This window comes from Limanda limanda, chromosome 11 (genome assembly GCF_963576545.1).
Source record: "Limanda limanda chromosome 11, fLimLim1.1, whole genome shotgun sequence".
Lineage (NCBI taxonomy): Eukaryota > Metazoa > Chordata > Actinopteri > Pleuronectiformes > Pleuronectidae > Limanda > Limanda limanda.
In genome coordinates, this window is record NC_083646.1 from 24,064,954 (window position 1) to 24,333,108 (window position 268,155).

Sequence of the window (268,155 nt, forward strand, 5' to 3'; positions counted from 1 at the left end):
TCAGTCACTCTCTTTGCCGCTTTTCTCTGGATTTCTTACATTTACTCAAACTTATTCACTCACATGCCTGTAGCTACCCACACGGACGCATCCTGCCAGAAGCCTTTTGTGGGAGCAGGGAGAGACATGCGCACCGTACCACAAGGACCATCTAATCCTTTAAAACGGCTTCCTCCAAGTGTGTAGGGTGAGCCCGCTAGAAAAAGTCTAACCCAACACTGTGGCCTGCTAACTGCAGCACCGTAGTGTAAAGTGAGTGAGATTGATGATGTGATACAATATGATTCAGCTCCAGAAGTTTGAGCCTCGGATTTATTCTCCAGCACAGGCCCTGTGTCTGGTTTGGAAGGATCCTGGATGGTTGCTGGTGTAAGTCCAGCTGAGGAAAAAGAATCTGGATAAGATGCCAATATCACTCTCTCCTCCAACAAGTGCTGTCTGAAATGAAGTCAGAAGCCACAATTAATCGAATAGAATGGGTGCTTTTTCTGGTTCTTTACTTCTCTAGCTCCTTCCTTCCTTTCATTATTATATCCGACAACCACTGCATGGGCCAAACCTTACCTAACAGTCCCGACCTCAAACATCTTCCCCTCCTTTGGGGTCCTGCCCTTAAGCCCCCCTAAAGTACCCACATTTGCTCTAAGTGAAGCCAGAACCTGAGCCTCCCCCCCTTCCTCCACTAAAATCAATCCCACCTCCAGCTGTAGATGCTCTGGTTGGCCTAGTAACCTTTGCTCCTGCCCCAACCACCTCAAACCTAAAATGCCCCGGCCTCAGGTCTGGTTACATTCTCTTAGTCACAGCTCCAGGTTCCCTTCCCTTCAGTAGTCTTACCTTCAGCCCAGCCCGCCTCATACAGCTCGGCCCAATCCAAACAAGACCCTTGCCAGTGTAAAACAGGGTGCACTTCATAAAAAAGGTGATGTCAGCCGGCAGCGTGGACAGACGGGACTCTGTACTCCGGGCATGTGAGCGTTCATGTAGGTGAACGCGAGCCTGGATGTGTGAATGTTGTGTATATGTGTCACTCTGACCCAGTCTCCATCAACAGACAGTTTTCAGTGGGGCTTCATAACTGCTTTGAAGTGATCTCATGGGAGCCATTAGCCAAAGGAACAGCCCTGCTCGATGAAGAATGGCATCATGGAGCAGAGAGAGGGTGACAGCATTCAACAGGCACGTTTCTCTGGATGACATGAACACTAATTAGTGCTTACTAACCGTCTGGAGCCACGACACTGTGTTTTACATAAGAGTTTTTTCAACTCATACACTTCAAAACACATCCAAAATTCACTGTCTAGTAAAAAGTTTAATTTGTATAATGAATTTTTTTAAAGTCGGTGTTGGTTTTTGAATTCCAAAAACAAAATGTTTGAACTATAAGACCAGATTTTATAGCTCTTGACAGTTATATTTATTTGTATTGTTTGTTATCTTAAATCAGTCAATCAAACTTATGATTGACAAAACAGGTTGTTCAAAATGAATTAAAATGAGTTACAATTCCGTTCAATTTAGAAACATTCCGATTCAGAGAGTAATGCACACCAAAGCAATCAATAATAGAAAAGAGAAGGAAAAAAGACAGTTCACATAATTAAATATGTTTAATCAGCACTAAAAGTAAATGATGAAGCCATAAAATCTAACACAAGCCAGACCAAATAGATGGATTTATTACACGTTTAGAAAATGTCAACATTCAGATCCTCTGGAAGGCTCTTCCAGTGACTTATAAAGGCTGGAAGCAGCATCAACAAATGATTTGGTTCTGTTTTTGGGAAAAACTGACAAAGAAGAGCCAGAGAATCTAAGGGGCTTTTTTCTGCTTCATAAACCACAAGCATTTCTAATAAGTAGTTTGTCGTAAGTCCATGTGCTGACAATTAAACCAATAAAAGAAATAATTACAAAAAACTAACAGGTTACCAGTGTAAAGATTTGAGAGTAGGTGTGTTTTGGTCTTAGTCCGCACTCGTGAGGCAGAGTTTTGAATAAATCATCTGATTAACTGTCTTTAGACCAGAAAGGAGACGGTCACAGTTGTATAACCTGCTCGTTTTTACCACATGCATTAGTCTCTCAGTTTTGTTCAGAGAGAGAAACGACCTCAGGTCAGACGATGTCTTAACAATGCATGAAATTTGCCCTTTGACCACCGTAGCAATCGGTCAGATGATGTTGCATCACGTTCTGGAAAAGGTTGAACTTCATGTACGCTGGACTTCTCTGTGTTTATTTTACATTTCTCAAAACAGCTTTAAATTGAGTTTACAATTTACAATCGTGTTGCTCAAGAGTTATAATTGAATTTTTTTGTTTTTATTCTTGCATTTATTTTCATGATGTGATTTTACTTGAGATTTACCAAAACACTAAAATCAGCTTTTCATGCTTTTGGCTGTGTTTTTATTTACAAGAACAGTTTGTTTTTCATGTCACAATTTTGAAGGCAATTACCCAATAAATCACCAACTTTACTCATCAGTTTGTCAGTGAAGAAACGTCATAAAGAACAATAGTGCTCTGCATCTTCAAAACTCTACTTCTTCTTTTATTTCTTTTCTGTAACTCCTCTCTTCTTCTACTCTCCTGTTCCAAATTTTTCATCCTTCTTCTTCCTTCTTCTTCTCTCTCAACCTGCTCATCTTGCAGAATACAATGTGACGCACACACAAACTCACACACTCAAATGCAGTTTTAGATAAATTTGCACAGCAATCCAGGCACCACACCCTGGTGGAGTCATGCCTTGATGCATTATGAGGTTACACCCCTGTTTGCCCTGGCTCGTGTTCCAATTAGTAACAGTGGGCAAGAGCTCATTTTCCCATCGGCTGATATCGATGAGGGCGATTTGGCATTTAAGCAGCACCGCAGGCAAAACACACGCACACACACGCACACACACATACATACACTATGAGACTTTCCTGACAGATGAATCATCACACATCCTAAGTTGCTCAGAGACTCATTAGCAAATGTTCTACACTTTGTTCCTGTTCTGTGTCTGGTAGTTGGCCCACTAATGCCACTGCATTCCAGGATATCCCTTCTTCTCGTCTCTGCAAAAATAATTTCATATTTGGGAAGTTAAATGTATTAAATACAATTTTTGCCTGTTGTCTAAAATGCAGCATTAACCAAAAATATTTTTGAACATGTGCTAATCTGAAAGTGTTAAGAAACAGTCTGCTGTGCAAGTGACCTCAAAACTCTTTGTACATACAAGGAAAGCTGGAGAAGTAACTTCTTTCTCAGAAGTGAGACATTATAGTCATTTGGCTGCCTTTGGTCACAGCTGCTCTGCATCTGTGTAAGTGTGTGTGTTTGTACAGTTTGTGTGCATGTGCATGTGCAAGTTTCCATAATTACAGATAAACATGAATATATTTCAGGACCTGAAAAGTGGATGTTGTGATGTTTATTTGATGTTTTCAGCAAAACCAGAACATATCTATGCATGTTTGCTTTTGCGTGTCGCACGTCTGTGTGTGCACGCTCTCTCACGTTAGAAAGTGTGCGTGTGCTTATGCATGCACGAGTTTCCACACAAACACAGTGTTTCCTAGAAGGCGATAGCTGATGTAAAGCGTGGTGGTCTGTTTGGGCTGAGAGTGGGGGGATTTTCCCCAGCAAGCTAATTAGACCCAGAAATGATGTCACAAGGCAACAGGGGTCGTGTTGTCAAGACAACAGGTAGTGTGTAAACCCCGAGCTGTACAGACTCAGTAACGTTTGGCAGTTGCAGTTCACAGTTATGTTTTGCTGCTCCATCACGGGGCTGAAACTCATCCTCTTGTTTGGGGTATTTAAGGTCAGCTGCTTCTAACAGTCGCTGACAGTGTAAGTTTAAAAACAGCAAAGGTGTGTAAAGCACCTGATCTTTCTAGGATATGAGAAAATTATAAAAGAAATGAAAAGAAAACAATAAAAAGAAATCAAAAAGTGGGATGCAGCACAGACATACACACAAGTGATAGATTGAGCTATGAAAAATACAAACACACCAGTAGTCCAACCATGATCTATATGTGACTCACATGCATGCTTCATTTTTGTGGGTCAATCACACACACATGCACACAAGCTATACCCTGCAGGATGTTTATGTGTGTTAGTGTAATTGCCTCTAAACAATACTGTCTTTCTTGTGCTGAAGGAGCTATAAAGGATGCATAGCCAGATGTTGCCATGGTAGTTGTCTGCCAGTTTGTGCACACACACACACACACACACACACACACACACACACACACACACACACACACACACACACACACACACACACACACACACACACACACACACACACACACACACACACACACACACACACACACAGTTTTTCCGTCAATGTGGTCCTCATTTAATCAGGCACAGTGACACACCACAGACCCACTATCTCAATTTAAAAACTCACACAAGTAGCACAGATGAATACGGTCTCTGTCCAGATTTCTTGGAAGTGTGTAAACACAAATGCACACTTTACATACAACACTTGTGTGCCCTGATGCATTGTATTTCACATGCTGTCAGCACTGAGTTGACGGTCCAACCATCCTTTTCCTATTTGCGTTAAGGTTAGTGTCCTTAAAAGAATAGGGGCCTTTCACAACACAAACTGTTGCACACATTGGCTTGATGAACAATATCTGTGGCACATTGAGGCTTTTCCCACTAGTGCCTTAGGGGAAACAATGTTAGCTGTCTAAAACCATGGCAATTTGTTCTCTGAGGGGAACAGGGACAACATATCCATTCACTCCAAAATGCAAGAAAAGCAAAGGGGCAAAGATACATTCAAGCTTGAGAAAATAATGTTAAGCAAAAACACATTACACTACATGAAACAAGTGTGTACATTACTTCCACAGTAGAAACACCTCATAGAGAGTAAAAAGTGATTAATGAATCATTCAGTGAGCAACAGGCAGCTCAAAGTAAATGAGATTCTGGGAAGGGAGAAGAAGAGGAGACAGTGCTGTTTATCAACCAAATGCAGACCTGGCCAGAGAACTGGAAACAACCTGGTAGTGATTTAACAAGACAAAAGGTAGTCTGTCTTTTCCTTTCACAATTCAAGCTCGACTGTTGAACAATGTGCTACGCTGCATGTACACGATGATGATGATATAATGTTGTAGTTGGGGAGGAGAGTTGGCAGCTCACGAGGGTAGAGTGAGATGGAACGGCACGGGGAAACAGAAAGGGTTCTCCCGCCGAGAGCGCTGGGAAGATGTGAACCGGAGGGAGTTGACTGGGAGCGAAGGAGAAGCTCAAAGAGAGTCTGCTGGCGAGGCACAGAGAAGGAAAGAAAGAAGAAAAGACAACGTTCGGAGGATGCTGACAAGTAACATCAGACGAGTGAATGGAGAAGTGCACGAGATATTGCATGAGACAATTTGTAAATGAAACGTTGAGAAACTGATTACGTCGAGAGAATGTTTCTGCCAAGCTGCTCCAGTTGATGACAGAGAAAATTGATATCTATCAGCTTGCAATAATAAAAAAAGACATAAGAGATCAACCCACTATAAAGCAGTCCAGTTCCAGGCTGACAATATAAATCATTTGTCTGTTTTCTTTTATTACTTGGACACTCACTAATCACTACATAGTCCATTATGTTGTGAGTTTACCATTTTGTAGTGGTGATCGAATGTTTGGTGACTTTTTATATACCCTATGTAGTGCACTTATTGTTTCCTATAATGCATCATGAAAATAATCACATATCCTCCGGTGTCAGGTCATGTTATTTTGTTACCCACCTCTCCTCTTGATTCAGAAAACCTCTTGAGGCATATTTTCTCTGCGCCTGTGATGAAGTTATTGTCGCAGGATTGTGACAAACAACAACAACAACAACAACGTCGGATGGTGGGAAATTCCACAGTAAATTTAGAATGTTTATTTTACACCTAGTATTAATACTTTAATATCTATATCTATATAGGCTATAAACAACTTCACAAACATTTGGACACCACTACAAAACGGTAAGCTCACTAAACAGTTTATATTATTAAAACATGGTTGGTGTCATTGCTATCGTACTTGTTTACTGAAAAGCACACGTTAAAATCCAACCAGTATTGGAGCAGTAGAGACAGGTTTCGTTGAAGCCCATGTTGGAATGCCAGATTTAGAATATGGATGTCAGAGCTCCTCCATCAAATCCCTTCATGTGAAGTACATGAACAGAACCTCTTATCCCATTTTATTCCCTACTCATGAAGAGCTTTGGTGGTGGCAATCAATTATTTATATTTGGACAGAAAACATTTGGCCCTTGTAACCACAGCAACTGAGCTCTTTCACCCTCTGATGCCAAAATGAGTAAGTTCTGTGTTTCCTGGGACTCCTGGGTCATTAACACTTGCTGAAACCACCTCCCATGTTTGGCCATAACACAACCACGTGCAGTCCTATCATTATTCTCCCTGTATCTCCTGCACATGAGACTGGGGGTTTGCTTACGTCTTCATACATTCTGCACTTCCTGGCATCTGTAATGTGTCACCGTTTCAGGTCTTAAAGGAAAAAGCTGCTCAGTTTCATTGCCCACCTCAAAGGATTTTGACATGGACTATGCTTCATCACTGCCCATGTACTCATAGACATTTAAAGACCCCCCCCCCCCCAATGAAATCCAAGATTTTAAGCTTGGTTATCATGAGGAAAATAAGCAGTCAACACCATGGCTGGGTATATTTCACCTTGGAAATTGAGGTGTAGTGATAAGGGTTTGAAACGTCACATACTCAAACCTAATCCTGTCAACTTTCAGGATGAAGCTAACCTGAAACAACCAGTTCATGCAGAGTGAACCTGTCAGCACAGAGAGCAAAAGTTTACATTGGCATAACCACTAATGCTCTGTCAGCCACAAACAAGCTTAACAATGACACTAAACAAAGAGGAGGTTTGCCATTCTTATATATATGTTTGTCACCAATTTTGGTGAACAACAGACTTTATTAAGGAAACCATGTGTGCTTTGGGCTCAAGTACTCACCACATTGGAACAGAAGACTTTGGTATCTAAAGATACTAACATGTAATTGGTTGTCGAATACATAAGCATGTCGCAAATTAGCAGCATGACGTACCAGATTAAGTTGGTCTAACAGGGAAATTAAGCAGGTTAAGGTTGAAGTGGTTGGGAGAAATCTCTGTGGTGGTCGGGTCTTCCAAAGTAAAATAAATAGAGTCTGAGCAGTTTATTTTCACTGTGGCTAAATAGAGGGGAATGAGGGAGAGAGCAAGAACGAGAGGTGGAGAACCACCGAGAGAAAGGGAGAAAGGGGTTTATTTTCACTGCGGCGAAATGGGTTTGTTTTAACTCTGCAGTGTTTGGAGTTGGAGTTATCCCCTGTGTGAGCCAGGCAGAGTGTCAGAGAGGGAGGGGAAGGGAAGCTGGACACAGCGACAGGAAGGTGTAACACAAGAGGGTAAATGTGAAATGCTGGGGACGACAGTTAGATGAAACGGGCTCTGATGCTCATATGTTCATGCTTAGTGTTATCAAATCAGAAGAAGAAACTAGAGATCCAAAGTGTAGAAGGGCCCAGTCCTTCTATTGGTCACTGTCTCACACTGTTACCAGATACACAGCGTTATCTGGCTGTGAAGAAGTTCTACTGAAAGCTGTTTTTGCAGTTCAGATTTTTGGGCTTTGGGGAAATTATGACATTAATTTCCATATGCACTTTTTGCAGATGATTTAGATTCAGCTTTTCCTTCTGGAGAGAATAGTCTAAACAATTCCATTATTACAATAGACTGAGTAAGAATAAAAGTGTGAAACTGTGTAGCTCACTGTTTAAGCAAAGCCATGTATTTTATAAATACATTTGTTCACGTAAGGTGAGAATGCAGAGAACACACTGCAAATCATAAATCCTTTAAGGATTGAGTGAGATCTTTCTCAATGGGCAGAACCTTTTCCCATATGAATCACAATTATAAATATATTTAATATGCTAAGCACCGTGTAATCTCCAAGTGGGTCCAATGTTTTTACATTTGCTACCCAGACCAGACCTACCTGTGACCTTACTACAATCATGAACATCTGTGACCCTGTTTGCCTTTGGACAATTTAAGCAGCCAGCAGAGAAATCTCCAGACAGATCACCGAAAGATAAGAATCTTGCTCAGTAAAGCTCCTGTCTTTAGAAAAGTCCTCTTGGGTTTATGAAGTAAAACAAAGGTTAAGTAAGGTCGGCAGAACTGATTTCTTATGTTCATAGTTTGCTCACTGTCACATGCCCTTGTTACAACACCCAGACTTCCAAGCACCTTGTGCCCATGTTATCTTGACTTATGAGACAGTTATATTCAAACCACATTTTCTTCACACTTTGACAGGATGCTTATTGTTATGTATGGGGTGGGCAGTGACAATAACCAGGATTCATTATTTAACCTGATCTCGTCCAGAGAGGAGCTGATGAAAAGCTTACTGAAACCATCCTGAGTCGATCTACAAAGAGTAAAAGATTATAAATCCCCATGAGCCACACATGCTGAAAGACACAAAGTCCCTGATGACAATCAGCTGGCAATCAGGCCATAGTAGATCACTTGTAAATATCAAACGGACAGGCGGCTGTGCTCGCCCATAACCTGTCTGAACATCATCTGAAAAAGAAAAAAAGATTTGCCTGTGAACAGAAATATAAGGGGGCTGTCACGCCATGTTTCAGTTTAGTCCAAACCAAAGTAATAGGTGTGAAAGGTACCTCAGACCATGGTCAGGACCATTTGACCAAGAGTTTGTAGGATCAAAGAAAATGTTCTTTGTTTGAATCATTTGCAGTGTGAAATCATTTTATTGGATAGTTTGAACTTTTGGACCAATAGCAAGAAGTCGAGACAACATTAAACGATAGAAGGAGAAAAAAAGCAGAGGCCACTTGTAGAATTGCTTGTAGTCTTTTCCTCCAGGGATCTTAGGTTCAAACATCGATGTTTATTTTGCTGGAGAGATTTACCATCACTACATTACGGTGGCAACAATGAAGTGAATCGGTTCATTCAGTTTCTCGATTCAGTCTGAGTCAACTTTTGACTCAGACAATTGATTCAGCTGGTGAATACAACAGCTGAATTGACAAGACGCCAACGTCAGGTACACACCCGTCTACAAACCAATCAATGTCAGGTAGAAGTACAGGTAGACACTAATGTAAGTTTAGACATGACAAACATGTCAAAGTAAGGTTTTTAGTCTGCACCCTAAATTACAATGTGTAACCAGATCAAATGGAAGCAATGTAACAAAGACATGAACCTTGGTTCGAACCATGATCCAGACTTCCAGTTGTGAAAACACCCTAAATGTAAATCACGGCATTTAATAAAAGGAACACAGTTGTTTTTTTTCAGTCAAGCATTGGCTGATCAACAAAGTGTTGATTGCTAATTGTTTTGCTGAATGTTTTTTATTTCAAACACAGTTTATTTACATTGGAAAGCATTGTCTGGGCCTCAATCGTTTAACCTCAAATCAGTATTTGAAATAAAACAGACCAGAATAATAGAGGATACAGTATCTGTACCACCTGAAATGTTGTCAACGCCCTTTGAACATTTGTCTTGGCAGAGTTCTTGGCAAGTTCTGTGTGAGTGTCGAGCCTGTTTATTATCAATCACTGCAGGATTACACTTTACTCTCCAGAAAGTGTGTCAAACCTCAATTGGACCACAACTCCTGTAACCAAATCCAACTGGAGAGCACTCATCTGTGTCGTCCCATCAGCGTCTCCACCCCAGACAGGCTGATTTCTCATGTTTATAGGGAGGAATTGTTCGTACTTTAGTCAGAAGACAGGTGGGGAACTCTTTTGTTAGAGAGGACAGGACTATTGCATTTCTAAAACATTCAGAAGAGTGGTGAGAGGCATCCAAACTGTTCCCTGCAACAATACAATGTTTTATTTTACAGGGTCTAATTAAATCACAAAAATTACCCAGTCAGGACCATTTTAAGATTATCCATCCTTGCTAAAAAAAATTGAATCTCATTAGAACACAGGCCCAACACTGAGGGAGAAACTGTCAATTTTGGTGAGAATAGACGTGGTCAAGTCAAAGAAGTGCTGACCCTCTGACCTGACTCATACCATGCCTGACACAAAAAGACGATGGCTTTGCCCTGAAGGCGTTAATCATCTACTTCAAAGAGCACACACAAAGACAAGGCCTTAAACATGAAGCTAAGACATCACTTAACAAACATCACTTAACTCTCTGTTAGGTCACGGTCAAGCTGAATGCAAAACACACACACACACAGCTATTACGTGTCATCACTGACAAGCATCATGGCGACTGTCCGAAAGAAGATGTGCAAGGTCATGTTTTCAAAGAGACATGGACAGAACAGTTTTTTTCCTTAAAGAAAAGTCAAGGCAGTGAATCCACACTGTGAATCATGTAAAGATTACCTTTAGCAGTATAGACTAATTCTTATTTTTAGAAAAACCTCAATGAGTTATACCATGAGATTGAGTTCATCCACTACTTTAGTTTATGACAAAATACCAAAAACTACACTCTTCCTAATCAGTCTCAGCTCTACTTTGTCTTTAGTGCCAATTGGTAAATACTGGAACTTATATTCTAATTACAAACATCAGGACAGGACTGAAATCAATTTGCATGTAGGCTCTGTCTTGTTTCACATTTCTATTATTTTATACCGTGGCAGGGGTGCTTGCCACGGGGCTATCACAGACACAGCCAGAGACGGAATTGGTCGTTCTTAACATTATTTATTAATACACCACACACGTGGCTAAACATAAACTTATAACACACAGAAAGTAACGAGCTTTACAGCTCCGTTCGGCTCCTCTCAGGTCTCCAGTCTCTTGAGTCGCTGAGTCGCCATGAGGCAGCGAAGTGGCTGCCTTTTAAAGTGTGAGGACCAATCAGCTAACAGCTCTCTCCTGCGCTGATTTGGGTGCTCTCCCAGCCCCCTCACCTCCACATATACATTTCTAAATTTGTCTTGATAATTATTATACATCACTATTTCTAATTAAATTATGACTTTATTCTCATAATATTATGACTTTTTCACGTTAAATTTAACCTTATTCAATATTACAACGTTATTGTAGTATCTTAGGATGAAATATATTTTCTTAAATACATTTGTTGAACAGAAAGTACTTTTTTGTTCATTTTTGCTTCAGATCTAAATTTATTTTATCTAAAAAAATGCTAAACTTTCCTTGGAATAATGACAAAAAAAAACCTGAGTGGAGTTACCATGTAAAATAAAGAACTACAGCATGACAAAAGTGAGAAAGTAACATTGAGAAACTGGATGTTAAACACAAAGACGATAAAGAGAAGACAGGCAGAGATAAATATGTAAAAAAGTAAAATACTGAGCGGGTCCTGCTTTTGTGTCAGAGAGAATTTGGGTGAAAGTTTAAGTAACACTGAATGAAAATGGTCTGAGAGCCAGCGAGTGAGAGCACAGGTGTGAGGGTCAGCAGGTTAGAGCGGGGTAAGATCCGATGGCTGGAGCCTCCAGATTATTGATCACTGCAGGCACCAGTCCATCTCACCACAGACCGCTGCGGCTTGTCCACTCTGACCCCTGGATGAAATCTATCTACACTTCAACGGCACGGCACACATTCACCAGGCAGGAAAGGAATGAAAAAGGAAAGATTGACAGGTCTCCTGTTTAAGAGCTTGTGATAAGACCGGCCTGCAGAGGCTTTAACAGGACGGCTGAAGACACGCAATTTAAATACCAACCCCTTCGTAGGTATATGCTTTCCCCTTTGTAAGCTGGCCAGTAATAAATCATTGATGCTCTTTCAGTCTCTTATCACGAACCTAGCAGGCATCCTTTAGCATGACTGTTTGGAATGAGAGCACTAAAACATAAAGGATTCCCTTTGTAGTGTTAAAGTAGGAAACAGTGTTTACGTCACTGACAGGGATGTATCTGGGAGATGTAGGGCTGATAATGTCTCTGTTGGTTTGCTTTGGTCTCTGTAGTACTGCAGTGATAGATCAAGCTGTATCAGTCCTCATGCAGGACACAAGGACCCAGATGTGATGTGTACCGTATTACAGTGTCTTTACCTTGGTTTATTGAAAAATTCTAGGCTGATTTGATGTCTTATTTTAATTTTTAATGCACTACGTCACAAATGGCCACTTACAATTAACAGACCTAAGAAAAAACAAATAAAAATACCTAATGATTCTAATCTTTATTTCACTTAACATGTCTCTCAGATATGCTCTGAACTCCAGACATTCTTCTGTAACAGCCTCGTGGTATGTCCAGAGAATGTCCGTGGCAGCAGCACGTAAATGTCCGCAGAATTCACAGTCAGGGAATTGGGTGTGACAGTGACATGTGACAGACGCAAAGCAAAACTAGAATTACCACACTGCAGTTGAATGCCTTAACCAACCTGTGCAGTGTCTGTGCACATATTCTTACAAACACATTTCATATAAAGGTCACTGTAACCTTTACCATTGACAACTGAAACACAGTCAAGTTAAAGTTTGTACTAAATTTGAAGACGTTCCCTTAATCTGATATAAAAAAAATGATTTTTGAGATAAACATAAACACACATTGTGAAGCCACGGTGACCTTGACATTTGACCTTGGGCTAAGAAGATGAATCCAAGCTCAAGTGAAAGTTTGTGCCAAATGTGAAAGAATTCCCTCAAGTTGTTTTGGCGATATTGGATTCACACGGCAAAGAGTGCACTTTGTGAGGTCACAGTGAGCTTGATCTTTTGCCACCGAATTCTGTTCAGGTCATCCTTGAGTGAACATTTGTGCCAGATGTGGTGAAATTCCCTTTGGGCTTTCCTGAAATATTGAATTCAAAACAATGCAATGCCATGTGACCTTCATCCTTGAGTACAAGTGTATTTTTGTACCAAATTTTGGGAAATTCGGTCAAGGCACAGGAATGGGACGGACGGACAACCCAGAAACAAACTGACATAAAAACCAAACGTATAGAAATATCCCAGGTTGGAAAAGAGGAGCAGTACACGTAGAAGACACAGACCAAGATGTCAACTTCAAAGGACAACTGGACTCAAGAGCTACTGGTGATGAAAACCGATGCCAATGTTGATGTGCTGTTAACAAAAACATGTGAATTCCACAGCAGGATTTATACATGATCCTTCTTGCTCGACACACATCCCGCACCTTGCCCGACTGTTTCTGACAGTCTCCTGTTGTTGTGACTACGTCTGAACCGGACAATCTCCTGCTGAGCTCTTCATATGTGAAGGGCAAGCCCAGGAAAAGGAAAAAGGACCCGATTCTCCCAACATTTTCCAAAGCACATATTTGAAATTGGCTCTATAGGCTTGTGATACTTACACTTAAACAGAAGGATCATATGTTCTCATGACATAAACAGAGGTTTACACTATCCGGATCAAAGTAAGATACAAATCCTTTTACTTTTATGCAGGGTTCAGTGGCAATTTTGCAGTGACTGTTACAATTTTACAAATGTACAGGAGAGCTTCCAGGGGTCTTTACAGGATTTTAAAATAAAAAACCCTATTATTCACTCCATTATATTAACCCCCCCCTCCCCCCATTTTCATATCACCATATCCCATGAGCTTCTCGGCCCTGTGAGGGAAAAGATTCAGACCAACGGAAGCAGGAGAAGCTGAGGTGAATGACTTCATGAGATGCAGCTGGGAGAGATAATATTGACGGCTGGCTGCACAGAAAACAATGCATGCGTACACAAGCCCAAAATACAGTGTGCCAAAAGAGGACAGGAATAGAATAGAAATGATGAAAACTGATGAAATAGAAGTTTCCTCAACTGGAGTGCAGTTGGATTTGTAATGAGTTATTCCCATTCATGTTTATCTGGAAAGAGTATTAAAACCAATACAGATTCTATCTACATAGACGACTCTGCACCACAGGCCAGAAAAGGTCTTGACCTCTTGATATTGCACTTTTTTCTTCTTCATTCTTCTTGTTTTCTCCGGAAGGCTTATAAAGGTTTCAGAACCCTTCATTTTTCTACTCTTTCATATGCGACTGTCCAGCTGTTTCTGTGACCATAGGCCTGCAGGGCTTAATATGACCCTTGAACTTCTGGGATCTCAGACCTGACATTCTGCTCTCTTGACCCCTAGAGGCTAGAGGTCACGCAGGCGATTATCATTGGGCAATGACCACGTCTAAATCAAAGGTAAAAAGCAGGGCTTTGGTTTGTGTGCAAATGTTCTGTGCAGTAATTATTGCCTCTCAGTCAACATATCAACAGGAAGGCACATGGAGGCGGCTTGTCCTCGTGCATGTGTCTATGAGAGACAGTGTGTGCATTTCTTAATGACAGAACCAGGGTGTCTCTCATTAAGAAATATTCCGAGAGAGAGAAGAATTTGACCCAAACCTCCTCTGATCCCGGACCAGTAGGGGTCCAGCTGTGTCACATGTCCGCCTGTCTGTTCAGATCATACCAGCGAGCGCAGAGAAAGATCTACAGAGTCATTCAGACTGCAGGGTATACTGATAATGTAATGGGTTAAACATACACATCACTTGCCAGCATCATCAAACGCTCTTATCCACATTTCTAATCATAAGATGTGAGATAAGATATAGTTTATTGTGGAGGAGAACCACATACAGGAAATCTCTATATTAAGACAACATGGAGATAATCCTAATTAGAAAGGTTCAAATAAGGGCTGCATAACATTTAGCCTGCAGATATGGTGGATAAGCACCAGGCTTAGTTTCCTGCATAGCAACTGTCTTCTTTGTCATATTTGTCTCATTAACAGCTCATAAAGTAAAGAACATGATTGAAGGTGTATGTGTAAAGTTATGAAACCACAGGATGTCTCTTTAATGCAGCTCTCAGGTGCGCACATTACATACGCATGTGTGACTGGGTTTAGGTCCAGTTCATGGCTTTTATTGTAACTCATAACGTGACTTCAGAATTTCAAATCTCATCCCATGGTTTCAGTGGAATCAGCTGGGGAAGTGTTAGCTTAGCGTTCTTCAATTCACAATCAATTGTTTGGTCAATAAAATGTCAAAGACTTGTGAAAGTGTGAAGCCCAAAGAAACATCTTCAAATAACTTGTTTTTTTGTTGTTGTCTTGTTAACATTTTGAAAAATGTTCCAGCTGCTATATTCTGATGTTTTGGACAACTCTCGAACATCAAGTGATGATGTTGATGATTGTAGTTAACGTAGCACATGCAGTGCTTCCCCTAGGTTTACAGCTTTGGGGGGGGGGGGGGGACAGACACGGACACAACAACTAAAAGGAATCATGATGTTAATGTGTTTCTTTTAATGATTTTAAACTGTACATTGGATTTCTGACCGGCGCTGACAGGCTATTCTGTGATGCTCAGACGTCATGTGTTTGTCCAGTGTGTCCCTTCTGTAGGACTGGCAGGGAGACTCTATAAATGGCTGGGTCTGGTTTCCTCTCACAACTGCCTGTTTATGCTGTCTACGTATTCGACAGAACATTCCTAAAACCAGTGGTGTATAAAGTACTTGAAAGCCATACTTGAGTAAAAGTACAGATATCTTACTTGAAAGTGACTCCGGTTAAAGTAAAAGTCACCCGTCAGAAAATGACTTGAGTAAAAGTCTTAGAGTTGCTCATATTAAATGTACTTAAGTATCAAAAGTATCTGGTGTTGAAAGAAGTATCAAAAGTAAAAGTACAACTACCAAAATTAAAAATGCTAAGTGCTTTTTATAGTAGGCCTATACAGACACCAAACAACCCAAAATTGTTCAGTTCAGGATTTATTTCAACTGACTAAAAAATTATAACAACACTATATATATAATGTATAATTTTTCAAATATTGAACCCGAGATGCTGAGGTTAAAATAGTATTGGACAAGTGCATCTGAACTTCTAGCGACAACAAAGAATCAACACAACAGGATAAACAAGTGCCTCTTGATTCTACCTAAGAACACTAGACCTGCCACTAATAGACCAAATGAACCTTTTGTTTCTATTAGCTGTATTGTGTAACTGCCTGGATGTTTACCTGCCTGTAATCCTGCCCGCCAGCTTGTCCACGCATCTACATGTAAGACTGTTTATTTATCATTAGACTATCTTCACTGAATGGGCCTGCGTTTGTGTTTGCAGTTGTTTCCAGCAGGGTGACAATACACCTGTAGGGTCTCTTGCCTGTAGGGACGGCAAAGTTAAGACACAACTCTGCTTGAAGTTGTACACATTAGCCAGTTTGTACAATACATATATAAAGACTCAACAGCTTCTAAGTTGTGAAACCAATGATAGTCTATTTGCCAACAGTTTTTGTTGAAACCAACTACTTCCAATATTTTCTTTAAGACAAGTTAACCACTTGCTGCTACGAGTTATGTATTTATGTGCAGATGTTGACACGAAGCAGGAAAGGGAAAACAAATGTGAATCAAAAAGGAATACCTTCAAAAAATGATGTAAAGTCACCTAATAAAAGCCCTGGATAATAATAATCCTTACAATTTCAATAGGGCCTCAAGTCTGTCAGTGCCTGTCAGTGCTCGGGCCCTAATAATAAAGACAGAATCGAGCTCCTGCAGGAATGAGAAGGCGAGAGAGAGGTGCGCCGAGCGTAAAGGTGCACGTTCCGCCAACCTCCGCTGCTCAAGTAACAAGCCAGTTTTGAGAATGTAAGAAGTAGAAAGTACAGATATTTGTGCTCAAATGTAGCGAATAAAAGTTAAAAGTTGTCAGGAAAATAAATACTCAAGTAAAGTACAGATATGTGAAAAATCTACTTAAAAAATCTACTTCCCACCACTGCCTGAAACCAAAAAGAAAACTGAAATAATCCCCTATTCATTCTCTAAGAACTGTAATTTATCTATCTATTTATCTGGCTATCTATTTATTTATGCATGCATGTATATATGTTTGTATGTAATGTATGTATTTACTGATTTCCATTAGTAACCTGGATTGCCAGAATCCTGAAACATTTTTGGATCCGGTACTTATGTTTATCGCGTCTACACGAAGCCCTGTCACGAAAACACGGAAACGCTGCAGCGGAGTGGTTGAAATCACTGTAAAGACGTCATGGAGCATGCGCATAAAGTGAAAGAAGACTAAAGTCGAGAATGACTTCTCTACCACCTGAAATCACTGTTACCACAGCAATCAAACAGGACTAGTTAGAAAAGAGCACTTCCCCATAACCCTCGTTTGTGTTAAGTTACCGTTTTGAAACTTACGTCTATAATAAAAAAAATTTCACCTCAGCGTGGGAGCGTTTAAAAAACGCGGATATTTTTAACTGCTTCTCAGGTGGTTCTCAAGAGAAAATAAATTGAGCTCAACCAAACTCATCAGGCTCCAGGAGAGGGTGACTGGCAGTTATGAAGAGAGGCTGTTTGCCTGTTTAAACTATTGTCTCGGTGGTTTGTGTGAGGTCTTACTTAACAGTTTTTGTTTCATATATAATAATGCAAATTCACTTAGGCACTCATAGTTTAGAGGATGTGTTATAAGTGTAAATCAAAGTTGAGTTTGGGATTTAATTTCCAACGATGGAACGATCACTAACGAGAAGTTAGAGATCGGAAATCTAACATTCCATCACATCTGGGCAAACTCCATCTGCTGTAAAAAGATTGTGTTGGATTTTAAGAACAGCTCCCAACTGGAATTTTTTTTTACATGAATAATATAATAATAATAATCTAATGGTTCAAAACATGGAATATTGTCATTCCTGGGCAGTGGAGCAGGCTGCAACACCACATCACTGATCAGGTTCTTAGCTGTTTTATCTTGAGTTACACTGTCATCTAAAAATATATTTGAGCAACATCTGAGTTTCCCTTTGTGGCCTTCACCACTACAGAAATATCCCTTTTTATATTTTTGTATTGGTCAACTGCACAGACAGATACAAACAGTTTGAAATTAGTAAGTATATTGTTGAGTTAATCTACTTTCACCTGTGTATGCCGATGTCTAACAAAAAGTAATAGGCTTCCATAATAACAGGGCAATATAACTGATGACACGGGTGGTCATTATGTCATCTAACACTCACAAACATCGTTTAGGTCTGTAATAAGAGTCAAAATTCTCAGAAAGAGTTAGTCTCTATCCTTTATGGCATCCATTACAGGAAGCCACGCACGACCAGGCCTGTTTCTCTTTAATATCTGCTTCCACTCCCACTGCTGTTGGCCGTCATGCTCATTTAGCAGACAAAAGGCTGGGTTTTTCACGGCAGAGTCTGGAAGTGTTTTCTGAAGAGCCTCAGTTGAAGATACAATCCTGAACTCAAGGCCACCAGTCGACTGCGTAATGTGTCTCCACGGACACACGTCAGATAGAGAGCGTTATTAAGTACAAGTGTCCAAACCACCTGTGTGTCAGCTGCGACTGTAATGTAGTTTTGTAGTTCCGTCAGAAACGGATTTCACAAAATAAAATAAGCTGGGAAGAGGGATGAATGAATAAGCATCACATCTTTGTCAAAGATCTTCATCTTCCGAGGAATTAAAGGGTGGGTAGGTAAGTTGTTTCCGAAACACTCTCTATCCTATTTGTTGAAATCCTCTTCAAATAATGATAAAATCATGTAATAAACACGACACATCATTTCCTTCAGACCCAAACAAACTATTGGTCAGCTGTGTCGTCACAAGCAGGAGAGACATATACCACTGAAGCAGAGAAATTAACCTAAAAATAAATATGTTTAAGTATAGTACAGATGCATGATAATGTAGTTAAGTACAGTAGTGACATAAATGTACACAGCTTCACACCTCCAGTTTGTAACGGAGGCCTACAGTTAGAAATGTAAAACCTCAAAACCAATCAGGAGGGACTCTGATGACATCACAATGATGTAATAAGGGTTGTCATTTTAACCTCTGAAAGCCCCACAGAAGACATGATACATCGGTTTATAAAGGCCGGGTCCCACTCCTCAAAGCATGTACATCTGGACTGTAAGTAAAAAGTAAAGAAAGTAAGGGTTAAATTTCCTTAGCATCCAAACTATGTAGCTGTTAAAGATGACGGATGTCTCTCAGACGTGTTTCGGGGCTACAGTGGAATATTTCATCTGGAGTTCTACATGGAGCATCAATCGATCACAGTGTTCAGTCCCACGTTGTCTTGAAATCTTGAATGATACAGTCATCTTGGACCGATCTGCGCTCAGAGCTATGAACTCTCAAACCACAGAGCAATAGAAGCTAAGCACTTGTCCTTTACAGGGAATATTTACATCTATGTATCACTATTCAAAAATAATGGCTTCCATGGCATTCATGGTTTTTATGATAAATAAATATGATAAAAATTAAATAAAATAAAATGGGCTGTAGTATTAGGTCTCTGCTGAATGTGACTCTACTGAACACTGAAATGTGCTTATATCTGCATGAATTTAATTAATGGGTCTAAATAAAGCAAAAGCATTCATACACATAAAATGCTGAAGTAAAAGAAATACAGGGATCAGGGAAATTCATCAGTTTTCTTTAGTACTTCTATTGTTTGTATGTGTCAAAAGACGTTTCAGGAGTTTAGTCTGGTGTTTTATTTTACACTGATGACAACCTGTTAACACTCAGGAGCAGCTCACAGCATCTTCTGCTCTCAGCAAACAGCAAATGGACCAAGGCACTAGATCAGTGGTTCTTAACCTGGGTTCGATCGAACCCCAGGGGTTCGGTGAGTCACTCTCGGGGGTTCGGCAGGGGTCAAGACACACACAGTATAGCCAGGTTCACACTGGCAATATCTGGCCGTTTTTGTCGGCCGTCAAAAAATTGGCTGCAGACAATTTGGCAACACACAATTTTTCTTCGCTGTGTCAGATAACAAATATTTTGTTGCTTAGTAAAAATTAGTTACACAAAAGAAATTCAGCCCACTCGTATTATTCGTGAAGTCCCGCTTCGCTTGGCTGTCAGTGGCTGCAGCTGATCACGCCACATTGCTTAGCTTTGATATCTGTGCTGCAGGGAACTTGGTGCGCTCAGTAGTCGACTTGTGGCTGTTGTGATTGTACGTCATTCAGCAGAGCCACCTTCAACAGCAACTCTTCAGAACAACAACGCTCTCAGCGTTTTGGTGACCCTTGAGATACTCACACCTTTTGTTACAACTTATTTTTGCGAGCGATGCTTTTCGGGGATGGTAGACATGAAAATTAAGAAAAGGAACAGACTTTTTTGTGAAAATGATATAAGAGTCGCACTTGCCAAGGTGAAGCCGGGCATTTCTGACGTTGTATCTGTAAGGCAACAGCAGAAGTCGCATTGATTTGAAATAAATATTATTTATTATATTAATTATGTTTTTGTGTGAAATTCCTATTTGTTGGTTTTGTTCTTTGAACACAGTGATTTTGTGTGCACCTGATGCATGGTTAATTTTGTGCACTAACAAAATATATACCTATGTTTTGAAGAAATAATATTTTATTTGTCCAATTACGAAGGGTTCGGTGAATGCACTGATGAAGCTTGCTGGGTTCAGTACCTCCAATAAGGTTAAGAACCACTGCACTAGATAAATATGTACACATGATCCCAACCTCATCATCATCATCAAACCACTTCAACCAGTGTTTCTTTATTTTGGGGGGTCCTGAAGAACTTGTCAGCTCAAACATATACTTCACATTGTTTTATTACATTAATAATGCATGAGTTTGATTTTAAACTGATGCCATGTTTCAGATGTCTGCTACAATATGTGGCAACTATAACTTCTGTTCTGGGTCTCGGAGACCAACCCTGTTTGAGGATTGTGGGGGGCTGGAGCCAATTACTGCTACATTGGACGAAAAGGAGGGTTTCCCCAGGACAAGTCACCAGCGTATATCAGGGTGTAGCACTGTAACCCCACTGAAAACTTGAAAAAAAGCGACAGTAAAGAAGCAGAAGTAGATGAAAAATATGTGCATTTTATTAACAAAAAGGAAAGACAACAGAAAGACAAAAAGATCCCTTGTGAATGCAACAAATATTAGAGAAAGAAAAAGAGCACAAAACTAGAAAAAATCTGCAGCTTCACAGCAAGCTGCCAACTCCTCTTCTCTCCTCTTCACTACTGACTACCTGCGCTGGTAGGAATAAGGTGAGCTAAACAGAAAGACTAATAGAAACCACACTCAAGACAAGACCAAGTTATTGCTGACCTCACAAATCAATCTGCACAGATACGGTACGGTTCCATCCCCTTTAAGTCAAAATTACCAGAGAACCACCCCCCTTAATAACCTGTCACTTTAGCCATCCTCCCATCCCCTATGAGGGAGAGTGCTGTATGTGCAGATACAGAATATTTATATGCAGATGAGCATTCTAACGTTAATGTTGCTAACTATATTGGGAGATATGCAATTTATTCTTAAAAGTTGAAACCGAATGGCATCAAAAATAACAGCAGAACGACATGCTTTGCCTCTCTCTACCACCAAATCACACTGACAGTCTGTTTCACCATCAGCAGCACTTGGAGAAATCCTACCCATATCGTTGGCTGTTAAAACATCCATAAAGATGTTACAGGCCGTAAGGTTTCAGCATAAACTCAGTAGATATCAGCTCCAAAAGTAAAACAAATTGTAAATACTTTGCTGTGCACTTGTTACATTCCCCTGAGGAATATAAATGTTTTCTGATGCTGTTGTGTGTGTGTGCTGCTCCTAGGCCTCAGTCAGCTCCAGATCCTCAGCTCCACCTCTGCAGTGGGCGGTGCCTCTGTACACCTGGAGCTCTGATCAAGCTGGAGAGTATAAAGCGGAGGAGCTTCACTTCAGTCGCCCTCTGCCTCCTGCTCTGCTGTTGTCAGCTGTCTCGCTAAATCCACTGCCTGTCTATGTACTAGATGAGCTGTTTGCCCACTCGTACTATTGAACTTTTTGTTTACAAGAACAAATTTATTTTAGGGGTTTACGTTATTTCAGCACAACACTGGAGCACAATAGAGGGAATTGGAACTGGATATTTCAGACACTGGTTATAATCAAGATATTTAAATGGCATACTTTGAGAAGAGGAAACTGTCTAAACCAAAGTAATGGTAAATTGTTGGTAAACATATTATGGTTTGACACATTGAACTGCTTTTCATTTAGTTTTCTTTTTAGATGACAGTGTCCCTTTTAATTAAAAGCCATATTTATATCTTAGGTTAGTCCAAATTAGCAACAGCAGCAGTTTTGTACACTTTGAGTACGGCACACGCCTCACTCAGATGTCGTCAGATTGGTGCAAAAGCTGCAGCAGCCCGAGATCGAATACACAAAAGAAAAACTAAAATGGATTTATCCCCTGAATATATCAGGGGACTTACTGAGGGGACGTTGTATACATCTTGTCACACACATTTAGCACACATGTACTGTGTAAGTACTTTTTTGGCTTGTAATGTCATTGATATCATCTCTCTGTGTTGCCATGTTGCAAACATATGGCTCTGTTTGTAAATGCTGCTCATTGTCCTGTGAGAGCAGACGATGATTGAATACATGTCGACTGAAATTCTCACCCTGAGGTTTGTGTGACCTCAAATAGCACCCGGCAGAGGCTGAGACGTCAGAGCGAGGAGACTCGGGGGTGCACCACGGGAGAGGCAAGAGAGATGAGAGGAGAAGGGGAGAGAGGGACAAGAAAGAGATGAGAGGAAAAGGAGGAGAAAAAGTGTGGGTGGAAATGGTAAAATATGGAAACAATATGGAGAAAGAAATAAAGTATGACAGTGGGCATGGGAGACAGAAAAGAGGCATAGGCATGCAAAGTGGAGGAAGTGTATGAGAGACAGATAGAGGGAAGTGTATGGAGAGAGTTATCCTTTAAAACTTCACCATGGTAACAACACCACAACAAGATGGGTGGGGTATCCCCGTCCAGACCCTCTTACCCCACTTTTTTACCATCTTGATTGCTTCAGCATATTCTCTGCTTTTTTTCTCAGAGTCTTTCGCTCTTGCTCAATCTTTGTTGTTCTGTGTAAGTGAGCTGCTATGGCTGGTGTGTGTGTGTGTGTATGTGTATGTGTTTGACTGCTGTTTCCATGCATAGACAGACGATGGAGTCTCAGCAGGTTATCACGGCATTAGTGGAAACTCTGACCCAAGTCCTTGAAGCAGGGCGGGAGGAGGAGGAAGATAATAAAGATGATTTCCTCTCAGCGATCAGAGGTAACTTCTATCCATTACCAGCACTGATCCACCTCAACTGTCTGTGTGTATGTGTGTGTCCCTGTCCTATGGAGATCACTGAAGCTTATATGTACTCAACTATTGCTGTAAATGTTAAAGACTAATAAATAATAAACTGGTGTATTATGCAGTTCTTTAAGCTCAGTGGAACAGAACAGCCTACAACCTCATGTGCAAACTTCAAACCTGACTCCATGTACATGAACCTGCTTGCTGCTCAGTGTCAAACATTGAGGGATGTAACAAAGTACATTTAATTTGTCATGGTACCTCAGTAAATGTTTTATGTAAATGTACTTTACTTCAGTAGTAATTTTTCAGGTCGGTTTAGCTTTTACTCTACCACATATACCACCAAATAGTTCCTCTTTCTCATAACGTAAAATAAGAAGGGGATTGGTCCACTGACCCAATCAGAGCAGGCAGCATCACAGATGAAGAAACACCTGGAATGGATTTAGAAGAGACCACCACTGTGACTAAGCAGTGAAAATTATTATCAAAATGATCTGGCCGCCAGTTGCAGACCTCTGTCATAGCGGTTGGGTTGTGAAAAGGTTTAAAATTCAATAACAAATACGAAAAGTAAAGTAAAACTGATGCTATTTAACATAGTATATATAATTTTTCAAAGATTTAGCTCCTTTTTAATGAAAAAAAGGTTGCAGTGAAAAATAAATGTACCAACGGAGACATTAGTCACAGCAGTGTCGTAAATACAATGAAACTTTCTCTGAGTCTTAAGGGGTGGAAACAGCTGGATCAACTTTTATTTAGAACAAGCTCCAGCTGTTTTAATCTTTGTGTGAAAGAACCAACCTTTTCTCCAAAATCATTACTGCGGCCTGATGAAAACAATAATATTGAAACAGTTCTGCAGAGCCTTGTCTGCTGCGTGTGATGTATCTGTTAAAGAGTAAGCTTACAGTTTAATTAAGCTCCTTAACATACTGCTCAACTTCTTCTCTCCATAAATATTATTCCTACCTGAAGGCTGACAGTGTTTTTTTGCAAAGGAGGGCAGAGGCAATTTCCCAATTTTCCTCAAATTTAGGAAAATGACAGCTGTACATAAAGCCCTCCAGAGAGAGATGTGAGGAAATCATAGACTGACAGCTGCGATATATTTAGGAACAGAGACACATGGTACCAATTGGACCTAAACTCCTGTAGTAACACCCTTTATGTCAGGGAGGAGAGAGAGAGGGAACCCAACGTGGTATCCCCAATGTGTGTTTGCATTAGATATTTCAATGACTGTGTTACTCAACCCAGTTTCTGTGTGTGTGTGTGTGTGTGTGTGTGTGTGTGTGACGCTGACATAATCCCACCAACCACAAGACCTGATGTCAACATCCAGTCAGCTGCGTGTTTCTGGTGGATTTCTGATTGAGCTGTAAATGAACTTCACTTCACGCCCTAAAACCACGCCTCGCAACGCCGCTGATTTGCGACTGCGGTTAAACGCAACAAGATCCGATTCGCACCACCCAACCACTCCGTTACACTCGGACGAGGCACATGAACTTTTAAATATCTGACCCAGTTTAATCCCAACCACATTTCAACGCCAAATCTCCCACATGTGTCCCACAATAAATCTAATTATATAATTTGTTGCACCCATAAAACAAGCACAATATAAACAACAAACTAATTAATTTTGGTGGATACACATTATGAGGGAAAATGGTTCTGTTTATGTTGCAAGTTTATATCAGCAGTTTGAAAAAAGCTCATGCTAGAGAAATGAAGTTACAGTGTTGGAGGCTTTCCAATCATGGCATCTTTGACCTTCTTCTTACAAATGTAAAAAGGTCTGAATAAGAAACGATAGGACACGGGAACCAGTGATTCGCAACTTAACAGAGGTGGTTGTAGTCCAGTGGATACTTGTAGAATAGCTCAACTACTTTGACAAAAAATAAATGGTGATTTCATTAAGGTGCTGCACAGTCTACAGTTCTGAGTGGATTTTGCATGCCTCACTGTGTCTATGTGGCCTTTTCCAGATACTATAGCAGATTGGGGTTATATTAATTGGAAAGTCTACACCGACCATAGGTGTGAATGTGAAAAGTTTTTTGTCTCTGTATGTTGGCCCTGTGATTCGCTAGTGACCTGTCCAGTGTGGACCCTACCCCTCGCAGTATGTGAGCTGTGATTGGTTCTGTCCCCCCCTCGTGACCTTCAAAGAATGAGCCATATAGATAATGGATGGATCGATGATTAAATTCATCTTCACATAGGGAGTCAGCTGTTACAGCTGAACACCATATGTTGTGTGTGAAAAGCAATTAGCAAACACTCAAGTCTACACACTTTACTAAAGCTCATGTATAAATGGATGACATCACTGGCAGAACATAAAAGATAAAATGTTTTAGATAATTAATTAAATGAATGCATTCATGCACATGCCCATTAAGTCACATGCAGAGTTCACCCTATCTCTGGACTCCACCAGCACTCTCTCTTTTCAATCACAACTGGACACATCAGCCTTAAGCCAATCAATTGTAAGCTATCAAAGTTTAAAATGTTCTCTCTCGCTCCTGTCATTCAGATGTCAGATCAGTGATTTGATTACTGAGAAGCCACAACATATTGTCCTTTGCCCCCTAGAGGCTAATTTGTTGTCAGATTGCCACTGAGCTCTGAGACTGGCACCACATCAACTGTGGTTACCGACTCTTCTCACCTCAACCATCCAACCAGAAGCCCTTCATCAGACGTCCCAACTTCCAGTTTCCTCACCAACACCTGTGTCTGGGTGGGTGGCGGGGAAGTCTCCTTTGCCTCTGACTCATAGGTCTGCTTCCATGGTCTTCTACTTCCAGCTGGGGTCAAGTGCCAAATTATTTTCTTATGTTCACAATAAATTGAATTGAATCTAATTTACTCATTGTCACTTGTTCCTCTGTTAGTCTTCCCTGATTGAAATAGATTACTAAAATGAAAAAGTGTATGCATGGTATGGTTCAGCAAAGTACAAAGGGGGAATGAAGGATCCAGATTGAAAGGAAAACGGGGGTCTGGGCATGTTGGTCTATGGAAATGCTATGTTAGCAACAGCCTGTTGAGGGATGCTACGACTTCAAACAGACACAGCAGTCAGTTGACGACAGTGTTTTCATCACCACAACACACCTGCAGCCTTTTCATCTGAACACATGAAGGTAAGCTGGAGTGAGAAGGGCCACACTGACAACGACAGCTGCAAGTGAGAGACGCTTATCGTAAAACATGTGAATGGACTGATCTGGGGTCTGTGGGGCAGCACCTCGGCCATGCAATGCAATGATGTCATCCCTGATCCCTGTTTCCACTCTGCTTTCTACACTGTGTGTGTCAGACACAGCCTCATATGTGTGTATGTTATATGTTTCAACATGAGAACGACAGCAAACTTCACCATCAGTAGAAATGCAGCGCCCAGAAGAGCATCACTCATTCATCCCTGGCCCCCAAGAGATTTTGTCCTCAGCTGATTTCAATACATTAGGTGTTATTCTTTTTACCAAGACCCTTTCTCCTCTGGAGTATCATTGGCACTTTGGTGGAGGGGCTGTTGTATCAGTGTGGGGGGATTAGTGTTCAATCTCAGGCTGCAGCACTGGACAAGGCAGAAGTAAAACAAACTGTAGATTGACAGTGTGGCATGTTTGGTGAACACAGGCCCACAGCTGACTACACCTCCCAGGATAATTGCTCGCTATATTCCCCTCGGCTGTGCTCCTGTTTCCTGTCTGTAGAGTCTCACAGTGGGAGACATAGGACATAGAATGTGGGTTTTTCTGTGTGGTACATACTATGTGTTGATTTATCAAACATATTTTCAATGAAGGGACAACTGTTGGTTGTAATTGTAAGTATGCACTATTGATGCATATTGCTGCATAATGACATTGACCTGACACTTGGTCATGAATGATCAGATATTCCCATTTTCTCCCATTCCTGTTTTGTCCTGCTGATTCTGAAACAGACAGAAAAAATAATTTACTATAATCGACTGCAAATTTTAAAAACACTGGTATAATATAATTTAAACCATTAATTAGATCTATACACTGGTTATTGACCCTGAAAGTAAAAAAAAGATTTAAACGCCTGTTGAAGGATATATGAATCTGCTCTCCACACTTAGTATGTAGTATTACCAAAATGTTATTAAATTATATTTACATTTATAGCAGATGATGCTATAACTAGTGCTTTAAACGTGAATTAGAAATAAACAACTGAATACAAGAAACATGTTCATAAGCACAATGTATGATAAATCACTCCTCTCTGCGTGTTATCATTATATAGAAAGACCCTAATTTTGATAGTTTCCCATGATACCATTGGCCTCTCTGCTCTACACTGTGTTAACTCTACAACCACTTCCAGGAAGCCTTTAGGTCTGCAAGTAATTGTGTATTTCCTTGTTTAAATAAATAGTCGAGTAAATGAGCTTGTTCAAAAGAGAAAAACGAAACAAAGAATATATATGACTCATCTGGTGGCAAACACTGTATGGGCCCTGTGACAATAATGTCGCTCACTGGCTGCCACAGCTGGGGATCGACCCACTGCAGCTTGGAAACTGTGTGTTTTTACTTCACCATACATAAACAATGCAGCTCTACTGGGGGTTCCCTACCACAGGCCCCATTTCCATTCATTGCCTTGGCCCATGTTCAGGATGAGATGTTTCACAAAAAACAATGCTCCTCGTCTGGGTTTGTGGGGTTTGAAAATATGATATTGTTAAGAGCCATGCCTTTTGTTTCATGATAATATTCTCAAATCAAATGTTTTATAGCCTAAATTGAGGAAAAACAAAGGGTTTGACAATATTAGTAACATGTGACACTCTCTATCTTCAGACCCTTGTTCCAGAAAGGAAACCCCCCCACAAATGAATAATTTAAGAGACTGTATTCATAATCCATGATCATTAGGTCAAACACTCCCAGCAGTAAATCTATAAACACAGACTTGATTCTGCTCCACTGCTCTTTTCACAACAAGAATTCAGCCGAGTGCAAGACATATTGAAATAAGTTTCATTTGAGATGGCGCCTGCTCACTTGAATGAAAGATGCTTCTCTGGCACATCAGCCACTGCTGCTGCTGTGCGGCCCAATCAACATGCAAATAAGTGTTTTCCCTGCTGACCCCGCCCGCACTCAGCCGACAGACGTTACATCAGGATGACGTCAAAAAAATGAAACCTTTCTAATCCGTGGGAAAATTTTACAAATATGAAACCTCCATGGATTGAAAAGTAATGATAGACAGACTTAAAACCTGTGTTGCGGTCTGAGGTTTAGCAAATATCACATTCACAAATGTCTCTTTCATAGTGGTCTATTGGGAAAATGCTTTTTGGGGAGAGGGGGAGATTTTTATTTGCCAAACCACAAATTACCACTAGGTAAAAAACTGTTATAAAAATATATATACAGAATATGCTGAATGGTTATTGATGAAGTTATAAACAGTATTAGATTGGGGCTTGATTTCATTAAAATTTTAATAATTAACAGTCTACTCACTAATATTTTCATTATACTTTTCAAGGCTGTATTTTGCATGTTTCTGGTTGATAGAAAAAGTAATCTTGATGAGAAATTCGCAACAAATGAAGCTTAACTATGATATTAATATGCTTCCTGCTTGTATGCAGCTAAAAGAATAAAAGCAATGATAAATGATCAAGCTAAACATAACTATGCAGGAATGGTTTGGAAACAATTAAAACACATTTAAACTATATTTCCGATGCTCAAAACTCTTGCTTCAATACATGCTGAATGATAATGCTGAATGAGGTTTATCTCATCATTTTAAATCTCAGTGATGCTGTTCAGTTTTGTGGCCCAGTGACGGAAGTGATGCTGTAAATTGGGGGAGCGTGCAGCTGTCACTGGAGACTGTCTCTCCTTATCTCTCCGTCACAAGTGGAGCATAAAGCACAGATAACCTCTCTGAAAGAGTTTAAACCTGAAGAGCCACTGTGTCTGTTTTCCTGCGCCAATGTTGCTTGTTTGCGGCTTAAAGAATCAAGAGAGGATCCAGAAATGAGCAGATGTGTGTGGATTCATTAATGTAGAATGACAGCTTCTCTATATCAGTCTGTATTGTTAGTTTCACATTTATTGTTTTGTGCCATTTGTCGGATATTAAACTTGTTTTTATACATTTGTTGAATCAGTTTTTCAGAAGTAGGGCCTCTGACGTTATGCTCAATGGCAATACAGGCTTTTTATTCTATTATATTCTGTTCTATTCTGTTCCACATGAAAAAACAGCAATTTCCAGCTCCGTTATAGAACAGTTAGAAATAGTTCTGAGTTTTTTCAGTCCCCGGAGAATATTTGAAAACTTGAGAACCACAACATTTGGAGCTACGTGACGCTATACAAAAACCATTAGTTTCCCAACCGTCCTGTTTTCCAGGCATAGTGGAGACGCTTCTGATAATGACTGACTCATATGGTGGAACCTAGGAGGGGGGTAACATAACTCCTGATTTTGGTCGGATATTCCCTTTAGGTCTCCTTCCAGAGGAGCTACTGTACATGTCAGACTCCGGGTTCTGCATTGCACAGCACTGTCTGCTGGCCAGAGTGTGGAAGTGCACCCTGGTGATTGAATGAAATGACTGAAATTCCACAGCATCCAAACTCCATGCTCACACGTGCATATGAGCACTTCTCATACATAGGACTGGTCGCTTGGTTGTTCATCCAAATTGTTCTTTATGTTACATGCTGTGTTTTTGTCAAGGTCATCACTTTTAGTGCCAAGTTATATACACAGGCTCAATTTAAAGCTCAGTGTTGGAGTGAGCTGTTTGGGCTGTGTGTATACATGTGTGTGTATGTACGTGTATGTGTATGGGGGTAATTAGAGACAAAACCTATAGGTTTAACAGCCTCTAAGGGAAAAGTTATAACCCTGCTCTGCTCTAAGGTATGAATGGGGAGCATGAGGAGCCAATAAGGAGCCAGTAAGGGTCTCTCTCTCTTTCTCTCTCTCTTTAGCCACCTCAGGAGTTTAAAGGACTTTGGATGAGTGACTCTCTCTCTCTCTCTCTCTCTCTCTCTCTCTCTCTCTCTCTCTCTCTCTCTCTCTCTCTCTCTCTCTCTCTCTCTCTCTCTCGCTCCTCCTCATACCCCCAAAACCTTCCCCTCTTATTAAAACAACACGCCAATCTGTTGTTGCCCGGTAAAAGGGGTTTGGGAGCCGCAGCAGCCCTAAAGGAGACTCCACACACACGCACACAGACACACACAGTCGTCTGGAAGGAATTAGACAGCTGAAACAGCGGCACATTGGCCACTTCTCTGCGCTCTGAGAAACTTGGTTGCCTGGGGAAACTGCAGAAATACTTTACCTGCCCCTCTGCAGAGCAGAGAAACATATACATGATCTGTCATTGCTGGAAACCTTTTTAATTATTTCGTTTTGAATATGACAGACGCTGCCAAAGCCGGTGACTTCTTTTTTGTAACTTTTTAAAACTTTTTGTTTTGCCAGAAGTTGATGGAGAAGAATATTTATCCATTTCACATGTTCTTCATTTAATTTATACTTTTTGACATGAAAGATGCCAACGTTGACTGACGTGATGTTTGTGTGTGTACACCTCAGATGCATGTGTAGCAGACAGACTCTGACAACCTAAAGACAGGCGTTGCTGACTTTTTTATTCTGAACGCGCACCTTTCTCATCATCATTTATTTTTTTATTTTTTTAAATGAATGAGGATCTTTTTGTGAGTGGATTCATGAGACTCACTACTCCACAAGTGTCTCTTGAAACTTTGTCAAGACTTTGTCAGAGCTCCCGGAGCTGACCGCATCCTTTTCCCCAGGACGAACGAAGAGGACGACAGCTGCTTCAAGGTAAGATCGTCTGGTGAGGTGATCCTGTGGCGTGTGACTGACACACAGTGATATGTGATCCACCACGAACCAAACAGAATCAAGCAGAAGTGCTTTGAAAACCATTTAAACGCGTTCCCTTTTGGGAACGTCGATGCGCCAAAAACTTGTTTCTGTACACGTAGGAATATAGTGCGGGTACTGTGGTTAGTTTGATGATTTTAAATGACAAGGATGCTGAACAATTGACGCACTGAAGTGATGCTGGAAGTCGGGGGGCTCAGCAGCTGTCACCGGAGCAGTCACAAGTCGTGCGTAAAGCGCGGATGGCATCTCCCAAAAGGTTTAAAGTTAAAAAGCAACTCTGTATGTGTTAGAAACTTATTTATTATGGTAATATATTAGATAATCGGGAAATAATGTGTATCAACAGTTTTCCCCTGCCGGGCACGGACATCTGCATTTGCTCCTGCTTTGCCCCCTGTGAAAGTGTAAGAAACGTTTTGTCTAGATTATATTTTAATATATTATTATAAACTGAGAATATACTATATGGGTGACGTCCCAAGGCATACGTCACTCGTTGTGCTGTGTGAGCCAATGGGAAGGCTGGAATTGGCCACGTTTTGCGAGCCTCCTGGTTGGAGCGCGTAATTTGATGTGAAATGGGAAACACCGGTATCTGCGCACACGTGAATGCTGAATAGCCCCCATCTATTATAAGTTAGTTGTTGACAATCTCATAATTGAAAGTGTAGAGATAGTGACATGTAAAATATTAAAATGTACTAAAAGATTATTAAAAGTGCAGATGCACAAACATAACTGAAAGCTGATGACAGCTGCACACAGCACCTACAGCATTAACTTCTCGCTGTTGGCATCATAACTTCCTCACACACCAGCTACACACGTCATACACTCATACACAAATGCAAATGAGCATCCGTCACACAGAGTTAACAAACTGTCTTGCTCCATCCGCCCACCCTCACCTCTCAGTTTGCAGATACCATATGTTGCCTCATGTGAAGCCCACTCAGGGAATGCCCATCTGCGAGTTGGATGTCTAGCTTCCCTGGCAGTTTATCTGCGATGTACAGTAGAGCTTTAATCCAACACATCCTCTGGCTTATCTTTTTATTGTGCATTTTAGAACTCTCTGGAAAAAGTAACATCCATCGTCATTGTCCACCTGAATGATGCGTAGAGCATGTACTCCCGAATCAATGGAAGCATATAAATCTTATTTAGTTTGCAGAGCATGTGTAGATTTCAGATGATAGATGCAGACCACATGTTCTTTCCATAATCCCTACATATGTGGACCTGCTGTCTGAGTATACACAAACTAATACAAACATACAGTTCCTAATCTTGAACCTCCAGGGAGTTCCTTTGCTGAGTGGGGCTTAGTGTGGAGTCGAACAGTAGGTCGGGAAGCAAATCCACCTCTGGAGCCTGTTAGTGGAATACGCAGCATTATGAAGTGTATTCTTATGTGCTGTAATATGTTCAGTAAATTCCATGAAGGTTAGGAGATGAAAAAAAAAAGGGTTGAAACCTGAAACCTAACTTTGTTTGGACTCCTTACTCATGACACAGTTTACAGTCATACCGCAGACTTATCAGTGACACAGGATGTTCGTCCACACCGTGCACAGAGCAGTCTGTGACTTAAACAGAGGAAGGCATTCCACGACTGGTCTCTATTAGGGCTCCCGACAGTCTCACGTGCCATTACAGCTCACAGCATGGGTCCATCAGTGTAACAGGGCCTTGGGGCTGCCAGGGTATAACCTACTTTAAGTCAGAAGAGAGCGTACATATGTGCAGCCCCTCCCAAACACACAGCCCCACCACCTACCTCATCTCGGCAGCCAGTTTTTTTCCCCCTGGTTTGCTTGGTGAAGTAGCAGTGGAGCGGCGCTGTAGTCAGCCAGTAAAAGGGAAAACTTGGATTCCCTGTAGCCTACCTCATACTGAGTCAGACAAAGTCTCACAGGGAAGAGTGATGCCAATGCTAATGCATGAGTCCAGGAGTTACAGTAGACTGAAGAACGGACCAGGAGCTGGATGAAGTAAATTTTCAGTAGCTGCAAAGAAGACGACTCCCTGACTTTTAAATCCTTTTTATGAAACTGATGATATTATTTATGATGAGACATCTCCAACCATCCGTCCATTGAGTCTGATTGTGATTCTCCGTTTCAAGTTATCTCTCAGGCCTGATAACACAGAGTGCTATGAATAGAGCACAGAGGAAGCCAGTTATTTTAGAGCACTGGTGATACAGGTCTGCTGTCAGAAAGGGAAAGTGTTGGATCAATGAATGACACAGATTGGATCTGTGAAATGGGAAGGATTTGAATTTAGGGCTAAAACACATTTCACATACGCGTACTGTGTAAATGCTGCATGGGGAGAGAGACGATGTATAGGAGGAAAGCTGCAGAGGCACATTCTGTCAGCTGAGCTGCAGCTGTAATTTGGCTGAGAGTGTTGGAGGCCTCCACAGTGGCGTAACTCCAGTTCCTCAGCTGGCAGCGAACCGAGCCAAGTCCACCACAGTGCGTCGAGTCTCGCTCCTCCCCCCCCACCCCCCCCCCACCCTTAGGTACCTGCCATCCCTCCTCTCTCGCTAACTTGTATCCTTCTAACCCAGATTCTCACGTTTCTCACCGAATACTGTCATCCTCCTTGGCTCTCTCTCTTCCTCTCCCCCGCTTTCTCTCACACCCTCTCTATGCGTCGCTTCCTTCTACTCATTCACAAAAAAAAAGCTAGAAATGAGTCAACAGGAGAAGAAAATGCCAAAATACCAAACAGTGCAGCTTGCCTTCAAACCTGAGGATAGATTTGCCTCACGTTTTATTAAATCATGAGCCGCAGCTTCCTCATCCACCTTCACTTTGAAAACTAAATAAAAGTAAAATGATGCAACATCAGCTGTTGGAGCCATCGATGCAAAATGCTGCCAGGATGTCATATTCTTTTCGCTCTATCATACATCACTCTTATAGCAAACAGAAGACCGCTGGGGGTGCATTGGAAAAAAGAAAAGGGGGAATGTTAAAGTCAGCTCCTTTTTTTTTTTTTATTGTACCTTTGCTACTTGCAGCTCTGTCCACCTGAATCCAATAATGTCAGGAGCAGCGCAGTGGGTGGTGTTGCTGGTCAGTTCTGGTTCTTATAATGACAACACACGCGAAAACAGCAGCACACTGTGACCACGTAGGGGGAGGGGGGTTTATGAGAGGGAACGGAGGAAGAGGAGGAGAAGGAGGAGGAGTCTGACACTTCCCAGTGATGCCTTTGAAGACCTGCATCACCTCTCAGCTCCATCAGATCTCACGCTCATTCAAACTCGAGCAAGTTGTCAAAGAAAAGCACAAGAAATACGATACGATTTTATTTTTCCTGTTGCCATCATTACATTAATGGTTTCTTTTGACCTTCACCCGACAAAGGTTTGAATATTTTTCATAATGAGAAGAACAGATTTGCTTCATGCATCACATGTACTATATGCTAGCAAGCTAAAAGCAGCAGGAAAGGAAGTGGAAAATACGAGAGAGCTGGCCTTGATCCAGCACTTCCAGTCCTGTGCGTCTAGCCTAAGATAGCAGCCAAATCTCTAGTCTTTCCCATGGAGCCGCTCCCTCCTCTCCTCTCCTCCCCTTCCCTTCTCTCTTCTCTTCTCTTCTCTTCCCCTTTCATCATAATGTGAGTAATTCCCTTCTACAAACGTCAGGGACATCTTCACATTAAGACTTTTTTTTTTTTTTTAAATGGAACTTCTCCTTTCACACACACACACACACACACACACACACACACACACACACACACACACACACACACACACACACACACACACACACACACACACACACACACACACACACACACACACACACACACACACACTAATGCCTGTTTAGATTCCAGCTTTCTTAATTTTTGCACGTTTACTTTTGCTTTTGGCAGAATCCCATTAAATTGAGATTTCGTTTGAATTAGCTCAGCTTGCCTGGTTATCTAATAACTTCTTTGTGATTGAAGATGAACTATTTTTTTTTTTTTTTTGACTTTGGTGGATTGGCAATAATAGGCTTAATTATAAACAACAGTCATATTTATTTCCTCATATCTAATCAAGCTGATGACAGTATCATGATTATGAGGTGATTTGATTCCTCATGCATGTACTTTACTCTTATAAACCAGTTTACCAGCCACAGTTGTGAGTTCCCAAGTGAGCTGGAGGAATGTGAAAGTTTGATTTGTGAATATCAGTCATGTGGACATGCAGAGCCCCTGACTTGTGAATGTTACCCTTCCAGTCAGTTACTGCTGAGTCACAATAACATTAAGATGTAGGCGTTATGCTTTATCTCATAAAGCTGTTCTTTTTGGCTCAGCTTCCCACTTAAATATACTGCCTGTGCGGCACAGCGAGAAATCGCACTCACTATACATACACTCACACATGCACACACGTCTTCCTGTGGGTCCAAACGCACATTCTTTACGTCTTTTGCTTAGTGTTCATGTTTGGACATCATGTGCTCACGTGTTGGCACCTGGAGAAGCATTTAACGGCATTGAAATTTACACAGACAAGCAATGTAAAGTTGTAATGTGATGTGCCTCACTCTCCACAGCCCTCTATCGTACACACCCTCCCAATGAGGTGGTCTATTTAAGCTGCAAAGATTACCCATCTCTCCCTTGGTTTATCAGCGCCTCTGCTGCCCTGCGTCAGTGTCGCTGCCTGTCGATTCAGCCCCTCAGGCTCCAACTGGGCGTTAAAGATATTTGCTCATCGCTCCATTATCTTACTATCATATCTAGGTTAATGATGAAGTCGGAATCCAGACGCCAAACTGTGTTCTGCAGCTGCAACAAACATTTGAAGTTGTTTGACTGAACTGAACTTAGAGTAGTCATCAAAGCAAGTGATATACTAGTTTTACACTAAATACATAAAAACTTTGTGAGACTTAAAAACTAAATAGAAGCTATAATTTATGCTATTATTTTCAGCATAGCACCAAACCTGTCAATATTCAGTTACAGTACGCCTGGCTGGAATGTTTCTCATTTACACAGCAATAGGAATAATTCTACTTACATAGTCTGTAGTTTATTATGAACATTATGTGCAGGTCTATACAGAGCTAACAGGGTTATAGCTCGTATAACTCAAATGAATGACTCATAATGGTTTAACTCATAGAGGCTTAGCTCCATATTAATATACCAACAATGGGAAAGAATCATAATCTTTTGGTGAACTCACAGTGAAGTTTGAGGGTTTTGCTTCATGGTGCTTTGGCCATTCTAACCATTTACCCTTATCCCAGTTTCCTACTTAACATCAAGACTGCGACCACCCCAATACATCTATCCATCCGTTTTGTCTGTTAAATCTGAGCAGAAAAGAGATTGTAATGCAATTCACTTCGAAAAGAGACACATTTTCTCCTGAAGATAGTTATGCTAGTGAAGTAAAATCATTCATTTTATTCGTCTCTTTGCTGACCCACCATCTATTCTGTGTCCCTTCAAGACTAAACAAGACTGTAATATTTTCTCTGCAGCAGAGCCAGACAAATTTTGACTCAAGAGACCGTCAATGACGTCAGAGTGAGACCAACCCAAACTCACCATGAGGCTGAACACACGCACACACACACGTAAACATGAGGAGATATTGATGAGGTTTTAATGCTCACATGTGCCAAGATATAAAAACAAACATAAGGCCGGGCTGAAATCATCCACATGTGCTAATGACAACTTCCACTCGCAGGGACACAGGCCATACAGCCACATCTGTAGAGACACATACAAACTTCTTCAGAGTGACATCATCCACATGTGTCAATGACACAGAAGATACTCGACTGATTAGAGCAGTATCTCTCAGGGGCCGGGGCCAATTTGAGGTGATTTTTTTTTGAGGATGCAGTAGATCTGTCTGCAGCCTGAGTTAATTGTTAGTCTGATCTCCACATTAAATCCCACGCCCAAAACGTTGCATGATTCAATATGAAGACCAAAGCATCCAAACCGGTGTTCTTTGCTCTGTACTGAATCACAGAATTCACTCAAATTGACTGTGTCTGACAGAGCTCTCATTGGTCTGGACTAAGAGAAACGCAGAGGGTTAATGTCTGAGGAACATGACCTGAAGGAATTTCACAGTTTGGTTCTGTACTGTTACCGCAAACTTTTTTCTTTCTTGACCAGAGATCATAAATAAACAAACATTCATGAAGCAACAAACACTCTGTGGAGTTTGCATGATCTCCATGTGTGCGTAGTGGTTTGGTCCAAGTTTCCTCCTTACAGTCCAAAAAGGGAGTTGGAAACTCCCAGTCGGGGTGAATTTTGCTCAGTCTCGGTTGCACCTATGATATCACGGCGAACTGTCAGGAGGATAGCACATCATTAAATGAGTTTGTCTTCTGTCTTAGTGCTCGGATTTGGACTAGAAAACTACACATAGGTACACACTGTGTAATTGATGGCACATTTATGGTAAAACATTTATGCTCTGAAAGAGTGACTGGGTTCATTCTAAGCTGCCATGGCTAGACAGTATGACAGAGTTTGTTCTGCAGCACCTTGTATAGTTATAAAACACATGTACCATATGTATAGACACACACACAGACACATGCAACTGAAATAAGTTGTAGGATGGAATGCATTCTCAGCTGTACATAATTAAAAATCTGTATTTTTATACACACACAAACACCACCTCCTCTCTCGCTCTCCTTGTCTGCACTAGCGTAATAACTTTTTGTACAGTACAGTACATTTGTGTGTGTGTGTCAGGGGTCTTGTAAATGAGCAGCTGACGTTAAGAGCCTTGCCACGTGCCAGAGGAGTCCTGCTGGCTGTAGCCTTCTTATCCAATGATCAGATGAACAAGGCATTATGTCCCAGCCAAAGGGTGGGTGTGTATGTGTGTGTGTTTGAGAGTGTGTTAGCTCATCCTGTGTTTTTTCACTTGACTCTCTCTAGATACCTGTCTGACTTCTTTTCTGTTCACTAATACACACTTTCTTTTACATTGTTCCATCTTTGTAAATATGTCCCTCTTTACTCTTCTACTTTACTGTCATTACAATTATTTCATTTTTTGTCTCCATCCATCTGTCCTGTGTGTATAGGTGTGGTGTCACTACTCTTGCCAAATCACAGACACTGCTAGGCTTCATGTTCTCTTCCTTTCACTTTATTGCAAGTCCTGATTTACGTCTCGCTAAAACTTACATCCATTATGCTACAATCTAAAATGTATTGCTCTCTAAAAGTGCACCAAATCAATGAAGTTGCCTCACAAACAAATTCAAAAGTTTAAAAATGTAGCACAAAATCTGTTGATGATGTCCACAAGAGGGAGCCTCACAGACTCTCAGATTAAGAAAAGCATACTTTGACCTTCCTGATCGATGCTATGCAGGAGACATGTTCTCCATAATGTGTAGAGCAGCATCATGTGACACCGTCCCTCTCTTCACAGCACATCTTTATCTTTGTGTAATCACATAAGCCCTCCTTTTTCATGCTTTCTCTGGGAGTCGCAGAGGGGAAGAAACACACGTGCAGCCATAGAAAAACTAAAAGGCTCTTGTCTTCTTCTTCCCACGGAGATATAAACAGATGACATCACAGGGTGGTCCGCACTCCGTTGAGCTGAGCTGGGCCATGCTGAGTGGGTCTCCGTTGGTCTGCCAAACAGATGGCGGCAGCAACATAATGAGGGCTGGAAACAAACTTTTCACATTTGCAGCAGGAGCTCTCGAGCAGCAGGGCCCATGTTCGTAAGAGTGTCGCTCAGAAAGCAAAGGATGTTCTTCATCTGTCCCCAGGAAAAACACACAGAAAGCTCTTTAGAGGGGTTGTATTCTTATATTGCACTTTGCCTTTAAAACACCACAGATTGTTAATAATTGTTCCTCGAAACCATTTATGGTGAGTGTTTGCTGTGGCAGACAGCTTTTTGGTTAATTAGGTCAAGGAATCTTGTAATGTGAGCCCACCCACACTATAGAAGAGCTGGAACACTGTGCTACTCACAACTGTCTGACATTAGACAGGGAGGAGTAGACAGAAGGAGAGGGGGAGGGAGGGAGTTAAAAAAAGAGGAAAACTTCAGGGTGTATCTAGTTTGTTGTAATAAAACAGGGGTTCATGTGCAAGGTCAAGATCTGTGAATAAGCATTTTCCCAATTTTAAATATTATAAAACCATCATATGTTCTAATGCTGTTAATTTCATATATTTAAGTACGATCCTCGAGATCATTCTGACCAATCATTGCAGTCCAACAATCATAAATTGTTTGCACCACAGTCTTTAATTAAAACCTTTTTCTTTTGTCCCTAGATGAAGTGTCAAAGAATTCTCACCTACCTGCGGATATTTGGCACCACCATGTTCGGCGTGTCTCTCCTGGTAGGCATCTCCACAGCCTACATCATGGGCTACCAGTTTTTCACCACAGCCGGCAATCACCTATCCTTTGGCCTGTATGGCGCCATCTTGGTTGTCCACCTCATCATCCAGAGCCTCTTTGCGCTCCTAGAACACAGGAAGATGCGGCGCTCCCTAGAGACGCCGATCAAACTGAACAAGTCCCTGGCGTTGTGCATCGCAGCGTACCAAGAAGACCCCAACTACCTGAGGAAATGCCTGGTGTCGGTGAGGAGGCTGACCTACCCGGGGATCAAAGTGATCATGGTGATTGACGGGAACTCAGACGATGACTTTTACATGATGGAGATTTTCAAAGAGGTGATGGGATGGGACAAATCGTCCACCTATGTGTGGCGAAGTAACTATCATCACAGGGGGCCCGAGGAGACGGATGAGAGCTACGCTGAGAGCCTTCAGCAAATCTCCAGGCTGGTGCTGAACAACAAGTGTGTGTGCATCATGCAGAAGTGGGGAGGGAAGAGAGAAGTCATGTACACAGCCTTCAAAGCACTGGGGAGGAGCATTGACTATGTGCAGGTAAGGCTAATTCAATTAGAAACAGGTTTTAATAGAGGGGTTTTAAATTCAGACGATGGAAGTGATGGAATGGTTAATGACAGGTTGGATGGCTGGCTGCTTAGACAGATGGATAGATGCATGGTTATGAAAAGGGGCAGAACATTTTGAAGAGAGATGCAAGGAAGGTAGGATCCTAAGAACACCATTGCTTTAAATCAGACACCATTATTAGGTAAAATATTCAGAGGTTGATCTGTGTCTTTCTGTGTAGATGTGCTCAGGAGGTAAGACAAGGACAGTTGACATCAGAAGAGAGGGTGTAATGCAGATTGAGGGACAGGGAGCTAATTTGAATTAAATATAGAGGTAAAGGGAGAACAAGGGGATTTCAGAGGAAAGGGGAAGGGGGGCTGTGCCAAGCCAAACATGGAGTCTACAAAGAGTCTTTTGTGTCGGCTTTAGACGGACGGTAACTCGTGCATCATGTTGTGAAGTGTAGCGTGAAAAAAGGGGCAGCAGTAGCTGATGTCTGAGTGTAATAGCAGATCTGTTTCACAGATCCGAGTGTGACATCATATACATTAGTGGTGTTCAGGAGTCGCTGCCAAAGCCGTGTCAGAGGAAAGTTACATTTAGGACCAGTTTGTTTGCTGAGTCTGAAATAAAGTCGCCATTGAAAACAGCCGATCTAACTTTCAGCTGTAGGGAGTTCAATGAACTACCACCATCAGTGAAAATTAGTTAAACCACAGTGATCTTAGTGTTTGTTAATGACACTTAAATGATATCCTTTAAGAACCCAGCTCCCTAGTGTGTTTGGCTAATGAATATGGTCTTATAATGCTCACATTGTGTGGTTTAGCCTAAAATGTAAACAGGCACTCCGAACATAAACAGTGATGCAAGGCTCTGCAAGACAAGCTGATGTGTTTTAATCCTGCAGGAAATGTTTTTAACCCTGCAGGTGGTAGAAGTTAAAGGAAATGTGGGCCGTTGTGGTCATAAACTACGAGCATAGTTATTCTTTATTCAAGAATTTACAGCTTTTTAAGGAATAAACAACACATTGTGCCTGTACAACACAATCTTACTCAATTCCGTACACTTAGGGGATTTGCTACTGTTTCCTTGCGTGTTCTTTTAATATATGACCTGTAGCTCAGAGTGGATAATGTTTATCATTAAGTTCACACTACTTTCAGATTTTAGGACTTTTCTCTTTCTGTGCTGCTGTCGCACAACATGTTAGCATTTAGCAGTATCCTGTAATTATCACTTGTGGCTACATACATCCCTGCTCAGCAAAAAAAAACTTAGTCTAGGTTTAGACTATGTTTTTTTTTCTACAAAGTAAAAGCAGACTGAAGGGTGGAGCCGGCACATGGAGTTGTCTGATTTGACTCAACTTCCTGAAATTACTCATCAGTGCTAAAAAGTGAAATTATTTACACTTTCCGTTGACAATGTATTTTTTTCTGTAAATGAAACAGTACACGCAATCACGTCTATGTACATAACTGCACCGCAAGAGTAAGGTCCTAATGGTGTGATAATTGTCCTTTGGTGAAAAAAATACACATGAATTAACCACAGACTGAAACTTAGTTCTTACATTTACACCTTCGTGATTAATTAGGTTTATATAATGTATGTCCTTGTACTGTGCTAGATCATTTTCTTTGCGACTGAACAAGAACTGAAAGATAGAACTGGTAGAATGATGTTACATGTTAGAACATGTCAAGCATTCTAATTTCAAAATTCCATTGGCTCCAGATTTGTGTTTTTCCATCACTGCTCTGAGTAGTAATGTGTAAAGATTCTCTCATGACTCAAACGAAAAAGCTGCATCCAATTTACAAACCTGGTATTAGAGTGGAAGTAAACTAGAAACCTCTGTCAAACTGCCAAAAACATGATGCTTCATCACATCATATTTGTTCGGCTGTATTCAGCTGGTGCTGTTACAAATATAAAGTTTGAGCACAATTGAAACGCAAAAAGAAAACCCCATCATTGTTTAATATAATTTCACATTGATTTAAGGGAGTTTCCATTACAAAAAGGGGGATTTTGAGAATAAAAAAAACTCTTTGATACAAGGCTAACACCTGCAGCCGGCTACAGCCCGCCAAAACGTTGTGATCAACAGATTACAAAAGCACTAACGGCTGTGCTCCGGATAATCATGCCAGTACATTTACATGTGAAGGGAAATGTTGTGAGCCTTTATTCATCCTAAGAAAATCGAGTCAACGAAAATTAGATAGTATTCAAAAGATAGTGTTTGCAGCACATTAAATTATTTTAACCTAATTATAATGTGAACATATCAACAAATTTACCAACTCTGATGTAAAAGCCTCAATTGTCAAACACACAGATAAGTTAGCTGAGCATTATTAGCTTAGCGATACACCATGTTTGTTGAGCTGTGACAGGCAAATTACTTTTTACAAAGTTTACACTCAACTTTTTGACCAACACCAACCTCTTCTTCTTTGACATGAAGTCAGTTTGTCAACAGGAATTAAAATTAGACCGAGCAGCCTTCATTAGGTTGGGTGAGTCAGACTGTTGACATGGAGGACGGGATGCTACTATCCTACAGTTTTAAATAACATAGACATGTTTTCATACTCTGCATGAAACAATCAGGGGAGACTTTGCTTGAGACAAGATTTAAACCTGGTCTAGCACGTTTGGTGTGCAATACTATCCTCAAGCTGTGTGTCTTTTTACGTGATTGTAACAGAAATCGTTTGACCCTGAAACACAAGTAAATCACTGTTTATTTTTCTGGATTAGGTGTGTGACTCTGACACCATGCTTGACCCAGCATCATCGGTGGAGATGGTGAAGGTGCTTGAAGAAGACCCGATGGTTGGAGGGGTTGGAGGAGACGTACAGGTTAGTTACAAAACATCCTCGCAAATGACACAACTTACAAAATGAGCATTTCCCATCAACATATTAACCCTCCAACCTTTGTCTTGCTTGTCAATCCACACCTAGATCCTGAACAAATATGAGTCATGGATCTCCTTCTTGAGCAGTGTACGGTACTGGATGGCCTTCAACATTGAACGGGCTTGCCAGTCCTACTTCGGCTGTGTGCAGTGCATCAGCGGGCCTTTAGGAATGTACCGAAACGCACTCCTGCATGAGTTCGTCGAGGACTGGTACAACCAGACATTCATGGGATCCCACTGCAGTTTTGGGGATGACCGTCATCTCACAAACAGAGTTCTCAGTCTTGGGTATGCCACCAAATACACAGCACGATCAAAGTGCCTCACAGAAACTCCAGTTACGTACTTGCGATGGCTCAACCAACAGACTCGATGGAGTAAGTCATATTTCAGAGAATGGCTATATAACTCTATGTGGTTCCACAAGCATCATCTATGGATGACTTATGAGGCTGTGATCACAGGCTTCTTCCCATTTTTTCTTATTGCCACTGCGATCCAACTCTTTTATCAAGGAAGGCTGTGGAATATTTTGTTATTTCTGCTCATTGTGCAGGCTGTGGCATTGATCAAGTCAGCATTCGCTAGTTGCCTTAGAGGAAACATTGTCATGGTGTTCATGTCGTTTTATTCTGTACTGTACATGTCAAGCCTGTTGCCAGCCAAAATGTTTGCAATAGCAACAATCAACAAGTCTGGCTGGGGGACCTCTGGGAGGAAAACTGTAGTAGTGAACTTTATTGGTCTGATTCCAATATCAGTTTGGTTCACTATCCTCTTCATTGGGATTATCTACACATTAATCCTGCAGGCTAAAAAGCCTTTTCCTGAATCAGAAAAGATCATTCTGGTTATAGGGGCAGTTGTTTATGCCAGTTACTGGGTCATGCTGTTGACATTGTATACGGTCCTCATAAATAAGTGTGGGAAGAGGAAAAAGGAAACACACTACGATATGGTGCTGGACGTATGACTTCCAGTCATGGTTTACCACTGAACTCTCTTTCTGGGTTGTTTTCTCTGTCACAGTGTTATTGTCATGCAAATGTTCTGCAGATGCAGAGCAGCTCTGGAGGCAAAATTGTTTGAAAGAACCAGAATTTATTGAAACTTGAATGGCACAAAAATAAATGGCTGCTCTTCTTGATCTGGCATTCATGTTCGTAGAACATCCATCTGCTCACTAATTAGTTCACTAGAGTGGCTCTCAGCAGAGCGTCTACCAAGTTTGAACATTCCAAAATATACTGATGATTTTTTTTAATGATCGAGAACCAAACACTATTTTTGTTAATTTTCCAAAAAATCCTAAAATGGTCAATAGTGCAATGTTTAAGCAAAGTGATTGGGGGGAACAATTCTCCTGATACTTTGAACTGGAGTTGCACCAATATTTTGTAGGTTCTTCCTTGGCCCATGCTCCATTCTAATTTGTGGTGCAAATTTGTCCTGACATTTTTTTTGTGTTTCTGCTGACAGGAACAAACTAACAGACACAGGTGAAAATATGTTTGGTTGAATATCAGCTAGCATAGGCTAGTGAGCTAATAAGAAAAACTGCAACAAGAGACCCAGGCTTTGTAACATTAGCTACCTCTTGTCATTTTCACTGGGCTTTAGTCTGACATTACCAACTTAACTCAAGAAATTTAGGTTTTTGCCTTACACATTTTTGACTCATCGAGTCGAATCATTGAACCCAGTGGGTATCAACTTGACCTGTGAGAATATTTTACCTCCAGAGCATCACTGGTATCTCTAAGGATTGTTTTTACACCCTAACCAGAAACCAAAACTGCAAGTATATTTCAAAACATTGAGGATAACATTCCTAACTGTAAAGGCCACGTGTAACATTGTAAACAAAGGAGATTGGCCATTTTACCATTTCATTAAAAAAAATCCACAAAAAGTTAAACTACATGTGTTTAACGATTTATTGTCCTGTTGTTACTTCTGTGACATGTGCATTGGTATATGTTTCCAGTGTTTTTTTGGAAGAGATACAGTATAAATTGGCAAAGACTGAAAATGTGCAGAAAGGTCTTTAAAACGCAGAGCTGCTCTATTTCCTTTTGTTGCACTCATGGCACATGGGTAAGACACAAACTTTGTAGTAGTCATCACATTGTGTGCACATATTTAAAATTCATCTATTTCAACACAATCCTTTAGGTACATAAATAATTGCAACTGCCAAATTTCCATGCCAGCACAGTTTTAGGTTGTGCTTGTGAGTACATTTAGTAAATAGTTAGCTGTTTAAAATGAATTGAAATGCATCACTTCCTCTTGGTTTATGTATCTTGAATGTGAAAAGGTGCAAAGTCAAAATATCCCATTCGTGGTATCAAAAGGCAAAAAATCTATAACGTTTGAAAGTGTGGATATTTCTATGTCTTGTCTTTGAACAATTATCTTTTATCCCCAAATGCCGTGAATGCAGATTTTTTTTCTTGTCAGCGTTTACAAAGTGAAGATTCTCAAACTGATCACTGGTTGTTAGATCTCCACCAGATCAGGTGAACAGGCAAACATGTGACCAGAAGAGAGACAGTGTATTCAAATTGCTGCTGTGACTGTTTTATCTTTAAAGAAATTCATTCTCATTTTTAAAATATGAATGATGATTGTATTTTGGCAAAGCATTCTTTATTGTTCTTTCTACCAAGCTAAATGAACAACACCAAGTAGACATGGTGGACATGTTCCAATTCAAAGATATTGTGATTTATTTAGCCTTCCACATGCTCTTGTCTCTTCCTTTCACATACTCTATTTGCTGTTTCCTTGGATGTTGAATAACTTGCAGGATAAGAAGTAAATGTGAGACAAATTTACCTATTGTGGTAAATGTACTACCTGATAATAGGAATGTTAATAGGGGCACTCGATGGATGGAACCATCTTTTTGGAACGAAACAAGTCCAGTGTTTGCTAAAGAACAGGAGCAGACATGAGTTTAATTCTTCAGCACTTTTATGTCTCTCCTGTCGTCCAGTGTGATGCTTGACGTAATCAAGATGAAATACCTCAGTAGTTCTCTTTGCATTGCATCAAGGTGTCAAGATGCTGTCTAAAGACTGATGCATTCTGAAGGTGTCAAGTAATTTATGATCTGTTTGTGGTATTAAATATAAAGGTGTCCTTTTTTTATATGCGTTTTCCTAATTAAGTCAAAGCTGGATCTCTATGCCTTGTCGGCCCTTCGCTGTAGCCGTTTACCTATTGTTACCTTGTATTTCAATGCATTTTTATATATATAGACATTTTTATTCTATTTTTGCTTAGCTGCCAAAGATTCTTTATTTTCAATTATGTTTTTTATAAGAAATGTGGAAAAATTGAATTGTTGTTTCTTTCAACTGTTCTGACAATGACTTGTGTATCTGACCAAACAATGTGAAATTATGAGCTGGGGGTTTTGTCTGCAATAACAACAGTAAAAATGCAATTTGTAGGGATAAGTTATTGATATCAAGATATATGTTGAACCTGTGTTTTTTTTTCTTTTTTTACTTTGTACTTAGATAAACACCCAGCATATTTATGTAAGAACTTTCTGTGGTATACAGGATTCTGTACTTAGTAAGATGCCCTCTGGTATTCATATAAAAACCCAAAGGCTCCATATGTTTACACTGCAAAAAAAAACAGAAGATACCTGATTTTTAATATATACAGCATGAAAAACCTTTTTCTACAACTGCTAGAATGTTTGCAGTGTTGAAACTATATGTGTATCCGGTGTTAAGGTTTTGATACAATAAACAATAAAGCCAAAGCATACTGAAAACGTTCATCCAAAACTTTTGCACAAAAACTACAAACTATGTATGTTTTAAAGTTGTGAAGTGCCTTACGAAGCAAAAACAAATTAAAATGTATCGAGACATTCTGTTTTCAAGGTTTTAATGAACGAGATCAACAGATGAACCACGAGGTCGTCTTCAAGCCAAACTCGTCATGGGCAGTATCAGTATCGTAAAGCACTTTTGTGTTGTGCCAAATAAACTAAATTGTTTTAATTTGCTGTTGTTGGAGTTTTTTTTATTTCGTTTTTATCTGCTTGATGGATGGCTGGAAGTCATCTTTAACTAATCAAACTAAAAGAAGCCATTGTTAGCTCAGCATTAATGGGCATCCTCTACGGAGGCCAGCTAACACTTGAAACAAAACATATAATCTTACATGTTGTCTGTTTTTTTGCCAGTGTTCTTTGAACAGATGATTACAGACATTCATCTGCCACCTTAAATGTATTGTGTACTTCTCGGGATTTACAATTAGTGCATATACTAATGATCTAAATCAATGGTTTTACTAGTTTAGTGAAACAAACTTGAGCTCTACAGAATGACAAAGTATGTAGAAAAGGTTTAGCTCAGCAACTACTGAAAGTTCCTTTTGTAATTGGATTTTCGTTCATTATAATGGTCATTACCGCTCAAAACAATGTCTGAGCATTTTCCTTGTGGGAATTGTGTGAAGTTGAAATTATTATCGGGCTGTACAGAGACCAGGATGTCAAGAAAAAAAAATGCTGTCTGTGAATGGACCAGTTGCTATTGAACACACCTTTCAATTTTTTTATATTTAAATGAAACAACATGCTACCATGAGTAAATAACTGAGTTCTGAGAAAGCGTGCCGCCCAAAGGTGAGTCAGCCCATGTGAATTTTGACCGAATTCCCAGAACGTCAGTCTAAGCACAGATTTGGATCAAGCATGCTGGTTGTGTTTATGTGTGTTACAGTCGGTGTGTACAAGCAGAACATGAGAGGAAATCTGAATACATACATTTATGCATGCGCAGACAAATGTAATTTGGTACACAGTGATCACAGTGATTTTGGTGGACTGGACAGGCCTATTGTAGCCAGCTGGCCAGTGTGTTGGTATTGTAGCCAACACGTGTATGCCTTTTTGTGTGTGTTAGGTCCGTATCGAATCAGATGACTCACGAGAAGGAGAACAGTGATCCTTTATCAGAGGGTGGACAGTTGTCAGGACAAACCTATTTGTTGGACACATACACACACACACATAGTCATAGTATTAGTAATTTGAGTTCAGAGCAGGAGCATATGTCCTAATGTCTTAAATCATTGTCCAATTCTGTGTAAAATCTATGATAGTGATGTGAAAAAAAGAATCTGTCTTTCTCTCTGCCTGTTTGTTTCAGCATGTTTATTCAGTCATTGTCAGACTCTCTCAGCTGGCTCCGTTTACTGGCACCAATAATGGAAACTTTAGAGCATCTGCAGGCCATAGTTTGTCCTTTGAAAAAATGGGTGCGGTTGTGCTTTCCTTTCACCTTACCAAGTGTCCATGGGATTACCATTGCTAATTATATCAGGTGAATTTATCCATCAAAAGCATCATCAAAAGGTAAGGACACAACGAATACAAACTGCCCTTATAGATTTATGTATTCCTCTGTGCAATTGTTATCAAACTTTATTTCTAAAACACATAGCACTGTTTGATACTTGACAATTAACACACAGTGTAGACAGTGGCGGTTCGTCATACAGGGCGCTGGGGCGCCGCCCACCCTACAATTTTGAGATGAAAAAAAAAAAAAAAAAAAAATGTCAAAAAACATTATATATCAAATAATTTAATAAGAAATGTACTGTTTTAAAGCGTTAAATGTGTGCCGGAGACCGTAAGCCCCTGTCAAAACCACTTAATATATTATATTTGGTAATATATTTGCCATTCATTATCACTGAGAGAGAAGCCACTCCTCCCTGTGGGCGCCGGGCAAGTGGAAGTCTATGGAAGCCAACAAAAGGGGCAGGAACATTTGAGCAAGGACAGCTTCTCAATGGCGGATGACAGTTCGAGCCATGGGCGCACTTCACTTGCGCCTACAGCCAATGAAAGGGTTTCTTATACATCATGCTGACAGGACTGTCCAATCAGAGACCTTATCACTGATCTACAGGAGCTGCATAGTTAGCAGATACTTTTAATCTGCACGGAGGTGCAGCTCCGGTCCCGGAGCACTGAGTGAGACAGGTAGAGGACAGACAGTGGACAGATAGAATCATTGTTGTTTACTGTGTCGTGTGTGTAGTTTTATCGATCAGTAATAATCAGCTGAAATTTTTAACCACATGTTAACGTGCATGGGGACGTGCTCCTCGGTCCCCGGGGACGTCCCGGTCTCGGTCCGGGGACCGGGACCGGAGCACCTCCCGGAGCACCGGAGCACCTCCCCGGGGACCGGGACGTCCCCGGGGACGGACCGGAGGTCCCCCGAGCACCCCGGAGTTTTTTTTTTCTCATTGCGGTGGGCTATTTAAACCGCGCCGCCCAAGTGCGCCCCCCCCAAAAAAAATGTCACCAGCCGCCACTGAGTGTAGATCACAGTGAATCAATCCGATTCACAAAACATAGTGCCAGAAATAAACACTAGAGCCCCAATTGTGTATTAATCAGCTTCTGTTTGAGTAAAGGTCGCTTAAAATGAGAATGCCCAGATATTTCAAGAGAGAGGTCACTAATAGGCTGACCATGTTTCAGGTCCGGGTTCCATCATAGCCAGACAGCATCTCTGTCCGGCTATAACAGACAGATCATTGATATAACTGACATTTAATATGAGGATTGCTGCATAAATTACAGTGTTGACATCTTGCAGTTATTCCAAGTCATTTCCTTTCCCACAGTTAAAAATACAGATTTTTTATTTATTTTACTCAATTGAAATTCATGTGCAATAAAGATCCCCTCCAACACTCTTACTAACTCTCTGTATCTCCTGTGTTGTGTCTCTTGGTGAAATTATTCTCAGACATGCAGAAGAGAAAAGCACATGTGGGTAGGGCAGCAGCAGCAGCAAGGCTCTCAGTGCGTCAGCATCCAACGCCATCGCTGCTCTGACGACTCTGCCAAATACATTACAGCACTGCTCAGTGCCGTTGCTAGCTAGTTAATGGCTCCCTACTGGCAAACTGTCTCCAGCAGCTGACTGAATTGTACCCTGCTCTTCTCTCTCAGCTGCGATCTACTTTTTGCCTTGACTTTACTTAACCCTACCCCTGTGCTTGACCCTAAAGCCTAACCTTAACCCGACTCCTTGATTCGTAACTATCATGTTACCTTCCGGTCCCAGAAAGATTGTTTGACTGAGACTTGAACTTTGGACAACTTGGCTGACACAAAGTTCAGTTTCCTCCACAGCTCCCCGGTGGTGCTACTGAATGTTTTTTTGTAAAAGTTGGACTACAAACTCTGTAGGATAGTTCATCTGCTTCTGAGAGCACAGATTTACTCAAAACAGTAGATCATTAAATGCCACAATCGATGACACTACCAAGACTTATCAGTGTTTACACCTACACCTACACAACTACAGTTGGACTGACCCATTTTCTTTGATGCATTTAAGCAATATATGTGAGCAACAATCCGTGGTGTTGATTTTATAAACATTTCTGTTTGAATTCTTGTCATTGGGGAATTTTGTAAATCTAAGAGCAGGAATGCTTTACGGTAATAGCTCATTTAATATTTTTTTTAAACACAAAAATTAGAAGAAGAAGAGCACGGCTAATGTCAGTTTGCAGGCTTTTTAGCTATATTGCTTCTAATCTGTAAGACAGGAAGCAGTTAGTTGGTCCATGTTATATCCACTGACATGGTGGAGGCGATTATGACGCAGCCACCAGGTGGCGATCAAGACATTTTAGCTTCACATATGGGGAGCTGTTCTGTCGTCCCTCTCTATATTGCTAAAACTAACTTTACAGACTTGCAAGTGATTTCCATAACTGCATAACTTCAGGGGTGAAACAGATCCATGTCTTCAGTAAAAACAAAGATTATTCTGTGTGGTCAAAGGATGAAATCATACAGAGTGCTTTAATGAATCTACATGCACTGGCCAATTTAGTTGGTACACAGCGGTTAAAAGTGATACAATGTAATACAACAGCCCTGTGATAACCCCCCCCCCCAGGTCTTATAGAAACTGTTTAAAAAGACGTTGGTTTATTTCGAAGGCTTTACTTTGTGGAGCATCTCCACATTGACCTCACACCTTTTATCATTCATACCAGTCAGAGGAGCAGCTGGTTCAACTACAGAAATAAAACTTAATTCTAAAGTAAAGACAACTAGATATTTACTTTATGTACATGATATTCTATTTGTTTGAGCTTTACCTCTTACTTTTAATTACAATGCCACATTTACTCACTGCTTGCCACTAATAATGGTTTGTGAACCATTCACTAAATACTTAATATGATAAAACAGGTGAATTTATAAATCAGTAACATGTTCTCAAATTTCTTTTTGTATTGGGTGCAAATTCCGGACACACAATCTAAACAGTAGTAAGCATGCACCTAAATTACAGAGTATTACTGTGTATTTTTATGGGATGGAAAATGTTAGGCTAGATACACTAGAAAAGTTAGATTACAGGTGATGCATGGAGAGAGAATCTAAAACAGGCCTCTGTTTGGTGCACCAGTGGTTCAGTTAAACAGAAGGTTGGAAAATTGAAAGGAGAACTGACCACAAAGTTGGATACAGACATTACAGATGTCTCAGTTTATACACTGATTAGGTTACATTGTGATTGAGTCAGGTTAGTTAATCCTGCACAAGAGAGTTTGGAATTTTACTTTCTCATAATTGGTATTTTAATCACAGGCACTGCAAACAATGAAAAGTTAGGTAAACTCACAATCTCAAGCCAACTTGTTGCACTCAATCTTTGAATTCTGTGGAAAATCACTTACAGTAACAACTAATTAGCTTTCATTCTGATCATCTAGCTTTCTTAATTACAAAGACCTACAAATTGTTGTTCTAAATACTAGTAATTATACTTACACTGCTAACCTGGGACAGAGGGATTTAACCAGCGCTAGAGGTCTTCATAGGACTTGGGACCTGACGTGGGACACGTTTGGATCCATGTTTTATAAAGTCAGTCGAGTCAAGTTGGGTCCCGTTCTATTACTACAGGTCCCAGGTCTGTTAAACATTATTTATAATCACCAAATGGACCCGAGCAGAGGTCAGACTCTGCAGCATGCAGATGATACCTAATTAGTAATGTTAGCAGCCAGGGCAGCAAACGTGTGGTTGTAAGAGGGGAAATAGTTCAAGCTATCTTCATTATACTTCAACGAACCTGCAAAGCTGATTGTAAACGAGGATTTGAAATTTGCGACAATAACGTTTGCCAGGTAAAATTTTAAATGTAGATGGTAAAGCACTTTTCTTGTCTTATTAATCACTCATAGTGCTTCACAGTAAAAGTCACATTCACACAGGTTCAAACAATCAAACAATTCAAGCTCTTCATAGGTTTCCAAGGGAAATGATGGGACCTGCTTCTTGACTCTTGTTTTATTTACTGACCAACCCTTTGTTCATGGTTCTCAGTTGTCCCAGTTCACAGCTGTTTCATAAACATGCTTTTCTCAGTGGACTTGAGCTCAGCGTATAATTGTAACACGCCCTGGGGTCTTAGGGTTTTGGCACACTGTCACTTCAGGGTGGAGTATATTTCACACTTGATGCATCCCATACCGCCCTGCTCTGTGGAGTTTCTCACTCGGGTCGGAGGGTTTGAGCATCTTCAATTTACATCATTTAGGTAGAGACTCCCTCTCCCCCTAATACCTCCAGACCGGACCACGCCTGCCTCTGCAATAATAATACAGTACCTCCTCCTCCATCTCATTTCATTCTCTTTCGTTTCTGTTCTAATCCTCAACCTTGCCTTTCTCTTTGTTATCCCACATCTTCTTCCTTTCCCTCCTCCCAGTCTTTCCATACTGCTCCATTTTACCTTTCTCTTCCTTTTCCTCTCCTCTGAAACCTCCAACCACATAATGAGCCTCATCCAGTTATACTAATTGTTTTAAAAACTCCCATGTGTTCTTGTGCCAGACAGAAGTATAGCAGTCATTGATAACAGTGAAATCCTTTCTTTTGCATGGCTTATGTATGTTTGTATGTTTTACGACCACAGTATTTCTCTGACATTCATTTATTCAAATGAATACAAAGAGAAGAAGAGAAGATTCTGTCTACACCACCGGATAGGGGTCTGTCTTCGCTATACACGAATCGCTGAGTGAAGCTTTAATGGGTCAAGTTGGTAGAATCCAGACGTCTGCTGCCCCACGGCCAAATGACTGACCACCCACAGTTTGGCAAAGTCTTGATTTTGCACACTCAACCATCTGATGTAAAGTGTGCTCTGGATGGATGAACATCATTGGTACAACTAGTTCCAGGTTAACTGTCTTTTATCCTAATCTGTGCAGCAAAGATCATCCTGAGGCAAATATGATTTATTGGGGTAAACTAATGTGTTATAAATGTAAATGTGTGTGTGTATTTGTATGTGTGCTCTTGTACAGAGCCTACAACCTATTGAGTGAGGACATTCTGGCCAGTCCTCACTTTCTGACCCACCTACAATGCACTGTGTTGTGGTATTGACTTGGTTTTAGTGTTTGGGTTAGAATAAAGTTTAGGTTAGGGTTAGGCATTTAGTTGTGATGGTTAAGGTTAGGGTAAGCGGCTAGGGAATGCATTATGCCGATGAGTGTTCTGACTAAGATAGAAGTACAAACGTGTCTGTGTGTGTGTGTGTGTGTGTGTAAGAGAGAGAGAAAGAGAGAGATCCCCAGCTGTGGATTGGTTTCCATAGGAGAGAAATAAGATAATGCATTAAGGCCTGGAGGATTTCATTGCTGGAAGGATGAAGTACAAGTAAGTGTTTGTGTGTTCCAAGTGTCTTACTCTTGGGAACAAGTTCTCACAATATAAATCATAAAATTCTAAGGTAAAGATATGTTTTTGTGTGTTAAGGATAGGTCAATGAATGTTTGTCAATTAAATTCCCACTGAACTTAAAGGGGCCATATTGTGTAAAATACATTTCCTGGGCTTTTACTATCCGTAAGGACTTGAAGTGGGTCAGTAGGGACCGTCAAAGTATGAAAACAGTCACTCTGCAGACTTTTTCACTTAGTCAAATTAAATCCCAGAAAGGTGTAAAATATGGGCCCTTTAAAGTGAAAGCTGAGGGTGTAAAATATGGTCAGTAACGAAAAAGCAAATGAATGGGATCGAAGTTACTTTTCATGCTTAAAACTGTTCTTTTTGTTACTATGCAGTGTTCACACAAAAAGACACATGAACTCTGTAAATCAGAATTTTTACTGAGAATGGAAAATTAAATTACCAAGTAATTTGGGACAATAATTTAATTTGAAAAATCCACAAAATCTGATTTCTCTATTTGATAACAGTTAAACTTTCATATGGAGATTAAATGTCATAACTGTCATAATTTAAATTCATGTGTCTTATTCCATTAACCAAGTTAACATCTAATATCATTTACATAATCTATATTCCCATGAACTTGATCTTTTAGGCTCGGTGTAAAACCTGTCAATCATATTGACATAGACATTTTTAAATTTGGAGTACTGAGACCGAGGGAGGTGGTCGTAATGGACCTCAATTTTTGTTTGTGTTCCCCGTCTTAATAGGATCCATGTGTCCCCTTTCCTTTTCCATCCCTGTATCTCAATTCATCTCTCGTTTGACCTATGTCACTCACATACCTCCACAGTCCCATGGAGCATGTTGCACACGCTCTAATTTAATTAGGTAAAATCAATTTGACCTCTCCCAGTGGAAGCTGATTAAAGGACCACTGACTCGTGCTGGGGAAGGTCTCCTCATGTGTGAATGATGAACCCCTCAGGATCTGGACCTAGTGATAAAATGATGACAGATTAACAACAACCTATATGCAGTGTATTTTGTGGATGGCTAGTTGCACAGATGTGTGAAGCTATTTGGATTTTCAGTACAGATATGCAAATCCTTAACTACAAGCAGTAAAAGGCATTTATGTATTGTAGGCCTATAGTTGGGTACTTGGTACTTTTTTCCTCTACAAAGGCACGCAGTATTCAGGATTGACCTAACATCCACAATAAAACCATTAACCACTGCAGCATTTCTGTAATGCTGTCAATGATAATAATGAGCAATAAGGGTGGGGTGGCTTTATGTGTTTGAACAGCAAAATCCCCACCGGGATAAACATTGAAACCATTATTACAGGAGAAAAACAATGTGAGTGGTGGGAAAGCCCGAAGATGAAGGGAGCACGGGGCACGCACATCTTGACAACAGACAGTCCTAATAGCAACAACAGAGATACAGATTCTGCTTTGTTTTATGCAAGTCAGGGAGCAAAGCCACAACTTTCACTTCTCTGGTTTGCAGAGAGCCCATCATGTCTCCATGGACTCAAATAAAAACTGAGCTGCAACAACAAACAGAGCATTACCAACATAGGATGCAATGCTAATGGAATTCACTTGAGTTTTTCTTTTCTTACTCAAGCATAAAAGTTAATTCTTGATAAGCAGACCAAAAAACAATCTTAACTCCAGAACCACTCACTAGCTTTTAACTGTGTATCCCAGTCAACTAATGGATGCAAACTGTTTGCTCTGTTATCATGGAGATGTCTCATATGTCATCACAAAGGGGGTTATATTTTCATCTGTGTTTGTTTGTTAGCAGGATTACACAATCAACCATTACATCTTGTGAAAGGATGAGGCATGGCCATAGGGGCATGACCCAAGGAAGAACCTACCAAATATTGGTCCGGATCCAGCTTGGAGGCAGATTCACTTTTTTAAACATTGCAAAATAGGATGGAAAATATCAGACGTGTTTACAGAACTGATTCTTATGAGTGAGTGCAATTTGGTGGATATCCAAATAACAAATCTGAATCTAATAAAATTTAAATGGGATTTCATAAGAGGGCTTGGCGTGGGTATACACCCTACTGAGTGCCTCAGTAGGGTGTAAAGTTCTACTTTATGGATATATGTACGTTATTTCTTTTAATCGTTAACATCATTAAATTATTTTCTCTTTCTCCTTTTTTTCTCCCAGATTCTATTTCAAGTGAGTGAAAATGTGAAAACTCTGTGTGAAGACTGATTAGTTAGTGAGGATCATTCCCATAATGAAGGGTGACGTGTAGCAGCCGACATCTGTACAACTGAACGGTTTCTGACCAGCAGCTAAAGATCTGTATGGTGGCACCATTTGAGACAGAAGGTCAGAGAGTATTGAGGACCCAAACGCTGCTGTGCCTTAAAATGGTATCACAACGTCAGTGCATACACAATAAGCTTCTATCCAGAACACAATGGAAAAAATTCCTTGTCAATTTGACTTAATCTAATATTATTGTGAAAAATAAATATAACTTTCCCTGGCGTTCCAAACCCATGTGGATGCATCAGAAGGCAATCTGAACCAGACGTTAAGGAATACACACAGCACAAATCCAGTGATATTAGGTTTACATATTGACTTCTTAACAAGACGCTGAGGGTCAGAAACCTTCGACATTGGTACATTCTTCTCTCCGAACATCCATGTACCACTCCCTTCTCAGGCCTCTGCCCTTTCTCTTGAGATCAGATGCCTTTTTGTCTCACAAACCCAATTCTGTCATTTTTCTGTTAAGAGTAAAGTCACTTAAATGAAAGTCACAAGGATCATTTAAGAGAAAAATGTGTCTAGCCGAACAGTGAGCTGGTCATTTACCATGTACAGATGTGGCTGCAGACTTCAAAGCAGAGGCAATCTGAGGACATGACTTGAGACGTTCCTGAGCTTTAGCTTTAGCATGTACCCACAGAAAGTCTAAGGCCAAAGTGATATTGCTGGATCATTTTGTTTGTACAGATTATGTAACATGTGTAGCAGATCACAGAGCTATGTGCAGTTGTTTTGATTTAATGCCATCCCTGACCTATTATAAAATGAATCTTTATAAGCCTCTTATCTTTTTCTTCCTCCAACTTTCTCCAAATTAATTTTACTCCTCGTACAACAGCAAGGTTTTATCATAGCATGAAATTGGAATAAACTATGCTTATTTGCTTCTACCTGAAGGTCGTGGGAGAAGATGGATTCCACTCTCATGTCCGTACGATTGACATGAAGCCACAACCAGCAACTGGCTAACCTAGCATAGCACAAAGACAGGAAATGGGGAAACAAATAGCCTGGCTCACAAGCTGCTCATCAGCACCTCTCAAATTCATTAATGAACATGTTATAGCTGATTGTTTGAGCATTATGAAAACCACAGAGTATAAACTGCTATAGTCTGGTTATGTTCTGAGTGATTTCTTGGCCAGCACTCTGGAATGTTACTGGTCCAAGCCCCATAAGCAACCTCCCTAATAAAACAGTATACTATTGTACTACTACTCAGTTGTCAGTGCATTCATGACGCACCTGAGAAAAACAAAGAAAAGTAGATCCTCTACTTGCAATGGGAAAGGAGTCAAACAACGTTTTGTTGGCGGGTTACTTACATCTACCCTCTGATACTAGTGTACAGACATGATGGATCTTCCAGTCTAAGACTCTCCAAGAAAGTTAATTTGTTTCCTTCCAGGCTTGATGTAGGAAGAAACTACAGCAATTTTATGGAAAACTTGTGATATCATATGTCATTGTGATACAGCCTCAGCCACACCAGCAGCCAACAGTTTTGTAGTCATCTCCACTCACACTCACTTTCAGTACACCTAACTTTTTTTCACATACAGATTTTGTTTTTAAATTCACAGCCAACTTCCCTGGAGTTAAACATTGCCATATGGGATTTAATCAATTTTGTTTCTATAGAAAATATATGTAATTTTGTATTGTCAGTATAGTATTAATATCATTTTAGTACCTTTGTCTGGGCCTAGATCAGAGCAAGCGGCAACTAGCTGAGCAGCTGAATTGTTAAATTGTGTTGCAGTTCACTGTGCGGAAGTCTGATTATGGTTCTCGTTGGCCTCTTTGTTGGGATGCTGTCATTGGGCCCTCTTTTAAAATCTGAACACTGACTTTTGTCTCGCTGCTCAGTCCCTAACAGGCATGAATCGAACATTTTGATATGATGCGATGTGGCATTAGTAATGTGCCAGCTTTGCAAACAGAAACTCAACCATGACAGCTCTTGGGTGAATGCAATATATTTCAGCGTGTGCTTCTGCAAGGGAAGGACAGTGGAATAAGTTTGGTTTATGTTGACGAGTGGCTGTTAAGCTGCATTCGTCTGCCAAGAAAAGCTTTGTGGGAAATTGACCCCTGGTTTTTCAAGGAGGATGTGCAGCAGCTGAATCCATCAAAGTTCTCTCAAACTCTCTCTGTCACGTGCACATACTATGTGGCCTATAAATCCTCAGGGAATAAATTATGCAATGAGTAGGTACCTCTGCCAAGGGGATTATGCTTTCATTGCTGTTTGTCTGTTAGCAGGATTACTCAAAAACTACTGAAGTGATTTTCTTGAACCTTGAGTGGCAGGATATGGTCCAAGAAAGAACCTCATTTGAAAAGGAGGCTGATCCAGTTTGTTTTTTCACTTTCTTTTATATTGCAATAAAGGGCGTTTTCCATATTCTTTTGCATTCCCCAAGAACTAATGCATAGATCTTTATAACAAAATCTGGCATGTGTGAAGTGTACTAATATGTACGAATAGGTGAGATTTTATATTGATTTGGATAATGATAAGATCTGGATGTATCTGATCTCAATACATGCATATACAATATGGTGATAGTGGCCTATCAGCCTTGGAGAGGTATGGGCTTTCTGAGTGCCTCTTTAGTTCAAATGAAAAAAAAGACATTACAACAGCAATAAAAGTTTATCATCATATTGCGTAGGATAAGGTGAAACCAGGTGCCGACATCAGCCCATATTTGGATTTTTGTGTGCTGAGGCTAGAGAATCGATATTAAGAGGTTTTTTTTGTTTTTTTTAATATATATACTTTGCTGCTGGTCAAAACACAAACAATTAACTAAACACTAACTTCCTCCCATTTTGAATCATCACATGCAGCAAGTTGGACGATAATGGTCCTGTCTTTAGTATAATTACTGTCTAACAACTAGTCTTACACAGTATCTCCAAGGAGTTAAAAACGAATGCAGACAGCACAGTACTTCAAACACACATACAAATTCTCACATGCAAACACTCTCCTACAATAATACACCCTGTCTTTGTTCTCAGTGCAGAAGTCTCAGAGAAATTAAGAGCCCTTAGATGAGGTCAGATGAAGCAATGACTCAAACACAGATTATATGGATGAGATTGTAGAGTGTTTCATTTGTGGTTGATGGTTTTATTTCCAACATTGTGTCACTTCGAGGTCTCGTTGGTGTGGTTCATGTCATTTTGACTCCCTTCTGGAAAGGATGGGAGGAAATGAGTCAGGAACACAAGACTGAATGGATGAAGGACGAGAGGTTATGACACGTCAGATATGGTGGAAAGAAAATTTGTTTTTCTGCATGCACAACACTTTGGATTTGATTTGAAGCTCATGAAGTACTCCCATGACCTTAAAAGCAGAAAAAGATATGAAGAAAAATAATTGCTTATCTTTTATTCTGAGGGGAGTTATGAGATATAACTGTTTGGCAGTTTCTTCACAGGGAGGTTACGAGGGGACTGCTGAGGTCAGTTTACAGGGAAACGACCTCTGACACATGCTCCCAAGGTCAGACACACTGCAGTTGGCCTGCTGCTGCACACAGGAGACCCATGGAAAATAATTTTCTTTCCTTAAAAGGGTATTTGGAGATCATTGGACTCAAAGCGCTAAAGTTACTTATAGTTTGGACCGTGGCCCTAACACTGATATCCCAAAACTAATTGAAACAGTGTTGTAAGAAAGTGCGCACTCTTTACTTTCTTGCAGGATGTCAATTACAAATGGAGTTTCTAATGACAAAAGTCAATCCTTATGATTGTCCTGCAGCATTTGGTAAAGTACAAACAGACACACATACAGTACAGTATGTGCAACCGGGCCACACACACACACACACATACACACGCACACACACACACACACACAAACAAACGTAGGGCAGTCAGTGGTCCGATTTTTGATTTAGTGCTGCCAGGGGAAGGCGGGATTCAGGGATTCTGTGCTCCAGATGTTTCAAAAACAGCAAGGGGACTTCCTGAAGGAGTAAAACACTGCTGTGTGTGTGTGTGTGTCTGTGTGCATTTTGAGTTTCAGTGTTTCTTAGAAGCTCAATGCTCATCAGCTATAGCCCCACCTGTGTGATATCAGAAAAGACCTCCATCCTCTCCAAGGGGTACATTTCTAAATAATAGTAAAAATAGACATGATCAGATTCATAGAGACCAAAAGCGAGGGAACAGTGGGTATCACAGTAAACATCTGCCTGCAGCTGTCTCTCGACGAGGCTACCGAAATGATCTTATGGTTCACATGCACATAGAACAAGTTCCTGCAGAGCATTTATATCTATAATAAAACAACATGGCATGCTGGCCCAAGTGATTGGGTTCAGGCCACAAGCGTGGCCTGTTAAAATATCTCTTTTATTTATATTACGCATCTCTTTAATCAGATGACAATGGAAATTAAGTTAATGGGCTTTAAGCCAACACAGTATTGATCAAAGCAGTGAGCTAGACTCCAACCTAAGACATTCATGAGCAGTTTTTAGATATAAACTCTGGAAAATGGCCAGAAAATTGCATCTGGACAATTTCTGAAGTTTGCATTTCACACATAAAGAATGCAGCAGAAGATTTTCCAGGTCAGATCCATTCAGAACAAGTGGAAATATCTAGAACGTTTAGGAAAGGTGTGGCATCTGGGTAAAGGATACAAGAGTCATGCAAATTCTGCTGCGGAATACACAGTGTTTTTACAGCACATGAAACCAGTGTCAGCCTTTATCACCTAAAGCTCTAGAATCTCGTTCTTTTTTCAAGATGACATCTTCAGCAAAGTCCCCTACTTGTATAGATCTTCTTTTTAATCCTTAGATATTTGTTTTCTTAAATTTCCACATCTGTCATGTCTTTGAAACACCATCAGCACACCCACTCTTGATCACTGTGAACTTTCTGGACACTTTCCTGCTGTATCCTCACATGTGCTCACTGGGACATTGTCCCATCATTTTGCAAGAGGGTTTGTGGGAAAGGTTTCAGAAAATGTCCTGAGCATGACAACACTTCAGCAAATGTCTGGAAGCAGCTGTATAAAGAGAATGCTCTTAGTTGATTGAAGAGGGAAAATTGTATCACCAGGTGGTAATTTACACGTTCCCAAATAAATTCGAATGCATCTCTTCGTCAGGTTATGTGTTAACAGTCAAACAATGACACAAATACTTTTGTGGATTTAACTTTATTTGGCAACAAGTCCTCCAACCTGAATGACCATGTAGGTTGTTTGTTGCTACTCTGTGATACAACCCACAGTAGCATCTTGAAAGAGTGCCCTTATTGTTGCAGGCATACCAGACCTTTCTCATCATGGTTGTAACAATAAACATGCGGTTAAGCTTAAGCCGGGATGAAAGCACAATTTAGTCCAACTTGGTTAGGGTTAGCAAAAGGTTGTACTCAGAGTAAGTACTTCCTTAAGGGTTGAGCACCTTCATCATCATTTAAAATAACAAACATGCACATAAAGTTTTGGCATAGTCATAGAAAAACAAAACAATATTAACTCTCAGTTTCATATGAGCATCAAACAGCAGTGTTGCATTGACCCATCCATCCACACCAACCTCCTCCGCCTGATGCTTTATTATCTATGTCACCTCTTACTCATTACTTCTACAACAGCTAGAGGTCACCTAACAATAACAGGTAACAGGGTTATAATAAACGAAAAATCCTACCCTATATAACAATTTGTACTGAGTTATATACTTTGAAGCAAAAGAAAATACACGTTGCCATGAGGCACAGACAAGTAATATGTTATTTACTATGTCAAAAACCTTCTTCTTGCTTTTTTACTTTTTTACTAGACATCAATTGCCACGTTGCAATAATAATAATGCAAACCAGACATAAGTTTGACCTTTTGTTTTGTTTTCGGATGAGTTTCTCTTTTCAACAGGGATGTCGTCCATATACCACACTTTATATACATTACTGGATACCATTGACTAGCAGCCAAGCACACACTGCGGGAAACATTTACACACATTACTCCATATGGGTCAGTTTGATTGATTGAGAAGACTCAAAAAGACTTGAGTCATGTTCTTGTATATTGCTCATGATATCCACTGCTGCATGGTCACTGTCTCTGACTATTTTCAAAGATCTCATGACTATGCTGACGAACTAAAAAAAAAACAGACAATATATCATCCAAATACCCCATACATTTTATAACACAAATTAGTTTTTGTCATACTGCCTGATCACTTAGACAAAGTTTCCAGGACAAGCAGCTGCCGAAGTATCTACCGAGTGAGGCTAGAAAAGAAAAAAGAAAAGTTCAATGAACTCAGACTTATTCTGGACTCATTTAAGGGATTGTAAGGAAATCTTACTATATTAAAACCACTGTAACAGAGACTGTCAGAGAAGATCTGTTTGTCTGCTTACGCTGATGGCTCCGCAGAGGAAGAGCTTGTTTGAAGCCTACTACCCTGGAAAGTCTGACTGGAATGTTCTGTCCTCATGAGTACATAAATGCAAAAGGAAGAAGTTAGAAAAAAACTCTTCTACAACCTCACTACAGTCCATTTCAACAATTGTATTGTGTATTTTTGCAAGATAGACTTCATTTACATGGACACTAATATGCCAACTACTTTATTCAGATAAAGACATTATCATTTCATTATGGTATTTACTCAGTTGGAATGGAATGGAACAAAATATAACATTCATATTCACATTTACATGTTACATAGGACAGTCGGTTCACGTCATTGCGTCCACGACGCCATTACATCTGATGTTAATCAACCAGTTTTTAAATACTAACCTCAAATTGTTTAGTACGATGCTACTGAATACAATATTCCGTGTTGTCTTTCTTACCTTGCAAAAATTACAACTTCTTTTTATTTTAAGTTCTTGTTTACACCCATGCGTCGTCAAGCAGCTGGTAAAGAACTTATGGGAATGCTGTGAAAACTCCAATAGGGCATTATACTGGATAAAGGCGTGTACCATGTCTTAAAGGGCCCATATTTTACACCTTTCTGGGATTGAATAGAGGTATTGGTACGCCCAAGATCATATATCAGTGGTTAAAAGTCGAAAAAACTGCTGCAATGTGTATTTCCATGTCCTGTCTTCTGCCTCTCTCTGGAGCTGAAGACAGAACAGGCTGTTTTACCCTTCCTTTTGAGCCCCTTCTCTGTTTGACTGACTGGACTTTGAGTGACACGCGAACAGACCTATCACCGGTCTCATTCTGGCGCATTCACTCTGTGAAACACAGCTGAAAGTTACGTTATGTTTGGATACATCTATAGAAGACCAGCCACATATTCACAGTCGGTTACAACAGGATGAGTTACACCGTCCTCATGTCTGTTCAAGTTTTGGCAGGACAGTCGGCCAATGCAAGAGTAACGTCCATAGTTACAGTACGGAGTTTCACAACGGAGTTTCAAGTAACGTAGACTTTACTCTGTAGTGAGCACACCAACACGGCAAGTCAGAAGAAATAAAGCGTAACCGCTGGTCTCGGACAGTAACGTTCTTAGGAGGAAGTTGCACGGACACACTCTCTTCCTTGCATCCCTCCATGCTGCAGGTTTTCTTCAGTGTTGTTTGTTGCTAGCTCAGCAAAAAGTTTGCTTGGTCTCAGGTTCAACATGGAGGGGTGGTGGTGGTGGAGGTGACAGGGAGCGGGGGGTGGTGAGTTCAGAGGCTGGACTTGTACCGGCTGGGTGGGGCTGAGAGATGAAAAAAGAGTCTGAGAGTGAAAAAGTCTATGACCCCCTTCAAGTAATCACGGATAGAAAATGTAATTTACACTATATGGGCCCTTCAATTTGTTTTTTGTTTATTCGGAATATGACCTTATTCGGGTAAAGGTCATCGACAATATTTGTGTCCATGTCCCATTGTCATTGATTGGCAAATGCTTTAATCAAACATCACATTACTTTCTATGACATCATTCTTAGCCAGTGCACAGTGGGATATGAATGTAACTTCCTACACAGCCCAAACCATTCTCACTGGGATACTTTCCTCATCAGTGAATAATTCTGTATACAAAATGAGGTCTGGTGGAACTCTGACTGTTCAGATGCTTACAAAACAAAGGCTGATTAGGTTTGTTACGCTGTTTGTATTGTGGTTCGAGTCCAGCCATTCATCACATGCCATCTCTTATCTAATCCAAAGTTTCTGTCTTCCTTCACTGTCAAAACATCTTAAAAACGGCATGTAATGATTTCATTACACCATTCAGATCTGTGCCACAGCACGAGAGGTCTGTGGATTCAAGTACCATCCTGCAGTATGGAGTTCTGCTCTGAGGACAATGTGTTCTCTATAAAAACATGAAGGCAAAACACATTTCATCATTACCCAGGAGGAATAATTCTTCCCTAATGGCTTTTTCTTTTACCTAAATTGACTGCAGACGTGAAAATGTTTAATCCCAGTTCTTGAAAAGTTTACATTCATTGTTTTGAAAAGAAACACAACAAAGACTTTAGAGCCAATTTACCTCTTTCAAATGACTTGAACACAACTGAGGAAGAGAGTCTTCAAGATCCAAGATCAAACTGTTAACTATGGATCAAACTTTCCAGCATCTTGTTAAAACATCATTACATCCAAGCTCATTTGTGAGCTCTCAATTCCCCTCTGAATTACAGAAAAGTCTAATAAATGGTGTTTAATGATGTCCTAATACATAATGATGTAAAGCCAACATCTACAATGAGCTTCGGATTGAGAACAAACACATGTTCAGAGTTGAGCTCCAGAAAAGAGAAGTGCAAAGGGCATAAAGAAGAAGAGAGGAAAAGTAATTAAGCTCTTCTATAATTCTCAGAAAGAAGGTGGACTAGAATTCTAACGTTTGGACCAAAGCCTTTGCATTTTCCCAGACAGTAGAATAACAAAAGATCTAGTTTGATGACATCCTGAAGCAGCATGGGAAAATGGGATTGGTTGTCTTTGCAGCAAATGGCAATGGACAATTGAGATCCATCAATAGTGAACAATGAAAACAGTGGAAGGAAAAAAACATCTGACTGTCCAACTGGTCAGTATGGTTTCCCTACGTCAGAGGTCTTCAACAGGGGGTCCGTGACCCCTAGGGGGTCCGCGGAGGTACTGCAGGGGGGGTCGCAAAATCTTTGGTTGATTAGACAATTTTTAAAATTTTTTATAATTTTTTCTCACGAATTTAAATGTCTTTCAATACACATGAACATGCATCCAACATATTGTGAGGCTGATTTGACCCTCTGCCTGACAACCTCCATCCATCCAAGATTAGATAGGTTGTGTGCTACCCATCAGGGTCCGACATCTGACTAATGTGGGAGTATGTGTGCCATCCACAGATAGCTTGAGGATTCACTTTCTCTTCTACATGTATGTTTAAAATAAAAACATGAATCTGTGAATTAATTTAATAGCTCAGTGTTGTATCCAAGATGTACACTGGGTACGGAAAGTATTCAGACCCCTTTAAATATTTCACTATTTATTTCATTGCAGCATTTTGCAAAAATCTAAAAAGTTCATTTTATTTCTCATTAATGTACACTCAGCACCCCATCTTGACAGAAAAAAAACAGAAATGTAGAAATTTTTGTAAAGTTATTAAAAAAGAAAAACTGAAATATCACATGGTCATAAGTATTCAGACCCTTTGCTGTGACACTCATATTTAACTCACATGCTGTCCATTTCTTCTGATCCTCCTTGAGATGGTTCTACTCCTTCATTGTTGTCCAGATGTGTTTAATTAAACTGATTGGACTTAATTAGGAAAGGCACATACCTGTCTATATAAGACCTTACAGCTCACAGTGCATGTCAGAGCAAATGAGAATCATGAGGTCGAAGGAACAGCCCAAGGAGCTCAGAGACAGAATTGTGGCAAGGCACTGATCTGGCCAAGGTTACAAAAGAATTTCTGCAGCACTCAAGGTTCCTAAGAGCACAATGGCCTCCATAATCCTTAAATGGAAGAAGTTTGGGACGACCAGAATTCTTCCTAGACCTGGCCGTCCAGCCAAACTGAGCAATCGTGGGAGAAGAGCCTTAGTGAGAGAGGTAAAGAAGAACCCAAAGATCCCTGTGGCTGAGCTCCAGAGATGCAGTAGGGAGATGGGAGAAAGTTCCACAAAGTCAACTATCACTGCAGCCCTCCACCAGTCGGGGCTTTATGGTAGAGTGGCCCGACGGAAGCCTCTCCTCAGTGCAAGACATATGAAAGCCTGCATAGAGTTTGCCAAAAAACACATGAAGGACTCCCAGACTATGAGAAATAAGATTCTCTGGTCTGATGAGACCAAGATTGAACTTTTTGGCGTTAATTCTAAGCGGTATGTGTCGAGAAAACCCGGCACTGCTCATCACCTGCATCCCAACAGTGAAACATGGTGGTGGCAGCATCATGCTATTGGGGTGTTTTTCAGCTGCAAGGACAGGACGACTGCTTGCAATTGAAGGAAAGATGAATGAGGCCAAGTACAGAGATATCCTGGAAGAAAACCTCTTCCAGAGTGCTCTGGACCTCAGACTGGGCCGATGGTTCATCTTCCAACAAGGCAATGACCCTTAGCAGACAGCTAAAATAACAAAGGAGTGGCTTCGGAACAACTCTGTGACCATTCTTGACTGGCCCAGCCAGAGCCCTGACCTAAACCCAATTGAGCATCTTTGGAGAAACCTGAAAATGGCTGCCACCAACGTTCACCATCCAACCTGATGGAACTAGAGAGGATCTGCAAGGAAGAATGGCAGAGGATCCCCAAATCCAGGTGTGAAAAACTTGTTGCATCATTCCCAAGAAGACCCATGGCTATACTAGCTCAAAAGGGTGCTTCTACTCAATACTGAGCAAAGGGTCTGAATACTTATGACCATGTGATATTTCAGTTTTTCTTTTTTAATAAATTTGCAAAAATGTTTTGATTTTAGCAAATGGATGCAATGAAACAGAGTGAAAAATGTAAAGGGGTCTGAATACTTTTTACAATATATATAGTAGGGGGTCCCTGCTCCATCTCTCCACCTGTTTGGGGGTCCTTGGCCTGAGAAACGTTGAAGACCCCTGCCCTACTTCATACGTTGTTTGCCCCTGACGTTATAGCAGAGAACATTGAACATTCTTGGAAACATTTTGGATAATGAAAGTACATAACTTAACTAATATATAACATAAGTGTAGTCGTTTGTAGACATTTTAATGAAGAATTGTTACATATTATATTTTCAAATATGGTGAAGTAAAGTTAATTTTATTCTCAAACATGGATACAAAAGGTTACTTTCCTAAAATCTCTGTAAATTTGAAACGCCTGACCCTCCCTCCCCTGAGCAACACACTAAGGCCCAATCCCATTTCACCCCTTGTTTTCGAGGGTTATCTTGCCCCTTGAAACGGAGTCACAAGGGGTACTGATTGAAATCTTCCCCTACGAATTGGCACAGCCCTTCAAGAAGCCGTTACATCATCAGTAGTCATCGCGAAACCTGACACATCATCGGTGATCGATGCGAAAATACGGGATTATCATCAAAAAAAAGATCGCTAGCATGCTAACGCTAGTGCAATCTTTTGTTTTAAGGTTATTGTGAAAAAAGTGACCATAATACATTTAAATTTTATGAAACCAAGATATTAAGATCATTATCGTAATTTTTAGATCCTTTTTAATGGATTTGAAGTGAGGGTCTGAAAAATCTTGGAGGGGTATAGAGCCCTGCCCCTTGGCCCTACCCGGCCTACCCCTTCGTTTTGCGCAGTCACGTGTAGGGGTAGGCCGTCTCAATACCTGTGTGGACGGAGGGGTAGGGCCGAAGGGCAGTGCTCTATACCCCTCCAAGATTTTCAGACCCTCACTTCAAACTGATGGGCACGGCCAAGGGGTGAAATAGGATTTGGCCTCTAAGAGATCAAGGCACTGAATCGGTTTCACCCACACTCTTTCACACCCATACTTCAAGTCTTACTTCAATACTTCAAGGTTATTTAACAACAGTGCTCAGTACAAGTTTCTTTATGATCTTTGTTGATGAATGAATTCTTCCTCTGATGCTGAAGTTATGATTATGAGAAATGACTATCAGATACCTTGTGAATGATCATTTGAAAAAAATGCCTTTGACAGTATCAGTGATATACAGACTTTTGCCTGCAACCGAGAGAATTCTGTGCATTGGTTTGAAGTGGTGATCAAAAGGATAGACTTCTGCACATCATGTCTTATCAGAAACATTTTTCTATTAAAGCATATTCGATGGGATAGGCATTTATCGGTTCAAGAGTTTCTTTTTTCTTGGTCACATTAACAAATGTGTTTTTTGCAATGCACCAATTCTCAGTGTAGCTGTCCAGTGGCAAAGCATGACCTTCATGCTGTGAAACACTTGGGACTGTGCTCCTGAATTCTAGACTAAACAGTCAGTAAACCACAGCGGATACACACAGCCAGCACAGCAGGGTAGTGTGCACGCCTCCGTGCGTGTGTGTCTGAGACACACAGACAGTAAAAAGGAGGAGATGAAGGCAGTTTGTGTGCTGTGTCCTTGAGACCTTGGCTAAACAAAAGCTTACAATTCTGAGAACTACATTTATTTTGTCTACTTTACATCGTCCAAATATAAGTGTGTACATAAATAAGAATATGCTCCATCTATCCATGGATCAAGCCATTATCTCTTTCTACCCCCTCCTGAACATGCAAGGAATGGAGTGGCACTCAGGTTTTAGAACAAGACAGTAACAAATGCTGAAGTGTACTAAAGATATTTCACAGTCTTGGAAGTAAAGTTGGTCAAATTTCAGTCTGTAAGTGAAAGAAACTGAGGTGATTCAGAAAAAAACAATACTGATTGCAGAATCATGACCAGCGACAGATTATTTCTAGATCTTACCACATATTGAGAGTCTAGGAAGACCAATTTCCTTCGAGACATTCAAATCGGTCTTATCTTATGGTAAATGTATGAGTCTCTAGCACTGCTTTGGTTTTGTTTTTGAGGAAAAGATCACATCTACTGAGGAGCTGAACTGAAAGCAGACAACTTTCACTTCGAGAAATTTACTGGAAGACCACACAGATGTGGGAGTGTTTTTTCCCCATTTAATTCTTGGCAATAATATGTTTCCCAAAATGTCAAACTATTTCCTGAATTTCTCTCCTTATTCATGAACTCTGAGACCAGGGGTTGGCAAGTCAGGGGTTTTCATCAAAAAGTGTGAAGTGGAAAATTGGTGATCTGAACAATCGATATAAAGACCATTGCTATAGAGGAAGTGATTTCCTGCCATGTCAGTCTGGTATTGTGAAACGTTGGGTAATTTTTGTGTACTACTTGTATATACAGAAGTTAGTAGCGTTTTTCTTAGACTCAGCATCAGTCGCTATGTATGCACAAAAATCCAGCCAGGTTTATTTTCACACATGTACACAAATACATGTCTAATATATACAAATACAATAAATACTTACACACTGAGTCATTAGTTACAGTTGAGTTTCAGTTTGATGTGGCTGTTACCAACATAGAGCTTTCCAAACATCAGCTGTTGAGGGTCTGCACTCCCCTAATCACACTACGCCACTCTGAAGACCCATTTAGTGGAAATCACGTGTGTGTGAGTGTGCATGAACATGCCTGTGAAGTGTGACTCCCCTTTTATGTGTGTTTAAATGAGGGGTGTGTGTGTGTGTGTGTGCGTGTGTGTGTGTGTGCACGGGAAGGGCCACTGTGGGGGTGGCTGTGTCTGAGCAGTTTCTTGGGTTCAGCCCAAACACCAGCAGACGTCATGACACAATAATCACTCGATCACACATGCATACACACCCCTCAATGCTTAATACAATAGAAACATTCAAAGCTGCGGGCGGAGACACCACATCTTGGTCAGGGACTCTGTATTACAATCAACTGAACTGAAGTCTCCAAACCCCGAAAAAATTTGACATGGTGTAGATCTATTCTGACACACACTGGTACTCAAATACTGGCATATGATATATTTGTCTGGACTGATCACATTTCAACCCACAGAAGTGAACGATTTGTACATTTTTAAGATAAGGCTTCATCTCCAATCTAAATAATGGATATGTTTTAGTGACATTTCTTTGAAAAACAGTGTTCTGAACCTCTGCATATAATGATATGTCCCCACTTCTTTCCATGGTCCAAAAATGAAGCCATCTTGTGCTTTGGACATCATTTGGAACCAGAGTCTGTGCAGTAATGATCAAGGTGTGGAGCTGCGCTATCTAAGTCCCACTGTATTTATTAAACTACTTGAAGGTAAACAAAAAAATAAAAAATAAAAAATTAACACATACATCAGTTTAATAAGCTAAAAGGACGGAAGGGGTGAACAACATCAGGAGAATGCACCCCCTTCTCACTCAGAAGGCGGTGCAGGTTCTGGTCCAGGCCCTGGTCATCTCACGCCTAATCTACTGTAACTCCCTCCTGGCAGGTCTACCTGCTAGTGCCATCCGATCTCTGCAGCTCATCCAGAATGCAACAACTCGGCTGGTCTTTACCAACCTAAATTCACTCACACTACTCCCCTCCTCCACTACCTTCAATGGTTACCAGTGGCTGCCCGCATCCTTTTCAAAACATTAGTACTTGTGTACCTTGCTGCTAATGGATCGGGCCTAGTCTACATCCAGGACATGGTCAAACGTTCACTCCGATCTGCTTCTGCCAATCGGCTTGTTGCTACGTCACTGTGAGCTAAACACTCAGGACTGTTTGCTGTCCTGGCTCCTAAATGGTGGAACGAGCTCCCCATGGACATCAAGACAGCAGAAAGTCTAAACATCTTCTGCCGCAAACTAAAAACACACCTTTTCCGACTATACCTTGAATAAAATGTTAAACTAACAATTTAGTAGCACTAAAATGCCACTTACTTAGCACTTTGTAGTTTTGCTTTTTTGAAGAAATTGTACTTTCTTGATTCTTGTTGTTCTGGGTTTGTACCCTCAAGGTTGAATGCACTTATCGTAAGTCGCTTTGTATAAAAGTGTCAGCTAAATGAAATGTAATGTAATGCAATGTTCATGACCTTTACTACAGCTGGCCACCAGGAGACGGACAAGATGTTTTGCGTTCACGTTTGTGGGCTGTCGTTCATCTTCATATGCTGTCCCTGGTTCTAAGGGTCCTTGTGGCCTGGGTTCAAGTCGTTAATCCACCTCTAGCCACGGATCGTTGTGTCATGACCTTTCCTATCATCTTCTTATATTGACTTAGTAATAAAATGATTAAAATGTCTTAGATATAGTGGATTTGGTCCAGAAATGTTTTATGTTTTTTTCGAACTGGGTCACCAGTCCATCACAGGACTATCACAGGGCTTTGGGCCCTTTGGGTAGATGGGGGATCTGAGTATTGCAGGCGGTTCATGAAGGGAAGACTGACAAAAGTTGAGCATAATGAACACACATAGTGAGACATGTTAAGAGAAACCGCTCTCAGTTTAATTTCTCCTGTCTCTTTGGGTGGGCCCGGGAGGCACTTAGATTTAAATCATGGCTGTTTGACTCACGTTATACACACACACTTTCATAAGCTTCAGCCTCAAGGATGTTTAGAGGACCGGCAGCAGTCATAACATGCTGACTTATGCTCTTTGTATTTTATGGTTTGGTTAACAGCAGCCTCTCGTGTATGAACAATTAACTGCTCCTCTCTCACACTCTTCACTTGGGTTACAATCAGCAAAATCCAAACAATGACATGTCTAATTTTCCCTTCGGCGCAACAATATTTTTAGTTAATTCTGCAATACTATACGAATGTGGGAGTGTTATTAAACAGCTATTGTATGTAGGTCATAATGCTGAGTGATTGCTTTTCTTTTTTTTGCTATCGATCCTTGAGATTATCCAATGAACATGCAATAGTTACATTATGTTAAAAGCCTGTTTTATATTGTAATAATTTCTCCATTTCTGCTTGAGCCCTGCTGCAATCTGTTTGATACAAATATCTCAAACAATATCAGAAAAGAGGAAAAATCTACACAAGACACTTGAAACATTTAAATCTAAATGTTGTATGTCTTTTCCAAGTAGCCGTTGAAGCGAGCTGAAATCAGAGAAAGAGAAAAAGAATGATTAAGCCCCCTGAGCTCCGCCCAAAGCTGTTTAAATGGTACGTTTCAACTGAAAAGTCTCAGAAACCGATTTTTCCCTTCTCTTACTTTCCCTCTCAGTGACACACATACGCACACACAGTGACACAAGGATACCGGGCTTAAACATACACACAAATGCAGTCCCCAGGTGACAGCTCCGGTTCTGCCTAATGTAGTGTGAGGTAATGGTTCTAGGAAAGGACGGAGAGGTTGGGAAGGGAGGGATATTGTGGTCTGGGGGCTGAGAAAGAGAGAGTGTCCTGCAGCTGTGAGGCCTGGATGTGTTGTGTTGTGTTTGTTGCAAGACACCCAATGAGCTCCCTCTGCGAATTCATCATCAGACTGTCGCAGACACTCCCATTCAACACAGAACACCGAGCACGACCTGGATATTTGGGCGCCCTGCTAATGTCTTCATTTCTTCCATTCTTTCTTTACGATTTGGTTTTATCAGCTGAGAAGTTCTTGTCACAGCAGAGTTACTATTCTTTAAATAACATGCCATCCTCATTTTCCCTCTCTCTGATTTTAATCCAATCCCACGCCCGTCTTGAACCTGGAATCCCAAGATAGAAGAGCAGCTTCATTTAGATCCAGCAGACACCTGATCTGCCATCTTGGCCCAGATCTGCACGGGGAAATGTCAAAACTTGGGTGAAAGGGATTAGTGAAGCTAGTCTGAAGATGGCTACTGTACATGCCGTCATATTTACTACAGATGGGATAAAAAGACACAGTATAGAGTGGTGGAAAGACGCAGAGCATACGTTTAAAATATGTACAGTATAGCAGCTTGCATTGATTTAAGAGCAGATGTATACATATCTATAAATGTGTTTGTGTACTTTCCAGCACAAATGCCGACCTTGTAACCAGGGCAATTCGTGGGGACCAAAGCTGAGTGCTAATGAGGCTAACTTAACTTTCTTCTTAACCACTTAAGATAGTATCTGATATGGTTTAATTAAAGCTCTCGGTTATCTTCATATTGTGGGACACCGAGTCTGTGTAACACTGACATTGTCAATTTCTTGTTTTAACATTTTCCTTCTGACTAAATCAAATAGCACAATGTTTGACTGTGTGTGTTCTTGAAACCCTTACGCTTAACCCAAACATAACTGCACCCCATCTTGAGACTCACCTTTTAAACATGGCTGTGTGTTTACATAGTGAGGTGATGCATTCTGGGACTGCTGTGACCTCATGGTCTTAGACAGCTGCTGGTGCAATAATAAAGGGAAAATGCACACATATCCATACACTCACACATGTTTGCGCACACATAGCAAACACAGACATATCCCATAATGTATGACAACGTACATAGGAGGTGGCTTTTAGTCATTGGGCTGTTGGCAGGACTCAGCAACAACAATAACAGTAAACTCTGTAAATTGGTAAAGTAGCTTTCAAACATACTCAATGTACAGTAACCTTCATCCCACAGACTTCTTAAAAGAATGTCTTAGAAAATCAAATTTGCAGTCAAACAATGCAATACAATGACTTCAAGCTGCAGTCAGCAGGTAGTGGTTGCATTTCCACTGCCACCAGGCCCCATTTAAAGTTACAGCTGCCAATTATAACGCTTATGGTATTGGATATTACACTTAACTACCACTGCACAGACCCCGGTTTATTTCCCCCGTAACAAAGGAGCAGACAAGTTTATTGGAAGAGTCTACACCCAGCCCCCGCCAAATGGTAAAACCCCAGCAGCAACATGAAACTGTGGTGGCCAATATGAACTGGCTAAACTTAAAAACTCTCAGAGAGAGGTGAGATACAAATTATTCCTTCAATATAATGGCATTCACAAAAGTGTTGACAGCATGCTAATTGATGGGTACACTGGCCAAAATACTGCCAAACAAAACTAAATGGACTAACTTCAGAGTAGAAAATAGTAATATGATGCAGTTACGCATGTAAACAGCTTGATGTAGGATTTTGATGGGTATTCAGTTTAGTTGAAGAAAGATTACACACAAGTCAGCACCAGAGGGTTTACAAAGGCCCTTGTTGAAAGGGTCCTGACCCAGCTCTCCATGTATCAGTAGCAGGTGTGACTGGGTTCACATTGATAGTCAAACTTTAAACAATGTACGGTGAAAGCAAGGCGGAGGCTTGGCCTGTATATCCGCAGTCTACATCAGAAGCCCCAAAATATTGCCCTTTGCCCCTATGACAGCCAATGGGCTGCAAGATTGAGCACATTCCAAGTGCAATTCCATCACCTAAACCCTATTTTATTGCCAGGTACAAACAGGGAAACAGTATGAAAGAGATCAAGGTTACCAGATTAATTTATATGCATATACAAATTGCACTTTGAGTATTTTCACCACAAAATGCACTCACAAAAGAATGTGATATCAAAGATATTTATTGATAGGAAAAACAACTTTAAGGAATAAATCAACAAAGCGATGCACTTGTAAACCATCCGTAAAAGCCTATTTAAAGCCAAATTTTGGCTGCCCCTTTAGGTTCAGACAAAAAAGGTCCTTACTTGGTATCAAGTAATTGTGTTTCCTCGAGTTTTCTCTTCCTTTACTTCTCTTCCCTGAAACACTATAACAGTATTATCGGCTTCTGGCAAAGAGTCCGGTCTTTCAGCAGACTGTTTTTTGTGTGTGATGTGCCTCTGGTAGTTGCCATGACACCACACACACATATACACACAGTGCAGCTGTGGCTAAAGAATGGTGGTGTGTTAAAGATGAGCAGATTGCTCCCTCTAGTGGAGTCGAGGTAGTCTGTCTTAAATTGAAAGTTAATAAAACTTACTATAATATTATGTTTGATCCATCTTCAATAGGAAATCTCAGGAGGCGAGAGCACACTGATTTCATGGTGGCTCAGCAGACTCGTTAGTCTTTTATCGACTTCTTTTAAGTGAATGAGGATACCACATGAAGGACCATCTGTGGGACTAGGGGACCACCACAAGATACACCCAATGGTTCATGTACCATTTACACTCCAGGCCCTATAACTTAATTTGCTGCAAAGCTCCCAGATGAACATTTGTTCTAACAACATGACCATTGATGGAATAAAGGCGCAGTGAAACTGTTAAAACATGACCTCTTAATGATTACTTGCCACTGTATACTGGCTAAACACGTCTCAAAGTTTCACTGAAATAAAATCCTAAAAAAACGAATCAATCATGTGCTGTTTTTTTTGGGTGTAATCAGGTATTAGTCAAACAACAACTTAGTGAGAACACTCATTTGAACAGAGTGCAACATTTCATATAAAGTGCTGGCCCCTGATGGCCCACACAGATGTTTCCTTTTATCCTGGTTTATTAGATCTACTCAGTTGGAGATTATTTCAGGAATCAATAAGAATCATTGCAATTATTATGGTGTCATTGGATCCCAGTCAAAGGTGCACAATCCCAGAGTAAAAAGATAAACAAGATGGACGGCGTGTCTCTACCTCTTCCTATTTAGTAGAGAGAAAGTTAAAATATCCTGGATAGTGGTGCTATATGTTGCACTGGCCACATCATTTGGAGCCAGAGTCTGTGCAGTAGTGACTTAATAAGTCAGTCTCAGCTGTCAATCATGACATTTCCCCCCATTTTGATAGCAGCAAATAACTAATTCAAAGCAAAAATAAATACTTGAACACAATACATTGGTGTCACAGAAATTACATAAACCCTCTTGGGAAACATTTATTTTGTTGCTTTTTAAAAATGTGTTCAATATCCAATCTGCTAACATGGAAGAGGCCAGATTCATGACCTTTATCGAAGTTGGACACCAGGGAAGGAAATCAATTGTATTGACTTCACTTTTGGGAAGCTCTCCTGTTGTCCATCTTTACATACAATCTAATCTGTGTGCAGAATAGTCATGGAGATGATGATGATATAAATGAAAAACTGAGTAATGTCTGAATGCCATTTGGCTGTTTCAGTTTTAGGGTCATTGCTTATGCAGGTTCACTTGAGCCATCATGGCTTACAGGGACACCTGAATATAACTGAGCCATTGGCAAGGTCATAAGTAAGTCATGAGCTTTTCCTTCTAAGACAAGTCTGTCTGACGTGAGAAAGACCAATCATGTGCTGCCTGCCGAGGCTCGTGGTCCGAAGAAGAGCAACAGAACGAAAAGTACCTGTGAGTGAATAAAAATGGATGACTGGTATCCACTTCCTTCCACTTTCCAGAAATGAATGAATGAATGAAGCCATATTTGATGAATGTATGAATTATTGTGCATTTGGAGCCAGAGTATTTGCAGGAGTTGCTTATACACACTCGCCCTGTTTAACAACAACAAATAACTAATTCAAACCAAACCTAAATGAATAAAGAAAACTTGAACATACATCAGTGTATTAAGAACTTAAAAAATCAAAGAAAACAGAACCCATCTTTGAGAATAATGTAATGTTCACGTGTACTTTGGCTTTGAACTGGTCCATTTCCAATACACTAACATGTACACAACACAACTTTATTTTGATTTACAGTCTATGGTGTGGCCTGTAAGTGTGTCAAGGGTCTTGCAATACAGTTAATGCCAAATATTTCATACTGAATTATGTTTCTTTTCTCCCCTATTTACAAATAATTATTACATAGACCATCACTTAGAAATAGTAAAAAGGAAGTGAGTGAGGTATGTGTATAGGTTTTAGGTTACAGTATATGTATGATAAAATTTATGTTTGTGTGTGTATGTATGTGTTTACGTATATTATTGACTTGTCATTGTCTTTTTGAAAAAACACCGAAATGAATTCAAATATCAGATAGTATTATATAGAGATATATTTGTTGCTTGCAAGGTGATTGAACTACTGGAGTAGAGACAATTACTTTAACTTATTCACTACAATGCTGTTGCCTGTGACATGTTCATGTGCTGCTGTCAGACATTGTCATGGCTTGGTCTCTTTTGCAGATCTGATTAACAGAGACATTTATCACAGGGTGGCAACTATCAGGGCTGTTCTGATTGTGGATATGAAGACTGCTTTAAAGGAAACACAGAAGAAGTGTATACCTAACTGCTTTGACCTTAATAAGCACCTAAGTTACGTTATAGTTTATTGTGTGACTTATGTTCTTAAAATGTGAAAACACAACATACTAGGGAAGTCTGTTGTTGGTATTACACCATTATACCATATGCATTCAAACATGTGGCCGCAGCAGCTAGACAGGTCTTTTAATTGAGGGATGATGTTTGACCTATTTGAGTTTACAAAATAATTACTATGAACGCTTGTTATATATTATTCATTTTTTTGACATGTACCTGGAAATAAAGTCAACTGATTGATTGATAACAGATTATACAAACTAAAATCCAGAATTTAGGGATCGTTTGGTGATTTTCACAGCAAAACTTAAACAGAAGCCCAACAGCTAAAAATAGATATATAATGAAGCTGTGTCCACAAAACTGGCCTTCCCTCTTTTAATAGACAACTAATGGAGAAAAATGAATGATGAATCCTAATGAAAAATGGGGAGAAGAAGGAGGGGGGTGTCTGTGTTTCCAACCATCCATGTCATATAATTTTGACTGTGATGAATTAAAGAAAATTATTGCCAAAGTAAACTGTGTATTCATTGTAGGAGGTATCATTTATCACCTCCTGACCTGTCAGACTACTTAATCAATTAATGCCCGAGCATTAATCCATCTTCAGTCTTTCCATAAAGCCAACATTGGATGTCCAATGGAAGAGGTGATTCATCACACATTGACCATGTGAGAAAGAAAAAACACACCGTCTCTGCACAGGCCACATGCTTAACCAGCTTTGAATTAATACAATGATAAAAATACATTTGGTGATATTTGAAGAATAGAAAACACTGTACATTCAGATTTTTTAAATGATTTGCACCCCATGCACTAGTTTGAATTTTTGGATTTACTTTCCAAATATTAGATTAGCAGAAACATTTGGACAATATGCAAGGGATCACAGTTTGTGTAGGTTTAGTAGTCAAATAGATTTTTTGAAACTTAAAATAAAAGGACAACTCACTCACTCAGACACTCACATAGGCTACTGTGTATTAATAATACTGCGGGAAAGTGATATTTTGTGGAACATTCAGATGAATGTATCCTTGTGGAGTGGAAATGCTTCTGATATCATTCTCCTCAGATCGAATGGTAATGGTAATATAAGAAAACACTGCTCACGCAAGCTTCATCCAAAGTATTGTCCTTTCATCCATCCGTCCATCCATCTTTACTTTAAGCTTTACTTAAGTAAAAATACAGCATTTTAAAAATACAAGGAAAAAAGGAAAAACACAGTTGTGAAACACAAATATCTTTCCAATTTCTGGACTATTTCTGTCCTCTTTAGTTTGGTTTAGCCTGTTCACCAAACTAATTCCTTGGACACACTGGAAGTGAATGAGAGGTTTTGGTTCCTCACAAAATTTGTGTAGGTGACCTAACCATGTGGAATGTTTGGAGAGAAAAGCACAATTCAATGGAGCTGTTAACCACACAAAATGAAATACTGTATTTGAATAGATTGTTATATTATAAAATATGAAATTTTCATTATAAAGATAACAAGTAATTTACAATAGTGATTTATTATAAATATGTATTGCAATATTACTGCAGTAACTAACTTTAATATTTCCCTCTAAAATGTTGAGGAGTGGAAGTATAAAGTATGAAATGTAAATACTAATGTAAAGTACAAGGGCCACCAAAAATGTATTCAGTACTTTAGTAAATATACTAAGTGACTTTCCACCACTGGTTTAACATGTATGCACCAGGGTATGCACACTGGATCACAGGACTGGTCACACACAGAGTTGTAACGGCTTGGTTTCCTATACAAAACGACAGTGAACGCATCACGTCCTGATGAGCGGTATTAAAAGAGTTAAAATGTTGAACAGCAGCAAACTAATCTTTCAGTGTTGATCATCGGTGCTCACAGATTCTCCTACGAGTCTCGAACTGTCCCGTCAGTCAACGTATTGTCGTTGCTTTACATGTGGTTAAACCGTATTTCCCACGGACACGGAACGCGGCATCTGACAGGAAGGCCGCCCTCTCGCGTGACGCATGGCTGGCGCTACGGTACGCCATTTGTGTCTCGCAGGAAAACGCGCGGACGGAGCGAACGGTCGCTCAACCAGAGGTGAGTGGGCTCCGGATATGTCGCCATCAGCTGCTCATCCCCCGGGCTGCTCCCGGTGAGAGCACAGGCGACTCGCCGCGGGGTTTTCCGTCGCTGTCTCGGTGATACACACCGCGGTGCTAGAGGTCGACGTTAGCCTCCTTTTTGGGCCTCTGTGCCGCCGTCGTTTCCCAAGCTGAGCGGAGATTTGGACCCGCCTCATCTCCGCTGTGATTGGCTGTCACAGCTCATCTGGCATTCTGATTGGTCGCGCTGTGTGTACATCGAAACGCGTTCGGGGGAACATGTTGCTAGTTAGCATGCTAGCCGCGGTTATCAACAGCAGTGAAACTAAACGATGCACCGGCTCTATTGTGATTTAGGGCGACAGACCACAGCTCCAGTCGCTTTTTACACTGCAACGCGGGTGTTCTGCATCTTCACCTCATTCCCCTGCGTGTAATGTACAACTTGTGCGGCTCGGTTAACACGACTTTTAAGCTAAAGTCGTTGTTCAGGAGCAGTTACAGCCCTGGAAGGGGAACCACCGAGTCAGACACACGTTATAATAGTGTGTTTAAGTTCCTCCTGGGGACAGAGCTGCACCGGAGACGGATCCGCTGCTGGTGTTGATCTCTGAACGTTCATCTCTGAATGGGACACTGGGCTTCACATAGTCGTCTTTCTCTGCTCCGTGGAATCCTCCTGTACAAACATGAAAACAAGCGTTAGACAGAGGCTGAGATCTGTTGTCAATAACCCGGAAACCACTCTTCAAAGAGACGTCCACGCCATGTAACGTGAAGGAGCACGTACACGAAAAGTGCAACTTGCTACCGTTGGTCCTTCTCCTGTAGCCGCGCTTTTTCAAAACATACAGTGGGTGGCGCTAGTGAGCACTCTCATTCATAAAGTGCTCATTGGTTGACCTCAGCAGAACCTGTCTGAATAAAAGATCGCTGTTATTGACACCTCATCTATTTTCATTTCGTCCATTCAGACAATGGTGAGAAACTGGTCTTTGAGAGAACTTAAGATGAAGAGAGGCAAATTGACAAAGCCAAAGAAAATGAAGTAAACACCTTCACTACTTTGACAACACATACATCACGTTTAGGGGTGAAAACAAATGTGCAGACTACTTGAGCAGAAGCACCTTAAGGAACACATTCATCAGTTTGACTACAATATGTGGCAAACAAACTCAAACACTACAACTCAAAGAGGAAACATGTGTGAAGTGGCAGTGTATTGATCGATCTCTGCAATTGTGAAATCACACAGCATCTTTTCCACTTTAAAAACACATTTTAAAATATTTAATGAATTATAATTATGGTTATGCACATTTCAGTTTTAAGTTGTACTTCAGTGATATAATTCCTGCGATGACTGGAGTTGTACAGAATCATGTTTGCACATATTTCAAACTGCATCTGAAACAAGCAATGAGATAAGAGTACTCCATTTGATAACAGTGAGCTTAGCGGACGTTTTGCTCGTTCAAGCAGCAGCCAGCAGCTCTCATGCTGGTAAGTTTGTATCTGGAACCACTAGATGGCGACATTTACACGTGTTTGATCAGCTTTGCGGAAGGATTAATCACATGAGAAGCCTATTGTTAACTGCAGCATTTGTTCTAATGTTTGATTTGTATCACATAAATGTTTTTTTTCTTTTGCAGGTAGTTTGACCCGGCTTTGATGACAGCAGTCCACTACACTGTTTAATGTAATTATTGCAGGAAAATATATAGATACAAGTTTGGCATTTGGGAAGGAGTCTGAAAGTGACACCAGGAGCAAGGTGCAGACAGGCGCTTTGAAAATGGAGGAAAGTAAAAGACACTCACCCAATAGAAAGGCTGACTCTGTGTCTAAGGATGGGGATAACCTGTGCACAGCCTGTGGCTTCTCAGCCAAATGTCCACGGTCGCTGAAGATTCACTGTGCACGGAGGCATGGAAATAACTCCAAGAACAGTGACAACACTGAAGAGTCAACTGCAAAAAGTGATGAAAATATCAGTGATGTCAGTCTAGATGAAAAACAACTGGATGCCGACATGGAGACCGAGAGTGGAGTTGAGGAGTCTGACCTTCCTAATGGAAAGAGTTTAACTAAGAAGCAGCGGGCAGTAGATAAACAGCAAGCCGACCAAGGGGAGCTGATCCCTACCCAAGAGAGAAGAGTAAGCAAGCGAACCCCTAAACCTAAGATGATTTACTCCTGCAACTACTGTGGGCAAGAATTTAGGGACAAAACTCCACTAGATGTTCACATCCAGAGATCCCACAACAAAGGTACACCATACACATGTAAGTATTTGAGATCTGAAGTCATTTTTGTCAGGATATATTGGTAATGTCTTAATTGTTGCCACATTTGGTTTTGTTGTGTCTTAACTTATTCAACTGTTTAAGTGGATGGTTGAAAAGACTGAAAGTGTTTCTATGAAATGTCTTTCAGTTGATGCTGATGAGAACATGGATGATGAAGAGGAAGCTGAGGTTTCTGGCGACCCTGTGAAGGCCACCGAGATACGAGTGGCGACCAAACATGCGCACAGCAGGTTCCTGCTGAAGTGTGAACACTGTGAATTCAGGCTCAGTACCCCTGCGCTGCTGGAGAACCACACTCGGCTCAAACACCTGGACCAGGAGTGGTACCGCTGCAAATTGTGCAACTATTTTTCGGCCACACCAGAGTGGATGGAAGCTCACCTGTCCTCCGATAACCACATGCAGCTGCAGGCTGTGAAGCAAAGCGCTGAATCTTCCTCATTTCATGTCTACGTTGAATGTGTAAAGAGGGAACTAGTGGGAGATGGTGCAAATATAGATGATATTGCTCAGCCTGGTGGAGTGGTGACAGAAGGAGACCAGGAAACTGAAAAGGCAGTGGAGGCAGCCAAAGCTGAGTTGGAGGACGATTTAGAGCTTGAACCCCCCAGAAAAAAAAGGGGAAGACCAAAGCAAGGGTCCACAACCACCTGTGTTTACTGTGGCCTGGTAGTGTCCAACGCTACCAACCTCAGTGTTCATGTTCGCCGGAAACACAGCAAAGAGTACGGATACAGCTGCACTCTGTGCAACTACAACTGCGTGACCAAAGGAGACATGGACCGTCACTGTATCACCAAGAAACATGTTAGACGTGCACAAGATTGTACAAAAAAGAACCCCGTCCACAATCCCACAAGCGCGTCACAGCAGGAATCCACAAGTTCTCAAGCCCAGCAACCTAACGCACCCTCATCCACCACAGACAAAGAGCAGGAATCGAACAACACAGAGAACAGCGCACAAGAGCCAACACAGTCAGACACAAGCCAGAGAAAAAGTAAATATGACTCTATCAACGCTTGCAGCGACTGCGATTTTGTTGCCCATTCCCTCCCTTCGCTCCATCTCCATGTCAAGCGAAAGCACACCAAAGATTTTGAGTATGCCTGCTTAGCTTGTAGCTACTATGCAGTAACAAGCAGGGAAATGTCTCGCCATGCAAACACAGAGAAGCACAAACTGAAAAGCCAGAGATACCTGGAGCCAAAGGACGTCAGTGAGCTTTCTGGGGTGAACCCTGAAGAGTCTGAATCCTGCTCAAATGACAGTCAAGCCACAGAAAGTCAGGACACAGCTGTGACCTCCATCGCCACAGAATCGGTCGATGCTGTGGCTACTGTCGCTGGCAGTGATGATGAGAAGCAGACAGAGAATATTGCATCCTCCACTGATGTTGAATCCGATCCAGACAACAAGGCTGTTACAGAACCGAGTGAAGCCCAGCAGGCCCCTGACAACCTGCAACCTGCAGCTGAGGAGTCTCCACAGCAGGAGAGCCAGGAGGAAGGGGATAGAGAGACAGACAGTGAACAAGTGAATGCTGATGTGATGAGTGTGGATGAAAAAAGTGAGGGCTCACATTCAGACACGCAGATGACCAAAGTCCTTTTCCTTGAAGCATGTATTGTGTCTATGAAGGCCCTTGCTGAGCAGGAGCAGGTGCTGGAGGAAGATCTGGCTCTGGAAGGTGAAGCCGCTGTGATCTGTCTGACTGGAGGTTCCCCTGTGATCTCTGACCACGCGACCCCCAGTTATGCATATGTTAAGACACTCAAACCCAAGGAAATGAAGGTCAGGGAGAAAGTCAAAGCTAGTGGCGCTCGCATACGCTGCGAGGACTGTGGCTTTATGGCTGAGGGCATGAGCGGCCTCAACGTCCACATCTCCATGAAGCATCCGTCCAAGGAGAGGCACTTCCACTGCCTGGTGTGTGGCAAGTCCTTCTACACCGAGAGCAACCTGCACCAGCACCTGACCAGCGCCTCCCACCTCCGCAACGAGCAGAACTGCGTCGAGGAGCGGCCTGAGGGGGGAGCGAGCTTCAAGTGCGTGAAATGCACCGACCGCTTCGAGTCGGAGCAGGATCTGTTTGTTCACATCAAGGAGAAACACGAGGAGCTCCTGCGAGAGGTCAACAAGTACGTGGTGGAGGACACGGAGCAGATCAACAGAGAGCGCGAGGAGAACAAGGGCTGCGTGTGTAAATACTGTGGCAAGGTGTGCAAGAGCAGCAACTCCATGGCCTTCCTGGCCCACATCCGCACCCATACTGGTATGTATCCTGCTTCTATCTACACTTCTCTCCTACTCTCTGGGTCTCACGCACACACACCATTCAAGAGCTGGTCAAACCACATACAATATTATATAAAGAAGATGAATTACATTTAATAAGCGCCCAATACATGTAAATAATGAGTTTGGTAAAACACTATATGACTTGCAAATATTGAAACTAGTAACTGAAGTCGCTTTCAGAGACAAACTGCAAAACATGCAAAAATCTGTGAGGGGTGTGAGGGCAACCATAACCCTAAATGAAATACTCCTTCAAAAGTCAGACGGAATATTCTTTAGAATTTAGTTCATTGCTATTTGACAGGGTGTACTTGCATGATTATTCTATAATATTATCATTATACGTATATCAGTGGTTTAAAACGGTTTCACAATTATGCCAAAAATATAATTTAGCACAATAAGAATCTGCGACAAAATATTAATACGAAATTTATTAAAGGTTTCCTCGTTCAGTTTTCAGCTTTAATTCTTTGAGTAATTATTTCGTTGCCAGGGAAAATTGGAATTGTGTAATGAGATGTCCTGAACTGGAATCGATATTGAATCGAATTGGAAATCGAATGGAGACCTTGTGAATCGGAATCAAATGTATTTGTGAAATCACTGGCGATATCCAGCCCTAGTTGAGAAATGACCAATATATATATATATATATATATATATATGGGAACTGTAAAAAAAAAAAGTATAATAGGTGTAATATCCCGGTGCCAAAAGGCGCAATGAAACATTTTGGGTGCACCTAAATTATGTGCACCAGTGCGACCTATTATTAATAAATATGGTCTAGAAATAATAATCTGTTCTAGAAAATATACAAATAATCTACCTACATGCTCAACAGTGGCTGCATACATTATTTAACCATCCTTTAACCATTACTGATGAGGTTTGTGGTTTGTATGAAACAAAATGCCTGGTGAGCACTTTAACACATCATGTTTTTACTAAAAACGAATAAGAAAACTGTAATCTCTTTGTGTAACTGCTCGGCTGTACAGCCTCTGTTTTGAGGTACAACAGTAGAGAGTGGGGAGATACAGCCTCCTCCTAGGCAGCTCAGGCTAATGTTCAGGCCACTATCTGCTGCAGCCAGGTATTAGCTGTTTCAGTAGAGATGAAGGTAAAGACTGATTGAGCTTCAGACCAGCAGGAGAGACGCTAATGGACCCCAGATTGGGATTCCCTGAGCAACGCTTGGTCAGAGACATGTGCGACTCATAATTGATGTGTCCATTACCAAGACTCAGTTGTAATTATAGTCAATAAGTCTCTGTAAATGTGTTAAAGCTTAGGCTAAAAGCATTGGAGGTCCAAAGAGAGGTGGGCTAATAATTTAAAATAATCAATGCAGACGTATTCAAAGCCTTTAATTTCCCTGGTGTCTGTACGTCCATGTTTATGTATATGTGTGGGAGCGCTTGCATGCCCAGCAAATGTCAACCTTCATGGATAGCTGATTATCCTCAATCCATTAAAATGTATCTTGTCATTTATAATGCAAAGCAGGGCTGCGTTGTTGGGGTCTTGGGCTGCCAAATGTCCGGCAGGTTAAGAACATAGGGCGCTCCATTAGTTTTTCCTGACCATGTGTATTAATTGCTTTTAAAATCAACTTAATGCAGGAACAAGATGTGAGGGCGCCATCAATAAATGCCCTTCTCTGCCTTCAGTGGTTCATCCCCCTTTCAGCCCAAACTTTAATGGGACTTTAATTGGAGTCTATGCTCTGGGCTGACCACATGTGTACACATGTTTGTGTTTGTGTGTGTTTGTGTGTGTGTGTGTTTGTGTGTGGTGAATGGGAGATAATATAGCAGTGTTTCCACTTTTGCACTCAGTGAATGGTTTGTGCAGGCATTGTTTGTTTTATTCCCTGACCGATAAGGATTTCTTTGGAGCTGATGCCCATACTGGGTTAGGGAATACAAAATTCCAACATCGGTTTATATTTTAAAAGACTCAAACCTTCACGCCAGACAGAATGCAGGAGTCTTCAACATCATCTGCTTAACAGTGATGGTACATTGTGGAATACAATACCGTCCATGTTTAGAGCATGGCGATGCCCCCTATTTCCAATGAGGCACTGCTAAGACTCATTAGCTGTTTTATGTTCCAAATTACAAATGCTACTTTTTGTTAGTGTTTGTATTTGCATGTTGGTTCAGAAGAACATTACGTGGTTTATGTTGGTAGTTGTCATCTTTGTGCTGGTTTATAATTAAAACAGTTAGTGTGGTGGTGGTTACATGTCTTCACTTCAGCTGGATTTGCTACAGTCTCTATTACTACATAATGCCAATACATAAGATTCTAAGAGACTAATATCCACCAGTGACATTGGCAAATCGAAAAGCTGGTTGTGCTGTAGTAGATTTGTGATGTAGCTCTTGTCAGAAATCACGGAGGATATTGCCTAACTTAATACTGCTCAAGTACTTCAAACAGCGATCTGATTTCTCTCCATTATGTCATCATATGCCCATAAATGGTAATAGGTTTTAACCATGCTGCTGTAAAATATTCTGATCATAACCGATGCATTTGCTGGAGCAGAGGACTAACTTAAGAAACCTAAACATTTTTGTCCTTTTTTACGACTTGTATGGCAGTCACCTTGTGAGCCAAAGTCAGATTGCTTACTGCTCAAATCTGACTGCATAAAGCTGTAAGAATTGGAGGTAAAATCCTGATGATTAATGTTGAGCCCCCACTTTCTTCTTATTAGCAGTAAGTCTGCATGTATTCATGATTTTATCCCGTGTCATAATTCTTGAGTTTTGAGGTCACTGTCTTAGTGTTACTTAAGAAAATGAAAGCTGTGACACTGAGGTCCCAACAGATGGCTTCAAGTCAAGGGCGCGCTCTCAGGTTTAAGATGAACGAATGAATGAAGAGTTTGTTTTTTCCCCATGTTTGCTTATTTTATTCTATTGAGTTATGTTCTTGTTTATAAGATTACATCTCCACTTTCATTTACGCCGCTCTTATTTGTGGAAAGCACCTATTTCTCTTCATTTTGACAACATGTGCCAGTTGTTATTATTGCTAAGTTCCCTCATTACAGTGAATTATTCACCTTTTATGTGGTGGTCGTTTATTCTGGGGAGTTTGTTTGTGGGGCTGTGGAGCCGCACGGTGGGGGTCTGCCAGTTTCTAGGCTGGGAGCACATCCAGATCCTTTTAATTAAGACCTAGTTTTTATTCACTTGATTAATCAGTGAAATCAGGAGACGGTGGTGGGAGGCTGCACACAGATTTGTCAATTTGTCCCTTAAAGGAAACACGTATGCTTGCATTTTGCCAATGAGGGTACAGCTGGAATTTGCATTTTGAGGTAAATTGGTCACTTTTTCACTGGAGTGAGCTGTCTGACCTCAGACTGAGCCCTAAAATAATGGATACACATGCCACACATGCACATTCGCACACAGGATGTGATGTGTCTCTGGAAAAAAAACAAAAAAGTCAAATGGCAAGTGTTCCAGTTGTGTGTCAGCTTAGTCAAAAATTCCACATTATAAATATATCATAACACAATTTGACCAACACGTCTTTTTGATAATAAAAGTCCTAAGATCCTTTATATCTTTGAATTTATTGAGTGTTTTCCTGCTTGCTTTTATCTTTTAAAAAACATAGAAGCATTTAAAAGCACTTCCACTTCTACGCTTCATCATATTCAAAGTGGATGTCTCCTCAAATCTATATATATTCTATTTATTTTAACCTGTTAGTTAGCCCAAGTCCATTTCTTAAATGGATGCAGACTCAAATGTGAAACCAAAATGGAAACAAAGAGTACATTCAAAATGTAAATACGATGCCAAAAGGGTTTTTAGTGATGAGATGTCAATTTCTCTGCATGAGTTCTTTGCTATTAATCACAATCACTTTCCATCAAACTCATCAGCACATGAAATTTTGATGATGAGGATCAGACAGGAGAGTAGCATGAATTTTAAAGGGTGGAAGCTGAGTCGAAGGAAGTAGAAAATACAAAGTGGACTGAAGTATCTACAGCTCTAGATGTAATTGCTGTTTTGGTCCATGCCAGTGCCTCCTGCTGTATCTTCAGCAAATGTACAAGTGTACAGAGGCAGCGGCACTTGCTTTTGTCTCTTGAAGATGTTTCAAATCAAAGAGATTGACTGAGACGAGAGTGGCAATGAAACATATTCAAACATCTTTATTAGAAATTGGTTTATTGTGAATTCTATCATATGTACTTATAAGACTCAAAGAATACGACATTTCGATTTTTACTGCTTATGTTAAAAAAAATTGCAAATTGGGATGTTTTGCTCGTATTCACTGCTCATACCTAATGTGTCTGTGAACAGCTGCTTTTTATCAGCTGTTTTTTTCCTTTCTTTCACCCGAAGGCAGGGGGCATTACGTTTCTCGGCCTGTTACATTCCAATACAACATATAGATAATTAGGCAGCAGAACACGAAGCTTTCTTGCTAAATAAGCTATTACATTGTTCTTCTAATGGGCCATCAGCAGTGAAGACACCCATCGTCCATAAATGTATCCTCACCTGATTATTTATGAACAGCAGTGAGCACTACTCAGCCAGTGATAACACGTGAAAAATGTTTACTGTGGCTGCGGAGGAAGTTTTTGTCAAACTCGAAAAAAAAATTACCTGGTTGATTCCCTCAGGTTTATCTGCACTTGGACGGCAGGTGGTGGAATGAATGAATGATTGAATTATGCTATCAAGTTGCATTCCAGAAACAAAAGGATGCAATTCATTTGGAACTTGAAGTATATTTTGGACTAAACCTCAAAAATGTACAGTGCCCGTTCCTTCATTTTTCACCATTTAAAAAAAAAATAAAAAAAATACACTTTTTGAATTTCCCAGTTTTGTCCCTGGAGTGTCCTCAACCTCTGTGTTAAGCCACTGGAGGAAGAAGGGAGGAGGATACACTTCCCTCTTCTTCTCTCCCACTCCAATTTTTCAAAGGTTGCCAACATTCACAGTTAAAATGTCCCCAAAAGAATCATGTTTAATATTTCTGTGACTTGTGGAACTGCTTTAACCAGGTCCTAATCCATTCACTGAATATAGATCTCCTGGTAGGCTGAAATAATTGAAAACAATGTGAAGGATAAAAATACACTTGACTGGAAATCTGTGACTGTGACAGATTACACATTACTTATAAAGTGCTTGATGCGAACCTGCACGGCAGAGCTGCAGCCAACCTGCTTTGGAAATTGGGATGCTCCCAAGTTCTAATAGTGTGTATCCTGCTTGTAGGAATAGATATAACAAAGCAGACATTTCTCTATAGAAAATAATCATGTATTATTATCTTCCTCTGAACCTGAAGGTTAAAGCCAAGGCCTGTCATAGTCCTGGCTTTAACCTTCAGGTGTATGGCATGTACAAGGCTCAAGTTATTACTGTGTGTGTGTGTGTGTGTTCGCGTGTTCGCGCGCATGTGTGTGTGTAGTGAAACATTGCATGAGGTTCTTCTCTCAGGAAATGAATTAGTCATTCCCTGTCTCATCTGGGATGTGAAGGAACCATCGCCCTTATGTGGATGGCAATATTAATTTAACATGACACTGCATTGATGGTCAATTTCAGTTTCACGGAGGCTGTTTAAGTGGAGTGGTGGAGTATTAATGTGATAAGATGTGAGAACTGAGGGACGTAACATCTCTCTCCTCTCTGCCATGTCTCATACTCCGCCAGCCATCTGGACAAATCAGCCTCCCACACGCCTCGCTCTCACCTCAACTTCAGGATGTGTGTGTGTGTGTGTGTGTGAGTGAGAAGGAGAGAGAGCGTTATTGTCTCTTGTTTGTCCACGGGTGATTATGTCTCGTGAATGTAATGCGTGTGTCTGTATGCACGTACATAGGTGCAAGGTGGTGTTCTGAATCAAGATGTAGGTTTGTGTAGGTGTGATGGTGGGTGCGGTGTGAATGCGTACGGCTGTCTTTTTTTATGGGTGTTGATAATTTTGTTGTGTGGACTTTGTGTGTGTGTGTGTAAAAGTGTCTGCACATTTCAGTGTGAAGTATGCGGTTATATATGTTTTATTTAAATTTGTTTATTTGCCTTTATTTGATCTTGTGTCTCTGCGCCTGTGTGTGTGTGTGTCTCTGCGCCTGTGTGTGTGTGTTGGTGTGAGGGAGACTGTAGGGACATGGCATGGCAAGGCTGGCTCTGCTGTTGTCTGCGTGGACCCCCACCCCGACCCCTGTGTTTATGGGCCTTGTTAGCACAGACTTGCCTTTCAATCTTCGTTACCGGCTTTAAATTCGATGTGTCGTACTTCCAGCTCGCAGCAACTGAACCGTGTATGAACGAATTAGTAATCTACACAAAGTGCTTAATCAAATCAGCGGCTGCCCCTGGAATAAATATTGTAGAACATCTTGGGATATCACTGGGAGAGGGTGGGTGAGGATTTGCTCACAGATGCGTGTGTGGATATCATATCGGGCTGCCACTTAGATTGGAGTGTCGCACTGTGTGATGCCGGCCTAAATCTGGCTCAGGCTGCCACGACTAGAGAGAGTTTAGCAGGAATTAGGTTTTAGTTACATTTTATTTTGCCAAATGCTTATTGTTAATGATAGTAAGGAAATATAGGCTTTAGAGTTACTATGCAGTTGTCATTTTAAACCTGCCTGTGTGGAATGGGCTGTTTTCTTGGCCTATGGGAATGCTGGTTGCAGCTTTCTGTCTGAAACGGAGTGCTGGTCATTTGTTTATACAAAATATATCAATATTGGAACATATCGCATGTCAAAGTCATACCAAATTCGACAGTGTATATCCTTGAAGTTTTAACAATACTCATGGCAAGTGTGAAGCCGATAAGGTGAACGGTTCTCCAGATGTACAACCCACATGCAGACAGACAAAGATTTCTAGAGTAAATAGATGCATAAATATATACATAAAAAAGAGCAAATTTGGAGTTGGGGATCTTTTTGGTGAATCATAAGTAAAACATTTTTTATATATGCATTTTTCTTCTGTGTTTGTTTTTACGGACTCAGCTCCTGCTTTTAACTCCAGTGCATCACCTAGACAGCACAGGCATCAGCGCTCGCAGCTCTCCTCTTAAATGACGGATGGCAGGCGGAAGCTTTGCCACTCTCTCAAACGCTACCCCGCCCTCTGGACTTATTAATGACAATAATTAGGGAGAAACCTCCCTGTGAAGGCCGCCAGAGTGATTAGCGCTTTAATGATGGAATGGGAGGTAGTGAGCACATACAGAATTGATTTACGTATTCGCCCTGACCTTTGGAATCCAATTTACGCATCCACAGGCAGAGGAAGAGTTGGTAAGAGACGAAGGAGAGTGACAAGGATAGATAGAGAGGGAAAGAAGAGATGCATGACACTTGGAGTGTGACTGTAGTTTTTATAGGGACTGGAGTAAGGGCATCTGTTTTTATAATTCTGAAGTCATTTTGTGGCTGTGAAGTAGGCTGAGGCACAGAACTAATAAGCCTCACAAGCCTGGCATTGAAAAATGATCTGTAATGTAAAATCACATTTTTGCCCATGCTGTTATGCAGTCATGTTTTATTAAAATTGCCACTTCTTTCTTTCACATGTAATATTATTGCGGCATACGAACTCTCCCTGCTTTGTTTTACAGGATCCAAGCCTTTCATGTGCAAGATCTGCAACTTTGCTACGGCTCAGCTGGGAGACGCCAGGAACCACGTGAAGAGACACCTGGGCATGAGAGAGTACAAATGTGACATCTGTGGGTGAGTTCCAAGGACGAACAATGGCTTCAGTCTCTTTAAAAGGGACTGAAAACTGTCCTGGACATACTTTTCTATCCTTTAATACACAAGTGTACTCCTATACAAATGACCTCAGTCAACATTTAACCTTCTTGTGCGTCAAGTGACGTGAAAAAAATGCTCCCATCTGCACCGATGCCATGTCCTCCTTCCTCTGTCCTGTTACGTTGGTGGTTTACCTTCTTCCACTACGTAGCCTGGTCGGGTTCAGGCTGAAACGTGTCGTCAATCTTTTCATCCTTTTGAATTCATCCGGGTTCTTATAGTTGACTGCATGTTGACAGACACACAGTGTGATCCTACTTATGTCCTCGAAATAGCAAGTGTGAGTGTGAGATTTGCAAATTGAGACTCTCTGTGTTTGTCGTTCTTCTATTCTGACCTGATCCAGTTACCAGTCACGATGGCAGATGATAGCAGTACCTGCTGCCTCTGTTACCAACTCATCTTTTGATATTTTTGGAGGACTTTGGTTCTGTTTCCAGATCCGCTGCCAAAGTTTTTGAGCTCAAATTGAAATCAACATGAAACGTTCCTCTCGTCAGGCGTAGGAACGTTTCATGTTGATTTCTAAGGAGAGACCTGCTAATTATCTCCGGTACAGTCAGCCTTAAATCCCATTTGTTTCAGGCAACTTCATAATTCAAACCATTTTAACCCTGTTTGGCTGCATCAAGAGAAGTACAATTCATTTGCTACTAATCTGAAGAAGATTCTTTTCATACAATTTTGAGATTTCAATCTGTAAAATCTATCAATAATGAATGACAAGAAAATCTGTGCATATATTTATTCAAGCAAAAAAATAGGGAAAAAGGCCGTACAACTTAAAGCAATTAAAACATTTTAGTAATAGTTTCAACCTAAATGTGTGAATAAACTTTCTTTAACCTTTTAAATGCTCCCAGGCCCTTTTTAAAAAGTGTAATATATTGCTTCTAGTCGACAGTCCCTCCATATTAAAGGTAAAAGAAATAGAAAGCGTTTATTTTACTGTCTTCATAGTTTCAGCTGTACAAATATTCCTAATTGGAAGTTTATGTAGGTAACCACGAGCCTATAAATACCCAGCAGTGCAAGAGAACAATTATTATCCCACTGCCTTGTACCCCCTACATGTAGACCATATGTTGTGTTCAGCTCGTTTCAGTCCCGTGGTAGACCTCCTCACTGCCTTGCCATGTTCAAATGGACGTGTTAAGCTGTTTAACATGCAGTCGGGGAATAGAGCAAATTGTGGGATTTCCAGCTTTGTGCCATCGAGCTTTTGCGGCTACCCACTCGCTAAGATGAAGACATATGTAGAGTTATTAGTTTCTCCCTCTGTGTAATTCTGTGTAAACCGTTCCATTTAGTTCAGTCGCGGGCTTATTTTGTTCTTCTAAAGCTGCGCAGAGCGAATGTGTTTATTTGCTCCCGCTGATGTTCGCAAACATATTACAGCAGGAGCAAACAAGCTTTGCTTTAAACACAGCTTCTCCTTTAATGAGAGGAAAGGATCATGTTTCACAAGCCCTCCAGCTGAAACCCCTCTTCTCCCAAGTGCTGCAAATGTATTGGGCTTTGACCAAGCATCCAGCTTTACATACCCGCTCACACACACACGCGCTCACACACACATACAAAACACTTCTCCAATATGCCTTTAAATGGGACTACTAAATACAGCCCCTGGTTTCACAAATCATGTGGATGGAGGAGCTGTGTGCTGCCAGTGCCAGCCACTGGTGACAAATCGTCCCTGTGTGTGCTGTTTCAGTACTGACTGATCACCAGGCCATCCCTCCTCCTGACTAAAGAGCAGCAAACACAAAGAAAACCCCGAGAAACACCCTCATTAAGGCCAGAGCCATACATACACATAACCTGCACACCCCCCCCACCCCTCCTCAAACTTTTCACGTTTGACATCGCATCCTTAATCTGGATCTAAAGCACGTTTGTAATGGATGGCCGTGGATCAGGTAAAATGCGTTATGTGATTACCCGTTTTGTTTTGGGTGACCTAGAAAAGTGAGATTATACTGCGATTAAGTTCTGCAATCCCCTGTGGATACTAATGACGGGGCAACATTTTCGCTAAACTAAAAAAAGACAATTGCAGGGATTTTTATGTGTAATCACCATTTATCATTTCAATTAGCACAAGACTTTGTTTGGGCGGCTCTTTGACAATATACAATCTTGATTTCATTCATTTATTTTCTCACTTCTAGACTCTCGGGCCTCCACGGGGTTATGGAGTTTTGTGGGTCTAGTTTATCGCCATTTTGTTTAGATTGGCTCATCATATAGTGTTTGGGTTTTTTCTCTTTTTACGGACATCGATCGGCTGGTTTTCCTTGTTAAAACCTTCCCTCTGTGAGGAGACTGTGAGCAAACGTGTGCGCTGCTGCTCGGCTGTCCGCCTCACTTTAGCTCCAGCCCACCGCAGCTGGTCTCTTCTCCGGAGCGGGGGGAAGTTGCTGATAGTTAAAGATCATATTGTTGTGGCATTTAATTAACAAATGAAAATGCGAGGCCGGGACAGATTGGAACCCTTGACCGCGCTGCCAATCAGACCTGAGCGTGCTGGTCAGAGCCTCGGCTCATCACTGCTAACACTTAATAGTCTTTCTGTCTCTGCGTTTCTCTCAGTTTGCTCCACACGTCTGTTTGTCAGCTTCTACTACTCTATCTATCTTCCCATCTTTGTCTTCAGGTCCATCTTAATTTGACTATAAAGAACTCTTAAGATGCAAAAGCAGCAGAAAAAAAAACTGAAATTGGCTGTTAGCATGCAAGATAAGATTTCTCATATATAATTGGATAAAAACAATCCTGCAGCATGTGAGACGGCAGGTTCTTGTGTTTCCTCCCGGCATGTTTTGTCCACAGTGGGGCTCGGCCACTTAATGAGCCTCCACCTCCTCTCCTCAATCATCCACGAAAGGCCGTGGATTCAGCATTTCCACCTTCCCGCTCTCTCGTCCTCCCCAAAGATGCAACGGACATCCAGTGCTGTTGTAGGTGTTAAATTATGCATAAAGCGTCTAAATGCTTTGAAGCATTGGTTTAATATCTCAGCCCCGGGCCTTAGAAGTATTAACACTATAATGGACACAGATTGTCCTCTTGTGCACTGCCATTTAATGATTATGGGTCATAAGCCGCCCGTTTCCTAGTGTCACTTCAGGAATTTGAACAAAACATATAAAAAAAAAACACGTTGCTTTCTCACACAGAAAGTTTGCGATGTGCTAAAGTTTGTCTCTCGTGCGGAGGAGGCTGCATTGTGTTTCCACCCTCTCCCTCGCGCGTCCCAGCTTTCTTGACTTAGTGTTGGAGAGAGTATATATAGTCATGATTTCATGTTGGGTGTTGTGTGTGTGATTTGACTGTTAACAGGATGGGGCTGGCTCATGTCAGGGTTTTTATGTCCCCCCTGTCTTGTGAGATTGTCTGGTCTGTTCCCAGAATAGCCCATCAGTTCCGCCCTGCGTGGCTCATCCGCTGTAATGTGCCTTAATGCCGGGGCCTGTATGAGTAGTGTGAGGCCTGGCAGTGACAGTGGAGAAGCATCTTAGCTCGCTGCTTATCCAGAGAAAGCCGTCACTTAACTCAGCCCCTCTATTGTCTATCCACACCCCTCTCCTTCTCCCCTGACGTGATTCTCTATAATCCTCAAACAGATTCTGGTTAGAACTCCCTGAGAACTATTTTTATGTTTTTTTTCTTCTTCCCTTCCTCCCATTTAAACATTAATGGTTGTTGCAGATGAAGAGAGGGAACCCTATGAGGATGATTATAATGTCACTCCACTGATCTCCCGCCGCCCCGAAATAATTGTACATCATCGCTTCATAACGTGTCAGAGGGACACGTTGGTGGCGTGCAATTAAAACTGCAGAATATAATACACCAAATTACTGCCTGTCAGGCCTGTGAACAACACACTCTGTATTTGAGTTACACTTAATCATCACGTACATTAGCGATTTCACTAAGATCCCTTCACCCCACCCCCTTCGCTTACATGGCGAGGACGTTAAACACACTGCTCCTTGCCGGCTGAGGGATTGTGTCTGTGATACAACAGCTCCAGGGTAGCTCCATATTTATGTTCGAGTTAGACCTTTTGAAAGCTGATACCGCTCTAAACTGTTTAGCTGCTTGTGACCAAGAGCGTGCACTGTGTTGGCAGGAAGTGGAACTTTGAATTCATTATCAAACAATAGACGTAGACAAAGAGTATTTTCCTCACACAATTTAGGCTCGGTACGCCTTTTGTGTTTGCAAATTTCATTGGTGTTTATTTTGTCAACTTTCATATGCTCATAAATTCCCATTTGGTGGAATGTTAAGCCAGAGGGTATAAAAAATTAATAGGTTGACCTCAGGGCAGACTGTCAGAGATCTTATTAACTTTGGTTTTACACTTTTTGTCTTGGTTTTGAATTGATCTCATAAGTAGCTTTATTTAAGAGATAAATTAAAAGTTTAACCTTGTCTTTATAACCTTCGAGCCTTGACCCAGGGGTTTTCTCCCCGGTGCAACCTTGAACTTCTTATCCAGTTTCTTTTGGTGGTACTTGTTATTTAGATGTGTGGGCCCTTTTTTTATTTGTTTTTATCCATTTAATATATGTGTGCTCATCAGACACACGGCCTGGTATTTATTACCCGCAGGAAGGTGGATTCCTGTTTACTGCTTCGTACGCTTTAGAGTTTGTGTCTCAGAACATGGTCCTTGTCAGTCACTGTAGTCCTCTTCACCAAAATAAACACATTTTGCTCTGATGCATTTAACTAAATTTAGTGTGCCATTATCGGAAATGAAATAAGTAACGCTAAAGGTCATTTGGAAAATAATGCAGAAAGGCTGGTCTGGAAAGGTTAAGTATGTGAAGGAGCTGTTCTGATGATAACGAGGGCTGCGTATGGCTCGGAGAGCTCGGCGTTCTGGTTTGACTCGGCACTCTGCGATCGCTCTTTATGACCAAGACAGCTTTACAGCCCGTTACCCCCCATAACACGATAAAGCGCAGCATAATGGATTGGATGCGTTTAGTAGCCTTGGGCTGATGTTTGTAAAATTAATGTTTTTTGCAATAGAAACACACTCATGCACACGGGCACACATGCACAAACAGAAAAAAGTCAAAGAGGGGAGAAAAGAGAGAACAGAGAGGAATCAAAATTCCAGGCAGCACCGATGTATCAATATAAATCTAGCAGTGAAGAGTTTTACACTTTGATTATTGTTTTGAAGCTGGATTGTACTTCCTCATAAGTGACGTGTCCTCGCAGATTGCTCTCAGCTGAAGGTACAACAACAAACATACGGCTTCATGAGTTGAGTTTGGATTATTGGCCCCGTACTCAGCAGATAATGGCAATGGATGCTATTAAATTTGTGTTCGGAATTATACAGCACAATTTCTCGAGGGAGTAGAAGTCTCATATTGCTGAAAGGAGACTTTTGAAGGATTTGAACGGGACCACGCTCAGCATCTCTTGAGCATGAGCGACAACGAGAGAAGTCTCTGTCAGCAGATCAGTACTATTAGTTTTTAATAACAATCTCATATTCTTCAGTGGGCTCCCTACAGGGGCCTGGGGGCTTGGTAATCAAAGTATTTGGCTTTAATCAAAGACAAACAAAAACACAACATTGGGGTCCAGTCGCAAAACGGCAGGATCAGTCGTTAAGCTAGGGAGCCAACACAGCACATAGGTCGATGATGGTAAGTTATACTACTCTCAAGGGCTTCCTAAGGTAAGAGGATATTGTCTGCACTTTGTATAATCTCAGTATCTTCACTTCTTAAAAAAAACAAAAAAACCTTCTTGTGGCCTCTCAGCTTTTTTTTCACTTTTGTTAAATCTCAACTTGCAGCCCTTGCTGGACAAATAACAAAAATGAAGAGAAGTAGTTATCCTTGCCAAGCAAAACCCTATCTTGATAAATTCATACACTTTAAATTTACCTTTTAAGATTATTACGTGCCAAAAAGGCAATTTACCTCCATTTGATAGAGAAACATGAGTAAATTGAGTTTACACCCTCCACCCTTAACTGGTTCCTGAACAAAAGAAACTTTATTTCCTTTAAAGTAGCTGAATTATTTAAAAAAAAATGCTGCTGAACAATCCCTTCTATAGAGCTAATCATGTCAGAGGTACATTGTAGGAGAAAAAAAATAAAGAGGGAATTTAATGAGTGATTAACAGCAGCAATTAAAAGATGAAGAGGAAGGCAGATGAAAAAAGGGGGTGTAATTAAAATATCAGTCCCCTCATTGTCAGAAGTGCGAGTGTCATCCATTGTGCACTTATTAAAAAACTGGGTGGAGGGGAAGGAGCGAACGGCGCTTAATTCTAGCAGCCCAAAGTGTCTGGTAATCTGCCCATGGATGGAGCTGAAAAGGGCCGTAACTCATGTTTAAGTGTTGGGGCCGTGTCATTGCAGGTTCACAGTCATGCATTTCTGTGTTGACACCCATCGGGGCAGGGGATATTTGGCAGTCAGGAGTAATTTAACTTAATTAATGGGATGCATATTTGATGGAGGAATAAAATATCCCTGCTCAGCAAAGTGGAAAAGGGGAAAGATTTAGTGGGAGTTAAAGGTGGAGGGGAGAGTAATTTCTGCATTCAGTTACCGGCTGCTTGAGAGACGGAGAGTGAGGGAGTGAAGGAGGGAAGGGGGAGAGAGAGAGAGGGAGAGTGAGTCAAGGCTGATAAAGATGGCAACCGGGAGAACGGAGGAAGTGGAGGGGAGGATGAGAGATGGATGGTTGACACAAAGCTGAGTTGATGTGTGGAGGGGACTGGGCTGTCCCTCCATTGAGAGGGCCTTCAGCCTGACAAGGCTTGATTTAATTGATAACAGGACTGAGCCCTTTCTCGGCGCAAACAGACACATTACGCTGGTTTGCAAACATGTGGCAGAGCTGCCGTCTGCCAAGGGCCTTTTTAATATTCATGAGGGAGCTTTTAAGGATGTTCGGCAACTGTTTCCTCCCTCCACCGCCGCCACCGCTGCCCGCCTCCCAACGTCTTTTACTACCAACACACACTTCACCTTAAACTCACTCACACAGCAGACACTCGACACGCTGGTTCTCCCAGACAAATCCGTGTCCTGACGAAAAGCTGTCACACTGTTCTTAATCTCCCCTGGCACTTTTTAATTGACTTCCTGTAGGTATAGATTATTTTCATGGTGAGTCTGCCACCGAGATGTTTGATACTGTCCCGGAGACTGGCATCTGGGATGCTTGTAGCTCAGTGGAGATGACGCTGCTATCTCTCTCTCTGTCTCTCTCTTTCTCCCTCTCCTCCTTTTCTTCTGTCTCTCTTTCTCTCTATCTGTCTGTGGCCAGACTTGTTGGGGGAACAGGGGAGAGGTATAATGCAATCAGTCATTGCCATCATCATAATTGAGCTGATGTACCTGCTGGGAGTGCTGGGGAAATGTTGGCCTGGGTAGAAGGGAGGCTCTTTGTCTGACTGAAGCTGTTAGTAGGATTAGACCGATATACAGGGCAGGTATTGGCCTTCTTTTTTTTATTGGATATCAGTCAGTCTGTGTCGTCCTTATAATACGATTGATATGATACAGTTTGTTTGAATATGAGCTGTATTTATTGTTCAATAAATCTACAATATGCTGCTTCTTTAAACTTTGCCCCTAAAGGCAGCACACTTAACCCAGGTGTCTAGTTCCAGACAAAGGCAGTTTTCATTATCCTACTCAGCACTCATTTTATTTAAATAACAAATGCACTTGCACCCACATGACCACCCATTGGTGTGTTGGTCGTAAAAGAAGGAGTGGTCACACACATTGCTGATGTATCACTGTCTCAATCACAGAAAGTGATTGACCAATAAAAGCCTGGTCTGGAGTTAATAGATTATTTTTATAGTAAAAGGAGGCGTTATTCAAGGATGAATTTAGATGTTTTGTTTCCTTTCTTACTACCTGGCAAATCTGCACTTGTAACAACGATCTGCCACGAAGCAAGTCCACCTGCTTAAAAGGAAATGGTAGTTGGCATTCAACTATGCACATGGCGCAGCAAACTTTTTTCTGCAGTTAAACTAACAACTTTATAAGACAAGTCTTCCAAACCCCTGCTCTTTGGGCATAGATTGTAAAAAGAGCCTTAAATCTAATGACATAATTTGAACAGATATAATCACTTATGAATGAATCTCTAATGAAGCCTTAACTTAAAAAAATCTAAATCAGAAGAAGGACCAATACCAACTAGAGTGACTCAGAATGCGACAGGAGCAATAGGTATAGAAAGATAATCGTGTTGTGACTGTTTGAGTTACTAGTAATCAACAGTCACAGTCTCACACAGTTGTGTCTCATGGTTATTCTAGTTAAAAAATGTTTTTTTTTGGTCATATGTTAGTCAACACAGGGTCGACAGTAAAGTTGGAAGTGTTGGACAAGAAACGCCGGTCAGCTCAGCAGTGCAATTAGAGCAATAGTTAAAATTTGAATCTAAAAAAGTAAGAAGAGCTTTATACCCTCTCCTTAGAGGAACAAAAATATCTTGAAGAAACACTGAGTTTTTAGATGTTTTGGCCCTGAACACAGTGACATTTAAAGTTATGAAATAGTGGAACAAACTGTCAGCTGTCAGTGGCCTGATTCCAAGAAACACTGTTAGTGATACAAGACCTCGTATCCATTGGTGTGCCAAATACCGCTCTCACTTTGTGTATCACATGTGGTCTGGCCCACACATGCTTATAACAGGCACACAAGTGGACAGGGCCTCCGCCTACACACACTCCCATCCATTTAAACACTGTAGCGCCAAGCCGTACACACAAACTGTCCTCTCTGATGAAACAGCATTCATGCGACATTGTGGTTCTACCAGGCAGGATGTCTGTCGCATCTTGTCTGTGGTTCTTTAAGTGGAGTCTGGAGACCAGAATGAATCTATAGTGGGGGTTTCTTTTTTCTTATTTCCACTACGTAGAGATTAATTAGAGACATAATGTATGTTTTTCAGCCTTCGTCTTAGAAAAAGCATAGTTATGTCGTTTGTTATCATGACCAAATCATATGGGAGGACAGAAATATTGTCAGACAGTGTTTCTAGCTGTGATCCGGCTCCATATTTAATGCAAATTTACAGAGTGATTTCTTAGAATGTCTGTACTTGAGGTTTGCTGCTTGTTTCAGTAGGTTTACTTGTTAACTTTGGTGCTCATGCTCAGCAGTCCATCATTCCATTGCATCCTTCAGGCTTAATATCACAAGATCCCCATGATTTTCAGATTTATGAAGTGATATTGACCATTGTCTATGTGAAACAGATAATAAGACTTGATGAATGGGTGACATTAGTGATGAAATTACATCAACCTTAACAGGCTATTGTATTAACACACCTAGCCGATCCCACTCCTCCCCGCCGCACGTTTAATTGATTAATTGCTGACGTGGATGGATGAGGGGTTGCAGGTCCTGAATCGGTGGCTGATTGCAAGTCAACCATAAACAGGAGCAGCCACAGTGGGCCCTCAAGGGCAATATTCATGCTCCCCAACCTTATGGTGATTCCTTATCCAGCTCTGACAAGAGGAAAAATATTCGGCCATAAAAACGCTAGTATCACCGGGCTGACATATAAAGCCCTCCGTCACTCCCTCCCTCTCGCTCCCTCTCTCTCTCCGTTGCATCTCCTTTACCTCGCAGTCGCTCAGCACACCCGTCGGACTCTGAAATCACCCATCCTCCTCTGCATGTGCGGCTACGGTCTCTCAGGTGGCCCCTGTACCTCCCCCAGCTTTAAATATGAGCAAATAATGGCAGAGTGAGTGATGCTGCCTGTGTCCTTGACTGGGATCCTCTGTGTGCTATAGTCACATCTCACTGTCTCAGAGCCCCGTGGGACCCATAAAACACCCCCGTAGAAAAACTCCCAAGGCTTGTTGGTGGCATCCGTTGGATGGATGCACGGATGCAAAAAGGCAATGAGGTCTTCGTGTGTGTTTGTACAAGTGTGGAGGGAGGGATAGATTATGTTTGCACGGCTGTGTGTTTAATGAGAGGGGCACCGTGTCCACTTTAATGTGTTTGCATTTCAGATGTGGTGCAACAAAGTTATTAAAACGTTATACTGCACGTCAGATCTCTTTTATGTCTCACTGTTTGTTTCCATGCATCTTCCGTGGCCCCGGCAGCTGATGTTGGGTTTAGTAGTGCAGGAGGTTAGGATCAGTCTTTGTGGCTGCCACTTAAATCTTTTCAACAACAAAGTTGCCACCAAACTGTGTTGAAGCTCCTGCCAGGGGGGAGATGGGGATAATTTTTGGATGAGGATTAAAACGAGGGGGAATGGGTTGGGGGAGTCGCTTATGTTCCTATGCCGTAGCCACAAGTGTCTGTTCTGCAGGAAAAGAGAAGTGGACATGCGACCATAAAAGAAGTAGAGCCCATTGTCAGCCACATTGTATTTGCTCTCCTCCAATACAGCACAACGTTAACCCCGCACCCCCGAGCTCCTCCAGGCTGAGGCCTGGGTCTAAACCCCTGCAGCCGGCCGTGAAAACGCTGACACATCGATTACCCCGATGGAAAAAAAATAAACTGTTGAGCTTGATGAGGAAGAGCACGCCATGTGAAGAGGAAGCATTTCTTAATTTATTCTGTTTATTCAGCATAACAAACAGAGGTCAGGATTATGCCGCAGCACGGATAGCTCTGTGTCTATTACACTTATATCTCAAATTAAGGGGTTCACTCTTTCCACTTTTATGGTCATTTCAAAGCCTGCCTCTTGCCGTCCAAGCCCCCCAGCAAAACTCTGATTACCGAGACTTTTACAGGCTACATAAGCTTCAAGTAAAGCCAAAACAACTCATTTACTCTGGTGAGTCCAGTTTGGAGCTTTAAGAAACAGATGCCCGTGCTCAGGACTTGCCGTCTTTTTAGTGAACATTAGATGGCGCCATTTAACTTGCAAGAAACCCACAGTCGAAGATAACGTTTGCAATATGTGACTGACTGCCTGGTGTGTGGTACATGTGGATCTCTTGCATGAATGAAATGCAATTAGGATTCGATTCGTCCTTTTCAAAGGTTTCTTCAAATATGGGACTTTTAACATTTATCTCAATTGATATTTGTAATTCTTAGGTAGAGAACAATGAGAATATGTGTCGGGTATAATTGTGCGAGTAAGTGACGATGTCAGAGCTGGTGTAAGTCCGATAAAGAAAACTTTTATAGATAGAACAGGTTTATGGCTGGTTAATTGTACAATTAAATAAAAGTGTAGAAGTCTACAAAGGGCGACGGCTCCTTTTTAATGTACTTGAGTTTCCGAGTCACACTTTCAAAAGTAGGAAATTTGTTAAGAGAATATTTCCCAGTCTCTTTGGTGAACTAGCACAGTGGGTGATAGTGCAGTAGTAAATGAGCGAAGTCGGAGGCTGGGCTTGTGGCAGGGCAGGCGTAGCGTTCAGAGGGGTGTCCCTGCCGGTGCTGCTTTAACTAGGACAAGCCTCTCTATACCGGTGGACCTCAGGGGCTGATCAGCAGGTCTCAGGAGAGGCTCCCCGCACCGCCGTCTCACCAGGCCTGTCACGAGGGGGCTGACGCTGGGCTGCCTGGCTGGCTGGGTGTGGGGCTCCCGTGATGGTGGTGGTGAGTGGGTGGGGGCTGACATGCCGAGAGGGCAATTACAGCAAGGACAAAGACTACACAGTGATAAGTCCCCACAGCACCCTAATGAAGAGAGCAAGTTAGCCTGTTAAGAGGACTGGGGAAACGGGCATGGCCTCTGTGCGTGTTTGTGTGTGTTTACCCGACCCGAGGAGGATACACTTTCTGTTTTATGTAGCTACCGTACTCGCTAACCTCACTGACTGATGCCTTCCCAGAGCCGGTGTTTTCCCCCTAACAGAGCAAAAGCAAACAACGACATGAAACTGGAAACCAGTGCATCTTTAGGGAATTTTATTCCTGTGGCTGTGTATAGTGAGAGAGAAAGTCCTGATGTAAGCTGTTAATGAAATGAAATCTTTAAAATATCATGCCTTCGGTGGGTAATTGCAGCACATTAGTGGATCCACAATTTGGTTTTTATCACACCACTTAATGATTTTTTTTTTAATAATAACTCACTTAAAAATTCTGCACATTATAATATGCGTTATATAGGGGAAATATATTGATGAGTCTGTAGGTCACCATTAATATAACTATATAATATAAATGTGTAATATAAATATATTCTTGATTTTAAAAAATGCATGTTAAATGAAAAAAGAAAAGAAAATGGGAATAATTTCCAGAGAGGGATTAACTTTGTGTTTGGTCACTTTTGCATATCAAGCCCGGATGTGATTATAGCCAGATCGCGTTATCAGGCAGCCGATCCCAGATGAGCAAGCAACACTCTGTTCTTCTCTTCTTCTTCTTTCTTCTCTTCTAACCTTTTTTCTTTTTTGGGAGGGGGTGCATAGAGAGAGAGAGATGGCGTGTACCTGATACTGCTGCGTTGGCACACCCGTCTGGAATCTGATAAGAGAGGCTCTGGAGGGGTGCTTATTCAAATCAGTGCATGTACACAGTGAATAGGAGCAGGTAAAGGCAATAAGATACAACGCGATAACCTTTGTGGAGAGGCGGCGAGAATAGTTTTACACTGTTTCACAGCTCTGCTACACCAACTGAGGGATTTTCAGCAGAGCCTAATTGATTTGCTTTATCCCGATTTTTACAAAGAAGCTAAAAACAAAAACATTTCTTTCACTATTGCAACCAAGTGTGTTTATTCGAGGCGTTTTTACAGTTTTTGTGACACATTCCAGTGATTTTATCATTAGACATTTTTTATTTGCTTTGTAAATTGATAAGCTCTCAACCTCCTCATTGACCGCGTTCGACTGTTTTTTTTTGCACTACACGCAAGTGTGTGATTGTGGATTGGTCTCAGATTAGTGTGTGTGTGTGTGTGTGTGTGTGAATGTGCAGTTAGATTTTAGTTTTTAACGCATATTCAAATATCACATTATCAATTTAGTTTATAATATTCACCCTCTGTCCTCTCCTTTAGACAGACTCAAAGATAAAAGCAGAAATCTGCTCCGGAGTCTGGCTGGCTGCTACTTATAAAGTGAGTTTGGTCCGTGCATGTATGAGTGAGTGTCCGTGTATGTGTCACAAACATCACATTAAATCAATTTAATTTAATAACACTGATCCGCAGTGATCAGTTGTAGAGCCATAGTGCAGAAATCTGAAGTGAGGATTAAAGCCTAATTGTAGAGTGGAGGGGTGGTGTGCCAGGGAGTCTCAGGGGGTGTGGGTGGGTCTGTGTGAGTGTGTGTGTGTGTGTGTGTTAAGGGAGAAAGGGGGGGTCGTAACATATGTTGCGTGTACTCGGTGCAAGACTCAGCAGTGATAGTTAAACATTGGGGTGAAATGCATCCTCCAAGGGCCTCTGTGTTAATGTGTTTGGCTTGTACTGAACTCACCCTCTCTACATGCCTGCATCGGAAAGTACGATGCTGAAACACCATTTACCGCACTGAATGTATTTTGATGATATGAATTATGAGGAAAATTGGAATATTATTACCATTATAACAGTAATTACTGTTCCTATTAATTATGTTGCCACTGCAGTATACAATTTTTTTTTTTTTTTTTACATATAATTTTCAAATACGATTTAGAAATAATTTGTTGATTGTCATTTTAGTTGTTACTATCATAATTAGCTATTCATTTTAATAGGAGACTGTATGTAGAAGCTTCAGGTTCTTTGTTTTATTTGTTTTTTTTCTCTCTCTCTCTCTCTCTTTCTCTCTGCATCTCTCTCTCTCTGTCTCTCTCTCTCTGCATCGCTCTCTCTCTGCATCTCTCTCTCTGTCTCTCGCTCTGTCTCTGTCTCTCTCTCTCTCTCTCTCTCTCTCTCTCTCTCTCTATCTGCATCTCTCTCTCTGTCTCTCTTTCTGTGTAAAAGGGAGAGACGGAGATAAGAAGTGAATGTGCTTTTAAATAAGTTTAGAGGTGTCATAGAGATGATGAAGTGATTTGATGTTTGGCCACAAAAACCTGCAAAAGAAAATTATATAATTGAATTTTATTTAGATATTTTAATCCTTATAAAGCTTTTTGTCATTATAATTTAAATTTCAATGTGCAGAGAGTGACATTGCAGCACTCTGATGTGCAGTGTGATCAGACCATACTTTCCGATGTAGCAGGCTGTTGTGCAGCTCATTATGGTCAGAGGTCTAATTTGCAGGCTCTCTTGCTAAATAAATTTCCCCTGTATTTTCATATTGACTCGTCCAGTATGTAGCCTACCGAGTGGCCGAGATAATGAAACACCCTGTTCTTCCCCTTTGTAACCAAACACCTCTAATCTAATATATTACTCACCCATGCACGTGTATGGATGAGCAATTATTCTAAAAAGTTTCCAAGCCGTGCTGAGGTGACAAAGGGAATATGGGCAAGGAGGACTGCAGACACATTTGACGGCTGCTTGGTGATGCTGATAGGCCAAACGGTGGTGGGAACCCGCCACTTTTAATCATGTGGAGGCTGACGGCTTTCATAAGAGCACGCGGCGACTCTGACAACTCTAATAAGGAGAGGTGACAGAGAAACTTTCTGTGTTAGCGGCAAAACAGAGGGGGAAGGTCCCCTTGTTGTCCGCGTGTGTGGTTTTTGGTTGAGTATAAAGGATGAATTTCACAATCTGAGAGTGGATCTGTGGTGAAAGAATGTCAGTATTAATAAAGGGCTTTGGGGACAAGGTCACACGGGTCCCTGTACAGCAGAGCACCCCAAGTCTGTTTGTGGCTATGGAGAAGGGCAAAACATGCTAAGACGTCTCCCTGTGCATAAGGTAACCAGCTGGAGATTTGCCCGTCAACGTCTCATCTAGTCGAATTTATGATTCTTCAGCCTTTTTTATTCAAAGACAATTTCAGCACTGAAAAAAAGGAGCGAAAAGGAATGATGCTTTGAGGATATAATTAAAGATATCGTTCAAAGAACAACTTTTTGCATATTTGAATTATTACTGTCGTTAAAAACCACACAAAATATGGAAATATGATTGCCGGAAGCACATAAATCAATGATCAGCAAGGCCTCAGAGCCCAATAAATATGGGGAGTTAAATACTTTAAAATGCAAATCACATCTTAAAATTTGCATATGGGTGAATTTAAAGGAAGTGTGCTTCCTTAAGACCCTCTGAGGTAGAAACGGGTGAAGCTGGAGGGCGTTTTGGGGGGGGGGGGACGCAGACAGGCAGCCGGAGTCTTTTTTTTTTCTTTCTTCCCTCCGTTGTCATTGGTCAAGTTGTTGGATCGTTCTAAATGATAGCAGCTGAAGTGGGCTGACAGACACGACTGCATCTCTTTTGTGGATCCAGAAAGTGCCTTAAGTGATCTGAATAATTAGGAGTTAATTATTCTTCATCCATCTAAATCAGAAGAGGACAGATATGGGAATGGAATTTATAATTTTAGCCCGACGTCCTGTCTTGTTCTAATGTGGTAAACTAAAGTGACTGTGAATAATACCTACTGACCTTTGAGTAATTACGCCTCGCCTGGCAATTTGCTTGCTGTTGCTAATTGAGGGTATTGATTCAGTGAGATTCATATTAAAAATACATATGTTTTATGGCTGGGATTTTTCTTTCTGGTTGTCTTTAATGTATTATTAATCCTAATTATTTTTATTTTATTATTTTTTTTTAACAATAATTAGCAGACAGGATGTGCGACACCGGAGGGGTGAAGTACTTTCTTTGTCCTACTCCCACCCACTGTTGCAGGTACTGTATACGTTGCCAAACTTTCTGCTGAGCCTGGATTAGTTTTGGTCTTGTATGAAGCGGCACAGCAAACAGCAGCTGTTTGTGTAAACTTTGCTACCAAAACTGGAAGTAGTAGTATTGAAATATTTTAGTTTTATCTAATCAAATTATCTGGCGAGACTGGAAACAGTGATAAATGACTTGTAAATTGTAAACATTTTTTCACAAGGCTTCCACATGAAGGCTATGATCCCCCCAGTTTAGCATGAAACCCCCTGTGTTGCTTTCCCCTCAGACACTTAAAGACGCTCTGGCGGCACCAGTGGATCAATGGACATGATGTCTCTTTGTGCATTAACACTCAGGTTAGAGTGTTAGGTTAAAAACCTGCCCAGCACCTCCCCAGGAAAAAAAAAAAAAAAGACGAGAGAGAGAAAAATCAATTTTCCTTGTGGAGTCAGAGGGGCGATCTGTGGGTTCTGAAGGCATCCCTTTACCAATATGTATATATAAATGTGTGTGTGTGTATGAGCAACGTGGGGGTGGGACTGTCACTCCTGCGTGTTTGCATGTGTGAATGCCCTTCCTGTGGCGCCTGTAGGTATTGACCAGCACAGAGGACGAGGTGGCTCGCTTCAAACACATCTCTCCTCCCTCTTTAGCCCCGTAATATTTTAAGCCTTTTCGACCAGCAGAGCTCCGGTGGCAGCTCACAGCCCCGTAATAACCCAGATAGGGATCGATGGCGCTGGATTTAGGCACTTACCCCTGCTATAACTGGTAAACTCATTTGTCTTTCCCGAGCGGCGTTCTCTCGGTTGTTTAAGGAGACACTTAAAAGAATCCCCTGAATTAAGATAATGTGACTGTTGGTGTGTGATGAGGCAGACTCAGCTGAATGGACAAGCAGCTTTAGCTCTTTTATTAGCTCTCTGTTTAAGGGGCCATACATGTTTTGACGGAGTCCAACTCTTTTTATTTTATTTCTGTCATGCCGATTAGTGTGCCAGGGAACACCCGCTCTGCTCCTACACCCCCTCTCCACTGGACGAGCGTGTGTGTGTGTGTGTGTGTGTGTGTGTCTGTGTGTGTGTGTGAGTGTGTGTGCGAGAGAGAGAACAACTGTGCTACGCATGCCAGCTCAAAATGAGATGGACCAAAGTGTGATGGCCCTGCTGCTCCTCGTGTTCAAGCCCACATGAACGCCTCAACACAAATTCTTGGTGAAGGACTCAATGGAGTCCGTGAAATCGTATTTGCTGTACAGCTAATGGCATAGGACTGGTTCTGCAAGAATGTTCCTCAGAGCAAGAAAACACGTCATTTGGCCATGATGCACACTGACCATTTACACTTTTCCACGCACAGGCCAGATACTGTATGGGTGCTGTGCTGTGATGAATGTACATGTTACAGAAGAGGCTGCGTTTTTAGGAATTTAAATTTGATACTAAACAATTGCATTTCACAGTTTTAGAATGAATTTATAAAGCATACATATTTCCAGAATCATGGAATTACTTTGTCAAACTTGCAATTCCTGTAAAAATCCCCCCAAAAATGGATGTATGAATGTGAAATAAGCGATTCACACACTGTATACCACCCATGCAGCGGCACGTGAGCGAATGTTCAGCACACAGCGACTGGAGCCCAGCTGAGACTTCAGAGGTATTGCTAAAGGTGCCTTGTCTGGGGAAAGTAGGACGAAGTGTCACGCTCCGTGGAGGGAAGAGAAAAAAATGCCTAAAAACAAAGGAAGTAAAGAAGGAAAGGATGAGGCGTTTTGATGAGTCAGAAAAGTCACTCCTATGAGGAGCAAGGAAAGAAAATGGCTAAAACTTCCCAACTTCAAACAGACCTCACATTCTTTTTAGCCCACCTCTCAACACACACATTCAGCCCGCTGGCATCACATGGACGTCTTCCTCTTTTTTCTCTTCCTTCTGCGTGTGAAACTACAAAGGGCCGTCCGTCCGAAGGAGCCGCTCTGCCTCGGGTGCCGCCGGGCGCTGCTGGTGGTAATTAGGCGTCACAACACTTAGGCCGGGTGTCTCGCGCAGCGCCGAATTCCTCCTGACGTGACGGAGGGATGGAAGAGTTATTCAGCTCTGCAGTTTCTTCTGCTCTGCTGGTCATCTGTCCTCTTCGGGGCCCATCAGCCTAAACAGCCCGGCCAACACACACACGCACGCACACGCACATGCACACACACACAACCAGCCCATGACCCCCCCCTACCGATCCCTCCAAGGCAGAAGAGGGAAGCAGTGTTAGAGAGAGAGAGAGAGAGAGATATCAACGGCCTCGAGGGGTTAGAAGAGGGTTGTGGGGGTTAGTTAAAGGGATGGTCTGTGTGTGAGTGGGGGGGGGGGTGTTAGTCAATAATCAGACCTCTGCATCACTAACTGTACAGATAATATAGATCAATATGAGGTGAAGGCACATATATTTTACTAATTACTACAATAATTAAAAGGGTCTGTTGTGATTAAAATAAAATCAGTATGTGGTCAATTCTTAGCTAAATGGATTCAGACACAGTGGACTAATCCTGTTTCAGCCTTGTTGCTCCCTTGTCATAAAATCATTTGAGAAAACAACATTAGCGAGGTGAAGTTTTTTCCCCTTCTCTCTCTTGATAGGTCAACCGCTCAGACCCACAGGACAAGATGAGGGAATAACTCTCTCAGTTTATTGTTGTTGCCACAGCTGATGGTGGTCGTCAGTGGAAAGACCTGGATTTGATCAGATTTGGTTACTTCAATTGAAAGGAATGTCGAACTCATTGACACTTGCAATAAGTGTTAAACGTAGGCTTATATGAAAAAGAGATTTTAATCAGCATCGGTTAACTGCTTTGTATCTGCACATAGTCGTCGACCCTCTGTTTAAAAACACCTACGTTGCTCCGTTAATCCCCCTTAACAAAAAGATTTGATTGAATAATGAAGAAGGCAGGATGGTGGGGGTGCAGGGTTGGAGAAATGTGCTGTGGCAGTAAATTCAGAGTTTGTGTGGCGTGCCGAGCACAGCGCCGGGCTACGGGAGGGAGAGACATGCTGCTTTCATGTCCCTGAGCCATGTTCACGTCCACTGAAGACTTCTGTTTTTACACAGGTAGGCAGTTTGGGGACTATCTCAGTAAGGAAGAAGGGGGGGTAAAAAAGAAAAAAACAGAAGAGGAAAAAAAAAGAAGACACGAGAGGAATCAAAGGATGCCCCCCTCCTTTAATAATGTAACAAATATTCTAATTTCTAAAAATAAAACCTCCTCTTCATCCTTCCTGCTAATCTGAGCTGTAATTTATTCCAACCCAAGGCCATATTAGTATGCTAGCCAAGGGCAAAATGGATACGACAAGACCAAGTTCCCTCAAAAAACTTAAGACACGTATAAAAAGAGAGTGAAAAGATCAGGCTGCAACTTGTAGGCGCCACCTGGATTTAGGTTTGTTTTGTAGTTAATTGTCTTTAGTGGATTGTAATAACCACTGTAAGCTAATGTAGCCTAGTCTTTTATCATTTTAAAAATAATTCAATGCTGTAGAATATATATATTTATATTATAAGTATTAATAATTAAATGCACATAAAATAAAACTTTTTTTTTTCCTGTTGAATAAAAACAAAACATGCAACATAACATATATCTTGAGGTAAAACGAATGAAGCATAAAACAGTGCTTTGCTCGGCACACAGGCATTTTTGTTATTTCTGATTAATTGCGTACAAACTGTGCGTTTCAATGTCTTCTTGTGTGTGTGTGTCCACGTGAATATATTGATGCCATTTTATGAAAAGCAATTGAGCAATGGGACTTTGTACCAACCATCACAAAGACACTTCATTATGGGAGCAGTGATAACAAATACGTTGTGTAGGATAATGATGGCAGTGGTTCATATTGTTCATTATACGTCTCACACGGCACTTGGAATTTGTGTGTGCATGTGCGCGTGTGTGTGTGTGTGGGTTTGCAAGTGGGAGTGTATGTCTTTGTTTTTGTCATTTTACAACATCATGTTTCAGCAAATTAACGTCTGAACCATTGGGAAGAAAAATATACCATCATTTGCCATCGGTGACAAACAATATATTTTGGATAATGATTGCATCTATTGGCTTGTGCATTTGTAAATGTGAGGTAATGAATTTCTTTTGTGAGCAATGAAAGCAAGCAGAGATATTATGTCACTTTGCTTGGACAGACCTATTGGATGCATGATAGACTGTCATTCAATGATAAACTGAATCTGTAAGAAAACAAAAAAAAATCCTTTTATAGTAGAAATCTGCTAAGTAACCGCACTGCATGTAATGCATAAATATTCCTTTAGATTCTAATGCTGTTCAGAAACACTGGCGATGGCCCATTACAGAATGCGGCAGGCGTGTGATGTGGAGTCTGACTGGTGGAGGCCTCGAGCGTGTTGGCTGCCTTTGACTTGTGGGCCTGTCAAAGGTTTTGGGGCATTGGACTGAGTCAATGCCTGCCACACACATGTCATGCCTTCCCTCCCTGATGAGCCCTGCAGTTATGCAATCAACAGTATTATTGCTTGGAAATGTATATATTTAATTTGTGAAACAATGACAGTTTCGCTTGATTTATGGCGCAAGGCAAGGTTTAATTAATTGAAAAATGCATATTACCCTGTGACTTAATTATTAGCTAATTAATCACCGGGTACTTGTTCAGTGTTCCCCCTCCATTTTCCCTTCTTTTCAGGCATATTTCTGTGTGTGTCTGACACTTGAATTTCCTCCCGGGGTCATTTTTATGTGAGGTCATGCTTTTTCTTCCTGAGTGGCTGGTGGAATGGAGAACATGCTCTGTGGAATGCCTTTGGTAAAGACTGCACACAGCTCGGTGTGTGAGAGTGTGACTTATAAATCTTGGCATCTTTTACTGGGAGTGTGAATGCAGCATTCAGGGCAGGATTTACACTCTGTTTTGAAGTATAAGATGTTGAAAGCCTGTAGTAAAACCTTCTAGTCTGACATGTCATGTTGTTAACTTCTTAACAGTCCCTATGTCAATATGTACATACAGCATACCTGTGTGTTTGTGTACTTGAGTGTGTAAATCACTATTCGTGGGGCCTATTTTATGAATTCAAACATTAAGTAGCGATACCCTAACTACCCTGTCAGAGGGTGGATATTATATTTGGGGTCAGGTTTGGTCATGTTGGCTGGGCTAACTTATTTTTTTTGCACTGCACGTGACTGTAATCTTGGAAAACATTAGATTAAGGTCTGGTTTGGACCCAAAAAACAGATAGGCCTGTCGTGTTAGGTTAGTTTCCTTTTGGGATCGGATGAGTTTGGGCAAAATATTGTGGCCTGAGCAGAACTTAGCTCCTGTCCATGCAGGATTTCTTCCAACTTTAAAAAACGGAAATTTCTACACCTCCACTAGACTATCTCTTTACCAAAACATTAAACATATACGCACAAGGGTAAGAAAACAGTCATGTACGCAATTTAACACTGGACTCAATCAGCCAAATTTATTGGCTTTAACCCTGGTAACCTGCCGCTTCTAGATTTGGCAAAATTGTCACATCAGTCAGCACACAGTGCACACACTTAATACACACTCCTCCGAGCACGCATGCATTCACTAATTATTCGCGACACTTCAAACTCTATTACAAGAACCACTGCTGGCTTGTTGAACACATAGAAAGCATTCATATCTTCTGTAGTAGCCTTGGGAAGCACCATTTACCAAAGGTGTAAGCTGATCCTCAGGGTCATGGTCAAAAACAGTGAATAAGGGTCTCACTGTTACAGCTGTCAGTGGTTTTTCTCTCACTGGTGGGGATCTAAATAGTGGTATTCATATCAGTTACAATTCCACTGAAAATGCAGGGTGAGTGGATCAGAAGATCAAGGATGTCCTCACCTGAGAGCTTCTCCAGACAGCTTCTGTTAGTGATAGCCAATGATAGGGAATGGATGCATTGGATGGAGGCATGTTAGGAAGAGTAGGAGGTGTGGCTGAGGGCAGTCTGCCAAAACACCTTACCTCCAAGACCTATCCTTCCCTTCTCGGCCACTATCCGGCCCCCATGTGTCTGTGCCTGGTAATGATAAGCGTTTTAAACTATTAGAGCTGCTGTGAAAAAGGCCCGTTTGAGTGCAGAGCTGTCAGTCTGCAATGAGGCAATTGGGGGTGGGGGGCTGTCATGGCTGCCACTCAATGGGAGGATGAGAACTGTTTGGCCCTAATGGATTCCTCCAGGCGGACGGCTTACACGGCGGCTAGAAGTAAAATCGATGCCTTGTCATGAGCGAGTGAGGCATCATCAAACGGCCAGGTGGACGGGGAGGCAAGGAAAGGGAGGCCTGCCTGGATAGTTACGTCTATATCTCAGCTTGTCCATGCGTGTGTGTGTGTGTGTCTGTGTGTTTGTGTGTGGTTTGGAAAGGAGCGAAGAGACAGACAGATGCTCAGCTCAGCTTTACACGCCCAATGGGGCCTCTGCTATGATTGTAAGCATGAAAGGGGGCTCTGACCTCCATCATCTCTGTTGCTTTTATTTCCCCGTTCTCTTGGAATCGGACACAGATACACACAGACATGCCCACACACACACACATACAGATAAATGTGAAGCTGTGCAGACAGGGGTATATTGCCTCAACCAAAGTCAAACATCATCTTGTAGGCAAAATCACTTTTCACAGAACAGAGTTCTTTTCAGTGATTTCAGGTTTTGACTGGAACCTGCAGAGAAGTCTTGAGGTCAAATTGTGCAAAAGTTGGTTACAGAATTTCCCACTGGTGAATCGCTCCGCAAACTGCAAAAGGAGGAACTGTCTGGAAAGCCATGGCAATTCATGATCAATGTAGGCAAACTGCAGAATGTTTTCTAAAGAAGATCAAAACCTGAACTAACAAAAGATGTGACCCACCTTGCCAAACAACCCTAAAGTATTTATAAAAGTCATTATTTTATTATTGACATTTGTTGTCAAAGCTCCTCTAGCTCCTCTAATGGAAAAGATGGGCCTAACAGTTTGTAAGGTGCTTGGTTTTTTACAAAAAGTCTTCTATTTGCTTTGTGTTGAGAGAACAAACCTCACATGCTCCCTTTAAAACAAGGACAGAAACGCAACTATTAATTGTTTCAGCTTATTTTACCTCTCCTTGCTATGTGTCCTGGTGGGGATTGGCCTCCAGGGAGCTGGTAGGGCCACTCTCTGGCCCCCAACTGGGCCACAGTGGAACAGTCCAGGTCCATTGATTGACAGGTGGAGTTGTAAGAGATTGCTCCAAGCTGGCTGTAGGCAGGCTGCTGAGGCTGAGCAGGCAGGCTGGTGTTCAACGTCCTTACTTGGCATCTCTGTCTGAGCTCAGTCACCCTCAACTATTTTTTGAGTTTGAAGGATGTGTGATGATGTTTTATATTTGTCTTACTGTCAACGAATGCTGTAAAGAGTCCAGCCCCAACATGATTGCTCCTTTCTAACAACTTTTGCCTCTTTAACGTAAGTCTGATGTACCTTATCCCTCTCTTCTACAGACAGCCGTTTTCATCCACAACTAAATGAGACACTAGGTTACATGCCCCTCACATCAACATGAGCACTGAGGTTATTTTAAGATGATCCTACAGACTTCAAAAAGATGAGATGACAGCTCCCAAAAGTGAGGCCAACGTGTCTTGATTGCCACCTGGTTGCCGGCTGCAGTATAGGTCGTAAACTTTGCCTCTCCATGTTAGTGGATGGGACATGAAACAAAAAGTACACATAAAAGACGATTTTGGGACCTTGCTAATTCAGCTCCATCCCCTTATCAGTACCTCGACATGATGTCTTCAGCGCATGATGGCAGAGTTCATATCTGAAATATTTTGGCTTGATCTTTCTTGATTTCTCTATAGCAGGAAAAAGTGGGTGAGTCTAAAGTTGATCCACATACTGCTGGAAATATTTGGTCAAGCTCTAAATCCACAGCACAAATAGTCCCAAAAGAGTCGACTGTTTACTAATGTTGCAACCTTTCCAATTATTTTGTCTTGAACAAATGAAACTTCATATTTTTGACTTATTTTAAAAGATTTAGGATCAGTAACCAACCACTGGGCTTGGAGCAGTGATCAACAGAAAACTGGTGAAAGTCCGAAAGTTTAGAAATGCAGACTAACAATTTATGGGCTAATAAAATTGCAGACAATAAGTGAAAAAGAGTAAATCAGCAGCGTTGTTGTTTGTTCTCCTGCAAGCCTTTGAAAAGTGTTTGGATCACCTAGAGATAGTGAAAGTTTATTAATATGCTTAATCACTGTAGATTGTACAGGCTATCACGTTTGAAGCTGTTAATTCAGCATAATTCACAGGAATATAAATTTTTTAAGCCTTGTGCACAACTAAAATAATTTCTTCTTAACTCATTCAATAAAGTTGAATTTAAGTGGCGATTTCTTCCTTGTATTTGTTCAACACTCCACCCATCTTCAGTTTGGAACTTGAGTCAAGAAACTCTCAATACTCTCCTTGTTAGCCTTTGGAAACAGGGATCTCTTCTCTTTATTGCTGAACACATGAAAGAGTTGCTGTTGATTAAGGAGGCCTTTTAAGCTGTGAAAGCCCTAAATGTGCTGTGTCCTTAGTAAGATGAAAAGGAATCGAAGTTCGCCTGAGTTGTTTCTTACCTTAGCTCTTCCAATGGGAGAACCTCTGGGAGGATGCCTAAGAATGAGACAAACTAGAAGCCCTTATTCTCTATGTTAATTACTCTGCATTTTACTTGTAATTATGCCCCAGCATCCTCTTTTCTCTCTTTCTTCCTCTTTCCTCTCGCTCTTTTCTTCTCTAACTGCACACTCCAATACTTGTCTCTTAGTGCTGATGAATCATTTTCCTTCTTGCTCCATCTTCATCCTTTTCAAACACGTCTTTTAGACCTTTCTCCTCTGTTCACCAAAGAGTATTTGATTATTTCCATCCTTATAGGAGTAGTTCCTCCTAGATGAAACAAAAAACATTTCAGTTTCTTACTTCATCGTTACAGAGTGAATTGGAACAACATGGCCCTTTATCAATGCGCTATGGATGTCTGCTCAAGCCAAAGTGTTTAGTGGTGACGTATGTCCCCTTTCTCCTTCTAACATGTCACCTCTCCTCCATCTCAATGCCGCCGTTGCCCATATTTATTTTATCTCGCTAATGTGGGTCACCCCTGTATGGCGGCCATCAGCAAGGCACAGTCAAATAGCTGTGTCTGAAGCCTACCTTTGGCATGATTTATGGGCCGGTGTGACGCTCAGCTCTCAGAAGGACCGCCATTGTCCTGCTACAGCTCTCAACTCTCGACGTAGGGGCGCTTTGTCTGCGCTGAGGCAAACCAGACCCCCGTCTTTAAAAAGAATCAAATTATTTCATCATGTTGGAAATGAAAAGGCTGTAATTACTCCTAATTAGACCCTGACTCTTTTCTTTTCTTCTTTCTTTCCCTTCTTCTCCCCCTCTCGCCTCCTCTCGTTTCTCACTGCGGAGTTTTGGAGGTGAATTCTTTTTCCAGAGGGTTCGAGATTGCTCTAAATCAGAGCCGTAGGGTGGAGAGTAGGAAACAATTTTCTGTTCAGTTTGAAATTGATTAATATAGGCTTTTGACGGCTGCTCTGGCTTTGATATTCAGTGAGTGGGGAGGTCTGAAGTGGTGTGATGACACTGTAATGTTTGCTTTAAAGCCCTACCTTAATGGGGCTGGCTCCACAATGTCATGATGTTTCACAAACCAGAGGAAAAATGAGACGCAAAACACACCATTTGTGAAGTGTTAAAGCACATGTCTCTGTCTGTGTGTGTGCGTGTGTCTGTGTGTGAGTGTCTACATGTGTGAAGCCTTGGTGGACCATCTACCTCACAGTGTCTGAGCAGACGTGTAGGGTTTCCCTTCCAATAACACCCCTCCACGCTGGAGAGCACCAGCCTAATGGCCGGCTATCACGGAAAATCATTTCTGCCCGTCAACTATTTACATGTATCTTTACCACACAAGTCTTGTCGTTTTAGGCGGCACAACAATTTGCTAAGCAAATCCACTCACCATTTATCTATCAAGGGGGAGGCTGTTGCTGTGTGTGTGTCTGTCTGCGCTGGGGGCGGCGGCGGTTGCTGGTGGTGGTGGAATAGGAGGAGGAGGACTTTTCAGAGAAGGTGGGGGAGCTTTGAGGGAAGCAAATATTTTCTCTGGCTTGCGACAGCACAGTGAAAACACACTCCTGATGCTGATGTGTATTAGAAGTGAGCCGGGCAAATATTAGCACTGCCTTACAGTGGCAGAGTGGTGGTGTGGGGATGTTGGTGTGTGTGTACGGGATGGGAGGAGTTCACTGGGCTGCTGTGCTATGAAACACTGGTGGATATCAAAAAATGGGCTGCCACAAAAATTATGTATTCTCATTTTTAACATGGGTGAGAAGTGATTGTAGCCAGATGAGAAAGTTTAAAGTAACTTAACCTAAAAGGACTTAACTATTTTTTGGTAAAGCCATATTTAATTATTTGATTAATCCTTTGGTATGAAAAACATGAGGAAAGTAACGAAAAACTGCTTTTCCATATTCAAAGGTGAAGATCATCGAATGTATTTTTTGTCCAAAAAATTCAATTGACAGCGATACAAAATAAAATCCCCTCATTTAACAAGCTGGATTTATCAATTGTTTGCCATTTTCTGCTTAAAAATTGCCTCAAACTTTTCATTGATGATCAAAATATCCATCCATATCCAGCCCAGCTGACTTTGGGTAAGAGGCTGCTTTCAGTCATGCGCTGAACTCGGGAGATTCTCTACATTTTGTCCCCGAAGGAGGTGCATGTGTAAACGCAAATGTCCGATTGAGATCCTCCAAATTATCTGCAGACTTTCTCTGCCCGGCCCCCTAGTAACTCCACAGAGAGTCTGGAGAATGACGCCTCTAACAAGCGACAGACTTTAAAAGAAAAATTCAAAAAATTCAAAAAATTCAAAAAAAATTAAAAGCACTGTCACACACGTAGAAGACACTGATGAAGATGTCTGACAGAGAGTAGGTGGTGATAAGAGCCGACACCGGAGGCTGTGTATTGCCAAGAAAATGTCCCGTCTGTGCCTACTGCACCTGGCTGCCCCACCTCTCACTTGAATAATGCGGAGGATTGTTATGACTTGTCTGTGTAGAGAACGTCCCAATGCATCGTCCATGTGAGAAAAGCAAACTGCTGGTAAAGGCCGGACCAGGTTCTCCAGACGTTACCCACCGCTCATGTCGGAACACAGCTATACAGAGACAAACCATTTACACTCACATTCAAACCTTCAATCAATTTAGAGTCTCCAATTAAATCTAACCCCAATCTGTATGGCGTTGTATTGCGGGACGAAGCCAGAATACTCCGAGAATAACACACTCACACACCGATTTCCCTGCCAGCCCACCAGTACTCCCAAACAAACCAGAGCATTTACCCAGCTGGACATTAACTTGTTCAGGTTGGCATGTGTGCTCAAGGGCACAACAACAACAATAACAGCAGCAGCAGCAGTTAACTCCACCCAAATTTCCCCACATAAGTCAAATACTTGTGAGAGAGGGAGAGAGACTGGGGAAGGGGGTGGTGGTCAAACAGTACGGTGATGGGTCTTGTTTGTCAGCAAGAGAGTGCAAGGAAATGTGACAGAGCGCTGGAGGAGGTTTCCAAATCCATTTCCTGCTCTTGTCCGTCCACATCAGCTGCTGACGACAAATCTGCTGGTTCTTATTGTGTTCTATTATGGAGGGGTGGTGGATGTGCATGTGAGGGAGGGGGTTAGCTGGAGCACACATGCCCAAAAATGATGCGTCTCCTTTGATCTGTTCCAGTGTGAGCCACATGAACAGATTCGCCGCCAGGCACGCTCACACACACACACACACACACACACACACACACACACACACACACACACACACACACACACACACACACACACACACACACACACACACACACACACACACACACACACACACACACACACACACACACACACACACACACACACACACACACACACACACACACACACACACGCACACACACACATGCACTAACACAGACAGCCCTGCAGTTTGGCCCTTTGCACTTTTTATAGCTCTGCTCAGTCTATGTGTGTGTGTGTGTGTGTGTGTGTGTGTGTGTAAGTGTGTAAGTGCGTGTGCGTGTGTGTGTGTGTGTTGACTCATCCCGGCATCTTGTTATTTCCGTCCACGTGATTTTCTTTCCCTGATACATTTGTAGACTCACTGTAATAGGAGCCAGTGTTTGAGGTACAGTGCTTATTAGTTTCGTATCTTGGCTAATTACCCATTAAATAACCACATGCGCACACACACACACACACACACACACACACACACACACATACACACTCACACACTCCTATTACTGGATAATTAGCAACTGGCCCATTATGAATATGCATTTCCCACTGCTTGATACACAGGAATATGAATATATCCATTCTAATTGCCTCAATTGACTTGTCATGCTTTTCATGATATTTTGGTGGGATGCTGTTCTAGAATCAGGGAATCAGAGTCCAGTTAAATGTTCCTCATTGGGTGAGGTGAGGACAGTTTCAGCCAGCTTCTTCCGTGCTGGGTTCCATGTGTAGTCAGTTTGATACTTCATTAGCTACAATAGATGCTGGTGGCCTGCAGGCGACCTCAGGAGTTGGTTCAGAAGCTGCAGCTGCAAGGAATATGTCAGTCCTCATTGGTCAAGGTTCCTATTGACACTGTTGGAATGCGGCTGCTGATTTCAAGTATCTTTGGTAGATGTTCATGTCTTTAATTCAAGCTCAGAATATTTAAAAGGCCTTCAAAATTTGTTTGCAGTTTTTTGGTCCGTCCTTTGCTGTGGGACCGAACAGTCTGTTCTCGTTTCTCTTTGTTGGCAGTGCTGAATGTTTTTGTTGTTTCACTCTGCCCATCCTCCCTGGCCTGTTGTGCAGGATGCTCGGAGCAGTGTTTGTCACATCAGGTGCGTCAGGATGCCCATTGGCTACCAGCCGCGACTGGAGCCATTCCGGCCAATCAGCTGTCGGCATGCTGACCTTTTTGCTGCTGCCCTGACCCTGATGGGAGGTGAAGTGTGTGGCTGGTAGCAGTCAGTACTGGCACAGCAGGATGAGGAAGAATAAGAGGAGGAGGAGGAGGAGGAAAGAGGACCAAGCCGGAGGGCGAGAGATTTTCTTGGCCAGTCACTCCTGTTCCCGTCCTCCTTCCTCCTCTCAACTCCTCTTCGGTGGAGTCATGACAGCCTCTCTTGGCTGGTTTGCACCGTGTTTCACATGCAAAAGCTCTCTCTTCATCTCTTGTTACACAGTCAGTAGAAGAGAAGTGTAACCACATGAGATACTTCCAGGCTTGTCGTTGAAGAGTGTGTGTTTTCGTGACTTTGTGTGTGTCATTTAAAATGGTGACTGGTCCCATTTCCCAGTGGCCTCTCCTGTCGTCTCAGAGGTGCTTAGCAACAATCTGTCCTCCCGAACATGAAAACAAAAATCAGAGGATGCTCGAAAATGCTCTGAAATGCAGTAATGAATATTTTAGACATAAAGGACCCACTCTCCAAGCCTCCATTTGCCTAGCTCAGTCCTCCAAACAGCCCTTTTAAAGTCAAGTGATGGGGGTTAAGTTAATTATGCACATTAGGGCCAGCCTCCCTCCCATGCTTTCTCAGTCGCTGTATACATGTGTGTGTGTGTGTGCGCAGGCTGCGGCGGTGGCTTGAGATGCTGAAAGTCTGCCTTTAATTAAACACAGATGCAAGGAGGGAGAGACTGTCTGTCACACACACTTTTAACAGAAGCTGCACGCATGCAGACACGCGTGGGCACATACACAGCTACATACACACACAATTGAAGGAGATGAAAGAGTGTAATCGACTTGATTTGTGTGTGTGTGTGTTTCTGTATAAGAAGAAACAAGCTCTTTCTATCTCCGCTCTGCAACTGGATGAATAACATAATCTAAATTAAGCATGATAATTTTTGACTTTTTAAAGGTGCATATTTGTTGGGTATCTTTATATTTGTCCATGTTTGCAGAGGAGTTTTAAAGTCTGTGTAGGTTTCTGAGTTATTTAGTAATTTGTGTATTTGTGAATCAGTGTGTCATTAAATGCTGTTTCTCATTTTTTTCTTACCGTTTAGATGCCCACCTGTTTGGTTACTTTTGTACCTCTCCTTCCTTTGTCCATTAAGCTGAATAAAGTTGTGTGTCTTATTTTTATTATTATATCAGTGTTTGATCTCCCCTGTCACGGCAGTTGATTGATGTAGTCCATTTGCAGGAAGCAAAGGAAGCCAATGCTAATCAATGACAAGTCTTTGTTATAAAAAATACCTCCTCAAGTCCAACTAGAATTACGGGCTTGCGGTTGTTAGCCTCCGCCAACCAGTTTGCCTGTGTCTGTTTCTGTATGTGTGTGTGTGTGTGTGTGTGTGTGTGTGTGTGTGTGTGTGTGTGTGTGTGTGTGTGTGTGTGTGTGTGTGTGTGTGTGTGTGTGTGTGTGTGTGTGTGTGTGTGTGTGTGTGTGTGTGTGTGTGTGTGTGTGTGTGTGTGTGTGTGTGTGTGTGTGTGTGTGAAGTTAATGTGAATATGTGGTTTAAGTGTACAGCAGACAGACGGTCCACTTGTTCTTGTTCTGCTGTATGTCTCCTGTATTACTGTGTGGGTTCATTGAGAGAAACCAAAAACAGAGTCAGACTCCTTGTATGTGTTCACATGCGTGGCCAATAAAGCTGATTCTGAAAGAACACAAAATTCGAGCCAGTACACAATGCTTCACTTATGATTGTGGCTGTAAAAAAGCTGAAATATCTGATATATACATATATGAAATGAGAGGGACTGAGAGTATCATAATGATTTATATACTTTCACTTTTGATACTTTTTGTATAGTCGCTAATGTAAAAAAATTATATTGGAATTGTAAGGAGTAACAGTAAATTTCTATAAATAAAAAAAACTGATCACTTTTCCAAGAATATTTTATCCTAAAATATATTTTATAAATCACTGATAACGTTGTGAATTTTTTTTTATCTCTGTTTTGAATTTTAGTGGTTAACAGAACTTTTTGGAGAATCAAAATTACTCTTAAACCTTGTATATTTAGATGTTTAAAACATTTAAAGCCCAAACTAGACTTCTCAAATTATTTGACATTTGCTAATAGATTTTCTGTTACTCTTATATGTCTGCTTTTATCAAAAAGGCTGGTTCCATATTTAATTTAGCATAATTACAGATGCACACCTGGCAGTTTTTTTTGTCCAGGATAACAGCGTTTGTAATCCTTGAAAGCCTTAAATTCAGAGCCATTTCCCCTCCTCTTTGTCTCTCGGTCTCTCCTGTGCCGCGGCAACGGCCTCATTTTTCATTAGAGGATTGCCCCATTATTTCATTTCTTGTGATAAAATGACAAAAGATTACTCACGAGAAATACTAAATACAGAGCCGGACCGATGGGATCTCCCCTCATATGTAACTCTGCTGGGCTGTGGTTGAAGGCTTCATATTTCCTATTTCTCTCTCTATTATATATATCTGGCAGAGCTGTAGATACAAGAACCATGCGTGTGTTTGTGCGCGCTAAATTACATTCCTGGTGTCCCAATCTGGTCAGACACAGCTAGCTGGTCAGCTGACCTTGCTCCTTCTTTTTTATGATGAGAAACCTTATTTTAAATTTATAGCAGTACAGTGGGAGGAAAATTAGTTGGACCTAAGAGTTGGGAGAAGAGTAACTTATTTCACGCATGGTGGGAAGAGGGGGGTAAACAAAGGCCAGCGATGGCTAACAAAAAAAAAGGAAACTCATACAAATAAATAAATAATAACCACACCATATCTTTATCTGAGATGATTCATATTTTATTTCAAAACAGTGGTCACATTTTTCAGTGGTGGATAATAGAAAATGTAAAGATACGGGCGGTGAAATATGAGTCGGTTTGGGGAGGTAAGAATGAGAAAAGATTAGCTTGAGATTAGAATAAGAGAGATGGAGAAAGGAGGAAGAGGAGGGCAAAGAGTCTTGCAGCGTGTGAGTAGTTTTCGGAGTGCGGTGCTGGTCTTTCTGTCAGCCTGTGCGAGTGTGTGTGTGTGCGTGTGTGTGTGTGAAGACAGATGATTGTACACACTCCCCCAGTACTTTGTTTTCCGCCTACCTCCACGCCAGTATAGATGGGACATCCTTGACTGACCTACTCAGCTGTGCACTCACACCTGCCCACACATATAGCTTTTTATTGTTAGTGACCAATCAAACTGAACACATCCCTAAATCCACTACACAGGCCTGTTAGAATACTCACGAACCAGAAGAACATACATCGTTTTCCTTCATTTCTTCCAGTGTCCATGCTTTGCAAACTGATGAACATATATTTGTTTGGTGATACTGACACCATTGTTTTTGCGTATTCATTTGCCTGTTTGTATCAGATAACCCAGTCACATCGAATCGAGTTCCCGCTGTCGTTTATTCACTGAAGTTGTTTTCCTCAACGTTCCTGCTGCCGTCCTCCAGTAGTTCAGAGGCTGGCCAGCCGATCCCCGAGTGGCCCCAAGTCTTTAGTTTAACAAGATACCCACCAAGGAGACTTGTTTTGGCTGCTCCCCTCCATCCTGAGAGTCATTAAGGCTTGGCCCATGGTGAGGGAGAGACCCAGCCGGGAATTAGCATAACCAGGCCGAGCAGCTGACGGGAGCCCTGGGTCAGTGGAAACTTCCAGATCAAACGTTCCCAGTTGCCCCCAGACCCGGGCTCTGGTTAACACCAGCAAGAACCAGTAGCCCTTGGGATGTGTTACCAAGCTAAAACCAACACCACCACACTGCTCACATGCACATACATGCGCATGTACATACACACACAGTTTGGGAAATATCTCTTTTTGATGTTTACTTTTATTTTTTTCACTTTACCTTCTCTACTCAGTCTGCAACAGTATTTTGTTAGCAACCTGAATCTCCCTCTTTTTTATTATTTTACCACTGACTCTGCTGCAGAAGTGACATATTAGCCAGGGCTATAGTGGTAAAAAAAAAGGTTGGGTAAACTATCATTTTCAGGGCAGCTCTCTCATACTGTTATTTAAAAGGTGGATGAACTTCAGTCACCCATATACATGACTATATATAGACTATGAGACAAGAACAAAGGAAATCAAGTCATAAATACATTAGCATTTTATCGTAATATTGTAATTGTTGTTGTTAATTTGTTCTGGTGTGGGATAAACAAAATCCAGACTTTACCTTAATGGACATGTGATAATAACAGATAACAACATACACAGAGTGCATTTATTGTGAAAATGGCCAAGTTAAGATCCAGACAGCATCGTTGGAAATTAAGTTTAGAATCAAATTGTTATCATTTGATCAACCAGCATGCCTTTACCCTCAACTACAGCCCCGGTCGTAGCCTTTATGTTTATTTAATAATTTGATGTTTCTTTCTCTGACTGACCTCTTCTCACAGAGAAATCAATTCTGTGTTTTCCATGTTGACTTCTCAGCATAAGTACATCTGCAGCCGTGATATTATTCATAGCTTTTTTTATTTCTCTGTATGGCAATCAGTTTATCTTCACTGACATGTAAATGGACTACATGTATTTGTCTTACACATTTCAAGAGTTAATGATTTTCACATTTTTTGCTTTTTTTTCCTGGTTTATAGGGCTTGCATGCAAGTGACTGTTGAGGTGCGACTGTTGCACAAACACACAGAGAATATGTTATATTCAATAACACAGAAAAGGGTGGGTGAGCTATGACCTCAGCCCCTTGTCATAATCAGTCAAACAATATCCAGCATCAATACAAATTGTGTTATACATTCTGAATGATTTTGTTTTTCATGTTTTTTAGATCAGATTTATAACCAGCACCAGCATCTTACTATAGAAGTACACAGTGTATTCATGTGTTCCAGTTGACGGTAGTCCTCAAAAAACAACAACTCAAAACCGGGGTGGGCCATCAGAGTTCATCAGTGACATTACATGATATCACATGTGGAAAGGTCATTTCAGTCTCACAGCTTCTGCCGCTGTGCAAAGTACTTGACAACAATTTGGATCGCTCATCTTAAAAAACATAATTTTCTGTTTGGATGAAAAGTGCTCTGTTGTTTCCATCATCCTGGTATGAAGTGTCCCTTCGCAGTGCCCGCTCCGATGGCATCTGCTTTGCCTTAGAGGAGAGCTCGGCGATTTGCAGTGACGGACGTGGTCGACTCATCACGCAGAGCTAATTTACTTCAAGTTCTGCCGCAGTTGTGTTACTTCAGATCTGTCACGGGATCACGTTGACGTTGCTATAGCATGCCGTTGTTTTGTTTTGGGGACGAAGACAGCCAAACACCAGGATAAGGCGTGATGAGTAATGCTCTCTGACAGACAGGGCCTGTTGTTGGTGGACATAGCTGGCACTGGTAGAGGCTGTGACTCTGTGTGTGTGTGTGTGTGTGTGACCAGCAGTTGCCATGACTTGAAGTATAAATGGAAGACGGTTTTTCCATGGATCTGTTTTGTTTTCAGACACTCTCAAAAAGCTTTTCAGAGCCATGAAACCAACTGTTGAATGTGCTTAACGCCGGGTTTACACCGGGCGCTGAAGCGACGCGTAAGCGCAGCGCACTAGCGCGCCGGCGCTGGGCTGAACACACAGGACGCTGAAGCCTCGCGTAAGCGCCGCGTAGATCCCTAGTGCGCAGGCGCCAGGCTGGTCACAACAAACACGCTTTTCTCCGCGGCGGTCATCCTGCGATTCCTCTCCGTGATCACAGATGCAGCTGATATTTGTCATTAACTGCAACGGCGTCCCAGCATTTGTCCTTTTTAATGTTGTCGTTATATAACATGTGCCGAGGATCATACAGCTCACTGTACTTCTCCATATCAATTATTAATTTAATGTCATCCTTCTTCAAGAACTTCTCCGCTGTTTGCTCCGTTCAATGTCGGGTGTCGAGGGTAAATTACGTATTCTCCACTCAAGCCTATGTGGAGAGTACGTAGACACACACACACTCCCGCCCCCCCCCCCCCCCCCCTCTCTTTTTATCTTTATGACTGCTTGTGTGGCTGTAGTGGGGGGGCAGAGGGGGACATTCGGTCGGTAAAATTGGTAAAATTAAAACTCCGGGACAACAGAAGGGGAATACAAACTATGGGATGCATATTTGATCATTTATATCATATAAAATATGTCATCAATATCGTTTAAAATCATTTTTCAGTGTGTTTCCTGCAGCGATACGCTCGCGTCAAGCGCAAAAAATAGACTCAACGCCGAAACGATCGCTGCACGGCGCTCGGCAGCCTTGGCGCAGCGCTGCACTCCAGCGTCTGGTGCGACCGGCACAGAGGATTAACATGAGAGTGGATGGGAGTCAGCTGTTATTTAAGGCATGGCGCTGCGCTTACGCGACGCTTACGCGTCGCTTCAGCGCCCGGTGTAAACCCAGCGTAAAACTTTTGAGCACTCTTCAGCCATTGTTTGGATTTACATGGATTACATTGCTTTGTGTAAATAAGATTACACTTATGCTTCACATTTTTAGCAACTGGGCTGATATGCGTGGTTGAGTATATGGTCAAAAGACTTCTGCATGTTTTATAGTCATCTTAAATTTATGATGGAGTGTTCATAGTGGCGTGTTTAGTCAGTCTGTAACATTAGACTACTATCTCACTCATAAGGGACACAACAACATAAGAAAAATATGTCTGCGGGTTAAAAAGTTGTGTGTCTCCCTGGGGAACATTTTAAGGAAATTATGCTGTGCAATTCAAAAGTAACCAACCAGCTGCTGTCATCACAATTGATCCTCCTCTATAATGTGAATTAATTCATCCTACCTCTCGAGAGTTTGTAAGCATGTGTTAGCTTAATTAAGTGAGAACTATAAGGGTAAATTTGATAGCAACAGTTGATTCTTCATTGTCATCAACGGGACATTGGGATTTAAAAAGTGACATGCAATTAATAAACCCTCCAAACCTGAACAGTTATGTAGGAAATTATCAGATCTTCATTGACATTTTATTCAAAGTTTATACTCATATTCACAGATGTCATTTTTTAAGCACTGGGGTCGTGGATAGATGTTTACTTGCTGTGTAATACATAGTTTATCTATTTACCCACACTAAACTGAAAGTAAGCCATAATACATGATGATACTCTGTTGAGTCACAGTTTAAGTTCAAGTGAAGAGTCGGTGTATAAACCCATTGAGCGACCTTCTCAAATAGGACTTTGTCTAATGCTGTGGTCTCATTGAACCAAACAAACTGAGAGATCCTTCCCTGCTTTAAAATAAGTCCTTTGAATCAACTAGGTGTAAAGAAAACCCCTCCAGTTAACATTCTGCCCTCGCAGCCGAGCATAAAGTGATTCTAAGCTGCTGGCTTGTTCCGTTTTGTGAAGAATCCATCGCTTCCTACGACACTCTGTGCAGATGTTGAAGAACTGTTTATCTAGTTAACACATGTCAGTCGACGCTCAGAAAACCCGTCTGTCTAATTAGAGACAGGCGTGATTGTCGTCTGTCTCATAATGAGAAATCATGAAAGCCTCTTATTTCTCTCCAGTGCCATTTGATATATCACTGTGTCAACAAATCAACAAGGGACAAGTTTTAAGGCAGCGCTGTAAACAGGGTCCCCCTCTTTTTTTTTTTTTTTTTTTACATGCACTGTCAATTACACTGTGGCAGTAGCCCTGCAGATACAGCAGAGCGTGATGCTGGCTGGCTGACTGGGTGACTGCTGGGTGGCTGACTTGGTGGCTGACTGGCTTGTCTCTCGGAAACATATGAAATATGATTTACATTGAGAGCATGTTGTAGCAAACCCTAGCCCACGGTATGCATATTCCCCCATTGTTTGTGACAGTTGGTTGTACCTGCGCCGGGGGAAGAGCGCCAAGTAGGCATCCGACTTTGCATTTCAGTGGCTGAGCTCAGGGTCAGGAGCACATCTGGTTGACTGGGAGGTTTGTGTGTGGTGTATCATTCCTGTGTTTCAGATTCCATAACTCGCACACACAAACACACACACACACACACATTCACAAGCTCACTTGTTGCTGTGCAGCCGGAGCCTGTGTGCATACAGCAGCAGCCGCGGCACACAAACGGCAAACCCGGCACACCGGTGCACTCCTACACAAACAAACAAACACACCTGCTGCTCCTGGCAAGTCGCTCTGACAATCAGCCGAAGGAGGGAAGGCAAACAAAACAAACAGTTTAATTTACATGACAGTAGCCTGCTTTACATTAGCATGCTGAGGCAATGATAGAGTGAAGCTCTGCTGGAAACAGCAGGTAATGAAAAGTGATGGTCCTATTTGCGGTGTACTGTAAGTACAGGAATGGGAAGCTCGAGCAGTCAGAACTAATAGCTAGCACTATGTTGCATGTCTCCAGGACGTGGTTGAAAAAAGAAAAAACGTACCCCGGGGTATTTTCTAAAATAACTAATTTTCAGCATTGCAGAATAAATATGAGCAATTTGTTATTGTGAAGAATTCAAGATATGTACATGTGTTAAGTGAAGAGAGGAGTGTGTGTGTGCTTTCTTTCTTTATTAATCTATATTTATTTTTTGCTTTTCTTGTTCCCCCAAACTTTCCTCTTTCCGACAGCACATGAAATGTTTATGCAGTTTGTGCAAAAAAACAATTCATGTGCAATTTTAACGAGCAATTAACTTCATCAATAAATAAGTAAACAGTGTTTTGGCCGGTTTGTAATTGTGCAGAATGGTATGTGTGTCTTGAGACTGCTGTATTTGTACTTGATTCGTTTTATGTCTGTGGACATTTATGCCCAGTATGCACATGAGTGTTTGTGTGGCTGGTGAATGTGCAAATGTTGCATGCCTGTTTGTGTTTTTGTTATAGATAAAAACACACACTTCTCATGTCACGTGTTTGTAGTAATACTATTTATGTCTGTCTTATGATTTTGTGTGTGTGTGAGTGCTGGCTCCAGTGGTCTGCTCCTCATGTAAAGAGATAGCATCTTCCCACAACAGATCAATAAGGGAATATTTCTAGAATCCCTGCCTCTGTCTCCGATTTAACCAAACCATGTGAGTCCGTGTCAGTGGGGGAGTCTGTGTGAGCGTGTGAGTGTGTGAGTGTGTGCGAATGTGAAGAATACTCAGACTGACAACCGTACTTGTGCCTTGGTGGTTGGGTTGGGTTGAACTCAGCTGCCGTTAGTAGACCTATTGGCATATTATCAGACACACAAAAGGCGTTTAGCCACATTTAGTTTTATCTCCTCAGTGAGACTCTAACCATGCGGGTTAGATTAGTGTTTCCCATTTTGCTTGATTCCCATTCGTCAATCAGCACAAAAGCACTCTTGACATCACATGAGCAATCTTTGGATCATGTGATATCGTTTCATACTGTTGAAATATGGGCAGAACTACATGCTTCTCTTCTCCTATACATCCACACACTTACTCTACTGCAGGTACAACATATATTGACACACATGTGGATACATGGATACACTCCGTCTTGCACATGCAAATCTCCTCCACCCCCACACTTCACCTAGCTCACGTTTACTTGCTATAAATTGTCCTAAAGGGACGCAGCCAGAGATGATTTATGGTGCCAGATATGATTAGATTCCATGTATTTTTATACAATGGAAGCTTTTTTTATTTGCAAGTGGCACCTTAAGTGGGAGCCAGTAGTCATTAACGACTGAATAAACAACGTGTTCCCTACTAAAATATAGCTTTGTGTGTCTTTCTCGTGACTGTCGTGGCAGCAGCACCTTGGCAACTGAGCACAGGCTGCCTTGAGTGAATGTGAAAATATTTATCTAAGAATGTATAACATGTCTGCAGAAGGCCGAAATGTGTCGGAACGTATGGAATGGTCTCAGGCATTTTCTGGGTAATTAAAGCCCAGTTTTTCTTGAAGGGCATGTCACTTTTTAGACTGTCCTTCACTGGATCATTGGCAGATTATTGACATTGTAATAGGAGGGAAAACATGTATGAATTAATCAATCTATGTGTCCATTATGATACTTGGACTAATTTAGTTTCTTTTTTGTTTCCCTCGCAAAAAAACTGATAGGTTGTCATTTTTGAATCCTTTGCTTTTAGTATTCATGTTCAGTTTTAATAACTACTACTTAATAAATGTACAAATACTAGTGATTAATAAGCTTTTTTTCTGGGACTTTTTCTGTGTTACTCACATGTTGCCCTGCGTTGTGTCTTGGATCTTGGTTGTTGTTTGGTCCAAAACCACTAAATATATTCAATAGTCAATTGTTTACCAAACAAGCAAGAACAAAAACGGCAAATCATGTCATTTTAGAAGGTGGAACAGGTACATTTTTGACAGATTGAAGAGTTATTTATGGGCAGATATAACTTGGCAGTTTCCTCAGTGCTTGAAAAACCAGCCAGGAAAATACTGAACAAAGATGTGCACATTGTGTTAGTCAAAGCTGTTTCCATGTATTTCATGTGGTAAACTATGTGTTAACTTCCTGGACACTGTCTTTGCTCATGAGAGTATTCCTACCTGTTGGTGTGGTTTTCACACACACACCCTTTATGTCTCACTGAGGGTGAACACAGAGAGTTCAAGGTTAGCCTCAAATTCAGCTCAGCCCAGCTCACAGATAATTGTCAATAAAATTGATCCACCAATTTTTTTTTTACTCTGCTCACATTTTTCCAGCCCTCCACCTCCCAGAGACACTTCCCTTCACTCCCTCACTCCACTCTCCTCTGCCTCTGTCCTTCTCTTTTCATCCTCAGCTAGATAAGCCTGCCTCGACTGCCAAGAGCACCGAGTATCACTGCTTGCTTTTTTCCCCCCTCCTCTTATGTTCTTCTCACAGTGCGCTGAAGCCATGTCGCAATTTCTCAGGGAGTTTTGATGCCTGGATGTCTCCTGTCCGGGTCCATCTCGTCTGAGTCGCAGCGAAGGCCCTATACGATCTGAACTGCGCTGCCTCGCTGCAGGTCAGCCTTCACGGCCGATTAGTGTCGAAGCGCCACTTTGGTCACAAGTTGTCGGGAGCGCTTATCGTGAAGATCAACAGCGATCAGTCTCGCTGGTGCGCCCTCTCTCTCCCTCTCTTTCTCTCTCGGAGTCCTCTGCCGCTACTCCCTCTTTCTCTCTCCTTTCTGTTTTCTGCCCTCTCCCCTTTTGGCATTATCCCCCCGTCTCCTTCATGTTCATCCCACCTCAAATCACTACATTTCCATCTATGTATTATCATTGTCATCTCTCCTTTCTCCCACCTCCCAGGGCTGTGTCTGTTGCAGGCGAAAGACACAATGTTCTTTAACATTCACAGAATTGTCTGGCTATTATCATGGCTGCTTTTCAGGTGTTTCCTGGGAGAGCAAGCAAGCCCAACAACTTTTGAGTTGCATAAAGATCAATTTTCTAATATCTAAGCAATTTTTCAAGCTGGTAAAACACATTTTGACTAAAAAAGAAAAAAAAAAACGTATTAAGACAGAAGAATTTTCAAAATAAAGGGTGCAATCTATTAATTTAAGTCTGTCTCGTCAAACAGGCTGACACTAATGCATCAGCTCACAGGGCGACTGTAATCTTAGTTTTGGGGGTTGAATTGTTTCTGTGTTTTTACCTATGTGCCTCCTTTGTGATCAATTCTTCACTGAATTGTCTCCTTGCCCTACCCAATGCTCTTTACTGTTTGTCCACTTCAGTAGAGACAGATTCAATTTGTATACTTTCCTCCCCCCCCATTCCTATCCCTCCATCCCGCTCCTCTTGGTGTCTCTGCGCCGTCAGGCCTCGTCTGTGGCGCGAGCGGAGACGAGTCATGTTTGGCCTGTCAGTGTGGCTGCTAGTGTCAGTGTCTGGAGCTGCTGGTTCCTCTGACAGCGCTGGAGGGGCCGCAGGTCCTAGCAGAGTGCAGCCGTCACCCCGTGACACGCTCAGTGTCACCGATCCCCTCCGTCTGGTGACATGGCGTCCCCTCCTCCTCCGCCAGTCCTCGTCTGTGCCCGCCACTCCGCCACTCCGCGCCCCCCCCCCCCCCCCCCCCCCCAGCATTGGCCTTTTCACTGCCACTCTACAGTCGCTCACTCACCCAGTCAGTCACTTACTTACTGCCTCGCTGAGGAGTCTTTAGTACGAATTGACCTACATGTGTTTTTGAAAGCTGATACCAGCAGTCTCGGATTGATGTGTTCACTGTTGATGTTCACTCTTCCATCTTTATCTCCTACCTTTTTTCAAGTAGAACTCATCCTAACGAAATATAACACAAAATCATTTAATATTTCTGGTATTGTCTTTTTATAGCCTTCAGCCTTTAGGATGCAACGACTGAGATAGAGAACAATAAACAAGGTGATGCAATCAAAAGTACAGATAGATAGATAGATAGATAGATAGCCTCTGTGCAAAGCAGGACTAAATATGTGTGTGATTTAATCTGGCCTTGGCGAGTCTGCAGCGATGACAAATGGATGCTCACTATGAAACCCCCTCATCCAAGAGACAGTATTAGTTTTTGCTTTAATTACCAGCAGCAGTAATGTTTCCTATCCATAACTGTCGGCCTGCTAGAATGCAGCCTGGCAGAGGGGTGAGGGCCTTGTCTCTTCTCTCAGTGGGCCTCCTGTCTCCCCCCACTCCCTCACCCCCAATCCGTCTATCCTCTCTCTCCCTTTCCCCCTATTTCACTCCCCCTCCTCCTTCTCCCTCACCACCTTCCCTCCCGCCCCCGTCTCCGCGCCTGCCGCATCTTTCATTTCAATATTTCAATATTTATGCCTCATCTGAGAAAGTTCAAAGTCACAGTAAGGAGGCATAACTTTCTCTCGCCTCCCCGCCGACAGCGCAGGACCCTGCCTGGTGGACAGGACGGGTGACGGCTGCTCTCCCCTCCCCTCTGATGGTCACCGGTGACAGAGAGAGGAGAGAGGCCCTATACCGGGAGTTTGTTGCTAAGACACACAGTTTAACCATTCTTTTTTAGGACCAATAGGGACACTGACCATTTTGTTGTGCTATTCTCCCCAAAAATGTGTGAAAAAGTTGAAAACAGTTGCTCCGATTAATATTTAATATTTCCGGCTGAAGCCATTATCAGTCTATATTAGTATGGCACAAGACGCCCTCAGCCAATATTACGTTTCAAAGCATGTGAACCTCAAGGGTCCAGAGGTCTGTGGGTGCCCATGTTATTCATGTCTGAGTCCACGTCTGTGCGTGTGTACAAATTATTCTGTGGCTCTAGCTGACCATCCCCTTTAAAAAACCCAGAGCCAGTTTTAATAAATAAAGTGTCTGACAAGTCTGTCCTTTGCCATAAAGATCTCTGACAGATGCCGTCTGGTAATAGATTAGCCTAATTACAGCCTCCCTGAGTTTAGATCACAACGTCACGTACTCAGCCTGTCGCTCTAATAGCCATTACAGCCACTACTCTCCACTCCCCTCCTCTTGATGTAAAGTTGTAAAAAAAAAAAATAAGAGAGAGGGAAAAAAAGGAAAAAGTCATAAGGAAAAGGTCGTCCTCATTTGCATGCAAGCCTTCATTAGAATATGCGAATATGCTAAGGACCGGAGCTGGCGCTTTGCATGTGCAGGTGATGAATGGCCAGTGCATCGTGGAATAGGCCGAGATGGAGGCTTCGTCACCCTCATCTGCATAGCACACATTATTTACTTATTTATATATTTATTCATTTACTTTTGAGTGCTTGCTCTCTGCGATACATCTCACATCCGTAGATTGCGAGTGAGGTGGACCTCTGCAATTTCCCTCTTTCCTCCCCCCGCCACAACACTCACACACACTTCAACAAGAAGCGGCTGCATTGAAAGGTTCTATATGAAATAACTTAAAGAAGGTTTGGACGGCTCGTACTGTAAAGCCTTTGTGTTTGTTTACCACTTGCGTCTCAGTAACGATAAGGCATTAGAAAAGGTAGAAATTGTCTTATCGAGTGCTGTCTCAACCTGTGGAACATCAGACAGAGCCTCAGTGGTGGGAGGGAGGCTAGCTCTTGTTTGAGTGAAAACCTTGCGCAGTGTTTTTTTTTTCCTCTTTTTTTTTGTCCAGGTAGGGGCGGGGTTTGTGAGGTGGAGGGCAAGTTTCCAGAGAGAAACTCTTCTCCTCACTCTTCTCTGTTGTCAGGGCGGCAGATGGTGGGTGTCAAGACAACGGCAGCGATAGCCAAACAAAGACATCCTTTGTGTGTGTGTGTGTGTGTGTGTGTGTGTGTGTGTGTGTGTGTGTGTGTGTGTGTGTGTGTGTGTGTGTGTGTGTGTGTGTGTGTGTGTGTGTGTGTGTGTGTGTGTGTGTGTGTGTGTGTGTGTGTGTGTGTGTGTGTGTGTGTGTGTGTGTGTGTGTGTGTGTGTGTGTGTGTGTGTGTGCATTCTTTCTGAGAGATGTAGAAGTTCACCAGCTTTGAGTAGGAGGCAACAGCATCTATAATAACACTTGAACGGTGTATTGTGTAAACTCCTAAGCTCTACTCTTACCCTATCTCCAGAAAGTCCATTGTTTTGTGTGATTTGAGACAGAGGACACCTTCCTGTACCTCAGTGCAAGTACTCAACAACTTACTCCTGTGTGAGAAAAAGTACTTTTTCTATTTCATCAGCTGAAGAAGCTGACAGATGTCACATTTGCAGTCCGACCCACAGACCCGCAAACTTCCACTCTTTGCAGTCTTTTCCCCTCCATCAACAGTTATGGTTCTTTGAGCCTAATAAGTCATTGTTTGATAGGATTGCTGAATATTAGATTAGTACCAGAGCGGTTTATTTTGCTCCTCTGGAGTGTGACCTTAGCTGCCCTTCCCAGGCGCGGGAGGATAATGAGAGTGGTAGCTGGCCGACAGACAGGCCTGACATCCCAGCTACGCCCTTCACTCAGCTGGCTGAGGAAAAATGTCAATACGGTGCCTTATGTTTTATGGATTATCTGCTTTAGCAAAACTATAGTGAGAGAAACACAACTCTCGCTTGTCATGTTGCCTCAGTTCTTTTTAACGTGCGAGACCACTCACCAAAACAACAGCGGTCGAAATTAGAGGCTGTCTTCCGTGTTTGTTTCTTTTCAATTTTCACTCCCTTCACCTCTCTCTCCTCAGTCTTTGCATCTTCCAATCGCTCAGGTTTGAACAGGGTGACCTGGCGCTCTTTGATTAACCAAAACCTATTTCCCCTGAGCCATAGATTGGGGATTTTGACATGTGTTTGATTTTGAATTTACATTTGGCACGCATCTTTACTAACACAATGTAGCGCGCGCATCATGAATGACGACTGTTATTATAGAACTTCTACTTTTGTATTTTTATTTTTATTTCCGGGGACTTCATTATTTATTTCACAAATCTCTGTGCCTTTCTCTTCTCGTCTTATTCACTCAGTCTTTCTTCGCCCTCTTTTTCATACATTTAATTTGTTCTCAGAGGACAGGCGGATAGACTGTACAGTAAACAGGCTGAATAAATCATGTTTGGGCTTTTTATCCTTGTGTCTGTGTTTGTGTGCATATGTTTGGGGGGGTGGAGGGTATCAGGGATACACTTCGTTTTTTTTATACCCACGAGGCACAGGAGAGGCTTGCTGTTGTAAACGGACCCCAGTGCAGCCCTTTTATCCACAGTTTAATCTGCCCACTGGGGGCCAGAGAGAGGTCAGTCCCTGAAGGAGCACAGGGGGGAGAGACAGAGGTGAGAGGGCTGCTGGTGTCTCACCCCTAAATTAGAGTCTTTATAAGGAGATGAGGTCCTGTTGGCGTGTTTTCTTCTTATAATTAAGCTCTAGCAGAAATGGCAGTGGTCATCTAGAAAAAAAACAGGTTACGGTTACACCAATATATCATCTGCAATATTGTTCCCTGCTAACATAATGTAGAAACTTCTCTGAGCATCATTATATTATTTCAGAGGTAGTGAGTAAAGCTTTTATGCAACATATTCAGTAGTAAACCACATTTTATTATCTTGAAGAGCATTTCAAATGAATTTTACCGATACTCTTTGTCCCTCTGCTGCAAAGAATGCTGTTTAGGCAGAAATAAATGTTTTTAAACCATAAACAATTATATTTAATGCTATTATTGCTAATATCACCACAGAATTGAAGGATTATTTTATGCAACACATTATCTAAAGTTGTTACCTTTAATCCAAACACACTCTCAGTACAGACATTAAAAATGCTATCAGTCAAACCCAGATACCGATGATCGTGTTTTGCTGTCTTAGCAGTTTTTTTTTGGCCATATAAAGATATGTTAAATAATTTTGCTTAGTGCTACATTTAGTGGCAAAACATGCTTAACAGCACTGAAACCCAAATGGGCTCTTTTTTATTCTCCACTCCCCACCCTTCACCTCTTTTCCCAGCATACACCACCCACACCTGAGGAGACCTTAGGAACATAAGGAAACCTGCATTACAAATTACTGCACATCATAGAAATTGTGCAGCAAGCTTTTTAAAATACCAGCGCTGCCAGTGAGGCGCTTTGTAATTTATCCCTTCACGGCTGTTAGCTGCGCCGCGCAACGGTGATTTATTTGGTTTAAGAGAAGTTTTGTTTAGAGAGATAATGAGCAGGACTTCTCTTTAATGATTTAACACGGCGCAGCGGAAAGGGGGGGAAGAAAGCACATATATTTTTCATATCTTTAACTGCACTGCGGAGAGGAAGGGAAGGAAGGAGGGAGAGATGCATTAGCAAGGGAAGCTAACAGCCTTTAACAACCAGCATTTTTGATTCATTTTGTTTTGTTGTGTAAAATGAGACTTTTTCACCCTCATAACGGAGCAGTATTTTAGTATGTTATGTATTTCATTTAAAATGTTTCTCAGGACATGTTCCATCTTCATAGCGAATAGAAGGTTTTTTTTCTTCCATCCATAAAAGTGAATTGCATTTGTGCTGATTCCACACATTGTGCCAGCTCTCACGAGTCTATTTGGAAAAGTGCTACTTGTGTAACTGTCTGTACCTTATTCTTCCTATACACCTCTTCCTTTCATCTTGACACCAAATACAGTATTATTCTTTCTTGTTCAGCATTTTCAAGTTCCTCGCCTCACTTAGGATTTGAATCCCAAATTAAAGCAGTTAATTAGAAAATATAATGAAGCTGAGCAGCATAATATGCAAACGGTGCTATGACGCTCAGAGCTGGGGGCTCCGCAACACTGAAACTGCCATCGGCACATAACGATGATGATATCAATAATAGATTACTTCATCAATCGCCGTTCTCTTGAAGATGGAAATGCACTGTTGGGAAGGGACCCGAATTTTTATTTTTCATTATTATAATTTTTTTTTTTCTTCCCTTCCTCCCTCCCTTTCCCGTAGCTTGGAAATGTCTGTTTCATCTCACATTAGGGTGTGCTCTGCATAAATGCAGGTGGAACTTGCTCTCCCTCTAAATGATCCTTTAATGGAACAGTGTGCACTGGAGCTGGGAACTCTATGGGGCGCTGCCACTGTCGATGAGAACTTCGCCTCAATCAATCCGTCAAGCCCCATCACCTGCCTCAGCAGATGATCCAAAAACCCCTTTGGAGAGGCAAAGTGAGCTTTTTATGTACCTCCTCTAAGACTAGAGGACACACACACGCGCACACACAGGCATGCACGCTGGAGCGGTGTCATCGTAAGTGAGAGGTGTCTGTTTCACTCAGAGGCTTGACGTTGATCCGTCGTCAGAGAAACACTTTGCCTCTCTTTTATTTTTATCAAGATCATCTTAGAATAGATCAAGTGCTTGCTTTGCTCTGGCACGGGGATAAAAACAAGATCAATTCTGATGTTTTATTTATTTATTTTCCTCCCCAATATCCGTTACATTATGGGATGTTTCCATAAGCGGGTCTCTTAGAAGCCCAGGCAATATTGATGCGAAGTCGCCTCTCGCTCCCGTCAAACCAAGCGACAGCAGCACAAACTGCATTTGCCTGAGCTCCTCTCTCCCAAGTTCACATTCACTCCGACTTATTCCGATACTCCATCATGATTTTTCATATTCTTTTTATTTCCCTTCCTTCTCTCCAGTGGCTTTTCTTACTCTGTCCTTCCATCACCATCTATCTCCACATCTGCAAATTTGACACCACATTTAGTTCACCCTATCTACTGCTATAGGCCTGCGTGTAGAACATCCATTAAACTGTAGCCTGTAAACTCAGCAGAATCCTCAGTCCTCATTCTTGATGTCTCCCTGTCTGTCTCTCTGTCAGGGAGGCAGTCGCTCCATCTGTCAATAAATGTCTTATCTTTCGACTTCTTGTTCCTGTCTGTTTATCTGTCTGTCTGACATGTCGGCAGCTGTCTCAGCGCTGCAGGGTTGCTGTCAGCCAAGTGTTGGTTTCTGTTCTTCTGTCAGTTCACCTGCCTGTCAAAGCTTCTCAGATTAAACATGTCAACTTACCTCCAGGTTTCCTGCTTCTCCAGGATGGGTTTATAAAAAAAAAATAAACAGGGAAGAAGCACCAATGTGTTTACTCGGAAGACAGAATTAGTTGTGGCATTGTTAAACGTTGTTTTTTTAATACTACGGATCTACCTGTTAAATTTTAAATATCGGACGTGGGTGCAATATCCTAAAGATGCATTAAATATGCTTATATATCTGTAGCATTTCCTTTGGGTTTTGTTTCTACATTTGACCGCTTTTCCCATAAATCCATATGGTTCTTTGGTCTCTCACCCCACATGAGAATTGGGTTCAACAATTGGAGGGCCTTCACTGTGGGAGATGAGGATTGAAGAATAGACACAATGGTAGAAAATAGGAGTGAGGGAGGTTTGGCAGGAAGGGGGTGGAAATAAGACACAGTGGAGAAATAGACAGGAAAGAGACATTGTTGAGATGAGTGTTCGTAGATGGAAGTGAGGGTAGATGGAGGAAGCTGAGATGGCAGAGGAGATGGAGGGAGGAGTGTGCGGGGGGAGCTACCTGCTGCTGATGGCAGTCAGAGTCAGTGAGGGATGGAGGGCGATCCAGCTGTGACATTAAAGCAGCAGGTGGAGGCCATCATTAGGACTGGCACAGGAGGCTGGATGAGCCCGCACACACTCATTTCTCTGGGGCCCAGCAGACCACTGCAGAGAGTGTGTATGTATGTGTGTGTGTGTGTGTGTGTCTACTCAAAAAGAGCTACAGCAATAGTCCCATAACTTCAGAGCCCATCCCCATGCACCTCGCTTTTCATCTTTCCCCCACGGAACCTCTCTGCTTCCCAAGGTTTCGCCTGGCGAGGGTTGAGTGCTTCCTACATCTGGTAGCTCTCCCGTAATGGCTTTTCTGTTGCCTTTTAACCATTTACAATACAGGAGTTTGTCCTGCTTCAGCTTCATTTTTCACCACATGGCTTATTCTATGATGTGTTTACGTTGCGGTGGCACACAGCAGGCAGCAAACTAGATGTTCAATTGGTTTCAAAGAAAAAAAAATTACAATTGACCCCTAACTTTTGCCTTCTGCAGCGTACGTGCACCAACATTTTGTCAGAATAGCTGGTCATTGTAATGTAAGAGAAACTTTATTTTAGTAACACACTTCTAGAGGTGAAATGACAAGCTGATGAGTTACTGTGTTCATGGACTTTAGGATTTTGTTGTCTCTGGCATTTCCCATGCCAGTCGTTTACCTGATGCCATCTGCTGTGGCGTTTTTTAAGGCAGCAGTGCGAGTGCAGAGATGTCAGAATCAAGCGAAAGACTACAGTACATTTGTCCTCTTTCACCTTTCAAGGGTAGCTGTCAAAACCTGGACAAAAACAGCTTAAAGTAACTCAAGAAAAAGTGTGTCATGTCAGACCTGGCTCCATCCCAGCATGCCTTGTTGTGCACAGCTTTCTAGAACGGGTGTGTGTGATATTTGGGGGTTGGTGCCGGGCTACGGTACATCTAAGCTCCGTGGTGCTCCAGGCTTTTTCTTAGATCTCCCATCCCTTCTGGACCTGTGGATGGGCCCATCCAGGAACACCATTAGGCAAATGAAGTTGTTTGTATCAAATATTGACATGTTATCTCTTCATCGTCAGGCAGCGGGAGGGAAGAGAGAGAGAAAGATTGTAACTGTGGGTAATTGAGCCGTGTCTCCCCTGCTTATCGGTAAAGCTCCGGCACGTCACGGACCTAACGAGCTGTGGCGCGCCGATTAGTCTGAAGGGAAAGTCGAACGTGAAACACCAGAGCCGCCGTCGTTCTTTTTCTTTTTTTCCATATCTGCAATGGATATTATGAGCCTCCCTGGAGGGCAGAGGCACAGCCTTATTAGTTCAATTCATGGGGGGGAAGTGAATTGATATGGATGAATGGCATGTTAAAGTATCCCTTTGTTACAATAACCATCAAGGCTGATGGTTCTGGCTGATGATGCAGCCCAAGGCAGCAGGACGACAAGCTGAGGCCTTGACCTGGATGGCAGAGGATGCACACACACCAAGGGCAGGGGGCTGATTACACACTGCCTTAAACAAATGGATTTGCCCCTTTAACATTTAGATATGGGATCTATGTGTCTGTGTGTGTGTGTGTGTGTGCGCACACATGTGTGTTTGTGTGCATGTACGCTTGAGTGATAGGGCACTGCAGGTGTTTTGTGAGTACAGATTGTAATTGTATTAACTGTGTGTGTGCGCCACCTGCATTCTGTCTCAACATTATCAGAAATAATAGTTGTCTGTGTATCTGAACATCCCATGACAAATTGCTACTTGTATATGTGTTAGAATTGTGAGTGTTGTTGTACATTTCTATGAACATGTGTGCACGAGTGTGTGTGTGCAGCCTGTGCCAGGTGGCTCCACAGGGCATTTCCTATCTTCTCCTCATGCCACTCTGAGAATAATCCAGTGAAAAAAATAGGCGAGATGAGAATCTCACAACATGCCAGTTTGATTTGTACCCCTTACTATCAAAGAAAGCTAATTAAAATCATATTTTGCATATGTCTTGTCTTTCATGCACATATGCAAATTGCCCCTGTTGCCTTTCAGCGCTCTGTAATTAGGTTTATGAAGGACAGCTGTAATACATAATTAACAGAAATGTTTGCAAGCTCTTTTTTCCCCCACGTCTAAACACGACGACTTAAACAAGCACGCGTGAAGTGTTCCAAGGCCGGGCTTTTCTCTCAAATATATTGATTAATTCCTTTACCCTTCTCAGAAATATCTTAATTATGCTGTTTGTTTATTTATAGATGATGCCGTCAGTCAGAGGCACTTCCAGTGGGCCGTGGAAGCTCAGCATTTTGATCTTGCCAGTCTGCCTGATTGGAGTGTACAAGATTTAGTCATCGCTCGCTCCCAGTTTAACTCGGAGGCAACATTCTGGACGGGTGGATGGATTGAGTTAGAGAGGACTGAGAAAATGCAGAGTGATGATAACGAGGCAAAACAGTGGAAGGTTTGAATATTTATATGGTGGTGTTAGATAGCGTCGGCCTCAGGGGCCTCGGTGACGGACGGGACTCTGGGGCCATGATGGGATGGAGGACACAGTCTGCGTGTGTGTGTGTGTGTGTGTGTGTGTGTGTGTGTGTGTGTGTGTGTGTGTGTGTGTGTGTGTGTGTGTGTGTGTGTGTGTGTGTGTGTGTGTGTGTGTGTGTGTGTGTGTGTGTGTGTGTGTGTGTGTGTGTGTGTGTGTGTGTGTGTGTGTGTGTGTCCAGACGTTGGCAGGGGGGTTGAGGAAGATAGTTGACATGGCGACATAAATGGTGAAATAATTATGCTTCTGCTTCATGATAGACTGACTTTTAAAGTTAGAAGTTAAAACTGCATGAAAGCACAGACAGGCCGGCCAGAGAGAAAACAGAATAATGCTCCAGACGGGAAAAGGAAACGTGAAAGGAAGAGAAGAAATGGTCGTAGAATCATGGAGGAGAGGAGGACCCGGGTGTGTGCAGCGACAGTGCCAACCACATGACTGTCGGTTCAACTCCCTCAGCCTCTTTCATGTAGCTCCATCCTCAGCTCTCAGATGTGGTCATTGTCCCTCAGTTGCACAATAATGGGAAGTGATGGGTGCTAAATGAAAAGGCCAGGGGATGAAAACACTGGTGAAGCAGCTTGGATGTCGGAGTAGTTATTCTTGTCATCCGTTCATTATGTTTTCATATGCTGTTTAGGAGACACGGTAAACTCAAGGCCCTCGACAAAGTCAGGACGCTGTGGTCACTGTGGAGCGATGGTAACCTGGTGTTTCTGACTGTGTGTGCGTGCAGCCACATGTACTGTAGATCCGTGTGCATGTGAATCCTTGCACATATTTCTGTGACGCATTGATGTACTACATGTGGCATCCTCTGATTCTCCCTCTGCTGAGTGACCAAAAAGGTGCTAGTTACACAAAGAAAACACACACACACACACACACACTCTCCACTTTACACTCTTGTGGGATAGAAAAGTTTCTGTGTAAATTCTGTCTGCTTTGCTGGTCTGTCATTGATTAACAGAACAATAGTTATTCCTCCAGATCCCTGTTTTTGGCAGCTTACATTTGCTGCTCTGAAAACTCAATTCAGGTCAAGGAATGTAAGCGAAGGATGGATTTGTGTTCTTATGTTATTGTTGGAAAATAGACGACAAGCAACAGATGCTACATTTGATTAAGGTGAAACGCCAAAGACACCACATCGTTCTGTTTCACAGCTCATTGCTGGAAGCAATGACGAGCTTCACTTTTACTTGAGGTACTCTGTTTTGTGTATTTAAATAAACACTATTGCAGAGATTATCCACCAGCATCTGTCGTTCTCTTTTGAGACAGAAGGGTTTTCTTACATATATTTACTATTTATTTTAAGATTTAGATCACTAGTTAGGTCCTTTAAGACAAGCACCAAAATCTGGAAGGATCAGGTGTGAGAATGCAAATGTCCGGGTCAGAGACTCCAGATATTCTCCAGATTTTCACCTGCCAGCCCTCCTATGTCTGACGGAGCCCATGTGAGAAAACGGTGGGATTATGTCTGAGGAATTTACAACAAGCGAGTGGGAGTTTTGATGATGTTTCTAACACACGACAGAACCCAACAAAAAAAGTACAATAATATTGCAAACATTTCACAATCAGAAAGTAGAGCTATTCGCGTTGAATACACAAATGAAAATGTCAATTTTGTAAAGGCAGGATTTGAGAGTTTTGGGCGATACAGGCCCATGCTGATGATGGTGATGTGCTATAAACAAACTTTCTGAATTCTGCACCACACTTTATACGTAGCCTCCTGCGTGCTGCTCCTCCCCTCGCCAGAACCTGTTGTTGTGAACACATCTGACCAAACCATCTGCCCTTTGCATTCTTTATATGTGAAAGGCAAAGTCCAATCTTCCAGAGTTCATGGCTGAAAATGGCTGTAGAGTGTTATCAGCATTGCAAAGTTTGAAAGTGCTCTTTGGTCAACTCTGTTCTTTTGTGTGTGTTTTGTAGATGGGCCTTTGTGATGAAGAAACACCTCAGCACACACCTACTGGGAAAGCATGGAGTCGGGCAGCCCAAAGAGAGGTACACGTGACACACAGCGCTCTGCATATCATCATCTGCTTTTCTGATGTTTTTTTAACTTTGGTAGAACATATCTGATTGTTAATATTTGCATGCCATACCAAAGAGATAGCCAAGCACGAGCATGTGTCTGACTTCTACTCAGTAAATCTTGTCAGTGAAATTATTTCTAGCACACTTACATATATGAAAGGGAGAATTAGATTCAGATCTGTTGCCCTATCCTGGATCCTGACTGTCAAGTATCTCAGCATTTATATTTCAGGAGACTAAATTGAGAGATACAGCGAGCAATTAATTCAGGATTTTGGAAGATGATTTGACTCCTATAACCCCTATGGAGGTCTGCAAGCTTTTAAGGCAAAAAAAAAAAAAAAAAAAGTCCTCACAGTTAAATTTCAAGTTATATATAACTCTAGATCCTCCCTTTCCCTAATGAGTTAAATGGCTTTCACTCATTCTGTCTGTCTCGCTCGCTTGCTTACATCCCTTTTTTCTGTCAAACTTTATCTGGCTCCCTCCCTCATCTTACTTTCGGCTCTCCCTCTTGAATTAAGGATGAATGATGTTTCTTTTACCATTTTTGTCTGCGCATGTGAGCGCGTGTGTTTCTGTGTGTGTGTAATGTCTCCCGCTTGGCCCTGTCTATCAGAGGCAGAGCCCTGCTGTCAGTGCTTGTGTATGTGTATATTCGCGTGTGAAAAGGAAAGATGAGGAGATGAAGTTGTGAAGCCCCCCCCCCTCCCTCCCTCCTACCCTGACAAGCCAAAACGAGACGTTAAACACCTCTCAATCTGTCAAGCTAGCCTCTAAAATAGAAACAGACCCGCTTTTTCATTACTCCGCAACCAAATTGATACTTTTGACAACATGTGGTATTAAATATGACAAGTGGCTTCAGATATTGAAGAAAGCGGCCCCGACCAGATGCCTCTCCATCTCGCAGACATTATCAGCTAAATTCCTACTGTCAGCTGTTCATCTGGATTAGATGGAAACAAATCCTCATATCCTCAAATGCTTAGAGCCTCTGTTTCATCCACATTTCTGTTGTTGTAACCTTTATTTATCCAGGGACAGCTGACACAGCTCCATACAACTCTTAGGCAACATTATAATTGATACTCACAGCTACATACTGGATGTTCTGATCTGTTAGCAAACCAGTGCAACCAACGTCCTCTGTAGTTTACCATTAGTCTGACTGACTGTTTTGGCTTTTGTGGTGTAGTAAAGATTACATTTCACTCTTTGAATGAGCAAATATTGATCCTGTTAACAATTGATACAACTTTAAAGGTAGAAAAAAGTTTAGAAAAGGGCCAAGAATTAAGATTTAGAGAGACTCAAGAAATTGTGATCACTAATAAAGAAAAAAAGTAGTGTGAACAGGCCAACAGACAAATCCTGGTGTGAGGTGGAAGCTTCCATCACTATAGCTTCATGTGGCACAGAGAAAACACTGTGATCTATGTTAAGGATTTATCATCTACATTTTCTACAAATACAGTATGCCCATGCAAATCCTGCAGAATATGTCTCACACTGGTTAAAATGTGTTTAATGGTAGTTTGCATAGTTTTAATACGGCTCAATGTGTTTCCACCTGCATATCACGATAAACGACTGTTTTAGCTCCTCAGACAAGAAAAAACACAAAGTTAAATCCACTAGCCTCTGCTCCATGAAAACAATTACACATTTCCCCTCTTCTCTATTAAATCCTTATGTTTGCATATAAGCGGAATGCTGACAATGCTACCCAGGGACTGCTAAAGACCAGTGTCTGCCTTCAGTGTTCCTCTGATCCCTTGCTGGCTACACTCTGCAAATGCTTCCTGATTCTATTTCCATTTTCACTTTGTCATGTGTTTTTGTATCTCATATGATTACAATGCAAGAAATGGTAAATTACAAGTTTGTTGCTTATAGCTAAGCTGGTGATGGTTAGACAAGAGCTGTACATTGATGAAAAGTTGACTAATACCTAAGTTTATTTGATTGTTTTGTGACTGAATAAATGTCACATTCAGACAGATAAACTTAATTTGACAGAGGAATAGATTACCGATCATGATCCACCCAAACATTTTGATCTCGAATAGCAGCCACCATAACTGTGGAAGTTTGAAAACACATCTCATCTGGTAAAATGTTTTTTAACTAAACCAGTAAAAGCACAGTTTTTTTAGTCTAAACAAGTTAGAAGAGGAATCCTTTATTGGCAGAGTATTTTACATTTACAGGAAATCTGTGAGCACTGAACAATGTAAGTAAGTAAAGTTTATTTAATGTTGCACCTTTCACAAAACAATTCACAAAGTGCTTCACAAAAGCACAGTTGTTGTAATTAAACAATCAAATAATCAGACAAAGCATTTGCACGCATTAAAAAACAGTTGGAAAGGCCAGTTCTTTTTGAAGGTGTCCACAGAGACAATAGGAAGGGCATTTCATTGCGTGGGAACCATGGCTTCAAATGTTTGATCACCCTTTTTTAATCACCTTCGAGGGACACTAATAATGGGCAGTGATGGGTTTGTTTCCTTGCTCAGTGGCACTGCCCCCGTGGATGTTGAGGTTTGGGGAAATGCTCCTCATTAACTCCCCTCCCATATGTCCTCTTGCTGGTCCAGGGATTTGGTCCCAGGCCCCACTTCTCTAAACTGTGGGCCGCAGCTGCTGCCTCATCATCTCAAAAACGTAACATTTTTAACGATGACGACACTTGGATTTAATTGAATATTCAGTTAAATTTTCCATATGTTACAGCATCACACTCTCAAAGCCCCTTTGTGCTCTTGACTTTTGTAACTGAAAGTGGCAACACACTCAAGGTCATACAGAACACACACATACATTCACATATAAGCACACTGGGCATGAATGGAGCTGTAAGGTTTGTGTGTTACCTGATAGTGTTGAGCTCAGTGTGTGTTCAGTCACTCTGCTCCGCTCAGCCTTTATGCCACATTAGATCATCACACACACTCACATTTACAGTTGCATACAGTTATGTTTATGCACATGAACACACAAACTGTATATTCACACTGTTGCAAACAACCATCATAAGCTCATTATTTTATCCATGTTTTTGTCTTTCTTTCTTCCCCCCCACTAATTTCTGCACATTTAAACATGCACCTACACACGCACACGCCCATGCAGAAGCACACACTCATACACACACACACACACCCTCTTAGAGGGAGGACGGCCACAAGGTTTGTTCTATTTAAACCTGTAAAACACGGTGTCATCATTTTTCTGACAGTCCTGCAGACAGAATTTATCTCATCATTAATTAACCATCATATTTCCAACACAGTGCAGCTTAATTAGCACAAGGTCAGTAGGGAGGGCTTATTAAGTGGAACAAATTTGGGCAAGTGTAAGAGAGGAGGCAGAGGACGGAGGGCGGAAGGAGGGAAAGAAGGGGAAAGAAAGAGAGAGCGAGGATGGATGACAAAGAGATAGGCAGAGATGAGAGATGAAAAAAGGGAGGAATGGAAAAAGAGAGGAAGTGTGTGTGTGTGCGTGTGTGTATAAGAGGTTTGGTCGGACATGACAGTGCTGGCTCAATGATTGATAACTGCACTGGTTTTGAAAGCCCAGAACTGGAGACTTGGATGATGGCTGTGGGAGAAATAGAGGGAGGGAAAGGATGGCCAAACGTGTGAATGTGTGCGCACATGTTTGCGTGTTTCTGTGTAAAGGGGGGGTATCTGAACCAGCAACTAGGGACCAGTGGGGGTGGGTTGAGAGGCGGCGGGGGCTGTTGGGGGGAGCCAATTGCAAACATATGCTGGCTGGCAGGCGGTGGAGAGATGGATTGCAGTGGGACAGTGTCAGAGAGGCAGTTTCATCACCATCTCTACGGCCCTGTTCACCTGGTATTTTTAGAACGCTGGGGAGATCTGTTAGTCAAAGGAAGAGAGCAGGAGGAAGAAACCTGACTTCCCGTAGGTAACACCAGGCTCCATTTATCCAAATCCATCTGGGGCCTCAAATGCCAAGTCATTTTGGTTGGGTATCTGTGTGGAGGACGAAATCCCACACATATAGGCTTCAAAAGGCTCATAGTGCTGATAATGTTTAATGCAGCTATTCTATTTTAAGTTGATTGGCTTAAATCTGGAGGAATCTGCCCCCATTTGACCTTTCTAAAAGAGTTGCAGGCAGTGGGAAGCTGCCTTGCATGCAGGGACTTGGCCAAAGGGTGGATTATTCATATTTGAAACATTAAAGTAAAGAAGTGACAATGTATGGTAAAAATAACAGTGTACACAAACACACGCTGTGGCAACTGAAGTTAAATGCAGCACTTCCCTTTGGTCACAAACCCGGACATTTTCTTGTCATATTGAGTTAACTCTGAGCTTACACTGTGTTTTTTTATTGTCAAAGGAAACCCTCAGAAATCACAGGAAGACCATGTTAAAAACACATCATGTATTTAAGTATTTTCATATGAAAGAACACGTGTTTAGTCCATAACTTCTTATTGTTCGGTGTCTCATTTGAATCCCTTCCCATTAATGCTTTAAGTGGGACGTGATGGTCGACACTGGTCAGAGCTGACTTTAAATAAAAGGCTAATATTAGCCTCAATGTATCGCTCTAACCCCAGCGGGGGAAGAGGAAGAAGAGGAGTTGGAGGGGGAGGATGGGTGTGATGACAGACTCCAACTATCTGACAGGTTCTGGGTGAGAGAGAGAGAGAGAGAGAGAGAAGGGGAGAATAAGGGAGAAAGAGAGAGGGAGAGACTGTTGTAAAGTGACACAACTGGGTCTTTGTCTCAGTCACACCACCACTCCTCACTGCAGGCACTGAGCGGAGATGAGGGCTTTTTGTCCTTTTGTCTGCCTGCGTGTGTGTGTGTGCGCTTTGTTGTAGATGTGTACTTACGAGGACCTCTTGTCCTCACACATTTACACTATAAACCTGCTTGGATGTGCTGTCTCACTGTAATGGATTGTAGTGATCTCAAAATGCTTTTTATTGTAACATTTTGCATTACAGCCCAAACTGATAACAAGAAGTTGTTACTTTTGTTGTCACCCACTTGTAATAACAGCAAGTTGAATCGTTGCTGTTCCTTGGTGCATTTTCATCTGAATATATAATCTCTATTATTCCGTTAATGGATGCGGGGTCTGAGCACACCTAGCGGGAAAAATGGTAGTAAAGTCTCCAGAATCTGTAAAAAGTATTCCCACTAGTTTAATTTTATTGATGTTGATTGATTGTTGAACATGAAAGCTGCTCATTCTCAGGAGAACGATGGCGTTATCTTGATTATAAAACAAAGAAAGGATGTGACCGAGTGTGGCGTTAACAAGAACAGTATGTGCCCCTGAGGAGAACATGGAATAAATTGTGTGTCGCTGCTTTTGAGTAACGCTTTTCCAATATGACTGCCTCTTCTCTAAAATGATTGGTGTGAGCGTGTGTGAGTGTGTCAAGGTCAGAAGAAAAGTGTTCTCTTTATACCTTCGCCATCGTCTAAAAAGATTTCAGATGTTTCACCAATTTAGTTTTTATCTCGCGACTTTAATCCATGTCTGTTAGTATTATAACCTGTGTGTGTGTGTGTGTGTGTGTGTGTGTGTGTGTGTGTGTGTGTGTGTGTGTGTGTGTGTGTGTCTGTCTGTGTGTGTCTGTGTGTGTGATGTATTGATGCTGTGTGGCGTAAAGGCACACAGAGCCTACAGTCACCTAAACCAACACTTCAGCTACAAGGGAGTGGCTCAGGCGCGTGATTGACAGCAGCGACCTTGCCTCAATTGCTTGTAATTAGTTCTTTAAAAGCAGGGCGCCAAAAGACAACTGAACTGTCTCACACACCTGTTTTCATAGGTAATTGTTAAAACGCCTGCCATTTTCACGCTTGTAATAATAAACTCCTTGAACTAATACACTCATCACTCTTGAAACAGGAGTGCTGACAAGCCAGAAGAAAGATATATTTGTTTAAAGCCGGAGGAGGGAAAGCGTGATACAGGCAGCTGGGGAGAATGTTTTCAGTGTTTGGGAGATGTCTAATTGCGAAAGTCTGCTCACGGTTTGTAAGTCGTATTTTAAAATACAACATTACTGTATGTCTGAGCCAAGTAAGCGGGTGTTAAAATCCCTCAGAAGAAAACAGAAAAGCAGGTGAAGAGGCATGAGCGGCGATCCAGAAATAGGCAGCATGATGCATGCAGCGCAGGTGTGATGACTCACAAAATGAAGACAGGGATATTCACAGCATTAGTTATTACATGACTGCAGCAAGAAGAGTCCAGGGTATTATCAGTCTTTGAGAGAAAATGCTCGCTTTAGATTGAAACGGCCATCATAGGTGCTGTGAGTTTATCTAAATGTTTACTAGCTTTATTCTCCTACAAATGTTTTCATATTTTTATTAATTGTTAGTGTAGTCAAGATCTTTGTCATCCACGCCTACAAACCACGCGGCACTATTCGGGCATGTTCACACAACAGAATCGGTCAGTCGCTCCACAGTGCCAGGGGCCGAGCCCGGCCGAGCGGGCATCTGGCTCTGCGGCGCCTGGCTCTGGGCTTGCTGCCGCGACCCAGCATGCCGTGCAGCGCGGCCATATTGCCCCGGCACCAAGGGCCGGGACCGTCCAGGCTGGACGCGGAGAGCGGGAGCGGAAGAGCCCTGTCTGGAGCCAGCATGGTGGCAATATGGACCACAAGGAGCAGGCAGGGGTCAAGTCACACGAATACTGTGAGCCTGTGTGAGTGTGTGTGTGTGTGTGTGAGAGAGAGAGAGAGAGAGAGAGAGAGAGAGAGAGAGAGAGAGAGAGAGAGAGAGAGAGAGAGAGAGAGAGAGAGAGAGAGAGAGAGAGAGAGAGAGAGAGAGAGAGAGAGAGAGAGAGAGAGAGAGAGAGAGAGAGAGAGAGAGAGAGAGAGAGAGAGAGAGAGAGAGAGAGAGAGAGAGAGAGAGAGAGAGTTAGCAGGGCGATAGGGAGATAAAGAGTAGATAAAGACAACCCCTAATTCATTAAAATAAATCCTTTCCCTTAATTATTGATAATGAATCTACTCTTTAATCTTTCTCTTTCTTCCTTCCCTTATCTGCCTGTGTCAGCACTTTGTCTCCCGAGCTTGGTGTTGGGTGGTAAGGTCTCGTTTTCAGCCACCCAAGGGCAGCAGTCAAATCCAACTCACTGCAACAACGTACAGAGAAACTGTCTGTCTGGCACCGAGGCAGGATCCCGTTATAACCGCTGACCAACACACACCAGTGATCAATGCTGCGTTGTAGTCTCAGTGCAACATCAGCACACTGATTTTGTGCGCTTTTTGCACTCGAGGAGCTCCATTTCCCAGAGGTCCCCGGTGCAGCACACCTAGGACCCGGTGTTGGTACCGGCAAGGCCTCAGCGACCCCTAGCTCACCTTTGTGTTTGCTGGCTGCATGTTTGAACAGGAGCCAGCGGACAGCGCCTCACTGTTTACCCTATTCAATATTTCATGGAGAGCGAAACACTCACAGAATGAGGGATCGCGTTAATATTGCTGTTAAAATTAAGCGATAATTAAAATTTGTTAGTTTAAAAGCCATCGCAGTCTATAAAAGTTTGATTACTGGAAAATTAGGTGCATTAAGTTTTTATGGGTTGGCCTGTGCTATCGCTTGGGAACAATTTTTATGCACTTGTCATGGGCATATGGTGCAGAGTGTGTGTGTGTGTGTGTGTGTGTGTGTGTGTGTGTGTGTGTGTGTGTGTGTGTGTGTGTGTGTGTGTGTGTGTGTGTGTGTGTGTGTGTGTGTGTGTGTGTGTGTGTGTGTGTGTGTGTGTGTGTGTGTGTGTGTGTGTGTAAGGCGGAGTGAGCAAAGGATGTTGGTTCTCTGAAAAGCTGACACACTTTATTCTAAAATCTCCACCCTTGCGGTCTTGCTCATGATTAGTTAAATCACAGGACCACCACTGCTTGGGAGCCACAACTGTGACAAAATGGCGATTACAAATCTGGGCCTGTGTCTTGGAGTAGAGAGGTCAAAGGTCACTCACCGTACATCCAAGCTACTTTATGGCCATCTCATTTCAACAGTGATGTCACATCAGCTGTCCGGACTATGCCTTGTTGTCGGTCACTTTAACATCAGGCTCTCTGTTGCAGGGTGCAGCGAGGTCCTATTGGCTCCTATTACTAATAATAATGTTAGTTAGCAGCTGACAGCTCGTCCCAGAGTTGGAAACCACTCGTCATGTCAGAGGAACATGACCTTGACTTGTGGAATAAATCTGCAGCCGTGGTTTGTCTCCCCATAACAGCATCTACCTCATCTCAACAGTGCAGCTCCAACAGTCCCTCCAGCTTTTTGAAGTTTTTCTTTCCCTAAGAATGATGTCACCCACCGCTGAAGCCCAAGTGACATTACTCAAGCAGACAAGAACGGAGAATGTGCACAGTTCACCTTCATATTCATTTCACATCCTGTGGCACCAAACCAGGCAGTTATACAGTGACACAATTGTGCAGCTAACTGTTGACAGTGGTTGGACATTATGCACAGTGGGACTGTGGAAAAACTGGGCTGGAGCCAGCCTGTTTTTCTTCTCTATTGAAACATCAGACTGTCATGGCAGAAATGGATGTTGCCAGGCATCACTAATGAACCAATTAATCAATGAATTAGCTGAGCAGCGATTAAATTAATGCGAGCTGGACTGGCAAGCGGCGGTCGTGGATATATCCTGGGGAAGGTGATTAACACACACACAGAACAGGCAGCGATCAACAAGGCCGCTATTAAGCTGGACAACTTCCTGAACTTTTCTCTTTTTAGCTAAATATAGCAACACTTAATTCATTTTATGTATTTGTGGACTGGAGAGGTATTATCATATCTTCCCATGCAGCTGCACAGAGATGCTAATATACTGTGGAGCTATGTTTTCAAAAGAGATTGTCATTTGTGTTTTACTTAAAGTGTCTTACTTTTCATTTATACCTGCCAGTCTCTGAAACAAATAGAACCTGTGTATTCTAAATGACTCTCAATACAGGCTGTTAATAACTATTAAATATATATTTCAATATTTCACAGATTAATGAATACTTCCACAGTCACATTTGACAACACCATTTATTAAATATATATGTACTTACCAAAAGCCCCCATTTTAGTCAACCGTTTAACATAGTTATTACATTATTACAAAAACCTTTGGCATAATACAAATGTTATATTTCTTAAACAATATTATGTTTAAATAAATATGCAAAATATTTGTTCACAGGACTGAGATCATACATGATTAAAATATTAGTTCCTTTATCATATATTAACTGTATAAGGGTAAAACCTTTTAATTTTTTAAATCTCATCTCATTACATATATGGGAAAAAAAAGGTTTTCTGAAAGTGAAGGAAAAAAAGCATCAAATCACTACAAATTTCCTTCATTTTGTATAATTATTGGTCAAATGAATGACTCTGAAATAAATCTCGAACTTGTAATTTTACTGGAGAGCATCAGATCAGTGCTCCAGACTCACTCATACAATTCACTTCCATGGATTACGTAAATTAAACATCATTTTTTGCTTTCTGTTGTTTTTGATGGGTTTTGTCACATGTGTAGGACAACACCCCCCCACAGGACAGTCCTGAGCAGGCTCTGGGGGGGGGGGGCCTTTTAGGGGCCCACAAGGAGTCTTGATCAAAATGAGAGACAGCCTCTGTACACTGCACAATGACTCACTGGAAATGATTGCAGTAAGACAATGAAAAAAGGATTGCCGCTGTAAGTTTAGGTTTCATTTTCAGCACTGTCATCTCTTCATGTGCACATAGTTGAGCAATACATCACCAGATCAACAATAACAAGGTCCCCTATCAACCCATGGGACGGGGGTTTTATAAGATGGGGGTCCATGAGGCGGACCATTAGCTCAAACTGATTTCCGGAGAGCACTTTGTGTGGATGTGTGTGTTTAGCGTCCAACAATGCAGAACTCATTATAATCAGCTCGGTGTGGGCCGTTGCTCCTGCACTGTAGCATGTCATCCCCCAAAATCCAGACTCTCCGGCCCCCCCACACTCTACTTGAGCTGAGATGTTATAGCTGGGGTGGGGTGGGGGGTGGGGGGGGGGTGTGGGTGTTGTAGGGGCTCCCTTGATTATGTGACATCCTCCGGAAGACCGCTGGAGTTGTTTCCTCCATTACTTATGGGGGGGGGGAGAAAGAGGCCTTTTCACTATTGAGACTGTCACTCTCAATTTGGGCTAACGGTAAGCATGCACAAGGCCTCCTGGACGCCACGCCCCACCCCTCCCACCTGCTCTCCGCCCCCCAGCCGCCACACACACACACTCCCATGCCACCCCAGCCTCCTCTCCCACTGCAGCGGATCGTTGTGGTGACAGTTTGATTAGATCATCAATCGTGGCCGTTAACAGCGGTTTTCCTGAGCACCTGGACCGGCAGGTCACAGCTGGCTCTGAGCTACCGCTGTCCCCCTGACCCAGAGCTGTGTGTGTGTGTGTGTGTGTCTGAGTGTGGGTGTGGTTGTGTGTCTCAGTGTGGGTGTGTGTATTTATGTGGAAGTCTGCCTGCCGACACACCGTTGCTCATGCACTGCGATTATTTTTGTGTGTGTTAGCAAGAGCGGCTCTTTGCACTGTAATTGTGAACTTTCAAGTGCATTTGTGTGTTGCACAGTGTGGTGTGTATGTCCATGTGTGTGGCAAACATGGCGATATTTGTCTTCACCTATACATGTCCCTGCACAATGCACTACATATACAGTATATGTTGTGTTTGGGCATTTGTAAGCGTGTGTGTAATTTTGAAATGACGTCAGTGCAGTGAACACCTTCATTTAAACATCCGCTGCTCTTTCTTCAGGAGGCCTTAAGACCCCCCCACATCATTTCTAATATTTTTTTTGTATGATCTGATAGGTTAAATCACTAATCATAATTATTTTAAATCTTAACTATAACATTTGTGAGGAAGCCTTCTAGAGGATGGCAGTGACAGTGGGACATATAAAGACGTATGCTCAGAGAATGCAAGAATATAAAGAGGACACTTCTGTATCATATGTGTTCCCTGTGTGTTCCCGAGCAGATACAAGCACTTTCCAGAGTGTGTAGTCCAGTGTTTGCAGATACACAGATACCAGTGTGTAGCAGTTAAGGCTATTCATCTGTAACCCCACACACACACACCTTTACCGCAGCTACGACACAGTACACTTTACAAACACACACATACATAAATTCACCTGCTTCCGCGCGTTGTCTTCGGTGGCTGTATCAGGTTCCTCATCGTTCTGGTAAAGCAGTTAAATTTATGGGCTAACAATAATGGGACAAAGTGTGTGTCTCGTTGCGATTCCTCAGGTATTCCATGATTAAATAAACGTCCCCGGTCTTTTCATAAAGCTTGTTTATGGCAGCGTGGCACCATATGCTACTGCTTCCACCCCACGCACCCATCTCTTCTCCCTCACTCTCTCCCTCTCTCTGTTTAATTCTATCTCTTTCTCTTTGTCTCTCTCTCTCTCTCTCTCCGTTTCTCTTCATGCTTCATACACTGCCCTACACCGCCTCTACCAGATGCAGGGTAGCCATTATTTTGTGACTGAGTCGTGGTGGAGAAGCTAAAGTTGTGAATTAACATGTAAAAGCCATTACAATGTGATGATGAAATCCATCTGCACCGTTCATAGGAGCTACTTAGTAAATTGTCTGCGCTGTAATGGCACAACAGTAACAATATGATTCTGTCTTATCAACTCTAGGGTCTGTTCACGTCTCTTCTTTTATGTAGACACTCAGATTTGACTCATTTGTTGGATCATTTTGAGTATCTGCTTTCTACACCGTTGGTCAGAGTCATGGAAATGTATTACATCCTCTGCCTTCCACATCTAGTCATGAAATGGTTATAAATACTTAAGATTGCCCCAATTTTTGTATTATTTAATCTATTATTAAAAAAAAGTATGCTGCCTTGATAAACCATATTGTTGTGATGGTGTTATTATATAAAGATGACTAGGTTATTTTCTGAGAAATCTACGAAAAGGTAGAAAAACTTGCAATGCTAAAGAAAGAAAAGAAAAAAGATCCTGGATCTGCACCAAAGTTCAATGGCTTCTTACTTGGGTCATCTCCCCCTTAACAACAATTAATGGAGTACTGTCTGCTTAATCCTGCTCACAAACAAATAAAACAAACAAGTAAAGCACGATTATTTTTATAATGTTTTATCCGTCCGTCTTTCTCTTAAAACATAGTGTTCTTAACTTTCATAAAAGCTTAAGTGACTACTTTAACTAAAACTAATGAAAAAAACGACAGTAACTTTATTGTTTATTTAAGCAAATTCATAATCCCAATCTAAATGATAATTTTCTTGAATTATGCGTTTGTTTGTGAAACTTAAAGCTGATGCTCAGACATTGTCTTTGTCCAAAGAGTCAGTGACTCTAGGTCTTCTTGACAACACAGAAAGAGTAAGAAGTTGGTAGTAATTAATTCTGTGTGTGTTTGTGTGTCAATGGATGGAAGGAAAAACAAGAGTTTCTACAAAGAAAAGTCAGAAAAGCAATTAACTTCTTCAGCCAGGACATGGCAGTAAACACATGTGATTGTTCACTTTATTGTCTTGTTTGATTCTGTCGAGGTGGAAGACCAAACACACACAGACAGAGACTGGCTTTGTGTACTATAGACTTTTGTTGTGATTATTAATGGCCATTCCACATTAACCTCGCCACGCTAATATACCCGACAATGGTCCAAATCACCTGAGTGATGCGGACGATGGAGGCGGCGGCCCTGCCCCCCCCCTCCATTCAGCCAATGCAGCTACCCCACTATCCCTTCTTCCAATGACCAAGATTAATGAAACCTCTGCCGTTTTTAATTAGCACGGTTGCAGTCATCAATTACGTCTGCCCCACCCCAAATACAAATATTGTTATATTTGCAGGAAAAATTCTTGATTTATTTCGTCGTGGTGGCCAGAGGAGTGAGATGAATGGCCTCCCATCATGGTCATTTGCAGGAATGAGGAGGAGGAGAAGAGAAGGGAGAGTAAAATGGGGGGTGGGGGTAATAAGATCACTAAAGGGTGGGTGCCGGGGTTGTGTCGCACATCCAGTACAGTGGAGGACGTGGACAGGGAAAGCCGAGTCCACAGAGGAAAGAGCAGTCTGGGTCTCAGTGTCCCTGTGCAGAGATCTGACTGCAACTATCCACCAACTGACTAAGACTTTCCCTGAACCCAGAGCTGCATGATACCAGTTTTTCTGGAGCTGATGCGGGTGGCAGGTTATAGGTTGTGTAGTTCAACTGCTCAACCTTTCAAAGTGCAAAGTTAACCTTGTTATAGAGCATGTGCAACATTTTCTTTTGTGCTCCTTATTGGTGCCTTTTGCTTGAGGAGACCTGCACAGTATTTCCGCAAACTTTTTATTTGCAGTGTTTGAGTACATTCGTATGTGTTGAAGCATCCAATGTTGAGTCCAAAGCTCTGAACCCTCCTATAATACCACACTCTACATTCTCCCAGTTGCTTTTTTTTTTTCAGACAAGCAGTTTGCTGTCAAGTGTACCCTTTACTGATGTTGTATTGGATTGTAACTTTTATTTATTATTTTTATGATGATTGATTCAGTGTTTCTTGCTTGCATCGTTCTGAGTAATGGATGTTAGTACTCGTGAGCTGGATCTGTACAAATCCCAAAGGGTCCCGTCTTGTGATTGTTACTTGAACACAAAGAACCATGTGTGTGAGAACATATTTAAAGCTGACATTTTCCTCTCGCTGGTTTTGATGGACCGTTTACAACAGTATTGGCAGACAGGTTGGGGTTTGCTGGCTCAATCTTGTGCCCTGGACACAACATCCCTCATTACAGCCGATGCACTGAGCAAGGGCACTTTATCCATATAGACAGGTGTTGAGAATGAGACGGCATTAGCGAAATAATGTGCTACAACTTAATGTGTTTGTCCTTGTGGCGAGACAGAGGGCCTGTGCCAGATCCTTTTGTCTTTACTGCTTTTCTAACTCGCCAACCTTTGTGTTTGGAGGATTGTCTCCAAATGTCTCCTGTGTTACTGAATGCAAACCGGACTGGTTTAAATCTTGCCCGATCCAGCTTGTCTAGATAGGACGCAGTAAAGTAAGACACAAGGAACATTCCCGATACAATATTTGTATTAAATTTCAGAGTTTTTAATGTCTCTCTGCTGCATTTGTCACAAGCCGAGTCTAGACTTGTTTTTCTAATAGTAGCATTCTGGTATGTATTGAGTTATGAAGAAAAATAAACTCTCCTAAAATCAGTTATTTAAAAGGAGAAAAGAAGAGGCAATAGTTGACTTGTTCATAAATGATTAGCCCTTTGCAGCTTTTTTCCGCAGTTTCTCACGTTTGTTAATATCTGACAAAGACGTGCTGTAATAATAGTGTGCGTACACACGCTGCTTTATGACTTGAAGATGTGCATGGTTCCTTTCTGTGGTCTGGGAGTTTGGGTGTTTATGCTGCGGTGAGCCACCAGCCATTTCACTTGTGCTGGCCGCACACACACACACACACACACACACACACACACACACACACACACACAAACACACACGCACAAACACACCCACACACACACACACACACCCACACACACACACACACACACACATACATACACACACACACATATTTTATAGCCCTACTGCCACCGCCATCGCCTGCCCACTGACTCCAGAGAGAAGGGTGGGAAACATCTTGAATATTTTATGAAGCTTGGGAACCCCACCTCTGTCTTCCCCACCCTGAACCAATGCTGCTATGTCCTGCAGTGTGCACGCACACACAAACCGTCACACACAAACCTACACACACACACACACACACACACACACACACACACACACACACACACACACACACACACACACACACACACACACACACACACACACAAAACAGAAATAATGTTTTAAATGCAATCATTGTCAGGCCCAAACAATGTCATTTATCAAGGGAGCATTTGGGACTGTATAATAAGTTTCACATTATTAATACAATTTTTCATCCTCTGTCAAGCCTATCTGATTTATGGCACGTGTGTGATCTAAGGTGATCATTGAATTACAATTCCAGTAATAAGAGAGAGAATGGACCCGGTCTTTTACTTCTGCCCACTGAAGCACACACACCCACGTATACACACAAACACATGCACCCGCACAAAAAAACAGGATAAACAGCCTCTAGTTGTAATATTCAGCATTTACACAAAACATACAACAAAAAGTCACAGCCACACTATCTGTGTTGCAACTTAAACCAGTCACACCACGGAGGAAATTTGCTAAATATTTGCGAGTTAAACCAATATGCCAGCTTCCTAAATTCGGCGCGGTAGTGGAGAGAGGCTGAAAGAAACAAATGAACCCAGGCCCCTGTTAATTAGATAAGGGACATAGCTCATTATTCTAAAATGATGCTGGGACCAACAGAGTAAATATGAGAGGCCGGTTAGGGGCTCGGTATTGGGACGGGGATGCATGTCGTTACAGGGCCGAATGATTTACAACTAGAAGCTCTTTAATGTATAAACTGTACCTTTTATTAAGTGGCTGTCGTTACGGTCACTGGCTCAGTCATTTCCCTTTGTGTCTAATCAAAATCCATATCCAGACCCCAGCCGCTCCAGATGGGAGAGAAAACGCAGCGGGAATGTTAGCGCTCCCTTCCCACGGCCACCTCCACCTCCGCCCCCAGTCTTGGCTCACATTCGGCAAACGCTACCAGAGAGATGTTTATGATGCAGATAATATAATCTAACAAACAACAGCAACAGCAAATAAACAAATGGAAATGTGAAATTCTTTTGAGGTAATTAAATAACAAAGACAGACTCCTATCATAACATTTGGATCCAGTTTTAACAAGTAGTTGGGCTATTAGCAATGTTTGGTTTTTTTTCTCCACTTTATCAGATTAACTTGTTGTTGAGAATCCGCTGATCGGCGTCATACATCATCCTGTTTGATTTCTGTTTAGAGTGAATTTGGGGAAGCCGCTAATTGGATTGTGAGAGTGTAGCCCCGGTTAAAGATGGTAAACAGCGGAGCAGACTTGTCCCCCAACTCTCAGCCCCACAGGCTTCTGAGACGCCAGCTCTCCTCAGGATCGCCACAATTTATGACACATTTTCTCTGTATTCTTAAAAGATAATTAGGTTTATCACCCATTTTTTCCCCCATCGCCCCCCTTCCTTCCCTTTTGTGTACCTGAGAGCGCACAATTGCAGCATAAAAACATAAATATTTCTGCAGCACAGCAGCGCTGGCAGGTGAGCCTAATGAAATTCTAGGAGTGTAATTTGATTTACGAGGTGCTAATGCGGCCTGATATTAGAGAGAAAAAGCTCTGATATGGCTGCCTTGTGCTGTATTTAAGGCCTATCAGAAGCCTGATAAAGAGCATCCTGTCTTCCGCACTGCGGCTGAGTTATTGTTGCAGATATTCATATTGATAGTAATTCTTACGGACGCAATTTAGTGCCGGCAATATATAAATATGGAGATAATAGTTAATTTTTGTGGCTGCTCAGATTGCGATGCTTTAAATTCAAGACTTCCAAAAAAAACTTTGCGCTGTGAAGCATCTGGACACTTTTTAAAGTGCCAGTGAAAGGATGGGGGGGAGGTTGAGAAAAGGCCTTTGACCGAACCATGTCACATAAATCAGATTTCCAGTACTTTTTAGCGTCTGCTAATTTGAGCAAGAAGCGTTTTGGTGCTTTTGATTTGCAGTTTTCCAGTTGAAATGTTTTGATTAATAGTCTGAAATCTGTAAAGCTTACTGTGCTTTTAAATTAACTGACTTTGAGAAAACGACATCACAGTCGTGCACACATGCCCACAGTGAAATAGATCATTTTCTGGGTTTTGCTCAAAATCATGTTGTTTCATTCTCTTGCAGACAATACTTTTTGTAATTTAAGGCTGTGCATGTAAGTTTGTGTGTGTGTGTCTGCCTGTGCGTGTGTGTGCACCCTTCCCAGGCTCAGATTTAGGTTTGTGTATTTCAAAGTGTGTTTGGGACTATTGAGCTATGGCTCATAATAAAACAGGCAATAACAGGGCCACCACAGAGGGACATGGCCTTTGTGACTCCCTGCTCCCCCTTCGCTCCCCTCTCCCCTCCATGCCACCTCCTCTTCCTCGTGGTCTCTCCCCAACCCCCTAAGTTATGGGCTGAATAACAGCACAACAATATTAAGATAACATTTCCTGATTGTTTGTCAGGCAGGAGGCTCCTTCACCCCGCTTTCATCACGTCCACCGTGTTCATTAAATTGACAATTTGTATTTGCCCTACAGCGGGATAAACAGGAGCTTATCTGATGGGCCTGGTTTTTTATTATTTATTTCATTATCTTTTTTTTTCCCCTCTCCTCCTCCTCCTCCTCCTCCTCCTCCTCCTCCTCCTCCTCCTCCTCCTCCTCCTCCTCCTCCTCCTCCTCCTCCTCCTCCTTTTTCTCCCGGGATTGAAGGTAAACATAAATCAGCAGCAGCATCTCTGTTGCGTGCCATTGTTTATATTGCAGTCATATGCAGGAGCAGCCCTCTCAGAGGAGGTTCATCTACAATACTCTGCAGACACATGTGGCCTCTTCATGGAGGTTTTAGTTGTTGTTTTGTGTGACATGCTGGCTGCACACTCCTGCAGGTCTCAGTATGATAAAACTCGATAGATATTTCACTTTAAAATGCCCTTATGCCGGGATAATTCTCTGACTGGTTCCTGGGAGATTCTGCTCCTTTTTTCTTGCCGCAGAGTTTGTGCTGTTGTCGTATCTCCTGCATCGGGGCCAGAAATTGTTGTCTTCATTTGTTTGAATGTTAAACAAGCACCACCCGCAAAGCTGATGCGAGTAGCCACAGCCCACAATGACTCCAGCGCTTTCCAAAGCATTTCTCCTGCGCAGTGTGAGCGATGATGTTGCTCGGTTCGATATCTTAGCCGTGGAACAAGCCTGTCGTCGGTCGACATTCCGCACGCAAACGAAAAATAACGAAGCCAGCGGCCTTACTTAGGAAACAGTTGTCCCAGAAATTTAATCTTTTCCCCATTTTTTACCCAACAACCCCCCTCTAATCAGGTTTCAATTGACTGCCATTGAAGGAAGAGCCTCTGCTCAGACACATACTCTATAGGTCCGAGCTCAGTCAGACACCATTTAAGGCTTACTCAGTCTTCCTCCCAATATCTTGGAGAGCTCAGGGCCAAATGATTTAATCTTCATTCAGCTAATTTAGTCTGGATTTAAGCTGCCGGGTTGTCGAAGTGCAGAGTGATGGAGTCTGAAAACAGGATGAGAGGGAAAGGCAGAGTAGGGGAAAACGGAAGGAAGGAGGAAGGGAAGCGGAGCACGAGAGAGATAAAGATAGAGCGATGGAGGGAAAAAGAGAGAGATGAGGGGGGAGGAGGAGGAGGAGGAGGGGGCTGAAGATGATGATCCATCCTGACCCTAGTGAATGCTGTCATGTTCCTCCCTCTAGGTAATCTCTCTCACTCACTCGCTATTTTGCATGTGAAAATGCTCTCCTGACAGTTGCATATCAGATAAATTTTCTCTCTTTTTACCCCCCTCGCCCGTCTCCCCCTCTTTCCCTTCACCAAATAAACAACAGTCTTCACTTTGAAGTTGTCTGTTTGTGTCAGTTTGGCTTGAGGCGAGAGTCGGCCTCTCTCCCTCTTTTCTGTCTTTGTGTTGCAGCGTGAGAGCATCGGCGGAATGCTTCCTCTAACACCAGCCGGCCAACACGACAAGGAAACCAAGAGAACCAATTCTGAGCTGTCTTAAAAAACAGCAACGCAATTAATTCACTCAATTAAAAATGCTCTGTGTGTAGCACAAACCTGAAGTTGCATTCCGGAGGAACCGGGGCGTCTGTTTGGTTAATGACAACATCTTTATTTTGTGATTTGTAGATTTAGAGAACAAGTTATTGAGATTCTTAATCATACAAACTGACCTATTTAATCACATTCTTACTCCTAATTCGTCCAGAGCACACAATTACAGTTCATACTATCAGCACACTCTCTGCAAGGTCCCAGACAACAAGCAGCACCTCACCACTTGGGGGTGACAGTGAGTGTGTGGTAATGAGTCAGGTCCTTTTTTTTCCACCTCCTGTTAGAGGTACAGTAGCTCCTCCTTAGGGATTTTATATCACAATTAAGGCCAGTGTGGCCTGTGATGTTCTGACAGTAGCCCTATATGCCTGAACTGATGACAGGATCACACCACAGTATAGATATGGTAATGAGTGACAGTATAGACACAGTAGCATGCAGCTCTCTGAACGTACAGGCAAAAGACCCACCTGGGTCTCTGAATAAATCAGCACAGGTTGTCAATCATGTCCCTTTGCTGCGTGATCAGAAGAGCAGGGAAGGCGGGAAAGGGAGGAGTAAAGCGAGGGAGTAGATGGAGGGATGCAGGGGGAAGAAAAGCAGAGAACTAATGACTGGACGTAGGACTTGCTCACACAGTTACAGATGTTTATTAGCGATGTGGCCTCCAGCTGATCAGAGGTAAACAGTTGTGTCACAGAGGAGCTGTCAATGGCAAGTGTGGTTCTCTGTGTATCCTAAGTGTTTTTATGTCCATACAATTTACAACAGCTCTCATTTGACAGTGGTGTGGCCTTTCCAGAATACAGTAACTTAACACCTCAACCAACAACAATTTAAATAGTGAACTGCTTTAAATATCAGACCTAAAAGTACATGAGCTTGTTACTCAAATACAATGGAGAAAGTATCCACACATGGGATCACAGCTCCCTGAAGCTTTGTTAGCAATGCTCTCTCCAAAAACACTTGTGTCTTAAGGGAAATGCACAGGGGAAATTAGTGACTATAGGGTTGCAGTTAATAGTTGTTTTCATTGAATATAATGTTTATATTCTTGATGAACTGATCAAGCATTTTGGGCGTTGGTGGCTGAGGAGGTGTAGAGCAGGTCGCCCTCCGAGCAGGAGGTTGGTAGTTCAATCCCCGGCACCTCCTTTCAGCTTACCAAAGTATCCTTGGGTGAGACACTGAACCCTAGATTTCCCCTGACGGTTGTACCAACAGTGTGTGAGTGGTGTGGGACAGAGAAAGTGCTGCACATAGATGCACTTAATGTGTGTGGAAATGGGTGAATGGAAAAATCACATTTCTAAGGGCCTTATTAAAATGGTCCGTCCTGAACCCAAATACATTCATTTTACGAAAACAGTGGATAGCAGTGCATGATCATGTTTGTATGGGTTATTTAACCTTTTTGAAAATTTACAAAACATGCGAACGATACCCAAAAAGTGTTTACACGGCAAACAATCCTAACCACGGTTCAGTTTGATCCAGACTGAGACCACCTGTTTTGGTCGGACTAAATATTGATGCGTTCGTATGAAAGTAACAAAGGCTCCGTTCACACCTGTTGTTTTGGTTCGGACTAAACAGAAAGGTCTGACACTTGTCCAAACTATCACCTGTCTTACAAGCCTATCGTAAGCCATCATTCCTTTGCTGCATTGAAATCATCATCATCATCACCTTCGCTTCATTACATAGAATAACAAATCACAGCCACATGCCTACTGTGCACTTTGAAACCCTAAACCCTTGTTAAAATATGACTTTCTCAAATTGAATCTCGCACTGAGGTTTTCGGCAGCATTCCCTGTATTTACGGAGGTTGTTTTGTTGCTTTTAAATTCAGGTCTAGGAAGCATGATATTAAGTCTTCAGGTTTAAATTGGCAGACCTCTGTGTCTCTCCGTCTTTCCTTCATACACATGCATAAACAAGCACATTTGCTCCATCTCTCTCTGTCTGTCTCTCTCTCTCTCTCTCCCTCCCTCCCTCTCTCTCTCTACCTCTCTCTCTCCCTCCACCGCCTTCCTTTGGTGTGTTTTGCATGGTGCCTGGCTGTTTAGAGGCAGTATGCATATGTATGGGCGGGTCGGTGGATCGTGACGGGATCTGACATGCCGGGACAAGATCAAAGCGCTCCATCTGATCCCATAAAAACAGACGCAAACCCTCCTCTCATCCTTACAAAACCCCCACTGATAGTCAACTCTGCCAGCCCTGACTCCTCCATCTTCTCTCCTCTCCTCCTGCCTTCCCTTTCTCCCTTGTTTTTCTCCATCCCAGCATGCCGCGTGCCCACGTCAAGGCCTGCCTGCCTGCCTGCCTGGCTTTGCGATTACACCCCGTGATAAACAATGGCCCGTTTAGCTCATAAAGCAGGAGTGTTGTGCATAATGTTTACAATAAAAGATAGCATCTCTTCACTCATCTTATTTACCTCTCCCACGGTGGCATGGGCGACGAGCTGTTTCTATAAATACCGCGGGGAGGAAGGAAGGGGAAGGAAATACAGATGCAGACTTACATCTGTTGGTCAAATAAATTCTCTGCCAAGTCAGTTGATGAGGACGAGAGGAAAACAGAGATGTTTAAATATGCATTTGAGCTTAGAGCCAGGTGATAAAGGCGCCATTTCAAAGCTGTTCCATCCTTCCCGGTAAGTGAGCTTAAAATGTCCTCTCAACTAGTTGGGGGACGACATGCATATCACATTTAGATTTATCTTTATGGAACGTATAGATTGATATGGAAGCCGGGACACATTTTCCTCTCCGTCTCTCCCTCTCTCTACCTCCCCATCTTTAATTCCATCGTTTCTCCCCTTTTCCCTCCCTCCCCTCACATTCTCTTTTGCAACCACCCCCCTCCTCCCGCCTCCTTCCAGTAAGGAAGATGTATGAGTTTGAATTATTGATTCAGACACATGCTACATGCTGCTTGGAGTCATTATTTGTTCAGGTGAGTGTCATGCTGCTCGCTATGAAACAGATACCACAGGGATTAAGCGACACAATCAGGACTTAAAGACAGCTGCCCTCCCTAAAATAACATGGCCCTCGCTGCAAGACGAATGCTCCCCAAAACCCGACTTCATTTGTTTATGACTCGCACATTAGTCATTCTGTGCCTAAATTATAGCGCCGGGGTAAAGATTAATTCAAGCACAGGCTTTCTTTCTATTTTTTTGCTTTTTCTACCTCGGTGTGTCTCTTGAAGTCTAATAACACAGCAGATGAATATAGGTGCACACATCCTACACATAGATAAAAACAACAACTTGCTTTTGTTGCGTTGTAGGCGTTGGCATGGAGAAATAGACAGATGTCCAGAGTAAAGAAAGAACGGAATGCATATTTACTTCTCTCCTCTGATTATCAGAAGAGGCTTGTGGCATCGTACGACTAAACAAAAAACACCACACATGACAATTCATGTTTTTGCATTTATTGGATTGATACTGACTATGTAAAGCAGTGTCAGCGCTGATGTTGCTGATGTGAACATAAATGAGAAGGATTCATTTGAAGAGATGTTAAGATGGAGGAAGGAAGCTTATGAGAGGAGTGAGGGGTAAAATGTTGCAAACTGTTCATTTAGCCCTGGCTAAGTGGTCGGGGACACTGGACAGGTGAACTCTATTCTCCCCATTGGCCCTGCGGGGTGTGTGTGTGTGTTTGTGTGTGAGGACTGTAACAGAATTTCTCTAGTCCTCTGGGCCCTGGTGCAAAGCAGAGAATAAATGGTGGAGGTGGCAGGCCAGGACAGAAAAATCAATGCCTGCTTATACAGACATGACACACCAGCAGCCAACTGCCTTCTGTGTGTGTGTGTCTGTGTGTGTGTGTGTGTGTGTGTGTGTGTGCGTGTGCGTGTGCGTGTGCGTGAGAGAGAGTGAGTGAGTGGGGGCGTAGATGTACAGCGCGCAATCATACAGCCCTGTGCTCTGTGGGTGTGAGCGTTCGTACCCAGCAACCTCCATTTCCTTTCTCACAGGGTAGATTTTCTAGCATTTTATGTCAGCTTTGGGATCAGTAAATAACTCTTCGTTTTTTTTCCCCCCTCCTCCTCATTCCTCTCTGCCTCTTTTCTTCTCCTCCTCCTGCAGGAAGTTTGAATGCGAGTTGTGTGACCGCACCTTCAGTGAAAAATGGGCCCTGAACAACCACAGGAGACTGCACAGTGGGGAGAAGCCGTTCAAGTGCGGCTGGCCGTCCTGCCACTACTCCTTCCTCAACATGTCGGCCATGAAGGACCACTACAGGACACACACCGGTGAGACTAGCAACCTCCATCGTGAACCATTAGTGCTCCACGCCTACACAAACACACCGTCTGAATCGCAACATGCAAAATTAGTTCAAGTTGCTTTTTAAAGGCAAAGCAGTGTTTGTATGAGTTGAGGACAAAGGGTTAGTTATTTAGCAAGAAACACTAAACTTGGACCAGACAGAATGTACTTTTTCATTCCTCTATAGCTGCAGTGTATTTAACAAAATTAAGTTGATGTGTTAACTGTGAAAATCTCACATTAATTATGAATCTTCACAGCTTTGTTTGGAATAAATATACACGCGTTGTTGGCTGATAGCAGCCATGACTTGTCCATCTGTACTGATTTTCAACATCCAGAGAAAGTCAAGAACTTGTTCTTGGCATTTTTGCAGACACTCTTGTTCCATGGTTAAGCCCTTACCTCCCAATAGGACCGTCACTGTTGAATGATGATACTTCAGCCAAATATATTTTAATAGAAACTGTGAGAAGCCAAAAGGAGAGTGAAAGCACTGAAAAGTTTTTCAAATTTGGTCTTTGTTATGTGTTCTTTTTTTGGCCATCCTTCACACTAAAAGGGTTGATTAATGCCGAAATTAAGGTTTTGTATCTATCCCAATTCCAAAGGATTGTGATGTGTATTTCAAGACTACATCCATACGACGACATTTTCATTTTTAAAAGGGAATTTTCAAACTAAAACTAAAAAATGAGTCTGTCCACACAAGGGTTTTGACTGTATATAATTTTTAATTAGCATCCATACTAACACGCCTGAAAACGCATCTCACGTGACCGCACACGTACACATGGTATGCGCGTGCTGTTGTAAACAGGAGATGCTCATCTTCTACTCATGTAAGCAGTTAAATCTTTGTAAAAAGCTGAATTTAACTGCACAACAGCTGTTAGCAAAGACTACACACTCAGCAACGCTGGTAATTGTTTTATCCATGTTTCATTCTACAATGGTAGCCAAAGCTAATGCCGAATTGTTTTCTCCAAAAGGAGGTCATGTGATAGGAGCCTAACGAATCAGGTTATGTTGTGATCGATTAGACCCAATCAGAAGTTTCTAAATGTATTCATCATGGAGACTAGGAAAAGAGGGCCAGCTCTGTTTCAAACTTCTCCGTTTTAGCGAAGGCTTATCCATAGCAGAGTTGATGTGTTTTCAAACAAAAACGTATTAGTGTGGATGTAGCCAGAGTGTGTTCATCACATCCATTTGATCCTGGAAAGTGTTCTGAACCTGTCAAGCACGGTTATCCACTCTGATGCGAAATTGAGGATAAGAAAGTTTTCATTAGTGACGTCAGTTTATTCACACATTGACATTTATTTTCAGGTTAAATCAAAAAAAGAGAACCATTAAGTAGATACCCAAATAATTAAAAACAGAAATGTTGTTCTGATTTATGACTATGGGATTTCCAAGCTGAGTTTTTATTTCACAAATATATTTATATGATTAATGTAATGAGCAGTGCAGAAGCATATTTTTAACATACATTATGGTGATGTGATAATCACCAGCTGTAGTTTACCCACTTTCTTTTTTGTCACTGTGACACTGGTTCCAACACAAAAACGTTGGATTAGAGCAGAAATCAAACGAAAAAATTAAATGTTTTTTTCATCATTTTTTAATATAAAATGCATTTTCCATCTTACTCCATCCTTCCCATTCATTTCTCTATGTACAGTAGAGTACACTGTGGGACTGTTCTGAGTTTTTGTACTTTCTAAAAACTTAGGATAGACAGATGGTGCGGTGGGCGGTGGGAGGATACTGTCTTGAATAATAGCCCCTCGATAGGAGCCCAAGTCAGCCTCTTTGAAAGTGTCTTTATGCTGCAGCCCAGCAGTTTCCCCTCGGCCTCAGTAATGTCCCACACACAGCTCCTTGATGCCCTTTTAAGTCAATGACAGAAGCAGCAGCAGCCAGTGGCCTGACAGCCTGACTGAGCGCTTGCAGGAGAGCCCTCCATCCGTCACGGGTGCCTGCTGCGTGTGTGTGTGCGTGTGTGTGTGTAAGTGTGGGACTTGCTGGATGTTATTTTAAATGTGTTTTAACAGTGATGTAACGTCAAGGCACCTCTGACATAATTAGACGTTTTATTTTCATTTGTTTCCAGCACTCATCATTCCCCATCAGGCGACTGGCGTCAGGCTGTCACCTAACTGTCACCTGGAAAGGTGTGGGGTGGCATGGTGATGGGGGTGGTGCTGGTGGTTTGTGTGTGTGTGTGTGTGTGTGTGTGTCTCAGACTTGAAGAGAGCGAGAGAAGTGATTGAGATGGAAAAAGAAAGTGATTGAATAAGAGAGCTAGGAAGATCAAGGGTGACCAAGTATGAACATTGGAAAATAGGAGAATTAAGATTATACCTGAACCAACCCAGTTTTCCTGAGCGACAAGACTTGACTTGATTAGCAAGACCAAAAACGGCTAACACAATTTACTCTGTTGAGACCTCCGACATTCCTTATCCAGTTGCAGTCATCGCAGAGTGTGTCAGCTACTGCTCTACACTCATTGAGACCTAACACACATGTTATCTGTATGTTTATGATATGTTCAAAGGTTATAAATCAGCTTCAACATGGCATAAAGATGAAATTCTAACAATGGAGTAGTATATATAAAGTTGAACTATTCTTGTACCCTAGCAGGCAGTATGACTGAAGAGTGTGTACCAGAGCCAAGTATAGTGATACACACAGATCTGGCTGAAAAAGTCACTTGCTGAAGTCTTGACTGATTTGGTTTTGTCATGCGTGCGTAATTGGTTTATAATCCACTAAAGTAACCGTTCTAATCCCTTGAAACAATGCAACCAAAAATACAGCCGATTTCCACTCTTTTTTCATCCATTCATCTTTATTAAGGACACAGCTCATGAGGGGTTCACAGCACAACAAAAAAACAAGTGGTTCCACATTCTATACAATAACATGGCTGAACTCGGTATAGAGTAAATAAATCTATTTGTAGAACCACATAACCTGGACACACATCTATGGTTTAGATTTTGTTTTACAGCAGAACAGGTGGGCACATTGTTGTGCACTGCAACTTGTTGGAACACACACAACCTTCCCTTTCCTGTCCAACATGCTTTCAGCTTTCAGCAAAATCTGTTAAATGTCCAAAACATCCAATGACTTTTTTATTAATCCAAAAAATATGAAAAGTCTAACAGATTCATGATATAAAACAAATATTTTACCTAATCATTTTTAATAAAAATGTAATATCAAGGTTATAATAATATGGTTTGTTTCAGTCTTCAATTGTTAAGCTACAGTTTTGGTACCATTATTTAGCCTAACTTTTAATACACTAAAATAGTCACCTCCTTTATTTAAATATTATTTTAATTGCATTATGTATTATATTATTATTGTTGTTAACTGAACCCACACTCTCTGGCAGTGAGTTGGAACTGGGCTCTCAAGGTTCACTAGACCTGCATCGCAATATTTGGTACATTTGTATTTCCGTCACCCCTACATCTGGTCAGTGTTTATGTTATGGACCAAATATCGTATTAATCTCAGTCAACCAGGCAGGAAGAACTCATCCTCTGACAATCAAAATAACACTCTCCTTTTCAATATATTTGATGTCACAATTTGTACCATGCTCTGTCAATAACTGTTGAAGAGCAGCACTACATGGACAGAAAATCTCCAAATCATCTGCTTACACTAGGTGGCTTTTGATAGAATTGCCAAGCATGTACCCTGTTCCTCATTCATTCCACTGTATTGACAAATCATCCGTACAGATGTAAGAGGAGAAGGAGACAAAATGCAGACCTGTCGGACTCCATTATTCACATGGAACCGAACAGATCCAGAAGAGAAGACAGGTCCCCTCTGTCAACATTTGTCAAAATATCATTTGGAATGATAAAGTTTGGCTGTTTGCTAAACCTCTATACCTCAAACAGTGATTGTTACAGGGCATGGCAGGTCTGTCAAGCTTTGGATTTCTTCACATGGTAAAGAGGAATAGGAAAAGGACAAATAGGGCCGCAGTAAGAGTGATACTCTCTGTTTAAAGAGTTTGTACGATGATGTCTGTTTTTTAATATTTTCCACTTTCGCAAGCCAAAAGTAAAAGAGCTTAAGTTAAAGGGATGGATTAAACACCGTTTGTCTCCTAACAAACATTAGCATGTTTAGCTGAGAAGCATGTTATTTAAAGTAACATTAAAGTAACAGGTGGAGCTAATATTAACTGCTTCATATTATTCTTGGAGGATTAATCTGTATTTATGCATTTTTATAAACTGATCTTGTGTTCTGCTTGTATAACCTTGATCTGCAAACTAAAAAGTATATAAAGTTAAACATTAAATGGAGTAGTCAAGTACAGTAAAAGCACTTTCCTTTTCTCTGAAGAGTTCCCTTTTTTAAAACAAATTAACTTTGAGTGTAAAAGTCTTTCCTCTTAACAGCTCATGATATGTAAAAGGACTCATTCCATGAGATGCCTGCGTTTGTCAAGATCTCTCTGAGGTCCAGTTATTGTTTTCAAAAGTTTTTAAAGTTAACAATACATGTTTTGTGGCAAACCTCATTATCATTGTAAATGGTTCTATGGAAATGTTTGCTCCGAATAACAATGTTAAGTACGTATTTTGCATTGCACCTACAACTGCATCGTGGCCCAACCATATAGAAAATATCTAGTTTTATCATCCTGTGGTCAGGAACAATGAGTGTGACTCACAGAACCCCCCCCTCAAAAAAAAAAAAGTTAACACCTCTGCTCCTGCCTCTAACGGGATTCATTGTTCCTCCATGATTTGTGTGTTTTTTATGTTAATCGCTCCCTGCTCACACACCAGTCGCGTCTGAGGGAGGGTGAGGAGGAGGGCGGGGTGTCTGTGGGGGGGAGGATTCAGTGGTCGTCAGCCGCCAGGGTCATTTGTAACGGCTGATGAATGAGCGACTCAAATAAATAAATAACTGCACTGCGTCTGACCCACCCAGCTTTTCCCAGGCTCTTGGTCGTTGTGGGGAGGGGTGTTGTGGCGGGGGGGTGGGGAGGTGAGCACAGCGACAGGGCCACAATTGATTTCCTCATTGCTTCAGTTTGTCGCTTAATCTGGCGATATGCTGATAAATCTTCGCACTTTGTCAATTAATTTCCCTGAAAAATGAGACCCAAAATGGCGAGCACATCAATACAGCAGCGGATTCTGTGTCAAAAATTAAGCGGTAAAATTAATTGCCCTCCCATCCGCTCCTGCTAAAACATAACTAATGAGGGAGGCAATTATAGCTGCATGCGACTCCTCCGGGGTTATTTAAAACACACAGACACACACACACACACACACACATATATATATACTTGCAAAGAAAGGTTGTATATTTTGACTTCAAAGTTCTTCTATTGTCTCGCAATAAGGTATATTTAATTCCAGGAAGGGTTGGAGGGTTGAGGTGTATCATGGGAACAAAGGAATATGAGCGATGAGTCCAATATTCAAATCGTCAAAAAGTTTAGCGTCTCTCGATGCACACACAAGAGCGGGAAAGGTGGTTCAGGGCCAGAGTTGTGTTTGCAGCTTTGTGTTTCTTGGTCGTCTGAGGATTAATGTTTGAGTTTAGGGTTTAGAGTCAGGGTTGAGTTCAGGCTGAGGCTGTAAAAGACGAGGATGTGGTTTTAGGGTTACTGTAATGTTAGAATAATGTTTAAAGCAAAGGTTAGGTGTTATTCATGTAGAGATGAGAGGTAGAGGTGAAGGTGAATCTGGGTTGAAATGTAGTCAATTTCAGGTTGTGTCGTGGGTGGGTCGGTGGGACGGCTGCTGCGGCGATTCTATACTGAAGTATAACCTGGCCTTTAGCCAGCCAGATTTTCTGGTGTTGACAGCCGCACGTCACTCTCGTGCCCCCCCACCTCGCCGTCCCCACCTAGGTCCTCAGAGGGTTCACCGCCACAGAACAGCAGATGAAAAGCACACATGTAATTTATCGCCAACGTTTCCTCCTCAAGAATAATTGTGGCGACCGCGGCTGGGCGAAGGGATCGATGGCTATGGATTTTTCTGTGGTGGGGTCTTGTAGCGTTGGTTGTAATGAGAGAGGGGAGGGAGGGAGCAGAGGAGGGGAGGATGACCAGTTGTTTTTCTGATAAGGAGAAAAGGTCTGACCAGAGGCTTTGTAACTCATCTACAGTATAGAGATACAGGGGAAAAAAATACTTTTTTTATTTTTACATCAAACCTGAAAAATGTTCTCTCCTTGTATCAAACAACAAAAAAGAATCAGCAAAAATATAATTTTTTTGGGATACTTGATGATATTGTTAATTAAACATTTTTTATTCCTTAATCACTGATTTGAAGTAGACATGGCTCAACTCGAAAAAAATTATGATATCAAATATTTTTGTACATAAATGAAGTAATGTAATGACGTAATATTGTAGTAGTGTTTTGTGGTCTTAGCTGAGGTTTTGGCTTTAAGGTAAAAACTCTAACTAACTTGCTTTATGAATCAAACATATTTCAGTTTATTGAGAAATACCCAAGACTTAAAACCAAGTTTTAATGGCTTTAAAAATCTGCTATACTGCTCCGGTGTTTCTGCTTTCTAGAATTCACCAAATTTACACTACCCAGTATTCCCTTTTATTTATTGCAGTTATGTTGCCCTAAAAAATATATGAAATATTTTACATTTTCTGATTCTGCGACCTTTTTTTCCCAGGCATATCAGACGTCATATATTTAAAACAGTAAATGTAAAAGGGAGGATTTCAAGCGGCTACATGAAGAAGCAGAATAGACATTTAATTATATGAAAACATTGTTCCTTTAAAGGCCAGCCACGCTGGGATTGGAGCGGGAACCTGGATGAACCGGCAAATGTACCTTTTTAAGGCTGTTTCTCTTCCTTCTAAGTGGCACTACATTAAAACTCTCCTCACAGTCGAGTGGCTTTCAATGGGTCTAACAGAGGAAACTTGAGGCTGTTTTGTCTCTGCGGACCCGGTGAAAGCTGCTATCTGTGCAGAGGAGGAGCAGAGCACTGCCGACACCCAGCTGGAAGAGTCACCCAAATGTGTTATCTGTGTTTGGCAAGAGCTGGAGTTCAACATCAGCATTTAGATGACTATTTAAGTGACAGAGAACCTGGCTGCACATGATGTACACGCAGCTTGTGACACACACAGAGTTTCCATATGTGCTGGTACATAACGTGTTCATATAGCAAACCACAAGCAGTATGATTTGTGTATATGTATCAGTGTGGGGATATCGGCGTTGTGCGTGTTTGTGTGCGCGTGCACATGTATGTGTTTCCCTGAGTGAGTCTTTGTGTGTGTGCGCAGGAGTGTGTGACTGCCTGTGTGCAATGGCACAGAGAGAAAGAGAGAGAGAGAGCATCATGCTGTTAATGACAGAGCCAGATGCAGGGAAGAGAGGAGGAGTGTAAAAAAGCTCTCCACGCTCCCCATCTGGAAGGCATCGCCCCTAAATGAAGTTGTACAAAACCATCCCATTGATAATAAAGCTAATTTTTATGGCTCTGACAAGTATGTAATTATGTTCAGCGGTGCTTTTCAGATTTTATCACAGTCAATAAACCACACTGGCAATTTCCCGTCCCCCATTTGACATATTTACACGGATCCATCTGATTGGAGGAATTAGTTAGCTGTGAGAGCTCTGATGGATATACACTAGCGATCTGTGACTTCTGCTTGGCTCATCTGTTAGCCAACTAGAGCCACTGCTCATCTGTTCAGTCTGTCTGTTTTTTTTCTCACTTCTATCTCTCTCCTTCTCCACACATTTTTCGTAATTTTACCAACTCAACATTTCCTTCCTCTCTGTCGTTACTTCAGCTCTCAGATTCTGCTCAATGGCACTTCAGCGATATCTCTGAGTTGAGAAAGTGTCTCTTATTAGGGCCAAATGGTTAGGAGACATAGTCCATGGGCACATACGCTTGGAGCATCAGGTCACTGGTTCAAATCCCAAATGGCTGGACCGTTTACTGCGTGCCGTGACACCCCTGTGTCCTGTCACTCCTGCACTATCCTCACAATCAAAAACTGTACTTTACAGAAAGTAACTCAGGGGACTAGAACGATTCATTAATCCTCCTCAATGACTTTTCACATATTACCACTCCATGATATTTGAGGTTGTAATTGCACTGTTTCATTGTATTTGTTTTTGATTAATGTTGAAACAACATTGAAATTAAAAAGTATCAGAGACAGATACGTTATACTTATTTGAGCTGAGGCAGACAACAACAGAAACAAAGGCGACTGTCATGAGTCGAGTGGCTTCACATACACATGTGAATGATAGCAGCAGGATAAGCAGTTTATTTTATTAATAATAACATCACTTGCAGTCCCAGTGTGTCAAAACAAGCTGGCTGCAAAAAAATGCGTTTTCACACACAGGCTTAGAACTTCCTAAAAACATAACAGAAATATAAACATGAGTTTACTCAGCTCCATCTGATCTAACGCTTCACCATACTCAACAGATAGAATTAATTAACTGGTTTTGTTGCTGTATGTTGGTATTTATGACATGAACCTCATTGATTTCAATGATGTACTGAAGGATAGTTTAGTGTCACAGCTGTGGCTTCTGTGTCTTTCACTAATGATACAACTGTACCCTGCCTCCTCCATGTTAGTGGATGGGACATGGACCAAACTAAATAGTCAAATATACTTTTCTCATGGTTTCTGTGATTTAGGTAGTTCTCATTACACCGATGTTTCCAGTTTGGCTTAAATTAATTATTTGTGAAATGTCACGATTGACAGCTTCAGCTCCATCCCCCAATCGCTACTGCTTAGACGCAGGATGCAAATGAACAAATTGGATTTGCACCATTTCTGGATAGTAGGAGGAAGTGGAGACATGTCAATCATCTATTTATACTGTCTATGCACCAAACCGATCAGTATCAGGCTAGATTGGGCCACATTGCAAAGGATTGAATCGACTCATAAAAAGCTGAACAAATCTACTCTTTTTTCTGTCCCCTAATATAACCTCTCACCCTGTCACTCTTAGAGTACTGCTCTCCTCTACCACAATCCAAGTGAAAATTATAATTTGTAAATCTGAAAAACTATGTTTCAACCAGTGTGAGCCGCTCTGATTCCAAACACAGAGGTTGAATAAACTCTGATGACTACAAATCCATTACCTCTTCTCTCTCATGTTTCTCATAGACAACACTCTCTCTTCTCTCTTTCTGCCTCCACAGGAGAGAAGTCCTATCTGTGTGACCTGTGTGGTTTTGCGGGAGGCACGAGACACGCCCTCACCAAGCACAGACGCCAGCACACGGGTAAGAAACGACACACACACCCTGAATTTGTGCTGTAAAATAATCTAGTCACACAACCCAACTGTGGTTACGTGAGGAGCTCCATGAACATGATTCTGGATGGTGACTGACATTTGAAGATCTGAACAACAGCAATATTTTGTTCACATAGTTTTAGGAACTGTTTGTACACACCCACAGACCCACACACCCACACACACACTCATGCAGGCCCATCACTGTGACGTGCTGCTGTCAGTGATAGGCATGTGTACCAGGATGGCTGACTGAATCTGATATTTTTAATTTCAGTTATCATTTCACCATGTCATTCTGTCGCTTAGGGAAATTGCATTTTTCAGATAGACTGTCAATAACAAGCGCCTTTTTTTGAAATTGGGATCGTGAAACAAATACTGTTCTTAACCGTTGTCTGGCAGGCGCCCAAGGATCAAGAATCCGGTTATAAATATTCATCTGCGGTTTTCATAATTCATTTTGTTTGCTCTTTCTCTGTCATTCCGCCCCGGAACCTCTAATTTCTGTCCTCCTCTCCTGTGTTGACATGTGTCAATTCCACTGATTTAGCTGTTTATTCAAATCTGTTGCGGTGCAGCTTCACATGAGGGGACCGCCCTGTCTGACATTGTGTGCTTGTCAGACTTTAGCTGGTACAGATATCTAACCGCTGCTGCTAATGCCAACATTGTTATGTGGTTCATGTTTCCTAAAGAAAGCATTGATCATTTATTTAGTGCCTCGTGTTATTCCTGTCAGTAATTGAATACCTTGTTAACAAACTACTGTGATGTTCTGTGAGTTAGTAGCTGTAAACACTGACATTCCTGAAGCTGCTGAGTAGAATACCTCCTCCGTGCTACTGGCTGGCCATGTGAAATCAAAATAATGAAACACACAAACCTCTCAGAGAACACTTGCACCTAAAATACATCAATCAAGCCATTTGAACTTCATGTTGATTTGATACCTCCATGCATTTGTAAGTTTTCAGCCTATCCTGCTCACTGTAAGATTAATTATTTAGGTTAGTTTGGTTATTTTGGTCTCAAATGTCGAGCAGACACAAATCCTTTCAGTGCTTCTTTAAGTGTTTCAGCTTGAACTGCAACTTCCACACATTGTCTCCAGTTGACTTTTCGTATCAATATCTCGTTAAAGGAGTTATTTTCTTCATGTTCATGCTGTTTGTCTGTTATCCGGACAACATGAAAACTACTGAACCAATTTTCTACCGATTTCGTAGAACGGTTGGATATTGACCAAGGAAGAATCCATACTACTACAATTCAGTGGTTTGATCCAAGATATTTTCTTTACTTTTGTCAACATTGCGAGATAGGGTGTTGGCCTTGGAGGAGGATGCGTTGTCCCAGTGCCCTTCTTAGTGTGATAGTACAAATTCATTTGATGGTTTAATGTGGCTGCCAAAGTCTAGGTAATTAATGGTAAACGCTGCAGTGATGTCATGAAAAGTAATTATAATATCACATAAAAAAATATGTGTTACCCCTCAGATGCTTCTCATTTTTCATGAATCAGTCTCAAAATGTATCACAAATTCGGAACAATTTAAAATGTCTTTTAGTTAGCAGAGAATCGTCACATATTAACCAAGTCATGGCTATCGTAGCCTTCTACCTGGGTTTGTATGTTTATATGTCATTGTGTGTTTTGTCAGTGCAAAACCTTCAGTCTGTCACTCTCATCTCTTCAACCTCTCTACCCCACAGGAGAAAGACCCTTCAAATGCAAGCTCTGCAACTTCGCCTCCACTACACAGTCCCACCTATCACGGCACAAACGTGTTCACACTGGGGAGAAACCCTACCGCTGCCCCTGGTGCGACTACAGGTACTGGCTCATTGACCCGCCCAGGGATGGTGGCACTGATGGCCACCACCATGGCACCGATGATCCTAGGGGTGATTGGTCATTTGTGTGTGTGTGTCTGTGTGCGATAGCAGGTGGCATTGTAAGGTAGTCTAGAAGGGTGGGGGGTGGCATTAATGTATATGTGTGTGTGTGTGTGGGTGTGTGTGTGTGTGTGCGTGTGTGTGTGTGTGTGTGCGTGTGCGTCCCTGTGTGTGTGTGTGTGTGTGTGTGTGTGTGTGTGTGTGTGTGTGTGTGTGTTTGTTTGTGTGTGTCTGTGTGTGTGTGTGTGTGTGTGTGTGTGTGTGTGTGTGTGTGTGTGTGTGTGTGTGTGCGTGTGCGCGTGCGTCTGTGTGTGTACGTGTGCGTCTGTGTGTGTGTGTGTGTGTGTGTGTGTGCGCGTGCGTCTGTGTGTGTGTGTGTGTGTACGTGTGTGTGTGTGTGTGTGTGTGTGTGTGTGTGTGTGTGTGTGTGTGTGTGTGTGTGACTGGGAGAGGTGGAGCTGGAGGAAAGACAGGTCTAATCTCCACAGCATGACTCCATCTCATCACTCTACCATCGTCAACAGGCCCAGCCAGATCCCCCAACATGCACACAACTACACACACACACGCGCACACACGCACTGTCACCGGCAGGTCCCTGTCATTAAAACACCATCATACCACATCAGTAATTACACAGGAAATTGTCGGTGAAATTGAAAAAGTTTTGGCTGGCGTTGCACATCTCCATCTCTCTCTCTCTCTCTCTCTCTCTCTCTCTCTCTCTCTCTCTCTCTCTCTCTCTCTCTCTCTCTCTCTCTCTCTCTCTTTCTTTCCTCCCCTTGTCTCTATCTCTCTCCCTCTTTCTTTCTCTTTCTCTCTCTCTCCCCCTCATCCTGTTCTTTCTCGTCAGGTTGTGGCAGAAGAGTGTGAAAAGGAATGATCTCAAACCCATCATTAGTTTTAGATGTACTCTTCATTTGTTTTTTCCCCTCTGTGACAAAGTCATTTCAGCAGCTTGCTACACCTGCTCCGCTGCAGTGAAACACTCCACTCACTTCATTTGTCTTTTGTATGCATACAACTTTGGGGGGGGGGGGGGGGGGGGGGGGGGGGATATGAGAGGTGATAATCATAGTTGAGTAATTTAATGATCAAAGCATTATCTCACCTGGTACCTTAAGTTGTCACAAACCCTTGTATTAAGGAATGACCCGTGTACAGTAATTTATCTGATGAAAGATGTTCAGAAGATGCGAAGATTTTGTGGCTAAATAATCACAAATATCATTTAATTATGTGAGATGGCTTTATCCTGTGTTTTAATGAGATTTGTAGTTACATTTACAGTTGGTGTAAAATGGCAATGCTTTTACTGTTCTTCTAGTGCCACCATAAGGTTGACGTTTGTAGATTATTGATGGATCACCATGAAATGATCCTTCAATAGGAACTGTAAGAACTTTGGTGATCCCTTGACTACTCAGCTAATGTCTAACAAATCTAACCCTGAGGTCACATTTCAATTTTGTCCATGTATTTTAGTGTAGGATCGGATACTAAGCTATTTGGCTCAATGCACTTGAAGTTCCATTCTAAAAATGCACTAGAATCGCTCTAAACTCCTGTTTCTGATAGATTGGAAGTGCTGATACTCTGCAGTAATTCTGCAAACTGCAGACATTTGTTGTTTTGCCCAGAATTCAATTCTTGTTATGACAGAAAATGTGTTCCTCTCGGGACGATATAACCTGAAAACCCGGGAAAGAAACCCAACACTGTAAGATAAGGATGACACATACAGTTGTTGAGTCTGATCCAAATATCTCATTAAACTCAGTCTCATTGAATCAAAGGCATTAAGTATTGAAAATATATACAAAAAAACGATTCAGTCATATGAATTAGCAGATTTTTAATTTTACTCAAAGGCAAATGATGGTCCCGCATCCAACCACCACATTTTACTAACCCCCACATGAGAAAGATACCGCACATAGAGAGAGCCAAATGTCCCTGGCCCCATTGTTCCTGCGTTGATACTTAATAATCATTACAGATAGTGGCAAATGAAACAGTAAATTAGAAGCCCAATTAACATTTTGGTGGCCTCAGGGGTTCAGAGGGGTCCAGAGGGTGGGGTAGAAGTGTGTATGAGGAGGGAGGTGGGGGGGGGGGGGGGGGGGGACGCCCCGCTGGCTTGCTAATGTGAGGAATTGAATGTGGGGGCCTCAGACAGCCGTGAGGGGCCTGGCCTCGGCCCCATGTTTTTACACTCTGACGTCTCCGGTGGTTTGATGACAATGAGGAGCTATTTGGTGAGTTAGCACATTTGACCTTTCACTGTAGGCCGGGCTCATGAAATCCAAATGATGCAACCGTAAAGAAATATGAAGGACTCGGTCCCAGTGATTGACAGTTTTTAGTTATAGACTGTGTTAATGACTGTTTTAACGTGATCCATCTAATATACGGTATTAAAAATTCCCTATTAAATGATACGGATGATATGGAGGGAAGCCACTTGATACAACGTTATCGCCATCAGGGCCGCTCCTCAAATGCATGTAAATGAGCGGGGGGGTTGAATGATCCATCATATGCCACTCATCCCCTATTCAGAGACAGATAATAGAGGGAGATAATTATAGTTGGAAATGGTGGTAAAATATTCTAATGATATTGCACACAGAGTCCTGGGCTGTCAATTAATGGCATCTATTTGGCTATTTATGCATGCTGCAAAACTTCCTTGCTTCACTGTTTAAGGATACCTTTGTATTTTTCACAATGAGCAGGTTTTTGGCCCCTTTTTCTCATTAAAGTCGCAATGGCATCTTAAACAGTCTAATTGATATGTAACCTCCGACTCCCGCCCATCTTACCCTCCTCCTGGGGCTATTATTGTTTATTGAATGCTGCTGCCTTCATGTGTTCAATCTACCTGTTAAAGTATCTTTTCAATCCAAGGCAGCGGCGGCTTTGAGGATGACATCTTTACCGTCAATGCCAGGAGGGCCGGCGACCTTGTAAAGTGAAGGGAGAGTTGAGGAGGAGGGGGGAGGCATTAATGATGATAACTGGGCCTCCTTGGCAGAATAAGATCCAAATAGCGCCAATGATCCAAATACAGCCCCCCCCACCCCCCCACCCCCTCCTCATCGCAACTCAACACACACACAAAGAAACACATTTAAATCTCCTCTAACAAAGCGCCTCTCAATTACACCTCTGCCATTACCATAGACTCGTTGGGAGGAGGAATATGGAAATGGATGAAATAAAGGGGAGAGAGCAGCAGAAAGAGGGAGAGAAGGGGCGATATATCCATTGCGCGTCAGTATGGCTGAGTCCCATGGTGAGTGCATGGATGGGGGAGGAAGTTGAAACAGTGTTAGACTAATTAATACAGTGTATAGTAGGAGGACTGGTGTGGGCTTTCACTAACTGTGACACCTGCTGACTCCTAAACGCACGTTGTGTTGTTTTAATATGACAATTACTCCATTACCATATCTGAGGGATAGCATGGCCCCCCTAGGAATCCACCCGCGCTCTCTTTACAACCTTTTAGCTCCGCTTCAAATTTTTTATCTTTTAATGCTCCCCCTTTCGAATAAGAAATCAGTTCACTTTCGGTATTAAATGCATTTTTTAGCCGCATGATTTGCGTTAATTCATGAGCATGTGGCAGTTTCAAATTTTTAAGGCTGTCTTTTTTCTTCATTATGCAAAAGAACAGTCAACAGATGTGGCCATGATGTGTCTGTGAACCTGTTCTTGTTTTGCTAGCGGCTGCCGATAGCAGCGTAATTACAACAATGCGATTGCTGGATAAGTAATTGACAGTATGCGGAAATATAAATGCTTATTTACATATTTATCCATCACCAGTTAGTAAGACTCATGAAGATGCGCTAACCTTTTCAGATTCTTCAAACTCAATACACTTACTGTAAAGCTGTGGTTTTGAAATCAGGCCTTAGTGGAGATTCAAAGTCTTTGTTTCTGCTTTTAATGCTTGTTAGCTCTGGTTTCTTATAAAAGTATTTTTCGAGGTTTTCGGGTGCTTTTTAAATATCTGCTTTTACAACCAGTAGTACAAAATTTTATCAGGAAAAGAACAATCTCAGTCCAGCGGCTGTATTGTCAGACAATAGCCCTGGGGGCATCGGACACTCTTTTGTGGCTTCCTGTGTGGACAGCAGGTGTCCAGGACAAAACTCCCAACAAAACACAGTTTTATAGGTGCAGACAACATTGTGGCTATTCTTTGTTAAAAGATATCTGCATATGAATTCAAATAAATAAAAAAGCCGAGGCATTTTGGTCAATGGTCCTCTTTTGCTTTCCACATGGACTGTTTAGAACCCAAGCTTTCTCACATGTGATTGTACACACACAGCAGAAAGCCTCTGTCCCCAAAATGAACCTGTCTCGTACAGATTCTGCACATTCACGTTCAGAATCTTATCTCATCCGGTCGAATTATATTTTATCAGTCAGCTGCCCTGCTGTATTCCTTTATTTGTTAATGCTGTATCAGAACTGATCATATAAAGCATTATTTATTCTTTTGTTGAGATGGTGGCATCCCAGCCTGCTGTAGTGTTCTGCTTTGTGAAGAGTCCTCATTGTTCACCCCTTGCTGGTGCTTATTTCATACAGCAGGAACAGAAACGCAGCGAGGGCCCGCTCTGTTTAGGCCCCAGTGGAGCCAGGCTGGACTGTGGCCCCATGATGGAGAGAGGTGTCTCTGCAAAAGTGAAAACAAATTCTCTCCTTGGCTGGCGTGAGCTATGGCACTGTGAGGCTTTATTGTCCCGGCCAAGGTGATAAGGGAGAGTAATTGCGTATTATACTGTCCGAGAATGTCAGGTCCAAACTGAGCACGAGTGCCCCATCCATCAACACATGATGGTGTGTGTTTATGTGTGTGTATGGAGCTGTGTTCTACACTGCACATGCTTGCTTGCATGATGCATTATGTGTGTGCTTAGGTACACATGTGTGGGTGTGGGTGTTTATGGATTTGTGTCTGTATATTCTGCACCCGTCTTGTCATATCAGAGATTTCCCTTTTTTTTTCTTTTTTTTTAATTTGGCACAAACTGAACTGTTCATGTTCACCCATGTATGTATGTATGTGCATGTTTGTTTGTTTCCTGCCCATTCAGGGCTTCACTAAGACATGCGTGTGTGCTAGTGTGTCTGTGGGCAGGTTTAGATAGAGCCTGGGAGCAGGTCAGGCAGCATCATTAATCAGCAGAGGGTTGTGTGAGACTCTCTGAGCTGACATCATTACATCCTACACCCTGCAGTAGCTCAATGCCTGGCCTGCCCTATCTGACCAGCCCGAAGCCCCACAAACCCTCACACACATATACACACACACACAACACCACTTTTTGTACACCTTTAATACACTACTAAAGATACATGCTGAATAGCGAAAATCCCTTAAACATATAGTATCTCTAATGCATGTACACTAAGTTCAGAGGCCCAAACAGATTTTTTTCTCCGCAATGTGACTCAGATCTGATTGTTTGATGATAGTTCACTTTGGAATCTGATACTGGCCACATTTTACAGGATAATGTGAACAGCTTCATAAAATCTGAATTAAGCACTAAGGCTTGCAGTTTGAACGTAGTTTTATTTGGCGTCTGTTTCGGCAGTCGTAACACAGATTCTAGCACCATTACACTCTAAACCGACCAACTGTGAGGAAAGAAAATGTCTAAGAGAAATGAAAGAGCGTAACAAAATATCAAAGAATTTGTGAGATGTAAATATTGTTCATGTGAAAGTGTTTTATTTCGTCATTCGCTGACTGCTTCACCGAGGCATATTTAGGCTATGAATGCTTTGAGAGTCTGTCCAAACACGTCTGCTCCCACAGCTCCAAAGCTCAACTTGAGCTAGTGTGTGTGTGTGTGGGGGTGAGTGTGTGTGTGTGTGTGTGTGCGGGTGTTTGTGTGTGTGTGTGTGTGTGAGTGTGAGTGTGTGGGTCTCATCATTGCAACAAAATAGAATGTTAATGCAGCAAAACCTTTTCTTGGGAATATTGCCAAGCGTTTATCTTGTGTTTTCTCTCATCTTTTAATCTTTGACTTTTTTTTAAATTATTTTATTTCTTCCAAAAAAGGAATGAGGCCTTTTATCTTTGTTTGTCTCCCTCAGATCTAACTGTGCTGAGAATATTCGGAAGCACATTCTCCATACGGGAAAACACGAGGGCGTGAAGATGTACAACTGTCCCAAATGCAGCCAGGCCACCAACTCTCCCACTGATTTCCGAAACCACCTGAAGGAGAGTCACGCCGATATCGAGAATCCAGACCTCGCCTACCTACATGCAGGTAATGTGCCCTTGAAGTAAATAGACAAGCAAACATTTCACAACTATGCCCTATTTCTGGATTTTACAGGGTTCTATTGCTTGAGTCCAATACAGAGCCTGTAAGAGTTATACCTCTTTTACACAGAAATTTTCCGGTACTCGCAGGTTTTTAAAACACGAGTAAATCTGCTATAGAGAGGCAATTGACTCCTTTCCCTCTGCCAGTAGAGGAGTTTGCCTTTCAGTTTTTTTGTTGTCATGTTCAACATCACAAATACATATAGATCAGAAGCTTTCTGACCTCGTTGTCTTGCCAAATTAGCGTGTTCACCCGGGTGTCATGTTTCCATCATTGCCAATCAGAGCCAGAGCTGATCTGATTAAAAACTGTGCGTATTGCAGATACATGTGACCAGGGAGTGATGTAATTGCATCATATTCCATTGCAGTGTGTGTTTGTGGGTTATTTGATCAGTGGAAAAGGGTTTTAGACATAGAGAATGTTGACATTTTGAAACAATGGTGCCCACGAGCCATTGTGAACACTTCTGTGTGTAAATGTTCAGGTCCATTCTCATTTTCAGCAATGTCTTGTATGGAACCGCTCAGTTTCATCACAAATCTGTTCCATCGAGTCTGCTGGATCAGATGAGAGTTAAAGGGGCACTCCAACAATTATACTCATCATTATCAGTTAATTTGTCTCTACTAGTTCCACTCAGCCTTTGAAAAAGGTGGTGGCTTGACTTCTGTGTCTGTGTTAGGAACTTTTCAGTCAGGGGGGAACTACATTATTACATTCATCATTGATTTTAAACCTGTATCACAGGTTATGAAGACCATTCATGCTATTTAGTTGCGTTGCTGGAATTGTAGGATCCAGTGTTTCTGGAGCGTTTCCCATAATAACAACACAAGGTCAGGATATCTGTAACTGCTGAAGTTTTCCCTATGCTTTTTTTAATCCGTTGCTTTTAATCCTCCAACTTTATGGAAGTGTAACACTACATCATTGGAGAGCCCCTGTAAGTCCCTTGCACCTTAATGGTACCTGGGAACATATACTGTTCCCAAACTAGTGTTTTTCTGCTGTTTTAAGGATTGAACTTAGTACATGTTCTCAGTTGCCTCCCTAATCTTTTTATTATTGTGTGCACAAGCTCTTGAAGAATACAATCACAGACAAATCAACATTTGAAATCATTCCACTGAATTAAGCCAAACGCTGCCTTCATGGGCTCTATTATTCCACTGAGGTCAGATCATCCAGAATCCCCGAGCATGTTTTTGTCGGTGGATCGAGTCTCGCTATATAATGCTGATGGAGGGCACACAGCCACAAAGAGGCAGCACTCAAAGATTGCTGGTCTGGCCATCCCTGCCAATCACTCAGGACACAGAGACAGATGAAATCTTGGTCCTCCTCTATTGCTTCCTTTGTGTCGCAGTGTTCTTCCTTTTGTCCTTGAAGGCCACCAAATCCAATCGGCAGAGTGCTTGTCCTTCAGAAGAGCAGAGAGGACAGCCTTTATCCTGTTATCCCTCTGACCTTACATAAAAGCAGTATAGTTGGAGGGAAGCACCACGAGGAAGAGGCCAGGCCAGGTAGATTACTGGAAAATGCCAGCATTCTGGTGGCACAGTGGCTTATTTTCTATTGAAATTGAATAAATCTGAGTCGTGTCTTTGTGCTGACTCCGAAAAGTTGTTTTTTGAATTTCTGAAACAGGCTTTTTCTTGGTATAATTTGTGTTTTTGAAATTCAAGGACTGAGTTTATCGTTCATCCTCTTGACATTCACCCCCGACCTCCCTGAACAACCTTTTTACCTTCAACTAAACTAAACAAAACACACTCCCACCTTCATATTCTCTATTCTTTCTATACTTTAGCCAAAGCACACCTTAATGCCTTTCTTACCCTTTCACCCTAGAATTTCCCTCACCTCTGTTTGTCCTCATGTATGGCCGACCTTTGGTGAAGAAAACCGTCTCATAGATTCATTTTGTTTCTTTATCTCTTTATCTTTTTCTTTATAAGTTTGATGTATTAGGTTACAAGAGAACAAAACAGTTTTACTAAGTCTCCAGGTCAGTGCCGTGGCATTCAGCCCAGCTGTAGGAGGCACCGAATGTTTTACGTTTTGTGAGCCAAGGTCAGATGTTGTCTGGATCACATGTCACATCCTCCTCTTTCAGTCAAGTGAGGCAGCATGTTTTCAAAATGTCATCTTGACACTCACTTGACACAGATATGAACCCATAGAATGACCGCAAAATAAATTATGCAAAAATGTGGATGATGGTGTTTGTTTCCCGAGAGAAAAAATATTTAACTGCGTCTGTTTCCAAAGAGAAATTATCAATCGCAGCGTTGTGTCAACAACATGTAAGTAAACCATCGCAGAAATCCAGATAATCATCAGCTCAGTTTAAAACCAAAGCAGTCACACTATAGGTGGGTTTGAAAAGACATTGAAAGTACACCTGTGATCTCTTCCTCTTTCAAAAGACGGAAAAGGGAGGTGATGGTGGTGGTAGCGGAAAGAGCAGTGTTTCATCTAAGTAGACAGAACGAGACCAAAAGAAAGAGACAGGGGAAAAAAAGATTAAGAAGGTAGATGTTGAATTAACCTGCTTGTGATTGCTCTCTGTCAGAGTGGCACCAGGGCCAGCAGCAAGAGGCAAATCATCTGTGATGGCCCTTCCCGCTGTTCCCCCTTTGAAAGACACAGATCAAACGCACCCTAGTCATGGGCCCTCGCAGCCCCTCGCGCTGTATTGATTGACACCCGAACGTCTCCGCCGCTCTGTCTTTCCATATCACTCTCTTTCTCGCTCTCTCCCTTTCCCCTGCTCTCTCTCACTCTCTTCGTCTTCCCTTCTTTATTCAGCGTCGCACTTCAAATTAAAGCCCTTCTCAAGGATGAAAGGAGAGGTCCTTTGCAAACGAAGGAAGAGAGGGAATTACATCCAGCAAGTGATGGAGGGGAATGTTGATTAGAATTTGAGGTGGAAAAAAGGCAGGAGAAGAGAAAGGAGGTTAGATATGTGAGTATGGAGGGGGGGGGGGGTGTTGCTGATAGGGCACATTTTTAATAAAATGGTAATGACAATTGTCTTCCCTGTGTGATCTGCTGGCGAGATATGCCAGAGAGGAGTGGCGGCATCTGTTTGATCCCGGTACAGATAGCACTGCATCCGGACTAGAGCTACAGGTACATCACAGTGTGCCGACTTTTAACAAATTTCCCCTCGTCCAGAACTTTCTTTGCTAATTAAAATGCTGCAAGTACGTGATGACTGGTGCAGCTTAGGGAAATAGTAGATTTCCTTGTTTCTCTGCCATCTCCCTCCAGTGAGGTCAAGTGTGGTTGCAGGGCAGTGGCTTTGTTAAAATCAGATGAAGCTCCTGTCCTGTTCAGTAAGAAAAGCCGTGTTTATACACACACACACACACACACACACACAGGTGATATGTCGCCATTAGCTTTTTCAGACCTTCTTCATTCCACTATTTTTAATTTTGAAATATTTCCCTAATTTTCCACCAAGGTTATAATTGCACATCCTCGGGGCACAGAGATCAAATGCTTTGTAATTAGCTCACAGGGACTGAGTATTTGGATGTGCTGCTTAGTGCCTAAAAAGATAAAACAAATAAATAAATAAACTTCTTCAAGGCATTGTTTCAGCTTTATGCAGATTCTATTATCCTTAATAATGCATGATGGATCTCTGCTGTAGAGGGCTAGGGGAGACCTGGCCTTGTAAGTGATGATCTTAATACACAGTTACAACCACAGGCAAATTCATTTGTTTGCATATATTTTTCCCTTATTAAACAAATCTGTAAACAAATCTGGATTTCGATGGCTTTTACTTAAGTTATGCATGTGTGCGCCTGCCCGGCTTCCCTCCCTCACTCTCACCTTCTGTTCATCATGTAATGAAACATTACTCTCCTGAGTTTTACTTGCGTATTGTGTTACAGCAGCGTGTTTGTGATTGTGGAGGACAGGTGTGTGTGTCATGCAAATGTGTCCTGGTATCCCTGCGCATATGACACTGTGTCGACGCTGTGAAAGAAGCCACAGACACCGGCGTTAAAATCAACATCTGTTTCTAATAACAATGTGTTACATGTGACACGTTTCGATGTGGTAAATGTGTTGACAAAAAGCACACAATGTATCGCTGTTCTTTGAAAAAACACCTATAGGACATCAAGTCGTCAGCGTTGTTGATGAACCCGCGTCTTTGTGTCACCTTCCTTATGTTGCATTCGCATGATCGGCATTAATGAAAAAAGTCATTCTGTTCAGTAGGATGTAAAATCAGGCGAACAGGTTGGTTCATTGTGCTGATGCCGTCGCAGTGTGAATGTTGTTCTTGAGTTGGATCTCACAAAGTCAACAGGGGGGGGGGTTTGAGGCCAAAAAGTGTGAAATACCTTTAACGCCACAGAAAAGAAAAAAACAAGATGGAAAGATACAATCAGATGTTGCACTCATAAAGTTACTTAATTTATTTCTACCATTCTTTTGAATTTTTAATGGTAATGAGACATTTATTTTTCTACAGCTTCATCAATAACTTTTAATATACATAATAAACATACAGAGTGTCTAGTTTTACGGGCCTTTATATGGTCACTCTTCATGACAACATTATCACACGAAGCAGTTTTATTTTTCAGTGACAGTAAAGGGCAGAAAAACAGCCATTACATCTGAACAGGCAAATATGTACGATGCATTTGAACAGAATTGAGTATAATCAAATGGATGAAGGGACTTAGCTGGAGAGGCTGTTTTGTCTTTAGCTCAGAGAGAAGACTCCTCACGGTAATTTCAATTTTACTGGACACTCTTCTGCCACACTGGAGTTTTCAAGTTGAGGAAAATCTCTTCAAGGCATCTGGATGGGGGATTTCCTGAACCTACACGCTCCTGTGTAGCCAAGAGGAAATCCTCCATCATCTGATTTCTATGCACCAAGGGCACAGTTCCTCTGACCCGTATCGCCGTCTGGTCTATTTGTGGTTATTGACAGCGTTGCATGAGATTTTCTTAACGTTACAGTGGATCACCCTCGGTGTTCTTATATGTCCAAATGATGGATCACCCTTTAAAAAGAATGAGTCATTGATTGAAAATATTTCATTAATGCAACCACTGGTTACACTGGTTTCCTTTGTTTGGAATCTGGTGAAAATGAAAACATTGTAATGTAAGATGGATGTTTCTAACACTGTCTGTTTTTGACCTGGTGTTGTTTTTGTGTCGTTTAAGTTTATCTCATTTCCTGAATCGCACAAAACATCCTTAGTAAGCCTGCATGCATAAACTTGAAGCTTATCTCAAGTCACTGTCTGGGTGTTAATTGGTGAGTTCCCTTGAGGAGGAACACCTTTCAGCTTCATCTGGCCCTGTAAGGATCAAGTGAAGTGAGGGGCTTTAAACTCACAACTTGTTTTCTTCTTTATGCGTTTTGTCCCTCTTTTGGACTGTTGCTCTAAATTACCTTCTCCTTTACTTCCATAAACTACACATGCAGTCTTGCTTGAGATATTACAATTGAGAAGCAGCTGCTCAATGCCAGTGTGCCCCATGAGACGTGCAACAAGGTGTGTGTGTGTGTGTGTGTGTGTGTGTGTGTGTGTGTGTGTGTGTGTGTGTGTGTGTGTGTGTGTGTGTGTGTGTGTGTGTGTGTGTGTGTGTGTGTGTGTGTGTGTGTGTGTGTGTGCGTGTGCCTGTGCGTGTGTGAGAGAGAGTCTGTTTGGAGGGTTAGCGAAGCGGTTTAGGGGGAAAACGCACAGCGTCAGTTGCATGCGTCTCAGTAAACCAGTACAGGGTCGGTCTGGGCAGAGCAAGCAGCAGTTCCTGCATAATAACCTGCTCCAATGAGCGTGAAAACTCCCCCAACTGGCTGCATTTATCACACATCATCCACAACAAACGGGCTTTTGTTTCATCCTCTTCTTCTATTCTCTTCCCTTCCTCTCAGCACCAATCTGAGAGCTTCCCTTCAGCCGTTAAGTGGCCATTCAGAGCCTTAACTGACAAGTCTCATCCAATCAGTATGGACACAGAGAAACAATTGGTTTCTGGCTGCACCAAATGTGAAGCAATGTCTTCAGTGTGTTTTTGCCACCTTTAGGCCATTGGAGACAGATTTTATTTTGTTCACACGGTGAATGATGACTGTACATGTGGTGTCATCGTCAGACTGGGTCAGCGCCTCTGGACAAGTTCTGTCACTATCAGGAAATTTGAGGCAGATTGATGACACTTGATATAAGCTCTCTGGTGTTGCAATGGCACAGTTATGTTAGATGTGTGCTTATGTTGCACTATTCAAAAAGTTGCAGATGGCTTATGTAGGACACAGTTGCATAGTGAGGTAGCAGGACAAAAGGATGAAATTTTGCTGTCTGTAAGTTTTTAGACTAATGCTGCGTTCTGATGATGACATTTGAAGAATAGAAAGTTGGACGTTCGATGGCACAAGAAAGATAACAGTAAGAACACCTTAGTAGGAAATTTAGCAACAGAAATTATATTTCCTGAACTGCTTCAATCCATTAAAACCTAAGGCGCTGAACATTAACTTTCCCCTTAAACCGAAGCCTTGTTAGAAAGTGACCCCGCCTGAGGGTTTCCTGAAAATCTGGCAGAATTGTCAACGTTTACAAAAACTTGTATTAATCCTCCCATAATGCATGTTACATTTTCAGCAAATCACAATGTATTTAATCAGCCACATGTCTTCGAAAACGTGACATCGTGGAGGACACGCACATGTCTCATCCGGCTCTAAAGGAGAGGCCCTCAGTCTTAAAGGTATATACACGCATATATTACGTCCTGTCTTAATGGGTTAAGCATGTAATGAGCAAATGTCTTCTCTCAGACTGAAACATGTTTTGCTGGAAAGCTACAGTACAGTACACTTATTTGCATGCACTTCCCTGGTATGAATCAGATCATCATTAATTTAAACCACTTTTCAGACATCCCCAATGGGTTTGTTTATATCATGTCAGTTTACATCACATGCCTAACTTCTCTCCTGTTAATCGAAAGATAAAAGCAAAATTATATACTTTATGTTTTGCAAGAAAACAGACACAGAGGCTCTCATGTGAACATCTAGAGCATTGGTAGAAAGACACATTAGATATACACACACAGAGACACCCCCTGTGAGTGACTGGTGGTGGGGATGCTCGCGGGCAGGGCTGCTCCTCCTGTATGGGACAGTGGATATGGGACCAGACAGGCCGCCGGCTCCTATAAAGCCTCATCCATAATTCAATTGTCCTCCTCTTCCTTCAATTCAGACACGCTGTACACATCCATCTACAGCTAACTGCTAACCTGCCTGAGACAAGACAGAAAGAAAGACGTCAATGGGAAAGCTGAGAGAGAAAAGAGCAGTGAAAAGATAAGAAAGTAATTGTAAGGAGAGCAGGAAGTGAGACAAGCCCAAAGCAATGATTTTCGCTTGTAGCCAAGTTTGCTCCATCTTGACCTTTACTAAGTCAACACCACTCTGGGTACCAAGATGTTTTCCCTGATCTACACCCTCATTGGCTGAAGAGCACTTATGAAATCTCCGCCGCGACCTTTGCCCCTTTTCCTGTACCAAGGACCCTTGTCTTCCTCCTTAGCCTCCATGTGTCGTCTGTTTGGTGGCTCTCCAAACGTCTCGGCATCTCTAATTACCAACAGGCTCAACTTTCCAACTAAACAACCAATTACCAGCGCTTTAGCCCAGCCCAGTCCCATGTTTCCTGATACAGTGGCCTATTAGGGCCCCTTATTTTTCCCCTAGCATAATTGAATCCCCTGGCTGCTCATCAGTGGGCTAATTTAAGCCAATGTGCAGAGTTGGTAATCAGAGGGGCTGCCTATTAGACTATCAGACCCCAATTAAGTGCCCTCTTATTTCTAACATAACAAGCCGCTATCAAGTGCTGTTATTGTATTTCCCTCTTTAGTGCACTTTTTGGTAAATGTGTGGTTTGTTTGTAGAAGCAACAGAAAAAAAGGAGAATGAAGGAGTTTAATTTTCACTGGTACAGGTGGTGTTTTAGGAGATAGACTTGTAGTTGGAGAAGCAGGACACTAAATAGTGTGAAAATCCAGAGAGCAAAGATCTTTCTACTGTCTGATTGATAAATTGTAGTGTTTACAATGTTTCTGTCCAAATCACCTCACAGTGTTTTATTGTGAAAACTCTTCTGGCAAACTGCAGCAGTTCTCGCAATTTGCACATTTAAAAAAATGATATTATTGACCACTTTGAGGCAGCATGGTGGGAGTTTTATGTAAAAACACTCCTGCCTTACGCCAAAATCACAAACTTGGTGATTAAACCGATGAGTGAAAGTCAAGCCATAATGTGTTGCAAAGATTTTTTTTCTTTCATCACATTATTTTGGTTTAATGAGTTCACATGTTACCCAAAAGAAAATGTTGGAAATTGTATGGGCAGTGAAGTTTAAAAAACAAAGAATTTTTCAAACATCTATCTCCTGCTGCCACTTGGGTCTGCCAAAATCTGATGGGGCTTAACGCAACCATAACTTGACAAATAGATTTGAAATGGAAAAATCTCAGAGACAAATGCCCTTGCCCCTCTCTATGTCTTCGCTTAAGTCCAGAATATCTGCCTCATTTTTTTTCTTTTCTTGTTCTCCCTCCCTCTGTCCTGTCTCGGTGACTGGTGCAGTTGAGGGGAGCCAGAGTATGAAAGAGGCCCACAGAGGGCTGATGATGTCTTCCCAGAGCGTGTCTCAAGTCTGGGACTGTGTTTCTTCAGCATCTCAGTGGATGTGTGTACATATACCATATATATTTGTGTGTGTGTGGTACCAAGAAAAAGGCTCTGTGCATGTGTCGGAGTCCATGTGTGCATTTTAAGTGTTAGTGTCGACTCCCCATAGCCTAATTAAAGGGCGAGGAAAGCCACTCATGGGGAGATTAAACCTAAAAGGGTAAATTAGCACTCAAAAGGGGTGTGGCATATTCACACATACGCACAGTCCATGAAATCCTGTCTGACACCTGTGAAAAAGAAAAGAAAAAGAGAATAAGGAGGATAGAAAGAGGAGAACAAACTTTTGTGTTTCAATAGCTCCAGCTCTTTGCGATGTATTTGTGTGAGTGAGGACTGGCCCTTCAGTGGGAGCAGGTCAGCTAGAGGGCCTGTTTATTTTACTTGAATAATTATCATACCTGGAGGTCATATCTTTTTACATATAATAACGATTATGATTATCTAAAACTAAAACTTTATTTGATATTAGTTGTCAAACTAAAATATTTAGAGTCTGTCTTACTTGGTCCAGTGAAGGCCTAAGGCTTAATCAAGGTTCATGATAAATAAACATATTATATATTTTATTTTCTATATTTAGTTATGACTGACTTTATTTATAAAACATTACCTTTACGATGTCAACTAACTCTTTATTTTTAGGGGCTATTAAAGGTGTCGGTGTCTTCCACTGTCCCACACATTGAAGGGAATGGTTCGAATCAAAGTGTCAGCAGTTGATTTTTTCTTTCAAAAACACTGCATCCTGCATTTCCCATAATGCAACTTACTAAATTATTCAACCTTGAAAATAAGAAAGTATTATATAAAGAGCAGAATATCCCAAAGTTCTTGACAAAAATAAATAGAGTATACAATAGATAAAAAGGTGGACATATGCATCTGTATTTATTTAAATATATATTCATAATCTCCCTAAGTCTGCAGACTTATCAACAGACCTAAATCTAAAATGACATAAAGGCAAATAGAAGTATAGAAAATAAAACAAAGGCAGGTTTAAACAACCCATTCCTCAGCTGATTTCTACAGTTTATGTCACAGTGTCTGTGGATCCAATGTTTGGAGGAGGAGATTTCCAAAGTTGAGGAGCCATGATATCAAAACCTTTCCTTCCCTGTTAAATCTTTTCAAAACATCCTTGCCCCCTCTTCATAAACCAGGTTTTTTGTTATAAATTTGTGGTTTCTAGAGCCAAGCTGAGATGACATCATCAGGGTCGTTTGAGTCTCTGAGCGCTCCCTCCACAGTCACAGAAGACATGTATTAAATATATTGTTCTCTTGACGGATCAAAGGAAGTATTTGTAAATTAAGGCAAAGTCCCCATAAGATATATAAAGAAACATTAGGTTTAATCGTAAAGTTAAGATACACACATATTTATCACTACTAGACATTATTTTTCTTGGGAATTGTTCTCTACACGTTATGAGAACCAGCTGCGGAGATAGTTTGCCTTCATTCACTCTGAGCTGGAGATGACTGGTTTTAATTCAGTGACCTTTGATATGTGTTGGTAAAAGGATGAGGTTTGAAGGAGAGCTGTGTGCGTGTTGTGTTGCGAGGCAGGCTTGCATGTGGGGAACAGATGAGTGTCACATCATCGCTCATCTCGTTTCATATAAATATCCCACAGTTCCAACAGTGTGCATTAACGCCCGGGGCTGCAGCGATAGCGCTCTCTGCCCAATTTTTAACCCCCTTACTTCTCCCGCACTGCATCACTCTCTTTCTTGTGGTGCCATGTGTATCTACGTGTGTTATGATCTCTCACTATTCTGGTGAAGTGTTTGTGTGTGTCTGTCAAGAGTGAGTGATGTGACTCTGGGCCAACACTGCCATGCTGTATGTCTCTCTATCTGTTTGCCGGTCTGACTGTTGTCTCTGCTGTGGTGTCTCTGCTCCTCTGTTTGACTGCTATCAGACAAGTGTGTGTCTGAGAGTGTGAGAGAGTGTGAGAGTGTGTGTGTGTGTCTGTGTGTGATTGTGCGTGTGCGTGTGTGTGTGTGTGTGTGTGTGTGTGTGTGTGTGTGTGTGTGTGTGTGTGTGTGTACATGTCATCTGTCAGTGTCTTTCTCCAGAATCCGACATCTAACAGAGAATCTCAGGCTGGCACACAGACGTAGTGTAGAAAGATGCATTGACACACACATTCACACACACACACACACACGGTTTCACACACAACTTCATCTCCAATCTTATAGTTCTTTGCCCCAAGGACAAAGTATGTTTGTTTGCACATATAAGAGATTTCATGTCTATGTGTTTTTGTGCATGAACACACACTCTTGCATGTCTTTTCAGTTTGTGGATGTGAGAAAATAGATCTTGGTCGTGTCACGGCTGGGCCTGCAGGCACAGAAGGCCCTAACGGATGTCTCTCTCAGTGAAACAGTGAAACACACACACATACACACACACTCATACGAGCGAACAGGTCTCAGACCCCTCTCCCTCCTGGACTCGCGGTGAGGAATACAGATTCAGGCTCCTCTCTAGATAGTGATCAGCTTCGCCGTGGCTTAAGAAATGCTATCTTCACTGGGCGGCGGAATTGATAATACTCCCCCCTACGCATTTTATTACAAAGGCCCAGTTTGTAAAAAGGTAATCATTTACTGTTGCTACTATCTCCCCTGAGCAATACATCTTCTGTCTTCACAGGACAAAGTTCTCCCACTGCTTCCGATGCTGTTTTTTTCTTCTTCTTTTTTTACTTTGCCGGTGGGTTTGCAGACGGCTACTTTTAGGTTTATCGCCTCCTGCTGCCTCCGAGTTTTACACACACAAAAACAACCGACCTGGTAGAATTAGATCTTTTTGTTATAAATGTATGTATTTTGTGTTTCCTGTGTGTGTTGGGGTGCTAAGTGTTTGTGTGTGTAAGGGGAGAGAAAGGCTGAAAGTGACAGTGAATGAAGGACTAATCCCTTTGGGCACAGCCGATTCCACTAGCAAGTACCAAAATCTCATCATTTCAATTATCATATTTATCATATTTTTTCCCCCACCAGGCTTAATGCTCTCTCTCTCTCTCTCTCTCTCTCTCTCTCTCTCTCTCTGTCTCTCTCTCTGTCTCTCTCTCTCTCTCTCTCTGCTCCTTCTTCTGTACATTAATTTATTTTTTCCCTCCATTTCTCTCTCCACTGGCGACATGTTCGACTGCCAGTCATGTTGATTGACAGCACTCAAGTGGCTTATGGAAAATCAGCTCGGTTTTTTTTCTTTTTCTCTCCCTTTTCGGTCAGATGTTGTGCTGGTGATGCTGGGGCCTTATCAGGAAACCCAATTTATTTCCGCTTCTCTAGGCGAAAGGGGGTTGCCACTCATTCTGACTGACAGCTCTCAGATTTGCGGGCTGCAGTGAAGGGATTTCCTTAAGTTGTTATGCTTTTTTGAATACTATTGGAGTTCAGTCTACCGCAGACGGGCGTATGTAGATGTACACACTTTACACACATATACAAATAGGAAGTGGCAGCTGCGTTCCTTCGTCTCTGAACCGCTTTGTTTTGGTCTGACCTTGGCAGTGATTTTGACTGACGGACAGTAATCCACGGTCCTGCTCTCTACACAGCGGGTCGAGTTCAGCCCTGTGAACGTCTTTGTTTGGGTAGTTGTTCTATTCTTGGGGGAAGAAACTGAGGGTAAAGAAAATAAACTGTTAAAGGAAAAACTCACTTGATTCATGCAGGGATCTGTATTTCTCTTGTTTTATGTTTTTATGTGTGAGTGGAACAACATGTTTGTTTTCATTGCAGGGAACCTTTAATGTGGGATTACAGGCACATGTATGAATTGATGTTCTCATCTGAACTGTTTGTGGTTTTTTCTCTACCTTCCTGTGTGTGTGTGTGTGTGTGTGTGTGTGTTTGAAATCCATTTGAAAACACATCTATGTATGTCATCATGTGTGAGTTTGTTGTGTGTATGCATGTGATGCCTGAGAATGTGTGCGTGTCAGCCCCCGTGCCTGTGCGTTTGTGTGTGTCGAGTATGACCTCCGAATCTAGAGGCTTATCGTGGCGGTGTTCCACATTATTGATAGCGAGCAGAGATATCGACAGGCCAAGCGCCGGCAGCTTCCAGCAGCGCCGGCAAGCGGGATGGGACTTTGATATGACATATTGTGCGTCTCAGCACAAGCCATAAATAATTCTGACACGTTTTTGTATGCATGGGAAAGTCCTTGATTCAGCCTCCCATAAAAATAAACTTCTATTATGGAAGGTATTTGTCAAGTGGGTGCGTGATGGATGGCCCGGCGTTTACCCCGTGGCAGGACGATGGGTTATGGATGCCCGCCGCCCCTTGCCGGGGGAGGAGTCGCACCCAGCAACGCTGACACCAGAGTAATTACTGCCCTCCTCACCACGGCAACGGAGGGAGGGAAGTGGAGGAGGGATGAGGGCAGAGGGGCGGGGGGAGGGGGATGCTTGATACACACACCTGCACCTCCCTCCAACCCTTGCACCACAGTTTGCTGTAACGCCGAGTGATGAGGGTTATGAAGGCTGTAAGGGCTGTGATGATTGGACATGCATGCATGGATGGACGGATGGATGAATGGATGGACAGATATTGTTAATAGATAAATAGATTTGTACATTGATTGATTGATTGATTAACCTGCAGGAGAGCCTCTTTCAATCTCTCTGATGATTTTTTTGCTCACTATAACCAAGGCATTATTAGTGTTTCACGGTAGAAAACCCACTCAATTTCTCGAGAAGAACATTGAGCAAATGTTTGTTTTCTTTCTAAGAGATGAAATTATCAGTTAATTTAACCATAAGTTGACAACAGTTTTTATAAGATGAACTTTATTGATCCCACGCTCGGAAAAGAAGATAAAGGAAGTAAAGGAACTGAATATAGGACAAGTACTTAACCTTAAAGAAAACAGACAAAAACCAAACATTATGTGAATCTTCCCTGTTAAAAACAAAGCAAACACAATTCATAGGACTAAATACAAAATCAACACAATCTGAACAGTAATTATAAAGTGACTGAGACTGAATTTGGATGAAAATGGTAAATCGAAATACCAAATAATGATATGATATATATACATATTTATTAATATGTAAACAAATATTTGTGCTATAAAGTTAAAATATATTTGTTCTCTGAATCTGAGCTGTTTTTTCACAATATAAAAATACCATACTCATTATAGACTGATATCCAACTTCTTCAACTTCGAAATCTTACAATCATTATTTTCTTAGTGCTCCAGGTAAAGTTTGTACAGTTTGATCCAAAAGGAGCACAGTATAAGAAAATGAGGGCTTTAGCAGAGCATAGGTGTCTGTATGTGTGTGTTAGTTTGCATACGTGCACAAGCCTATGACCATGTATTCTCATGTTCACACACTTATGAATATGGACAGCTGTTTTTGTGTGTTAATGAGCAAACGTGTGCATGTTTGAATGTCAATCTGTGAGCCCAGCAGATTGAGCTCAGGCTTGGGTGCCATCTGAGGAGGAGGAGGAAGGTGGGCGTTGGGTGAGGAACAGGTGAGAGATGGATGCTCTCCTAACCACCACTACCCTGCGTGGGCGTGCAGGTGGGGCGGGATGGTCAGGGTGGGGGGCACCTAGGCAGCCCGTCAGTGGGAGTGACACCTGTTCGCCACTGCCCAACCCTTCATCCATACAGCTGCTCCGCTTCTTCTGCCTCAACCTCTCCCTCCATTCGGTCTCCATTGCCTTCCTGTTCCTACTCATCCGTACCAGGCGTCAATGTGGGAGAGGCTTGTCACAGCAGGCCGGGAGCAGTGAGGAGGACCAGTCCAGATGTTGTTAACATGTGAGGGAGGAGGAGGGTTTTGTCAGGACACAAACTCAGACAATTACTGTGACATCAGCAGATTGCTTCAGTGCCACTGAGGGTGTTGTAACGTGAGATGATTGGGACAAGATGGTGTGTGTCGACTGGCATAAGCCACACTAACACACTGTCTTCAAAAATACAGGTGGACAGAGACCGTCAATATTTTTTAGTACACTTGATTCTTAAGTTCAACACAAAGTTTCCATTTTAAATGAGCGGATTGTATCAGTTTTGTCGGTGCGTTGAGATTCATAACATAGACTGTATATGAAGATGGACGACATGTATCCACTTCCACCTGCTATTCAGAAATGAAGGTGAAATATATTGGATAGCGATAAACGCTGCCATCTAGCATATTTTAGAGCCTGCACTAGTAACGTCCTGCTGATACTTGCCTTTCACCAATCATCAGTCAGTCTCAGCTGTCAATCATTACATTCCAACCATTTTTAATGAATAATAACACCAAACTTAGTCGAAAAAGTTATAGGATAGAGTAATAAGAAATACCTTTAATGACACAAACCATCTTTAAGAGGTTAGAGATTAGTTTGATTCATGTACCATCCATTAACATGGAGCAGTCAGACTTTATGGCCTCTACCACAGCCAGCCACCAGGCGGCATTTGTTTTTACACACTTTTCGAACTTCAGGCTCCTGCAACCTATAACAAGGGCAACAAATCGTATTCACCAATTTGATAATAATTGTAATGAACACAAATTAGTTATAACGTTATTTTCTCTTGGGAAATTGCTATTTTTTCGAAAGATTATCATTATGCTGGTTCTTTTTGTGTGATTTGTACATTTGTATGTGAAGCTACATGGTTGATAACCTGTTACAGAGGGTTAACCCCTCCACTACGCCTACTGCATACCGATGCGCAGAGGCAGACAGTATTAAAAGCAGCTTGTTTGCATGGCTCGGGCCTTGTTTAACCTGGTAACCCTCTCCCAAGGTCCACATAGGTGGATCGCAACTGCTGTCGGCCGCTACAGATAGGGGGTCAGGGAGAGGAGTGGGCCTTGGTCAATAGGCTTAGAGGACCATCAGGGACTATTGATTGTGGCGGACAGTGAGGCCAGCTCTTCACTAATTGTTTCTTTACTAGCCTGTGGCAAAGACAACAGTCATGGGCTGGGACTCATGAATCTTACATCTGTTTTGTTGCGAAAGCACCAGGAGTTAATAGCCTTTGATTACTTAGGGGTTTGTGTGTGTGTGTGTGCGTGTGCGTGTGCGTGTGCGTGTGCGTGTGTGTTTGTGTGTGTTAGTGGGAGAGGCGTGAATTTGTAAGTTAAACAATCCTGCATGTGGGAGTTCTGCTACAGAATCACTTTTTATTGTAGAATTTTGTTAAATTCCTTTTCACTGTTTTCACTATAGTTGCATTGGAGAAATCATAAATTCATTGTTAAGCCATTAGAAAAAGAAAATAAGGCTTTAATATTGTTGTTATTGGATTTTATTAGTTGCTGGTGTCTACATTTCACATAAACCCTGCTGTTTTCTCTATTTCTTGGAATAAGTTAAACATGTAAGTTTAGCTGGAGCAATTGCATCATCTAGCTTTCCTCTGCCATAAAGAAATATAGCCGAACATCACGATGAAACCCAAGAGCAGCATAGAGACTAAAGACTGTGAAATTCCCCTTATGGTTCTGTTTGTTTCCATCAATCACTTCTCTGTGTCAAAGTAAAAGTGGTATTATAGGTTTTCAAGAGCCCATATTCCATTCTTCTGGTTTTTCCATGTCCTTTCCTGTCTCATAGCTTCAGGGTTTTTGTGCATATGAAATGTTTGCTTGCTTACTAAATCCACGGCATCTTTGCTGTGGACTTTGTAACTTAGCAAACATTTAAGTCATTCACTTCCACAGAAATCCCTGCTCCTGAAAAGCCTGAAATATCTTTAGATGAATTCCTGGTTATTTTCTGTAAAGCGTCAACACCAAGTAACATTTAACATCCACACCTACAGCAAAAATTATAATGCTGCATATGAAATACACTATACAAAAATATATATTTGAATATTGGTTCATCCTGACTTCCATAATGTGACTCATGCTTTAATCGGTATGGCATAACTAAAGGCATTGTTACCATAGCTACAGCAGTGTTTACAGCAGATCAAGAAAACTCTGAATAAGGGTTGTGACATTTCCACAACACACTCTAAGCAGTTAACCAGAGTGGGCCAGCTGACCAATCAGAGCTGCCTGGCCTTATTCGGAGGCGGGCCAAGAACTAAAACGAGATGAATAATGCATATTTTGAAACTTATTTTAGCAGACAACCGAATTAAATGTACAATTAAAGATATGAACCTATATATGGGCTTGTTGAATTGTCACATATTGCGTCTATGATGACTCTGAGGCATCAGTACTTTCTCTGAAATCCCCTTTCCACGCATGTGTCTGAGTCACTCACATTAAATATAGTTCGCTATTGAGTTACCACTTCATATTATTTCAGCACTGTTTACCTTGGCTCACCATGTACACGATGATACAAATAGTTTCTCTGCTCACTCGCTAACCCTCCCTCCCTGACTTCAGTCCTGCCAGTATCAGTTTTACTGGTGCCGTGCATCTTGTCAGGGTTTCAGAGGGCAGTGTCCTGCACAGGAGTCATATCTGTTATTCTACCCTGATGCAGTAGCCAGCATGAATTCAGCTGCATGCGGTTTGTTTATTGCGTACAGCAGCAGAGTTTGTTTGTGGCCGGCTGTCACAGCGTCCGGCCCGTTGTGATGAAAGACACTTGGACCTTCCCATCCATTTCACATTTGCTCCAATCAATTATTCAACAGGACAGCCAATTAAAAATGAGGGAGAGCGGTCAGGGTCTCGCCCCCCGAAGGCCGCCACTAGACAACTCTCTCCGTGAATAATTGGTGCAATTAATTTAGCATTGAGCAATAAAGGAGTTCTCACTCTCCTCTCTCCCTCTATTTCTCTCTCTCTCTCTCTTTCTCCCCATATACTGCAGAAAACACCAGTCATTACAGACACACATCACAGCAACACACACACTGCAGCAGTAGTTAAGCAGAACATTCAGGAGCTGTTGTATAACACGCAGGGATGCAGGTGAGGCCAGAGCTGCCAATTTAAATCTTTTTATTTGGATTTGTCATTGGCAGAATCATAAGACACCTGTTAATGGGTAACTGTATTGAGTAGAGAATATTCTAATATGAATAAAAAGACATAGAAGTCAAAAAATAACGTGTTTTTTGATAATGTTGGTGGATATTTTCTTTGTAATGATCACCAGCTGGAGGTGATGCTTTATCGAGCTTGTTATTTCCCAGCTATATCACTGGATATGTAGTTACACACACTAACAAAAACACAACTGTGCCCTCTGGGACACACGCACACACACACACATTCTTGGGACGCAGCAGGGGAGAATGTAAGCTAGGTTTAAGGACCTTTGCTCAGACCATAAATTATTGCACCACAAAGGAATTATTCTATTTACTTGATTCTATACATCTCTCCATCTTATTGTCCCTTATCTGCAATTATGTTTAATTTGCTGCTGCTGTCGCAAGATGGTGCCTGTACCAGTAATGGCAACCACTGCAAGCTCGCGCACACACACACATGTCCTTCTCTCTATGGTTGTGAGGACAATAATTGACATAATGCATTCCCTAGCTCCTTACCCTAACCCTAACCTTCCAAACTAAAAGGCCTAACCCTAAAGCCAAGTCTTAACCCTCAAACAGCCCATTGTATTTGTGAGGACCAATCAAAATGTCCTTACAACTTCAAAATGTCTTCACAGTGATGGTATTGAACCAAAATTGGCCCTCATAACTATAGATAGACATGCACACACACACACACACACACACACACACACACACACACACACACACACACACACACACACACACACACACACATGAGAGAGAAGCCTCTGGTGGAGGAGGGTAACAGTGACTGCTAAAATCCACAAGAGTTTTGATTTATTCAATCACAACAAAAGTATTGTGACAGACCAAACACTCCCCTCAATCCACAGCTTCTTCTTCTTCCTGCCCCCCCTCCCTTCCTATCATCCTCTGTATTGATCAATCTCCAACTCCTCGTATAACCCCCTCCTCCTCCTCCTCCTCCTCCTCCTCCTCCTCCTCCTCCTCCTCCTCCTCCTCCTCCTCCTCCTCCACCACCACCACCCACCTCCACGAACAACCCCCCGCCCACCTCTTTTGATAGCCGGATTGACAGTTGAGTAATTTCACTGTCAGTGCTGACTGACGCATGGTAATGGGAAGACGTTTCAGAGCGGCATTACAACACAAAATAATTTCCAATTTACCGCTCATCAAAAGCACCCTCACACACACACACACAAAAAAAAAGGAGAGCAAGGAAGGGATGGCTGGAGACTGAGGCAGGAAAGAAGGGAGGAGGAGGAGGAGAGGGGAAACACAACAGTGGATTTATGGCTTCAATTACTGATATTTCACATTTAGTTTAAAGCGACATGTTTTTGTAATGTGACAGGCTTCACTGGATTTGAAAACCTCTTCAGACCTCTCCACTCTCCTTGTCCTCTGTTTTCTTTCTCCCCCCACCACCACCCATTTCTCTCCCTTCTTGCTGTGTAGATAATAAAAGGCTGAATCAAGGAAAGGGGGGTTGAGGAAGAGAGTGATAGCTGTGACTCCTGAGCCTCTTTAGAGAGCCAAGGAGGGAGAAAGACGAGGCTTGGAGCTTTGATGTAGATAGATTTGACTGTAACCCACCTCATCATTTACCAGCCTGGGTCTCAATCTCTACTCCACCTGCCACTGGTGGGATTTACAACTGTACCTCACTCATCATTGATGGACTTAAACTACACCATGACGGTCATTGGTGGGTTTCAGTTTTTCCTCCCCCTCCCTTGTTACGAGCGGGTTGGCAGTTGGAGTATACATCTCCGAGGATAATATAGGATCTGGTTTTGTGCGGATGCAGAGGTGCAGTAGTCTTCTGTTATATTATGGCACTTTGCTTTTTTGTCATGCACAGCTTTTGGAGAAGTTTGATTTCTGTATCGCCACTGCATTTCTGTGCTGCTGACCTGGTCTGAGGCAATGGCTGGCAAACATGGTCTTAAACCATTTGATTTTTTTACAAATATATGTATTTCTCACTTTTACTTCATTATGCCAAGAAAACAGAATAAATTTATCTCTAAAGTTTGGCCAGCATCTCTCCTCCACAGTGCCTACAAGTCTACATTAGGTGCGTTATCACAATTAAGTGGAATTGTGAAGACAGCCCTTCTCTTCTATCTTCTATCTGCCAAACACACAAAACTGTATTTAGCATTCAACGTATCTCCTGGTTTATATATATTATTGTACAGTATAGCAGAGTATTTGGAATGAAATGTATCATCCTCCAAATGGACACAGTTCACTTAGTTTCATTAAAAAGTTATTCAAAGTTTTTTGAATGATTTTCTTGAGTGATACGATATTCACACATTGAATATCGGTTATTATAGAGTCTTGTTATGTAACCGACACTTCAGACCTTCAGAAGTTCACAACTTCACAGGACATTTATTTCTATTCACGCATATCCTGTAAAGTTGTGTATCTACAAATGTGTTCCTGGATCAGTGGGATTCCAAATAAACATAAATATCCTTATTTACAGAAAAAAATGACAAACAATACTATTTGCCCTTGGCAGGATGTTTGGGTATTTGAGAACTCATGTCTGACTTTCAGCTCCGCATGTCCCAGACAAGTGTCTTATTAACTGTCCTCTCCATTACCAAACTCTGAGCAACTAACAGTGAGTGAGCTCTATTTTTAAGGGCAATGAGAGGAACCGAGGTGATTGGCCACAGTTATTACCAGTCCCGAACACACCCACTCATTAGGTTATGATTTACTCAGTTTCAGACCCCTTAGTGCACCATGCTCCCACTGTACTGTGCAACTTGTTGACTGCAACTTGAAGTCAAGTGTGGAAATTGGTGCCTCTTATTTTCTAACATGATAAATTAAAGCAGTATCTTGCAGACATTGTTTGAAGCCAAGAGAAGACCAAAACAAATACTTGACAACTGTGAGCCTGAAAGTCATTTTCTCAATTTCAAAATCACAGGAAACCTACAAACTGATATTTCGTATTCTGATATTCATGTCCACATTTGAATGTTCCTCAGTTGTTTTTCAAAGGCATTTCATTTTATCATGAGTGGAATTAAAGCCCTGCTTATTGTATGAAGGAAAAGTGGAATAAATGATAGCGATAATAGACTTGAGTCAAATAGCTTTTATTTCAGCTGGTTGTACTATTTAGTTAGGTGTCAGTCACAGGGAAGTACACTACATTTAATTTCAAATCTAACATCTAACAGATTCATTGTGTTTTCAATCAAAGCCTCTCTCCTTTTTAGCTAAAGTACATTAAAATAAATGATAAAAGCTTTTGTATCATGCAGCCATCTGACCCAGGTTCTTATTGTCTTGATGGCCTCAAGTTTTCCTCTCATATTAAATTACTCTTCCCTCTGAGAAAACTGTTCTCATTCTTTGTCACTGAGATATCTTCTTTCTGAAACCCTTGTTACTCTGCCGGCTCCCCAGGCCTTAAAAAGAAATGTAACACAGTAGGAAATGTGACCAGTAGGTAGTAATTTTGACTAATACATTCCATTTCTATGGATTGTTTGATTGTTATCGGTAATAACATTGTCGTTCATCATCGTGTATTGTTTTAAAACTTATAGAAAGACGAGGGACATCAGATCCAAAGAGAGAATCTGGTTTTGAGAAGCACTGTAAATGCTGCATTCCTCACGGTACATACACTCTGTTACTTCTTTCAATCCACCTCATCAGTGTTTCTTTCCCAACTGAACCACTCTGCCCCCGCTTTCACCTGTGTCTCTTTATGCCAAACTCATTCACATAAACAGGTACATGACTTCCCTCCCACGGTGCTCTCCAGGCACTTGCACTGTTTGCATATATGAATGTGTGTGTGTGTGTGTGTTTACTGTAACCCCCCCACTCCACAATCTGCCCTCTACCCAGCTGTTAGTGGTGTCGCAGCAGAGATTGATAAGTTGACGCTAAAAGCTCTTTGTTTGAGGAGCCTCCCGGAGTGAGACAAAAACACCACCTGCTTGCTGCAGCGATATGAGAACACACACACACACTGTGCACACATGTCACTCAGTGCAGAACATCTGACAGTGCAGGCGGCGTCGACTCAAACTTCACAGCAGCCTACAATTTGCATTATATGATCTTGTGCTCAACCAGGCGTTAATACTAAAACAAGTTGCAGATTTGTTAACGGAGATGATGATAGACATCTCAAATTCCATAGTTCGTGTGGCAAATCAGACAATTATCACCATTTAGTTAACACTGAAAATAGTTCACTAATTAGTATGATTTTGGTGGCTATCTAATTAGCCAAACTTAAGCTAGCTCTGATTCTAGATTATACATATACTGTAGAAGACGTATCGCATGACCACTCACGTACACATTTTTCATACATTTCTGTGAACACACGTAGTATTATGGATGTAACCTTAGAGAGGTGTGGTAAAAATGTATTTCTATTGCACTTCTGTCCGTCCTGGGAGAAGGATCCCTCACATGTCGCTCTCTCTGAGGTTTCTACGTTCTTTTCCCCTGTCAATAGAGTCTTTGCGTAGTGTCTTTAGGGATAAGGACAGAGGATGTCACACCTGGTTTAGCCTTATGAGGCAAATTGTGATTTGTGACTTTGGGCTACACAGACAAGATTTGATTTGATTAATTGATTCAAAATTCACACAATAGAAATCCAACTTTAGGGGAATTGGCCAAGGCAGAACTACTGAGGTCATCCTATGTTTTGTTGTCAAGCTACAATGATGTTGGCTCGTCTGTAAATAAATCCTACTTTGTTCCCTTTCACAATAAGTCTACATAAAGTTCTTTAGAATTATTTAAGTATATTATAGTTCTATGCAAGTATTCTAAGTGGGTTTTCTACCTACCCCAAGGGAGGTCCAAATTACTGCTCTGGGAATAAGGTCAGTGGATATAAATTCAGAAAAAAAGATTGGTGGTTAAGCTCAAACAAGGCTCTTTTTGCTTTAACTCCTACATTGTTAGCTATGATGTGCAGTATGTGGTCCAATGAGATGGCATTTGTTATAACTAGTGGAGTTGCCTTTCTGTACTACAGCACTTCTGGCCTTTGGAGAGCATTTCTACCACAACCCTCTGCTGTTAATGCCACACCGCAAAAGAAACACACAAACACACACACACACTTAAAGACATCACTGTCTCTCCATTAGTCTTCACATGTGACGTTGCCAACAGCTGTTACTGTACATGTATGTTCAGCGCACTTTGTAAGTGTGCATATGTGTGTGTGCATACTGCATGTGTGTGTGTGCATACTGCATGTGTGTCTATGTGCGTGTGTGTAGTTGCCATATGTCTCTTTCCCCAGATACAGCTTCATATCAGCTCCATAAAGCAAAGAAACGGTCACCCACTGTACACTGCAGTCACTGTACACATGCCATTTACACAAGCAGTCAGTAACTGAGGAAAACAAGATACCTACCAGAGAGAGGAATATGGTTGGAAAAAAAGAAAAGAAAAAACAGTAGAAAGGTTTTTATGCATGCATGTGTGATCCTGTGTGGTTTCTCTAGTTCTGGACCGTGACACTTTATCCGTCCTCTATTAGAATCCCTGTATCCAAACTTGTGGTATTCAATCATTTTGATTAAAAGCCGCAGTCTCTAACAGAAGTGTTGGGAGTGGAGCTGCACGGCGGCCCGCCACGTTTGAGAATTCATATATTTTCATAAACTTTTAACAATGTCAATGAGACACGTCTTCAATCTTTGGCCGCGCGACGGTGGGGCATTCAATCTTTCTTTAGCTTTTCGACAGAAAATTTGAATACGAGTGCGGTGTTATTAATGTGACAGTTCATATGGAGGGCTTCATGGGGGATTTGTGAGCTTTTTTTTATTAGTTTTGGAGACACTTGAAGCAGGGAGAGGAGGAAAGGGGAAGAAACACGCTCTATTAGGTCAAATACAGCTGGAGGGGCTTTCTCCACGTCCCCAGCTAGCAGTGATGTGAACATTTTAATTTTGCACGCCCAATTAACAACACTAACTAACCAGGGACATTCATTTCTGTTGCGGCTTCAATATTAGAAAAAAACAAATACAATTTTTATCCTGTCCATCTCTTATTTATTTATCATTTTGTTTTGCATCCCACCAACCCACGTTTTTTTATTATTTGTTTTCCAGTCAAATCAATATTGCTCTAATGCTGATTTATTCAGGGGCATACCTATCTCTGCTCTGATTCAGTTTTAACTGCTGGGTCAGGGATGTATCAGTATACCGTGCAATCACCAAAACTGATTTTTCCACTCGAGTGGGTTAATCTGACCAAAACTAACTTTCTAATCTTTTTACCAATAAAATAAAAGTCTGTTTTTTTCTTTTTGCCCAAATTCAAATGCTCAGGTCTATTTGAAAGTCACCCTCCAGTGAGTGAGTGACTGGAGCAGGATGACTTTGAGTGTATCACATTTGGATTGATAGGAAGTTAAATTTAGCCGGATGCAGTGCTCTGCATCTGATTGCCCTTGATGCCGTAAAGAGCAAACCCTGGCTAATATGAAATGGTTCGTCAATGCCAGATCAATGTGTACATCTTAAATGAACGCACGCTGGCTACATAATCCGTAACAGTAGGTAGGGTAGAGCAGCACAGCACTGTATTGAGTGTCTGTTGTCTTTGACACATCTTTGGTGTCATGGGTGGTGCCACAAAGGCGCCTGAGAAACAGACCAGTCCCCATTCATATAGCTTTTATTACCATTCTCTGGTTACACGCCATAATAACGCAGGGCACTTTATCAGCATTAACTTCACTGGAGGAGATATCCATCTGTCAATATGCAAACCCTACATATTGACCATGCTCACATTTATTGGATGTCCACGTGCTTGTTTTTTCTATTGTGTTATTAGTTTGTACCCATATCCAATTGTGTGCATGTGCAGCTTCCTGTGTGTGTATATACATTTTGTTTGTGTATTAAGATTCCAAACCTTGGCAATAGATATATTTCTATTTGTTGAAATGCACTCAAACACTTGAGAGTTATTCTAACCCATATGATATTGATTAAAATGCATTACAGTCACTTAGAGTTAAAGGGTTGGTGCACCCAAATCACAAAAAATCATATCATATCACTTACTGTTGGTGGAATCCAACAACACAGACACAAAGTTATTCATCTTCCACCCAGACACCATTGAGGTGAGTTTAATTTTATTTGTGGTCCTCACAGGATTCAGGCAATATTTTCAATTTTAAAAGACACAGTCATACCAAACAGAATATTGTTCCACCGTCGACTTGTATTTCACCTCCTCTGTGTGAGGAGTGCTGTGAAGCTTGGTGAATAAATATCACCGTGCTCATAGAACCCTATTTTGCTAAGACGCATAGAAGAAAAACAGGACAATGTTCAAATATAAAACATATATAAAATACAGTTTTTCATGACAGTTAGCAGTACAAACAATAATGCATTATTTTCATTGTTCAGTTCTTAAAGATGTATATATAAAAACCTGGACAAATTAAATCAAACTTCCCTTAGTCAACTGTTATATGTTTAAATATGTTACATGTTTTTTATTGAAAGGCCAGTATCAACCCCATGTAACCGCTGTGTATATTTTCACCTGCACTGGAGCATCATGTTTTTTTTCTTCAGTACTGTGTTGTGTACGTGTTCCAGTTAGTTGCACACTGTCTCGCACACAGCCCGTGTAATGCTTTTTTGGTTGACTTGCGGACCCTCCCCTGCTCTGAGCTGAGTTTCTCCCACTCTCGGCTGCGTATCATCGGCCTGTTGTCAGGAGAATGGATGGAGTCCCCCCCCCCCAGTGGAAACCTGGCCAGACACAGAGCGCTAACCCACTGGATAACAGATAGACACAGACACCCCACATCCCTTTTGGGGATTTGAAAGGGGGGTTCGTCTGTCTGTGTGTTTTTCGTGCCTGTGTGTATACGTGTGTGTGTATACGTGTGTGTGTGTGTGTGTGTGTGTGTGTGTGTGGTGTGTGTGTGTGTGTGTGTGTGTGTGTGTGTGTGTGTGTGTGTGTGTGTGTGTGTGTGTGTGTGTGTGTGTGTGTGTGTGTGTGTGTGTGTGTGTGTGTGTGTGTGTGTGTGTGTGTGTGTGTGTGTGTGTGTGTTCCAGGAGCGATTCTGTGGTCGTTTGTAACCCTGGCACTCTCATAGCACCTGCTGCCCAACCCAGGCAGCCTCGTAATGATGCAGACTGATGATGTTAATAAGAAGAGGTGCCCCCCTCGGCTACAGGGCTCAGGCAGGACACACATGCCCAACTTATCCACACATACACACATAGATGACATACATGCACAAATATGCATACATGAGCTAACGCAAATCGAAATAAGCAAATGTACATTTAACCTTTTTGTAATGTGCAGTAATCACACCGTCCCTCCGTGCACACACATCCAGTACATTACATCCTGGATTCTTCAGGAAGCCTCTGTGTCTTCTCTTGGAGGTGGGAGGCTGCTGAGCTGAGAAACACTACCTCCCTATCTGTACAGAGATACAGAAATAATAATGGAAATAAAATGTGTCGGTGCGTGTGGTGAAAATCTTTCCGCTGGAAGGGAAGAAAAGGGAATTATCACATACAGTAATGTCTTCATACATGTAGCTATACTCTGTCTCTTTTTATTTAAGAGATAAACATCAGTAATTGCTGGTTGATGCACGGGTTCCAGGCTGCAGCTGCTACAGGTACATACTGTACATACAACCATTCTCTTTTAATCTGTGTGCGCCATTTGCTTCCACATGATTGGAATGTTTGTTTGCGGTCCTGAGAACTTAATCTCTCTTCTCCATCATGATGCGACACTGTAGTAAAAGCTGGCTGGAGCCCAGCTAGTACAGGTTGGTAGTTACTTTATGACTCCCTATGCAGTGTCCTCTTTTTTTATTTTGTCTCACAATCCGAAAGAATTGATGGAGTTGCTGCCTTTATTCCAGCAATGTCAGCACAGCACACACACACTTTCACTCTCTCTCTCTCTCTCTTTCTCTCTCCCCCCTCACGAGGTAAACATATTTTGCAGAAAAGCTGACGAAGAGCTTGTTTTAACAACCTCAAGGTCAGCAAGTCAAAGCCTGCAGTTGTCACGGCAGCCGCGCTGTGTATCGGTGGCCTCTGTGTGCACGTATGGCATCTCCATGGCAGATTTATACCTCACCGTGCACCTTCAATAATTCAATAACAGCGCTTGCGTCTCCTTCCCAGCTCTCAGTGTCATTATAGAACAGGGCTAAATGCCACCAGGCCGAGTCCATCTCTCTGTGTGTGTCTCTCCGCTGCTGGAGCTCCCACAGCACACACAACGTTCCCACACATCCAGGAAGACGCTGTGGTGCACTCCTCTGCTGCCCCACTTTCAGCTGTGCTCCTACAGCTTAGTAGGATATCTCGAGTTTCAAACGCTGGTATAAGCCTGCTTCATTTGCCATATTATCAACCAAGTTAATTACAAGCCACAAACTGGTCATTTTGATGGAATCCATCCCCTCTGTCTCCCTTCTACACTCACAATACTGTGTGGTGACCGCAAATTTCATTCAGCCATGATGAGCATCAGAATCAGTCAGTTCTGCTGTTCCCTCACCTCTCTTATGGCCTGTCGATGCCTCCTCCCTGTGGTGCGGGGCTGTTTTAACCCCCCTGACCTGTCTCCTAGCCCTGCTTAGCTGCATCCTGGACATCCGTGACTCCTCCGGTATTACGGAGCTCCTTCAATCTCTCCCATCGATCCAGCTCCCCCTCTGTTGCTATGTGCTTCAACCTCTCTCTGACCCATCCTCTACTGCCTCATAGTCCTGTCTAGTAATGTGCCCCGCGCTGTGCCCTCCTCGTTCATGCCTGTATGTGTGTGTATGTGCACGCATCCGTGTGTCCGCCACTGACCTGAGTGATGAGTGGTGACCCTCTGGCTGGCGCCTGGCGTCCTCCTCACTCCTATTGATTAGATCTGAGGTTTCATACAGTAGCCGCCTCACGTGACTCTGTCATTTACTGTCTCTCCACTGTCTCCGACCTGTCTTGCACACAGACACACACACACACACACACACACACACACACACACATCACGCACGCACATTCATTCAGTCACTTATGAAGTACACGTGTAAGTGATGAGCTTCTTCTCATCTGCGCTAATGAATGTAAAAGGGGTTAAAGTGCCAGATTCCATACTGCATGTATGAACATGCAGGCACCCAGGAAAATTAGTTTAATTAAGAGACAACAGATGCGGCATGCTAACTGCTTGTATCATTTAGCTTTTAGCTCCGGAATGAGTCAGCAGCAGAGCAAAGTGTGAGCGGGGATCACGGAGAAAATGGGGATACAGCTGTCAATGTTAAGCCTCATCTCAGGGTCTGATTGGAATTGAACGAGTGCGATTTGTGAGTCTTTCATTTCACGACGTGCCAGGTTGTTTCCTGCCCTCACAGCCTTTAGTAAACAGAATCCTCAGAAAAGCTAGACCTTTATGTTTGTGTGCGCGTGTGTGCGTGTGTGCGACTCTTCCACTCAGTCTTTGCCACAGTAATGCTCAGGTTAAGTGTAGTTGCAGGCTATTATACATCATTAGGGTAAGTAAGGCTCAGGCAGCGCGGCAAGAGAAATGGCCTCTTTCAAATGCTTCATTCCTCACCGGCCACGGCTGAAATAGAACCTGACGTCACACACACACACACACACACACACACATACACACACACACACACACACACACACACACACACACACACACACACACTCATGGGTGCTTGTATACAGGCACAACCTGCTACATGGAGAAAGCAGCTAGCCACTTATACAGTCAGCCAGTCACAAATCACCCTGTCAATCAGCTGGTTTATAGAGGCTAAAGTCTCCTGATCACTGCTAGTCAGTCAGTCCTGCCTGCCACTCACCTGCCACAGCGGAAATTAAAGCATCCTTAATGGATCGACATGAGTGTTTTACTGCGTTTACACATTTTATGATGCATGTTAACACCAGCCACACTGGATTTAAGTTGCTGTAATTTCTTCCAACCACTTCAATTAGAGTCAGGCTGGTGGATGAGTGGAGAGATAGAGACCCAGTCTGATAGATAAGAAGCAATTCATAATTAATTAGTTCTAATAAATTATGAATTCATTTGTCATTATTATTACTTCAAGTCTTAGTTCAATTATTTTTTGATTCAAACTTTTCTGTTGTGTCAAGACAAAAAGGGATGGGGAAAATAAATAATTCTGGTATGAAATGTTCATATTCAGAGAAAATAAACCACCAAACACTAAAAGCAGTTGTCATGAAGATGCATTTCTTTTCAGAGATACTTTTTAAGGTAGAAGTTTGTTAAAAAAAAGAGTGAAAGGTCCTCTGTCATCTTTCTTTGGGCTTGTTTTATTTCCTAAGCAGAGGGGGAACAGTGGTGTCCTCTGCCCAGCGAACAGACCTCCAGCTGGGTTCAAAGACAGAGGCTGGCTGGGTGGCAGAGCCAGCAACGTGGAGGTGATAGATGAAGGGGGGCAGGAATAAGACTAATTGTTCTCATTATAGAACAAATACAAATCAATACCTCTCAATGTGAGGGGGAGGTGGTAGTGGTCTTGAAGGGCACTGTACTTATTGCATAGGAGTGGATTTTGTTGGAATTACAAGCGGTGGCGAAGGCGCAGTGGAACAGATCACATTTGAATGCTAATTCCGATAAAAGACAGTTAGATTAATAGATGTGGCGGTCCAGTGCTGGCCGTTCCCAACATAAAAGCAGTGGGGGTGTTTGAGATTGAAGTCCTGAATGCAATTAAATGAGAAAACATATGGCAAAAAAGGGAAGATATTTCCCCAATTCTTTCAAATTAAAGCCGGAAATTTCATTACCAGGGGGGCATATTTTACACAGGCAATTACAAGGTTAATACATCTTCAACATCCCCCTTAAAGTCCTCATATATTTGTTCAGGGATTTTGTTCTTGTATTTTAGTTTAATTGGATATGCAGAGGCTATGCACTACACACACACACACACACACACACACACACACACACACAAGCATACACACAAATGCAATAGATTCTTATACATTAATTCCATGGAGGTTCAGTTTTGCCGTAACCAAAAAACCACATGTATGACCCCTAACCAATATTGTAACCTTCACTTAACCACTACTCTAATCCCAGCATTGATTTTAACTGTTAAACTGATTTTAACCCTAAAATCACTGTGACAACCAGCCACAATTTCTACATTCCCCCAAACGTCCTCACAAGCATGACCAAGCCAAAGTGCAAATACACTTCTTCTAACATATATTAGAAGAGAGGAGTAGCATACTTACTTAGCAAAGTGTGTGTGTGTGTGTGCGTGTGTGTGTGTGAGTGTGTGAATGTGTGTGTGCATGCCTGCATGCTCTAGTCTGGTTTCTCTCTGACAAAGATGACAGCATTGTGTGCATGTTTCTGAATGTGTTTGCATGCACACTCTATTAACTGTGGGTGGTTATTTATGTGTGTATGGGGGTAAAAGATGTGGTCAAACTGAGAGCTTCTTCACATGCAGCAGAAAAAATCCCTTACACAGAAAGTTTACACAAAAAAGTAAAGTTGCAAATGTACTAAGCTCTAAAGATGTTTTAAAGAAATAATCAAGTACTAAATCAAATGAGATGTTAGACTCTAACGCTTTTTTCAGAGTGCAGTTTTGAGATTATGTTTTGATAAAAGGTTTAAAAAAACAAATCTGGTTTGTACTATAACATGTTGATGCCAATCTCCTCCGAGTTTCCTCCCTGTAAGGTTCTTTTCCTCTGATGTAGCCTGTCTTAGAGCCGCATAGACACCACACTGTATGATAGAAATTCAACAGTAAAGCAAATTGGCAGAGCCACAGAGGGCGGATCAACAGTGAGAAGACAAGCTGGGAAGGAGGCGGAGAGCAGAGGAGGCAGTGTGAAAGATAGAGAGCGAGCGAGATGGAGATGATGATGGAAAGAGAGAGAGGCTGTGGTGGTTTATATAACATCTCCAGGATGGTCTTTGGCATGCGTCAGGGGGCTGAGCCATCAATCACTCCATCTGTGTAAAATCACGAGCTGACTCCAATATTGCTAAATATTTATACTGTCACATACACACAGGCGTGCAGATGAAAAGAGCCATTCATTAGGGCCTTCTCAGGGCTGTCAGCCTGAAGATGGAGATTAGAGAAGCAACCTCCCACCGCGCCTGGCTCTCTTCTCACCGAGCTTCTCAGCCCTATATATAGAGCCATCAGGGCGATAAATATCTCTAGCATGCCTCTGTTAGGTAAATACCCAGTAAATATGGCAGGGAGGATCGGAGACTAAGCTAAACAGACCTGTGTGTCTGTGCGTGTGTGTTGTGTACAAGTGTGAGTCTCCTAACAGGGAACAATAGGGACTTGTCATGCTATATTCTGTTTGGATACACTATGCTGATAGCCAGGCTTTGATTTGGTTGGCGTTCAGGATGTTGTTGTAAATGTAAAGTTGAGTAACTTTCTCAGCTGATGATAACAAACCAAACAAGCAGGAAAACAATGAAGAAGAGAAACTTGTTAACAACCTTAAGAAATAATCTATCATACCAAAGTAAGGGTGTCAATTGTGTCAAGATAACTTGTTAATTTAGATTTGAACAAACTTACTTCATTTGGGTGCTACTAACTGAAGTGATTTTGTTGTTGGTCCAGACATTTTCTTTTTTCAGTGTGTAAAACCAAACCGTATTCTATTTTCAGCAAACCTTTACTCTATCTCCCTTTAGAAATCAGTCATCTTAACACACCTTGGTTTGGCAGTGCTAACTTTAATGTGTACGCTGAGGTATATGCATAATGCAGTGTTTGTGGAGCTTAACACAGCTTGACCTCTGCTCTCTCCCCTTTATGGAAGTGCAACACTGAATTGCTGGAATCCTTCTTTAATGTGTTGCATTGCCATCGATGTGTAGTTGGTCCACAGAGTAACTTTACCTTGATAGATGAGCAGAGAGAAAAGGAATCTGAACCAAATAGCTCTGCTGATTGCATATACAGTAAACAACAAAACCCCTGAGTACATCCCTGCTCACTGTCACTAAAATGCTGAGTAATTAAAAATGCTGCCAAATTAATACAACTGAATTTATTTTTAACCCAATCGAATGCCAGTTAATAAAAAAAATCAAAACGTTTGACTAATCAAACAACAGTAAAAGATATTAAAGTCACGGCACCCATCATTTAAGATAATCCTTTATTAGTCCCACTAAGAGGATATTAATAACAGACACACAGTAAAAGAAATAACACAAGATATATAACACAAAGAAATATCAATAGAAAATAATACATATAATGTAAGCAGAATACCATCTAACAAAATTGAACCTATATGACATTGAAATTGCACAGATATAAAATGAACATTGCATAGTTAAATTAGTTAAAATCCTTAGGAAGGTTTTAGGTTGATATGATCTATTTTGTATGTTCATCTTTACTTTAATTGATGGATTCAATCATCTAAGAAAGAGATGATTCCCCTCTTATACAACCGAATGGAGAGATGTTCACAGTTCTTTACGACTGTTTAACAACTGTTTTTCTGCTTCTGTTCTGCTTTTGCTCTGCCTTCCATACCCCAAAGTTTTTCTGTGGATTCAAGTCCAATGATCAATGTTATGTTGGTAAATTCCTCTCCTGACTAACTTCTTGGTAACGGGAGTCATCTTTTCATTCTGTTGTTGGATAAGAGCTTGTATTCATAGTGCCAAATATAAATTCCATCACCCCTTAAACCTTTTGCAGTCACGCAGCCTCGGTATCAGCACACTCCCGCCTCTGTGTTTCACAAACGGAACTGTGCATTCATTCTATTAGTCCTGGATAGTTCTATACCAAACATGCCGGACGCCATCTGATCCACACAAATTTATTTTGGTTTCATCTGACCAAAGACAGTGCTGCCAATATCCATCGGGCTTTCTTTCATGTTCTTTGGCAAAGTGAAATCTCGCAGTTTTGTGGAGTTTGTGGAAAATGTTTTTCTTCTTAGACGCCATCTGTAAAGTTGGACTTCACACGTCCCACACATGGTCTGATCAGTCAGTGAAACGTCAAAATCCACAGACAAATCCTTCGCCAAGTTACCCTTAAACGTATGTTTTACAATTTAAGAGGGAGTAAGAAGCTAATAGTGCATTGTGTGCCACTGGGGCTGTACTCATCTGTGCCTTTTTTTTGTATAGCTCCTAACCACTACTATAACTACCTTGTGTTCAGTCTCCTATTACTGCTTTTGTACCCAGTCCCGTCTTTATGAAGTGTCACATCTTGGTCTTCTACTTGTTTAAAGCAATTTTAGAGCCATGTTAGAGTAGACATGACCCAGGCCAAAAATGATGCCAAAGATACTAGCCAGTCAAAGCATGGTAAAATTAAAGAGGAGGCAGAGGTAGCTTAGTAACCTGGTGTGTGTTCCTCTGGCTGTGGATTTGACTTTCCAATCATTTCTCTTTATTATTGCATTGAAAGGTAGCATGGTATGACTATTGTTGTTATGACGATCGTCTCAGGCATGCCCATTGTGAAGCGTTAACGCAGCACGTACATGTGAGTCCACTGTAAATGTTGTGAGAGGATACAGACAGTTTCATCTAACCAGCCATTTATCACCCACAAACCACATCAATAAATAGAGAACCTCCTCCACAGATTATATGTGAATAGAAGTAATTATAACAGTTCAAAAGTCTTTATAGCCTTGGATAAAGAAAACATTTCCTCAATGATGTTTGAAGTCAGACTTGGCCTTCAATGCCTCTGTGTTCCAGTTTCTAAGCTTCTCAACTGACATCTTTCATATCATTCTGCTTCTGTCTCCTTATTCTTTGTTTATTCTCTTTATCCATTGACCCAATCCAGTCCACACTCTCTTCATGTCTCCACCCAGTTGTTAGATAGTCTGAAGCGTGCCATTGTGTTGGGAGCACTCATTTCATCCGCCTTGACGGACCTCAGAACACTGCGCGGGCTTTGGCAACAAAAAGACATCAGCAACATCATCTTCACACTGTAATTACGAGAATGGGGGGAAATTTCATTTTGATTAGCGAAAGAGCTTTTATTCTCAAACTCACATCCATAATTAATCATTAAATCATGGGAGAGTGAGTGAGAGGGATAGACGGGGAAGGGGTGGGGGCAGCGAAAGGAGGAAGGAGGGATGGACGTAGGGAGGGATGTAGCAGTGGAGAGAAAGGAAAAGGGCATGTAATTATCTGCAGAAGTTCGACATCCCCTGTAAATCCACGGAGCTGCCTGACGTCGCTAATTAAAGAAGCAATCAAAGGTCCACCTCCAGAGGTTTTGAGAGAAAGAGAGGGGGAAGGAAACAGGCCAGAGCGAGAGAGAGAGAGAAAGAGAGAGAAGGCCTAATGGGGGGAATGAGACAGGGGGAATATGAGGAAGGAAGAGTGTTGTGATCGTTGTTATTGTTTCATATGTCAACCTCCCCTCTTGATGATTGGATGAGGCTCACGCATGCCTCCTCCCTCCTCCCTCTATTCCATCCCTTTTTTTTCCCCCTTTACTTGCATCTGGCCATCACACTGTGATCATTTCTGACCTTCGTCTGAGGAGCGCAAATAGCTGCTGTGATTTACAGCATCAGGGAAATAAGCGCCACTCCAACCAAAAGTAATACATTAGTCATATCTGGTTAGACATTTGTAGAGTTGAAATGATGCATCTTCTGATGCTTTTCCAGGACGCATAATCGGTGATGTAAGCCGCAGTCGTCAGGTGTTTCAGGCCTTTCAGCATCAGACGCCCTCTCACTGGCAGCCCTGCTCAGGCGGATCAGGCCACACTTTGTGCAGCTGCTGTAACAACCTCCCACGTGTTTGCTCGTTTTTTGTTTTTTTTTTATCCTTAGCCAACCAGATAAATTCTCAGCAACCCGTGTGTTGTGGAAGGAGACCATTGATCTTTAGTTGTCATTGAATGTCCAACTTGTGTTTTCTGTCTGTGCCGTTTCTCTAGGTAATAGGTATTGTTAACCAATTGGTTGCTTGTAAGTTATTTCTGCCATGAAATTAAAACATGTGTCCTCTTTTAAAGCGTTGTGAATGTATCCACTATTGTTAAGTCTAGGCTACATCAGATGATGCTTGTGTTATTATGTTTGCAAATTTGCTAATAATACTATTTATTTTTAGTAGAAAGTATTATTAGTATTTTGGATTTTACCATGCTGTTACTACCCTGATTGCTAGAAGCGAGAATACAATGCTCAGGAAGAAAGAATGAATCAAGATGGTTTCCCCAATTTAGTTTTTTTCCACTTCACCTTTGGTTTCTCTCTCTGTTTCTCCCTCCTTGTTTTCCTCCCTCTCTGGGGGCACAGACCTGGGGGACCCGAGGTAGATAGAGTTAGTGTGGACCAGATTATACTCACACTGGGTCATCCTCTGTCAGCAGAAAAAGAGCTGAGAGCAGGACACCTACCTGTGTTTCCTCTGACCACTGCCTCAACTCTGTGTGTGTGTGTGTGGGTGTGTGTGTGTGTGAGAGAGAGAGATTATATTTACTCTTATTGACAACCAATTTTAGTTTTCTGTTTTGTTTCAGCATCAAACATATTTTTTCTGCAATGATACAAGAGAAAAAACACATTTGGATATTTTTCCCTTATTAAACAGACACACGTGATTATGTGAGCCTGTGCTGACATTAATAACTGTATTGTCTTGAAAACTACTAAAATAGTTGTAGGGTTAGTTATTTACGTATCAAGGAACAAAATACTTCATATTCTTTTGTATTATTATTTTGTCCTTCCCAAAATAATCTTCCCGTTGTCATTGCAAACCTTGTCTGGCAACCATTTCTCAAAATCTACATTTTACATGTTTCCTTGACTTGCAAAGAAAGGACGTGTAGAACAAAACATTATGAGCGGTGTTTAAGACTTGAAGCTTTCCTGCCAGACCCAAACTCTCCTCCCCGAGTGGGTGGCTCTAAAGAAACAAAGTAAAGAGACTAAAACACTTCACCACCAAAAAAACATAAAATGCATAAATTCCTGTGTAGCAGAGGATTTTTGCCAAAACAGGCTTTGTGGCTGTATTAAGTATTGTGTTATTTGTTTGATAATGTTATCTAAAAGATATTCACTCTTTTCTTCAACTTGTGTTTCAAGTCACTGGTGGATTAATATTAGCCTTCAGAGTCACTGTATCAGTGTAACAGGCCCTCTGTCAGTCTGTGGCCTCATTCTCTTCTGTTTATTCGTCCTTGGGGTGTGTTCATGGTGTCTTCATCTCTCTCGCTCCGTCCTGTCCACTCGGTGTCAATCTGGCTGCTGTATAATTGGTTGTTTTTTGGTCGGCTGGCCTGTCCTCCATGGCGTTGATTCATGGCGTTTGTAAAGGTGACAGTAGCGGCTGTCCGTACCAGACAAAGTAGAGCCATCACCAGGCAGACCTCAGCTGACCTGTGAGTTGGTGCGCACACACTGGCACACACGCGGACACACGCACACACACGCAGAGGAAACCCATGCAGCTGTGCCTGAGGCCTCACCGGGGAGGAGAGGGAGGCAGATAAGGTCATCGTGTCCACGGCTTGACCGCCTCCTCAAATAGACACATACAGACGGATGATTGTCTCTGTTTTTGTAATGGAATTTAAATCAAATTAAAATTGCATATATTTTATACACTTTATGCATCTAAATACTGTTTACAGTCACATTCACATACATTTCACATACAGTATAGTTCTTGGCCTTTATATAACATGTAACGGAATTTGCCTAGGCACAAAAAACTCTTTGTCGACATGTTAAATATTATATATAGACACACCCTGTTGGAATATGTAAAGAAAGTCACATACACATACAAGTAAATTGTACAAAAACATAAACCATATACGTGTATAATACATATGATAACCACTTTCTTAAAAGAATAAATATATTTTACAAGTAAACGGTCCATGAAATCATTGAAACAACATTAAAAGTAGAAAACTAATAAAAACAATGTAAATATCGTTACTAAAATGAAAGATTGCCTAATAAAAATCCACATGAATGTATATACACAGAGATTTATATTGTAAACACCTAAAAACGCGTAGGAGCACACAATCACACACCATGCTCTCATATGCAGGCCATTCCCAGTGACCTGGATACACCCTGAACTGACACTTTATCTACTTAGCAGTGTCACCTTCAAAAGCCTGCACCACTGACACACACACAGATCACCTCATGTGTAAAAATCCCCCCACAAATAACAGCCATATGTGTGTCAGGTTTAGGGGTCTCCATCAAGTGCTTTTTAAGGCGCTGGCTTCATATCTATAATTGAAGGTAATCGGCTGGTAAAGGGATTGTAAAGGGTTTCATGCTGTAGTTCAGAACTGTTTCATGGTTCTGACCTTGTATAAGCATGTGTTGTTTTTTTTATCCTTTCTTGTGTTATGGTTTGATACAGTATAATTGACTTTGCTTGCTGTTGTGTCTATCCACACTGATTTCTTTGTCTTTTAGAGTGTGTGCGTTTTTTAGTGCGACTATGCTTATTAGAACAAATGAGGGTTTGTAGTGGTGTATATTTAGATTAATACTGGGGTTGGATTTCGTTTCAGGGATTAGAGAATGAATACAATCGGTCCACGCAGGTATAATAAGACGTCTGGGTGTGCGAGCTGGCCTGATTACATGTGCATGTGCAAGTGAGCTTACATTCACAGCGAGCTGACCTGTGTTACAGCAAGTGTAATTGATTGTGTGTGTGCTGGTGTCTCGGTGTTAAGGTTAATTTCTCTAACTGCTGGTAAGTGCTGTCTGACCGCTCCCCTGGCGGCCTCTCCGAGCTGAAGTAATGCCACTTAGAGGCCCCGGGCCCCTGCCACCGGCCAGTCCATTGATTCACTGATCAATAATTGCATCTGTACCGTACACTGAGCAGGGAGACTCCCGCTCTGACCCGACACTAGCACAAACACACCAGCTGGGCCCAGGCACAGAGTCACACCACACGGACGCTCATCAAACTACAGTCCAGGGAACACCTAAGGGTTCATTAATTAGGATTTATCCCATTTGGAGAATAGATTCACTCCCATCACTGCTCACATGCTCCCGTACAGTCCAGTCATACAGACGCAGGAACTAGAACAGTCTCAACTACTATTGCATATTTGCCATGTGCATAAAGAATAACCAGGTAGATTTTAGGACCAGACAGTATTGTTATTGTATGAGGAACAGTAGAGGCCAATTTTCTCCAAAAAATCTTGTCACAATCTTATAAAACGCACAATCACGAGCCATGATTTGGATTGCGGTTGTTTTTCGTAATTTTGAAATGCACTGTTGACTCAGCTAATGAACTGAGACATAGGTAGATCATACCATGCATGTCTCATGTTGCTTCAGGGCTCCTGTGGCTTCTTAAAAAGTCTTAAATTAAATTGTCTTAAATTGACCATAAATGTGCTGTTCAATGTCATTCTCCCGTGTTTACAACACATCTCTCTGGTCCTTTCACACTTTGTCTCTTCTTTCCCTAGAAATGCTAACTACTAATAGCATAATAGTAAAACATGCCCCTGTCAAATGTTCAAATCTGTGCATGAAATTATTATTCAGCAAGTTCATATAAAAAGTTAAATTTCCTCTACATACACTGTGCCCTCTGTACAAGTGTATGTTAGTCACTGTTTCAGTTCTACACTCAGACTTTGGATAAGACGTTCCTATCATCTGGAAATCAAAATGACATCACCGCCCGTTTCTCCGCATCCTTTTCTTCCTCCTGTTGTTTAATTCCTCTCAGGAAGCCTCCATCTTGTTTTAGATCACAGGCAATAAAGCAGCCTGCCTCTCTCTCTCTCTCTGGCTATCTATCTCTCTCGTCGTCTCTCGCACCTCCTGTTAAAAGACTCAGTCAGTCAGAACACTGAAAACACATATTAAACAGGCATCAGCCTCTCGCCGGGGCCAAATCACGCTGTTCAAATGTTGTTCTTCCACCGGGAGCGCAGGACAACTGAAGAGATGGGATCTGCAACATTAACTTGATTCACGGCTGAGGCGACTGAGTGACACTCCATAAACCTCAGCGGGCCGTCGCCGGGCCCCGCCGACAGCACCCCCATGGCTAATGTGACACACAGTGGCAACGCATAGCCCTCCCACCCCCAAAAGACACACACCAGACATACATACACGCGCGCACACATCAGCAAGCACAACTAGGGACTCACATATACATACAAATATATATATAGAGCAGCACATATTGTATTGACACACACTAGTGAAGCCTGACCACAACATTCCACCCACATATTGAAACATACATAGAACATGAATACAAAGACGCATTCGTACATGTTTGATACAAACTGGCAAAACTGATCTTTACCAAGCTGAATATACTGTACACACAGTCAGGAGGTCACACACTAGAAGGCACGTTATCTCCAAACACACACATGTTTGCATTCCCTTGCCTCTTACCCTAACCTTAACCGTCACAACCAAATGCCTAACCCTAACCCTAACCTAAACCTAATTTAACCCTAAACAGCCCATTGAATTTGTGAGGACCAGCAGAAATGTCCTTACAACATCAAAATGTTCCCACAATGATGAACCAAAATTGGCCATCATAAATATAGTTAGACACGTGCGCACACAGGCAAACACACAGGCACACACACACATACATACACATAAAAACATGTTTTATGGTAATGCAGCAGAGAGTTATGGTCCTCTGCAGAAGACCTCTCAGCTGGCAGCGTTTTGGCGTAGGCAGTTAGCACGGGCCCTGTAGCTCCGTGTAAACAGGTAACCTCTGCTGCTCAGAATGTCGACTTCCTCTGGTTGTCTTCCTCCCTGCAGCCGCCCTCCACACACTCACTCCTCTGCCTGTCACTTGAGATGCAGATGGAAGAGTGGGAACTGAGATTTACTACACCAACTTGTTGCCTTTGAACTGCGGAATCACAGCAATGTTTTTGGTAGTTTGTCTTTTAACATTTGAAACATCTTTATTTCATACTACACAGAGTGTAATACGCAGAGGTGTGTGTGTGTGTGTGTGTGTGTGTGTGTGTGTGTGTGTGTGTGTGTGTGTGCGTGTGTGCGTGTGTGCGTGTGCTTGCGTGTGTGTACCTTTTTTCCTGTCTTCTCATCAGATAACCAATGAAACCAAAATAAGAGCAGACCCTTACAATTATTAACTTTTATCAATTTTCTTAATTAAGTTAACTTTGCTTCTGCAAATTGTATCTGTCCAGGTCTCAACAGTTGACTCTGTCTTTGGACATACTGTGAACAGATAAAGTGTTTACTGTTTCCTCCAGTGCTACATGTATAAACATGTAAAACAAAATGTAATAGTCCATTTGAGTGTGTGTCTGAGCAGGATTGAGAGATTTACTGTCACTGGCTGGTGAGCTCTGCTTATAGTGAGAGTGAGAGTTAAAGTGAACACACCCCTGTGCTGGTGTGAGAGCGGGCCACAGCCGGGTCAGAGACTGTTTGCAGCACAGCTCTGACTTTCTGATCACAATGTCAACCTTGTGAAAGCAGGACATTAAATGTCAGAGGGAGATAGGAATATCAATGATTGATGAGTTTGTTCCTGTATGTACTGTGAGATCTGTGTGATCTTGTTGCTTCCCTTGAGGGTAAACCTCGCGCTTCCCAATATGTCAACCCTTCTGGAAAAAAGAAGCTGTTTTATTTCCTGAAGAGGTGCGGTTTTGGAGAGAGTTGTTAGAATTTTGAACGCTTTCAAGTACCGAAAGTCTTGCAGTATCTTCAAACTTTGAAGTACACACCTTAAAACTAAAACATTGCAAATGAATGTCAACATGCTCTTCCAGTGACAGTAGAACATGTGTTTTCAGCTTTTTGTACAGTAAGTTCATGTGTGCCGAGGAGCCCAGGTGTGAAAAAAGTCCCCTCTTCACTGTCTCAAATTCCCATTTTTCTGCATAGATTAGCCCACAAGTGTCTGAGCCAGGCGCTGTTTAAACAATGGCATTTCTAACACTGTTCCTATCACCTTGGAAACGCCATGGCAACCTGTGATCTGAGAGGGCACAGTGTGGCTCAATTAGCACCAGTCATATCTCACCGCACTCTTCCGCCAGCCTTGTATCTCCATATTCTGTCTCCTCTCATGCATTAGTGACAAAAATATGTGCAGTGTTACAACAACTTTTACAGCAACTTAGTTTTCTATATGGCTTTTGTTTCCTCATGGCATCTGATGCAGAAACATGGCAAGTTGAACAGTGGTGGTAACTGAGAGAACTAAGAGAGGAACCTACAGCTTTGTGTGCCTCTTCTCTGGGTCCTGGCTTTCATTCCATGAAACAATTTTCCTCTGATATTCACATTTACATATCTTGGTTATGCAGATCGACTTAAAACTGAGTTGAGAGGCTGTTCTATCTCATTTTAGCTCCTGTTGTCTTTTGTTGTTGTCTGTTGTAAATCACACAATGAATACAGGAAGCTGTCAGATGCTATGAGCTCCTCACTTCTCTGCTCAGTTTTGGAATGATTTAATTTCATAGCAGTTTAACAATATATAATATATAAAAAATGTGAAATCTCATGTGAATGTGTTGCTCTGTTTCCTGTAGGTATTGTGTCCAAGTCCTTTGAGTGTCGTCTGAAGGGCCAGGGGGCCACGTTCGTGGAGGCAGAGGAGATGGGCTCTCCTGTGCACAGGAAGAGCTCAGCAGACCTGTCAGCACACGATGAGCAGGTCCAGCAGGTCATCATCATCCAGGGCTACGGCGGGGGGGATGTGGCCATCGACCAGGCCTTGGAGGAATCGGCTGCTGCCACCCTGCAGACGCTGGCCATGGCTGGCCAGGTGGCCGAGGTGCTGCACATCACCGAGGACGGACAAGTCATCTCCTCGGGAAGGGAAGTGGCATCTGGCGGGGCGCACCTGGGGGGAGACAGCACCCAGTTTGTGGTGCTGGAGTCGGGCGCGGCCAGGGAGGAGCTGCAGGCCGTCGCCAGAGGAGGGATGGCGGTTTCATCTGGGGGAAAAAGCCACATTGTGTCCGAGTCGTCCACAGCCCTGGACGCTCTGCTCAACGCTGTGAGCGAGATGGGCCACCAGGAGGCGCAGGGAGAGGAAACCGTCCTCCACGAGGACTTGAGCCCTGAGATGGGCGAGGAGGTGCAGAGCGAGGTGCAGGTGAAGCAGGAGCAGGACGAGGTTCAGGTCATCCAGCAGAGCAGCCAGGCGCAGATGCAGGAGGTGCTGCAGCTGGCGGCGTCACAGATGATGAAGGAAGGTCTGACCCAAGTCATCGTCAATGACGAGGGCACGCACTACATTGTGACGGAGCTGGACAATTGCACCTTACAGGTGGAGGGGACCGTGTATGGAGAGGCAGGGGTAGGAGAGGGGGAGGGGCAGCAGGGGGAGCAGCAGGGTGGAGAAGAGATGGTGGTGTATTTGGACGGAGCGCCTCACAATTTAGTCCTGGAAGGATAGAAGAGAGATGAAGTCGTGAAGGTAAAGATGAGTTATTTCACTTCAGTTTCCTGTTGAAACCTGATGAAGCCTGCGTTTCGCCCAATTGTTTGTCTGGAATCCGTCTCTTCACGCTTCCTCTTCCCTCATTCCCCCTGATTTCACTCAGTTTGATTCTTTTCCACTCCTCTTTTCAGTTTTTTTTACTGTCTGCTATTGGGCTATGCTAAACTCAGGTTAAACCTCCTTTTATTTAGAGGGTCGGTGAAGGAAAGAGGCATTGGTGCTAATTGACTGTATTAACAACTTTAATAATACCATTTCTTCCTCCAATATTCTGTCTTACTATAAATGAAAATGCATCTTCTGTAGAGAGTAAAGAGTCTTCGTGACGCATTTGTGTTTCATCATCTCAAATTTGATTTGGCTGTTGTAGAGTTTAGCTCATGTGGTCTTTGCCTGTTCTGTTGATTTATTTGTCTAGTTTCTCTTCCATTCTTGGTAGCGATAAGTGTAATGTCAGTTACAAACCAATAATTGGATGGATTTTGAAGAAAGAAACAGATTTTGTTGATGCTTTATGTGTGACATAGAACCAATAAGTGTCCATTTCAGCTTTTTTTTTAACATGTTATCATTTGAAAAACCTCTAAAAGCATCCATGAAGTTCGTCACAATAAAGATTGCACCTAATTTTTAACAAATGTGTCCAGATTTTATCATAAAAGTATTTGCCTTTATTGTCACAATTCCACATCAACACCACGGTTGCATGTACAGAGCAGCGGCATCATACAAGCAACATGCACATACATGCTTCAACTGATGGCTCCCATCATGCCTTCTGATCACCAACACGATCATTATCATCAACATTATCATTATCGTCGTCATGATCACCATCATCCTAATCGTCTTGCTCTCTTCTCTCCCCCCATCAGGCCAATTCTGCTCATTGTGTACAACACACTCATCCTTTTTCCCCCCCCAGCAGTATTCAGCACTAGAGGGAGAATCAATATTCATTTAGGCCCCTGCGCAGGCCTGGTTTCTGATGGAGTGAGTGGGAGAGCAGTATGACGGCTGCAAACACAATGGCCAACCGCTGAAAGTAGAGAGAGAAAGCACTCATACACGCTGAGGGCATCAAAAGATCATCCCTTTAACACACACACACACACACACAGGCATACGCAGAGTGAGAAGGTAGGCTGGGAGAGAGAGAACGTAGTGGAGGAGTGGGCCGGGAGAAATGAGAGGATTACAGACGGGTGTTGAGAGAGGTGAGGCCAGAGAGAAGTGAAAGAGCAGTGAAGTCCACAGCCACACAGAGGGAAGGGAGCCGGTAATTTCACATCACAGCCGTCTGCCTTTGAGCCTGTCTTTGTCTCCTGCTCCCAGACTCATGTTGCATTTAGAAACTCACACGCTCTATTCAGCACAGACAGGTGCGGTTGACGGTGGTCACGTTTTGTGTGGGAGCTTCCATACGAGTCTGTGAGCGACAGCAGAAGTTTAATTGACACCCACTGAGTGTGAAAACCATTTCAGTAAATGCAATAACATTTAAATGTTTGTATAATTCACAGCCAGGGACAAAACACAGATGATGGGACGGTTTAAATATATATAAATAATACTTATTATAATATATATATTTATAAGTATTTTCTATCATAAACCACTTGGTGAATTGGTGAATTAATACTGAAAAAAGGAATGAAAATAAATGACATTAGATCATCAGTGCGGATACACTTGCATCAGGTCTTACAGTAGCATGAGGCCCTTGTGTGTGTCATATCATATGTGATATATATATCTTTATATCATTTCTTTGCATTTATAAAGTTAGTGCTCTCTGGCCTTTTTTGGCTTGAGGCCCTTTCAAACTGACAGACTACTTGTGAGTAAGAATCCCAGGAGATCCCCAGTTTCAGAAAAACTACGATCCGTCAGTCACAGAGACTTTGTCCTTGTTCTTATGTTTGACGGGAGCCTAACTTTGATCTCCTGACCTACAGATGATTTTTATGCATTGCTCTGCCGCCACAGAATTAGGGTTGCAAAATTCCCTGAATATTCAAAGTTGGAAACTTTCCATGGGAATAAACGGGAATTAACGGGAATCAACTGGAAATGTTGTGGGTAATTTATACTAACTGTATTTACCGTGTCATATACAGACATAGATATAAACATTTTGTTTTGTCATAGGCGGATTTGAGCCCTGAGGAAACTTTGGGCACTTGACTATATGCTTCTGCATCGTTGTGTCATTCTTAACATAGGTCTTTGCACAGTATTTGCAAATGTACACAGCCTTTCGTTCTACAATGGATGGGGGGAAATGTCTCCACACATGAGATAGTGTACGTGGCATTGTTCTGTAGAATGAGATGAGAAAAAATATAATGCAATGCCAGAGATATTAATAGTTCCAAACAATTGGAATCGTCTGTACAAATATTTTACAATTGATGAATAAATGAATGGAAATAGGATAGATGAACAGATGAACAATCCTCAATCAGCATGCTAATACATTTTCTCCAGTAATATCATCGAAACTTACCTGACTAGTCCTGCACTCTACAGCAGGCCTCAATAGCCCTGCTGTAGAGTGAAGGATGCTGGGAGTTATCTGTGCATGTAATGGAAGAATGCACAGTGGAGGGTTGAAATTAAACATGCAGCGTGTGCTGCATTCCATACATCTTTAAAATAGAGTTTTGAATGATGTTTTTATTGCTCAGCTATAAGCTAATTATTTATTTTTTTCTAAATTCCCAAAATTCCCGAGTTTAACTTCCCATGGAAAGTTTCCGGAAAGTTTCTTGAAATTTACCGGAAACTTTCCGCCCCTTTGCAACCCTATGAAGAATTGGCTGATTTTACGATGCACGGATAAGCAGGCGTACAGGTGTTCCTGACGTGTGCTCAGTGTGTGTGTTCCCAGTACACTGTTAACAAAGTGAGTTCCCACAGACCGACGTGCTTCATGCCCTCCGCTCACATCCCTGTGTGTCATTGCTCTCCAGTTCTGAATGGGAATGTCTGTCTGCGCCCCAGCTTGTACATGATTCTACATGTGTGGCTGAGTGATTGTGTACTGCATTGTGTGCATCCCCTCCCTCCCTGTGTATCTCCCTAATCAGGCCTGGATGGCTCATTATTAACTGCAGCAGGCCACTCGTATGACATGGAAGAGAGAGAAATTAGCAGCTGTCACCCAGTGATGAGTTCATTTCCTGACAGCCCTCTGCTCCGAGGACTCCTGCGTCAGACCAGCAGACAGCTGATGGAAACCTGCCGCCTGAGCTTAATTGGAGAGCCAGAAAAGGGCGGGGGGGGGGGGGGGGGAGAGGGAAGGCGTGGATGGAGAGATGAGGGTTAAGATGAAGGAGCAAAGGTAGTGATGCATAAAAGCACAAAGACATGTTTTAAAATGTAACTTTTAAAGAGTGTTTGACTTTCTCATTAACACTGGGCCAGTTTGATGGTATTGTCATGTTCTTTCCTTTACAGCTGGATACAGTGAAGGTACACAAGTATCATTTAGAAGAACATTGATGTGTACGCTTCTACTTCTTACCTCTTTGCAAAACACAAATTATATTATCTTGTGAAAGACTACAGTGGAGCGTAGGGACTCATGTACGTGTTTGGTGACATGCTCAAATAAATGTGCGCTCACACACACACACACACACTCTCAGACACAGAAACACTAACTTGCACCCTCTCCCAGGGGCAACTCTCATTACTCTCCCGGGGACACCAGAGAGGGACAGCAGTGTGGATGGGGGTCTCGTTCTCCCTCTCTGTTTCCCTGAGTATGATAAATATGGCAATTCTGTTTAGTCGCCATCTATAGAAAACATATCAGCCTGGGGATCATTTCCTTAATGTCTCCTCTATTAGTTTTGGCTTCCCTTTGGCAGTATTAGCATGCCGGCTGATACGCTCTGCTTGTGTGTGTGTGTGTGTCCTCGGGGCTTCAGGTACGATTCTATTAAACCCGACTTGTTTGTTTATTTCCTGTCTGTCTGCCTCGACATGTGCCCCCCCCTGCTCACCAGAACCTGGGCTCTCGGTGTGTACGTACATACATCCACGCTGACATCGATAGGCCACATGTACAGTCGGTATCCAATGTTTGTTTTTGTCATCGTAGTTGCCGTAAATCGATAGTGGTTCAGAGGCCGCGGTGGGGCGCGGGTGAAGCCACGGTTCAGTTACGGTTCATCTCTTCCATGGGAGTTATTATGGGAAAAGGGGAAGGGGGGTGGGGGGAGCCCTGCATGACTCTTCTCCCCTTCTCTTACTTTGCCTATGTGGCTCTGCATTTGTGTCTTTGATCATGTTAATCCCTGCACAGCGCCCAATCGCCCCCACCCCCCCAGTCTCCCTGCCATAGAGTCCCTGCCACACACACCTCAGTGCCTGACACAAATTGACAGCCCTCTCCATCCCCACACACACACACACACACACACACACACACACACACACACACACATACACCCTCCAAAATGGCAAGAACTATTCCTTCACAGAGCAGCTTTCCCATAGTCCCATAAAAGAATGAAATAAAAACGCCGGGCAGCCAGTCCCATTGACAGTCGGCAGCTCTGCATTAAGGAGAAGCAGTGATTGAAAAGGATCTGATGAGCCTCACCATGATGAGAAAGCAATGATTCAACCTTGAACTAGAAACAACTATAAGTGCTTTTTAATTAGGCACACAACACTGAGGAATATCACTTCAAAGCATAAAAAGAGACTGCGTGAAAGACAGAGTATCTCGGGCAGACGGGAAAGTAAACGTTGGGGCAAAGAGGGGATCAGTGGGGGGGTCTATTCCCTCTGCCCGGACCAGAGCATCACTTTTTCAACAACATGCTCATCATGGATGAGAAACTTGAAATAGAATTGAGCTGAAATGCTCTCAAAACAGTTCCAGGTTGGCGTCTCCTCCATTTAGGTTTACAATATTTAAAATTATGTACACCTCTTGAGGGTAAGACAAATGTTACGTCTTGAATCCACTCCTTTTGAATTAAACAATTTGACGTCCTCAATTTTATATCACTGGCCCTCACAGTGTGGGATTCACGTGAAGAGACTCTGAGAAGTGGGCACGCTACCCTGCGCCAGCACGCCACTCGGTTGAAATAGCAGATCTTCACTGTCAGCCTGAGATAACACCTTTCCACATAGCTGCTGAAGCCATCTGCTTCATGTCAGCACTGCCATATAGGGGTTAATTCTGTTGGTATATTCATTTTATCAAAACAAACAGCATGACAGCTAAAGAGAGAGAAAAAAATGGTGAGATTGGAAATATTTCATGATAAGGTGAAACTTTAATGCTCCATTAGGCAAAAGAACTGGGTCACTCCAGAAGTAAAACACTTACAGAATAGAGCAGAGACAATAACATTAATGCCAACATAGCAAACACTTGAAAATAATGCACCTCAAGCAAAAATACTAGAGCTGTCAAACGATTAAAATATTTAATCGCAATTAATCGCAAATTTGTATCTATTCTGAATGTTCCTTCATTTATTATTTTTCCATAATTTTACTTTCGTTTTAATGCTCTTATCAACATGGAAAAGTGGATTGGCTTGCTTTATGCAAATGTTTTATATTATTGAAAAACAACATTTTATTTTATTTACAAAATAAAATTATAAAGTGCACATTTCAGGTAAACAAGGACTCAGCCTATAGTGCAGTTAAACCATGGCTTAATATTTTCTTTTTTTCAAGTTTGCTGTGAACATAGCAGTCAGTCCTCTTATTTCAGAAACAATGAACCATAACAGTTAGGTTACCAATAAAAGGTAAGCGTACTACTTCTTTGCTTTAAGCTAGCTACTCAAACAGACAAGCAACAAATAACAAACAAACAAATACACAGGCAGGTGTCGGCCTACTTTGAAATAAATTAAACACAGAACTTTGTAGGGCTATTTGAGTCCTCCCCTTATTTGTGGAAAATGTATGAAATAAGAAGTACCCTATTTTTAAATAAATAAAAACATATAGCTGCAGCCTAATAGTGTAACGGACTGGGTTTATGTTTATGTTTGGTTTTGACGTATGCTCAGTAAAACACTGTTGAAGGAGCGCTCGGATGTCTGACGGTCAGTGAAGGGGTCTGGGTGGGACATGTGACTGTTTGGACCAATAGGATGGGGGGATCGGGGATCAATGAGGAAGTGAAGTGTTGATGTCTGCGAGTGATGGAGTAACAGCTAGAGGTGCACATGTTCGTGTAGAGGAAAATACCAGTTACTAAACCACGAAGAAGTTCCGTGTCCTGTGGGACGCTATAATAGCTTTAAAATATATATTTTAGGTGGCGAAATATTAAAACAAAAAGCGAGAGCAGGTCAGACTGGAGGCGAACACAGATACTGAAGCTGCAGCTGCAGCTCTGCTTTAACTGGAGTTAAAAAAATTGAAGGCGTTAAAATGGGTTTGCGTTAACGCTGTTAACAACGCGTTAAACTGACAGCCCTAAAAAATACATATTTATAATTAAGTAAAACTGTTATATAAGTTTGGCTTGTCATTTTTTTTCCTCACTTTGTCCTTCATTCCATTTTACCTGCGGTGAATAGGAATACTGATCATGAAATTGACAGTAATAAACATATACTTCTTAAAGCTCTTGCATTAATTGTTCCAGTTAGAGGAAATAAATTGGCATTGAGGCTTTGGCCAAGCTGTGTATTCACTTGGTGTGTGGCCAAAAGCGGGACAGGAAACCGTGTCTTTTACTCTTAACCTCTGTCACTTTTCTTATCACTCACTAAAGATAGACGACACAAAGGCTCAAATGAAGCCAAAAATGAAGCAAAAGCATCCTGGATGTAGGTGGGTTTTATGAACAAAGCCAGCCACAGTACAGGTCATAAACCTGGATTACAATTGTGGATCGTGCATCAGAGGTCGCAATGGTGGATCCAGTTTGGTGGATTCTGTATCGTGCCGGCTGATCGCAGTGATAATGGAGGATCCTTTGTCGCGTTGGCATCGGATGGTGGTGGACCACGACCGAGGCAGCGGCCCATGACGGATCCCAACTGGCGGCAGTGGACAATGACTGTGGACTATAGTGGATCCCATCCTGATGCTGGATCGTGATCTTGCTGCTGACCAGAGACTGTGATTGCAGCAGGACTGCGTGACATATAGTATTGAAAAATGTTTACCCTCATCGATGCTGCTAAAAACTTTAATCCCGATGATGTTTTCCTACACTTGACATCTATTGCACTTCTGTCCGTCCTGGGAGAGGGATCCCTCACATGTGGCTCTCTCTGAGGTTTCTACATATTTTTAAAAGGGTTTTTAGTAGTTTTCCGTACTCTTGTTGAGGTTTAAGGACAGAGGATGTCACACCATGTTAAAACCCTATGAGACGAATTGTGATTTGTTAATATGGGCTATACAAATAAAATTTGATTGATTGATTGAAACCTTCTCCATGTTAATGGTTGTGACATGGAACAAACTAAAAAGTCAAAGTGCGCTTCAAATTAATGTTATTATCAAAGATGATTTCTGTCTTATTACACTGTGTGTTCAAGTGTTCATGTTTTAATTAGCACTGCTCTAAAAATTGGGTTAGACATGATTGACAGATGGTGGGAGGAGACGGGTTGCTTGTCCACAGCTCCTATCCTCACTGAGGCCAAACAGCCAGACTTCCTACCTGCAGCTTGTATCATGTCTCCTGCAGGTAGAAAACAAGAATCCACTGCTGAATGTTAGCATGCTAAAATGCTAACATTCAGCATCTTAATTAAGAAATTTAGAATAAAGCTCAGATGATGCAACATTGGAAAATAAATGTTGGGCAGATAACTTTTTGGTCAAATTAAATGTTTCATAATGTTTTTATTTTGACTCCAGGAGAGTGCAACAAGTAGTTTGCTAAAAACCACTAATCTCAACTTGGGAGCTAGATGACAATGAAGGCATCACCTGCCTTTACCACAATGTTCTGATGCAACTTTTAATAATCAATGAAATTGTTGTTAAGACATTTGTTTCTGGACTAATCCAAACGTACTGATCGACTCCCAAACTTACAGTCGTGCAGCTACGGCTAAAAACAATAGAAAACAGATTGTCTTCAATTCATCGCCTCTGATATTTATTTACTCTCACTGTTTGTATTTTAAGTCCAACAACATGTTTAACATCTGCTCCCAGGAAAGAACAACGCCAGCCTGACCACCATTAACCAATTCCATCCTTTTCTTTTTTACAATCCCAAAGCGGATTCAAATGTTATTTCTCCCCATTTCAAAAGGTTGTTGAAAATGTGTTGGTCCGTTGAACGGCAACAAATGTGTTTCGTATCCGTTTCTAATTCAACACAGCCAGGCCCCATCCTGTCGCTTCAACTAACTACATATTGACACTGCTGGAAACTCGATACAGATTTCCTTAGTTTTACCAACTGTCTGATATGGTTTCACCGAGAAAAACAGGAAAAGACTCCGGGCAGATGAGTCAGATCTTTAATGAAGAAGGATCCCATCGACTGCTCTTGCAACACAACTCTGTTTTCATTTATTACACTTACATTCCATTCTCCTTGGACTATCGTCAGTCAGTGAAATGTTTATAAATGGACCCATGTGTGTTTGCGTCCTAATGACGTGACTAAAACGTGAATGTCAAATATCTCTATGCATGAGCAAAGTTTTATTTTGCAGCAAGTTCTCCTCTCAGTCACGTCTACTGTACTTTACTTCCCTCTGTGTCCCACTTCTTTCTTTTATCCTAACGTACAACGAGGAAGTGTGACCTCAACTCCTCGGGTGATCTCATTTGCTGGATTGAGTTTTAGTGTCTCTGATATTGGATTCGATGTGATACTACTCCTGACTGTGCCACTGAAGAACTGCAGCCACAAATTTACGGCGCTGCCAATGGGAGGTGTCTGTGTCATTCAACAGGACTCGTATTATTGGCTAATTCCCTCGTCCCCAGTGATCTGGATGGCATTTCAGCCCTCTAAAAAGACCCTACATGGGAGTTAGCCTTTGAGCATAATGTTCTCAGAGAAGAAGAACACGTCATTTGCGAGGATTTATTCCCAAATTGATCTTAAACATATCTGAGCTCGGTATAATGTCTCTGGTTCTCTCGTCGCTGGGTATTTCAAAGCGCGACATAATTGCGGTGTGTGCTTCCTTCCCAGCCGCCCTGACCGTCTGCCTTTTAACCGTCTTGCATTGTGAACTGAGCCTCACATTTGTGAAGTGCAGCCCTGGGAGTCCCCTAGTGGCCCCTGCCTTGCTGTAACAAGCGTGGGGGGGCCCCTGTGGTAAGTGCTCTCTGGGGACCCCGGCTCTGATCTGGCCGTCCCTGGGGCCCTGTTAATTCCTGCTCCGCTCAGGAAGCCTCGCCACTCTCCACTGCTCTCCTCTTCCTCCTCTTCATGCTGCACTCCTTCTCCTCATCCACTCTCTCTCTCTCTCTCTCTTCCTGTTCTTTATACAGAAGGTGCCCTGTCAACAGAAAACTCGGCCAGTCTCATTAAAAAGCTGGTAGAGGTTGTGAAGTTGTGACGGTGACAGAGATGTGCAGATGGGTGGCAGGGTGTTGTCATGGTTGGAGAAAGAGTCCGTTAACCAAACCCTGCCGATAGTCAGTTAATATATGAAGTCGGATCAGCCAAGTGTCCCGGTGAATTCTGTTCACATTGCGAGATTTTGCAGCTCACAATTTTTGTCAAGTAGTGTTCTACGACAAGGTGGGAAGTAAAAGTGTTTGATGATGGAGGGGCAGAGCAGAGCATCCCACTTTGATTCAGGACTAGAGTTTGCATTTTTATTCCCCCACAACCAGCCTTAACCAAGGGTTTCAGGAACCTTACCTTCAACTCATCCATTTCTCATTTCCCAGACCTCAACTATAAATGGGAACTTTTAAAACAAGAGAATTATACGTGAAGTTAAATAAATGAAAATAATAAAGTCATCTTTGATAATGTGGTTTTGGTAGTGGCATAATTTTCTGAAATCTGAATAAAAATATACTTTCTTGGTATCAGTTCAACCATGTGTTGGACTTTCTGACAGTAGCTGATGATAAGGAAAGAAATACAGTAATGAAATGTGACAAGTCTTGAGTCAGAATCAAAATGAGGGATTGTGATTATTAGTACATTATAGTGGACTGAACCACCTTGATGCAACAGCTTGTCCTAACTTCTGTAATATGACTGTCCCACAACCTCCATCCATCCATGGTTGATCCTTTTGAGGAGTTTTAGGCCAGAGGCAGAGTAAACCCTGCACAGGTTCACCCGCGTGTCACAGGGCCAACAACCATTCACACTCACATTCACACTTAAAGGGACAGTTCACCGAAAAATGGAAATTCACTCGTTATCTACTCACCACTATGCTGATGGAGGGAAGGGCGAAATGTTTGGGTCCATCAAACAATTTTGGAGTTTCAGGGGTAAAGTGCGTTGCGGCCAAATCCAATACAATTGAAGTAACTGGGAAATCCTATTTCAAACGTAATAAAACAACAGAAAAAAATACATATCATGCCTCCATACTGCTCCTGTGGTGTCATCCAAGTGTCCCTAGGCCTCGACATTTAAATTCAACTTGAATTTACACCTTGTTTTTAGCCTAAATGTCCGCTACCGGAACTAGCGATGCTACCATGCACCCCGTGCTTTCCCCTGGTGCGAGAGCTTGAGTGTGGTGTGTGTGCACGAACCTGAACGTGGCTCCTAAGGAAGATATCAAAGGAGGAAGTGTTTTGTGGACACACATGCAAACTTTGAAACAACACAGAAAGACCCTGTCTGAACCTGGATTTTACAAACTGTGAAGACACAGCCCTAACCACCACACCCCCACTGATCGTATTAAAGCATAGTGCAAAATATTTGGGCCGTTAGTTTTGACAAGACTTGGATCCTTCCCCCATGCCTCTGAACAAAACTACTGCAACCCCAGTTTGACTAGATGAGGGCGTCCAAGGCACCAAAAGGCTCTCATGATTAGGGTTGCAAAATTCCGTGAATATTCAAACTTGGAAACTTTCCATGGGAATTGACGGGAATATACAGTAATATACGGGAATATACGGGAATATACGGGAATGACGGGAATTAACGGGAATAAACTGGAAATGTTGTGGGTAATTTATACTAACTGTATTTACCTTGTCATATACAGAGATAAATATAAACATTTTGTTTTGATATAGGCTGATTTGAGCCCTGAGGAAACTTTGGGCACTTGACTATATGCTTCTGCATCGTTGTGTCATTCTTGACATAGGTCTTTGCACAGTATTTGCAAATGTACACAGCCTTTCCTTCTACATTGGATGGGGTGAAATGCCTCCACACAATGCACGTGGCATTGTTCTGTAGATAAGATGAGAAAAAAGATTGCAAAAAAACACTAATGCAATGCCAGAGATATAAATGGTTAGCTAACTATTGGAGCTGCTGTAAACATATTTTCCAATTGATGGATAAATTAATGGAAATAGGCTAGATGAACAGATGAATAATCCTCAATCAGCATGCTAATATATTTCCCCCAGTAATATCATCGAAACTTACCTGACTAGTCCTTCACTCTACAGCAGGCCTCAGTAGCCCTGCTGTAGAGTGAAGGATGCTGGGAATTATCTGTGCATGTGATGGAAGAATGCACAGTGGAGGGTGGAAATTCCCGAGCTTAACTTCCCATGTAAAGTTTCCGGAAAGTTTCCGGAAATTTACCGGAAACTTTCTGCCCCTTTGCAACCCTATAGTCATGATCTTTTAACCGTGTTTCTGCAAGCTGTCCTCTCTGCCCTCCTTCCCCCCCCTCCCCAGCTCCCTCCAGTCCGTCCACCCCTGCCCCGTGGCTGCATGCGCTGAGAAGGGGGCTGAAGTGTGGGGGGGTTGGGGAGGTAGAGCAGCGGGCAGGCTGGTGGGGGGGGGGGCGAGGCGTGTACATGCAGGGCGGAGGGAAGGGGGGAGGCGCCCAGATCACGCCGGGCGACTCCACAGGAGTGATAAGAGCGAATAAGCTGTCAGCGTGGGCGTCGGATGGGCCTTATTGTTCATATTTAGATGGAGGAACAATGGCGGCGTGTCAGGCTCCTATAGTTCATAATCTGCTGATGCTGACCAAGTGTCAGTGTGATCCACGAGCACCGAGGCGCCTGAAGCCTCAAGCTATCCCCCGCAGGAATGTCATGGGGGAGAGTACAAATGGGACAGCATCTGCCGGACTATAGATAGATAGGTAGAGCAGAAGGGGAGGGAGGAGAGGGACTGGATAGAAGAGCCAGGGATGAAATGGAAAGGGATAGAAAAAAGAAGAAGGAGGAGAGAGTAGGAGGGCTGGACGAATTCAAAAGAGGACAAAATGAAAAGGTATGAAACGGAATTTAGCCAAAAGAAGCGAAGCAGAAAATTCTTCCCTTAAAAAAAAAAAAGATCGCTGCTAATTATGAATGAGTGTGACGGGAATGCAACAGAGCACCTGCAAGGAGAGATGGATGGATGGGGGATTAGAAACAGAGAGGCGGGGGGGGGGAGGCCTTTAGTTGGGAGAGCTCCCACCTGCAGGTGAGACAGAGAGGAGAATGGGCGTCAGATTAGAGAGAGGGGCCCTCAGAGCTGCCTCCTCCCACAATGGAGGCTTGATGGTGGGCAGGGAGATGCCCCCAGACGCCAGGCGCACCCCCGAGACGCCAGGCACACCCCCGAGCTGTCACAGCCCATCAGCCCCGGTTCCACGCCCGTCTTGATCGAAACGCAACCGCGCTGCCCTCGCACGGCTTCAGCTGTGACAGATGACAATTAACGGTGATTCTTTGATGGAGATTCTGAACAGATCCTATCAAGCAGGAGTGTGTTTGTGTTTGGTGACAGTGCTTTGAAGAATTTTAAAGAAGCACGCAGAGCGACACACACACAAACACACACACTCTCGCACAAGTCACGTGTGTTTTTGCTGGCGTTCTTAAATGTGTCACAATGAAAATGCCCCCCCCAGGCATTCTTCATTTACTGTCACAACCATTAGACATGGAAGGAGAGAAAAATAAGAGATGGTATCAGTAACGCATGAGCTACAGTAATTAGCCTCCTGATGCAAGTATGTGCACGTGTTTGCATGTGCGTGTGTGAGAGAGAGAGAGAGAGAGAGAGAGAGAGAGAGAGAGAGAGAGAGAGAGAGAGAGAGAGAGAGAGAGAGAGAGAGAGAGAGAGAGAGATGCTGTCTTAATGCACGGAGCACAAATGAATGCCAGTGCAGTCCTACAGTACATCTGCTGAGGGCTCTCATCAACAGAGGCTGTATAAACCCGAATCACCTTTTTTTGGGGCTGAGTTGCAGATTCTCTAAATTATATATCATCTCCAATGACTAATTTTCATACGATAAGCTATGCTAAAGCCTCCATTAGTTTATGAGCTGACGTGAGATGTAATGGGAGCCTTGTCATGCCATGCTGATTCCTGCCAAGGCCCCAGATCTGCACTTTCCCCACTGCCTTGTTCCCTGAGCCACCACCTTAACACCCCCCCACCCCCCCGCTCCTGAGTGTGTGAGTGTGTGTGTGTGTGTGTGTGTGTGTGTGTGTGTGTGTGTGTGTGTGTGTGTGTGTGTGAGCGTGTGTTCTGCCCAGCTTTAACATTTCACAAACCTGTGGGGTTTTGTTAATTCTTATTGTCATAAGTGGCTTCTTATCACGGGAACCACAAGTCACTTCATTGTCTATATATTCTTTACTCGCTATAAATAACATTGTTATACGTATTTCCAGTGTGTGTAAAAAACAGATGTGGCAGCACACTAGACTTAATGGGGAATCTTGACTTTTATTTTTGCAACGGTATATTATGACTTCTCCACCTAAGAAAGGTTAAAGATCATTTGTTTGAGCTGAATTCTCATGTAAAAGTCAATATTATAATAAAACTCAAATAATAGCGTAACAAAGAAAGGACAGTCTCTAAAGGCTGCTCTTTTTTTTTTTACAGAAATACTCACTAATTACTGTGATTAAATCCAATCGTTGCGATAGTGCTTAACTTGTGTGTAGCTCGACATTAACAGTCAGGACTATGCCCTCGGAGATACTAGGAAGCTTTTAATGTAAAACATCTTTGAAGAAAGTGACTGGCTTCATTGACAATAACTTAACACTGACTGAAAAAAAACACAGAAGTAGAATTGACTGCAGTGAATTAGTAATGAGAAGAGGATTTGTAGCAGAGTGGTGAGTATGGCATGGCTATATTGTTGTTTGATGGAATCAATGCAGTGGAAATGGACATTACCCTGAATTTATTAAGACAACAGAGGAAGCTGAGTGTGTTTGAGAGCTACTTAAAAGCCTATATCAAATAAGGGCCTCTCTTTCACACACACACACACACACACACACATACACACACACACACGCACGCACGCACGCACGCACGCACACACACACACTCACACACACACACACACACACACACACACACACTCACACACACACACACACACACACACACACACACACACACACACACACACACACACACATACACACACACACACACAAAAACATACACACACATGCACTGGAGGGTGCAGGTCCTATCCTGCCCTGGCTGTCAATAATCTGCATTTCTGACATATAACGTAACACACATCTATCAGACGTCTTAACACTCAACTATAATTTACAATAAGCCTGGTCTGTCTTAGCTCATGAGCAGCTTTATTATATTTTATTGTGGTATCACCGCCAAAGCAAATAGAAAAGAAGGAGATACGATTATATGGCAGCCTCCATCAGAGAAATGTTAAAACCAGAAATTGAACTGAATAACGTGAGGTCAAGTCAGGTTTGGCTCATATTTATTTTTCAAGTCAATTTTATTTGTATAGCACCAAATCGCAACGTATGTTTACGGAAGGCACTTTACATAGTAATGTCGAGACCTTATATTACATAACAGAAACCCAACAGATCCCACAACGAGTAGCACTGACGACTGAGAGAAGAAACTCCCTCTTAACTGGAAGAAAACCTCTAGACCCAGACTCAGTGTGGACCGGTTGGGGTGAGAGGAGAGAAATGAGGGAGAGAGGAGAGAGGGAGAGAGACCAGGAGGGAGAGACCAGGAACAGTTATAATGAAATAATAAAAGTGGTTGACACCAGGTAATAATAATTATAACAATAATAAACTATGGGAGAGAAAAAAAACACAAAGCTAGTGACATGTAGTAATGTGAGGGGCCAGTGAGACAAACAGGCAGACTGAGGGAGAGAGAGCAGTGCATGATGGGAGGTCAGCTCTCAAAATGGGTTTAAGTTGGAGCAGGAATTACTAAACATTGATCTGCACACCACTAGCAGCCAGTGTTTGAGACTAAACAGGGAATATAGGAACAAACAATCCACAGTTAAATGTATTTCAAATTTAAAGCTATTCATTTAAACTCAATGTGTTTGGTTGTATTTACCTTTGGTTGAGATTCAGCCTCTGTCATCGGCTGCATGTCACCCCCCCTCATCTCTCAGACAGAACACTGTAGTAATGTGGGTTAAAGACGGTGAAGATTGACCCTGAACTCTGACTTCATAAGCATAAAGCGTGCCAGGTTGCCTTGATCCAGCCCCTGCATGCTCTCAGCAGATCTGGTTACCCAGAATGCACCAGGTTATTCCGCCTGTTCCCCCCTTGCACTGTGTTGGCCTACAGGTCTGAGATCTGTTGAGCGTCAGGCTTGATGCGTTGACGTCCAACACAAACACGCAGCAGTCAGAGTCCGGCCCGGTGAGCGACATGGCCGAGGCTTTCCCCTCCGTGTTAAACTCCTCTGACATCACAGAGAGCTTAGCCAGTCCTGCACTGAGCTCCCAGAGGCTGAGGCTCGCCCTCAGTAATCAGTGGGTCGATCCCAAAACACACACAGATACACACTCAAAAATGCTCATTCATTTGGTTGAAACAAGACAACGCAGATGCTCGGTGACAGCAGACATGCATCTGTGTCATTACACACTTACACATATGCACAAGACTACAAGCTCAGTCAAAGCTCGAATTCTGACTGTGAGGTTTCAGTCTGAAGTCCGTTCAGTGTAAAGGAAACATTGTGATCAGTAGATTTACTCACGCTGGTGAAGAACTTTGGTGAACTTGTTCTGTTAACACTGTTGACAGATGAAAACGTTCTAACCTTAGGCTACATCCTTTCTACAACAATTTAGTTTCAACTAAAAAGATAACACTAACAGGCCAGAAAACGCCACTCACACACACTGGGCACACGCATGTGGGTGTAAACAGGAAGTCATGCCTGTGCCAGTGTACACAGGAAGCTTTGGTTGATAACTCCAGAAAGAGCTGGGATCTAAAAAAAGAAGCAGCTGCACATGGAAAGTCAAATGCAGAATTTAACTACACAACAGGGTCAGCAATGCCTGTAGTTGAGTCCTGTGTTGCGTTCTACACTGGCAGCCGATGCTACTGCCTGCTGTTTTGTTTTCCGGAAGGAGGTTGTGTGATCGGAGCCTGATGAATCAGTGATGGTGACGCTTACAGACCCAATCAGAAAGCGCTTGTGAGTGCACACGTGGTAGAGTTTTCAAACTGAAACATGGCCTTCCTTCTTTCCAAAGCAGTTTGGTCGTGTGGACAACAGGCGTAACTAGGGTTGCAAAATTCCGGGAATATTCAAAGTTGGAAACTTTCCACCGGAATATACGGGAATTAACGGGAATAAACTGGAAATGTTGTAGGTAATTTATACTAACTGTATTTACCTTGTCATATACAGACATAAATATAAACATTTTGTTTTGTCATAGGCTGATTTGAGCCCTGAGGAAACTTTGGCTCCTTTTGCAGGTAACAATCGTCTGCAGACACGTGTAGAGCTGATGTGCAGCTGATCACAAACTGCATCACATTCCTCCAAGAAGAATGAATAAAACCAGAACACCTACTCAGTGTGCACAGGAACAATCATTGTGTTCTAGGGATTCAATACTGTGTCCCCAGTTAGAATAGGAAACAAGAGGCAATGGCTCTTCTCTGACACTTAATACCACCTTGTGTGGCATGATCCAAGCAGTTTGTCCTATAAAAGCAGGCAGACAAAAGACACCTAATGTCCTGTACTGTACTCCAGGTTGTAACCATGTGACTCTGAAACTATGAAACTGGAGTGATGACTTTATCTGCAGCAGTAATACGATTCTGATTTAGCTTGTTTGAATAAATGAGGCTGCGTGAGAAACCTTTTCCTCACATGACAAACACGTGTGTTTCTTTACCAGACCTACGCTGAGCTCCTTCCTCTGAACTGTGCATACAGAAGCTCCCCTGGGTGGTTAATGGCAACACATCTGAAATGTTACCCCGGTTGACAGAGGAGCCTCTTGCCTCAGCAGAGGTGTGGCAGCTGCCTGTTGAGGTGGCCTCACACATCACTGCAGGCAGGCATGTCCGCGGGGGGGGGGGGGGGCGGCCCCAGAGAGAAGCTCCTGGAAAAACAGAGAGCGCAGCAGTGACAGTACAGCCACAGTGCAAACTACAGAACATATAGAGTACTGTACGTGGCAGACTGGGAGTTAGCTAACTGCCTCAGGGTCGACTTAAGGGCTCGGCCTGAAGGCCGGCTCAACGTTAGCATCAGGCTACATCTCTCCTCTCGCTGTCGGGTCGCAACTGCCAGGGAGTAACGCTCGCCATTCGGGGGCCGAGCCATATTTGCATCAGACCACAAATCCCTGGTTCCAACACGCTTCTTCTCCCCTCTTGTTTCTCGGTGCAGCAGGAAACAGACGTCACAGTGTGCTGACACTCCAGAGGAGGCACGTTACCACAACATGCGGCTGAGAAAATAAAGAGTGAGAGGACATTTTCATTACTCCCTGTAAGGTCCTGTGCTGCTCCAGGGTTTTGTTTTGCCATATCTCATATTGCATAGCTCCACATCAAAGGATGTGCTTTTTATATTCAGATTTATTAAAGATATGTAACAGGCTGTTTGTTGGGCCTGTGGTGAGGCTGGTTGCAACTTTCATTCTGAAACTGCAAAAGTGACCTGCAGTGATTGATGTATTTTGTCTCATGTTCAACTGACTTCTCATGCAGTGATTGTAACTGTTAGTTGACTTAGACATAGTATTTTATTGAATCGTCAAAAGTTATTGTTAATGACCTTTTCCCTTGTATTACTTTATATATATATATATATATGAATATTTAATTCATTCTTTTTTAAAATTTTTAAATTTCAATGTATTAACTCTTCATTGTACCCTCTGCACCATTGTAAAAGAGGGTCTTATTCCTCAATGTGTTTTCCGAGGCTTAAATAAATAATCAATCAATCAATCAATCAAAAAGTAAAGACCTGCTGCTGGAATCGGTCCACAGAAGCCTGAAGCAGCACAAGGAGCCGCTCACCTGTTAACTCAAACATCAATGAAGCTCGACTCAGTTCGAAGGAGGATCACATCGATGTGTCCTGACTGCTGTCACTACAGGTCGGCTGTTTATTCAAAGTTTATTAAAAGTCCAACTCGATCACTAAATTCGACAGAGAAAAAGTGATATTTCTTCAGGTAAAAATGAAACTAGCCTGCAGAAGTGTAACAAACAGGAAGAGGATGTCTCACTCTGCCTGAGGAGAAAGACGTGAACGGTCCTGAACCCTCACATCAACACTTTGACTAACTGATGTTCCTCTCCTCCTCGCACAACTCTCTTGCCAATTTAAAGGGAGAGCAGCTCGCGTCAATTATGGATGTGCACTATTGAAATGTTCATGTGATAGAGGGTAATAGTAGAGAACATGTTTTATTACTTAATTGAGTGGAGTTCCAGCAGGCCTTGTAAATGAGGAGTGACAGTAGGCGTTATCGCAGAGCGCCCTGGGTAATTATGTTTGGCTAAGTCTGGCTCTGAGCAGACGAGACTCTCCGAGTGGATCTAAACAGCTGAACACACGTGCACAGGAACCCTTTTATTTCCGAGGCGAGGGGAGAATGTCTGTTATTGCACCGAACGTCTCTGAATTTGGACTTCGATCTTGGGGCTGACTATTGCTCAAGCAGGTTTGCCTGCCACAATTAGCATATGTAATGACTTTGCAATCAAATACAAAAACAAGCATGTTTGAAGCACTCAGTCCTGGTGAGAGGTGTAATCATGTTCAGGGCAATTAGACAGGTTTGTTGTTCTCTGCAGCCATGTTATGTACCTGTGGGATGCTGATTGACTCAACAATCTAATTAGGTTTCGTTGTGGAGGCTCCACAACAGGCTGGTGAGGCCCGGCTGCTGCACAGGGCAACAGTGTCACATAATTTAGGCATTACACACACACACACACACACACACACACACACACACACACACACACACACACACACACACACACACACACACACACACACACACCGCCGTCAAAGTGATCACAACTTGTTCCCCAGACACCAACCTTCTGTTTTTTACCAGACAAAAACAAAAACAGGAGTGAAATAAGAGTTATTAATGATTGGCTCACACGTGCTGTGTGATGCTCCTACATCACTGTTACAGTAGATTGCCTTCATCACATACAGCATGAACAAAAAGTATTTAAGTATCTGGTAAACATCTTCAGGTAAACTACTTCTTGACAGCAAATATAACACAGTGCTTGTTTCTAAAGACAATTCACATGAGAAATTACATTCACAGGTTATTAATAACAATGGTAATTATAGGCAATTTAAAGGGCTTTGCATAAAATATGAAATACATCATGAAAAAATGTAACAGTAACATTGAGACTAAGACAATACAAAAAGAAGCATGTGAAAAGAAATGAAAGACAGTTACATAGAGAATAGAAATAAAATAGGAAATAATAATAAAAAATATGTAAAAGTGAATAATCAAACTGAATAGATATAATTAAATCCTCCCAGTCTGAAGCTAAGACAATTTTTGTTCTATCTTGAATGAATAATCCAAATATTGGCTTATTCCTTTCATATCTTAATAATAATAATAATTATCATCGTCATCATAAGTCTAACAATAACAATAGCTTTCATGACAGTCACAGCAGCCACATCGGCTGAGAAGATATAGTGCAAAAACCCACAACCCCCCCCACAGCTGTGACTGCTTGGCACCACAAAAGAACAAGGGGGGGGGGGGGGGGAGAATTCACACATTATCAGCTTAATGATCATTTGAAATCGCAAGTCAAAAAAAAGAAATGATCCCCGGAAAGTTTCACATCGTCTGCGTGACTCTTTTGAAAATTGCCCTTTCCGTGATGTGATCTATTTGACGAGTAAAGCAGATAAAGACCAGGAAGATGAACAGCGTATGATGGAGGATCACAGATGTTCTGGGGAGGAGGAAGGCTCCGGCCGTGTGACACGTTATCTATGAAAATGGATAAAGCGGGAAGAACAGAGGATCAACACAGTCAGGGCAAAGTCTCCATAGACTAATTATCCCGGTGACAAAGTGGAAACTGTGCCACCGTAGTCCTTGCTCCACCCGATCACACATGTAGCGCGAAACTGGAAAAGAAAACTCTCTCTTCTTTGAAACACGTGCATTTTTTCTCTTTCTATATAACTCTAGGTGAGAGCAAAGGAGAGGCTCTGATTAAGGCAGCGTACAGTAAAGAGAATCTACGGTGTCGCCCACCTTTGGGGCTTTCCTTAAGTGGCCTTAAATAAGATAATAAGGGCGATGGGCAGAAAAAGGAGGACTTTGTCTGCTGGCATTAGTGCGATGGCCGTGTTAGTGGTGATATCTTTGAGGGGGGATAGTGTGCCAGTAATGAGACAGGGTTGCCTTCCCTTGCCGGCCTAATTAATCCTACATTTTCATAGCGTATAATCACTGCCCACAGTGCAGCCTTCTACTGGCCACAGAAGAGAGATGTCGGAGGAGTCTCTATCTGTTGCCCTATCGTTCTCTCTCCTCCCGCTCTATCTTTCCCTCTCCTCCTTCTTTCCCTCTGCAATTTATTACACTGGTATCCAGAGTGAAGTGAAACCTCCCAGTATGGACCTATCTGTCATCTCTACATTATCAGGGAAACACACTGCCGACCATATTGTGCTACAAGGGGCTCCGGCAAATTACTATTTTTATGGGACATGATAAAGGAAATGCTGTCTTGGTGTTTAAGATTGTCGGCCGTGTGTTTTGATCGTGGCGGTGGCCGGCGCTGTTACAACTGATGGATAATGCAATGATTGATTACAGTCTCGTAAAAACGTGCCTGTAAAGGGTTAAAATACAATACGATTTTTAAATGTAATAGGAAAATAACCCCTTCAATTTTTGTTCTAATACTTCTCTATTTATTAGAAAGTGAGAAAGAGAAATGAATGTCAATATATGCACAGTGATAGAAGAATGTACAGATGCACTCTTCATAGAGATTAATGCATGACAGTGATTGTTTTCCATTTGGGCCGTAGCCTGCGGACGGTGGAATCAGGCAGGGCCGCGGCGTCTCGCTGCTCGGCTGCACTGAACCCATGTTGCAGAACGATCCCTGAGATGATAAAGAGAGGAAAGTGAAAAGTCACATCCTGTCACATCTCATGATCTCCCTCCCTGAAAAGTGAGGCTCGCATGGCCTTGAGGGTGACATCCGCCATATACCAACACGGCACAACACAGTGAACGAGGGCGGAGGGTGGAGAAACGGAGGGGGTGGATGGTATGGAGGAGAGAGGGAGAGAGAGAGAGTGAGAGAGAGAGAGAGAGAGCAAGAGAGAGAGAGAGAGAGAGAGAGAGAGAGAGAGAGAGAGAGAGAGAGAGAGAGAGAGAGAGAGAGAGGAAGAGGGGTAGAGGGGTGGAGCATATGGAGGAAAAGAGAGTGAATGATTTAATGGTAAATAAGCCTGTGTAGAAGCAACTGATCCCGTCGCTCCTTGTCTCTCTAAAATCCATCTTTACTCTGTCTCTCTCCCTCTCTCCCTCTATTTCCATCTCTCTCTCTCTCTCTCTCCCTCTCTCTCTCTCTCCCTCTCAATTGCTGTCGGCGTGAGACAGATACCCCAACCTCAAAGTGACAGGCTCTCAAACGACTGGGCGAGGAAACCAAGCATTAATTAAGTCATTGCCGGACTGTAATTTCCTTGAGAAGTAGAAAAAATGCATGAGAAAAGGTTACTGAGACCTTTTCTGTGTCAAAATTACCATTCGTCATGAATATTAATGCACCTAATGAAGACAACCTTTGCTTCATCAAGAATGTTCTGGAGCAGGGTGCCACGCTGATAGACTCTCCCTGGCTGTTTTTCTCCTTCAGTCAGGAGGAGAAACTGGCACACACACACACACACACACACACACACACACACACACACACACACACACACACACACACACACACACACACACACACACACACACTGTGAGCTTCACCCATCTGAGTCACCCGTATGCATTTTTCTCTTAATGTGGAGCAGCGCATCCTTTCAAATCAAAGGCGCCATATTTGACCAAACGTGCAATTTAGGAACGAACAGAGCGGAGACACTAAAGCGATGTTGTAAGTCATGTATTCAAATTAGAGTTTTGTAATCATGTGCATATTATTCTGTTTGTGTTGAGGGTAAAATGCAAACCCAAAGGCAAGAGTGTATATAGCATGATTTATGTAGAACATGTGTTTTATCATTTAATATTTTTTTACTTTATAATGATTTGTCTTTGGGGTAAAGAATGGGAAATGGAAAATAAACTTAAAGATGCTCTCCAGGTGCATATTGGGAGTTGTAGTGTCCAGTGGTTTAAAACATTAAACTTACCTTCGATATTTGTACTTGTTCATTGCTTTGGTTTAGCATCAATACTTGCATAGCTCATTCCCATCGGCCACTTTAAACTAAGCTTGTGAACATGCTAAATATGATGTAAACATCATTTTGAGCATATTAGCATGCTAATATTAACATATTGCTATTAGTATAGTAGACTCTAAGATCACAATGGAGAAAATAAATAAACTGGTTAATTTTGTTAATTTTGTCGCCACTGTAATATCACTATGGTGTCAGTATCAGCTGCATCAACTTTAAGTGCAACACTAGTTTAAATGCAAGAAATGAACGTGCTCATTGTTTAAACATTATATAATCTGAGGTTAGAGGAGACCAGTAAAGCTTTGGCTTCTTCTATTGTTTAATTCTGTCTCCACTTCCTGTAATTGGTCCCAGAGTCAGGACCATGCTCTTATGTTATTGGTTAGGATGATGTTGTTCTTTTCATCGCGAGCCAAATGTAAATATGACAAACATGACTTGCTGACTGACACACTCTGTCCCAGACACCGTTTTCAGAGAGATCAAAGCTTTTATGTCCAGCTTCACAGGAACCAGGAAGAGATAACATCAGATTCAAATAAGAAACTGTCAGGGAAGGAAACTTTTAAGATTCATCTGAATTGACTTCAACTGAAATAACCGTGCAGGAAACAATGAAATTATCCTTTTAAGTGCCATACCTACACACACACACACACACACACACACACACACACACACACACACACACACACACACACACACACACACACGCACTGTAGTCGCCACTACTCAGCCTCCATTTTTGCTCTCCTTACTCCTCAACGTCTCCCGCTCCCGTTGACACATACCTCTCATTAATTCAGGCCTGTCACGTTGACACACGCACACACGGACACACACGGACACACACACACACGGACACACACACACACTCATGGTATCTCAGCAGAGGGTGACAGCTCACTGTTGAGTGACAGCAGCTCTGTCTGTCTGCTACAGGAAGATCTTCTGCTGCCAACAGTTTTGTAAAGTAACCCTCGACTGTCACTGCGAGAGAGGGAAGGGTCATCTATTCATATGTCTGCCTCCTCAAACCGCAAATAGCTTTCAGTGATGTCTTCTCTCATCCATTATTAACTGCTTTTGAATTAATGACAGTCTTTTATTTTGCACACGTAACTCTGGTGTGGTTGTTTGGCATTGACTCATCCATTGGGTAGCAACCCCCACGCAGGTCTTTTGATCATGAGTTGAAAATTAAACGTTTAAAGAGAATTGCAGGATTCCTGCAAACAAACACATAGATGGAGTTTATTGTTTCACATGTTCTCATTGACTTGTTTGAATACTTGCCCTCAAAGGTTTGAGGGCTGAGATTGTATAAAGGGTCAGTTAATTAATGTCAAAGCAGAGGGGTGAGAAAATAAAAATTTTGTTCCCAAAACTTGGAGGTGTTAACAAAAATGTCTGCATCATTATTTTTTAAAGATGTGTTCAGGGCCGTGGTTTCATTGGATCTAATGATCTAGAAAAGACCCAGGAACAGTCCTTAAAGTCTCTATGTGATCAGCTTACCTTTAGTTCTTCACCAGTGTATCTAAATGAGGACAGTTGAGTATGGACTTGACATGTAAGAAAACTTTGAAAACTACACCATGTTCTTCCTCATCACCCTTGACTTGAGCTGTGTCATCTTGGCAGACTCGATCAAGTACTTGTTCGTACTTGTGCGTCCTATGAGATCAAGTGTCACAGTAATGGGTCAGGTTTCACATGAATGGTTGTTTCACAGGCACTCCTCCTCAAACTGAGTGTGTGAACCAGCAGTTTCGTTTCAGTGTCACTAAGGACGATTCTTGTGAATTCCCTTCCATCTCACGGGGTCAGATTTAGCTAAAACTTGTCCCAGAGACACTTGAACTTGACTCGGACAAAATCTTGCCTTTATCCAAGAGCTGGTCATATTTCGTTGCTTGGACAGATTTCCTTCACTCCAGCTTCAGGTCTTTTTCTCACACTAACGCCGCTTAAGCTTCCTCTGCTCTCAGACTTTTTTTCGTACAGTTGGATTTTCTTGTGTTTGTCAAAATTCCCCAACCAATACATTTCGAGGTGCAGTCAGAACTTGAAATCAATAAGTCCTTTTCTCATGCTGAGCTATCACGCTGGTGAATTATGATAAGAAACAAAACTCGTGAAAACAGCAAATCAGACTGGTTAGTTAAACAATATCAATTATCATTGCAATATAATTTTCATTAATAGCAATATAACTAAAGTTCAATATATATATATGATCGTCATGCATTGTGCAAAGTCACACATAACTGATTTACCTTAGAAGTGTAAAATGTGGAGCTGTTTAAGTCATGTTTGTTGTTCTCTGCTCATAAAGACGAGTTCAAAACAACAATCATCAAAGAAAAAAATCTTAGAATAAATAACAATGTAACATTAATCGTGATAATTATCACTATTGACTGATATTGACCTTTATCTTGATATCATTTTGTCTATATTGCCCAGCCCTATAGCAAATATCAAATCAACACCACTTCTTTAAAGTCAATTGTAAATACCGTGGATAACAAGCCAGAGAGAGAAAAAAACACCACCAAACAACACAAAGCACCCCGAAGTGAAAGGTACACTGCCAATTATTTTCACATGTTCTCTTCTCCATTTGTTCCTTTAAGGAGGCCTCTTTATTTGGTGACCTGTGTGCTCATGATGTGGATTTGGACTGAGTTCAAATTTTACCAGTAGGCCCGTGGAGGATCTCTGGCATCCCCTTGGTGAGGAGAATAAAACTGTGTAGTAAGAAGTTCTGCCAAGGAAGCCTGTAGCTTTAGGGCTCCGAGACTCACAAGACAGACAAGAACGTTCAGTAAACGGGTCCAGCAAACGTCAGAAACACTGTTTTTTTCCCTATCATTTGATCTGTTCCGCATCAGTCTAAGAGAAGAAAATAATTGGTCGTTTAGAGGCACAAAAAGAAAGTTTGCCTTTGTTCTGAATCTGCATAAGAGTCACCACCATACATTATCATGAATAATACATCCATATCTCCTCCATAGCCACGGGTGGTAGGGATTAGATAAAGCGCCATAAATAAGCTTCAAAGCTCGCTGTATGCCGTTTTGTTACACCTCGCCATAGAGGCCTTTCCTTTAATCACAAACTTAGCCTTAGCTGGTGGGGCCCTTTTGTTGCGATTGTGCTGGTGTCGCTATTAGTGTGGGGCGGCCCCGTCTGTACACACGTATTCATTTACCTAATTAACACGGAACTCACACTGGGAGTCAAATGAAAGCTACCGTAGGGGAGTCACAGAGAACAAAGCCTGGCGAGGAAACCCAGCTTCTCACTGGTGCCCACCACCAGAATCGCAGGGGACGAAAAGAAATGACACCCGGATATCGCTTCGGTTATGTGGATTATCTGAATGATGAATAGACACTGCAGACGGAAAAATAAGTCTGTCTTTCAATCAGTTGTCGTACAAATGATGCAGATGCAAATCAAAAGAAAAAGATGAGAAATGAGCAGGAGACAGGATGAAAATGACTCCATCACAGACACCAGATATCTCGCTGTTGTTCGATGCCTGTGAGAGATTTTGGACTGAGTTGTTCAGCAGTACCACCATCAAAACATCAAATGAGAGAATATCTTGTAGGAAAAAAGTGTTACATCCCTCCAGTAGTTTCAGAGACCTTTCGAAACAATGCCAAGGTGCACTGAAGTTGTTAGAGATACTGTTTTCTGTAATACTACACTTCAACTAAAACTTCCACAAAAAATGTCAGAAGGTCACCAACTTACTTTGCTTCATCTCGACAAGCGGACCATTTTCCCTGATCAGTCAAAATCGTGTGCATGGCTGCACTGTGTGTGGTGAATGCGTGACATTGTGGATGTAGTTGAAAGCTGTGGCTGGTCCAGAAAAAAATACCCGTGCTGGTACAAGCTGCCTGGGCTCGAGATCTGTGAAATCCTAATTACCCAAATTGCCAAATTAGCACTTCGGTAGAAAACGTCAGCTAAAAATATAGAATATAATAAGTTAGCCAGTGATCATGAGTTCTGGAGATACATGCTCCTGGATCTATTTTTGTTAGAGCTCAGTTCAACATTCAAAACAATAACGAAAAATCAGTTGGAAATACGCATAATTAACAACATACTTTTGGTGACATTTCCAAACATGCTTAAAATGTGCCTGACAGTTGGACTGAAACAATTTGTGTCTCTATCTGTGTTTACGTCTCTGTTCTTTGTCTCTTCCCCTCTGAGGTGCAGGACTCATCATCTTGTGTTAATTTAAAGAGTTGAATTTCTTTAAAGACTTATTATCTTTAATTAACCCAGTAAGATAGATGCTCATTCTATCAGCCTCTTATCTCCGCCTTGTTCTCTGTCAGGTTATTTTCACAGCTTATCACCAACTGCAGTGTAATTACATGAACTCCCTGATGTGCATTATGGCAAAAGTTATTGTAATTTGGATTTCCAATTTTTTTTTCTAATGAACATTAACACAGGGTTTTCTCCGCAGTTCTATACACAAACTAAATCTTTGTTTTGCCGTCAGTCAAAAAGGCTGACTAGAAATCGGTGTTTTCTAGTCAGTTAAAGTTACAGATTGGAGGACAGGAAAACTGGCTATCGGAATTACAAATAATCTACAAGAAGAATTTAGAAATCTTTGCTTTTCAATTATTTCAGGTGAAGGGGCTCTCATAGCCAGTAGGATCGAAGGTACGAGTCGAAATCAAAACAAATTACTTGATTTACTGTCAAATTAAAGCCCTTCAGTTATTTTACAGACCTATTTCTTAAAACACAGATATAAATACATAGATTCAGGGAAGATTTGTATTTAGTTTTTTTATTTACATTTACATAGAAGTCAATGTAACTTCCAGTGAAACAAAGCTATAATTTCCTGTTTTATTATTTCATTTTTATTTCATGGGTACTTTTCAATAACAGTCATTTAGTGTATTTTTCATTGTTTTTAAACTTAATTTCGAAAAAAGTAAATATTACATTACATCTCTATATCTCTACATATATTTTAAAGTGTTATTACACATACAATTGCCTTTTTTCCCCAAAAAATGTATTCTACTTTATGTGTTTTAATTGTATTATTATTATGCATCATCAATCCTTCATTCAAAAGATAGAATAAAAGCCTGAGAGGGAATAAGTCCTGGTAGAACTGGTTACATTTGATTGATGTTTACTACCTATAATAATGTGAAGCAGGAAGACAGTGATTTGTTTCAACAGGTTAGAAACATTAGGGAACCTCCACCATAGATAACAGGTGTTATTTAATGTAATTGCTTTAATTGTTTGTATTAATAATCTAAATAATAAATATATAATCAAAAAAGAGGCATTTCTTAGACAGAATTGTCACAGATTTTCCTGCAATAATGCACTTTAATGTGATCTAATATAAGAACATAACTACTTTACATTATAACATTTCCGTCTCTAAGCTAACTAAATTCTAAAATAGTAAATCTGATGACCTGAGCGTTTTAGTGTGATAGATAACAAAGGCTCTGTGGAGCAGCTCAGCAAAATATTGAACCCTAAGAAAATAAGACACATTACAAATACAGGTCAAGTCAACTTGCACATGTGCCATCAACATCAACAGAGCTCTCCTGTTTTTACTGTAAACAGTATGTATTACATCATGCATTAAGTGGTGAACACATGTTGTTCAGAGATTCATCATGAGGAGTTGGATGTTGCATCAGCAGCCGACTATCACCTGAGCAGAGTTGTTTGGCCTCAGTCGGTTGGCAGCTACGTTTCTTTCTTCCACGTCTTCCCAGTAGTCAGCTACGCATCAGCCCCCGGCAAATTAGATGAGGGAGCCAGAAAACATATTACCACCCAAATACACAGTGACAACAATTCTGGGATTGCAGTAATAAACTCTGATCTATCAGGAAGAGTGAGGGATGAAGGATCTTGGCTGGTCAGAGAGCTGCAGCACACTGAGAAGAGACGTGAGGGAGATGAGTGATATGTGACATCCAGATAGCGGCCTGACAGACGATCCACTGTACTCCAGCTTCCTACAGCAGCCACCTGTGGAAGAGCTGGTCCAATGAAGAAGAGGAACAAAGTCAACTGTAGGAGACAGCAAACAGTTGGGACGTTAAGAGAGAAGAATGTGTGAGAGACGGCAGAGGGGATGGACGGACAGAGCGACAGACAGAGAGAGCTGAACGTGAAGGCCATTTCATTTAATGTTGAATTCAGTGAACCTGGAGTCGCCTCTCGCCAGCGACCTGACCTCCTCGGACTTGGATGATCCGTGTTGCCATGGAGACTGGCAAAACAAGTGTGACACTCCGATGCTTCACCCCTCTGTGTCTGAGTGATGAAAATGAATGTGGCCCCAGGATCAACACGCAGTCATATTGGCAAGAAATCAATACTTTTCCCCTCTGTCTTGCATCGGTCCAGCAAGCTGTAACATATCAATCCATATGTGCGCACACTGTACACTAATCCTCCCTGTTAGTGTGTGTGTGTGTGTATTTCTCTGTGTGTGTCTTTCTGTGTGTGCAGGCAAGGGAAAAGAAAAATGTTGCATTGAACAAAAGCTGGCCCGTGTGTTTGAACTGCTCCATTAAAACAATCTTTGTTTTTGATACAGAGGAGGAGAAAAAGAGCGAGCTGACTGACCACAGACTGCATGTCAGTCTATGATGGAGGGTTTTTGTTGTTTTGTTGTGCTTTTCTTCAAATTCTGATTCTCATTACTGTGCCGAGCCTCAAGCAGTGAGGGGGGAAAAAAAGGCAACCAGTGCAACTGTGCCTGAGCCCAGGGGCCCCCAGGAGCCACGGGGGGTCCCTACTTTGATGGAGGCCTGAGCATCATTAGAACAGATAGCAAGATGGGGTCAGAAGCGCACTGCTACCACTGCAGTGCTTCTGCAAACTCCTAGCAGCGCTCTTCACTGACAAACGCAGACACCAAAATGTGTTTCCATCCAGATTTATCTATGTGACTCTTGATGCATCGGAAAAATATCACAAAACTGTTTTCAAACTTACTGAAGGTGGAAATAAAGAAAAGATGTGCAGCTATCCTCATATGCACCGTACCACAAAAGCCTGATAGATAGATAGATAGATAGATAGATAGATAGATAGATAGATAGATAGATAGATAGATAGATAGATAGATAGATAGATAGATAGATAGATAGATAGATAGATAGATAGATAGATAGATAGATAGATAGATAGATAGATAGATAGATAGATAGATAGATAGATAGATAGATAGATAGATAGATAGATAGATAGATAGATAGATAGATAGATAGATAGATAGATAGATAGATAGATAGATAGATAGATAGATAGATAGATCGATCGATCGATCGATCGATCGATCGATCGATCGATCGATCGATAGATAGATAGATAGATAGATAGATAGATAGATAGATAGATAGATAGATAGATAGATAGATAGATAGATAGATAGATAGATAGATAGATAGATAGATAGATAGATAGATAGATAGATAGATAGATAGATAGATAGATAGATAGATAGATAGATAGATAGATAGATAGATAGACAGATAGATAGATAGACAGATATATACGTTAACTGAAAGCTGAAATTAATTATGTAACCCATTGCAGTTCACTCCAAAAGTTCACTGTTCATGAAAGAATTAATGCGAGCTAGCGCTTCCTTTATGGGCATAATAAAAATTATACTGTTGTACTTAAATTTTTTAATAAAGTGACTGAGAACATTTAGGGAGACTGGCATATGTTAATAAGACTGAGACGACCAGGCTGTCCAAACAGCGGTGAGGGGGAAGAGTCCTGCTCTAAACCATCCTTGGTCCTCAAAGGTCAACCATATTTTTATAATAGCAGCCCTATGGCCGACTCTAAATCTGTCCTCGGAATGTGGAGGCCGACCAATGAGAAGGCGTGGGAGATAAAGTGTGGTACCTGGCTGAGGCACGGTAACGACACACTCTTTATACCTGGGCAGGGAAGAATGATGGGACTTTATGTTTTATGGGCTGATTAAAGTAAAATTCTGTCAAGTGAGGAAGTTTGGGGCTGTAGCATTTGTTAGCTTCAGTCTATGTGCCTGTAAGAATATATATGACCAATTTGTGTTTTTACAGGCCAATAATAATATCCTGCATTAAAGAGAGGCTATGAAACGTTTTGTGACAGGGGTCACTGTTGCCAAAGGACTCAAGTAAAGGTCCTTGCACACCAAGTCCGTATCTTCCCAAAAAAATTGTCACGCACAAACCTTGCGCACTGACTGATGCACTTTATTTCTCTGTTCACTCCGATAATTCGCAGTAGCAGATAAAATGGAGGAGAGCACACAATCCTAAGAGGACGTCATGAACAAGGAGAATTTCATCTTCTGATCAAGGATCTGCAAAATTATCCTTATCACTACCAAGCCGAATTCAGGATGTCAGCAGTCCATGTTATATGCGCTACTAGCAAAACTGGAAGCGCACATTAAAACAAAGGCAACACATTTCTGTGATCCACCTGATCCTGAACGGTGACTGGCAGCATGTCTATAAGGACACACACACCCACAGAGAAACACAAACATATAAACACTCGCACTGTGCCTGTATCTGAAAAATGAAGTAAATCAAAGATGTTCCTAAAACAAATAGAAGTTTCAGAGTCAGTGTGTAAATGTAATTGACACAACTTAAGGTCCTATTCATTTTTAAATATGCAACAATTTTGGATGTGAAATACAAGTCAGGAACTCATTACCCTGATTATTCGAATAAATGCACTAGAAGTGGGCAGTTTTGGGGGACAGGGTGAAAATTCAGAAAGACTTTTACAGTCACATGTTCCATTAAACAGCCAACTATATGTGAGGAAACACATTGAGCTCTGAATCCTCGCCTCTATGCAACATCCTGCTTTCACACCTTCACACGCTCATCCTGCATTAGCATTCAGTTGCAATGGGGATTTTTAATGTTTTAAAATGAGTTTATATTCATGAATGTGGACTAACAGTATGTTGACTCAAGTCAAGTAATCTTGTTTCAGCCCATTTGCTATTGTTCATAACATGAGGGTAAATTGCAGTTCTGATTATTAACATATTCCCTAATTTATTTCCTAAGCTCTTTTTGAACTAAAAGACTATCATTGTATGTATATATTGTGTTGTTGTATTATTTTAATTTTTCTTGGCTCCAACTAAACTAACCAAACTCCAGGTGTGAACTCACCCAACGTCAATCACATTGTTCATTTAAGTAAAACATTTCTCCAGTGCATGTGTGTATGAGAGTATATGTTGGGTGTTGATGTCCGAGCTGCGATCTCTGAAGGGTTGTCTGTGTGTGTATGTGTGTATGTGTGTGTGTGTGTGTCTGTGCTCCCTGGCGGTGATGAGACCCTGTCTCTGACACGATGCTGCTCTGTTAAGGTCAAGCCCTACAGAATGTCAGGGATGATGACACGCACTGAAAGGTTTCATCTAATCCCTCCATTTCCCCTTTTCCCCTCCTTCCCTCCAATCTGTCGGCCCCACCTCCATCTCAGGCCCGCTCCCTCACAAGACAAGACAGACATATACAGGCCTTCACCTACAGTCTGCATCAAGAATCTTTGTGGGTGTGTTTGTCTGTGTGTGTGTGTGTGTGTGTGTGTGTGTGTGTTTGTGTGTGTGTGTGTGTGTGTGTGTGTGTGTGTGTGTGTGTGTGTGTGTGTGTTTGTGTGTGTGTGTGTGTGTGTGTGTGTGTGTGTGTGTGTGTGTGCACGTAAACAGCATCAAACCGTGCCATCCCACTAGTAAGGCCAAATCAGAAACGCCCGAGGCCACTGTCTCTGTGTCTGCATGCTTGGCCTGGTCTGTGCAACCCACTGTCAAACATCTCTGCTCCAGTCTCCAATGGCTGCACAGTTACTCATACTCAGGTGACACTTAAAAGCTTTAATGTCTTGGTACTTACAGCAAAATAGAACAGCAGCGTAACCGGTGGACATTTCCCCACATGCGTGTTCAGAGAGATCTGTATTACATCATAATAAAGATTATAAAAGCATTTGTATTCATTCTTTTATCAGCCTTAATTTAACCAGGTTTGTCCTATTGAGATTAAAAGTCTCTTTTGCCAAGAAAAGCAGAAACACAGTTTCAACAGGAACAGAAATGAACAGAGAAACACATTAATAACATTAGATCTGGATCATATAAAATACTTGCACAAATAAAACCTGGACTCAAGAGATTTACCAGAGCTTTAATCTCATTGAAAATCAGACTGTAACTTATTCCATGCATTAGGTCCCGAAAAATATATTTTTTTAATCTTTTCTCCGTATTCAGTTTGGACTTTGGGAACAACAAGTTGCAAAATGTCCTTAGAGTGAAGATATTGATTACGACTATCACAATCCCAGTTTAAAAGAGACGATAAATAGGAAGGAATTTAACCCAGAATATGTGTGAATATAGGGAAAAAAAACAGTGGCTGAGGTTCTCAATGGTGATAAGATAATGGAAATTTGCAATGTATGTCTGTGCCCTATTATAACAACATCCAGCATTTGAAAACCTTGAGCTGAGGCATGCATACACAACACATCTCTGTAATCAAGATCAAGTAAAACAAATTTCTGTTTCACACAGAAGGAAAAAGCTGAATATTTTCTGTAGTAAAATCCTTTGTAGAAAACTGAATGTGCCTAAAAAGACAGTCAAAGGTGTGTTCTATATTATATTTATATTTATATGCACAATGGGTTTGGTTTTAGGCTCAATGGTTTCTTATATAACCTAGGGTTATGTTACGCTAGGTATTTAAAAGTAGATCACAACTCGAATTGTTGACCATTTCCGTTTTCAGAAAAGAAATATTTAAAGTCCTGATTTTAACTTTTATATTTAAGTTGATATTGTAAATTTATGTCAAAATCATTGCTGTGCTGCATGTTTGCATTCAGAACACAGAGCTTGAGCCTCATCAGGAGAATGATCTCTATGTGTCTGTGGCATCACAACAATCATGAAAGACCTGAGAACAGGGAGACATGAGGAATCCTGAGTGGTTCTGTATAAATGTACAAAGTCTACTTCCTCCTCTGTTCACCTTTACAAACAAAGCCTCTCGACAATCTTAGGTTGCATGTGAGAGCAAATCTAATTCTGTTATTTCTAAATAGTGTCAGATGAATTCAATTAAGCTGCCATGAAAAAGAATGTTATTTACACCTTATGAGATTACCTGGACTTAATTTCCTAGGGTTTTAAATAATTGACAAACAGCATGTACATACTTAACTAAGCCTCATATTATGCGCACAGTTGAACATGTCATCAGTTAATCTTAATGCTTTTTTACTCCTCCATTTTCTCTCATTTCCCCCTCTTTCCTCCGCTCGGGTTACTTATTAAATTACCAGTCATTCCATGATCAAACAACAAGCCTTTTCCATGGAGCTCACAGAATGACGGCAGAGGTCTCCTCAGCATCTGGTGAGATGCCTGGTTTGGTGCACATGAGCACGTGAACCCGGGCTAATTGTGATATTACAGCTTCTGCGAATGGTTTTGTGTGTAAGGTTTGATATTACGACTTGTAAGCAGAAGTAACAAATGCTGGAGTCAATGCCTGGCTTCCCCTGCACCTTCTCAAACTGTCACTTATCCTCTCACCTCTGTGGATTGGGTCTGGAACCGTGGAGGAACAGTGGAGATGGAGAGAGCTGAGGGAAAGGGGGGGGGGGGGGGGGTAAAGGATTATATAAAGAAGAAGCAGCACTTGACGGTAACTGGTTGAGATTAGCGCCTTAGGGGTACAGCAGTGGCTGTGATTTTGATACTGCGCCCCCAGCTAAACGCTGAAGGCCGCCTTGCCTAGAGGAATCTGCCTTCACCCACAGGCAGTAAAAGATTGTTTTCTTACTAGCAACTCCTCCTCCTCCTCCTCTTTCTCCTCTTTCTCCTCCACCCCACAGACACCTGTCATCTCCAATGTCAAAACTCGGCGCAGAAAGGAAAAGACAATGCAAAGAATAAACAACTGAAACATGTTTTTTTTAAAGGCACACTCTGCATACAGATCTGAGGGTGAGGCCCGGGCTTCACCTGCAGCAGCATGAGCCAAATATATTCAAAGTCACGACAAACAGGGGTCTGCTGCTTATTCAGGACATAGTGTGATGGTAAAACAATAAAATGCTTGGTTATAAGCATGGCTTATCATTTAAATTATCACCTAAAAGATTATATGATAATTTTATAATATGATGATAATGATTGTATTATTTAATAATATGCGTGATTCTTAATCGCAAACATTTTTGAGTCTGTATTCATTGTGCTATATTTTTAATAAATCATGATCACTTTTGGAAGGAAATGAAATGTAGAAGCATGTTATTTTAAATAAAATGGAAAAAATGACATATTCAATTTCTTTTATTTGTTATCTTTATTCAGATGATTTCTACACTTTTGACAAAATCCACACATGCAATTTCTATAAAATCTAATTTGTAGAGAATAAAACTTAACATTTAGATCCAGTGCAAGAATAAAATTAATAATGACAATAATGTAGTGACTGATGGCTTGGCTTTATTATGAAATAGTTGCAGTGGATCTGAGTGGGCAGAGTTGTACTTCCTCCTTATTTCTGTAATTACCACACAGAGTGATTCTGAGGTAAATACCTATTGTTTGGTTTGTGCGATAAATGAAAGAAAAAGGTCTGAAGACATCATTTATTTGTATTTTATAATCAGACTGGATAAGCAGTTTGTGGAAAAGAGATGTGGGTTAGATGTGGAACCAGGCTATAGTGAAATCTAAATAATATTTGCAGGTATCTTTTGTTTGACTTTATCCTTTAGAGATGAGTTAAAATCAACAGGATCTAATTCTTAGGTAAGTAAATATATATTTTCGTCAAATGAATTGTGAATGACCTCTGTTGCCCCCAGCAAAACCCAGTTACCTGAGCGGTGAGCCACGGGGGGTCCTGGTGTGGGGGGGGCCCTTGTCGTCCATGTAGTTAAGCAGAAGTATGAGATGACGTGACACTGGCAGGCCGGCCAGGCGGTGTTGTCGCAGCCAATGGGGGGCAGAGGACACAATGGAGAGGAATGGCTGCTACATGCCATCAGACTCACAGCCATAAAACACACACACACACACACACACACACACACACACACATACACACACACACACACAAACACACAAACACACACCACGTATTCATCTGCCCTGTTTTTCCTCTATTTTAATTCCTTCTGTTTGTTTGTTTGTTTGTCGACCTTGCCGTGTCAGCTGACCTTCCTCCATCCAGTACCCTGAAGAGAGTGGGGAAAGAGAGAGAGAGAGAGAGAGAGAGAGAGAGAGAGAGAGAGAGAGAGAGAGAGAGAGAGAGAGAAGCAACTGACATTTCTGTACAGAGAAGGAACAAACAGCACATACAAAACACCCCCCACCACTCCCCTCAGACAAATTTACTCAAAAACTATGTGTGTGTGTGTGTATGTGTCTTCTTGAACGTCCGAGGTTGTCCGGCTCTCGGCCACCATTGCCAAAGAAGTGTCAACGGTGTCGTGACAACTTCAGCGACTGCCGTGCGATGGGTGACCCTCGGCTGGCAGAGGGGGGGCACCGAATCCCCCACCCACCCCGGATCCTGACAGATGTCATATACCTCCTCCATGGGCACCTTCTGTTTCCTGTTCACCTTTCTCCATCCTGCAGCGTTCGGGCTCCTGTCTCCACGTCGTCAGAGCGCACACACACACAGACACACAGACACACACACACAGACACACACACGCACGCACACACACACACACACACACACACACACACACACACACACACACACACACACACAGACACACACACACACACACACACACACACACACACACACACACACACACACACACACACACACACACAAAGGGAGGGAGATAGGCAGAGAAGGAGAGACATAAACTTGACCCACATGGGTTTTTAAACACCCATATTTTGGCATCGACTGTGTTTGTTTCTAAATCTTTATATTAGCCCCATACATTAGTTTAATTCTCACCCTCTGTTTGCACTGACTCTATCAATTTATGCATTGTGTTTAAATACTGTCTGCTCAACTTAAAAGGCGCACGTGCTCTCTGGCATTCATATCGCCTTCTCCGAGGATGTTTCCTGTTATTTACCAAAGGCTTTTCTCTGAGAACAGTTGGTATTTTAGTCTTTGCACACCCCACTCAAAACCTGTTTGCACAGATTTTCTCCATCATCCCTCAGAGCACAGTTTGACAGAAACACTTCAACAAAATGAGATTCTGCCTCGTTACATAGTCTCATACTGTTACATCAAAAGTGTCACCAGCCCACTCCGCGAATAACAAGTCTAACAAACCAAAAAGCCTGGCAATATTAGATTTCCATAAACCTTCTGCTGGCTGCCTTCTCGTAGGGATTGTGTATCATCCACTCAAAACGCTCTCCTAGATGGAAATGTGCAGACTAAATCTGATCATGGCGCTAGATAATGTTCACTTCTCACTACTGCAACACAGACCTGGGTAGGAAACGGAGGGGATCCTGTGACTAACCCATCAATCACGCTGACGTTGCGCTCGAGTGATGGATATTCTAATTTCACTTTTATATACATGTGCCCGGGATGGATGGATGACGATTAATGGACGGGCAAGGTTGTTTCCGCAAAACAAAGAAAGACGGAGCGCTGCCTTCGGCGTCGCCACGGACGGCGGGGAGCTACATTTCACTGTTCTTCACGACCATACGTCACATTCGGGACTTGTTTCCCTGTAAACATGTGAAGACAAAATATACGTCCTGAGGTGACAAAGGTGTTGCTAACACAACAATTGTCTTAACTCTACAGGGACCTACAACAGGTTCTGCAGTCACTCCTGTGACAGCCGTCGACACCCTCACCTCTCCTCCTTTTCACACAACCTGTTTCTCGCATTCTGTCATTGCCATCACCTCCATAATTATTCCTTAACTTTCACCCGCAGCCTCAGACTTAGGCTGTGAATCATTTAAAAAAGCATCCTCCTCCTCAGGCCAGCTCCTCTGACACGCCGTGCTTCTCTGTCAAACTCTTCAAAGTCGGAGTCGTGCCTTTTGATGAGATCTTCTGGCATATCAGTGCTGCAGGCGTGTATCTCTGAAGATGTCTCCCCAACAATCTCTTATCCTTTCAAGCAATTCAATCTGTTTTCTTCTTTTTGTTTGGATGTTAAGCAAACACCTCTTTTCATATCGAACCTTCTGTTTAACCCTTCTTTTCTCTGACCCTGCACACACCGAGTTGGAGGTTGGAAGGTTTGACTGCAACTAATGACCCAAGTCACTGCTGACATGAAGTAAACTATAAGTAAGAAGTATACAAATGACACAAGTGTGAGATCTTAAATTTGTTTTTAAAGGCTGTTATACATTTATCAATAGCAAATACTGTAGAAAGTTTTTTTCCTCTGAATAGAGAGGCCCAAGCAACTGTGTTTTACTGCATTTATTTCTGAACATGCACTGATTTACTGTGGCTATTTTGCCAACTATTTACCCAGTGATTTCCAGGCTTTCGCTTCACAGCTGACATTGAACACGGGCGCCGATAAACCATCCAGCGCTCCAGACTTTTCCTCGGACTTAACAATCCCGCCTGAGATCTCTGTTCCACCTCCGTCCTTCTGCCTCTCTCTCTATCTCACTTTATCTCTCACTCTCCATCCCTCCCTCCCTGTCCAAAGCTGTCCTCCCAGCCATCTGTCATGTGATGTTTATGGGCCCTTTTGCTTTTGTGTCCTGATGACCACTGTCACAGAGAGCTACCCATTACCGATGCGGCCTGATGAACGATGTTACCCAGACGCAGCGCTGACACCCCGGTGTCCTTGGCCGCAGAGACGCTGCCTCGCCAGCCAGCTCAGGCCAGTAAAGAATGAGGACAGGGGGGGACCTGGGGGAGCTGGACTGAGGACCTGTCCGTCATCCCTCCGACAGGAAGCTCATATTCCCCCCCTCCCTCCCTCCCGCCGCCGTCTTCCCTCTCCTTTTCTTATCCAGCCAATGGAAACATGGGGCCGGTAAGCATGGCGATGGCGATGATGTTGTCATTAATCCTGAGGTAGTGAATAGTGCCCTTGCCTTTCACCTGAATATATATCTACATCTGAACAGACACAGTGAGGGACCCCTGCTCCCCTCCAGAGGCCACGGGAGGTGCCCTAAAGGGTTAATGTAGGTAGAAAGAGATGATGAATGCGGCCGAGTGTGATTTTATCTGTCAAATAGAAACGTTAGTGCTTGTTTTCATCTTTAATTCAACACGTTTGCTGGTGGTACAGAAAACAAGAATACAGTTTTATTAGACTGTATCTGTATAGTTTGAGCCTAAAGTGGTAAATAAATGCTGATAATACGATCTTTTAATTTGTGGTGAAATTGAACTGGGCCCCCTGTTAATGATTGTCTGTTTAATTTGTCGGTTTGATGTAACTGCCTTAATGTTTCCTGCCAGTTAATCATTTGTTGATTTACATATTTAAAGATGTCCAGATGTCTGGTTTAAAATCAGGCTAAACTTGAAGGTTTCATGCAGTAATCACTATATTTTACATGAAGAGCTTCAAATAGAAATATACAAATTCTGTTGAAACACCTTTCTTACACTTTTCAGCAGATGCTTTTATTTTCACTTTCAAATGATAAATCTTAGTTTTTACTTAATTTCATGTCCATTTCATTTCTGTCAACACAACCTTTTACGAAATATATCCGTCCAGGCGAAAACATAAATTTAAATGTTCTAACTCAATCTGTATAGCTGCCATTGTTGTTGTGGTTTCTGGTGCATGCTCATTACACAAAGCAACATGCATAACTGTGATGTTATTGGTTTCCAAGCACTCTTTTTTACATGTACACATGAGTATTTTAAAATCTACACTAAAAAATCTCTGTTTTGGTGATTTAAAACACCGTTCATGTGTGGTAGGCCCAAACACTGAGGAAAAGCTTGTTTGGCAAAATATCTGCATAAGCATGGACAGGGTGATTGTTTAACATGCAAATAAGCAGCTCTACAATAGAGTTGCTACAATATAATGGCCAACATTCTTGTGTCATACAGGAGATTCAATGAAAACAAATGATGTATCAAAGTCACCTGATATTTAAGGAATGCCTAGAGTAACAAACAAGAGCACATTCCACTTTACAAACTGGCGGTGGCTGTTGGTAGCAGCACAGTGAATCAAATTATTTTGTCTACAAAGCTCATGATAACTATTAAAATCAAAAAGGTACTTAAACATCCTTTCATCCACCATTCACTCTTCTGATGATTCCTTTTGTGCCGATTGGACCCGAATAAAACCTGGCAATGAATACCAACTGTATTTTTTCCAATTGTAGAGAAAATCCTGATGTTTGTTTTCGACCAGTGGAAAAAACACTTTCATAGCTTAACCTGCAGCATTTTCTTATAATGGATGTTTTCAATGTGGCTTCATTTGCTTGACACAAGTAATTTAAATCGTTCAAAACACAAACTACTTGTGTTCATTCACCTTTACTGGTTGACACCGCACTCAAATACTAGATGTTTGGTGGACTGCCGCACGGTATACTCAGCTTGA

The 268,155-nt window shown here is 42.0% G+C and overlaps 2 protein-coding genes across 2 annotated transcripts; both read left to right on the plus strand.

Annotated features, from left to right (window-relative positions):
• The first annotated feature begins 39,562 nt into the window (after positions 1-39,562).
• has2 (hyaluronan synthase 2) lies at positions 39,563-44,116 on the plus strand. Its single transcript, XM_061081937.1, has 3 exons — positions 39,563-40,189; positions 42,980-43,081; positions 43,187-44,116. The coding sequence occupies exons 1-3, from the start codon at positions 39,563-39,565 to the stop codon at positions 44,114-44,116; spliced, it is 1,659 nt and encodes a 552-aa protein (XP_060937920.1).
• A 35,388-nt stretch (positions 44,117-79,504) lies between these two features.
• On the plus strand, positions 79,505-228,259 carry znf407 (zinc finger protein 407). The gene is made up of 10 exons (XM_061081379.1): positions 79,505-79,548; positions 81,212-81,844; positions 81,996-84,143; positions 91,820-91,934; positions 144,329-144,403; positions 167,446-167,612; positions 176,884-176,967; positions 178,698-178,818; positions 185,007-185,185; positions 226,726-228,259. The coding sequence occupies exons 2-10, from the start codon at positions 81,355-81,357 to the stop codon at positions 227,595-227,597; spliced, it is 4,251 nt and encodes a 1,416-aa protein (XP_060937362.1). The 5' UTR covers positions 79,505-79,548; positions 81,212-81,354; the 3' UTR covers positions 227,598-228,259.
• Positions 228,260-268,155: the final 39,896 nt, after the last annotated feature.

Coding starts and splice junctions, on each gene's coding strand:
- has2 (XM_061081937.1), top strand. CDS start 39,563: ATGAAGTGTCAAAGAATTCTCACCTACCTGCGGATATTTGGCACCACC. Junction 40,190..42,979: donor GGAGCATTGACTATGTGCAG/GTAAGGCTAATT, acceptor TTTCTGGATTAG/GTGTGTGACTCTGACACCAT. Junction 43,082..43,186: donor GGGTTGGAGGAGACGTACAG/GTTAGTTACAAA, acceptor ATCCACACCTAG/ATCCTGAACAAATATGAGTC.
- znf407 (XM_061081379.1), top strand. CDS start 81,355: ATGGAGGAAAGTAAAAGACACTCACCCAATAGAAAGGCTGACTCTGTG. Junction 81,845..81,995: donor CAAAGGTACACCATACACAT/GTAAGTATTTGA, acceptor AATGTCTTTCAG/TTGATGCTGATGAGAACATG. Junction 176,968..178,697: donor GCACAGACGCCAGCACACGG/GTAAGAAACGAC, acceptor TCTACCCCACAG/GAGAAAGACCCTTCAAATGC.